General features: G+C 44.5%; 11 protein-coding genes and 1 long non-coding RNA gene across 25 annotated transcripts in view; 6 read left to right on the plus strand and 6 right to left on the minus strand.

Moving 5' to 3' along the window:
• LOC308109695 (nidogen-1-like) overlaps window positions 1–1,984 on the plus strand; it is a 65,386-nt gene extending 63,402 nt beyond the window's left edge. The window contains exon 20 of the mRNA XM_080463457.1: window positions 1,269–1,984. Coding sequence (XP_080319583.1) covers window positions 1,269–1,387 — 119 coding nt within the window. The 3' untranslated portion in view covers window positions 1,388–1,984. The remainder of the gene's footprint in view (window positions 1–1,268) is intronic.
• A 2,785-nt stretch (window positions 1,985–4,769) lies between these two features.
• tbce (tubulin folding cofactor E) lies at window positions 4,770–20,932 on the minus strand. 4 transcript variants are annotated; one of them, XM_080464814.1, is made up of 18 exons: window positions 20,783–20,932; window positions 20,539–20,659; window positions 18,684–18,768; window positions 16,109–16,246; window positions 14,333–14,418; window positions 12,512–12,611; window positions 12,337–12,439; window positions 11,891–11,967; window positions 11,716–11,808; window positions 10,227–10,291; window positions 10,087–10,151; window positions 9,744–9,896; window positions 7,868–8,006; window positions 7,568–7,636; window positions 7,395–7,451; window positions 7,172–7,263; window positions 5,359–5,467; window positions 4,770–5,261 (listed from the first exon to the last, which is right to left on the minus strand). In XM_080464814.1, the coding sequence occupies exons 2-17, from the start codon at window positions 20,648–20,650 to the stop codon at window positions 5,372–5,374; spliced, it is 1,530 nt and encodes a 509-aa protein (XP_080320940.1). In that variant the 5' UTR covers window positions 20,651–20,659; window positions 20,783–20,932; the 3' UTR covers window positions 4,770–5,261; window positions 5,359–5,371. The 4 variants fall into 4 exon arrangements, with proteins under 4 accessions (XP_080320940.1, XP_080320941.1, XP_080320939.1 ...); XM_080464815.1 differs by having other exon boundaries at window positions 4,783–5,261; window positions 5,359–5,464; XM_080464813.1 differs by lacking the exon at window positions 7,568–7,636 and having other exon boundaries at window positions 4,783–5,261; window positions 5,359–5,464.
• Window positions 20,933–21,110: 178 nt separating this feature from the next.
• Window positions 21,111–31,158, plus strand: rbm34 (RNA binding motif protein 34). Its single transcript, XM_080464759.1, has 11 exons — window positions 21,111–21,329; window positions 23,926–24,082; window positions 24,672–24,799; window positions 24,880–25,078; window positions 26,885–26,944; window positions 27,047–27,090; window positions 27,923–28,006; window positions 28,091–28,154; window positions 28,422–28,464; window positions 28,547–28,665; window positions 30,681–31,158. The coding sequence occupies exons 1-11, from the start codon at window positions 21,307–21,309 to the stop codon at window positions 30,981–30,983; spliced, it is 1,224 nt and encodes a 407-aa protein (XP_080320885.1). The 5' UTR covers window positions 21,111–21,306; the 3' UTR covers window positions 30,984–31,158.
• Window positions 31,159–38,614: 7,456 nt separating this feature from the next.
• tomm20b (translocase of outer mitochondrial membrane 20b) lies at window positions 38,615–45,210 on the minus strand. Its single transcript, XM_080463051.1, has 5 exons — window positions 44,773–45,210; window positions 43,132–43,178; window positions 42,532–42,613; window positions 42,292–42,434; window positions 38,615–38,812 (listed from the first exon to the last, which is right to left on the minus strand). Exons 1-5 carry the CDS (start codon window positions 44,894–44,896, stop codon window positions 38,768–38,770), a joined length of 441 nt encoding a protein of 146 aa, XP_080319177.1. The 5' UTR covers window positions 44,897–45,210; the 3' UTR covers window positions 38,615–38,767.
• Window positions 45,211–57,545: 12,335 nt separating this feature from the next.
• Window positions 57,546–61,032, minus strand: LOC308110469 (interferon regulatory factor 2-binding protein 2-B-like). 2 transcript variants are annotated; one of them, XM_080464766.1, is made up of 4 exons: window positions 60,986–61,016; window positions 60,298–60,910; window positions 59,316–59,351; window positions 57,546–59,190 (listed from the first exon to the last, which is right to left on the minus strand). In XM_080464766.1, the coding sequence occupies exons 2-4, from the start codon at window positions 60,860–60,862 to the stop codon at window positions 58,499–58,501; spliced, it is 1,293 nt and encodes a 430-aa protein (XP_080320892.1). In that variant the 5' UTR covers window positions 60,863–60,910; window positions 60,986–61,016; the 3' UTR covers window positions 57,546–58,498. The 2 variants fall into 2 exon arrangements, with proteins under 2 accessions (XP_080320892.1, XP_080320891.1); XM_080464765.1 differs by lacking the exon at window positions 59,316–59,351 and having other exon boundaries at window positions 60,986–61,032.
• A 15,030-nt stretch (window positions 61,033–76,062) lies between these two features.
• ero1b (endoplasmic reticulum oxidoreductase 1 beta) lies at window positions 76,063–104,899 on the plus strand. 2 transcript variants are annotated; one of them, XM_080464296.1, is made up of 16 exons: window positions 76,063–76,692; window positions 86,159–86,278; window positions 88,556–88,639; window positions 88,775–88,816; window positions 91,853–91,935; window positions 94,606–94,679; window positions 94,964–95,084; window positions 97,404–97,450; window positions 98,445–98,456; window positions 98,553–98,579; window positions 99,533–99,625; window positions 99,766–100,012; window positions 100,578–100,647; window positions 101,556–101,642; window positions 101,803–101,936; window positions 102,017–104,899. In XM_080464296.1, the coding sequence occupies exons 1-16, from the start codon at window positions 76,540–76,542 to the stop codon at window positions 102,075–102,077; spliced, it is 1,455 nt and encodes a 484-aa protein (XP_080320422.1). In that variant the 5' UTR covers window positions 76,063–76,539; the 3' UTR covers window positions 102,078–104,899. The 2 variants fall into 2 exon arrangements, with proteins under 2 accessions (XP_080320422.1, XP_080320423.1); XM_080464297.1 differs by lacking the exon at window positions 76,063–76,692 and adding an exon at window positions 81,154–81,309.
• Window positions 104,900–107,413: 2,514 nt separating this feature from the next.
• Window positions 107,414–150,818, plus strand: gtpbp2b (GTP binding protein 2b). The gene is made up of 12 exons (XM_080464629.1): window positions 107,414–107,859; window positions 114,483–114,509; window positions 116,644–116,828; window positions 119,315–119,426; window positions 119,637–119,834; window positions 123,060–123,234; window positions 137,064–137,283; window positions 137,492–137,627; window positions 139,090–139,148; window positions 147,276–147,447; window positions 147,537–147,701; window positions 147,884–150,818. Exons 1-12 carry the CDS (start codon window positions 107,677–107,679, stop codon window positions 148,070–148,072), a joined length of 1,821 nt encoding a protein of 606 aa, XP_080320755.1. The 5' UTR covers window positions 107,414–107,676; the 3' UTR covers window positions 148,073–150,818.
• A 1,250-nt stretch (window positions 150,819–152,068) lies between these two features.
• Window positions 152,069–182,016, minus strand: LOC308110343 (apoptosis-stimulating of p53 protein 2-like). The gene is made up of 17 exons (XM_080464583.1): window positions 181,948–182,016; window positions 179,904–180,017; window positions 177,112–177,173; window positions 171,964–172,065; window positions 169,179–169,356; window positions 167,974–168,167; window positions 166,850–167,014; window positions 166,585–166,777; window positions 166,393–166,521; window positions 165,455–165,561; window positions 161,334–161,730; window positions 159,693–160,429; window positions 159,449–159,580; window positions 159,136–159,269; window positions 158,761–158,927; window positions 157,885–158,084; window positions 152,069–153,267 (listed from the first exon to the last, which is right to left on the minus strand). The coding sequence occupies exons 2-17, from the start codon at window positions 179,989–179,991 to the stop codon at window positions 153,226–153,228; spliced, it is 3,027 nt and encodes a 1,008-aa protein (XP_080320709.1). The 5' UTR covers window positions 179,992–180,017; window positions 181,948–182,016; the 3' UTR covers window positions 152,069–153,225.
• Window positions 182,017–204,616: 22,600 nt separating this feature from the next.
• On the plus strand, window positions 204,617–216,044 carry rrp36 (ribosomal RNA processing 36). 3 transcript variants are annotated; one of them, XM_080464722.1, is made up of 9 exons: window positions 204,631–204,729; window positions 206,995–207,423; window positions 209,532–209,861; window positions 210,723–210,855; window positions 212,520–212,586; window positions 213,537–213,641; window positions 213,714–213,791; window positions 213,911–214,028; window positions 215,630–216,044. In XM_080464722.1, the coding sequence occupies exons 3-9, from the start codon at window positions 209,597–209,599 to the stop codon at window positions 215,809–215,811; spliced, it is 948 nt and encodes a 315-aa protein (XP_080320848.1). In that variant the 5' UTR covers window positions 204,631–204,729; window positions 206,995–207,423; window positions 209,532–209,596; the 3' UTR covers window positions 215,812–216,044. The 3 variants fall into 3 exon arrangements, with proteins under 3 accessions (XP_080320847.1, XP_080320848.1, XP_080320849.1); XM_080464721.1 differs by lacking the exon at window positions 206,995–207,423 and having other exon boundaries at window positions 204,617–204,729; XM_080464723.1 differs by lacking the exon at window positions 206,995–207,423 and having other exon boundaries at window positions 204,632–204,729; window positions 209,577–209,861.
• A 2,220-nt stretch (window positions 216,045–218,264) lies between these two features.
• LOC308110393 lies at window positions 218,265–224,318 on the minus strand. The gene is made up of 3 exons (XR_013935386.1): window positions 224,259–224,318; window positions 219,715–219,919; window positions 218,265–218,699 (listed from the first exon to the last, which is right to left on the minus strand). It is a non-coding gene; the product is annotated as an uncharacterized lncRNA (long non-coding RNA).
• A 12,776-nt stretch (window positions 224,319–237,094) lies between these two features.
• On the minus strand, window positions 237,095–240,013 carry LOC308110391 (antimicrobial peptide NK-lysin-like). The gene is made up of 5 exons (XM_080464646.1): window positions 239,569–240,013; window positions 239,415–239,500; window positions 237,683–237,760; window positions 237,451–237,605; window positions 237,095–237,368 (listed from the first exon to the last, which is right to left on the minus strand). The coding sequence occupies exons 1-5, from the start codon at window positions 239,612–239,614 to the stop codon at window positions 237,284–237,286; spliced, it is 450 nt and encodes a 149-aa protein (XP_080320772.1). The 5' UTR covers window positions 239,615–240,013; the 3' UTR covers window positions 237,095–237,283.
• An 11,205-nt stretch (window positions 240,014–251,218) lies between these two features.
• LOC308109574 (NACHT, LRR and PYD domains-containing protein 1-like) lies at window positions 251,219–283,344 on the plus strand. Of its 7 annotated transcripts, none has more exons than XM_080463233.1 (21): window positions 251,243–251,486; window positions 251,735–251,840; window positions 252,337–252,443; window positions 256,588–256,719; window positions 257,068–257,244; window positions 258,552–258,722; window positions 260,463–260,636; window positions 260,719–260,889; window positions 261,114–261,160; window positions 265,244–265,345; window positions 268,803–268,855; window positions 269,015–269,043; window positions 269,380–269,447; window positions 274,827–274,903; window positions 275,320–275,375; window positions 279,635–279,849; window positions 279,967–280,238; window positions 280,754–280,867; window positions 281,109–281,250; window positions 281,393–281,488; window positions 282,301–283,344. In XM_080463233.1, the coding sequence occupies exons 3-21, from the start codon at window positions 252,361–252,363 to the stop codon at window positions 282,597–282,599; spliced, it is 2,478 nt and encodes an 825-aa protein (XP_080319359.1). In that variant the 5' UTR covers window positions 251,243–251,486; window positions 251,735–251,840; window positions 252,337–252,360; the 3' UTR covers window positions 282,600–283,344. The 7 variants fall into 7 exon arrangements, with proteins under 7 accessions (XP_080319354.1, XP_080319355.1, XP_080319356.1 ...); XM_080463234.1 differs by having other exon boundaries at window positions 251,274–251,486; window positions 251,735–251,846; XM_080463228.1 differs by lacking the exon at window positions 251,735–251,840 and having other exon boundaries at window positions 251,219–251,486; window positions 261,114–261,162; window positions 265,213–265,345; window positions 269,383–269,447; window positions 281,411–281,488.
• Window positions 283,345–286,589: the final 3,245 nt, after the last annotated feature.

The following is a 286,589-nucleotide window of genomic DNA, read 5'->3' on the forward strand; positions in this document are numbered from 1 at the left end:
TGATCTTATTTTAGATATTAAAACCCATAATTAGCATCAAATATGTTGTCAGAATGCTTCTCAAATATCTAATGCTGTCTGAGTCCCTTCTCCATTTGTATGCGATTTGAATCTCTGTAGGCGGATTATAATTCATTCTTAGAACCTGAGTTTTGGTAATATTAATCTTATAGCCTGAAAAAGAGCGATAATCCTCCAGCATAATCATTAACTTAGGAAGCAACCGAGTATTAACATGTCGTCAGCAGTCATCCCATTTCTATCATGATTATAATAACTTCACGACTGTAAAATGAAAAAGTAGCTCATCATTTGTCTACAATCACGGCCGGGGACAGAAAAAGGCAAGGCAAGGCAAGGCAAGGCAAATTTATTTATAGAGCACCATTCTAACACAAGGCAACTCACAGAGCTTTACAAAGACATTAAAGAAATTAAAGAAATACAGAATAAAGAAATACATCAAAGCTTTAGAAGAAATTAAAGAAAAGCATTAAAACAATTAATGAAGAAAAGAATAATAAATAAGGTAAGAGATTTATTAAGATTAGTTTAATCAGTAAGTAAAATCTATTGTTTATTCTACAGCCTGTGTATCTAGGAATGTTTTAAGTCCTGATTTAAAAGAAGTGAGTGTGTCAGCAGTCTTCAGGTGTTCAGGACGTTTGTTCCACAGGTGAGGAGGTAGGAACTAAAAGCTGCTCCACCTTGTTTCTTCTGACTGTAGGAACAGTGAGTCAACCTCTTCCTGATGACCTCAGAGGTCTGGAGCTTTGATCTTCTACAAGTCAATCTGAGATGATTTAGGCCGAGACCGAAAAAATAAAAGAGAGAAACTGTCCACCTGTTCCAGATGTCCGACTCAAACCTTCACAGAAAAGACTCAAACATTTATTTAGAAATATAATTTCACTATTTAATCTGTTAATCGGCGACACAATCGCACACACAGGTTGAAATGAGGTGCTTATTATCACATTGCAGAACAGGTTGAATGTATGTACTGTATATGTATGAATGAAAGTGTGTGTGTGTCTATATATATATATATATATACATATATATTTAGTGTGTGTGTGTGTGTGTGTGTGTGTGTGTGTGTGTGTGTGTGTGTGTGTGTGTGTGTGTGTGTGTGTGTGTGTGTGTGTAGCTTAGATCAAAGTGATTTTCAGATATTTAATACAAGCAGATGGGATTGATCCTGGCCCTGGACTACCCCTATTGACTCCTCTTCCTCTTCCTCTTGTTCTTCCTCTTCCTCGCTCTAGCTTACAACTACTGCTCCAGCAACGGGGGCTGTTCCCACCTGTGCCTGCCCCGGCCCGGGGGCTTCAGCTGCCGCTGCCCAGACGCTGCAGAGCTGCAGTGTGTGGAGAGCAGCCTGTGAGCTGCAGTCGGCTGGGACCCAACCAAACCACACACTTCTAACTCTTCTTCTTTTTCTTCATCCAACAATCAGTGTAAACGTTTCTGCCTCTTGGTCAAACCTCAGGAGATCCATTCCTCCTCTGACATGATTTATTTGATCTAAATCCTGCTCCTGGGCCTGGATGAGAGGGAAGCTACAGAACTACTGTGGGATTCAGGGATGAGTTCTGTTTGAAAGGATCCCAAACAGTGAGGAAAAGCTCAAAGTACTTTGATTTTTAGCTCTTTCACAGTAATCAGACATGATGATTGTTTGTGGTTTTAACATTTCAAACACTGGTCAGTCTTCTGTGGAGCTTTTGAAAGTGTATTTTAAACATTTGTATATGACCCAGTGGAAGCTGAAGGTCTGACTAGTTCAACTGACAAGAGGTACATGAAGGTACCTGTAACTTCATGTCATCACAGGAGCTCATGAATAATAATAAATATGTTGTTGAACTTGAAAAAAGCCTCAATTGTCATATAATCTCACTGGATTGGGGTTTGGTGATAAATCCTGCTGTTCTAGTTGCGACTAATCTGGTAAATTCACTGTGCAATTTTTTTCTTCTCCAAAAATAAATATAAATAAAATAAAAGAATGATGTGACGTGCAGGCAATACTCCAATATGTTAAGAGTGCTATTAAGAGTTTAATGTGGGCGTGGCCTCCTTCAGATGGTGATGCTCTGTTGTTGTTCATGTTTTTCATTCCTACTCATGATGATCAGCTTCAGGCTCTGATGTTTCTGAGGATCAACTGGAAAAGGTTCAGTACAAGTGCTTATCAAAATGATTTTAAAATGTTCCATGACCGAACCTGATATTTAATATAAATCAGAACAAATCAGCCTTTATGGAGAAACGGAAAACATTCAAACTCCAACATGGAGATTCGGTTTGCATTGAAATTAAAGAAGAAAAGAAATCCTGACAAACTCGAAGAAACCAGAATCAGCTGGTGTTCATCTTCCAGGCCTAGTCGGATTAGATCAGAGGTCTGGAACCTGCTCCTCTGGAGCGACTCTACATCCTCTGAAGCTACTCTACATCCTCTGTAGTGACTCTACAGCTCCTCTGTCACGACTCTACATCCTCTGTCGCGACTCTACAGCTCCTCTGTTGCGACTCTACATCCTCTGTAGTGACTCTACAGCTCCTCTGTTGCGACTCTATGGCTCCTCTGTAGCGACTCTACATCCTCAGTAGCGACTCTACATCCTCTGTAGCAACTCTACGACCTCTGTAGCGACTCTACATCTTCTCTGTTGTGACTACATCCTCTGTTGCGACTCTACATCCTCTGTAGCGACTCTACAGCTCGTCTGTAGTGACTCTATATCCTCTGTAGTGACTCTACATCCTCTGTAGCGACTCTACAGCTCGTCTGTAGTGACTCTACATCCTCTGTAGCAACTCTACATCCTCAGTAGTGACTCTACATCCTCTGTAGCGACTACAGCTCGTCTGTAGTGACTCTATATCCTCTGTAGTGACTCTACATCCTCTGTAGCGACTCTACATCCTCTGTAGCGACTCTACATCTCCTCTGTAGCGACTCCATGAAGCTCCCAATAGAAAACTCATATTAATCTAATTCACACAGCAGATCATCATCATCAGGAAAGTTGCAGCTGTTTGGACATTTAAAGTGAAGACTGAAGAGTTGATCCAGTAAAATGTGAAGCTCCGCCCCCTCGGGCGCTGCCCGTCACTTCAGCTGAGAAATGTTGACTTTAAAGTCTCCTTGGCCTGGTAACCAGGATAGAATCCAAAGAAATAGACTCAACATAAAGGAAAATAGAGATTTTCAGTCATTTACTTTCAGTGACATCATTTCTGGATGGTGCTTCACACAAACCAATCAAACTAAAACTGATAAAAACTTCAGGAATCGATGAAACGGCAACATCTGCCTGAGGAAACTGGACTCTTCATTCCAGAGAATGAAAAAAACCAAACTGTTCCACACCCACAACTCTGGAACAGCTCGGAGCATGTGAAAGATCCACCGAAATAATGTGAGGATTTGATTCTCCCACATTTAATGTAGTTCTCTTTAGAGCTCAGAAATCATGTCAGATGGGATGTTCACGTCTGAAAAAGCGTCAAAATGTTTGAACGTCTTATTTCCCGATTAGTGAACTTCTGTTTTACTGTTTCAGAAAATAATATATATTAATGCGTCTGTTACTGCCATAACTTTTTCCAGATGTGTTATTTTCATGCAGTGTGTTATTGTGTGGTGGTTATTGTTCTAAATGTCAGAATATGAAACTTCGTGATTCACACGTCGTTCAGTTTTTACATTTTACAGACGCTCATCCTTAACGGCACACGACAGTCAGGAAAGTGAAGAAACACAATCAAGTGCAGAATATTTGACATTTCTAAACATTAATATTGTAATTTACACTGAGTAACAATCACAGTATTTACTGACTAATATTTTATCTTTGGGGTAAAACAACCTGATATCTGAGTTCAAAAAACACCAAACAATCGTTTTGATGAAAAGATGAGATTCTTCTCTTTTATCGCATCATTTTCATAAAGGCTTTTATTCTGATGATGGGATGTTTGTTGTTGAATCGTTTCTACCAGCAGTGACTTAAAGGAGCTCAGGTGGTCTGTGAACAGACGGTTTTGTTCGGAGCTCGATGATGAAATGTTCTCTTGTGGTGCGACTCGTCTGTCAGACGTGGAACTTTTCAAGCCTGCAGAGCTTCAATAAAACCGTTTTTACAAACATCCGCCTTCAGCGTCGCGTCATGAATGTTCAGACGTCCACAGGATGAGGGATGCTTCGAGTTTCACCGTGAAAAGACGAGATGATGTCCTGACAAAGCGTGGCAGCTGGACCCAGTTCTGGGACCCCGGGTCCCAGAACTGGGTCCAGCTGATCAGCTCCTCGTGAGGATTTCTCGCCATCCGATCTTTATGAGTAACTCTGGTTTCCCTCGGAGTTTCAGGTCTTATTTGTTTTCATGTGATAAAATCAGTAGTACATTTTGTGCCGGAGAGGAAATGAACCCAATGAGCTGATCAGTCGGTCACAGATGCAGAGAAAACCCAGTGGGACCATCAGCCGTGTTCCGCCAGCTGATTTATGGACGGTCCAGTTTGTTCAGTTGCAGTTAATCTCCACAGAATTGAAAGTTGCAAACTCTCAACGATCCATTTCCACCTCCCAAGTATGTGAACTGGTCCTACAGAAAGCTCAGCACCAGCACACGCTAAGTTAGAAAAAAAATAATAAATAAATAAATAATCCAACTACTGAACGTGAGTTTGATTTCTTCTTCTGAGTGTCGACAGCTTGGACTGTGTCACCAACACACTAAACCCAACAAACACATCGAGGCAAGAGATCAGCGCCATCTTTTATTCTGAGTTTAAATCAAGTCAAAGTCATTCGTTGCAGTTTCACATGCGACAACATTATAAGATACAAACTGAACGTTTCTGAACGTTTTCACTGAAAGATGAATTGTCTTTACGAAGGAAAACTTTTCTGGAATTACTTTCAAATTCTTCTACTTTGTCAGGTTTTGTAAAAAGGTTTGAGCGTTTATCTGAAAACGTTTCGACCGTCGACCTAAAACACTGAATGTGTTGAACCCCGAGACTTAAAGAAACGAGGGACACGTACAGAGACAACATGTCAATGAAGATTGTTGATTTTTTAAATTTGATTTATGACCCCGGACTGCATGGAAGTGTTGATTTGACCGGTTCTTGATGTTTTAATGATGTGAGATATAGAGAGCAGTCTCCAGACGTTCCCATTGTTCCTTGGAATACATCACCTTGTTCAAATATACACAATATGTACACTCTGTCCTACGCTTCTGGAAAAAGAGAGAGAGAAAAGCAGCAGTTAAAACTTTAAGGAACCCAGTGAGGAAGAACACACCCAGACTGAGGGGGAGAGAAGCAGCTGTCCACCTCCTGCTGAGCCTCAGCTCCAACGGACCAGGACCAGGTCTCCGTCCTCTATGGAGTAAAACTCCAGCGTCCTCAGGTCCCCATCAAGCTCAATCTCTGTCGCCACCTTCTGGAAGGAGGAGGACATTTCAAGGTTTGAACACAGACGCAAGTAAGTCAGTAACATTTATATATATATTTATATTTATACGTCAACAAACATGGGAAAGTTTGAAACCATTTCATGAGTCACACAATTAAAGAGGGAAACCAAACTGATACAGATCTTGGGTTTGTCCTATTTTTGATCATAAATAGTCTTTAGAGGATTTGACGGATGATTTTGATCATTTGTAAGATGCAAAAATCAAAACTGGAACAACTTGAAGGAAAAGAGTTTGAGCCAACTTGGACCAACGCCAAACTATGTGTGATATGAGCAGTAAAATCAGCAAATAAGAAAGTTGTGGTGAAAATGGTGACGGAGATAAAACAGCAGAAAATATCTAAACGGCTGAATTATGTCAAATGAGCAAAAACTGTTTGAAGAGGTAAATAAAAATAACTGAAAGCAACTCCAACTATGGAAAATGGCTAAAACAGCTGGAATTGCTAAAAAAATTTTTAAAAAAGCTCTAAAACAAGAAAAGTGTGACGACGGCTGAGTGAAAATCTGGGGGATTTACATACAGTATGTTAGCTCAGAGTCCACAACCATACTACTGATAATAGTGTTAGTCTGAGTCACTTCTTTGGCTTCACTGACGGGGCTTTTCCACCAACAAGAACCAGGTTCTAGTTCAGGGCCGGTGCCAGGAATTATTAACTTCAGGGAACGACTTATTATTTCGTTCCCACGCGTTATTTTTTATTGTTTTCTCTAGAACCACTCTGGGGCTCCGTGTTCACTGGAGTTTTCAGAAAGCCGGTTCAGCCTGGCCTCCACCTTGTAGGTAGTGATACCTCCAGAGATAACTCCAGAGATAACTCCAGAGATAACTCCAGAGAAAACTCCAGAGAAAACTCCAGAGATAACTCCAGAGATAACTTCAGAGATAACTCCAGAGATAACTCCAGAGATAACTCCAGAGATAACTCCAGAGATAACTCCAGAGAAAACTCCAGAGAAAACTCCAGAGAAAACTCCAGAGAAAACTCCAGAGAAAACTCCAGAGATAACTCCAGAGATAACTCCAGAGATAACTCCAGAGATAACTCCAGAGATAACTCCAGAGATAACTCCAGAGATAACTCCGCCCCCAGCTGATGACGCGTCGGCTCCCAGTCTGGCTCCTCTCTGGTCCAGCAACATAGTGGAGCCAGTGTAGCAGCAGTTTAGCCCCTGATAGGCCGGCTTTGGTGGTGGAAAGACAAAGAACTGGTGCTAAAGCTGGTCCTGGACCAGAACTAGAACCTGGTTCTTTCCGGTGGAAAAGCCCCCCTAGTGTAGTGGTCTGTGATTGAGGACTGATCTTTAGCACCCGTCATGCAGAGATCTGAGAAGATGCTGGGTACGATGTTGTTGAAAAGACATTAAACACTAAACATCTGAGAAGTTCTGCAGAGTCTCATTGTAACGCTCCGCTTGTGTCCGGGTTCCGCTAGCTAACAAAGAAAAGTTTCCAACAGCTGTTTAATTCCAGCTGCTTTCATTCTATTTATCTTTGAATATAAAATTCTCGTCTTTGGTCTGAGAAACTTCTGCGGTCCAGAAGCCGTGACATCGCTGTATATCAGAGTGGAACGGTTCCACATGTGACAGTGAATCTGGTGCTGGAGCCACGTCTGAGAGGAACTCCACCTACTGACAACCTGCTTGTTTTGGAGCTCTTACTTTGGGACTGGAGTAGGTGAGCCTCAGATCTGCAGCAGGAACCTTCAGCAACCTGTAGAGGAGACCCTTCACCTTCTGCACCACCATGGAGGCTGCAGGGCAGAACCAGCAGAATTCAAAGATCAAACCAGCGGTTCAATGTGCAGAAAGAGATGCAGACGTCTGGGAGACGTGTCAGACAGCAGAGCCAACCTCAACCAGACAAACCTAAACAAGTTTTTACCTGGAAGTTTCTTCTCTATCGGCTTGCGGTCGTCATCAGGAAACACAAATGTAATCTCTGTGGATCAGAGGAGGAAAACTACTTCCATGTTTGCTTTTGATTTGCTGGAGCTAAAGTTACATTTTCTCAAGCAGCCGAGCAGCAGCGTGACGGGAACGAGAAGCAGGACTAACTTAGCAGCTGATTCTTCAAGGCAAACGGCTCTGGCCTCTTCAGCTCGCCTTCCTCTGGAGCGCCATACTCTGAAAAACAGAAGGGCAGCGGGTCGCCCACGCATGAAGCATTCATCTAACATCAGGGATGAAACATAATCCAGCTTCCCTTTGTGAGCTGATGGTCAACAGGCCAATAAATGACGCCTGGCCGGAAAGTCTGTCTGTATTTTGTGTATCTGTTTGTGTCACCAAGTCACTAAATTCATGTCAGCATATAAATACAGACACAGGATTAAGGTTTTCTGTCAGTCTACTTACTGTTGATGAGGCTTTGGTATCGAGGGTGTTCACAGTTAAACTGGGCTTTTGACTGACTGCAGCTTTTCGACTTCAGCCACTCTTCCCCAAACATCTTGATGTAGTCGAGCTCCGCCCCCCGCCGCTCCTCAGGAAGGAGCTGAAAGAAAGCAGACAAGTTAATCCGTCTCAGGTCTGCAGCCAACGAGGCAGCCGCAGCATTTCCTCTCACACTGAGGCCCTGTTTACACGGCAACGTTTCAGGTGACAACACCTAATCTGCTAAAACAAAGTGGGTGTTTCCACTGCAGCAGCAGACACAGAGACAACGATGTAGTTAGTCTGCCGGGCCACTGGAGGGCGCTGTTGCTTGATTTTGTAATGAAACTACACAGACGTGCACAGAGAACAAAACACTATAAAGGTGAAGAAAATGGAGAGAACCTGACATCCTAGTGGACTGATGAGGAACCGGATGATATCAGGGAGAGTCTCAACTATTAAACTACTGATCTGGAGGATAAAACTAGAATATGGACCACGGGTCATACCACTACGGGTCGTACCACTACGGGTCGTACCACTACGGATCATACCACTACGGGTCGTACCGCTACGGGTCGTACCGCTACGGGTCGTGCCGCTACGGGTCGTGCCGCTACGGGTCGTGCCGCTACGGGTCGTGCCGCTACGGGTCGTGCCACTACGCGTCGTACCACTACGGGTCGTACCACTACGGGTCGTGCCGCTACGGGTCGTACCGCTACGGGTCGTGCCACTACGGGTCGTGCCACTACGGGTCGTGCCACTACGGGTCGTGCCACTACGCGTCGTGCCACTACGGGTCGTGCCACTACGGGTCGTACCACTACGTGGCCGCCATGTTTGTTTACAACTGGATGAGCAGGAGGGGGGGGGGGATGAGCAGTAACAGGCTCTGTAGCCTCCATCAGTCTCTGCAGGAGGGATTTGCACCGTGAAAGAATCGGTCTCACCTCCTGTAAAAACGAACCGACTGACTGACTGATTTTCTCTTACATAACTTAACAGAACTATTCACACTATATTAATCCCCTTGGGGAAATACCCCTTTTTCTTTTTACCACATTGGCACCCCCTACTTCACGGATGTGGAGCGGCGGCCATATTGGGATGCCACAGGGAGCTGATGGGGTTCAAGGGTTGTGCTCAGGGACCCTTCAGCTGTGGGATTCGAATACGCAAACTCCCGACCCCAAGTCTGCTTCTCTAACCTCCAGGCCACACTCGGGCCCCGTTTATACGACAACGAATTCGAGTGTATCTGCAAAACTTTCTTCCCTTTTTGGGGGGTCCGTTTACGCGACACCAGTGTTCTGATCCACTGTATCCACAAAGTTTTTAATCCGACTCCCAAAGTGGAAAGATTCTTTCACGGTGCAAATCCCTCCTGCAGAGACTGATGGAGGCTACAGAGCCTGTTACTGCTCATCTCCCCCTCCCTCCTGCTCATCCAGTTGTAACCAAACATGGCGGCCGCGCAGTGGTACGACCCGTAGCGGTACGACCCGTAGCGGTACGACCCGTAGCGGTACGACCCGTAGCGGTACGACCCGTAGCGGTACGACCCGTAGCGGTACGACCCGTAGCGGTACGACCCGTAGCGGTACGACCCGTAGTGGTACGACCCGTAGTGGTACGACCCGCGGTCCTTATTCTAATTTTATCTAATACTAGAGACTAAAAGCAGAACAACCTGAAACACGACAACAGAAACTATGAAGGAAAACAAAAACCACGACAGAGGAGAAGTGTGCCGATTTCCATTTTCAAGCTCATTTATAAACCTGGTCTCAGCTCTCCGTTCATTCAGATCATAAATCCACACACAGACTGAGGAGGATGACCTGAGGCCCACCTGACAGCGGTTCAGGATTATTAGCCGTCCCAGCTTCGCCATCACCATCTGCTCAGCTGTTCTGGGGTTTCCGTCGCTGCTCTGCAGACGGTTACGACGACACGAGAGCTCCGACAAACTGGGCAGTTTGGCAAGCTCGTCGATCACACACCACTGAGAGACAGAGACAGAGACAGAGACAGAGACAGACCATGAGGGGTCAGAAGCACTAAATCACCTTTCTTCATCATTTTCATGTTCACTTTGACCTCCGAGTGCTTCTCTTTTAGCTACAAATTCTATTACATCAAGACAGACAGACATCAAGACAGACAGACAGACAGACAGACAGACAGACAGCTACCTCAGAGATGTTGTTGTTGTCCATAACAAGTGTCTTCAGCTCTGGAAACATGGCTGTTTGACATCCTGCAGGTTAAACATCCACATGAGTTATTTTGTAGAAAAAGCTCTTATGTCACTTCTGAGGGTTTTTTTATTTACCAGGAGCAGCATCGTCAAATCGGATGACAGACAGTCCGGTGTGAGACACATTCAAATCCTCCAGTCTGTAAAATTAGAGAAGCTCATAAGTAATCCTTCACCTGGTGACCGCTTTATTAAAACATTCATTCAAGTGTTGTTTTATAGTTTTCAGACTCTTTACAGCTGAAAGAAAAGAGAAACCAAAGTAGATTTGCACTGTTATGCCTGAGAGCTGCAGCAGAGGATTTAACAGGGTTCACACCTACATAGGTCCTTTTTACCTGTGACTTTCAATGTTCCCAGGACTTTTTTCAGAACTTTTCACCAAATTTCAATGAGCAAAACACAGCTTCACTGTTCAATGACATTTATTTTATTTCAGTATTCAAAAATATGGCGTTTCTCAATAAGATCAACATTTTCTGTATTAAAGAAAATATTTGCAGTGCAAGTGCTCATTTTTGACTAAATAATAAAACAAGGGAAAATTGCTGATGTCCAGCGGAATAATAAATCACAAAAAATCATACTGGGTTCTTACACTTTTCAGCTTATGCTTTCTTAAATAGGAGGTGCAGATGTGCATCACTCCCTGTGAAACAAACTTAAACTCCCCAGCAAATTGGCTCCGAACCGAAGCAACTAAACTCACACCAAATGTGGTTGTGGAGATGCAGTAGCTTCATTGGATGTATTTGACACAGCAGCGTTCATAAACTCACCGATTGGAACTGTGGTGCAGCAACATTTCCATACTTTTTCCCTTATTGTGGCCAACAAGGCCAGCCTCTTTGGAAATATCACTTTCTTACAGCAGGATTTGCACTGAAGCACGTCTTGGGTTGTTATCTTTTGACAGCCATAATATATCATTATATATATATGGTATTGTAAAAAACTTCCCTGTCACAGCTAATTTGATACCTGCTCCCAGGGTTGGCGTACCTACGCTCCTGGTGTCATGGCAAATGCGGGACGCGTCCAAACTGGGTTCGATTTCAACTGCTGCACATGTGCTGAACTTGCTGCGGTGCCGTTCGTTACATACCACATACAGTCCTGGTCACAATTGGGTCTGCAGATACTAGTGAATATAAGAATAAACACAATGCAGTAAATATTTTTGTCAAATTTATTCTTAGTCTGTATATATTTAAATTTCATGTTGGCCACTGCGTATTTGCAGAAGTTCAAATCGGACCCGTTTTGAAGGAGGACCATATTTACCATGACACCAGAGGCAGAAATCACAGAACACGTTTCTCGTCCACCACTAAAATATAGCCAGTCAATTCTATTAGTTTTCTATTGTGGCATCTGTACTTCAATAACTTTAAACAAAAAAATATAGATATATAACTTCTTCAGGTTTTTAATAATAATAATAATGCATGGGTCTTTTTCCTGGGTTTTTCACGTCCATGCAAACTCTGCTTGAACGTATTCCAGAGCAGGAGCCTCTTCAGTGGACTGAGCAGTGAAACAGCTTGACTTCATTCCCACTGACCTGGGCAGAGCAGACAGACAGGCCAGAGTATCCTCCACTAAGGGATTGAGCGCCAGGTTGAGACTCTTCAGAGAGTGCAGCACTTGGTCAGGCCTGTAACACAGGAAACACAGTGGGGACGCCGCCACAGTGACACCACTGAGAACAGGAGCCGTGTGACGGCAGCCGGTGTTACCTCTGCAGCGCAGTGATGTGGTTTTCTGTTAGACACAGAGATTCCAACTGTGGCCACATGGAGGCGCAATCCAGGATCTGGCAGAGTGAGGCAGAGAGCCAAAGGATTAGAAGTACTGTACTTGAGAAGTAACATGCAAATAATGAAAACGAACACTAAATGGTGTCAATGTCCTCTGATTCTTTATGAATCCACAGTTTGTTTTTTATTTCTATTCTCCTTTGAGTTTGGTGCTTCTGATTTCTGTTTCCAGGTTTAATGTAAAGTTGAAATAATAAAGTAAAATATGACCTCTTGTCAACACAATATACAGCAGCAGGTCTCTTCTGATTGGACAATGTGTTGACATGCAAACAATGACTGAACTGAGCACAGAAACATCTTTCACAACAGTTCAGTCGGCATGTGGAAATACGGAGTCGCTTTGAGCATTATGAGATGTATACCTGTGGCCAGGTGAGCTCACACTTGTTCAGGTGGAGGACTTTGAGGTTGTAGAAAGCATGGCTGAGGGTGGAGGGACGCGAGGGCAGACTCAGTCTATTACAGCTGGAAAGAATAAAACATGTTAGAAGATGGGAAGTTGCCTCTGCAGAAACGTGACACAGAAGGATCCATCACCTGAGGTTTAATTCCTCCAGCTGCTCCATCTGCAGGCTGAACACGCTCACATCCTCCCAGCACGACAGCAAGGAGCCGCTCAGGTCCAAGAGCTGCACGTCTGACCGCTGCCGTTAAGGAGCCCAGCTGATAGCCTTCAAATCACTTGAACCAACCGTAGAGGTTGGAATGGCCAAAGCCATTTTGAGCTGTTTACATGAAATGTTCACCAGATGTTGGCAACAGCCCATGTAACCCAAACATGCAAAGGAATCAAAACGTAGATGTCCGTACATTAAGTTGCGTGTAATGATGTGAAATGACACAGGGAAAAAAGTATTGAACATCTTAAAGAAAGGGAGGTGCAAAATAGCATGGAACCCAAGACCCCAGCTGGAATCAACCAGTAATCAGAAAACAATCCAGCCCCTTCACTGCAAATTCATGTCAGCTGGTTCAGTCCCAACTGATGGCCTATAAGAAGGTGTCACTCATGAGACATAGTCCCTCCAGCGTGTCCCAGGTCTGCCCCGAGGCCTCCTACCGGAGGGACCTGCCTGGAGAAAACCCCTAGGAACAGCTCATGAAAAGCAAAGCACTCCCTCAAGACCTTCACAACCTTATCACTGCAAAACATAATGATGGCGCTGGTTACAGAAAGACTTCTACACGTCAGAATGTTCTGGTGAGCACCGCTGGGGCCATGATGTGGGAGAGGAAAGAACATCATCAAACCATAAATCAGGTACGGTTTCTGGCCCCGCGCAAGATTTCTGACACTAGAGTGTAATGAAGTATAAGAAGAGTTGTCTGAGAGCCGAGGGTTTCCTGGTAGCTTCACAAAGACCTGCAATTGGCAGGTACAATTGTTTCAAAGACCATAAGTAATGTATTCAACCTGAAAAGAAATCTGCTGCCATCCACCAGGATAATGAAGACGAAATGAGGTGAAATTTCAAGTTCCCAAACACACAGCTAAGGAAACTCAATTGACTTCAGAGAAAGAAAATAAAGCTGCTAGAATGGACCAGTCATCTGACTTGAATCCAAGTCTATGGAAAGAACTGAAGATCAGAGTTCATAGAAGTGTTCCATGGAAACGTCCTAATTCGAAGGCCAAAATCACACCTGAGCCATGCATGCGACCAGTACAGGACGCTGTCATTACCAACAAAGTATTGAATACATTTCATTAACTCTGTTCAATAATATTGTCCCCGTGTCTTTTCACCTTATTACATAACTTAATTTACGGACGTCTATGGTTTTATCTTTGTGTGTGGATTTCATGAGGTTTTACCAACATCTGGTGAAATTTTCATGTCAACAGCAGCTTGAGAAATATACTTACTGAGAAAACTGGTGACCTGTTCAATACATATTTTACCTGCTGTACTTTAGTGAAAACTTCATGAGCCACTACAGAGAGGCTGCGGTGTTTAAATGTACTGTAGCTGCAGAGCTGCTGCTTTTCAAACACTTTGAGCACAATTCAGGAGCCAGTTTCAGCCACATTGAGAAATAAAATCACACATGCTCATATCCACTGTTAGTGTAAGAGTCACTGATGTACCTAACAAACCGGTCCATGGATGATAAGAAGAAGGTGTGACATCCTGGAAACTCAAACTGACAGAGCGAACACGCAAACTCAACCAAACCCAAACGAGCAAATGTTTTTCCTGTTTTACGCACCCAGAGGAGGGGAGGGGGGGGGGGGGGGGGGGGGGGGCACAGCTGGGGTCCAAGTCCTCGCAGAGGAAAACACAAGACTTTGTTCCTGCTCACCAGGAGAACCGACACAGAAAAGACAAACAGTGGAGGAGATGCAGAAAAGGATACAGGGTGTTGTTCTCCTTATTGCCCCATCAGGCCCCGGCCCATTCACCTCCAATCCCCCCAGCAATACTGAGGTAAGACTCTCAAAGCTGTGTGTACACACACACACACACACACACACACACACACACACACACACACACACACACACACACACACACACACACACACACACACACACACACACACACACACACACACACACACACACACACACACACACACAGTATCAAGGCTTCACATCTGGTCCACCTTCCCCAAGTCGCTCGCTCCCTTGAGCCATAAAACACTGACCTTCCTACTGGAGTGTAAGACTGTTGAGATAATTACAATATCTTTTTTTTTCCTTTATTGGAATTGTTTAATTTTGTTTTTCTTATTAGTTATTACACATGGTTTTTTGGGGGAAAGCAAGTAATATTTTTCTTAAATTTAAATGAAGCTTGAGTTGATAAAATATTGTATATCAAATCAGAATCAGAATATCTGTCAGAAAAATAGATCTTTTGCTAATATTGTTCTGCCGTATTCCACAGGGTTCTGTCTTAGGACCTATGTTTTTCCTGTTATACATGCTTCGTGGAGGGCAGGGGTGGCCAACCCGCCACTGATTGCCTGCCAGGTTGTGGCTCTTTGATCCATTATCTAAATCATCAGAGTGCGGCGGCTCTTCCAATTATTAATACTTCTGGTGTGAAACTCAGAGTTCTGATATTCTTACGTTGTACTTCAATGCACCACTCAGCGCTGCACCATGGGCCGCAGCTTCCCTCTCACTCACTTCACAGCCGTTGCTACGCTATATATGGCAGGTCAGGAGAACAGACCATACAATGACAAGTAAAAAAAGGCTCCGGTACAGAGACACTTCAGGTCAGAGCAGGTCGGCGAGGAAGTTGGAGTTAATTGGTGGATTCGACCCAGACACAGTTAACCTGCTGAGAGCAGCTCCCTAAAGCTCCGGCATCATTAAAACTTTAACAAAACGTCATCAACACACAGATGACGCCTCTTTCCCATCTGTGTGAGGGAGGCAACATGCTACAAGCTCATTTTTGTCCAAACTATCCGTCTTTAGAGCAACAGAAACAACTTTGTTCTCTATGAGCAGCCGGCTGTGTGACAGAGTGCAGGGACCGTCTGCAAATTACAAACTGCTGCAAAAGCAAAGACAGAATCTACAAAAATACTTAACATGACGGGTATTCACTGCAGCGTTAAAGTCACTGCAAACACATAGTTTGATAGTATTTATATGGTTTGCAGTATTTGTCTTGCCTGTAGCGGTTTTACAGTTTACAGACGGTCCCTGTACATTTGTTTAGGCTGCATGTGGAGGTGAAATTATTCCTGTTAATGCTGTAAATCCACGCCTTGCCAACCGCTGTCTAACTTCTGTAATTCCATATGGTGTATATACATTGTGTATGTATTCTCATTTTATGTCATTTCGTGTCTGTGTGAGAGAGGGAGTTTATTTGTATGATGTGGCTCTTTGTAGTAGACTACCACCGTCATTTTTTCGGCTCTTGGTCTGACTGGTTGGCCACCCCTGCTGTAGGGAAACCCTCCATCAATGTCCATTGCTATGCAGATGACACACAAATCTCTTTATCTATGAAACCAGATGATACTGATCAACTTGTCAAACTAGAAGCTTGTTTTAAAGACAGGTCTTATCCTTCAACTCCCACATGAAACAAATCTGCTGATGAAGGAAACCTCTGAAGATGAACACATACGTAAGAGAATAAAAAACACTGGACTGCGCGATCGTACCTGCGCTCTTTGGTGTAGAAGGAGATATCGGTGTCCGCCTTCTTGATGCAGTAATGGTACACCTGCTGCAGAGCGGTCAGGTAGTCCACTCCATAAATCGCCTTCGCAGGTCGTATGAAGGATCCTCCTTTAGGGTGTCTACAAAAAAGAAAAATTACTTTTTTTGTTGTCGCTCCAGTATTTGGACACTTGGGGTGCGTTCACACTGCAGGGACATGCAACCCAATTCTGATATTCTGCTCACAAGTGACCCATATCAGACCTGTTTAGTGAAACATTGTAATTCTGATTCTTTCACACCAGAACCAGGCCTCGACCACGTCGCACCAATTCGGATGTGTCTGAAGTCTTTCAGCAGGGCGGCTGTCTGAATGATCCAATTATGTGATTGCCACGTCATTGACATGTGACTGGAGTCCAGAGTAAGCGCCAGAGGAAGTGGCTCTGCTAAAATGTTAAAAGCTGTGCTCGTGCTGGATTCCCTGAAGGGAGGCGGGTCTCAATGAGACCAGGAGGAATGAGTCAGGAAATCCAGTCCACAGTTTGCAGCCAGCGAGCAGGCTAGGGAAGTAGCACTGTGCTATCCAACTTTTCATGGCAACATGTTGCTGTTTGGACGGATTTTACACTCAAAACACCACAAAACAACGCAGCAACGTGGATGTTAGCAAAGCCGTAGTCCAGCAGGGCGGCGCCCTGCAGCCAGACCTCAGCGTTTTCAAACTCCAGCTCTCGGAGGAGAACAGCTCTGACATCAAAACAATGACCAGCAGCTCCTCCAGGCTGTCAGCAGGCGATTCACACCTCCCTGAAGCTGCGTCCTACTCCACGCTAAACTCCCTGAAAATAGTCCCAATGGATGGAGCTGCGTTAGAGCTGGAAACATTGTGTTGCTGCTGTCTTGCTCAAGAGTTTCCCCAGGGATTGATAAAGTCATTCTGAGGTTCTAAAGATAGAACTAGTTTATTATGAGATGATGACGTCACGCAGACCCCCACATTGTCCACATGGAACAAAAATACTTTGTACTGCTTCCTTTACTGTCCTGATACTAACCTCAAGTTGTCTTTGGAGAGAATACATGTATACATTAGTACATTTCATACTTTACTGTAGAGAGGAGTTTATTACAGCCTCATATAAAGTCAACAATAATAATAATATTAAAGCAAACAGCTCTGGTATCGGAAAAGTATCAGCAGATAAACAAATTCAGGTATCAGGATCAGATCAGAAGTGAAAATATGTGGACCGGTGCTTCCTAGTTTTTAAAGAAGTGGGAGGTTTTATGTTGTTTGGGGCTGGAAACTGAGTAACATCTGGCAACCAAGGCGCTGACTGGCGTGGAATCCATATTTAGTTCTTTAAACGGCGTGTTTGGCCTGACGTCGCGTTGTCTACTGCGCTCGGTGGTACGATAACGTCTGGGGTGCAATGGCGTTCACACGGCACGCTGATAGGTCACGTTTGAAATGTAATGTGAATGATCACGCAAAAACATCGGATCCCTGCAAAAAAATCAGAATTGAGTATCAAGACCTACAGTGTGAATATAGCCCGAGTAGAATCAAATCAAACTCCATTTGTATAACACACAAAAAATAGATTTCATCGATTTATTGAATTTTTGGCATTCTGTTCTACCAATAGTTTTGGGTTTCCCTTGTTGTTCCCACTTTTGCTTAAACCTGCGTTAAAGTTTGAATCTTTTTTATTTTTTATTTTTTTTAAATTGAAGCAAATTCACCACCACAAGTCTCCACCTTCACAAGTGGACGGGGGGCGGGGGGGGGGGGGGGCACTCGCTAGAACAGATTGAACACAAATAGTATTTATGCTGCTAAAGCCCGTTTTAGTTGCACCAGCTCCATTTCACTGCAGTTTAAAGTGGCGGGCCTGGAGACGGTCAATCTTTGAACAAGGCGGCCCAAAAGATTGTGCACACCTTGCTGAAAGCCGTGGAAAGGCCTCTTCAAGCTACCAATATCCGCGAGTACGCGAGGTACTTGTGACGTCAAAATCGTCATCTGCCTCCGTGTCCACTCCGACCCCGCGGCGGTGGACCGCGCAGCCCAAATTTTGGAACCGCGCGACCTGTGCATGCACCAGAGTCTAGCAGTCGCTTGTGTAGGAGGTCCTCCGTCTCCCCGTCTGAACAATCAGGATTTAAAAGCAAATAAAGAGCCAGAGGCTCAGAACTCCTGAAGTGAAACATAAAGTACTTTAGGAAAGGAGGAGAACGCCGGGCAGCAGAAGTAGAGAATTTCAGGGATCGTTACGTTACGTTAGGGAACGCGTTTTGGACAATTACAGCAGAAACATGCACTTTTGACAATATATATGATGTCTGCAGTCATTTGAGTACATTGAGAAAAAAAATCGAATGTTTGTTTTTTTAAATCGTAGATTTCTTTTCCACGGCCGAATCGCTCAGCCCGAGTAGAAAGTGGTAAAAACCACACGATGGATCCTGAAGGATGCTCATGTAAAGTATCAGATGGAAGTTAAAGATGGAGTCACTGAGGGATGGTTCGCCTGCAGACACTGACAGAACTGTATGGATCCAAACTCTCACCTGCAGCTGAAATAGTGAACTCCTTCATGGCTGCCATCATGCTTGCCTCTCTGGGGGTCATCCCACTCCACACCGAGCCACACACCTGCAAACATGCACAGCAGAGGCCAGGTCAGAACACGCTGCGCTCTTTGGTCTTACAATAATTTAGAGCAGAGGTTTCCAACCCTGGTCCTGGGGACCCCTGTCCTGCATGTTTCAGATCCTCCCTGCTTCAGCAGACCTGAATCTAATGATGATGTCATCACCAAGGTTGTGAAAAAGCCCAATAATGAGCCCCTCATTGCAATCAGGTGTGTTGTAACTGGGAGGAGCTAAAACATGCAGGACCAAGGACCCTGGAGGACCAGGGGCTCTGGAGGACCAGGGGCTCTGGAGACCTCTGATTTAGACAATTCACATCTGCACCCATTAACCATTTATGTTGGTATCTCATCTCAACTTTTACAAACGCAGCTGGCCACAGAGGAGTTTCATAACGGTAATCTGACAGCAACCTACAGACCTACAGACAAATAGCTGGAAAGCCAGTCTCATCAATGGAGCAGTGTTTCGCCTACACGCACTATATGTGCATCACCTCTACTGATGTATCAGTTAATAAAATGTTCCCGTCAGTTCTGTAGAATCTTCAGTGATATGGTGTCATATGGTGCTCCGGGTGCTTCATGTCTTGGGTCAATTCACACACTGTGACTAAAGCATAAAGAGACAGGAGAGGGCTCCGTCTTATTTCTTCATGAACTAAAATTATATTATTTGGTGCAAGGAATGCTTTAGTAACATAACGGAATGCTTTTTATTGTGTTATACAGTGAAACAGGATCCTTATAATGTGATGACTTGTATTGTTATAACGAGAGACATGTTTGAATGAGGAAACGTGTGGACCTAAACTGATTTTTAATTAGTGACGGTAAAACTGTATACCCGGTAAAATGTGGGGATGGATTAACGGTATCAACATGTGGATACCGCCCAGCTCTACTGTGTGATCCATCATCCCAAAATGGAAAGAGTATAGCACCACTGCAAACCTACCAAGACATGGCCATGCACCCAAAGTGACAGGCTCTGATCAGAGAAGCAGCCCAGAGGGCCATGGTACCATGGAGGAGCTGCCAAGATCCACATCTCAGGTGGGACAATCTGTCCACAGGACAACTCTCAGTCTGCACTCCACATATCAGGCCTTTGTGGATGAGTGGCAGGAAGGAACCATTGTTGAAACAAAGCCAGAAGAAGTCCTGTCTGCTGTTTGCTAAAAGCCACGTAACAGACACAAACATGTGGAGCCACTCTGGTCATATGAGACCAAAGCAGAACTTTCTGACCAAAAGGCAAAACTCTGTGTGGCAGTAAAGTAGTACTGTGCATCACCCTGAACACACCACCACCACCACCACCACCACCACCACAATCAAATGGATCTGCACCAACATAAACATATTAAAACGTGCACCTGTGTGCTACTAAATTTGTCTTTGTTCTACTGAAATATTAAGCTGCTAAGTCCGGTGATGCTGTAAGTCTCAAGCCATGTTGGTGTGGAGGAAGATGGAGGAAGATGGAGAAGCTGAGGGGTTTGTGATGGAGTTCATTTTTGACATTTCTGCTTAAAGTCTTTACGGATCTGTCAGCTTTCCAACATGTGTCCCCCCAGTGTTAAACTCAGTCATATCCCCTTGGTGAAACATTAAGAAGAAAACATTCATGTCTTTTAATTACTAAAGAAAATGCCTTCAACTTGTTTTTCTCCCCACATGATGACAGAGTAACTCTCAGATGAGGATTTGAGTCGCATTTGTTCTGAAGCAAACTGATATGGAGGTGTTGTGACTGCCAAATACTTCACCTGTGGTCGGTGGTACCGGACCCACGTACCGCACTGTGGCCCGTTCCCCGCCACAGGACAAGCGCCTGCCCACTACGTCTGCCGGCACCTCGGGCTCCAGTCGGTCTCCCATGAGGGCGAGCTGTGGAGGGAAGCCCCGAGCCGGTGTGAGAAGCTCCGTCAGCGCTGCCGTCATGTTCACAGAGCGCGACGCTTACGCAGCTAAATGCCCCTGGAGCTAATGATGCTGAGTTAACATACTTACCGTGCTTGGTGAGGGTGGTGCTAACGGAGCTGAGGCCGACAAAACCTAAACTTTACACCGGCTGTCAATAGACGCTGCGAGCCATCTGGGGCTGGTCTCTGGTCAATAACAAGCAGCCAGCCACAACCGGAAAGACCATATTTCAATGTCGTACCAGTTTCCTGTGAAACTCCGGAATAAAGTCATCATAAAATGTTCAACAAAGGTTATATGAGTATATATAAATATATATATATTGATATAGTACATTATTCACATCCCTCAAACTATGTGGCTTCAGTATTTAATCACCAAAATGACATTTTTGTAAATAAACATAGGAACCATTGTTTTCCTTTGTTTATGTTCTCGGTAGGAATTAGTTCGTAGTAGGACAGCCGTATGTTTAGAGAGAAACGTGTGGCTACTGCATGCTTATTAACCATTTGCCAAAGTTTTATTAAGTGTTCGGGTCGACCTCATTCTCCTTTTCCGGGGGGAGCAGATCAGCCGCGGTGACAGCTGAAAAAAACCAAGAGAAAACAATGAAGAGGAAAAAAACACAAAGGTTTGTTTACAACACATGATTATCTTGCCGTAACTCCTATCAATTAAAATGACCGTCTCGTTGCAACAAAGTAAAAGTAAAATGTTTTTCGTGTGTAATTTAAGTTTTCGGGAGCCCCGCAGCCGGACTGTTGAGCCGCATACGGATGCAGAATTGTGATTTTAAAAAATCCATTCTGGCTCAGTTACTTGTGGATTGTGAAGCACCGATCCACATTTTTTCACTTCCGATCTCGATAACCGATTTTGGATATCTACTGATACGATTCCGATACCAGAGCTCTGTTTGCTTTAATATTATTATTATTGTTGACTTTATATGAGGCTGTAATAAACTCCTCTCTACAGTAAAGTATGAAATGTACTAATGTATACATGTATTCTCTCTAAACACAACTTGAGGTTAGTATCAGGACAGTAAAAGAAGCAGTACAAAGTATTTTAGCTCCATGTGGACAATGTGGGGGTCTGCGTGACGTCATCATCTCATAATAAACTAGTTCTATCTTTAAAAGCTCAGAATGACTTTATTAATCCCTGGGGAAACTCTTGAGCAAGGCAGCAGCAACACAATGTTTCCAGCTCTAACGCAGCTCCAACCATTGGGACTATTTTCAGGGAGTTTATTGTGGAGTAGGACGCAGCTTCACGGAGGTGTGAATCGCCTGCTGACAGCCTGGAGGAGCTGCTGCTCATTGTTTTGATGTCAGAGCTGTTCTCCTCCCAGAGCTGGAGTTTGAAAACGCTGACGTCTGGCTGCAGAGTACCGCCTCGGTGTACTACGTCTTTGCTACCATCCACGTTGCTGCGTTGCTTTGCTAACATCCACGTTGCTGCGTTGCTTTGCTAACATCCACGTTGCTGAGTTGCTTTGTGGTGTTTTGAGTGTAAAATCTGTCTAACCAGCAACACATTGCCATGAAAAGTTGGATAGCACAGTGCTACTTCCCTAGCCTGCTCGCTGGCTGCAAACTGTGGACTGGATTTCCTGACTCATTCCTCCTGGTCTCATTGAGACCCGCCTCCCTTCAGGAAATCCAGTCCACAGTTTGCAGCCAGCGAGCAGAGCAGCAGCAGGGAAACACTGGGGATCATTTCAGCACCATGAAGCAGACCAGGATCATGGATCAGACCAGGATCATGGATCAGAAATCTCTGATCTGTGACTTAAGTTCTTATCGGAACCCGATCGCGATCCTGGATTGGATCGGCCCCCTCCCTACTTTGGATGTGGTTCCAGCAACGGGCTGCTTCAGAGAGCCTCCTTCATTATCTTGTTTCTGGTGTTTGCAGTTCCCCCATGTATAAGCAGCCTAATGAGTTGTGGAAGAGTTTTGATTGTTTACAGGTCTCAAGCCAGCCCCCACTTCAGAAAACAGTCAAAATCCATTTGAAACCTTTTTGTTTGCAGATTTAAAAAAAAAAAAAAAGCATTTTTTGACTCAGATAAAATTAATAATCATCCAAACTGCATTTTCTTTTTCAAGACTACTTATTCTGTGACTTCATTAAATTAAACAGCAAGGGACTTTTAAGATTTAATTTTCAAAAGATGCCCCAATACTTATCAAAACTCAATTTGAAATGTCAAATATGAAAACTAAAATTATTTTTCATTTCAAGCTTATAGCTGCATTATATGACTTGTAGATAAGAATAATAATAGATCCTCTAAGCTGCATTTTAATTTTCTTAATATGATAGGACTCAAAAGAAAACCCAAAGAGGAGATTGTTTTTTCGTGTTCATGTCCGCCCTGCAAAAAAGTAATCAAAATTAAATTTGACTTTGTATTCCCAAGCGGCGCAGGAGCGTGAGGCCAGTGGCTGCTCTCCTTCTGAACCTGCCTCGCATCCAAGTGATGAAAACAGCCTGACAGAAGCATATTGTCAGATTCTCTCAGAGCAAAGGAGCAGTGCTTGTTCAGTAATCTGCTCACGTACTGTGACGTTTCAGTCACTGAAGCTGGTTGCTGAACATACCACGGCCACTGAACGTACTGTGATACACAGTCAGGGCTCCTCCTGACAAGCACTGGACGGTTGGGAGGACAAATCTTATTAATAACCTGATTCTGTAACATCTCAGGAATTGCTTTGCCCCTCACTGCCTCTTGCTACAGCGTATGGGCTTGTTCAGGGCTGACCTGTAGTGACTCGTGAAGTTTCAGGCAGATTGCAGCATGTCGAGCAGAGTTCCACATCACTTCCTGTGTCATGGCGAAGCAGATCTTTATTGGTGCACCGCGGCCCTGTCCTCGGAGATTAAAAACAAATCGAAACAAAATATAAACACTTTTTGGCCGGTTTATCTAAAAAGGGTTCAGTGTGAGATGGGCGGGTTCTAATTTATTAATGTGCCGACCTCATGCTCATCCAATCGGAAGTCGCTGTTGCACATTCTATTAAAATGGGAGGGAAATATACGAAATGGCATTAAACCAAACCAAACATGTCAAATGAGCAAAAAGGAAAGAAAAATACCCGTAAAATATTTACGGGTGAAACGAAGCGTCCAACATGTATGATGTGTGCCCACATCTCATCCAGTAGAAGCTGTTTCCTCTTATTTGTGTGACTTGTTGCATGTGTCCACAGTGAAAAGGCACCCCCAGCGGAGCAGGCCGCTGACTATATGGTGGGTCAGGTATCAGGAAGCGTATTCCGCCAAAGCTCTGCACCCTCCAGTTCTCTCTCGGCTTTATTCAGCATCAATGCACCTGCTGCACCGCTGCAGTTCCAGCCTCCACCCAAGGTAAGGAGCCACCGGTTGAAGAGAAACTTCTAACTTTTTGTATGGAAACAATATTTAGTTATATAACACAATAATATGTTTAACCATACATTCAAACCCGCAGGTTTTATTGTGTTTGAAATGATCTTTTCTGTGTACCAAATCTTAACTAAAGCTGTCTTTTATCATTTAATTTGGCACATAAATAAAACATTTTCAAACGGTGAATAAGGATCATCAGGTACTTTGATAAGCAGCGTTTTTCAAGGTAGAAATAATTTTTTCCTCATTTGCTTGCAGATTTTAAGCTGTACAAGCCTGTGAGGGCTGGACACGGGGCAGAAAGCACTAATATTTACACTTCTCTTGTTAAAGAAGTTTCTCTGAAAAGCAGTACTTTGGCATTTCCTGGGCAGATTATTTGTAATCCTGCTCTGACTTCTGTTTGTCCGATGTTTATTACCCCCAGTCATGTGATTGTAGTTGAGGTTCACACATACTGTAATAATTAAGATGTGTAAGAAGTCTGTGACTTTCAGGAGATTCAACATTTCAGCTTGTGTGTATGTTGTGAAGTTAACATCTGAACACGTTGGTCTTTTTCTTGCAGCCTGTTGAGATAAACGCTCAGACCGCAGAGCAACTGAAAGAAAGTCAAGAGGCGACGCGTCAATCCACACAGAAGAAAAAGAAGAAACTCAAAGAAAAATCAGCTGCTGACCTGAAGATGGAAAACAGGTTCACTCTTCGTCTTTCTCCTCTTTTCATTTGATCCCAGTCTGTCATGTTTTAAAGCTCCTGACTGTGGTGTCTCTCAGGGAGAGCAGTCTGCAGGAGGCCGACCAGGATGAGCAGGGGCACAGCACTCCAAAGAAGAGCAAGTTGTCGGAGGCGGCCACAACGAATGAACACTGGGTGCTGAAGAGACAGAGGCTGAAGGCCAGCAGACACGAGGAGGCTATAAAAGGAAAGAGGACGGTGTTCGTAGGAAACCTCCCAATCAGCTGCACCAAGAAGGTAATTCTGACGGAACCTTTACAGGCAAGAAGAGAATTCTCTTCTTTATCCCAACATTAACACCAAAAAACATACAAATTAGAAGCAAACTACGATGCATCATGTTTCAATGTTCTGCATGTGAACATATTTGTTATTATATCATGTAGTCCTGGGGCCTGTATCACAAACCGTGATAAACATATCCAGGATCTCTCTCTGCTTCCTGAGTTGACTGATCCAGACACACGCGATCCAGATTAGAAGTAATACGAAGCAGGTTATCAACTCACTACTTCAACCAGAGTTTCCCTTCAGGATCCATGTGTGTTCACATGAAAGGGGCGGAGCTTGCAGCGTCTGGCCAATCAAACATGGAGAAATCCTGCAGAGCACTTTACAGAAGACTGAAGGAGCAGTTAATCTCTGAGATTATGAAGAATTCAAACACGTCCAGCAGCTCAAAGCAACACTGCTGCTGCAGCCAAAGCCAGAACCTTCCTGACTTGGTGAGATTAGAGCAGATTAATTCATGGGACAATAGAAACGGAGTCACTTTCACTTTATTCCAGCAGAACGGTTCCAGGCAGAGCTTCCTCACTGCTCTTCTTTTACTTTACATTTTACATCCACTTGTTCTGAGGCCAGCCCCCGTCCAGCTCAGTAGGTAGAGCAGGAGACTCTCCGTCTCAAGGTAGAGGGTTCACGTCCCATGCCGGGCGCCACCTTCCTGTGGGCTCTCCACCTGCAGGAAGGTTCTTAATGGTGCTATGTGATCTGGGTGACGGTGCTCAGACTGACACCACCACCACCTGGAAACAGATAAGAGGGAGAAAATAGTTGGAGGGATGGATGGAGGGATGTTCTGAGGCTGAGTTTCCTCTGTGTGAGTGGGTTTCGTGTTGGAATATTAATTCATCACTGTGACGACAGGAGTGGTTCTGGTTCCATAAATTCCTGTTTGTGCAGTTCTGTCAGCGTGAGCATTATTATTAAGCTCATTATTCCAGATTAACCCTCGTGGAGCCAAACAGACTTGGAACAAGAATAAAAACATCCTTCAAAGCTCAGAGACCAGGATTTATTTGATTATGTCAAAAAGATCGTTCTAAATTAATTTCAACACTCCTCTCAGAGCTGAACCTGCCCACCAATCACCATCATTTAAGAATGGGCGGGGCGTTTCCCAAGAGATCTGATTGGTCAGGAGGCGGAGCTTTTACACTCTGTCATCTTATCGAGAACGTAACCTGCTTCGGGTTAGACATTCAGAGTCGGTTACCATGGTGATTTATCCCTGTGAGAAGTGAACGAGCATCGTACAGAAAACCAGAATTAATCCTGAAGTTACCTGGATAAGAGAAAACCAGAGTTAATCCTGAAGTTACCTGGATAAGAGAAAACCAGAGTTAATCCTGAAGTTACCTAGATAAGAGAAAACCAGAGTTAATCCTGAAGTTACCTAGATAAGAGTAAACCAGAGTTAATCCCGAAGTTACCTAGATAAGAGTAAACCAGAGTTAATCCTGAAGTTACCTAGATAAGAGTAAACCAGAGTTAATCCCGAAGTTACCTGGATAAGAGAAAACCAGAGTTAATCCCGAAGTTACCTGGATAAGAGAAAACCAGAGTTAATCCTGAAGTTACCTAGATAAGAGAAAACCAGAGTTAATCCTGAAGTTACCTAGATAAGAGAAAATCCAACGTCGTAGTACAGGCCTCTGCTGTTACTTCTAAAACGGAGTAGATTTGTCATTTGATTGTTCACAGATTATTTTCTAAAGTGACAGATTACTTGAAATTGAGCCGTAATTCCTCCACTTTCAGACCCTGCGGAGCGTCTTCAAGGGGAGCGGATTCATCGAATCGATCAGATTTCGTTCTGTGGTGAGAAAACAAACAAACAAACCTTCCAGTAAACATTAGTTGTATGAAATCTGTATTTATGGCTCATCGTTTACCTTTTTCTCTCACATTTCAACAATCCAGGTTAGAGATGACCCCTCCATGACTCGGAAACTGGCCACTATTAAGTAAGTCTGATATATACATATATATAGAAAATATACATTTCTTTTTTTTTTTTAAATAAATCATAATTAAATAATGAAAAGTTGTTGGGGTAAAAAAACAGTGAAAATGAAATCCCATCAATAAAATATCCAAGGAATTTTTATCTAAACTTCACCTTTTTAAAAGCTTTAAACGGGATTATTTTAGTGCCCTGGATCTTAGACCCCATTACTGCAGTACTGTGGATTAAGGAAGTGCCCAGACAACATCGTCATCATCATCATCATCATCATCATCATCATCAAGTGTGCCAATGACACAACTGTGGTCGGGCCACAGTTCAGAGGCTGGCGGGGTGGTGTGAGGCCCACAACTTGGTCCTCAGTACCTCTAAGACCAAAGACCGGATTGTTGACGTCATCAGAAAGAGGTCTGACCTGCAACCCATCTGCATCAATGGGGGGGGCAACTTCAAGTTCCTGGGTGTGCACATTGATGCGGCCCTCCTGTGGAGCTCCAACACCAGGGAGACGGTTGTTGCTGGGTTCTTCCTGTGAAAGGGGAGTTTTTCCTTTCTATCACCTCTGTGCTTGCTCATGTGACATTGTTGGGTTTTTCACTGTCAGAGTGCTGTGACGTGTTATATTTTATAACAATACAAATTGAGTGTTTCCTCCTTCATGACACAGGCTGTTGCTGTAGAATTCAGGATAAGAAAGTGTGATTGAGTAGAATGAATCGTTCAAGGAGTTGATAAATGGCTGAGGCAAATGATCCATCCAACAAAAATGTTGTTTAGAGTCTCTCACTTGTAGTTGCTGCCTTTTTAAGCTCCCTTCTTTTTGACTTCAGACGCAAAATACATCCCAAGAAGCAAAGCATGAATGCCTATGTGGTGTTTAAGGATGAAGACGGAGCTGCCAAAGCGTTGGAGAGGTAAGACGTTACTCACTCCTTCATCGGACTGCAGACACGGTCTGCTCCATGATAGAAGTGTGTTTGACTTGATCCTCTTGACAGAAATGGTATGGAGGTGGAGAAAGACTACGCCATCCGAGTGGACAGAGTGACCAACGTGTCATCAGTGAGTCTGCAAACAGCACACGTACAGCCCGATACGGGTTAATCAGAACCGGTGGCCCTGAAGGTCCAACGCCGCAACGCAACAGCAAAAACCACAACACAGACGTTAACAGGCTTTTTGCACTTGTGTTGTGGCGTTGGCCCTCCTGGGTTACCGTAGAAACACAACCCAACACTGGATTACAAACCTGATCTTCTAAAACTTGATCAGAAACACGATCCGACTCTGGATCTGCCCTCAGTGACAAACCCTGTTGTTCTCTTGCAGCATGATCACCGGCGTTCTGTGTTTGTGGGAAATCTGTCGTTTGGTGAGCCGCTCTGCAGAACGTTGAAACTGTGTGCAGTACTGAGGCTTGTACTTCTGTCTAACATTCCTCTGCTGTCTTGCAGAAATTAAAGAAGCGGCTTTTCGACGGCATTTCAATGAGTGTGGTGCAGTGGAGGCTGTGAGGCTGGTCCGCGACAAGAACTCCGGGCTGGGGAAAGGATTTGGTTACGTCCTGTTTCAGGTACGAAGAGAAAGCTCTTTCTTTCCTAAGCGTGTGTTTTTACTGAGCAGCAACTCTGAGCTTTAGCTCCCACAGGTACCACTGGACAACATTTAATTCATTTATAGCACAATGTCAGTTGACATTTACTTTTTAAATCAGTCAAGTTTCAGATTTAAGGTCATTTGTACATCAGAAATATGCTGCTCTGCACAATGAAGTTCCTTCTGTTCATGGAGGATTCCAACATTAAAATAGTAAGTAGAGCATGTAAAGAAATCATATAAAAACTAAATATTTACAATATGTAAACTTGAAGGTAGTGTGATATTTAGAATCATTGACACAAATACAAGCACCCATCTACAGCAGGTACATTAAGTTGTGACCATTCTTTTTCTTTCTCAAGCTGCTGTTGACATGAAATGTCCACCAGATGTTGGTAATAACTTATGAAATCCACACATATAAAGATATTAAAGCGTAGATGTCCATAAATTAAGTTGTGTAATAATGTGCAATGACACAGGGAAAGGGTATTGAACAGACTTACTGAAAGGTATTTAATACTTTGTTGGTAATGACGGCTTCAAGCCTCCCGTATGGACAAACAGTTCTTCCACACAAAGTCTTCAGATGTGGGAGGATCCGTGGTCGTCTTCTATCCACTCTGAGCTCCACTTCCTTCCATACATTTCCATACACATGAATTCAAGTCAGGTGTTTATCTGAAACCAAGTGAGTTTCCTTGGCTGTGTGTTTGGGATCATTGTCTTGCTGAAATGTCCGTTGAAGTTCGTCAGTACCTTGAAAAACTGCTCCACGTCATGATGCTCCCGCCTCCACACTTCACTGCTGCTGTGGTGTTTTTGAGGTGACGTGTCCGTTTGTCCCCCAGACATGGTGTGTATTACAGCAACCAGAGTTCCCTTTTGGTGTCATCTGACTCGATATTCTCCCAAATGTAGTGCTGCAAACTTAAAGGGCTCATATCATGCAAAAGTCCCTTTCTAATGGTTTTCAAACAGTAATAATCATCCCCGCACCTGGAATGACATGGAATCCTCTCTCTTTCGATTTTTAGAAAGTGTGTGCTCCCAACCAGCCAATCAGAAGTCAAACTCTTTATAGTGTCATCAGGGGTTTTAGGCCAGAAGGGGAACCAGGAAAAAGTGGCTAGAAAATGATTTTTGTTCTCATGTCTGGGCACTACTTTTTAAATGCGTTTTGTGTAGCGTACACCCTTATGGACTTTGGGTTAAAAGTTCTCTGTGATATATCCTGCAGTTTTTTGTCACAAGCCATAAATATATATAAAACAACAAAGTTCTGTGGTACTGGATTCACTTGTTTTATTCATCAACATTCACTTTAGCAACACAAAACCTCTCATAAATGAACAGTTTATATATTTCTGACAACATTTTACACAAGTCTTGATGAATGATTACCAGGAAAAGTGAATGTAGACAAATTAGTGGAAAAACCCTTCTTCAGCTAAGGTCATATATTAACCACGGTGAACTGTGCCACACACACACATCACTGAAACAGCACTACTTGTTTTTTACAGTGTTTATGGTTGCAGGGTTTCTTTTCTTTCAACAATAGATGCTTTTGTCAGTTTACAGGTCATGTTTTTTTAATAGGCCTCACTCTTGCTTGCTTTTTATTTTTTTTACGCAGTACACTGGAAGCTTTTATTTCTGTTCAATGGACATTTTATTTTAGAGGATGTTTTATGTTTCATCCCCATCACTGTCAGAAACATCATCACATGCCACTATATCTTCCGTTTCCTTCAGAACATTCACACGGTGCTGGCACATACACAAATCAGTCCTGGTCGCCGCCATCTGGGACATGAACCCTCTACCTTGAGAGGCTCATGCTCTACCAGCTGAGCTGGCCGGGGGAAACAAACCAAACCAGATAGAAAAGTGAACGTAGTAGAGAAGAGAGACCTCACTGAAGATGGCGGCTCCAGCAGCCGATGTGTTTACTTTACAGATCTTCATTCCCTCTCTCTGTTGCAGAGTGCTGACTCGGTGCAGCTGGCCTTGGAGCTGGATGGTTCAAAGCTGGAGGGCAGATCAATTCGTGTGAAAAGGTCCGTGAAGAAAGAGAACAATAAAGGTAAAGAAGTACCACAGAGGACTGGGAACGCTTCAGGTCAGAAAGGAGAAGCTGGTTTCAAGTTCCACAAGACGTTTCCTGGAAAACAACAAAAGCCCACAAAGTGCTCGTTCAAAGGAGAAATGGTCGATCCAAACAAAAAGGCTAAAAAGAAAGGACTGAAGAAGAAGAAAGTGAAGCCAAACAGGTCTGCTCATACCTGACCTCAGAGGACTCTGACTGCTCCGATGGTGGAAGGTGAACCTTGGGGATGGTTCCCAACAGCTTCAGAGAGAACCAATGATCACCAAGCAAAGCTGCAGCCATGGTATTCATAACGTGTCTGAAATGTGCAAAATAAAGCCACAAACCTTTGTTACCCTGCTGATGTACGTCGTACTATGTTGAATCGGATTTGTTCTTTGTGAGGAGTTCAGCCAGAGTAGAGGTGGTTGATAGAGTTGGGCAGTATCCACATATTGGTACCATTAAACCTTCCCCACAGTTTCCCGGGGTACACGGTATTACCACTAGTGGAACGAATCCGAGCCGGGCCGGGGGCAGGACCGGGGCACATGACCGGGCCCTTTACACCCAAATAATAAAGTGCATCATGACATCATTTTACAACATACACATCCCTGCAATGGACTGGTGCTGTCCGTTACGTTTGGGCTTCCACCACAAGAATTTGGGATTTTCTGGAAAATCCCGCTCCGAAGGTGGAGGCTGTTCTGCTACCCCTCCGTCGGGGTACTCTGGACCATGGAACAGGTCCGGGTTTGAGGAGCCGTCTGCTGATTGGTCAGTGATTTTCTACACGCCCTCAATATTTGGGGGGGATGGGCCCGGCTCCCCCAGGTCCCCGCTCCGAACCGTCCCCCTCCGGGGCCCCTCCTGAAGCTCCGCCCCTGAGTATCACCATCATTAATTAAAAATCCCTTTAGGTCATTCAAACATAAGTCTCTCCTGTATAACAATATAAGTCATCCCCTTAAAAGATGAAACGTTTGACTGTATGACACTATAAATAGTATATTCTTATATAAAATGTCCGTCACTCAAATAAATAACCTTAAATTTAGTTTATGAAGACAGACGATGTGAAAAATGTATAAATTACAGTAATTGATTAATCAGCAGCCACGGTCATGAAACCGTTTAGTTTTAGCCGACTGATGATGTGTTGATGCAGTAGCAATCCTAGTAAGTGTGTGTACGTGTAGTTCCATGTCGGGGAAACACTGCTCCATACATGAGACTGGCTTTCCAGCCATTTCTCTGGAGGCTTGTAGGTTGATGTCCGTTTACTGTTCAGAGTTTCTGCTCTGATGGTCCCAAAGCAGCTTTTTGTGAAGTTAACTTCTTCGTTGCCAGCCCGGTGAAAAATGCCTCAACAAATATTGTTGCAGAGTCCGAGGGTGTTACGGTGTGGACGGTCAACAACATATATGGTGTCATGTTAAGTGATGACCAAGTGCAGCTGTTGGTGATTCCTTCACTAGTGACATGTGAACCTCTTTTCTAACTTTATTATATCAATCTGAATGGGCTGTTTTGGAAAAGTATTTCCATCCAGGCAGCTGGTACTGAGCATCTCGGCTCTTTTTTCAGACCGCCTGGCTCGCCGTCTCGTCGTCATGGCAACGCCCTTTGACTTTTGCTGAAGAATTTTGATACCAATCTCAAGGATGATGTCACAAAGTTTGGGGGCATGGTAAAACTTCCTCTTACCAATAGGTGGCGCCATGACTGAATGTACATTAGCATGTGGATGTGTTAGGGGCACCACCAGAGACACATATGAACTCTAGACGGTGCATTCAGTGCTACTGGCCGGCGCCGCCATGGCTAATAGGCGCTGACTTCCAGTCGTAGGAAAAGCTTCCAGCCAGCAGGGGGCAGAATTACAATGAGAAAAGGTTCAACCAAACCGAGTCTTTACAACCATCTGACTCGTGACGGTTAATTCATCAAAAATGAGCCATAAGCTCAGGTTAAAGGTTAAAGTGCAATTAGGATTCAACCTCTCATTCTTTGTTGTCATATTAACTGATATTTGACGCATAAACAATGATAAAGGAACAACATGGTACTTTACAAATAAACACATTTATTGTCTTTTTGACAATCAAAAGAGCTGAAATACATAAAGGACACAAGGAACATCTCATAAAAGCAGCTGTTCATTTAAAAAATATTTATTTAATATCTTGAGTTATTTATATTAAATAATTAATCTTGAGTAATAACAAGACTCATTAATTTTGTATATGCTATATATATCATGTATTACTATTATATTGTGTTAGTCTTTGAAATTGCTAAATACTATATTACTGTATATCCAAATAAGGTAAAAACAAGTCAATGTGTGATGTACTATTGTTGATATTCATGCAGAAGATTCATGAAACAATAAAGAAAACTTACATGTGTATAGATGTTAGTTTCACATCACAAAGAGGCTTTAATTACCTCATACATTAGTAACACAAAGGGCTTTTTGAGGAATGTGAATGTTTGGAAGTTCCCTGACTTCCAAGCATTACAGACTATTACAGTTTAATGACGCTCTGCCCAACCACCTCTGTCTCTCAAACATTAATGCTCATCTAATTAGATCAGTTCAGAGTAATTATTTACTTTAATAATACATCAAACTAGCATAGCACTTGTGTGCACTCAGACGCTTTACATAAGGAAACATGAAAAAAGAAAATTAAGATTTTATGGAAAAGCCAGTTTATGTATATGACAATAGCTTCAGAATGCTTCAATATAAAACCCTAAAATGAACAAATGTGCTCATGGGTACATACAGGAAAGTTTCACAGATTATTTTTCATGTACTTATGCATTAAATGTGATGGATGAACCTTTGAAGAGTGAATTGTTCAGTCAACTTCACTATCCTGTGCTGCTCTGTAATGTTGTTTCACCACTACCGGGAGTCTGAGCTCACTGACGCCTCAAACAGCCGGATGCTGTCTGGAGTTTATACGTCCTTTTTCTCTAGAGTTTATACATGTTTAGGGGCAACACTGTGATGCACGGGAGGTTTCAGTTAGATTGCAGCATGCGGAGCAGAGTTACACATCCTTTCCTGTTCCATGGCAAACCATCAGATATAGGGGGCTTCCACTCACTTCACAAATTTCCCATGATCCTCTGTGGTTTGCAAGCGTCTGCCATTTTCAAAGGAAACAACAAGGCACAGTGAATGGGAGCTCAGTGTTCTTATCTTGTTGCTACCAGGATATTAAAGTGGGAACACTTGAGCTGAGATGATCAGACGGCATCATGACGCCTCATCCTACACAGGAGCACGACAACATGAGGAAGACGATGATGCCTTCGTCCTGATGTTAGCGGCTCACAGAGCTGCTATGATAAACTTTAAGAGTACTGAGGTGTACCAGTATCTACACAGTAGAAAGGTGGGCTGTGTGCTGGATATCCAGAATTCACCTTCTGAAGGCAGACCCCAGTCCCAGCTGGTCAGATGGTACTGGGGTCAAGTATCAACTCTGATAGGTTCGAAATGGTAGTCGGACCAAAAATGTATTTTGTATTTCAACATTTGGATTACAATCTGATCGATATAACAATTTATAAAATGCTCTAAAGCCTTTATGGAATTCGTTTTCTAGGGTCTTAATTTGTTGTTCTAATGACAGTACTTCTTGGTTGTAGGTTTTAGTCAAAGTCAAAGTCAAAGTTATTATCAACACTACAATATGTACAGGACATATAGAGTTTTGAAATGCCGTTTCTCTCTGGCCCGAGGTGTAAACATAAAAGCATAAAAAATATATAAAAACAGGAAAATAAAAAGACAGGGACAGCTCAAACTGGTCCCTGACTTAATTTCCCATCTAAAAGAGGGTGAAAGGGTTCGGGGGAGTCCAGGGTGTGTGTGTGTGTGTGTGTGTGTGCGTGTGTGTGTGTGTGTGTGTGTGTGTGTGTGTGTGTGTGTGTGTGTGTGTGTGTGTGTGTGTGTGTGTGTGTGTGTGTGTGTGTGTGTGTGTGTGTGTGTGTGTGTGTGAGAGAGGCGGAGGGGGCAGAGCCGGGAGGGAGTGAGTGTCCTGACAGCCTGGTGGAGGACGCTGTCCCTCAGTGGGCTGGTCCTGGCTGGGAGACTCTGCAGTCTCCCCCCCCCGATGGCAGCAGGCTGAAGAGGCTGTGTAACGGGTGGGTGGGATCACCCGCGATGCCGAGGGCCTCGTGGGTGAGGCGGGTGACGTAGATGTCATGGAGGGTGGGGAGCGAGGCACCGATGATCTTCTCAGCTGCTCAGGATGCGCTGGAGGGTTCTGCAGCAGGACATCACTGAGTAGCTCTCCTCTCATATCAGCTTTAAAAGCTTCTCATCTTATACTGGCTCAGGTTTCCTCCTTATTGATTTCAAAATAATCTACATTTCCTACTAATTTAATAAATACTTTATCCTTCAGGAAAAATGTCTGCAATCTCCATCTTTATGGGTCCTGGTCAACTTTATCTAATTCTATCTTCAGCACTGGTGCATGATCACTTCTCACAATGCTGTCACACCTTTGTAGTTCTTTGGATATTAAGAAATAATCAATGTGCAAATGGCTTTTATGAGTATTGGAGAAACATGAATCCTGTCTATTAGTAGGTTTTGTAAAGTTTATTTTTTGAGACAAAATAGTTCATTGTAGCATAACGTACCTTCCGCCTGTGTCAATGATGACTTTACATTTTCTTAATGATATTGATTTATGAATTAAAGTGACAACCCCCCTAGTGCGACTAGTAAAGGGAGCATGAAATAAGCTGGCCAGGGTATCTTTGGCTCAATATCTGAATATCTGATGTGATTAAGTGTGATTCTTGAATGAATATATTCTTGCTTTTTAAACATTTTATTCTGTTTTACTTTGGTGAACCTTCCCGATTCCCTGATATTCCAACTTGTAACAATTCACACTACTTTCTTGTTTTGGCCTTTCTATAATCATATCTAATATAACTTTAAGGAACTGGCGCACGCACGCACACACATTCAATACAAAACTTGTTCTGAACACCTCCCCACTGAACACTGTGTTCCCTCCAGTGAAGCAGGCCTCTCCCATGTGAACACAGCACATTACCTGAACACTGATCCACAACATTGAGGAGCAACTATTCTTATACGGCCAACATCAACTTGAGCTGTTCCCAAACCCGCTTATGTCAGTGCCATCACAAAAACACGAGTAAGTAATGTCAATACAACAGAGTAAAATCTGTATATTATATGTTTTGGATTTCACGTGTTATTGATATGTGTAAGTCGTAGCTCCTGAATGAATTGATTGAGTCTCCAGAACATCTTCACAGCTCACTCTTTACTGGTTTCTGCTGTTGCTTGCAGGAATCCTTTGCAGAAGTCTTAATGAAAAAAGATGAATACAGAGTTTCCCCGGGTTCCACTGGAACCCCAAGAAGCCACATGTCAATAAAACTCTATCAGTGGTTGAAATCCTTTCCGAGTGCATCCTGTTTCTGCTGAGAGGTCCTGAGTGAAGGTGGGTTTTAGCCCGTCGTGTTGGATCTCCTCATTTAGACTTTCAGTCCTTCCCTTGAAACAAGGAGAACAGACCAGCACAGCTGTTCTGGCTCGGTCTGGCCGGATCCAGTGTACGGTGAACCCATTTAACGTGAAGGCCGAGCCACGTTGGCATCATGTCCCTTATGAAGACAATGAGCGGTCGTGTCCCTTCTGCCCGTCCCTTCCCCAGTTCTCTAGGTCTTCGGTTTCTGCCTAAAGAAGGGATTGGTGTGATAGGTGATGTCAGCGGTTTTAGTTTCCTCTGCACTGTTTCCGTCTCATCGATGCAGGAATCGGTCCGGTCCATGCTGGCTGGATCACGAGCAACGTCTAGTTTTCTCTCTTTAACTTCGGTGTTGAGAGTGATTGTCATGTCCACCAGCCAACATCATCAGGTCTCGTTCCAAACTCTGACCTCAGTGACTTCAGTTTGCGCGGCGCTTCCTTCACCTTCACTCTGCTTTCTGCCTCGTAGTTTTGGCAAGACCTCATCTTTCCTTTCTTATGGGGCCTTTCACATTCGGACAGTCCGGGACACGGTCCACTCGGGAGGGAGGGGAGCCGAGAATTTTCAGACTTTTATTTGGTTCGGGTGGCGTTCACATTCACTAAAGCCCCGTTTCCACAGTGCCCCTTGGTGCCGGTACGGGTCAGGTCGGAACCGGTTGTTGTGCGTTTCCACTGACTCAGAACCGTTACCAACCGGTACCATTGGTAACCATTTCTCGCTACCCCTCCACTTGGGGTACCAGGCACAATGTGCCGGATATGAGGGGGAGGAGCTTCAACACTGCCGTCTGCTCATTGGTCCGTGACGACCTGTTCTCCCAGCAAGCAGCCATTTCCAATCAGTTCTTCTGCAGCAATCAGGAAACTTTTTTGAAAATGTCCCGTTATGGCGTCACATCCTGTGTGATTACACAACCGTTCATAACCCCGCCTACATTTCAAACCGTTCCCTGTGTAATGGAAACGCGGCACTGATACGGGTCTGGTTACGGATAGTCAACCCCCACCTGACCGGCACCGGTACCAAGGGGCACTGTGGAAATGGGGCTTTAGAGAACCCTTTAGCCCGTGGTGGCTAGGCTTGTTAGCTTGTGGCGGATGGGTAGCCACAAACAAGCGTGATATATAAGGTAGCACCAAAATAAACTCGGTGGAGCAGCGACGAGGTGCAGGTGCTCTTTGTCTGGTGGCGACAAGAGGATTCAGACCAAACCGAACCGAAACACTGGACAGAGAAGCACCATCGTAACAATCCACATGTTGAAATGTTATTAATAAACATATACAAATATATAGTATTTCATTTAATATTTGAGTTGATATCCAATACATGTTCACTCCACATTAAATCGGGGTGATTAGTTGTACATGACGGGGAAAAGCTCCGATGACTCCGCCCACGCCGTGGTCATACTATACTGGAGTGGAAAACGACCGCGGCGAGTTGAGTGAAGTAGAGGAAAGTAGAGGAAAGGGGAGTAGAGTGAAGTAGAGGAAAGGGGAGTGGAGTGAAGTAGAGGAAAGGGGAGTTGAGTGAAGTAGAGGAAAGTAGAGGAAAGGGGAGTAGAGTGAAGTAGAGGAAAGGGGAGTGGAGTGAAGTAGAGGAAAGGGGAGTGGAGTGAAGTAGAGGAAAGTAGAGGAAAGGGGAGTAGAGTGAAGTAGAGGCAGGCTGAGCAGAAGCTAGTGGAAAAGTGCAATAGTCTTCAGACCAAATATCAAAGAGTCTTCCTCACTACTTCATGTCTGCCGCCTGGGGTTTTAGAACTTCCCCACTTTGGGACCCGCGTTCACAAAAACCTGTTTTGGTGCCTCTAAAACCCCTGGTGTGGACGATCTTTTACATGAACCGGGGTTCTGGTGTGGACGATCTTTTACATGAACCGGGGTTCTGGTGTGGACGGCACCGGTCACATCATGAGCACCTGCTGTGTCGTACTTCAGAGCTCAGGCTCAAGCTTTGGTCAGTAGAGCAGCACGTACATTTATTCTTTCAAATCCAAACTCAATTACAACAGAACAACTTTGTAGTTGGGTCAGTTTATTCCTTTTTTCAAATAAACAACCACTTTTCTAAAGTGTCTCCAAATCTACACCAAAAAAACAAAGGCTGACAAAACAAATACTCAGTGAAGCCTCCGAGCAGGAAAACCTTCCTCCAGAACCTGACGGCGACGCCACAGTGTGAGTCTGGTACAGCAGGTGAGAGCGTCATGAGAGGCTGAAGGAAGCAGCTCGGGGGGCGTTTCAGTAAAACCCACCCACAGGATCGAATTCAATCATGGAGAGATGCAGACACACTTACTTTTATTTTCTGCCTTTTAACAAATTAAATATTTTCACTACCCAAAATGAGTGAATGAAGCTAAAGAGAGCTCGAAAAATGAAGAAGTGATGATCAGCTGCTGTCGTCCAAGGCGTCGCTTCTTCTTATCGCTGTTATTCTATATCGTCCTCGCTGAGACTCTGTGCACTCACGATACGCTGCAGAAAAGAAAAAGCTCAGCTCAGTGGGACAATCAGCAGAAGAACTTATAGGAGGGATGAAATGGTTCTGAAACTCTGAGGAGTGTGGCAGATACACTAATCCTCTTCCTCACACCGTCATTTTAACAATCAATTCATAGTCCTCACAGATGCTCACGCTGCACGAGACAAATGTCAATAAAAACGTCTGCAGACTCTGAACACACGCCGACCAGCAGCAGGAATGTGTTGTGTGTTGTGTAATCCTGTCGACTGAGTAATCACTGAAAAATACACCTAAACTGAGTGTCAGCGTTGTGGCATTAGGAAAGAAATCCCCAAAGAGAGGAGGAGGACAATATGGACATGGTGGTGGCTCAGAGAGAGACAGAGGACAATATGGACACGGTGGAGGCTCAGAGAGACGGAGGACAATATGGACATGGTGCTGGCTCAGAGAGAGACAGAGGACAATATGGACACGGTGGAGGCTCAGAGAGAGACAGAGGACAATAAGGACACGGTGGTGGCTCAGAGAGAGACAGAGGACAATATGGACATGGTGCTGGCTCAGAGAGAGACAGAGGACAATATGGACACGGTGGAGGCTCAGAGAGAGACAGAGGACAATAAGGACACGGTGGTGGCTCAGAGAGAGACAGAGGACAATAAGGACACGGTGGAGGCTCAGAGAGAGACAGAGGACAATATGGACACGGTGGTGGCTCAGAGAGAGACAGAGGACAATATGGACACGGTGGAGGCTCAGAGAGAGACAGAGGACAATATGGACACGGTGGTGGCTCAGAGAGAGACAGAGGACAATATGGACACGGTGGAGGCTCAGAGAGAGACAGAGGACAATAAGGACACGGTGGTGGCTCAGAGAGAGACAGAGGACAATATGGACACGGTGGAGGCTCAGAGAGAGACAGAGGACAATATGGACACGGTGGAGGCTCAGAGAGAGACAGAGGACAATAAGGACACGGTGGTGGCTCAGAGAGAGACAGAGGACAATAAGGACACGGTGGAGGCTCAGAGAGAGACAGAGGACAATATGGACACGGTGGAGGCTCAGAGAGAGACAGAGGACAATATGGACACGGTGGAGGCTCAGAGAGAGACGGAGGACAACCTGGAGTAATGTTGCAAAGGAAGCTTGAAATAAGTAGTCGTTAGCATCTACTAGCATTTTAGATTTGCACTTCCTGTTCTGGTCTTTTATTTTCCAACTAAACACTCAATGTAAATGAACTAAACAGGCTGCAGGTCGCCGCAGCTCCATTCACCCAAACATCTGACACTGTGGAGTATTGATCGCAGGCTTACGAGCACCAACTCGGCCGTCTGAAGAACCTTGCACCCGGCGCCGCGTACGGCCACCAGCTGGAGCGCCGACCACAGATTTTACTACGATTCTCCCATCTTTCATCTCTGACGGCCCAAATGGCCCGGTGTATTTGAGCCTTTAGGGTGCTTTCACACCAGGATATTCTGGGTTGGATTGGATTGGGGGGAGACACTGACAGTTTTCACAACTTCATTTGTTTGGGTTGTTTCACACTGCATTTTGAGCGCTATCGCCCCAAACAAACGCTGCCCAGAGAGGAAGAAAAGAATGACAACAAAAAAACTGGCATTATTGATTGGTCTGGACCGAAAAGGAAAATCCCGTGGCGACAAGTGCTAATTAGCTCATGGCTAATGGGTAGCCATGAGCAACCGCGACATACATCTTCAGACCAGATATCAATGAGCACCGTTCTCTCTACTTCTTCCTCTCTACTCCATGCCTGCCAAGATGTTTTCTAACTTTTTCTTTCTGGGTCTGTTTCTTTGTATTCACGCCATTAGCTTTTTACATTTTTTTTTAACTGCCCAAAATGGACTGTGGGTGTGTCGTAGAGGTCACGCGCTCTCGCTCCGTTGGCTGGAAAGACCGCTGGAAGCAGGAGGGTCTGCAGATAGTCCCCGACACGTTCTCATTGGCTGTGATCCAGACCTCAGTTCATTTGCAAGTGAGCCGAGACCCACGTTAAGAAGTGGATCAGAGTTTCCTTGTTTGATCCACATCAGAATTCAGGGGAGCGTTCACACAAGCCCAACTGAAGCAGACTTTCCCTGAAAGTCTCTGAAGTGAACTCTGGTCCGGATCAAAGAGGGCTGCTGTGAACAGACCCATAGAGCAGCTGCTGGCGCCATGGTGCTAAATCAGGGCTCTGGGACCTACAACGTTTAGTGGAAATGAATGTGGCTTAACCGAGCTTCCAATAAATTACATGGACATAAAAACTTAATGTTTGTTAATAAATTCCTTCACTGCAGCTGCTGCATGTCGACTTTCCAACCAATTGTGTTTCTGGGGAAACTAATCCTGAAACAAAAATACAAAACAACCAAAAATCGAATAGTAGCCTCAGAAGAAAATAGGGTTGAAATGGGGGGGGGGTCCCACACCTTTCAAGAAGCACTCTGGGATCAAACTGCCTGGAAAATGTCAAGCAATCACTACAGCTGTTGGTTTGGGGGGTTAGGGTTAGGGTTAGGGTTAGACTGTCGCCCGAAACAAACACTGACTAGAGAGGACGCTAAGAAGAAACTCGGCTCAGACCGAAAGAAGCAGTCCCGCCTCTTTATCTCATGGGGGCTAGGCTAATTAGCTCATGGCTAATGGATAGCCACAAACAACCGCGGTATATCGTCTTCAGACCAGATATCAGTAAGAGTCTTCCTCACGACTTCCTCCTCAATACTCCACGTCTGCCTACAAGATATTTTCAAGCTTTTTCTTTTTGCTCCTGCTTCTTCTGATTCGGGCAGTTAGCCTTGTTTGTTTACTACCCAGAATGCACTGTGCTCCTCATCACGTCCTCTGAACCGAGACCCACGTTTTCAACATGACCAGAGAGGCGTGTTGGATCTGGTTCAGAGTTTGGGGGAGCGTTCCAGACGCCCAAACGAAACGGTCCCAGACATTCTCTGAAGAGAACTCTAACAGGGAAACGTGAATGCGCCTTTAATATGGACAGATATTTTTAGTTTCAACCACGCTGGTTTATATGTCCGAATGGTGGAGAAAACATGACGAAGAAGGAAAACACTTTTTAAGTCACTTTATGTTTTAAAATAAACAATGAAACTGCCAAAATGGTCACAACAACTGAAAACAGTGAAATACTTCAAGTCAATAAAATGGTTAAAAAAAAAAAAAAAGATAAACCAGTTTAAGATATTAAAATGGGTTAAACCACTACAAAGGGCAACAAAAAAAAAAGCCAAAAATGCCCAAACAACTAAGATAATTAAAAACAAAAAAAATGTCTTTAATGGTTTAACAAAGTATTTTGTGGCTCCAGATAAATTTTCTGTTTTGAAAAGTAGGAAAAATGAATCATTTAGTCATGACGGCTGCAGACCTGCGATCTAACCTGAAACTGAGGTATGAACTACATGGTGGGATTATTAGGACCAGTATCGGGGGTGAAGTGAGGTACCTGGCTGATGCTGGGCAGTTTGGTGAGCAGCATCTGAAAGACGGGCGGCGGCAGGGTCTGCTGCAGCACCTGCAGCAGCTGCTGAGGCTGCCCACACACGGCGATGGCGTTGGTCAGGTGGTCCACACCTTTCTCATAGTCTCCTGTAGACACACACTCATTGTTCCATCTGCAGGCTTCACTCCAGATGTGAGTTCTCTGTCAGGTGATGTGTGAGCAGTGTGCAGAGTGAAGTGTTACCCTGAGCCAGCAGCTCCTCGCCCAGCTGAATCTCCTCCAAGAAGAACTTCTGCACAGCTTCAGCGTCTTTCAGGTCTGGAAGCTGAAGAAGAAAGGGAAGCAGATGTAAAGACACCTTCAACGTAAACTAGACTTTACATCGTTTACAATTCTATGAACAACAGTGACAAAGTCATTTAAAACACAACTCTTCTTTGTAGTGGCAAGTGGGCGGATGTCATATTTTAATAGATCGTTGTTTGCTTAGCATTCTTACTTTTGCTGTCAAATTCTCCCCCGAACTGAAGACTGGATGTTGTAATACATTTTGTAATAAATGAGCATTTTGACGGACTGTGAGACAGAAAGTAATTTTTAATTCACATTCTTACAATGAGCTGATTTTAGTGGGTCACAATTCTAAAAATAATGCCACTTTTAAAATCTCTGCATATAAATTGTGAAAAATAATCAAACTTTTTAACACAGAGTGCATGTACGGTCCGAAGAGTCGGGTTTACTGGGAACTACATTGACTTCCCACGAGGAGAGACAGATGTGTCTGGCAGCTCCTTACAGATACACACTATAGTTAGAGGAACACATCTGATGTGTGCTGACCTTTGTTAGGCCCGCTCGCTCCTTAGTTGCTTTCTGCTTTCTTCTCCCTACAATAAAGAACAAACACACAATTTAAATGACAAGTTTCAAACTCATTGTCACACCACTACCAAGTCAAAAGTGTCTTCTTATTAGGCTTCAGCGTCTCTCAGGACAGCACCATCACCGACAGCTTGTCTTGTTTCTACATCTTCTTTAACACACTTAGACAATAGCGGGTGATTGTTGGAGTAACATATTATTATGTCATTTTTTTCTCCCTTAACATTTGTTGTGATTTTTTTTTTTTTACAATTAAAAACTACATTAGACGTCTGCAAATGTAGGACAAAAACTTATTTTGACACTTTGCAAATTCATTTTTCAACAAATTTAAACTTCGACATGAAGAAAACACGTCTCCCATACATGCACATACAGCTTTCCAAAACCGGAACTTATGTTTCATGAAATTTACAAAAAAAAATGCAAATGAGATGTATCATCATTTTTTTTACAAATTTTATCCGTTGTTATACTTTTTTCAATCAGAAATTGCTGCTTTCTAAAAACTTCCCACTGAACCATGCATGAGAACAAGTGTCTTTTTGAGGAATCAGTCACATCCGAACTGGGATGATGTTGAAAAACAGTACAAGACAAAGTTATTGTCTTTTACCATGAGTCTGTAGTCCAACACCAGGAACGCACAATGCTCCAGAGACCCCTCTTTTACAAGACACAGGTTCTCTGCCCGTCTTGAGGACAGCAGCACCAGACGAGACGGCCCCTCAGCGTGACGAGGACCCTAAAGAGGATCAACCCCCGCAACGCTGCAGGCCCTGATAACATCTTTTGGGGGGGGGGGGGGGGGGGGGGTACTGAAGGACTGTGCTCACCAGCTGTCTGAGCTGCTGACAGACGTCTACATCACCTCCCTCTCAAAGGCAGCTGCTTCAACCTGCCGCCATCATCCCCCTCCTTAAGGGCTCCACAGTGACCGGCCTGAAGGACTATTGGCCGGTAGCCCTCGCAACAATAGTCATGAAGTGCTGTGAGAGGCTGGTTAAGGCCGGGCCATGGATGTCACTGTGGACCCTCATCAGTACCTACAGGAAGAACCACTCCACCATGGTGCCATTTCTGGATTTCAGGAAGAGCAGACCAATTGGTCCCCTTCACCTGAGACGTGGTTGGTAGTACAGGCCCCTGGTTGGCCTCTCTCAGAGCCACGACAGCATCATCATCATCATCATCATCATCATCATCCTCCTCCTCCTCCTCTTTTTGGGGAGATTTAAATGCCACAATCCTGATGCTCCATTCAAGTGTATGTTTTGGACGTGGTATTGTTCAGTGATCGTGTTTACTTAACCCTGCTGGCTGCGAGTCAGCGTGTGTTGGTGCAGGTTGAACACAGTAAACTTCATTTCGAGGTTATAGTTAATCTCCTGCAGTGTGAGAGGCTGTGACTGCTGCAGTGTGTGCAAGGCTCGAGACGGTGGAGGATGGAGGCTGTCTAAACCCATTCGAGCGCCAGAGTCGTCAATGTGATTAAATCCTGGTCCGGACCTGGTCCCGGTCACGTTCCGGACCTGGTCCCGGTCACGTTCCGGACCTGGTCCCGGACCCCGGCCTGACGCAGGAGAGGTCAGCACTCACGTTCTCGCAGTCTGTTCTTGAAGTTGGGGTCATTCCGTCTCTTCCTGTCGAAATAAATGCAGTAGCCGACGAACAAAGCCCCGCAGACCCCCGCGGCTATCGCGCTGGTCTTCCCCCCCATCATCGCGCTTGGAAAGCGGGGTGTCCAGACGTTCTTATCAACGTAAGCTCAGGTTTTCTTCTCCAGTGGTCGTTTTGTGTCGGCGGGGACGGAGCGACGCAGGAAAAGAAGGACCCGAAGGCCCCCTCCGTGGGACTGCCTGAAGATGCCTGACTGAAAAACTAAATCTACATAGTTCGAGTTTATTTGGCTCAAAAGTACACACATCAGTCTTCACAGAGGGGTGGTGTCAGTACCACATTTATAAAAAATAGAAAATTATTTCTGTACAGTGTGAACCAAACAATACTGTATTATGACAACCGCCAGGGGGCAATACAGAGGCAAAGCTTCAGAATATCACATTACACAAACACATTAAAACGTCACTACGTCAAACGTCAAAACGGCAATAGCGCCCCCAACGGGCAACTGTTGTAATTGCACGACGTTGTTTAGGTGGTTTGATCCACTCTCAAAATGCAGTGTGAAACAACCCAACCAAATGAAGGTGTGAAATCCAACCCAGAATCTCCTGGTGTGAAAGCACCCTAAAGGCTCAAACACACGGGGCGATTTCGGCCGTCGGAAATGAAAGATGGGGTTGTGGGAGAATCGTAGTAAAATCTCTATGTCACTATTCAGTTGTTTGTAAAAGTTCAATGTTTTTGAGCTGTGATTCACAGGTTTGTAGGTTGATAGTTGTACTTTACAGACAGGATACAAACGTGCCGACGTGGGGATACAAAAATAAAAAGGATTTATCAGGAAAGATTGACGCTCTGTGTGATTGAACTAGTCTCTGAAGACTGAAGAAGTGCTGCAGAAACGCTTCTCTGGGATTAACACTGATAACAAACTTCCACTGACGTTCAAACTGTTCGATAAATGTGAAAGTGATTAGATTGAGCAGGTGGAGCGATCAGCCTCTTCATGGCCTTTTTCTTCTCATTCATCAACACAACCTGTAAGCATTATAAGAAGAGCATCCTTTGCATTGAATTACCACATTACTTTCAATAACTGTCTTCTCCTGACTCTGAAGAGGACTTTTGAATGAAATATATTAAATACCCTGTGTGTGTTTGCAGGGAGTCTGCTGATTTCTACAAGAAGCTCTATAATCTTCTTGAGCCCTCCGTTTTCCACGTCAAATACCGAGTGTGCTTATTTCATCTGGCCAACCTTTTTATTAGCTCCAGGTAAGATTGTTTCCACCTCAACAGCTGAAAGCATTATCATAGTATTTTACAGCCAACACTTATAAAAACGTCTACCACAACTCGATTAAAACACCTCTCCTGTGTGTCCTCTGTCCCGTGTGTGATCGTCTCCAGTCACTGGCCTGTGTACTTGGTGGCTGCCTTTGCCAAGCGCCTGGCCCGCCTGGCCACCAACAGCCTGTTTCATACTGCTGCCCTTCATCCAGAACCTGGTCCACCGCCACCCGTCCCGCAGAGTCTTTATTCAGAAGCCAAACACAGAGAACGGTGAGCGTCAGCCAGATTTCTCTTGATCATAAACCAAAATTCCTGCTCAGACGACGGGAGTTGATTAAAAACAAAATGTGTATGTGATGCACAGAAGTCCTTTAAAATAGACAATGTATATTTGCATTCACAACGACAGAAGCTGTTGAGGATCCATATTTAATGGAAGAGGAGGATCCTGCTCACTGTCGGGCCTGAGGCAGCAGCTTGTGGGAACTGAAGGTGCGTTTCATCTACAAGGTGGATCATCAGATTTGCTCTTTATCCATTCTTTTGCATTTTTGTTTTTGTGAAAGAAAATGAGAAATTGAAGTGTCACAGAAGATGTTTGTTTTTGTTTATCCTCCAGATACTCCAGAGGCACTGTCATCCAGATGTGGCCAAAGCCGCCATGTGGATCAACCCGGCGCTGTCGGGTCAAGAGGACGAGATCAGCGAGGTGCTGGAGATCACGACACATGAGGCAAGACTATTTTCCTCCGTTTCCTTTCCTCCTGATGAAATTCCATCCACACTCGTCGTCGACTCACCCGAGCAGTAAGAATAATGTGTTTTCATGCTCTCTTCTCCAGCTGATGGAGAAAGACCTGAAGCAGTCCCAGATTAAGAGCGTCCCACTGGAGTTTGCTTACTAAAAGGAGGTGGAGAAGTGCTGGGACAGCACTTTTCTCTGGTTCAGGATGTGTATTTTATTTTCGTAAAGTACAACTTCAAATAATTTTTATTCCTAAGGGACGGCACAACTGACTGATCCTACAAGTTGTTTACACGTGTTTTGGAGACTTGCAGAAGGAAGAATACAAACAAAAGTGTAATTGTGACCGAAGTACATCAATAAAACCTTTTTCAAAGTTTATGGTTGGGGGGAACTCAGTTTTCTAGTTTTGAGACTGCTGCGTGAAACTTAACAAATTCATGGAAATGTATTCTAGACAAACCCAGATGTTGGGGGATGCACGTGGCTGTATGGTCAGGAGTCCCTGTCTAACACTGATTATGTGTTTTGTAGTCTGGACAAGGTTTTAGATAAAAGTATTACATTTGACTTACATTTGGAGTTACGAGTTACTAGTTACTAGTTACGCAGTTTCACAATTGGCTGTTTTTTTTACACTTAACTTTTGCTACACTTCTGCCATCTGAAGGATTCGAAGCTGTAATTTCTGGGTTTTGCTGCCCTGAGCTCAGGCTTACAGGCTCCTTCATTCGGGCCTGCGCCTCAGGAGTTAACAACTGCCAGCCATCAGGCGGCGCTATGCCCCAGGTAGGATGAGGTACGATGAGAACCAGTCCAATGCAGAACCTGAGATACCCACAAACTGCCTTAGCCTGTCCAGCAGAATACTGTGATCCACAGTGTCAACAGCAGAATACTGCGATCCACAGTGTCAACAGCAGATTACTGTGATCCACAGTGTCAGCAGCAGAGCTGAGGTCCAGAAGTACCAGTACAGAGTATTTCCCATCATCTGCTGCCATCAGAAGTTCATCAGTGACTTTAGTCAGAACAGATTCAGAGGAATGAAGTTTATAGAATCCAGATTGGAACGGGTCAAACATACCAAGTACCTGAAGAGCAGATGGAAGCTGCTCTACTACCTTTTCTAGTATTTTAGAGACAAAGGACATTTTGGAGATTTGGCCTATCATTCATATGAAGGGTCCAGATTAAGTTTGTTCAGCAGAGGCTGGATTATAGCTGCTTAACCAGTGTAGGGACAGAGCCGGCTGATAGGGAGAGATTTATTCCATGAACAATGGAGGGACCAGTTGATTTAAAAACATTAAAAAACAAAGTCGAGAAGTAAGTTTTTAAATAACTTTATATTCAGATTACTTTTGGATTTCCAGTTCATGAGCCTTTTTTGCGACGCTTAGAGAAACCAGGAGCATCAGGACTCACTCTTCTCTCTTTTAATTTCTGTGAGATCTCCTAACAAGCAAAGTGAAGGTGAGACTGGAATAGGGTGGCCCGGGTAGAACGATAAATCTTCACAGATCTTTTGACAGAACGTTTGGACTGGTGTACACAGCCAAAGTGCGTGTAAATAGGTATCAGGGAGATGACAGTGTGTAGATAGTATCAGGGAGATGACAGCGTGTAGATAGTATCAGGGAGATGACAGCGTGTAAATAGGTATCAGGGAGATGACAGTGTGTAGATAGTATCAGGGAGATGACAGCGTGTAGATAGTATCAGGGAGATGACAGTGTGTAGATAGTATCAGGGAGATCACCTGTGCAGTTTGAACATATGTTAGTGGAAGTGAGACCCATCTTGAACATCCTTTGTCCTGTGTATTGAGACGCTTTGCTGGCCAAGTCCAAGGAGGTGGCCCACGGGCAGTCGATGCGGATAGTGGCCCTGCAGGAAACGGCACTCTGGGATCCCTCCAGCATGCGGCCGTCCTCCTGTTCCACACCCAACTGTCGATTATGGACTGAGGTCATAATCCAGGGCAAGCGAAGATCTCCAGTCAGAGGGATCACGTCTCCACTCCTGCTCTCAAAGCGCCTCCAGGTCCTGTCGCAGACCGAGCAGAATCTGGCTGGTGGTGTCGGCCTGAGCTCAGCTCCTGGACCTGCTGTGGTGGTTCCTTCCTCTTCAGCAACCGATGGTGTGTCTACAGCTCCTTGCTCGGACGGCCCGGTGTCCATCGGCTCTGCGGCTCCCTCCCCGCCGGTTAGCCCCTTGACGGCCTCCCAGTCTGCTGAAGCGGCGTCCCTCCCGCTGCTTCCCGGTGCTACCCAGGATCGCCCCGACGCGGTTCTACATCAGCAGGCTTCATCCACGATGTCGACATCTGCTGCCATCGGCAGCTGCTCAGGGAGGCTGTGCAGAGGCATTCTGGGAGTCTCTGTTGCCCTGGTCGGACCCAGGATCACCGTCCCGGAGATAGGGCCGCCACCGGCCTTAGCAGCCGGACTGACCCGGAGCCCACGGAGCTCCACGCCGCCACACCGGGAAAAGCTGCACCGCCACAGTGAGTGCCGGCCCCTGCTTCCACCCGCTCCGACTGTCCACGTCCACTCTGTCCATCCACCGCCTTAATCATAGGAGACTCTTACACTCGTGGAATCCACTTTGCAAACGCCACTACTCACAGTTTCCCTGGTGCTACTGTCCCGGTGATCCTGGAAAAACTCCCCGGACTGCTGCACTCCCTCCAGCCACTATCCCCCGGGTCTTGATCCACGTTGGATTAAACCATACTGGTCGCCAACAGTCCGAAGTGACCTAAGTGGACTTTAAAAGCCTTTTTAACAATCTTAAATCCTGTGAGAAGTCTGTTTTTATCAGTGGTCCATTCTCAGTGCCGCGCCATGGCACCGGGAAATTTAGCAGAATCCTCTGCCTCAACACCTGGCTTTAGTCCGCCTGCAGAGTCCATGACTTTGTTTTTATCAACAATTTTAATCTGTTTTGGAACCGTCCGTCTCTTTTTGCGAGAGATGGGGTCCACCTGGAGCGGCTGGGCAACCGGATGCTGGCGGCCAACATCCAGCACGCTGTCCAGACGGCTCCTCGGGCGTGAGGAGGGATAGCGACTGTTCACAAGCAACACTTTAACTGTAAACAAGTCACTTCAACTAAATCTTCTTCCAGCTTTGAGATGAGCTCCTTAGAGCTGGGCTCTGTCCTCCCGACGCTCTGCACTGTTATATACAGACCGCCTCAATATAACAAAGACTTTATTAGTGACTTTGCTGATTTTCTGGCAGAAATAATGTCTAAATATGAGATAGTTTTTATGGTTGGGGATTTTAATATCCACATTTGTTGCCCTATGAAGCCGCTGGCCAAAGACTTTCTCCATCTAATTGACTCGATAAATCTTGTCCAGTCTGTGTCCGGCCCCATGCAAGAACAGGGACCTCCCCTCCATCTTGTTCTATCACATGGTTCTATTCCCTGGAACCTAAAAGTGTGTTATGCAGCGTTCTCTGACCACATGCCAGTTGTTTTTGATGTGCCTCTCCCGTCATAAGGTGAAACCTCGCGCTCCGGCTGCCGCATTATAAAGGCTTCCACTCCAGCACAGTTTTCCACTGCCTTTGACACATGTAGCAGCCCGACTCCCCTCCTGGCCTTTAATCCAGATGGAGAGGCTCTGGCCTCCCACCTGGACTCATCCTGCCCAGCTAGTTTAGATGTGGTGGCTCCGTTAAAAACAAGACTCTCTAAACATAAACCTGAGCATGGATCCATGAAACCACTGGTGTTGTCAGGCCAGAGTGCAGGACAGCTGAGAGAAGTGGAAGAAGGAGAAGTTACAGGTGTCCTTCCAGATGTTGAGGAACAGCTGGCGTTCTTATCAGAGAACGCTGAAAACTGCTAAAACCAAATATTTGTCTGATATTATTGTTTCCAACTGTCACAATCCTCGTGTTTTATTTAAAACCATAAACTCTGTTCTCAATGCTCCACAACCAGCCTGGAGAACTCCTCAGAGGTGTGAGAGAGCCTCCAGAGAACTCCTCAGAGGTTTGAGAGCCTCCAGAGAACTCTTCAGAGGAGTAAGAGCCTCCAGAGAACTCCTCAGAGGAGTGAGAGCTTCAGAGAACTCCTCAGAAGTGTGAGAGAGCCTCCAGAGAACTCCTCAGAGGAGTAAGAGCTTCTGGAGCTATTTCACTGATAAGGTTATGGACATCAGGACCCTCGTTAGCAGTCCTGCTTATGTCCCCTCTACCTCTGTCTCATGCTCTGCTGAGCTAGAGCAGTGTGAGCCGGTCAGCCAGCCTTATCTAACAGAGACCATTGGCCTTATGAAGCCTGCTGGATCCCCAATGATCCAGTTCCACCTGGTCTTTTCAAGGAGCATCTTCCCACCTTGGCACCGTTTGTCCTCCACATGTTAAACAGCAGTTTGGTGAATGGGAGTGTCCCTGTGAGTTTTAAACATGCAGTGGTGACACCTTTGATTAAAAAGCCTGGCTCAGACCCTCTGTGCTCACAGATTCCAGGACTATCTCCAGGCTTCCTTTCCTTTCTACGGTTTTGGAGAAAATAGTTTATCATCAGCTAAAGTCATTCTTGGATGAGCAGAACATTCCGGAGGTGTTTCAGTCTGGGTTTAGAACCTTCCCAGCACTGAGTCGCCACTGTTGAAGGTTTTTAATGATCTCTTCCTGGCCACAGACTCTGGTTGCTATGTTGCTCTGGTTCTGTTGGACCTTCCTGCTGCCTTGGACACAGTGGACCATCAGGTCCTCCTGTCTCGTCTGGAGACCTTGGTGGACACAAGGGGCGGTGCTTTAAAGTGGTTCAGGTGGTATTTAGAGGAGAGCAGTTCCTGTGTCCGTGTTGGACCCATAGAGTCCTCTGCAGCGCCTCTTCTATGTGGAGTACCTCAAGGCTCTATACTTGGCCCTCTTCTGTTCTCCCTCTACCTACTTCCTCTCGAATTGATTCTGCGGAAACATGGCATTGCTTTTCATTTTTATGCTGACGACAGCCACATTTATTTTCCTCTTACTCAAGATAAGGCTTTTTCCATGAATCCCCTCCTTGACTGCACGTTGAAGTCAGGTCCTGGTCGTCCCTGAACTTTTTACATTTAAACAACGAGAAGACCGAGGTCATGTTGTTTGGGCCCAGTGGTTCCACCAAGGTTCTTGTTGATCTGGGTCCTTTAAGTCAACACCTAACGCACTCGGCTAAAATCCTTGGTGTCAGACTGGACTCTCATCTTAAACCAGATCTACAAATTAAATCAGTGGTCAAGTCCAGTTTTTTTCAGTTGAGACAAGGAGCCAAAGTGAAACCTTTTCTGTCATTGCATCATTTTGAGATTTTAATCCCTGCTTTTATCTCCACTTGGTGAGATTACTGCAGTGTACTTTACGTAGGGCTCAGCCAGTCCTCCGTCTCACGTCTTCAGCTGATCCAAAATGTCGCTGCTCGACCTTTAACAGGAGCCAAAAAACACCAGCACATCACACAGTTTTAGTTTCGGTTCACTGGCTTCCTGTTCGTTTTAGGATTGATTTTAAAATTCTTTTAATTGTTTTTAAATGCCTCCATGGCCTCGCCCCACAGTATTTGTCCGACCTGCTCCGGCCGTCCACTCCCTCGCTCTCTCAGGTGGACATGTCAGTCGTTGTTGTTTGTCCCTCAGACCAAGAGGAAGCAGAGAGCTGATCACACCTTTACAGTCATGGCCGCAGAATTGTGGAATGACTTTGCTCTGCACATCAAACTGGCCGACTCACTTCCTGTTTTTAAAACCTCTCTAAAAACACACTTTTTCTCTTTGGCCTTTAACTCAGTCTGAGAGGGTGACATTTAATGTTTTTATTGTTGTTAACGTTTTTAGTTATTTTTATTGTTTTATATTGTTTTTATTGTCTACATTGCTTTTATTCTATGTTGTTATTTAATTTTATATATATATATATATATATTTATTTTATTTTCTGTTAGTATTTGTCTGTACAGCACCTGTGGTTTTTAAAGTGCTCTATAAATAAAGTTGAGTTGAGTTGAGAGATGAGTATGAGCTGTATCTTGGTGTTTTTGCTCATTTTGAATGTATTTGTACAGATTTGTGAGCAAAACGTCGGGTCTCTGTTGATGTTGGGATCTTCTTCCCATTTGAAGGTTGAAGGGAAGTTGAGATATTTGAACCATCTGAGGTAAGTTCAGCTCAATCTCTTCTAGTTTGAACTTAGTTTGTATTATTGACTGAAGCTGATAGTTCCAGATAGTTGTTCTGACTGATACCAGATGTTTCTATTAGCTCATTAAATGGAATCAAAGAGTTTTTGGAGAAAAGTTGTTCTAAGTTTCTTATTCCTTTATTTTGCCATCTTGGGAAGTTTACCACCTTTCACCAACACCGTGGTTGATTCCTTTGGTCCAATCGAAGTAAAAAGAAGAAGATCCTGCTGCAGAAGGTTTGGTGTGATATTCACCTGCATGGCGAGTCGAGCCATACACCTGGAAGTAGCGTCTTCCTTGGATACTGATGCATACATAAACACTCTGAGACGTTTCATAAGTCTGAGAGGACGAGTCCAGCATCTTTGGTCCGATAATGGAACAAACTTTGTGGGAGCGGAGCGAGAATTAAGGGAAGCTCTCGCCAAATTGGACCAGGAAGCAATAGCAGGATACCTGGTGCAGGCTGGAGTAAAGTGGACATTTAACCCACCTGCAGGCTCCCATTTTGGGGGTGTATGGGAGAGGATGATCCGCTGGGTGAGAAGGGTCTTGAGCTCAGTGCTGGTCCAGCAGACTCTGGATGATGATGGGCTGGCCACAGTGTTATGTGAAGCTGAAGCTATTTTAAATGACAGACCGATCACCAAACTGTCAGATGATCCCAATGATTCAGAGCTGCTGACGCCCAATCATCTGCTCCTGCTCAGAGGAAAACCATCAATTCCTCCTGGAGTCTCCACCCCACAGGACCAGTATGAAAGGAGGAGGTGGAAGCAGGTGCAGTACCTATTCTGGAAGAGATGGGTCCGTGAATACTTACCATTGCTGCAACAAAGACAGAGATGGAATGAAAGGAAAAAGAACCTTGCTGTTGGCGATATTGTGGCCATTATGATCCATCTGCTCCACGGGGATCCTGGATCCATCTGCTCCACGGGGATCATGGCCTTTGGGAAGAGTTTTGGATGTTCATCCAGATACTCATGGTTTGGTGAGATCTGTGAAATTGAAAACTAAGTCCAATATAATTGAAAGACCAATTTCCAAGCTGTGTCTGTATATGAGGACTAAAATATGAAAGGTGGTCAATACAGTATTTGTCTCCTTTAGGTTTTGAGAAGTGCCATGTTTTTTGTACCATGTCAATTAGGGGCCGGTGTGCAGGAGCCAAATATGATATTATTGGATTGTGTATAAGTGTTTTGACCTGAGTGTGTGTGTGTGTGTGTGTGTGTGTGTGTGTGTGTGTGTGTGTGTGTGTGTGTGTGTGTGTGTGTGTGTGTGTGTGTGTGTGTGTGTGTGTGTGTGTGTGTGTGTGTGTGTGTGTGTGTGTGTTGTGTGTTATTGACGTCATGTGCATATAGACTGGGGCAATGAAGGAGGAAACGGGTGTTTGACCCCAGAAGGGCACACAGGTTTTTGACCGCTCTGGCAGAGTTGATCAGGATATGCTCATTTTGTTTTCTGGTGAATTGAACTTTTGATCCCATATGATTCTGCAAAAAAATAAATAAAGAGTGTTGCATCTTACCGGATCTATGGACTCATTTAATGACACGAAGCAAAAGGTAAACAATAGCCGCCGAGCGCGTCAGACCCACCGACCGAGGAAACAGCTCACCAGCCCAGTACGAGCCTGGCTGGTATAACTGCAGAGATAAATGATCATTTCATTAGAATTAATTGTAATAAAGGTGGCTAATACATACCAGCACATGTGAAGTGGGGCCGAGGAGTCCTTGAGGATCGCTGTGTGGCTACAGTACGTGTTTCCAGTGGGTCAGTCTGACATGCACCATCCTTCCATGCAGGTAAGTGAGTGGATGACTTGGTGGCTATACCAGATCTACCTGGTCTGTAGAGAATCAACATCCACACCAACATCTCAAAGTCTTAGGCACAACAGCTCCAGGCAATGTGACAACAAATTCACTCAATGATGTAAAATAAAGAATCGTAAGACATTCAGAGCCTGTAAATCAGGGGTCTCAAACTCAGATTGCTGTGGGGCCACTGCAGGTGTTGTCGTCTCATCAGAGGGCCGCTCCACTTCAACATTCAGACATAACAAGAAAGTATGTATCTGAAATTCTACTTCTTTTGCACCCCATACAACATAAAACTTACTAAACTGAAAAACACTCTTCATTCACTTTTTAACAGTTTAGAAAAAATGAACACAGCAAAATGATTTTCCCTTTTTCTGAATTATTGTCTTGCAGACCTTTGAAACCTTGCCATCAAGTCCGAAATGCAGCCCTTGAACACATTTGTGCCTCTGTTCTATTTCTTGCCCGACACTGCACAGCGCTTCTGTCCTGATGTAGTTCAGTTGAAACCCTGAGTACAGCGTCAAGATGGACATCACTAAGCCCAGACCTGTACTTGCACTTATTAAAGTCCATCGTAGAGAAAAGTTTCTCACACAGATATGAGCTCCCAAAAAGACGGACGACCCGACTGAACACTTTGGACAGCTCTGGGAAGGATGGAGCGAATTCTCTCAGAAGTGCTTCAGTCTTGCTGCTTTTCCATTTGCATCTCTGAATTTACTTTTCAGTTCACAGTTGCACTGTTAGTCAATCAGTTTCAACACCCTGGGGAAACGCTCCCCATCCGCTGAGAAGGCGTCTGCAAACAACTGGACAGTGTCACAATGTGCCTTAACGTCAGCAAAACGCAGGTCAAATTCCTGCAGGAGGCTTTCAGTAGCAGAAGCATATTCATCACCACTGAACGCTGCAGCTCCTCCCCAAGAGATCTGCATGCATTGAGATGACTGAGGGTTTTTTGCAGGAAGCCGAGTTTCCAGTTTCAGCTTTGTGGTGGAGGCTCTTACACTTTGATACGCTGCAGTGACGAGCTGACCTGGACCCTGCAGCTTCAGGTCGAGGACGTTCAGTTTCCCTGGGATGTCCACGGAGCCATTTTGAATCCTCTAATTCAGGGACATCCATCCTGTCATCCATCATGAATCTCTTCACCTCTGATCTTCACTCTGTTAAGGACATTTCCTCTGCTCAGCTGCGCCTCAGTAAAATACAGCACTTCACCATATGCTGACTCCATTTCCTCAAACAAAAAAGCCAGAGACGGGTGGTCTCCTGGACCTGATGTAATTTACTCGTTTCAGGACAACGAACTTGACATGTTGATATTTGAGGTTTTTTAGAGCCTGATATGCAACGACCCGAATCGTCATAAAATATAATGTAATAAAACCCAAAATATAATAACTGGTTGATAATACAACAGAAGTGCTGAGCCCAAAATGGAATTACAATTTTAATAAAACCCAAACTGTAAGATGTCAATAATGTAATGATTCAACCCAATTCAGCTTTATTTATATAGCACCAAATACAACACAGTCGTTTCTAGGTGCTGAGCCCAAAACTTAAAAACGTTTAATGTCACATTATGGAGCAGGCAAAATATCTTCCCCAGAATATTGAAATCAGTTTATTACATCATAAAGTGAGTCAATGATTTATGGTTTGGACTTGAAGTACTTCACTTTGAATAACACTGAAAGAATGAGTTTCTACGTTTATCTACAGAATTTATGGTTTTCATGTTTGACTGCTGTTGCCACTCATTTATAGTTCTGTGTTCTCTATAACCTGAACCCTATTTCTCCAATGATCAGTGTTAAATAATGTACAAGCCTTAAACATGTTAAGATCACATTTAAATTATTTTTATATTATCGGCAAGTTATTACATTTTGGGCTTTATTACATGATCATATAACAATTGGTGTCGTTGTTACATATCGGGCTCTAACAGCGATGGTGGATGCTGCAGTACAGGACCGTTGCTGGATCTGCCTTTTGCTCCTCTAACTTTCTCTGCACCAGTAATACCAGTCCTGGTTTTGACCCGTCATCAGTGGTAATGTCGACCAGTCGTGGCCATGGCAGCCCAGCACGCTCGATCACGTCACACAGCTGCTGAGAAATGGAGTGTAGAAGACACACTTAGCAACTCTTCTGTCACTTCATATTGTTCAATACTTCCTCTGATGGTAATGGCTGGCTGAGCAGCGGCGCTTTTATCCGTGCTTTCATCAAGCGCCACAGAGAACGCGGTGAAAGCTCTCGCTTTGGTACGCAACTACTCAGAAATGTCTCCTGACATCTTGCTAATCCGCTCTGCAACTGTGTTTGGCGACAGAGAAATATTAAGAAATAAAGGCTTGTCTTTTCCAGACACAGGATATTAGCAGCTTGGAACATGCAGTCTTTCACAATCTGATGTTGCCGGGACGTTAATTCTCTCTGTCGCGGCGCAGCTCGTCCTTTCCTCTCATCTTCCTGCTACTCCTCACAACGTTCTCCACGTCGAGTCACGGAGTGGCACTTCAGATTGTATTCCCTGAGAAGAGACTCAGATGAGAAGCATTTCCACCAAACTCCTCCAAGAAATACTGCGATGTCCAGCTTTCTACACATCTTTGCTGTTGGCGAACCCAGATCACTCTCGTTTCCTCAACAACTCCCACTCAACCTTTGACCCCACGGAAATACTTTACTTTATTTTTTCAATTATGTACAAAGTGTGTAATTCAAATTGTTATCAAACAGCTCCTATAAAAAAGGAAAATCGCTGAATGTTAAAAAATGACTGATTACGTTACAATTTTTATATAAGGTGTGTTCCGGGTGGAGGGGCACCACCTGCAGGACTGCATCCTTCCAGGAACAGTTTGACACCCCTGCAGTAGAGCAATACAAAATTAAATAACCTACAGCTCCCACATCTGTAGTTGAGTGAGGGGCAGTTGGTAGAGATCCATGATTTCTCCTGAGTTTTTTCTTCATCCAAGTCTGCTTTGTAGGACTCCGGGTATGAGAGCAGCCTCAGTGACATGCTGCCGAACACATGCACAACTTCGGGAAGTTTTGTTGGTATATTTTCCCCCCAAAAAAGGTCTTGTGACTTGGAATTGGTTTAAGCATTTGAACCTTTGAGGACCCAGTGGATTGATTTTATTTTTCTCGCTTCTCTCCGGTTTCCATAGTGTTAAGCTGGTGAGCGTTTATAACTGGAAGCAATATCCAGACTGTATTTGGCAAATACCTTTCTTAAACAAATACATAAATATAAAGCTGGAACCATTTCAATTGGAGTTTTTATTCAGATTTTTGCCAGGTGCCCAAATTATTCACATCCCATGTTTGACAGGGACTGCTTCCAGAACTAATATACAGACTGAATTAAACAAGAACGATGGGGAGAGTTCATCATGACAGACATGCCTGTTAATATTGAAAAATAGAGAGATAACAAACTATTGAAAAGACAATCCAAAAATGAAACAACAAAAAACCAAAGACATAATTACACTGCCAAGTCTATGAGCTAAACATTTCCCTTATGTATGTTATGTACACGTCCGTCACTTTCCTGGGGTTGAGTGAATTCTGTTGGTTTGAGTGAGTCAGTGCTGGTGTTTAAACGAGGATGGCGTTAAGGGTCTCTCTCCTTTTTAACCTTTATGTCCCCAGCCAAGATGGTGGCTATCTCCCCCTGCATGAAGGCCCAGGGCATATCGGAGCCGGCCAGCGGGCAGCGCTCACCGCTGGGGCAGTAGACCTCACCAGTGTCCCCTTGCTGCTTGATGCTCTCTCGGGAGCAGGGGAAGCAGAACTTGTGGGAGGCCACGGACGGACACTGAACAAAGTGAGTGTCTTCCAGCCGCTCATGACACAGCGTGCAACCCAGTGGCACGTTGCCAGGAGGCACAGAGGAGTCCGGAACGTTGGGTGTCGCTGGTGGAGTCGAATGATTGGTGCTCATAGGTCTGTCCCTCTGAGCCAACCTCCTCTGAGAGGCAGAGAAGGAGGCGGGGGGGCTGCCACTGTTCCGCTGTGCGCCCACAATGGTGGAGAGTCCCAGGTTACCATCCTTAGGTGAGCCAGCGTAGTCTGTGGCCAGGATGAGTGCTGCCATGGGGGACTGGCTGTGCTGTGCCGTGGCAGCCTCAGGGGGTGTGGTGTAAGAGTGGGGGGAGATGGTGGAAGGGGGGGTGGCCGAGAAGCCTGGGAGGCTGGCTGAGGGCATCTTCAGGACCTCTGAAGGCGAGGGGAGCCAGAGCTGGCCCTCCCTGTCCGACTCTGCACAGGCCTTTCTCTTCCCGGGGCGAGGGTGCTTCCCCCTGTCTGTGGCAGAGGGAGACGAAGGGTTAACAGCAGCGCTGGGTCAATAAGGACATCGTCTATCACAGAACCTGGTTCTACAATGATTGACAGTTGGAATCTGACCAAACAGCTTTGAGATCGGATACCTGTGCAGGTCAGGAGATGGGAGACAGAGACGGTGTCTGCAGCAATAAAAAAGGGAAAAACACAGAGAAACCAGCGCTTCACTCAGTTGAAATGTCAAAATAAAGTTTGTAAATGTTGTAACATCTGTATTTAGTGAGGAGCAAACGGCTTCCTGCAGCCTGTTTCTGCTCCTGAAGTTCAGCTGAAAATATAGGATTTTAATTAAGCAAAACAAAATAATGTCCAAGCACCAACATTTGACTTTCTACTCCCTGATATAAGTTGAGCAGAACATAAAGAATCCGTCATCACACTGACAGGCAGAGCTGACAGCTCAGACACTAAACAACAATACGTGTTAGAGACATTACGAGATACTGCTGATCTGAAGGAACATTATTTAACAAATGGTTCTGCACTTTCATTTGGGCTGCACAATGTGTATCCTGTGTATTCTTATTGCAATGTCACGACTGAAAAGCTGGGATGAGTTTCATGCGCTACACATTCATGCTCTGCAAATTCAAGAGGACATAATTTGAAATGTTTAAAAATGTGAGGTCATTCTAAAGTAATGTGCAAAGAACTATTAAACATAAACTGTTGAAACCCCAAATTGTTATATAGATGTGGTCACAGGGCAGAAGTCAAAGGGACATATTCCAAAGATAATATGACCATAAATAGCAAAGTGAACCAACTGGTCTGTCTCTGAAAGTAGAAAGAAATAATGTGGTGTCAGAATAAGAATCACCTCATTGATCCCTGAGAGAAATTCTTTGCCATAGCTCCACACAGAATGAAACGTATCGCTTCAGTAAAGTTAAATAAGTAATATAAAGTTAACTGCCCGTTTATACAGAGTGGAGCTCAGCACACTGTGACCATGACCCTTGACCCCACCTCCTCCTCCTCCTCCTCCTCCTCCACCTCCTCCATGCAGTGGAGGTGAACCATGAACAGGGTTGGTTGGGTGCAGCGGAGGGTGGTTCTACACGGTACCTGTTCTGGTTTCATGGGCCATGATCCTCTGGGTGGCAGCCTGCTCCTTCTTCCCCCTGCCCGTCCAGTCTCTGCGGCTGTCCGGCCCGAGCTCTGCGGGGCCCGGGCGGCCGTTCAACACCGACACCAGGGCGGGAGGAAGCGCGCTCGTCCTGCGGGAGTCAGGGCTCTGTCGATTCAGCTCCGGGGGCTCGTCGGGTTTTGGAAATCCTTTCCGTCCCGGGAGGCCGTTCACCTGCCGGCCCGCCTGGTACTCCGGTCCCGGCCGCGGGAGCCGCTCCAACGGCGGGTACCGGTCCAAATGCAGCGGCGGATGGGAGCCCGGGTCCCCGGCCGGGAGGTGAATATCCTTGCTTGCGATCTGGGCCTGAAAGCGGCCCTCCTGGAACACATGCGCTCTCTTCAGCTGCCGAGCAGAGTCGATCACGACTTCCACCCGGTCGGCTCCCTCGTAGTTCACACATCCACGGCAGACGGCCTCCGTGAAATCCCAAATCATGGCCCAGGGCATGCGGGGCAGGTCGCACAGGAAGCAGGACTGCCTTCGAGAGGCGGCGGCCGCCATTCCGAAGCCCCGGGAAAACCGGAGTTCTCCTCCGGTTAATCGACGCTGCTGGAAAAAGACAAAAGTCCGAATAGAGTAAAAATACAAGATACTTCCTCTTACGAAAAGTCAAATCAGCTCAACCTCATTGTCAATGTGTGCGCCGACGTCTGACGTCATCACTAAACGACTACTGTGGCGCATGCGCAATCGCTCTTCTTCCGAACAAAGATCGTGTGTTTATGAAGTCTGTCTCTCTCTCTCTCTCGCTCTCTCTCTCTCTCTCTCTCTCTCTCTCTCTCTCTCTCTCCTTTTTTATACGAAGAACAATGACAATTCACAGAGTCTAATATCGGAACAGAATCCGTCTAAATATGATAACAAATCACCTTCAATATGGGTAGTTTGCATTACAAACGTTACAGAAAGTCTCAAGAGGTTTTTATCACTTGTAATAGGACATAGAAAGATATCTAGATAAGATATGTATAAAGAAACAAATCCAACAGTGGAACAAAACAAAAGAACAATAGAAAGAGCGACAGAGAGAACACGAACACTGTCATGAAGAGAAACAAACAGGAGGATTACATGATCATCAAGAACGTCAACATTTTTCACAATTACACATTCAAATCACACAATACATTATATTACTGTAGAGGCTTCGTTTTAAAACATTTCCTAAAAACTCTAATCAAATTGTTTTCAGCAACCTGCACCACATTCCTGTTCTACATGCCTCCAGGTTCCTCTGGGTCCGCTTTCAAATGGACTCACTGCAGCTTTCTTTTCACAATTACACACTTAAAGTACTCCCAATATATGTAATGCAGTACAGATTTTCTTTTTTAATTCCCCACAGAGAAGCCCGTCATACCCTGGGTTTGTCCTCAGAGGGGTCAGATGCAGACATGCTAGACAGACTTCAGCAGCTTCTAAACTTCATGGACATTTACCTCGAGCTCTTTGTGAAGCTGCAGAACGCTGGTGGTGAGAACTGGCTTAGTATAGGACTTTTCAAGTTTTAATGTTCGATATCATGGTTGTGCTGTAAAATCTTTAGTTCTTTTCTTTGGGTGTTGTCCTTCATGTCTGTATGCACGGTGTTGTGTACTACTTGAACCTTCTGTTCTGGACGCAGACGGACTGCTGAGCTTTAAATACTTCACAACCTGCTACATATTGGAGGACGCAAACAGCTGCTCTTTAAACCCCATGATGGAAGACTCTGTGTCCCAACAGTGTTTAGTGGACAGCAAAGAAAGACATAGCAGTTGAATGGGAGTGGGTAAGGAACATGAAGCTCACTCCCAGGTCTGCGCTTCCACTGCAGGGAGAACCAGGTAGTGACCGGATGTCAGCCAAACACCTCTTCTGAAATGCATGATGGCAGGTTACCTGGTAACGGTGGTACTGGACACGGGGGCTGGGGTAAGTCTGTTACACCACGCTTGGCTAAATGAGTATTTACCTGGGCAGCAGATAAGGCCTTTGAGGGAATTATTGGACGATGATCTTAATGTGAAAGCAGTAACAGGTGATTCGTTACCTTATGGTGGGTGGGTAGAGGGAGTCCAGCGAGAGCCCAGACCTATCTATACATGGACCTTTCCTTGTGAGCTGCCTCAAGATGGAAAGACCCACTGTAGGCTTTAATGTGACTTATGAGTTCATTAAGGACAGTAGAGGGAACTACAAACTTATTGAGCTCATTGGTAGAGCTGACATTATAGATGCAAGTGCCTTAGTGCTTTATCCAGACACGGCCTGTTGATGAGTCAGCGACTGTTAAAGTGGGATTGAAAGGGGCGACTGTCGACCCTAGTCAAGTAGTTTACATTAAGCAGGGTCCCAGAGAGAATTAGCTCTACTGAGTCATTTCTTTTCTTTGAGCCTGTACTAAATAATGTCCACCTTCAACAGCTTAGTGTCGGAGCAGAACTTTTACAGATAGAAAAGACAAAAAGGCCATTTGTCAAAATACCTGTTTTGAGCCCATTGCCAAAATAGTTGAGACAGACACTCCCAAAGATGCTTGTGAAACACTGTTGGCCCTGTGCCCAAATTCAGTCAAGACCAGGAGCCACCAAATCCAGCTCGTCGGCACCCCCAGTGGACATGAGTCACCTAACAGATCAACAGTGTGAGGTACAGCAAATGTTATTTGAGGAATCGGGTGCAACGATGGTGACATTGGTGACATTCCAAGTTTGCAAATGACTATCAATCTTTCTTTTGTTTTTTTCAGTTAATTTTTTCATTCTTTATTCACCTTTTCATGTTTCTTTCTTCTTTTTCTTTTATTTTGCTTTGCAACGTGCAGGATTTCAATTTCAATTTCAATTTCAAAGTTTATTTGTCAGATATGCTGCATGTTGCCATGCAGCACAGATGAAATTACAATCCTCCCATCAGTGCAAACTGCAGTGCAAACAACAACAAACAAGAATAAATAAAGTAAAAAATAAAAAATAACAACAGGAATAGAAATACTATACAATATATACAACAATCTAAGCAATTGTAAATAATAAAGTTATGAAGGTGAGGTAGTGCGTTGACGTGCAAAAACTGATTCAAGTTGGCAGAGGGTTCAAGTGAGTGCGTGAGTTCGGGGGGGGGGGGGGGGGGGGGAGATAGTCAGTTGGGGGGGGGGGGGGTAATGTCATGTGATGTGAGGGCAGGTAGAAACAAACAACAATGCGATATCCTGACAGCATACACCTTACAGTATATTATACTATGTGTGTGTGTGTGTGTGTGTGTGTGTGTGTGTGTGTGTGGTGGGAGGGGAGGGATGGAGGACGAAAATATGGTATAGTAATGAAATAACAATAATGGTGGCAGTAGTAATGATAATAATAATAATAATAACAACAATAATAACAATAATTATAATATGATGATGGAGAGAAAGGAGAAAGAAAGAGAAAAATAAATAAATGAACAATAAATAAATAAAAGATAAAAAAGAATTAAAAAGAATTAAATAAATAATAAAATGAAATAATTTAATAAAAATAAAAAAAGATATTATAATTCAGTTTGAAGCCTGAGGGACCCAACCCAACAGACACGAGGGGGCCACGGTAGCCCCCTCCCCCCAGGCCCCTTTCACTTTTTTCTTATGCCATTTGTTTTATTATTTATATATTGTTTCTTGTTTTCTTTACTCTCCTTTCAATTTCCCCTGTCCGGATCTCCTTTCAGCCTCTGAGCCACCGCCAGACCATTTTATTAGACGATCAACCCAGAGCTGCTAGAATCCCATGTGGAGGGCAGCTTCCAGAACCTACTGGGGGGGGGGGCTCCCCTCCAGCTTTATGGTTGACCCAGACAGCGGAGGTTCATAACTACACTTTCTGGATGTGAGGGGGGCCCAAAAGAAAGGGACACCCCGAGCCCCCTGCTCCCCCGGGCCAAGCCCCCCTCAACTCTAACCACCAAAGTACGGTTGCAAAATCTGTAGATTACACAACTTTTTGTTTTTTAATTAATGGAATAAAAATAATAATGGTATCAATAAAAAATTCCCCAAGAAATTAAGGGGAAAACAAGATAAATGAGAAAAAAATACCAATCAAAAAGAAAAGATAAATAAATATAATGTGGAGGCTGGGAAAGATGAGCCGGACGGAGGAGTCGAGTCGGCTTTCTTTATTGCCTCCAGCCACATGACAGTTCACCTGTCAAACATCTCACCCTGTGCCTCACCACACTTCCTCCTCTGACACCTCCCCGTCACCAACACCCCCCCACACATCACCGACACGCCCACTTATATATATATATATATATATATATCTATATCATATTTTTTTTAAAAGGAAAAGTTGTAGAAATATCGCATATAAAATCAGACAATTGTAGCACGAGTATAAGTCATACAGTAATAATTGTGTAATTAGCATGGAGGTGAAAAATGAATAGAGTAATAATTATTATGTAAATCAGTTTCTGGTTTGAGGGGTGGGGGGGGGGGGGGGGTGGGGGGGGGGGGGGGGGGGGTAGGGAATTGGATCTCAGGAAGCTACAGAGGTGTTATTTCATATTTGTAGAAAGCTGAGAGGGGGGGACCAAACAGGAAGAGGCTGTTGAGTTGTGAGTGGTCGTGGGTGAGCGTTCCAGTCAGAGGTGCTCCATGAGTCCATGAGTGTTTCCAGTGTGTGATGGTTGTATTTTTCTTAGATTTCCAGTTGACGACTATGGTTTTCTTGGCGATAGTCAGGGCTGTGAGGAGTAGTTTGTTGTTTGATTTCTTCAGGTTTATTGTGGCCAAGTAAACATAGTGAGGGGGACATGGGGATGTGGCCGCCCATTAGGGAGGAGAGTGATTTGGTGACCTCATTCCAGAACTTTTGAACCGGTGTGCAGTGCCAGAAGGCGGAATGTCGGTGTCTGGTGTGTTTAAGATGCAGTTATTCCAGATTTCTGAGGTGAAACCCATTCTAAACATCTTCTGCACAGTGAGGTGTGTTCAGTGGAGAATCTTCTACTCTATTAGTTGTATATTTGCATTTTTTGACATTCAATTCAATTCAATTTTATTTGTAAAGCGCTAAATCACATCAACAAACATCTCAGAGCCTCTTACAATGATAGAGAACAACAGAACCCAACTAAACCTTCCAGAACCTCTTACAATGATAGAGAACAACAGAACCCAACTAAACCTTCCAGAACCTCTTACAATGATAGAGAACAACAGAACCCAACTAAACCTTCCAGAACCTCTTACAATGATAGAGAACAACAGAACCCAACTAAACCTTCCAGAACCTCTTACAATGATAGAGAACAACAGAACCCAACTAAACCTTCCAGAGCAGCAGAAGGAACAAGCAACAGTGGAAACCAGGAAGAACTCCCTCTCAGGAAGAACAGTTCATAAGAAGTCCCTCTTCAGGAAGAAAGGGGGCGGAGCCTAGACTCTGGAAGGGGGGGGGGGCATCCGCCTTGACCGGTTGGGGGGAGAAGTACATGGGATAGGACAGGGAGAGAGAGGAATAGAAGAGGGAGAGAGAGAGGAATAGAAGAGGGAGAGAGAGGAATAGAAGAGGGAGAGAGAGAGAGGAATAGAAGAGAGAGAGGAATAGAAGAGGGAGAGAGAGAGGAATAGAAGAGAGAGAGAGAGAGAGAGGAATAGAAGAGGGAGAGAGAGAGGAATAGAAGAGGGAGAGAGAGAGGAATAGAAGAGGGAGAGAGAGGAATAGAAGAGGAAGAGAGAGGCAGACAGGCCAGAGAAGTACAAATACTAAGAAAAGTCTATGATGAGCGTTGGTCTGATGATGAACCAATCTCAGTCTGGAGTTTAAGGGTCGTGCCGTTGCGGTGGGGTCCCGGTGCTGTGGGGGGGTCCCGGTGCTGTGGTGGGGTCCCAGTGCTGTGGGGGGGTCCCGGTGCTGTGGGGGGGTCCCGGTGCTGTGGGGGGGTCGGGTAGTAGGACCGTGGTAACTCCACTCTGGGAGTCTTGGGTCTGATCCCCTGGATCCTGCTCCCCTCCTGTCAGGATCTGGTGGCTCCAGTAATGTTGTTACACAGAGAGAAAGAAAGAAAGACAAGAAACAGAAGCTCCAAATGTAGAGTTCCTCCCTTTAACGGGAGAGAGGAAATCCCCTCAGCAGTCTAGGCCTAGAGCAGCTCAACTTAGTGCTCCTATTCTATTCCTAAGGATAAGCTTTATCAAAGAGGAAGCTTTTTAGTCTCCTCTTAAATAAACTAATGGTGTGGGCCCTTCGGACCGAGGCTGCTAGTTGATTCCAGAGTAAAGGAGCCATATGGCTGAAACTCCTGCCTCCTCTTTTACTTTGAAGGACTTTAGGGATTACCAACAGTCCTGCATCCTCAGAGCCAAGGGCTCGTGGAGGGTGAGACCCTTCTAGAAGTTTCTCCATATAGGACGGAGCCTGGTGATGAAGAGTTTTAGATGTGATCAGAAGGATGTTGAATTCTATTCTAGATTTGATGTGAAGCCAGTGTAAGGATGCTAAGACTGGGGAGATGTGCTCTCTTCTTCCAGTTCTGGTTAGTAAACCTGCAGCAGCGTTCTGCTCTAGCTGGAAGATCCTAACAGAGGAGTTTGGACATCCTGACATTAGGGAGGTACAATCATCTCATCTTGAAGTCACAAAGGCAGGAAGCATTTGTTCTGCATCTTTGAAGGACAAGAAGTTTCTCATTTCTGCAATATTCCTTAGATGGAAGAAGGCTGTCCTGGAGACATGTTTAACATGGGACATAAAGGACAGATCCTGATCAGAAATAACACCCAGGTTCCTAATATCACTGTTAGAGGTTAAGGTAATATTATCTAAGGTAATCAGACTATCTGAAAAGTAATCCCTGAGCTTTTTAGGACATGGAGTAGATGTTTTGGATGATGCGGTTCCAGAAGTCGGCATCAGGAGCAATCGGTAAATCTGTTTCCCATTTTGTTGTTGGTAAAGTTATAGTGCTGTCTAATGTAGATATTATTTTGTATATTTTTGACAGGAGGTTTTTGTAGAGGTTATGTTAAGGAATTCTGAAGTAGGATGTGAGAGCTGGAGGTCAAAGTTTGCAGTGTTACATTTGGCACTAATGGATGATTTGATTTGGAGGTATTCCAGGTACTGATTGCTCCCGATGTCGTACTCCTGGACCAGGTGGGAAAACGGAATTAGTTTATTTTTTAAAAATATGTGTTCCAAGTGTGTGATACCTTTATCTGACCATGTGCTGAAGTAAAGTGGTTTTTTGTTGCTTAAAAAATCAGGGTTGTTCCAGAAGGGTGTGAGTTTGCATGGTGCTCCAGTGGAGTTGTTATTGTTTAAAAACAGGGGTGGTTTTTAATTGATGGGCCGATAAATGCTAAATCTGTGGTTGGGATTCTGCCACATGCTGTTTGTTCTATGTCTAACCATATAATATCTGATTTTTGAGGGTGGATCCATTTAAATATATATTGTAATTGATTTGCAATGAAGTATTGATGGAAATTTGGTGCTGAAAGTCCTCCTTGTGTCTTGGGTTTCTGTAGGGTTGTTAGTTTGATTCTTGGTGTTATATTTTCCCAATAATATTTATTATTGATTGAATTTAAAGATTTGAACCAGGAAAGGGTGGGTTTGGATGGAATCATATTAAAGAGATAGTTAATTTGGGGTAAAATTGGCATTTTTATTGTCGCTATTCTGCCGAATAAGGAGAGTGGTAAATTCATCCAACGGAGAAGAGTGTCTGTTATAGTTTTGAGTAATGGGGCGTAATTGAGGGTAAACAACTCTGACGGCCTGGAGCAAACGTGAAAACCTAAATATGTGATATAACCAGTGCATAAAGGAACGGGTGGAGTGTGGGTGGCCACATCCCAGCTGTCTTTGTGGAGAGGGAGGATAGCAGATTTGTGCCAATTTATGGAGTCGTTTGAGATTTCTGATTTGTGTCTATTGCTCTAATTGTTTCTTGTAGTGATACGTGTGGTTTCTGTAAAAAGAGAAGTATGTCGTCTGCATATAAGCTGATTTTATGATGGTGGTTTGGTGTTTTGATTCCATGGATATTGGTGTTCTGTCGGATAGCTGCAGCTAAAGGTTCTATGAAGATGGTGGAAAGTGAGGGGGAGAGTGGGAATCCTTGCCTCGTGCCCCTGTGCAGCGTGAATGGTTGTGATGTTAGTCCGTTTGTGGTAACAGTGGCTGAAGGTGCAGTGTGAAGAATTTTGACCCAATTAATAAATGATTCCCCAAAGCCAAACTTTTGCATTGTGGAGATGAGAAACGACCAGTTAACCTTATCAAATGCTTTTTCTGCATCCAGGGTGACGATGATAGATGGATTTGCTTGTTGTAATGAGTATTCCATGAGGCCGAAGAGTCGCCGAGTGTTGGTGGATGAGTGTCTGCCTTGGATGAAACCGGTCTGATCAGGTTGGATTATGTGTTGAAGGATTTTTTCCATTCTGTGAGCTCGTGTTCTTGTTCAGATTTTTAGGTCTACGTTGAGAAGGGAGATTGGACGGTAGCCGGATGGGAGTGACGGGTCTTTGTGTGGTTTGAGGAGGAGTGAGATTGTGGCATTGTTCATATGTGGAGGAAGTCTTGACTATTGTTTTATTTCAATTATTACTCTGTGGAAAAGTGGGGAAAGGATTGACCAAAAATGTTTATAGAACTCAGCAGGGAAGCCATCGGGTCCTGCTGATTTACTGCTGGGCATCAGATGGATCAGATGGAGAGCAGTGGAAATGTCATCATGTGTTATTGGGGATTCTAAAGTCGATATCTGGTCTTCATTGAGTTTGGGTAGATTAATGGTGTTCAAAAATGAAACGGTGTCTTCTTGGTTTGGGTTACTTTCTGATGAGTATAAATTAGCATAAAATTCTTTACAAATATTATTTATTCCTTCTGGTGAGTTTCTTGGTTTCCCTGCTAAGTTTTTGATAGTGGAAATAGTAGTTTTCTCTTTATTTTGTTTGCTAAATATTTTCCAGATTTATTGTTGTGATGGAAGCGTTCTTGTCTGAGTCTTTATGTGTGAAATTGGGTGTTTTTATTTAGAATTTAGTTTAGTTTAGTTTGTATTTTCTAAGTTCACTAAGGGATTCTTCTGTTGGGCTGTTTGCAGTAATGTCCTCGAAGTGTTCGATATTTTGTTCCAATTTTATTTCTTGTTGTTGTTCTTTCTTTTTTTTGTGCACAGAAAATGAAATAATTATGCCTCTAAGTACTGCTTTACCGGTTTCCCATAGAATAGGCGGAGATAACTCTGGGGAAGGATGCCCACTCTTTTGTAATGAGATTGTTAAATTCAGTATCAGTTAAGAGGGATGTATTGAAGCGCCATCTGGTGTTCGGTCTGTTGGGGTGGTTTTATTTAGGGTGAATCTTACAGGGGCGTGATCGCTGATGATGATGGGGTGGATTTCTGTTTCTGAAATATTTGAAATAAGTGAGTTGCTGGTGAGGAACAGATCAATGCGTGAGAAAGACTGGTGAACGGGTGAAAAAAATGAGTACTGTTTTGTAGATGGATGTTGAAGCCACCAGCTATCGCCAAGTCCCAAGTCACTCATGACTTGTGTAATTGATTCAGATGATTGCCAGTGCCGTTTATTTGTGTTATTACTTCTGTTCAGAGATGGGTCGATGACTGTATTGAAATCTGCTCCTATGATGATGGGACAGTTGGAATTATTGGAGATGGATGAGAAGAAGTTCTAGAAAAATGATGGGTCATCAGTGTTTGGGCCGAAGACGTTACCGATTGTGATGGGGTTATTGTTGATGGATATATTAATTATTATGAAACGTCCTTCTGGGTCTGTAACTGTAAGATTATGGACAAATGAAAGTTTCTTATTGTTCAGGATAGAGACCCCTCTCTGTTTGCTATTGTAGTTAGATGAGAAAACATGGGTGAATTGTGAGGTTTTTAATGTATTTTGATTTGAGTTGGTGAGGTGAGTTTCTCGTAATAAGCATATATCTGGTTGTAGTTTAGATAGGTGATTAATACATTTTATTCGTTTTGCCTGAGAGCCAATTTCCCTTATGTTCCACCAAGGAATTTTAACATCATTGTTTTAAAGAAATGGAATAAAGTAGTGTGTGTGTGTGTGTGTGTGTGTGTGTGTGTGTGTGTGTGTGTGTGTGTGTGTGTGTGTGTGTGTGTGTGTGTGTGTGTGTGTGTGTGTGTGTGTGTGTGTGTGTGTGTGTGTGTGTGTGTGTAAAACATTTTGTACATATAAACATTTTTGCTGCTGCTATAACATAAAAAAGCACATAGAGGAGAAAACAAAGACAAAAACACAACATGTACGTTGCAACAAAGGACACAAGTGACAGACACAAAAGAAGTGTGGGTACATAAAGATTTGAACAAAGTTTTGAGGAGTCCAGTGCTGATCAGGGTGCATCTTATTAGAGAGACAATAGTGCAGCAATATGTATTAGAATTTTCTTGATGATTATAGTAAGTATTTGTCAGTGTCTATTTTAAAAAGATAAAGAGAGTAGAGTGTATGAGAGAGCATGGTGGTTAGAAGAGCCAGGGGGTGTTATCTTTATTTCGGTATAATTGTCCATCTAAGTAGAGTTTATCAACGGCGATGACAGCCTTTTTTCCTTGTTGGATCATGAGTTTGCGGGTGGGGTGAAGTTGTTTACGGCGGAGCAGGATTTCATTTGGAAACTGGCCGTTCAGTCCATAGTCCGTTCCTTTAAGCTGTCTTCCTTGTTGCTGTACCGATCTTCCTGTTTAAAGTGTTCGAATTTTGCCACAATCGGGCGTGGGCGGTGGTTGGTGGAGCTTTTCGGTCCCATACGGTTAACGCGGTGGAATGTGATGTTATTGACGGTGTCGGGGGGAGTTTGAGTTGGTGAGTCATAAAGTCCTAAACCGTTTTTTCGGGGTCGTCTGTGGGGTGTTCGGGGATGCCGGTGAAGACAAGGTTGTCCCGCATGCTGCCTACCTGGAGGTCGAGGATGGTTTCTTTAATTTGTTTATTTTCGGCGGCGGTTGAGTTGAGCTGGTTGGGTGTTAACTGATTGTTTGGTTTTCTGCTGTGAGAGTGTCTATCTGTTCTTGGCTGAATTGGAGGCTCTGACGGAGTGAATGAAAATCGCGGTGTAGAACCTCGATAAGTGCTATTCTATTGCCAAGTCGGGTGAGTTTCTGTTCGATGGAGAGTAGTATGACGCTTACCTCGGAGCAGCAGGGGGTGTTTGTAGATGAGTCTGTACTGGAGAGTGGAGAAATTCGGGATGTTTTTTTTTCATTACCTGAGGTTATTTTGGATGTGGGAGTGGGGGTGAGGTCTGGAGGAATTTCCATTTTACAGAGTTTACCTCTTGTTTGGACTCGGAACAGAAAAAGACAATGAAACATCACAAGGTTATGTCCAACAATGGGCAAAGAGAATGAAGAAGGCTTATAATATTGCTACCAAAAAAACCCAGAAATTGAGTGCTCGTGGAAAGAAATATTATGAGCAACATGTCCGAGGAGTTGTCATAGAGCCTGGTGATAGAGTCTTGGTCCGTAACCTAGGTGAGCGGGGAGGACCAGGAAAGATCAGGTCATATCGGGAGCAGGTGGTGTACATTGTCAAAGAACAAATCAATGACAGGCCCATTTACAAAGTGTTTCCTGAGAGCAACGCAAAGAAGATCAGTGTGCTCCACAGAAACCTCCTTCACCTTGTGAATGACCTAACTGTGAATATAGGTGAGGAAAAACCTGCTAAAGCCAGAGTCAATAGTCACAGAGCCAGTCAAAGCCAAAGTAACATGGACGGCGACTCCTCAGATTCTGAATGTGACTCAGGAAAGCATTATTGGCTCCAAGTTTCAGTAACAACCAGACCACAGCGACAAGTCACTCACATTCAGCCACCATCAGGTGAAGTGGCCAGGCCCAGAGAACAAGTGAGACGCTCACCTCAAAACAGTGCAAATGGAAATGTGTCAGCAGAAGATCAATATCCAACTCAAGATGAAACCCTGAAAATGACACCGAACAAGGAGAGCAAGAACTTAAAAGAGACACTGAACAAATGGAACAGGAAATGTACCCAGAATAAGAGGAGGATGTGCCAACACAAGAGGGGTGTGTCAGGAGATCTGTCCGAGATAGGAGGCCACCTCAGACCCTCACCTACGACACCTTGGACCAGCCTTCTTACCAGCCCCAGGGAGTCGTTGCTCACGTGGGACTATGTGGGTTACAAGGCCTGTCAGTATGGGGAATGCAACCAGTACAAGTAAATCCTTATACTCAAAGTAAATCAAACTGTGCTTATCCAGTAACAGTGTCTTATGCAATGCCTAGTTTTGTGTACTGAAATGACTTGAGTAATACTACTGTGGTAACAACCAAGTAATTATTGTGTGAATGGTACATTTGTCTTTAATGTGTCGGGAGCAACCTTTAATGTTGGGGAGCGTGTGGCACACCTAAAAAATATGTGACCACATTGTTTTTAGTTCCAATTGGAGGTAAAATAACATTTTTATTTTTGTTTACATTTTTTCAGATTTGTATATCTATAGTATGGCGCTTTCCTGAATTTAGAAGTGGAAGGAGGGAACTTGGTTCCCGAAATGGAACCTTGGGTGTGACGCGTTGCCACCGGGTTGGGTTTGCGGTGCACCTTCCTGTGTCTCCTCAAATGCAATCGAAACGTCAACAGCAGCACACATGTGTTCATTTCCCTGTCTGTTGTCTGTTTATTGACAGATTGCAAGATTCACTGTTACGTTAGCCCCAGCCTGGGGCCCGGAACACACACAAGTGGGCATTTTAATGTAGTTTTCTTAAGAATGGTTGTGATCACAAATCGGTGATTTTTAAAGACATGAAAATAAATACTTCAGATGGTAATGCTTGGATTTACTTGACATTTAAGACAACTTAGCATGGGATCCTTACTGTGACAGAGTTGGTGATAAGAACTCAGTTTACTTTGATGTACGAGTGTTACTCAGTAATTCAAATCTTACAACAGTGCCTGTCTTTAACTCACTGAATGAACATTTCATGAGTTGTAGTTTTAAACCAATGGGTCAGTCTTGTCACATTGTACATCTTATGTTTTTCTTTTTGTCGTCCAGTGGGCCACACTTCGGATAGAAAGAGGAGCAAACGAAAAGAATCACCACCTGTACAACCTCTACTCCAATGGTGAGATCACTGTGTATTTGTGTTTTCCCTTTATTTTAAACGGTTCTCATAAAAGCTCCACCCTGTACTGAGCAGACACGTCACTGTGCACGGACACATATTTAACTGTGAACACACCGCGATGAGGGACAATGGTAACCTAGGTAACCACTCTGATTAACGTTCTCTTTCACATGAAGCCGTTAAAAGGCTCATTTTAGCTCTAAAAACTTCAAGCTTTCATTTCCAGTAGTTTGTAGTTTGTTTAGTAGTTCCTGAGGAACCAGAAGTCTGGTTTCATTATAAAGAAGTTCTGTGAAGCGTCTCATAGCGCAGCGCCCCCTGCTGCCTCATGCAGACCTCAGCCTGCAGTCATAACATAAGTGAAGTTAGTTACAATGACGTTACAGGATTACCTCCGTAATAAACTCCGGGTTCACTTCCATACCAGTAATGTAACGTAACGATCCCGAAACTCCCCGCAGAGGGGCGGAGCCTCGCACACAGGGTGGAGGACCAGTTTGACGTCACGCTTACTTAAAGAGAGTATGGTAGGGCCACAGAGAACATAAGGCCCGTGGACCAGAACCCACCAAGAGGCTCCAGTCTGGTCCCACCAAGAGGCTCCAGTCTGGTCCCACCAAGAGGCTCCAGTCTGGTCCCACCAAGAGGCTCCAGTCTGGTCCCACCAAGCCAGGAGGTTTAAAGGATTTATTCTACTTTGTTTTGACATTTCAGTGGATTTTGCACCAGAATGTTTCATTAAAATTGAGTGTAAATTTCAAGGTTATTATAGCAATGGAGGAGGAGGAGGAGGAGGAGGGGGGATCAGGAGGAAGAGGATCAGGAGGGGGAGGAGGAGGTGGCATGCTTTTTAATGCTAATGCTAAGCTAGTTAGCTCAGCAGATTAGCATGTGAGATAAGACCAGATTCCAGGTCAGGGACACCTGGAGAGGAACCTGTGTGGTTTTTAGGTGAATAACATTTAAAGGGGCCAGAGGCCGCGATTGGGCCGACCCTGACGGGCCGGGGGGCGAGGTCCCGTCCAACACTGCTTGCTTTGGGTTTCGTATGATTTATTTGAACATGTGATTTTCTTTGCATTTAAATATATGTTTTCTATCCTATTTCATCCAGGTGGGTGTTGAAGTCCTCATTCCAAAGATCATTAGTTTTAATCTGGGTAGCTTTGGCAAACATGTTTTTATACAACTTAAAGATTTATTTTTCAGTTGAAGCGCTTTAAGTACTACAGTTTCTAATAAATTGTAATCCGGAGCTTTTCCATATGTTGGAATTGACTGAATATAGTTTCTGATTTGTAAATATCGAAAGAAGTGTGTCTGTGGCAGCCCATATCCAGTCCTCAGTTGGGAGAAAGATTTTAGGTTCTCACCTGAAAATAAATTCTGAAGCTGAGTTATTCCGGCGTCTCGCCATATTTTAAAACCTACGTCGTTGCAGGAGGGAAAAAAATCATGATTTTCATAGATGGGAGCCAAAAATGAATGTTCTTCTGTAGTTCCAAAATGACTTTGCACTTCTTTCCATGTTCTCAAAGTATTTTTAGCAATTACATTATCATTGAGCTCATTTATGAGACAAGTCTTCTTTATTAATGGGAGAAATGAAAGTCCTGTGTTTATTGTCTCTGCTTCAAGGTCTAAGTGGGAAGATGCACCATCACTTCTGATCCATTCCAAGATGTATTTCATTTGAGCAGCTCAGAAATAGTATTTAATGTTTGGCAATGCTGAGCCTCCTTCATCCACTGGTCGCTGCAATTTTTCTAGTTTCATTCGTGAACGTCGACCTCTTCAAAGAAAAGTTCTTATCAGGTGACCTGAAGAACATTTCTGGAACATGGTTGGGTAATAACTGCAATGGGTATAATAATCGTGGCAGTATATTAATTTTAATGACAGCCACTCTACCGATCAATGATAATGGCAAAGGGGTCCATCTTTGTAAATCATTTTAAATTGTTTTCACGACAGAGGTCAGATTAATTTCTATTAATTCATCAATTCTGGGTGAAGTGTAAAAACCCAGATATTTAAATCCGCTGGTCGATGACCTAAAGGGCATTGATTTTGTTAAATGAGAATATTCCATTTCCCCCATTGGTAGAGCCAGAGATTTCTCAGTTTACTTTATATCCCGATAGCTCTCCAAATTCATTAATTGTATTCAAAAGTGGTGGAACAGAACATAATAGATCACTTAAATAAAGAGAGATCTTGTGTGTTCTTTCTTTAGTTTGGATCCTTTAACTAACGAGGAGCTTCTGATCATTTCAGCCAGTGGCTCCATTGATAAAAAGAAAAGGAGAGGAGACAGTGGACATCCTTGTTTACCACCTTTGCTGATCATAACTGGAGCTGACGTCACTCCAGTTATACAAACTGAGGCTTCTGGAGTGGAGTATAATAGTTTCACCCAATCCCAAAAAACTTCACCAAAAGAAAATTCCTTTAAAGTTTGAAACAAATAAGGCCATTGATGTATTAACACTCACGCACACAGTTAAGCACAAGACGTTTTACTTTGAAGGGCTGGACCGGAAACACTAGTCATCGTTAACATTGTTGGCTTCATGCAGAAGTGGAGACTCCTGGACGGAAACTTCTCCAGACATGAGCGATCTGTACTCAAACACCTGGGGTGAGTGGGGCGGTCCGGAGGTCTCGTAGTCGGTCTCGTAGTCGGTCTGAAGGTCCACAGCCGCCGTTGTGCTCGATTCATCGTCCTGCTCCGGTTTCTACAGCCACGGTAGCTTCCGGATGCTAATTACAGTGAGCCTGGAGCTACCGCAGTGAGCTAGCCAGAGTCTGCTCCAGAACCAGAACCAGCCGACACAGGCCCCGCAACAGGACCAGGCCCTGCTCCAGAATCAACACCAGCCTACACAGGCCCTGCTCCAGAACCAAGCCCTGCTCTAGAACCAGAACCAGGCCCTGCGCCAGAACCAGGCCCTGCTCTAGAACCAGAACCAGGCCCTGCTCCAGAACAGTTTTTGGTCTGCCCCCCGGCTCTGGTCCAGCAGTGAGGGATGTGGAAAGCGGCTCTTCAAGCTCTCAGTGTTTTGCTGCTGCTTGTGTTTGTGGGGAACTTTGTCTTCGGCTGGTTTCAACAAAACAACATTCAAGTCGAGTCGCAGCAGAACAGAGTGACAGACAGTCCAGTTCAGAGCTGCTTCTGCCAGGTGAGTGAGGCTGAAACATCACCCTGAAACATCACCCTGACACATCACCCTGACACATCACCCTGACACATCACCCTGAAACATCACCCTGAAACATCACCCTGACACATCACCCTGACACATCACCCTGACACATCACCCTGAAACATCACCCTGAAACATCACCCTGAAACATCACCCTGACACATCACCCTGACACTTCACCCTGAAACATCACCACTTCACCCTGAAACACCACATCACCCTGACACTTCACCCTGAAACACCACATCACCCTGACACATCACCCTGACACATCACCCTGAAACATCACCCTGACACATCACCCTGAAACATCACCCTGACACATCACCCTGACACATCACCCTGACACATCACCCTGACACATCACCCTGACACTTCACCCTGACACATCACCCTGAAACATCACCACTTCACCCTGAAACACCACTTCACCCTGAAACATCACCCTGACACATCACCCTGACACATCACCACTTCACCCTGAAACATCACCCTGACACATCACCACTTCACCCTGAAACATCACCCTGACACATCACCACTTCACCCTGACACATCACCACATCACCCTGAAACATCACCACTTCACCCTGACACATCACCACTTCACCCTGAAACACCACTTCACCCTGAAACATCACCCTGACACATCACCCTGACACATCACCACTTCACCCTGAAACATCACCCTGACACATCACCCTGACACATCACCACTTCACCCTGAAACATCACCCTGACACATCACCCTGACACATCACCACATCACCCTGAAACATCACCACTTCACCCTGACACATCACCACTGAAACTAGGAAGCAACGATCCACGTTTTTTCACTTCTGATCTGATCCTGATACCTGAATTTGTTTATCTACTGATACTTTTCCGATACCAGAGCTGTTTGCTTTAATATTATTATTATTGTTGACTTTATATGAGGCTGTAATAAACTCCTCTCTACAGTAAAGTATGAAATGTACTAATGTATACATGTATTCTCTCTAAAGACAACTTGAGGTTAGTATCAGGACAGTAAAGGAAGCAGTACAAAGTATTTTAGTTCCATGTGGACAATGTGGAGGTCTGAGTGACGTCATCATCTCATAATAAACTAGTTCTATCTTTAGAACCTCAGAGTGACTTTATTAACTCCTGGGGAAACTCTTGAGCAAGGCAGCAGCAACACAATGTTTCCAGCTCTAACGCAGCTCCAACCATTGGGACTATTTTCAGGGAGTTTATTGTGGAGTAGGACGCAGCTTCAGGGAGGTGTGAATCGCCTGCTGACAGCCTGGAGGAGCTGCTGCTCATTGTTCTGATGTCAGTGCTGTTCTCCTCCGAGAGCTGGAGTTTGAAAACGCTGACGTCTGGCTGCAGAGCGCCGCCCTGCTGGACTACGGCTTTGAAAACATCCACGTTGCTGCGTTGCTTTGTGGTGTTTTGAGTATAAAATCCCTCCAATCAGCAACATGTTGCCATGAAAAGTTGGATAGCACAGTGCTACTTCCCTAGCCTGCTCGCTGGCTGCAAACTGTGGACTGGATTTCCTCACTCATTCCTCCTGGTCTCATTGAGACCCGCCTCCCTTCAGGAAATCCAGTCCACAGGGTTAGTTTAGATGAGATAGTTTAAGATTGATCAATTCATTGCTTTGCCTTTACTTAATGTTTCTATTAAAGGAATGAATGCTGCGCAGCATCGGCATTGCTCTTCAGGGTGTGGATTGACGTCAAGGTGCTGCTAATTGACACCAAGTATGAGGTTGAATATCTGCCAGTGAATGTTGTCCTCCAGGCTGCCATGCAAGACTTCTTCATAGCCTAAGTCATTAGAACATCACAACATCACCATTTCACCCTCAAGAACTTCCATTGGAAATCACCACTTCACCCAGACACATCACTACTCTTGTGTGGGTGGGTGTGTGTGGGTGTGGGTGTGGGTGTGTGTGGGTGTGGGTGTGGGTGGGTGTGGGTGTGGGTGTGGGTGTGTGTGTGGGTGTGTGTTGTTTTTGGCCGCCATCTTAGTTTTAGTCTTAAGTCTTAGTCTTATTGACAAAACTGCTTATTAGTTTTAGTCCTTTCAAAATGTGATAGTTTTAGTCGACGAAAACTCGAAGCGGTTTTAGTCTAACTTCAGTCAGGTTTTTTTAGCGTATTAGTCTTTTAACATTAATTCAGTTGAATAAATGTTGTAAATCGGAGTCAAGGTTTACAGGTTGTATCAGGTGAACCATAAAGCTTTCACATAACCACATTCCTTTCTTTGGCAATTGTGGCTTTAATACAGAGAATTTTCAAAAGTGCAATGAACATACACACTAGTGTCGTCACGATACCACATTTTGGTACCGATACCACCATGTATTCTGATACTTTTCCAAATAGAAACAGAACACAGTTGCTGCCTTGTGGATGTAGCAGCAGCCATTGTTTACCTTATGTCTGTCTCTCTCTCTCTCTCTCTCTCTCTCTCTCTCTCTCTCTCTCTCTCTCTCTCTCTCTCTCTCTCTCTCTCTCTCTCTCTCTCTCTCTCTCGCTGCTGCGTTAGTGATGCACTCTATTTCTTTTTACACTTTCCACGGGTCCTTTGAGTCAGTTACGCATGCGCTGACTGGATGCAAACGCCATGTCATTTACGCATTCCGGTATTCTTTTCAAAGTACAAGCTCAGTTGGGGGAAGATTGTTTTGGAAATGCGTTGTTTGACCTTTATTTTGAATTTGTGTCCAGGAACGTTGTTGGTAAATAAGGTCGATCTCGGGTCTGAGCGCAGGAGCGCGTGCACCTCGTCTCAGCCGTTTCTTTTCACACCTCTCGTAAACCGAAACGCAAAACAAAATAAGAAAAAAAGAAACCGGAGTGCTGTTTCCCACACTTTCGATTGTCGTTTTAAAGGTGTCAGTACCGCGATACCAATACAGTACCGGTATACTGAACAACCCTAATACGCACATTCCCAAAATATTCCCAATGGATGAGTAACTCGACCTGCCAATGTAATTAAGAGTGTTTTATGTATGCTTTGTAAAGAGGGCGAGTTGTAACTTACCTTCGAAAAAACATCAGCGTGGAAGGCCTCCAGGTGCCTCTTCAGATTGGTGGAGTTCTTTCCACCTCGTTTGTAGCTACGTTTACCAGCGTCTCCCTCTACAATGCACTCGCTCTTTATTCCCATGGATGGTAATGGAAGTGTATCCTCCCACCACCAGGCCCCTTCGGTGAGGCCGCGGCCATGCTCCATCCACAGCTTAACGTTAATCAACTCAATTCTCCCTCAGTGGTGTTGTGAAAATGTGCGCTGCCTTGCTAGGTGGTGGGCTCGACCAAACAAGGAAGTAGCCGCGGCGGCATTGCGGGCTTGTGACCGACAGATTTCACACACAATAAGACGAAATGTCTGACGGGCCACGCACTGAGGTTTCAGTCTCGTCGTTTCAACGAAAACTCACACATGTATAACGTCACGTTTGGGTCATGTTTTAGCTCGTCACCGTCTCGTCACCGTCATGAAAAAAAGGGGCGTCAACGAAATAATTTCGTCATCGTCGTCATTGGCGAAAACAACGTGTGTGTGTGTGTGTGTGTGTGTGTGTGTGTGTGTGTGTGTGTGTGTGTGTGTGTGTGTGTGTGTGTGTGTGTGTGTGCGCGTGTGTGTGCGCGTGTGTGTGCGCGTGTGTGTGTGTGTGTGCGTGCGTGCGTGCGTGCGTGCGTGCGTGCGTGCGTGCGTGCGTGCGTGCGTGCGTGCGTGCGTGCGTGCGTGCGTGCGTGCGTGCGTGCGTGCGTGCGTGCGTGCGTGCGTGCGTGCGTGTGTACTGTTACTATTCATTCACTCTGTGGAGGTGGAGGTGATTGTAGATGATTTTGAAGGACTTTCCTCTTCAGCAGAAATGAACGTCGAAGAGGAAAAGGAAGTCCTCAGTCACTGAGGCTTCTACTTCATGGTTTCCTGGTTTCCTGTCCTTCCTGTTTCCTGTTGTGGTATTAGAGCAACGCACATTATCTCTATGAAAGTGAAAGGAAACCAAACTGTCAGTTGTGGTGAAAATCAGTTTAAATATTAATTTAAACAAATAAAATCAGGGATTGGAAGTTGTGTCAAACAGATGTTATTGACATGTGAAGACACGTGAGTTTGAAGAACTCGGTTCTTCTGTAAATGTTTCATCAAGTCTTTTCAAACAAACGCCCCCCAGATCAGCATTCGGAGACTCTTCTGTAAAACTTGTCAAGTGGGATGAATGACGGAGCTCAAACTGGCCCGAGGACTCCCTCACTGTTCTCCACAGCTGAGTGGAGAATAACGTGGTGCGCTCTCATAGGTTGTGCTCCTTCTCGTACCTGCTGTGTGCGACAGCCCCGGGGCATGCAGCACGACGACAGAGGGGCAGGGACTAAAAAAAGAGGACGCTCTCCCGATTGGAGGCGGTGCCGGGGCGGACGTGTTGAGCGACCTCAGACCTGCTTGTCCCGTGGTGTCCAGATCGGGGTTAAACAGGAGGGCTCACTGCTGCCGCCGGTTTGAAGGATGCTGAGGGGAGTGTGTGTGTTTCTGTGTTTTCAGTTCCTCGGAGGACTCCTCCTGTCAGAGGTCAGTTCTCCTCCATCAGCTCTATGTCTGTTTTCAAAATATCTCAGTTTAATATATCGGCTTGTGATATTAGTTGAATATGTGATATGATGTAGAGTATTGGAATCACATTATGACCTCAGATAAACTCTACAGTGAAAAGAGAGGGAAGACGGAAACGCTTTTTTCTTCAACAGGAAGTATATTTCTGTTACTTGTTCTAGGTGTGGTGGTTCTAATCCTACGTAAACGTAACATTTTGCCAGCCGCGACTCGAAATACTTTAAATCCAAAGTTTCATTGGTATAGTATAAAAATGTGTGTCTATAAATGATTTGGCACTTCTGTGTAATGAAATGTGTTGGACATGATGAAACCAAACATGATCGGACATATTTTACATTGTTTTCTAAAAACATCCCTAAATAAGAACTGGGGTTGTTCGGTATACCGGTACTGTGTTGGTATCGCGGTACTGACGCCTTTATAACGATACTATACCGGGCCCGGCTGGTACCGGGATCTTATTTTTGTTACGTTGCCGCGGAGCATCACTGGTAATTTCCACCGGGGAGAGTCCGTCTCTCTGTGGGGGAAGAGTCGGCGGGCTGCTCTGCTTTCTGACTTCTTTCAGATGTTTTGGACAATCGAAAATGTGGAAAACAGAACTCTGCTCTCTTTCTTTTTTTTTTGCACTCCAGTTTCTCAGACGGGGTGTGAACGCTCCTGCGACATGAGTAGATGAGAGACATGGCGTTTGGCGTTTGCGTCCATATGAGAGTGCGCATGCGTAACTGACTCAAACGACTCGTGGAAACTCCGTAAAAAGAGAGAGAGAGACACTGCCGTAACTTGTAGAAACAACAGGTACTAGAAGTACTATATGAAGTACTTTGGCTTCAAAACAAATGAGCCATCAACACTGAAGTTCCACTGTGTAAACAGTGTTAGAGAACATGTTTGGTCCAGAGTGGAAACACTACTAACCCGCTACACTACTAACCCGCTACACTACTAACCCGCTACACTACTAACCCGCTACACTACTAACCTGCTACACTACTAACCCGCTACACTACTAACCCGCTACACTACTAACCTGCTACACTACTAACCCGCTACACTACTAACCCGCTACACTACTAACCTGCTACACTACTAACCCGCTACACTACTAACCTGCTACACTACACTACTAACCTGCTACACTACTAACCCGCTACACTACTAACCTGCTACACTACTAACCTGCTACACTACACTACTAACCTGCTACACTACTAACCCGCTACACTACTATCCCGCTACACTACTAACCTGCTACACTACGCTACTAACCTGCTACACTACACTACTAACCCGCTACACTACACTACTAACCCGCTACGCTACACTACTAACCTGCTACGCTACACTACTAACCTGCTACACTACTAACCTGCTACACTACACTACTAACCTGCTACACTACTAACCTGCTACACTACACTACTAACCCGCTACACTACTAACCCGCTACACTACGCTACTAACCTGCTACACTACTAACCTGCTACACTACACTACTAACCCGCTACACTACACTACTAACCCGCTACGCTACACTACTAACCCGCTACGCTACACTACTAACCTGCTACGCTACACTACTAACCTGCTACGCTACTAACCTGCTACACTACACTACTAACCTGCTACACTACTAACCTGCTACACTACACTACTAACCCGCTACACTACTAACCTGCTACACTACTAACCTGCTACACTACTAACCTGCTACACTACACTACTAACCTGATACACTACTAACCTGCTACACTACACTACTAACCCACTACACTACTAACCTGCTACACTACTAACCTGCTACACTACACTACTAACCCGCTACACTACTAACCTGCTAAACTCCTGAAGGACAAACACCCAGACCTGCATAAGGAGTTCAAAGAACTACAGCTAATAACTTGTATACCTATGAAAAAATAGCTCTGGAAAAAAATTTAAGCTATTATAAATATAATATAGTAAATAATATTAAAGAATATAATATGAAAATTTTTTATTTTAACCATTTAATGTTATAAAGATTACTGCATAGTAACAAACCATTTAAAGACACTGGTCCTACTTAAGACAGGCTGATCTAATGACATCTTTTGTTCTCTTAATTTTTAAAAGTATCGAACTACATGTTGGTATCGGTATCGATACCACCATGTAGGTATCGTGACAACACTAAGAAGAACATTTTCTGACTGGATGTTTGTGAAACATCCTATGTTCACTACATTCTCTTCTGTGATAAAAAGTATACTGAGTATTGCTTGTTACTGGGCTGATTATTAAACAAACTTGACACAATACTTCCCAAAGTTCTCCTAATATTGTGATTCCCCACTCGAAATATGAGAATTAATCAGTTGATTCAGTGGGAAGAGGAGAGGTTTCACCAAAGTCGTCATGTTTTCTCTCATTCTTGTCAGGCTCAAATCATTTTGGTAAGAAATACAATAAAAATGAAGGTACTAAATATAACCACTAAAGTTAAGTACTTACGTTCAGTTTATGATGGCACACACACACACACACACACACACACACACACACACACACACACACACACACACACACACACACGCTCAGCTGGAGTCTGAGCAGCAGTTTCTCACGGTCTGATAAACTTCATCTGAAGGTTTCTTCTCTCTTCTCTGACTATTATTTTTCTTTGTTGTGGTAGTACACAGTGTACGCGATAAAATTGTCAAGCAATTAATACTGAAAATGATTACAGTCTCAACATAAAGTCAAATTTAATGACACATTCTGGTGCAAAATACTGTGAAATATAAAAGAACCTCCTATAAATCCTCTATAACCACCTTGCTTGGTGGTTTGGCCCGATTGCCTTTAGCGGGCTGGTTTGGGGCCACGGGCCTGATGTTTGACTGCTGGAAGTCTCTGTGAACTTCAGCTTAAAGAGGAGTCGCAGCGCAGCAGGGAGGCTGTTAGCTGTCCCCTCACAAAGAGCTGATAACAGTTAAAACGTGTGGAAGTAATGCAGAGAAAGGGCAGAAAAGTGTGTGTCCATAGTGACAGCCGGTCAGGAGAAATCACACTTCCCAGTGGAGATGGACCGAACTGCTCACCGATGGTCATTTTCACACTGAAAGCCGGATGAGACTGAATAACTTGGCTTTCCAGATTAAATATCTGTCCTTGGTCTAGGATTTTGTGATATACATTTCCAATCAAATGCAACTTATAGTCCAGTGGAACTCGTATATGTTTTTTTTTTCCTCTTCATGGAGCTTTTTTTTGACTGCTGCCAACGTATACTCCGGGGCAACTTCCAGTGGGGCAAAAAAGTATTTGGCAGCCAGCTATCGTGCAGGTTGTCCCACATAAAAAGATGAGGGCTGTAGTTTTCATCATGGGTACACTTCAACTGTGAGAGACAGAATGGGAAAAAACAATGCAGGGAATCACATACGATTTTTAAAGAATTTATTTGTAAATTCTTACAAACAAGCAAGAATTCTGGCTCTGACAGACCAGTTACTTCTCTTTAAGAATAAAATTTAATGTATTAATGGCACCAGTTTGAACTCGTTCTATGTATAAAAGACATGTGTCCACACCTTCAAACAGTCAGACTCCGACCTCCGCCATGGCCAAGACTAGAGAGCTGACTAAGGACACCAGGGACAACATTGTACACCTGCACAAGACTGGGATGAACCAAAGTTCAAGAGGCAAGCGGCCTGGTGAGAAGAGACCAACTGTTGGAGCTATTATTAGAAAATGGAAGAAACACAAGATCACTGACAATCTCCCTCAACCTGGGGCTCCATGCAAGAGCTCACCTCTTGGGGTACAAATGATTGTAATATAAAATTCTCTAAGAAATTCTCTCTGTCATTATTGTGGCATTTAGCGAAATGAAATAATTTAGGTAATCCTAACTGACGTGAAACAGGAGAGGTTTAGTCTGATTTAACTTCAGACAGTGAGGGAAAAAAAATTGTTGTTTCTTTCTGCACAGTGTATGTACTGTACCTCACCGGAGGGGTTACAGAACATGGTAACACTAGAGTACGGTACTTTGGTTACTGTCAACAAGGTTTTCAGTGGAAAGGCCTGAAAACCTGGACCACAAAGTTCCCACACACACTGCGCCGTGGAATCAAGGCTTTAGTTTTACTCATGAATTTGATGGTTTATTTAAAGGGGACATAATATGAAACAATCTCTTTCAGAAGGATTATTCATGTATAATCTGATATTTGGGCTGCTCGGTCTTAGCCTGTGACATATGTACCTTTTTTATTTTATTTTGTGAGCTGTTACAGAAGAAATTCACTTTTTGTTGTTTTTTTCAAAGCTGTGTATGTCCTGTGTTTAGGTCTTAATCCATTGTCCTGTGAATCATGTCCCTGTACCAAAACAACTGGAGTTTAGTTAAATGTGTCTTGACACAGACTTCTAGCCCCTGACAGAACGACTGGATGGATTCATTTCATTCACCACTTCAGAACATTCAGAATGAACTTCAGATCAAACTGTTCACAGACCAGAATATGGAGCTGTCAGGGTTTAATGCCTCAAAGGATCACTGGAAAAAAAAGAAACACAAAAACATATAAGTAACGGATAACTCATACAGACTGATGAAAGGATATTTATGAATTGGTGTTTTTCAGATAAACAGCTACACGGTCCGATCCAGTCCATTGATCCTGCTGTAACATGAGCAAACAGGAGTGTGTGTTCAGTGGACTAATGAGTGGGATGAGTCCAGGACCGTCTGTTGTTTTCCTTGTTTTTCACCTGGAAGTTGTGCAGTGACGGTAGATTTGTGCTTCAGCTCACAGGAGTCCTCGACGACTGCTTCTGTGACGTGGAGAGCATAGATGTCTTCAACAACTTCAAGATATACCCTCGCATCAAGAAGCTGACGGAGACCGACTACTTCAGATACTACAAGGTGAGAGGCCGTTTACAACTCCAGCGCCTCTTCTGAAGAAACCCGGTCAGCATCAGTCTTCCACTGTGAGCTGATGATTTCAGTTTCAACTTCTGAAGCTTAAAGTTCCATTCACTGGAGCTTAGCTTGGATAGAAAACACACCTTTATGTTAAAAATGTTTTAAAAGTACACACCAGCCTAAATCACATCATCATGTACTAATATAATTAGGGTTTCGTTTCAGCCCTAATTACATAAAATTTCAGTTCCATTCAGAGTTCAAACAGGCGGACCTGAACAGGGAAATGACTCACCAACATGAAGTAAACACCACACCTCTCATTTTGCATCATGTATTGTTCTTGTGTGATCGTAGCAGTGTGTGAATAAATAGCTGAGACGATTGAAGCTGCTTTGTGCCGAACACCGACTGTTATCTTTTAAAAAGACCCAAACAACCTGTCTGGTGTGAATTCTTTGGAACGATGTCTGAACCTCCCAGCAACATGATAGATTGGTTCCTTTGCTTCATGTTTTTTAGGCTTCAGTCTTGAGCTGGTTGTTCTCATCTGACCACAGCTTAATGTAACAATATCCTAAATCATTAACCACCAAAAATTCCACTTCCAGAAAAATGTTGCTATAAAATAGTCCCCCTTAAAACAATTATTTCAGCTGTTTGGGTTAAATGCTTTAGTAACTTCAGTTTAGGGCTGGGCAAAAAATCCATTTAATCGATTTATCGAATTTGTTGCTAATATATTATATATATAATATTTCGGATTCCGACAGGAAGACTGCTCAACAGACAGCACTCAGGCCATATGCAAACAGTGTCAGTGTGAGTTGAAATACTCGGGAAACACGACGAACTTGGGTTAGGGTTAGGCACCTACAGAACAAGCACGGCCTCGACACACATGCTAGCTCCGCGGTAACCGTGTCTGATGTCACGGCGGCTCTGACCAGCTTCTTTACACAAACACTGAGCAACAACTGGAGAAGAGCGACGAGGATCACAGGAGCCATTTCATATTTCCTTTGTAAAGATATGAGACCGTACAGTGTTTTATTGATTATACTGTTTATTTAATGCCTGACACCTCAAAGACCTGAGAAATAAAATAGTCAAATCTTATTTCAGTTGTTTTTTGTGAGTTGATAGAAATGTAAATGATTGTGTGAGATGGGCTCATGACATCACATCATATCCATCGCAGGCTTGTGAATCAAATCGAATCGAAATCGTATCGTGACAGACTTTATGACATCGTATGGTCATCCAAACATATCGACATGGTATCGTATCGGGATGAAGCTGGTGATTTACACCTCTATTGACCTTGTTGGCAGTTAGCTTGGTCCGAGTAGCCATGCAGCTTGTATCCTAGAAGTATTTAGATGTTGTCATCTCTTACTGCCGAAAGAGTAGTTAAAGTACTGAAAGCGTCAATCAGTAGTTCGCTCAAGGTAGATAGATCAATGGGGATTAAAGGATTAAATTAGTAGCGATGAGCTGAGCTCCCCTACAGTGATGCCATCCTACTCATTGTGTCCATGTGACTCCCAGCCTTGGTCTTTTTAAATCAAAACGGTTTAAAATAGGTTTTAATACCTAGTGGCATAGCAAAATTTAGTTTTATTTACTTTTGCTGGATATTTTAGTGCCATTGATATTTATCCTTTATTGTACATATTGTACACTGCTGTCTCCATTCTAAGACACTGTCTTGCTTTTAAGCACAGTTTCCCACTATGAAGCACTTTGGTCACCCTTTGGGCCCTAAGCAAGACCCTCGACCCCCACCAGCTCCCCCTGGGCGCTATGCTATGTGGCTGCCTACCAATGGGTCAATTCAGTGAAGAAATTTCCCCAAGGGGATTAATAAAGTAAGATTCTTCTTGGCTGTTGAAAGGGGTGAATTAAAAGTTTTGATTGATTGAGGATTTTTTTTTAAATAAATGATTCATCAAGATGCTGATTCAATCAGAGAGCAACACAACATCTGTATCACTGCATCATGATTTCATTCCTGATGTCTACAGGAAAGAAGTTGTGGCCACAGAAATGAAGGAGTGACTAAAAAGTGAACAAACAGATTCATGTCTGAAATGGAATCAGGTCCCAGTCACAGGTCCTGGTGTCAATTATTGGCAAGAGAAAGAGCACTGTTATTGGAAAAGCACACCTCAAAGCACAAAGAGTGTTTATAATGCTCAAACCACTGGCCTGAAGTCTCTCATTCTGAAGGTGAGCAGAAGATCTTCAAACTGAAGTGACTGTGTGTTGTTGCAGGTCATCCTGAAGCGACCGTGTCCCTTCTGGCCTGATGATGGGCACTGTGCCATCAAGGACTGCCATGTGGAGCCCTGCCCTGAGGTCAGAGGTCACATGACAACAAACAGCCTTTTGAATTCTCAATTCAGTTTCACTTCACTTTTCCCATCATTTATCAGATATTCCTTCACTTATAATGACAAAGTTCTCTGCTAACTGACCGTTCCTCTTTCACAGAGTATGATTCCTGCTGGCATTAAGTCCGGAAACTACAACAAGGTGAGATCTGCTGACTGGTGGAGTTGAAAGCCTGGTGGATGTGTAGGTCAAGAAAATAAAGACCAAACATTGAATGAGTTTGAGTCCTAGCTTGTGACCTGTACTGTGCATCCCACACACTTCCATCTGTTTGTTTTCGTGTTGGAGATGCCCAACCAAACAGTGAGCACTTTCTGACTCGCCTGCTCAGCAATATGGAATTAAATCAAAAAGAGTGACACAGTGTGTGAGGTGATGAATCTCTGTCACTCCAGAGCACACCAATCACACTCTGTCAAAGTCTGCTGGTTAAACACTGGACTTCACACATTATTAAGAGCTGTTCAGCTTCATTGGAAAGAAAAAGCCAAATGCTTCTCCCTCTCTATATTGCACTCAGGTGGTATCCACATTTTGATACCCCACATGTTCCAGGTATACGGTATTACCGTCACTAATTAAAAATCACTTTAGGTCCACAACGTTTTCCTCATTCAAGTCACTCATTATAACAATACAAGTCATCACGTTATATCGTGAAACGTTTCACTGCAAATAATATATTGTTATATTATAATATGAAATGGCTTTAGGAGTGAAGGAATTCTTACACCTGTTGACATTCAAATGAAGTCTGAACGCCACCTGGTGTCATCAGTAAGGACTGCATGCAAAGAATGTTATTAATTCTTTAAGATTATCTACAATATTATCTTGTCTGTGAATAAAACTTCCTCTTATAGAGCACATAATTCCTGTGTGAGGACGGTCCTCCCTGGTTACTGGTCTCCTCTTGCGGTTCCAGGTTGTTTCCTCCTGATCCACACCAATGGTGCATTAGTGTAGCTCGCCTCTCCCTCACCATGCAGTGTGTATTGCATGCAGTAAATTGTAAGTTCATGCTCAGGCAGTGGCAACGTTCATTCAGTTCACATGATTTTGATGCTTAGTGGGGCTTGAAGCCAGAAGCCCCATTAAGAACGTCATTAAGACGCTCAAAGCTGATTGGCTGGCGCTGATTGAGGCGGAGCTTCACAGAACCGGAGCGAGTCGAACAAATACCAGCTTGTTAGCAGCTAAAGCTAACAAACAGTCTAGATGAATGAGGTCCATTATTCACTGGAGTACGAGTTTGAAGTTATTACTTTAGTGGAGTAACTGGTGGTAAACTGAGTGACATGGTGTTAACGAATTTCAGTATTTCATGGTTATGTAACTCTGCCGGTGGTCTCGTGTGGAATTTTCATCTTTCAAACAGTTGAGCCAGGTTCAGTTACCTTCTTAGCCGATTTAAAAAAAAAAAAAAAAAGGGCTATTTCCAGTGCTCAACCTTTTCAGGGGATCAGTGCCTATATGGTTGACATAATGTTGTGGCAAAAAAGTTGTGCACCCACTTTACTTTGGAATTCAGTGGAGTCACTAGACCTGAAATAAAATCTTGCCCCACTAAGTATTTACATCGAGAAACGCCACTGCACTTAGTGTGCACTGTTGAACTCTCACAATCTTACCACTAGTCTTTTTTGACACTGTTGGGTGCATTTTGTGACCTGGTGCTGAGGTTCCAAAACCAGCAAAGGATAGAAAATGTCAGCACATATTCAATATAAGATCGGTAGAATAAAACCATCAATTTGGAACTTGGGAAGCTGAAACAGGACAGTTGTCGTTGGTCTTTTATGTGAAGATTCTCTGAGTGGCAAGTGAAACTTGGCATCCAGAGTAGTTCCGAGGTATTCAGAATTATCAACAGTGCCTACTGCCTGGCCTTTGATAATTACTTTTTGATTGTTGTTGTGGGGCTTTCGTCTAAAATTGATGCACATCTTTCATTTTCCTGTATGTTAATTTTGAGAAAAGCATCGTCACACCAGGCTGTAGGTTCATCAACGACAGGACCATGGGAAAGTTCATGGTCCTGAAGGAGACTGATTAGTATGGCGTTGTCTACAAATTTGATAAAAAAAAATCTGTTGTCATGCCAACTGCTGCAATCTCCTCAAAAGAGGAGAGGGGGAAGGACGCAGCCCTGGAAAGACCATGTGAATAATGACATGCATCCATTCACCGTCTGTGTTCTGAATGTTAAAAAAATCAAGAATCCAATCTTAAATTCCAGGTTAAAATTATTCCTTCTGCTCGTTGAGTGGCAGCTGGAAGATATAACATAAAACGGGAGCCAGTTGTTCTGCACAGAGGAGAACAGTCTGCCACCCATATTACCAGGACCCGGGGTTTTTCCAATTTTACAACGTTTAAAAGATTTAGCTGCAGAAAGAATGTCAAAAGGAGCATGACCTGAACAGGATAGCTTGTTTCTTTAGAATCTCATTACTAAAATCACGGCAGTCAAACCTGAGAAAAAAACCTTTTGAACTCATGAGCCAATTGGTTCCCAGAGTTAAAAACCAGCAATTGCCTTCGTTTGGTTGGTTTTGCTCTCTGCACCAATGATGGTTTTTAAACCATCTCAAACAGCAGAGCCACTTTTCCCAAATCACCATATTTTATTATTTAAATAACTGCAATTACAAGCCAGTGTCACACACCAACAGGGTGGACTTCCTGGTATTGGGAATGCCGTAAACTTGAGGATATTTTTGAATGAACGCCTTTTTGTGACATTCTGATCAGTCTTGCTTTGAGTTTAGTCCAGAAGTCTGCAGCCTGAACAATAACGTGGGAACAACTAGTAGAAGAGCTAAAATAGCTAAACAGTTGATAAATGTCAGTGTTTTTTATTTATAATTCTTATATTGGAGGATTTTCGATTAAAAATGGCAAATCTGAAAATTCAAGCGAATTTTTCGGTGCGCTTTTAGTCCTGAAGGTCGCAGAGCGGTCGAGACAATAACTTCAGTCGTGAGGAAGAACTCGGGACGTTTGTAGTGAGTCAAAGAGGACAAGTTCAGGACGGAGACACTGATCTCTTAGTCTATTTAAATAGAAATGGAAACAAGTTGATTTCATGAAGTGGAGATGATTTTAAAGTGTGTAGTAGTTCTGTCAGCATGACTTCCTAAATCCTCTCCCTCCCTCCCTCCCTCCCTCTCCCAGTACTCCCAGGCGGCCAACAGCATGTCAGATATGAGTGAATGTGAACAAGCTGAAGAGCTGGGAGCCATCAACAGCACCCTGAGGTGAGACCACTCCATTCAAAGCATTCTTAGTCAGTGAGCCAGACAAACATTCACCAATGTCCCAGACTGCTGCTGCTGGTTGCCCACCTTCGTGCTGACCTTTTTCCAACTCAACAAACCCTGAGAGAGAGAGCACACCTCAACACCTCTGTACAGATACAGCGTGGACGAGGGGCAAACATACAGAGCAGTCGGATCTGCAGTGGACCAAACCAGCAGAACAACAGCAATGCACATGTTTAACCTTTTGTTTTAGAGCCAAGAAATACCGACTAACATCTTATTTTAGAGAGACCTCTTTATATATATATAACACCTGGTCGTCTAATGGTCAGACGGAGACCTGGAGAGGCCTACAAGCCACAGTGTCTTGCACTTACTGTGCAATTTGGCGGCGGATGGGTGATGGTCTGGGGGTGCATCAACAAGGCTGGAATTGGGCAGTTTCGTCTTTGTGAAGGACGCATGAATCAAGCCACATACAAAGTTATCTTGGAAGAAAACTTGCTTGCTTCTGCTCTGACAATGTTCCCCAACTCTGAGCATTGTCCTGCTGGAAAAACCAATCCTCAGTGTCACAGCTCGGTCAATCAAGGTGTGGATGAAGGACCAGCAGATCAGGACCCTGTCATGGCCAGCCCAATCTCCACACCTGAACCCCATTGAAAACCTCTGGAATGTGATCAAGAGGAAGATGGAGGGTCACAAGCCATCAAACAAACTTGAGCTACTTGAATTCTTGCACCAGGAGTGGAATAAAGTCACCCAAGAACCATGTGAAAGACTTGTGGAGCGCATGCCAAGACGCATGACGGCAAGAGTTCAGAAATAACCCTGATTTTGAATCCCAGCTAAGTTAAAACATTAGTATTGTGTTCTTTTAAAATGAATAGGATCTTGTTTTCTTTGCATTATTTGAGGTCTGAAAACATTGCATCTTTATTGTTATTTTGACCATTTGTCATTTTCTGCAAATAAATGCTCAAAATTACTATTTTTATTTGGAATTTGGGAAAAATGTCAGTAGTTTATAGAATGAAACAAAAATGTTCATTTTACTCAAACACATACCTATAAGTAGTAAAATCATAGAAACTGATCATTTTGCAGTGGTCATTTAATTTTTTTACAAAGCTTTTTATATATATATATATATATATATATATATATATATATAAAATTTTAAGACCGCACAAAGAGTCATGAAGCAAAATCTAAAACAGTGGGACTCTAGAACTACACAAAATGTTTATATTCAAGCTGATTTTGTAGATAAATGAATCAATCAAATAAATTTAATCAATACATTTACACAACAAAATATTTTTTTAGTCCGTCATTTCAAACCTCTAATGTAGAATGTAGTGTATGCTCCATGTTTAGCTGGTGGCTACATGTTAGCTGTTAGCTGCTGGCTACATGTTAGCTGTTAGCTGCTGGCTACATGTTTACTGTTAGCTGTTGGCTACATGTTTACTGTTAGCTGGTGGCTACATGTTTACTGTTAGCTGGTGGCTACATGTTTAGTGTTAGCTGGTGGCTACATGTTTACTGTTAGCTGGTGGCTACATGTTTACTGTTAGCTGGTGGCTACATGTTTACTGTTAGCTAGTGGCTACATGTTTACTGTTAGCTGGTGGCTACCTGTTTAGTGTTAGCTGCTGGCTACATGTTTACTGTTAGCTGTTGGCTACATGTTTACTGTTAGCTGGTGGCTACATGTTTAGTGTTAGTTGGAAGCTACATGTTTACTGTTAGCTGGTGGCTACATGTTTACTGTTAGCAGCTGGCTACATGTTTACTGTTAGCTGGTGGGTACATGTTTACTGTTAGCTGGTGGCTACATGTTAGCTGGTGGCTACATGTTAGCTGGTGGCTACATGTTTACTGTTAGCTGGTGGCTACATGTTTACTGTTAGCTGGTGGCTACATGTTTACTGTTAGCTGCTGGCTACATGTTTACTGTTAGCTGGTGGCTACATGTTAGCTGTTAGCTGGTGGCTACATGTTAGCTGGTGGCTACATGTTTACTGTTAGCTGGTGGCTACATGTTTACTGTTAGCTGGTGGCTACATGTTTACTGTTAGCTGCTGGCTACATGTTTACTGTTAGCTGGTGGCTACATGTTTACTGTTAGCTGCTGGCTACATGTTTAGTGTTAGCTGGTGGCTACAGGTTTACTGTTAGCTGGTGGCTACAGGTTTACTGTTAGCTGGTGGCTACATGTTTAGTGTTAGCTGGTGGCTACATGTTTACTGTTAGCTGGTGGCTACATGTTTACTGTTAGCTGGTGGTTAATCAAATGGATAGAAATTTGTAAAATTAAATAAAATAAAACAAATAAAATTAAGACAGAATGTCCAAATTCTTGTTTCATGTTTCCACGTCTCCCTGCTTCAACGGGCCGATGGTAATGAGCGGCTTGTTCTCAGGCTTCCTGTTGATCTCAGTGATGAACCCTCTGGACATCCAGGTGTGTTAAAGCAGGGAGACATGGAGAACATGCAGGGCTGCCGCCCTTCAGGACCGGAGTTTGACACCCCTGTTCTAGACTCTCTTCATTTCAAAGAGCTAGAGTGAAATTAATAATTCATTTTCAGGCACTGTTACACTAAGGGTAATTTCATTTCAAGGTCATTTATTCACTCTATCTCATATTTTCTCTTTCAGTAATCAGAGTAAAAAGGCGTTTGCTGACTGGGCGAGACATGATGATGCTCAGGATCATTTTTGTGAGCTGGATGGTGAGCATCCTTTCATTGTGCAATCACATACTATACAGGCTGACTTTCCTTCACAATCAATGTATATGTTTGAGCTCCCCAGAGGAGGCTTTCCATCGTTTTTTATGAGAAATCGTCTGTTAGGAAAGTTTACACCAAAGCAGCAGATCCAAAGTAAACAGTGTGATTACAGCATGATGTGTGATGGCACAGAAAAGGTTAATGATTAAACTGCTGCTGATAACAGCACAGCAAACTGTTGATACACAGAACTGTGTGTGTGTGTGTGTGTGTGTGTGTTTTAGATGAAACCTCTCCAGATGCTGAGTATGTGGACCTCCTGCTCAATACTGAGCGTTACACAGGTTATAAGGGTCCGTCAGCCTGGAGAGTGTGGAACAGCATCTATGAGGAAAACTGCTTCAAGTGAGATATTTCATCTATTTATTTTTTATAACTCTTTTTGTTGGAAGCCGTCTCACAGGTAACAATAAAAGTACAGTGCAATGCAGGGACTGCTAACTTCCTTAGTATTATTGTTCCTCTCTCCCACCATCCCATCCCACAGGAGAGCAGTTATCAGCATGTCAGTAAGAACAAGTATATATAAACAAATGAACAGAAAATAAATTTAATGAAATATATTGTTATGAATATTGTTATTGTTGTTGTTAATTAAAGATCGGGACCTCCCACTTTGGCCTCTGGCCCGTCGGGATCGGTCAAATCATAGCAGTAAAAGTCTTCACATTTAACTTAAAGATACAGGCAGTCAGTCTTTTCACCTCCATTTCTGGTTCTACAGGCCCCCAGTACTTCTGAGTCCATTTTGAAGTAGATTCACTGCAGCATTTTTTCACAATTACACATTTGAAGCCCACCTAATACATACACTACGTAATTGTGAATAAATGCTGCAGTGAATCCACTCCATAATTACCACAGAGGCACCTGGGGGCATGTAGAACAATAATATGTAATAAAAGAACAAGACAGAAATGACATTTGTATGTATTTCAACAAAGGAGTATTTAAAAAAAAAAAAAGAAATGTAAGTGAGGTGTCTTGAACGCACCCTGTCATCTTCATGCACGGTTCACTGCGCATCATTTTACAAAGCTGTCCATCTGGTAAGTAAATGAACTTGTTCAGCAGCTCTTCAACTCCCAACACCAACATTAAATTAGTTGAATTAGAGGATAAAAGAGCTCTGCTGTGTGTCCGCCACAGGCTACCTGGCTCTGAGCCAGGAAGCGGTACGTTATTTATTTAAAAATATAGATTTCTTTATATCGTTTATTGCATACATAGGATAAAAACACCTTGCTCCAAAGGGCACTTACTGGCTTGGGGCAGAAGGGGCAGGTGCTCCAGCACCCCTCCCCTGCTGCATGTGCCTGCTGTGGCGCAGTCCGTTGGTTTTGAATGTGAAGAATCTTCTCCTTGACCCAGAACAGAGGAAAATGTCTTCCGGTGGCTTCAGTGCCGGGCCCGGTGTGCACCTTCTATCCCCTGGTCTTCTTCAAACTCGGCTCCCGGCCCTGACTTAACCAAATTTTCAATAAATGCTATTGCGGAGGTGCACTCCATAAATCCTGGTGTTCTGCCGTGCCCGGCCCCCCATGTCAGACACTTTGTCCTGGGGAGCCTGCTGGTCAGTGAGGAGCTGGGTCAGGGCCTCCTTCACCCCAATGTCCAGCCATGTGGGCCTCCACCAGGTTGCTGTACATTCTGTTGAGAGAAGAAAAGAAAAACATTTTCATGATGGTGCTGTTTAAAAAAAAAATACTGTTTTGGCAACATTTACTTTGTTGCATCCAAGTTTTATATAAGTTATATATTAGCATATATTAATGTGAACAAGAATGTTTTAATGTCGACATAGTCATACTAGTGTGATTGCATGCTTCAGAAGTTGAGTTCAGGCAAAATATCAAGATATTGGGAAAAAAGGCCATATGGCCCAGTCCTAACATCAAGACATTTTCTTTAAATAAGATATTATACACGCATAGGTACAGTGAATTATTCAGCTGTACATGTGGTCAAACACAGACACAGTGGAACAACAACTATTATTTCACTTCAGGTGTTTTATTTTAACTGCTCACTGAAACAACAACTGTGAGACAGCCTGTGAAAATATACATTGATATATTAAAGCCTAAATAATTAGAGAGTCCAGTGGGCTTTAAGTTTCATAATGACATGACTACTGACAGGTCTGTCTCAAACATGTCCTTCAAACAAACTGATGGAGGAACAATCTGCTGCTTCCTAGAGTCTAGAGTCTAGAGTCTAGAGCCTAGAGTCTAGAGCCTAGAGCCTAGAGCCTAGAGTCTAGAGCCTAGAGTCTAGAGCCTAGAGCCTAGAGCCTAGAGCCTAGAGTCTAGAGCCTAGAGCCTAGACCCTACCAGCATGACTTGCAAATACATTTAAATTGTTAATGTCCGCTCTTGCTCTTGGTTGGAAAGGAGCCTCACTCTAACTCTAACTCTAACTCTAACTCTAACTCTAACTCTAACTCTAACTCTAACTCTCTCTGTCTCTGTCTCTGTCTCTGTCTCTGTCTCTGTCTCTGTCTCTGTCTCTGTCTCTGTCTCACTCTAACTCTAACTCTAACTCTGTCTCTCACTCTCACTCTCACTCTCACTCTCACTCTCACTCTCACTCTCACTCTCACTCTCTGTGTCTGTCTCGCTGTCTATCTCTCTGTCTGTAAATTTATTCTTGATGTTTCAACAGGCCCAGGTCGGTGTACAGACCTCTGAATCCTCTGGTCCCCAGCAGAGGTGATGATCACTTCATCTTTCACACCGACAATCAAATCCACAGTTTACATCACATTAATTACCTTGGCGGCTGTGGCTTGGTTGGTAGAGTGGTCGTTTCTCAATTGGATGTTTGCGGGTTTGATTCCCTATCTGTCTACATGTCGAAGTGTCATTGAGCAAGACATTGAACCCCAAACTGCTGTCAATGGATGGACTAGGCGCCCTGCAGCCGCCTCCAGTGGTGTGGGAATGTGATAAACCATGTAAAGGGCTTTGGGGGCTCCTCGGGCAGTGAGTGAAGTTTGAAGGGACATTTAAATCGTTTTTAGATTCTTGGAATATTCCTGTATTTTTTATCAAAGTCTAGAGTTCATGGAATTATATTCAGAATTAAGATGCATCCGGCATGCTTCATTAATAAGATAATAAATGTTCCTAACTCTAGTTAATATGAGGTTGTGAAGCTGATATGAATATGACAGATGATGCCCAGGTGTGTAAAGTGAGGAGGGCCTCGATGTGGCTCCAACTGCTCAGTCTTGCTCACAGACTCACATTATTGACCCAGCAGATGTGGGATTTGAACCTGCAAATTCTCGACTCCAAGTCAGTTTCTGTAACCTTTAGGTCACTACTGCCCTCAAACTGATGACCTTTTAAATAATGAAAAGTCAAAAGGTCTTTCATTTTGTTTGACTGTAAAGAATAATGCATTTCATTAAAAACTTTTCCCGAAATCCTGAATAAATTGAATTTTCACAATAAAATAGGTGCATTTCTTGCCCTTTTAAAAGGAATTCTGATTTATTTAGTCCGAGACGTCCTTTTTCTCCATCCGCTTTCATTTAATACAACTTCTATCAGTAAAAGATGTTCAGCATTTAAAAATACATTTGTGTATTTAATCTGTATATACAAAAAATGGTATCTTCTGTGGAGAGAGAGAGAGAGAGAGAAAGAGAGAGAGAGAGAGAGAGAGCGCTAACCGATAACTTTGTCTCTTTTTGTTCAGGAGACGACGATGGTGAGTAAAACTAAACCGGCTCCTCCTGAACTGATTTTCAGAAATGGAAGAGTCTCCCAGTTCTGTGACATAAATCTGATGTGCTCCTTGTTCCAGGGGAAAGTTTCTACAACTGGCTGGAAGGTGAGTTTTACTTTAACACATTAAGTTCTGTCAAACAGAGGGAGTGAAGAGGTTTTAAACTTTATCTAAAACATCTACAGAGGTGAATAAAGCTAGATATAATTAGCAATGGAACAATCAATCAGATGTTGAAAAAACTTTTTGTGTAATCTGTGTTATGGATTTATAACTCAGAGCACTGAATGTGGGGTTTTACACCCACGTGACAAAGTGATGTCATAAATCGTTGTGCGCCATTTTGGACGTCCGTCGTCGTGGTAAATATAATTAATCACAAGTAAACACTGATAAAACAACAACTATGCTGCTCATTTGGTGGGAGGAGGAGGAAGGGGGGGGAGGTTAGCTCGACTCCACATCAATGGTAATATTTGTGGTGAATCTGTTCAAATGAAAAATGGAACTGCCTCCTGCGAACGATGGATTTTCCTGGACGTAGGTGAAACGTGTTGCTTGTAGTTGAACATTACAAACATTTAGAAATTGTGGGTCGGCACTAAGGAGCCTTTTTACCAGACACACATGTAATGACAATGGAATATAAAATTGTTTGTGTTCGGGGCACGCAGAAGTAAAGTAAGAAGAAAGTGGGACAATCAATAAATAAAACGTTAATAAAGATAATTATGATGATTATGATAATGATAATGAAGATAATAATAATGATAATAATAATAAAGATAATGATAATAATAATGATAATAAAGATAATAATAATAATTCCTTGCCTTCAGGTCAGACCCTAATAATTCCCTCAAATACAATAAGAGTCCTTGCACTTTCAGTGCTCGGGCCCTAATGAAGGTTTTCAGAGTATTCGTGTCACATGAAGCAAACACTATAATGAGATTTGTGTTTTTAATTGTTTCTCCATCTGTATTTGGAAGGTTTTTCCTTCATGAGGTTTAAGTGTAGCTGCATGTAGAATGAAGTGTGTGCTGTGGGCTCTGCAGGTTTGTGTTTGGAGAAGAGGGTCTTCTACCGGCTCATCTCCGGCCTGCACAGCAGCATCAACATCCACGTGTGTGCCGAGTACCTGCTGGACGGTTTGTACTTCTCACCAAACTCCTCTCACTTGACAAACCAAAGACGTGAAGAAAACAAGCCTGTACACCCGATTACTGAAGGGCTGAGCTGTAAGAGGTGTGTGGTGGTGTGAACTCAGTGTGGCTGTCTGACTCCTCAGAGGGCTGGGGTCGCTCCGTCTGGGGTCCAAACATCCAGGAGTTCCGACGGCGCTTTGACACAGCCGAGACGAAAGCGGAAGGAACCCGGAGGCTGAAGAACCTGTACTTCCTCTACCTCATCGAGCTGCGAGCGCTCTACAAGGTGGCGCCGTATTTCGAGCGAGCGTTCATCAACCTGTACACTGGAAACACCCGGGAAGACGGAGACACCAAGGAGCTGCTGCTGCAGATCTTCAACGAGATCAAGTGAGCGCCAAAGGTCTGAGCAGGAAAGGTCCAGCTCAGCTCGCCAGCACCACACTAGGTCATCATCAAGATTCTGCAGGGAACAACTCAAACCGTGACAGATACCTGCAGGGAACAACTCAAACCGTGACAGATACCTGCAGGGAACAACTCAAACTGTGACAGATACCTGCAGGGAACAACTCAAACTGTGACAGATACCTGCAGGGAACAACTCAAACTGTGACAGATACCTGCAGGGAACAACTCAAACCGTGACAGAAACCTGCAGGGAACAACTCAAACCGTGACAGATACCTGCAGGGAAGGTTCCAGAGCAGCTTTGTTACTGATTATAAGAACTGAATCAGAACTCTGAACCTGGGATCAAGGTGAAAGTGGAGTGATGGTGATCAAACCAAGTGTTTTCTAGTCGTGATGATATTAGAAAAAGGTTTTGTAGGAGACAGGACGGGGCCTGATCACCAGATTAATAAAAAACAATCTCTCTTCTCTTCCTGCTCTTACTTGTGTCTTCTGGTGTTTTAGGATCTTCATACCTTCACTGGCTGCTTTTGTGTTTCAGGGTGTTTCCGATGCACTTTGACGAGAAGTCCATGTTTGCAGGACACAAATTGGAAGCCAAGATATTAAAGGCGAGTGATTGTCTTCCTGCATTCTACTTTTAGATGATTTTGGTTCCTCCTCACTGTTCTCTCCCTGACCTCCACGATGGAAACCAGCACAGCCCGACCCGTAGCCTCTCCTGGGGGTTAGAGTTCCTCCATCCAGCCGTCTGTTCTGCTGGTGTCCTCCTTCCTTTCACTCTAGTTTACTCAGCAGTAGAAGCAGAGGAGATTTCATCTTAAGGCCAATTCATCCCCCATAGTAAAAGAAGAAAATTCAGCACTCCGCCGAAGACATTTTGTTAAGCTGTGCCGACCGTCCAAAGTCTCGCTCTGCAAACTGTAGAGTGATTCTTCTTGTTTACTTCTGCGTTCCACCACCAGTCCTCAGCTGGGCTGTGTGTTTTGTGTTTACTCACTGCCGTGTACTTCACGCACACATTCCAGTTCAATCAGTCATATTTTAATCATGTTTAGCGTGTCGCCTCGCTGCTGTCAGGCCCAGAAGCTGGTTTAGCATGTAGCAACGTAGCACGGTCCGGAGTTTGTGATGCACCTGAACTCACCACTCAGCGCCAAACCAACATGGCTGACACCGTTCACAGAAATGTGTTTCTGAAAACATTTAAAGCGAGAAATAAGCTGTGCAGTTAGAAAGTTAAAACGCAGCAACACAGACGTGTGCCTGCTGTTAGGGGGCGTGGCCTGTGATGAGGGGGCGTGGCCTGCAAGTTCTCCTCAGAGGATGAAGTCTCCTGCCGAACAAGAATATTGTTCGGCAGCTGGCCGACGTTTCTTTTTGTTCTCATTGGAGCATGGACTTTACTGATCTTCTGACTGTTGTAGGAAGAACCTTCCTCTCAGCTTCACACTCTGGTTGCAGCTGTTGGAGGGTTTTATGAGACGCTTCATTGTGAACTCTGGTCTCTTCCCTTCAGGAGGAATTTCGCCTGCACTTTAAAAACATCTCGAGGATCATGGACTGTGTGGGCTGCAGCAAGTGCCGACTGTGGGGGAAACTTCAGGTGAGGAACTCTTTCATTGGTTCAGAGGAAACGAAAGTCTCATAGAAACGATCAGAGGAAAACCTTTCTCTGTGTGTGTGTGTGTGTGTGTGTGTCTCTGTCTCTGTCTCTGTCTCACTCTCACTCTCACTCTCACTCTCACTCTCACTCTCTCTCACAGACCCAGGGTCTGGGTACAGCTCTGAAGATCCTGTTTTCTGAGAAGGAGATCAAGAACCTCCCGGAGCACAGCCCCTCTAAAGGCTTCCAGCTGACTCGTCAGGAGATTGTGGCCTTGCTCAACGGCTTCGGCAGGTTTGTTCTGTTTTTTCCTCACTGTGTGTTTACTTCATCCGTTTAACTCCGTTTCAACTCCAGGTATTCTCCTCCTCCAGGTTGTCCACCAGTATCCATCAGCTCAATAACTTCCGCCTGCTGCTGAATGAGAGCAGGTAACAGGAGCTGCTCTCCACCTGTCCACAAGGTGGCGCCAGCTCACACAGGACTGCTCTGCAGAAGAAGCTTTTTATTGATGAACTCCAGGATCAGTAGTCGTTTCCTCGTCCTCGTCCTCGTCCTCGTCCTCGTCCTGATGCGTCACCAATGTTAATTTTCTTTTCTGGACTTTCACACCTCTGCTTTTAAACGTGTTTGCCAGTCAGAACTAAGTGTGTTCGGTCCTCCTTCCTCCTCCTCCTCCTCTTCCTCCTCTGTCTCCTGACTGCTCCAGTGATGTGTGAGAACTGGGACCAAACTCAGTCACATAAACTAAACAAAAATATCAGCAGCACTTTCGTTTTTCATTGTCTGAACTCAAAGATTGAAGACTTTATGTACGCTAAAGCCCCATTTCTCTCAAATATTATCACATTAGTATAAAAGTGTCTTTGGCCACGTTCACACTGCAGATCTTGAGGCTTATTTTTCCCCCCGTTCACTTTACATTTTAAACTCGCCGTCCATCAGGCTGCAGTGTGAACCTGATCGGACCCGACGCTTTCAGGCTCCAGAGCGCAGAAGACTCTGTTGACAGAAATGAATCTGGACGCTACGCCGGTCAGCACCAGGGTTGCCAGATGTGACTCACTGGTTCCAGCCCAAACAAGGTGAAACCCACACACCTCAATAAAAACCAGCCCAAACTTCAGCCTGTGTAGGAATCATGGTAAAACTTTAAAACTATTTTATGGGTAACAATAAACACACAAATGTTTAAAGGTAAGAGAGTGTCTCTTCAGTTAGGGGATACCTGCCATATCTGGCAACACTGGTCAGTGTGTAGATCCATTTTGTTGTTAAATACCAACAGAATCTAGACAACATGAGGAGAAAGAAGAAGGAGAATGACGTCCAGAGCATCTCAAACATGTCCGATGAGTCTGCTGGCCATGACAGAACTGGGATGTTTCCCGCTTCCTTCAACATGGTGCCGGGCGTTATCCTGCCGCAACATGGGCTGATGGTCGTGGATGAATAAAGCGACAATGGCCTCAGGATCTCATCGTATCTTTAAGTATCCAAAACGGCACGTCTGCAATGGTCCTGCTGTCCAATCAGCATCTTAATGTCACAGCTGTGACGTGAAGAGCTCACTAACCACAACCTAGACACATCTGTGGAGAGTATTTGAGAGAAATGAGGCTTTTATGGGCAAAAATCAAAGTGTTGCATTTATATTGTTGTTCAGTGTCCATTATGGTTTTATCACTTTAAAGGCCTTCTTAGGCTTTATTGCATTTTTTAATGGAATTGTTTCATTCACTTTTTACAGAATCTATAATTTGAACTTTCAGCAGACAAAAGTATAATCTTAATTAAATTCTGCTAGATTTCTTACATTTCCTTTGGATTTCTAAAGGAGTCTGATTGGATTTCTGTTGCATTTAAATTATTATTGTTTAAAGTTTCTATTGGATTTGTGTCGCTCCTCCAGCTGATTTCTTTTAGGGTTTTGTTGGATTTAAGATTAAAATGTGGATTTCTGTTACATTCAAGTTGGATTTCTACAGACTTTACCATGTATGTTTTGTTTTTAATATATTTCACCCCATATTTTGGATTTCACCCTCTGATGTTAACAGAAAGGAAGCAAGGTGATGCAATATTGCTCTTTCATCTGTTAACGTGGTTGAGTGTTGTTGTGACCTTAACTCTGAAACCGTGCAGCCCCCAGTGGACAGTTTAGGAATAGCAGCTGTTTTGTTTTTTCCAATGTTCACTGTCTTTATTTTGTAAACGTTTGAACTGGAGTCAGTAGAACAGTCCATAATAATCTGGGATTGGTGCTAAAGAGCTCCATCTTAACTATGTTTTACCTCGACTCGTCTGTTATGATGTGACAGTAAAGAAATGAGCCCGAGGGAGCAGTAAAGAGTCACGGGGAGAATTCCTATAACAGCTGAAGCTGCCGGCCTGTTGCTCCTCCTCGGACACGCAGCGTCTCCTTTGAATAAAGCAAAGAGCAGAAGCTGCTTCACTTAATGGACGGAGACCAGCTCTGAATGAGTCGAGGGTCCTGCAGACTTACTGTGGACACATGTTAGAATGTGTTCACGCTCTCAAACCTGCAACTCCAGTCAACCTTTAATTCAGTGATGCTGCACCTTCCTGTTTGGTTTTTGTTTGGGTTTGTTTAAATTCCTAGTTTTGGATTATTTCTCAGATTTCACTGATGATGGTGAAAGTCGTTGAGTGTCGTGGCTAAATTTAAACTCTGCTTATTCTTGGCGATGTCATCATGTCACAGCTCCAACCTTTTGAACCGTGTTAGGAAGTAATATATATGTTTGAGTAATCAATAGGATTAAAAGAACTTGTCATTGTTTATTTATGATTTTATAAATTGGGATTTATGTTTTTTAATCTTAGGTTTCGGCTTTTTGCTTCATTGTTGCCTAGAATACCAGCTTAGACATGAAAAGATGGAAGCAATTTATTCTGTCATGAAAGCAACAAAACCTGAATATGAAGAGTTTGAAGACGCGTGGAGGACATGGAGGACATGGAGGACATGTCAGAACCATGTTACAGGAACTGCGTGTGTCTTGCAGCTCTTCAGCCTTAAATTCAAAGTGAGGTTTATTGTGCTCTTCTTGCCCTGGTGTTTGGTGAACGTGTGTGTGGCCTGTCGGCGTCGGGACAGGTGAAGCTTTCCTTCGCTTTGCTTTCAGATGTATGAATATAAAGAGTTCCAACATGATGAGTATATTTATCTGAAAAGAGGAATAAACATCTGTGGATATCATTCCACTCTGTGCATAAACCTTTTCTAAACGCTGGCGTGAGGAGTGTCGCTGGTTTTTGTTGTTTTGAAATCTGTGTTTTCATGCTGGAGGGTCAGATACCCTGAAGATGAAGATGAAGATGACTGGTTCTCGTTCAGTAGAACCCGACTCAGAGGGGGGGGGGGGGGGGGGGGGTTTCTCCTTTACCAGGCTCACGGAGACACGGAGTGAATCATGAAATGCTCTTGATGCTTCATAAGACGCAGGTTGTACTGTAACTGCTCCAGCTTAGACACAATGGATTTATCCGTTTCAATCAGAGGAGCGTGAACGGAGTGAGACGAGTGGGTCATCAGAGCAGGTCCACTTCAGCTACAAAGAGCCGTATATATAGATTTAACCCTCCTGTTATCCATTCAGTCTTTAACATTCAAAAAAAGAATAGTTGACTTGATATTAAGGGAAAGGCAAGAACAAGCCTCGGCTTCTGCCTGGACCCATTTCTGCTCCAGATATTGTGGGGAAACAAAACGTGTGTGAACTTCAAACTACAACCTGAGTGAAACTAAAACTAACCCAAATAAACCATAATTTGTTTTAGCTTCATATTTCATGACAACTGATTGAGCATAAAATGATCTCAATATGTGTTTGATGTGCTGAACACGTCACACATTGTTTTCTTTTCTTCAAACAATCAGGTGTTAACTGATTCTACTGTCTGGCCAGTCCACACTAATAAATATAAAGACGTGTGTGTCCACACTGACTATAAAGACGTGTGTGTCCACACTAATAAATATAAAGACGTGTGTGTCCACACTAATAAATATAAAGACGTGTGTGTACACACTGACTATAAAGACGTGTGTGTACACACACACACACACACACACACACAGGGTTTTCCCTGTCACGGAGGCGTCTCTTTAGTCCCCTCATAGTTTTAATGCCGTGGTCCTCGTCTGTTTCCTTGGTCAGGAGTCTCATCAGCACGGTCACAGCAGGAAGGACATCAGATACTAATGCATCACCTGAGCTCACTTTGGGGTTCGTTCCTCAAACGGAGCGACACAGACAGAGTTTCCTCAGAAAGTGACTGATGAGCAGTGACGGTGAGCTCGTCAGGAAGCTGGTACTCAGACCCACTGAGAGCCGTCTTCTGCTCACTGAGAGACTAAAGCATGTCCCAGCCAGTTTGGAGGTCCTGTTGAAGTCTTTTAACAGGCTGGTTCAGTTGCACTTGTATGTCCTCTAGGGGACAGTAGGCTAAAGCTGAGTCTTTCAAATGTCCCACCATTTTCCGTCCACTGCCACTGCGTCAGCCAAACGTTCCTGAGCCAGCAGCCCCTCGTTTATAGCCAGCTGAAGGGTGTGTGCTCCACACGGGAGGCTCGGAAGCTCCGCGTCACTCATGACTTTCACCATGTCCCTCGCATTGTCTGGCAGCACAACATGGACTGCACTTTTATGAACTCCCCATGTCTGAAGCATAACATCAACTCCTCTGAATGGCTTGGCCAGCGTGCGAACCTCTGAATTGTTTTGCACCATGGCTCTGCAGCTTAAAGTTCTGGTGGGTCCACTGTGCAGTCAGGCTGAGGACAGACATGAGGCTCACGCTGCTGCTCCAAATGTCCCTGCTGAGGCTTACAGTTTTAACATCATGCAACAGGTAGTGGATGTGTTTTTTCACAAAGTTGTGCAGCTTTGGTAGCACCGTGTCTGTGATATGGGCTCGGCTAGGAATCTCATCCCTCGGCTCCATTATGTGGAGAAAACACCAGAACCCCACACCATCGACCACGGACAGTGGCTCGTCCTCCAGGGCAATATACCCGGCAAGACCATCTGGGAGTTTGACCGCCCGGGGGTTGTCTCTGGACATTTCCTCTCGTCGGCTGCAAAGTTGGTTGTCTCTTGTCGGCGTCACGAGCAAATTCTTTATACTCTGTGTCGCGCCGGGATTTCAAATGTTTCATTAAGTTGTTTGTGTTTATAGCTGTAGATTCTTTTCCTCTAGAGTTTCACCGTGCATAATTTACATTCTGCTGTTTTTTTCACTCGTTTACCTGAAAATACTTCCGACATGCCTCCTCCCCGCCCGCCGCCTCGTAGTGAAGTACTTATAAACCGCACGCTACCGTAAGGTGGTATCGGTGGCAATTTTATGAGGATAAAAGTATCGGACCGATACCCGATACTGGCATCGGTGCGTCCCTAATTTCTGCGGTTATTTGGTGAAAGTAACACAAAAGTAATGCAAACGTAGTGTAACGCATTACAATTCAGAGACAGTAGTACTGTAATGTAACTAAATACTTTTAAATGACAACAAATAATACATTTTGGAAGTAACTTGCCCAGCGCTGATTATTAAAGGACTTTAAAGAGGTTTGAAGATCTGAGCAGGAGGTGATTGTTTCTCATGTTCTAAATGTTTATCTGGTGCTTGGAACAAGTTTCAGGGGGATCCGAGCTTCAGCATTATTATTGTGAAGGCTGCAGGCGGAAGTTTGATGATGATGATGAAGGAAGCAGGTTGAACGCTTGAGAGAGAGAGAGAGAGAGAGAGAGAGAGAGAGAGAGAGAGAGAGAGAGAGAGAGAGAGAGAGAGAGAGAGAGAGAGAGAGAGAGAGAGAGAGAGAGAGAGAGAGAGAGAGAGAGAGAGAGAGAGAGAGAGAGAGAGAGAGAGAGAGAGAGAGAGAGAGAGAGAGAGCTCATCCTCCTTCCCACGCTGACAGGCCTCCTCTGCAGAGACCAGGTCCTCCAGGTCCTCCAGGTCCTCCCGGTCCCCTCGGTCCCCCTGGTCCCGGCCCTTCTCCGCAGACATGGTGGATTTATCGCAGGCCGGTCCAGGGTCGCCCGAAGCCCGCAGACCCGCTCTGGGATCCGGAAACAGCGGCAGAAAGACGGCCAAGAAGCCCCGGAACAGACGAGGGAAACGAGGCAGGAAGAGAAAGAACAAGAAGAACAAGAACAACAAAACATCACCGCCGTTTTTACCCCCGGAGGTAATTTACCCCGCACTGCAGGATTAACACAGCGTTCTGCCCCTTTAATCACAGAGCTGTAGGAGTAGAACATAGACATGTACATGTAGAGTATAGACATGTAGAGGTAGAACGAATCATTGGAGAAGTAGAACATAGATTTCGAGAGTTAGAACATGAATTGTACTTTAAAAAAATAAACGTATGGAGCAGGGGTGTCAAACTCCGGTCCTGGAGGGCGGCAGCCCTGCATGTTCTCCATGTCTCCCTGCTTTAACACACCTGGATGTCCTGAGGGTTCCTCACAGAGATCAACAGGAAGCCTGAGAACATGCAGGGCTGCACCTCCAGAACCTGAGTTTGACACCTCTGTTACAGAGTCGACCTGTAGGTAGGCCTGCAGCGATAGAAAATAGACCTGTAGAGGTAGAACATAACCTGTACATGTAAAAAATTAATGTATAGACCAGGGGTGTCCAACCTCAGTTCTGGAGGGTCCCTGTCCTGCAGGTTTAGCTCCTCCCAGTTACAACACACCTGATTGCAATGAGGGACTCGTTATTGGTCCTTTTCACAACCTTGGTGATGACATCATCTTTAGATTCAGGTAAACTGAAGCAGGGAGGAACTAGAACCTGCAGGACACCGGCCCTCCAAGACCGAGTGGTGACACCTCTGGGGGTGACACCTCTGGGGGTGACACCTGTAGAACTAGAATATATACATATTGAAGTAGAACATGACATAGAGGTGGAACATAGGCCTGTAGAAGTAGAACACAGACCCGTGGAGGTAAAAAAAAAATAAAAGTATGGAGGTAGAAGATAGACCTGTAGCGGTAGAACAAAAAGCAAGTTTCTTGATTTCTCTCTGCTTAATGTGTGTGTGGAGCAGTCTTCCCGACGGCGCCCAGAGGAGGCGGGGTTTACTCACGGTTTCACCAATTACTGATCCACAATAGAAGTGAATGAATCCGTGTCATTTGAAGTCTGTGGCTCGGGGCTGTTTTTAACTCGCCCATCGCCAGACCTGCTCGGTGATTGGATAATGGTTCTGTTTAGGTTCTGTTTGGTAACCTGACCTGCAACGAGATGTTGCTATGCAGCGGTGGAGATAATGGGCATTCAGTCTGTGGCTGTGAACTCTGTTACAGTTCTTCTAATTTAAGATTTGAAAGAAAAGAATTTGTGTGTAAAGCTGCAGGTCAGGTTCGACTCTCTCCACTATACTTCTTTATGATTTCACACACTCAACATGTGTTTAGAATTTTGCAAACGTGTAGAGGTTTGCTAATGTTTATAAATGCTCATATTCATTAACAGTGACTCCCCCCAGAGGAAGCAAAAAGGAATTATTTTATTTTTAATATGAAATATATTAGTAAACTGTCCTTCTGTTGAAATCTGTTTTCCAACGAACTAAAAATGGGCCCTGAATCATTTTCTACAGACGTCTTCAATAAAAGAGAGGATTTCTTGATCTCTCGCTCTCTGGTGTGTGTGTGGGTGTGAGCAGCAGGGGGCGCTGCAGAAAGCGAGGCGGGGCTTAGTAGCGATTTCACCAATTACTGAATAACACCAGAGTGACGGACTTTCATTTCTGGGACTTTTAAATCTCCAGAGCTGCTCGGTGATTGGCTGACAGTCGTCCTGGTTTGTTCTGGTGTTTCTACCAGAACCCTGATCAACATACCAGGTTCTCTGGTTCCTGGTTTACTGATCCAGACACTTTGGATCCTGATCACCGTTCCTACCAAGCAGGTTATCAACTCACTGGTTCAACCCAGACCTTGGTGTGCTTGTTCACATAAAAGGGGCGGAGCTTGCAGCATCTGACCAATCACACATGGAGAAATGCTGCAGAGCAGTTTCCAGATTACTGAAGGAGCAGTTAATCTCTGAGAATATGAAGAATTAAAACACATCAGCAGCTCAAAGCAACACTGCTGCTGCAGCCAAAGTCAAGATCGCTTTTGCAGGGTGGCCAAGAGGTCCACAGCACACGTCACAACCTCAAAATTTAAATATCTAAAACAGATTGAACATTATACAACAGTTATAATTATAAAATGCAGATTACTACAGACAAAGATAAAGATATAGGTTAAAATAAACATAGAAATGTAGGTTAAGAGCCGCCAGAGCAAAAAGAGATATTGCAAACCTGAGACACGATGAACTGATTATCCTTCCTCACAGCAGCACCACAAATAATACTATATACTGTGTACTGTATACTGGCCTCCTGGGCATGAAGACACTCTCCATTTCTTATTGCAACTTTTATAATTACTGAAGAAAAGAATCTGGTAAAACCCGGCGCCCTGCAGCGTCAGACACGTCAGAACCCTGAGCACCGTTCTCACACCACGCAAACTGATCTGGATCCTGATCAGAACCTTTTTTCTGACATCAAAGAAAAGTAACGATTCTACTCAGGAACAATTTACCTACATCATCAAGACAGAGAACAGCTGATCAATAATCCACCTTAACGCCAACGTTCCAAACATCAAACTCTTTCTAGGACCAAATGTCCGTTTAATATTCTGGCCTTTTCAGACTCGTGGTTAAATAGTGACGGGGTGGTGATGTTGGTACTGAAGGCTGTGAGGTGGTGGTTAAATAGTGACGGGGTGGTGATGTTGGTAGTGAAGGCTGTGAGGTGGTGGTTAAATAGTGACGGGGTGGTGATGTTGGTACTGAAGGCTGTGAGGTGGTGGTTAAATAGTGACGGGGTGGTGATGTTGGTACTGAAGGCTGTGAGGTGGTGGTGGTTAAATAGTGACGGGGTGGTGATGTTGGTAGTGAAGGCTGTGAGGTGGTGGTTAAATAGTGACGGGGTGGTGATGTTGGTACTGAAGGCTGTGAGGTGGTGGTTAAATAGTGACGGGGTGGTGATGTTGGTACTGAAGGCTGTGAGGTGGTGGTGGTTAAATAGTGACGGGGTGGTGATGTTGGTACTGAAGGCTGTGAGGTGGTGCACAGAACCAGACAGAACAAGGGTGGAGGTGGTGTGGCTTTGTTCATTGACAGGAATGTAGAGTTGGAGGTGGAGGAAGATATGTCAACAGAGGTGGAGAACGTATTAGAACGGATCACTATTGAGATTCATATGAAGAAGAAGGAAAAGGTCATGGTGAGTTACACTTCTAGAGCAGCGAGCTGAAGCATAGCCTGTTTAATGAACAGGTGGAGGAACACCTGGATTTGCTTTTTCCTAACAAACCCCAGAAGACAGATGAATTCATAAACATACTGAGCTTCTCCCCAGAAATCACTAGAGCAGCAGGATCACTACTGATTATATATTTACATGTTTTAGTGTGAGTGGACTATTAATAAGTGATATCAGTGACCACCTGACAGTTTTCACTAGAACAACAAGTAACAAACACTAAGAAAGATAATAAACTTCACTGCAGGAGAGTCAGAACAGAGGAACCCTGGATACACTAAAGAATGACTGGCAGTCGTATCACTGGGAAGAAAAACATATTGATAATGCTTAGGATACTTTTAGAATATATTTAAGTTACTATATGATAAACACTGTCCAGCAAACAATGGAGTAGGAAAGGAAGACATGATGATAACCAATGGATCACAAGGGGTTAATAAATACATGTAAAAAGAAAAATACATTATATAGACAATAACAAACTCAGTGAGGAGATTAAAAACTCTAGAGGCAATAAAAAACTCACAGCTGCAGTTTTCATTCATTTAAAAAGCCTTTGATACCATAAATCATGACATATTAATGAATAAAGTGCAGAAGTATGGAGTCAGAGGAGGTACTGAACTGGCTGAGAAGCTATTTGGAGAACCAGGAAGCAGGAAGCAGGAAGCAGGAAGCAGGAAGCAGGAACCAGGAAGCAGGAACCAGGAACTAGGAACCAGGAAGCAGGAAGCAGGAAGCAGGAAGCAGGAAGCAGTTAAGATGGAGACTGTTACTCTGAACATGGGGATCCTGTGTGTGGGGTCCCCCAGGGATCAGTGTGAGGACCAACACTCTTCATACTGGACACCACCACATCTGGAACGGCTCTGGAATGGTGAAGTCTGGATTATTTGCTGATGACGCAAGTATTTTAGGAACTAGTGAGGATTTACAGCAACTTTTAGAATTATGGTTTGATAAAAATAAGTTTTCATTAAATCTATGTAAAACAAAAATGATGATATTTGGAAAATGTAAACTAAATAATCAGACTGAAGTACAGAGAGAGGGCGTCGCTATAGAAATGGTGAATCCAAACCAGTTTTTACTGATTGATGAGAAACTGCTGGAAACCTCAAATAAAACCAGTTGAAAACTAAATATCCAGAAACATCTCCGTCCTGGCCAAAGCTGGACTCTCTACTTATTCTGTTCCACTCACTGATACTACCTTATCTGATACTACCTTATCTAACTTACTGTGTGGAAGTACGGGGAAATACAAGTTCCCTGAAAAGACTCGTTATACTGCAAGAAACAGTAATAAGGATTGTACACAGTGTCGGCACTAGGGAGCAAACCAATCCACTTTTAACACAATCAAAAATATTAACATTTATGGATCTTGTGGAGTTTAAAACTATTGAAATAATTCATAAAGCAAATAATAATTTATTACCAGGTAATTTTCAAAACTTGTTCTGTAACAGAGAAAACAGTTGTGATTTAAGAGAAGAGTTACAGTTTAAAACTCATAAAGTCCTCACCGCCCTTAAAGGTTTTTGTGTCACAAACTGGCATAAGATTATGGATTAAACTGTGTGTGGAGATTAAATCCCAGTTCAAACGAGATGTAAAGAGCTGATCCTGACGCGGTGCACTGCTCGCTGATGACAGGAGGATAGTTTGTTCAGTAGTAGTGAGAGGCGTCTTAACTGTTATAGTAGATTGTAGGATTCAATGTGTTGAGAGTGATGAAGATATATTGTTGTAAATTAAGAAAACCACAATGATGTGAGGGGGTCGGATTGAATAAGCACGTCTTCTTCCTGCTCCTTTTCCTGCATGTGAAAACATGTGGTGTTGACCTTTTATATTGTTTATGGATTTGTTTTCTTTTTACATGTTCAAACAAAACCTTCAAATCAAATCAAATCAAAAATAAATGCAGATTTTGTAAAACAGAAAGGGCTAAAGAGCAACAGGTAATAATAAACATCAAAGTGCATCAGTTCACTGTCGAGGTAGAAATGGGAAATATGAACGTAGATGATTCTGCTGCAGCCCCGTGGGGGTTCTGGCTCAGCCTGTGGTGAGTTTAAACACTCCGTCACCAAACCTACTGTTCAAGGAACACAAGGAATTATTAAATAAATTAGAAATCGTACAAAATCAAGAAAATCTAAACTAAACTAAACTTCTAATTTAACAGCAATGATCCAAAGGTTAATGCAAGATAGAGAATATGAAGCTGAAATCCCTCACGTTATTGGAAAACATTGTGCAGTGAAGTTAAAGAAGCACATGGAGCGATGTTAGAAGCTTTACCCACTGAACAAAGGGACAAATACAAGATATGGTTTAAAGACAAACTGCTCAGTGTAAATGACCTTATTGATCATGTGAACCGCTGGATGATAAACTCAGACATTCTCAAACCTGCTGGAAATGTGAACAAGGGTTGTGGCGAGTGTGAAATGGAAGCGGTGTCAGCATCACAAACATCTAAAGAAACATTTCAGCAACAAAACCAAGTGGGAAAAGTTACACCAGCTCAAAAAGACAGGCAATGTTCCTCAGCGTGGTCTGTCCCCAGGAGGACAAGGAGGCAAGAGACGACCAAAACTAAAGTGAGGAAGAAGATACGAGTTGGTTGGAAAAGCAGAAACAAAAGGAAAGAAACAGGAAAGAAAAGGAAGAAGAAAGAGGAAAAGAAAAGAAAGATAATGGAAGCGAAGAGCTTGGTGGACTGGATCAGCTGGAAGAGCTGACCAAGAGAAGCACCAGGAGCAAATGAGGATCAGATGTCGAAGCATAATGAGGAACTGAACGGAATGAGAAAAGGCTTAAATAGAAAAACTGATTTATTGATTCATGGCAGCAACATGAGTTAATTCAATTAGTTTATGTTTTTAATTTTAAATAATAGCAGCAACATGGGTGGAAGTTCTACAAATATTTACAGATCATTTCATTGTAGAAAAGAAGTTTTGATTTCTTGACGTTCTTTTGGAAAATTAATTTAGATTTTTTGATTAAAACGGTTTCTTGGCTCCATTACGTAAAGCTGATTAGCATTAGCAGTCATTGGAGCTGCACGCCCCCGTGGGGGGATCCTGCTTTCAACAAAACAAACTCAGCAAGTTTCTACTGAGGTCCACAACCAATGTGCCTGTTTTAACAGGGAAACATGGGATTACTGGGTGATGGCGCCTTTAAACTGTGTGTGTGTGTGTGTGTGTGTGTGTGTGTGTGTGTGTGTGTGTGTGTGTGTGTGTGTGTGTGTGTGTGTGTGTGTGTGTGTGTGTGTGTGTGTGTGTGTGTGTGTGTGTGTGTGTGCGTGCGTGCGTGCGTGTGTGTGTGAAAGCTGCATTAATCCACGAGGAGAGGATGAGAAGAAACGGTGATGTCCACCTCTCTGAGGGGTGGAATGGTTCCTCCACTGCATCAGACTAACTTCTGCTTATGATTTGTGTTTCCAGGCTGAAGAGGGGAACATTGAATATAAGGTAGCTCCCCTCCTTTAATTCTTTGCTTCTCACTGTGTAACTTCTCTGTTGTTCACACTCAACGGCACCAATGGCAGGTTTATTGATTATACTATGGAAACCACTGCATGGATTTGTTGTCTTTTCCACATAATGGGACATTATATTGTTGTCAGACAACAGTGATTCATAAACCTGTGAATGTTCCATTGGTGCTGCTCCAACCTTTCAGAGTAATATCCTGCTGTTAAGATATCAGACTTTATGTCCACATGTTTGATTTATATCGATATTATGAATTTACAACATTTGTTTAAAAAAAGCAACAATTCTTTAATAATGTAAAAAGAGAATGTGGTGCAGTGTTTGAGCTGCGATGGCTGGAGGCCTGCTGGAGGCCTGCTGGAGGTCTGCTGGTGGCCTGGAGGCCTGCTGGAGGTCTGCTGGAGGCCTGCTGGTGGCCTGCTGGAGGTCTGCTGGAGGTCTGCTGGAGGTCTGCTGGAGGTCTGCTGGAGGTCTGCTGGTGGCCTGGAGGCCTGCTGGAGGTCTGCTGGAGGTCTGCTGGAGGTCTGCTGGAGGTCTGCTGGTGGCCTGGAGGCCTGCTGGAGGTCTGCTGGAGGTCTGCTGGAGGCCTGCTGGAGGTCTGCTGGTGGCCTGGAGGCCTGCTGGAGGTCTGCTGGAGGCCTGCTGGAGGTCTGCTGGTGGCCTGGAGGCCTGCTGGAGGTCTGCTGGTGGCCTGCTGGAGGTCTGCTGGAGGTCTGCTGGAGGTCTGCTGGAGGCCTGCTGGAGGCCTGCTGGAGGTCTGCTGGAGGCCTGCTGGAGGTCTGCTGGTGGCCTGCTGGAGGTCTGCTGGAGGCCCTCTGGAGGCCTGCTGGAGGTCTGCTGGAGGTCTGCTGGAGGCCTGCTGGAGGCCTGCTGGAGGTCTGCTGGAGGCCTGCTGGAGGTCTGCTGGAGGTCTGCTGGAGGCCTGCTGGAGGCCTGCTGGAGGTCTGCTGGAGGTCTGCTGGAGGCCTGCTGGAGGCCTGCTGGAGGCCTGCTGGAGGTCTGCTGGTGGCCTGCTGGAGGTCTGCTGGAGGCCCTCTGGAGGCCTGCTGGAGGTCTGCTGGAGGTCTGCTGGAGGCCTGCTGGAGGTCTGCTGGAGGTCTGCTGGAGGCCTGCTGGAGGCCCTCTGGAGGCCTGCTGGAGGTCTGCTGGAGGTCTGCTGGAGGTCTGCTGGAGGCCTGCTGGAGGCCTGCTGGAGGTCTGCTGGAGGTCTGCTGGAGGCCTGCTGGAGGCCTGCTGGAGGTCTGCTGGTGGCCTGCTGGAGGTCTGCTGGAGGCCCTCTGGAGGTCTGCTGGAGGTCTGCTGGAGGCCTGCTGGAGGTCTGCTGGAGGTCTGCTGGAGGCCTGCTGGAGGCCCTCTGGAGGCCTGCTGGAGGTCTGCTGGAGGTCTGCTGGAGGTCTGCTGGAGGCCTGCTGGAGGTCTGCTGGAGGCCTGCTGGAGGTCTGCTGGTGGCCTGCTGGTGGTCTGCTGGAGGTCTGCTGGAGGCCTGCTGGAGGTCTGCTGGAGGCCTGCTGGAGGCCTGCTGGAGGTCTGCTGGTGGCCTGCTGGTGGTCTGCTGGAGGTCTGCTGGAGGCCTGCTGGAGGCCTGCTGGAGGCCTGCTGGAGGCCTGCTGGAGGCCTGCTGGTGGTGCTGCTGGAGGCCTGCTGGAGGTCTGCTGGAGGCCTGCTGGTGGTGCTGCTGGAGGCCTGCTGGAGGCCTGCTGGAGGCCTGCTGGTGGCCTAATGGTGGCCCGGAGGTCTGCTGGAGGTCTGTGGAGGCCTGCTGGAGGTCTGCTGGAGGCCTGCTGGAGGCCTGCTGGAGGCCTGCTGGAGGCCTGCTGGAGGCCTGCTTGTGGCCTAATGGTGGCCCGGAGGTCTGCTGGAGGTCTGTGGAGGCCTGCTGGAGGTCTGCTGGAGGCCTGCTGGAGGCCTGCTGGAGGCCTGCTGGTGGTGCTGCTGGAGGCCTGCTGGAGGCCTGCTGGTGGCCTAATGGTGGCCCGGAGGTCTGCTGGAGGTCTGCTGGAGGCCTGCTGGAGGTCTGCTGGAGGTCTGCTGGAGGTCTGCTGGTGGCCCGGAGGTCTGCTGGTGGTGCTGCCTGCTCTCTCCATACTCTCTGCATGTGTGTCTGTTGCAGTTGAAGCTGGTCAACCCCACCCAGTATCGCTTCGAGCATCTGGCCACGCAGCTCAAGTGGCGTTTGCAAGAGGGCCGTGGCGAGGCCGTCTACCAGATTGGAGTGGAGGACAACGGTCTGCTGGTGGGACTCACCGAGGCCGACATGAAGGCCTCGCTCAGGACTCTGAAGAGGATGGCCGAAAAGTAGGTCTTTTCCTGGGTTGTTGTTTTAAACACGAGTGATTCACAACAGAAATGGCTGCAGTCAAAAAGTCCTTGTTTTAGCTGGATTGACATGTTTAAGCCACATTTTAAACCCTCTACACTTTATAATTCGTTCGGGTCTTGAAAGGGACTAAATAAGACATTTTACACATTTGAGCGTTTATTGATGTTGTTTTGTGGTTTTCTTTTCTGCCTGTAATCAATATTGTACCATTCTGAAGCAGCACATGAAAGGCTGACAGACTGAACATGTGATTCTTACACTGTGAACTAAATATTGCAAAGTAGCTGTTGTTAAATCTCCTGTTGATCATAATTGCTTCTTTATTTAGAAAGTCACGTGACAAGTGAAAGTGTTTAGCACCCAGCTTGGAACAACCATCTCCTCACTACAAACCGGCGGCTCTGTACTCAACATGAGTGCTGATCAGTATTCCAGCTCCTCTTTCAGATCTCTGCTGCCTCCCCCTCAGTCCCCCAGCTGTGCAAAGCACCCAACAGTGCTCCCCATCCCAAACAACATACAGTGAGGAGCCGAACCACCTCAGGCCTGGTGCCCTGACGTCTCAGTGAAGAAGTTTGAGTGAATGATAAAAAGATCACATCAGGGGGCGCTGGAGAGCCAGTCATGGACTAGCACATTTTTTTCTGAGCTCCTGCAGATTCCCCACAAATTCCATATTTAAATGACATAAATATCTAACTTCACATATACAAAGGTGAATATATCAAAACGGATATCAAAAACCTCATCATAGAAGGACCAAACAACCAAAATGGCATAAACTCTCCGCAAATACAAACATTTAGGGAAAATGAAAAGTGTTAGGAGGCTTCCTAAAGGAGGTAGGAGGCTTCCTCAAGGAGGTAGGAGAAGTGTTAGGAGGCTTCCTAAAGGTGTTAGGAGGCTTCATAAAGGAGTTAGGAGGCTTCATAAAGGAGTTAGGAAAAGTGTTAGGAGGCTTCCTCAAGGAGGTAGGAGAAGTGTTAGGAGGCTTCCTAAAGGTGTTAGGAGGCTTCCTAAAGGAGTTAGTGAAAGGTGTTAGGAGACTTCCTAAAGGAGTTAGTGAAAGGTGTTAGGAGACTTCCTAAAGGAGTTAGGAGGCTTCCTAAAGGAGTTAGTGAAAGGTGTTAGGAGGCTTCCTAAAGGAGTTAGTGAAAGGTGTTAGGAGGCTTCCTAAAGGAGTTAGTGAAAGGTGTTAGGAGACTTCCTAAAGGAGTTAAGGAAAGGTGTTAGGAGACTTCCTAAAGGAGTTAGGAGGCTTCCTAAAGGAGTTAAGGAAAGGTGTTAGGAGGCTTCCTAAAGGAGTTAGTGAAAGGTGTTAGGAGGCTTCCTAAAGGAGTTAGTGAAAGGTGTTAGGAAGCTTCCTAAAGGAGTTAGGAAAGGAGATCACGGTGGTGAGGCAGTCAGACTTTCACTTAGTGACGTCATAATAATGAGACGGCGGCTCTAGTTAGTGACGTCTGCCATGGTGGGGGAAGAACTACAAGAAAATGAACTACAGAAAGTTAATCTGGGTTCTAGATGATTTCAAGTGGTTCTAGGCAGATTATTGCTTTGGTAACTTACATGATCTGCTCCTTTTTCAGTCATCCTGAGTTTCCCTGAACGCTCCGATGAGCGGGTTCCTTTAAATGTTGTCGCCGCAAGGAATTGTGGGGGAACATGAGCTGGTCTCCTTTGGTAAAGGAACCATCAGTGGTTCCTAGGCTAAAGGGGGTTCTAAAGGAAGCATCAGTGGTTCCTAGGCTGAAGGAGGTTCTAAAGGAAGCATCAGTGATTCCTAGACTAAAGGAGGTTCTAAAGGAAGCATCAGTGGTTCCTAGGCTAAAGGAGGTTCTAAAGCAACTATCAGGAGATAGGAGGGACTATTAGGACCCACCCTCTGTCTCTGAACACACGCTCCCTTCGTATTGTACCTTATTAAATGTCTTCTACAAAAAAAGCCATTGCTAACGGTATTTTCTGCACCACTGTGCTCAGGCTATATCACCCCTGTAATTGGGTGTGTTAGTTGTTCATCAGTGTTAATTATTCACTTGTTTCTCATGTGGAAATCACATGACTTATTCTAACAGTTTTCCTGGGTGTAAGGAGAAGTGGACAGGAAAGGAGATAGGAGGGACTATTAGGACGCACCCCAAGGTTCTCTCTCTCTCTCTCTCTCTCTCTCTCTCTCTCTCTCTCTCTCTCTCTCTCTCTCTCTCTCTCTCTCTCTCTCTCATTGCTGGACCACAAATGCTCGTTATATGAGGAGTTGATAGGTATATATGATATTTATGAACTGGTTAATGGTGTTTTGAAGGTTTTATGTTTTGTGTGTTTGTGTTTTTTATGCTTTCATATGAACTACTCAATGTGTTGCTTCTGATTTGCCCCTGGGGAATAAATAAAGCTGAAATGGAAACTTAACAGTTTGACTGGTTAAGAGTGGTGTGGATTATTTCTCCATCACTGTCTTCAGAGTGGGAGCTGATATCACGCTGCTCAGAGAGCGGGAGGTGGATTACGACTCAGACAGGAACACCCGCAAGATAGCAGAGGTCTTGGTTCGAAAAGTTCCTGATGATCAGCAGGTCAGAGAGACTCCACTATCTTAATGTTAATGTTTGTGTTCCTGAAATAAAGATTTGAACTTTGTTACCTGCTGTGTGTAGATCATTTAACCTGCTCATCAGTGAATTTGATCTGTTCAATCCAAACAAAGTGACCCTGGAAAGAGAAAGTACTGGTTTCTAGGCTGAAGCCACCTGCTGTCCTCTGCTTTGTTGTTTGGACCTCCACAGTTTCTGGACCTACGGGTGGCAGTGCTGGGAAATGTGGATTCGGGAAAGTCGACCTTGCTTGGCGTCCTGACCCAGGGTGAGCTGGACAATGGGCGAGGCCGGGCGAGACTGAACCTCTTCAGACATCTGCACGAGATCCAGACTGGACGCACGTCCAGCATCAGCTTCGAGATCCTGGGCTTCAACAGCAAAGGAGAGGTGATGGCTCCAGGCAGGGACCGATTAAGAGGGTGGGCAGTCGGGGCTCTTTTCATCCTAGAAGGACTCAAAATATAAAATGACCAATGACCAAAAGTACCAATATTTGTCTGCAGAGTTGTGTTTAAAGTGTAAGTTTGGATGATTTCCGGCTTACAGGATCCCATACACCCGAGATCGCTGCACCTTCTACCTTCTAACTTTTTTAGTTTTAAATTTTCTTTAATTTTTCACTTCAAGTTACTTACATTTTCTTGGCGACTCTCTCACCTGTGCTTCAACACACGTCAGAGCTCTGAATGGAGTATGTGGCTACAGACCTGTGCCATAAGTAAATAACAACATGGCGGTGTTGTCCTGCACCAGGGGCCTTCTGCTCCGCAGGCCGCCTCCCCGACCTGACGGAGGAGATTCAGTGAGCAGCTCAGAGGTGAAGGCAGAGAGGAGGAGGACTCGGATCCATCGGAGAGGATGCAGACCTGCACTGCCTTTTCTGATACTCTCCAATATGAGGTCCTTAAAGAAGGAGCTCTGTAAACACTATGATGTCTCCGCCATGGTGACGTGGCTCCACCAGGACATCCAGAGATTCTCTCTGGTATGAGCCCACAGGATGGAGATGCTTGGGGAAGACGGAGGTGAGGGTGTCTGTGTGTACGTTGATGACAACTGGGGCTGGCGCCACCCTGTGCGGGAGACTACCTGCAGCCCCGAGTGGAGATTCTTTGCCTGACTCCGAAGCCCGTTTACCTGCTGAGGGAATATGAAAACATCCTGTGGGCCATGGGTAGTGGGATCCAGTGGGATGCAGTGGGATCCAGTGGGATCCAGTGGGCCGACGCAACCAAAGACTGCACTCAACAACGACTCTAATGGTGCCAGGAGGCCCCGGTTTTCATCTTAGGGATGTGAGATGAGCAGACAGGAAGTAGTTTGATCCAGGAGGAGAAAGGTTCAGCCAAAGCCACATTTTGCAAGGCAAGGCCGACTTCTTTATAGGACCATTCAAACACAAGGCAATTCACAGTGCTTTACACAGAAATATAAGAGATACGTGAAGGCTTTTCAAAAAAATTAATAAATGGAATATATTAATAAAAGAAATACATTAAAGCTTTAAAAGAAATAAGACAAATACATCAATGCAAGCAATGAAGAATCTTTTTCTTTTAAGTCTTTCCTACAACCACTGTCCTTCCAGTCACTTTGGGACCACAGAGATCCGTAGGATCAACTTTACTCTGCACTTTTCCCAAAAGGTATTTGGCATCCCACCATTGTCCATCAATACCAGCCTTTAGATAGTCCACTGCTGGATGGAGGCCTTCTCCAGATGTTGTCCTGTCTTGAGCTGTCCTTCCCCAGGTGAAACCATCAGAGCATTTAGATCATCAACACCTTTTCTGTCTTCCTCCAGATCTTTTCCTCTCGGTTCCCATTCTGTCATTCATCTCGTCCCACATGTGTCGGTCATTCCAGCGCTGTGTCCTGCTCATTTCCACTGCTGTTGTTTGACGCACACTGTGATGTCTTTCGCTTTGGTTTGCTCTCTGATCCACTGCTTGGTGTTTTGTCTTTCCATGGCTCTTTGTTTTGTCTGGAGTTTCTGATTTAAGGCTTTTGTTTGGTTCCACGTTTCACAGTTTATATATGGTTGTAGGTGTAACGCAGGAATCAAAAGCTTCTCTTTGCGACTCATTGGTATCTAGTTTTAACACATAGCGTGCTTCGCTGTTGGCATCTTGTTTCAGGTGTTCTTTCATGTAGACGTTTTAACCCTTCAGCTTCCTTCATTGTTTTAATTCGGGCAGTCGGGCTTATGTCACAGATGACATGTCGGGACGGCGCCATATTTGTTTGGGGCAAAAAAACCAACTGGTGTAACAGTAAGATTACGCTTTTACTTAATTTATTTTCCATTACGCGGAGAAAACGGCTTACAATTAAGAAGAGGATTTACGGGAAGAGGCCAAGGCCCGACACGATGCCAAATTAAGTATATTTAGCTTGTATGAGCGGCGAAACAATCTCCTGGCAGACGCCTGGATCATCAATCCTAAACAAACTTTGCCTTCCTGGATCTCTACATCTATGTGATTAACGGCCGGAGCGAGGTTTGATAACCTCTGTTAGGCCTTCCACACACTGGAAATGTTGCTCTTGGTGTGCCGACAAGTACTTACTTCAAGGTCTCTGTCAGGTCCAACCTCTGAACATTTATTAATTCTGCAAGAAAGAACAGACACACAAGTTAAGTTTGGTTTTACTCGCGAGGAGAACGGACAGAGAGTGGTTCAGTTACAATCTCCAACCCGCTCTGAAAAACCTCTACCTCCTCTCCTTTTATTAGGGTTCCTCTTATCTGATTTCAAGGCACTTCTCATCTGCAGACCACATTCCTCCTGACCATAAAAGATCACAGTGGAGAAATACAAGTCGTAATAGATGAGAAAGAATGTTGGTACAATGAATGTGATAACTTTTCGTAAGATTATTCCAACAGTCTCCTTGAAAAAAGACCGCAGTCTCCAAGCAACGACCGCGTCTAGATTATCTTTAGAATTGTTTAACGTCTTTCCAAACACATAAATAAATCTCACAACGCCGGAGCAGTCAGCTTGTGTTTTCATCGTACAACCTGGACACTTCATGTAGTGGCTTCGTTTAAAGTGCTGAGAGCACCAAAGTGCAGTAAGACTGAGGAGAGCAGTTTTTACTATGACCCACCCTGCCAAACTCTTTGGAACGATGAAAAACTTCCGTTCTGCGTTCTGGATGACATTTGCTAAACACACATAAACACAACAACTCTTTGGCACACTGATAAAACTCAAAGAATGTAGTTTTTCCCGGAGAGGTGAGAGAGTCGACAGCTTTTGTTTTCCACCAAGCAACTTCCACCGTTGCGTGGGAGTTGCTTGGAGTAACGTCCCAGAGCCTTGGGATGCCCCACTTCCCGAATCGTGCAACTTTTCTCTTGAGGAGCCTCATGATGATGGTGCATGTGTTGTTGTCCTTACCAGGGATGACATGTGTGACTTGTGATATCCTGCCTGCTGGACGTGAGCGCACTCTTTGGGTCCATATTGCTTTTGTTTACACTCGCACTGCTTCCTGGTTTTCCCGTCAACGCGCCGCCACGCTCTGCCACCCATACATTTCATATTCACGAAGAGTCACATGGTCACAGGTTCGATCTCATGTGTTATTTGTTATCTTCCTCAGGTGGTGAACTACAGTGAATCTCGGACAGCTGAGGAAATCTGTGAAAGCTCTTCTAAGATGATCACCTTCATCGACCTGGCTGGACACCACAAGTATCTGAAGACCACCATCTTCGGCCTCACCAGCTACTGCCCAGACTTCGCCATGCTGGTGGTGAGCGCCAACACAGGCATAGGTGTGAACACACACACACACACACACACACACACACACACACACACACACACACACACACACACACACACACACACACACACACACACACACACACACACACACACGCCTCATTAGTTTTATATCTACCAGTCATTAGTGTGGCATTAAGTGTTTTTCAATTTTGACTTGTCTGAAGGCTTTGCTCTGTAGATTCTGAATCACTCTCGAACACACATGTCAAACTCAAGGCCCGCGGGCCAAATGTGGCCCGACATGTTATTTTATGTGGCCCGCGAGGAATTAAAGGTCTGATTGTCTGAAAATAAATACCGTATTGTTCCCAATAGACGCGCAGTACACGAGTGCAAGCCTTAGGGTGCGCATCTATTGGGAACATGTGAGCGCAGGTTCAAACATTCTATAACATACGGTAATTACATGTGCCTTTGTTGACACGGAAGTAGTTCTGCACTTGTGCATATCCACATTAAGATGTTCCCCGTACCGACCCGTGTTCTACCCAATGCTAGACAACCCCCCGTGAGAAACCGGCGGCTCCGCAGCACCTCTTGTCTCCGCAGTACCTCTTGTCTCCCAGCTGAAGGTCTAAATGTCCCATTTAAAGTAAAGAATGATTGAATAGTTGATCCAGTAAAATCTGTGTCTCTCCTTTCACTTCAGCTGATAGAGGTTCATTTATTTAACTTTAATTTACAACCTGCTGCTTCACCTGGAGCTCAGAAACAACTGAAGAGATATGATGAGAGACCTACCGAAGATAATTCAGATCTAATGTCTAATATACTGCTAAAGGAGATTTAAATTAAAAAAAATGTTAAAAGGGGGAACATCCTTGACACCTCAAAATATATAAAAATTGTAATCATAAAACTTAGTAAATGCATCTTCATGGGTTGAGCTATCTTTATTTTGAATGTTAACTAGTTCTGTGGCTGAATACTAGTTTCATTTGACCATTGGTGACATATTGGTAAAAACGTCACACAGTGGCTGAAACTCCTCAGTTGACCTGATGGGGGCAGTGTTGTCACACCATCTCTGACAGCAGCTCTGCAGACGCCAATAACAGAGAGGCTGATGAAAACGTAGGTCAGGGGTCGGAAACCTTCAACACTCAAAGAGCCACTTAGACCCCCAGAAACCAAAAACACACTGGGAACGAAGTAAATTAAGATAACACTGCGTATATCGATTTCAACCTCGATGCTCCGCATAATGAACTGGGGATAGAGCGATTAAAAAGAAAGAATAAACAAAACCGCATCTTTAAAATGAAGTAAACGTTTTTAATTGAATTCTTGAAAAGTCTGAACATGAGCTCTGGTCTGGTGTGTCAGGTAAGAATCAGAACCACTGGACGGCAGGGGCTGCAGGTGTGAAACAACTCCCCAGTTATACACCACGCCACTCTGGTCAATGTTTTTCATAAAAGCTTTGATAAAAAGAGAGAGACAGAGAGAGACAGAGACAGAGAGACAGAGAGAGAGAGAGAGAGAGAGAGAGAGAGAGAGAGGGAGACAGACAGAGGGAGAGAGCGCAGTACCCTGAGCAACTCCTGTACTGCAGTTTACCACATCAGTGGTGAAGCCTCACATACTGCGTTCTGTTGGTGAGGTAGACGATGGTCCATGCAGTCAGGACGCTCTCTCCAACCTCAGCAGAGAGCTGGTTGGTGCTGAACGCTGGGGACGTCAAAGAACATCCAGGTGAGACAGAGAGCAGCAGGTAGATGACAGTGTCCTCTACACCAGTGGTTCTCAAGCTTTTTACACCAAGTACCACCCAGAAAATACTTGGCTCTCCAAGTACCACCATACTGACCAACACTATACAGTAGCCTCGTAAGCCTCAGCATTCATCAAAAACAAGGCAGAGGTTTTACTCCTAAAGAAGTATATTTAGTATTGTCAGCCATTGTAACATTGTACACAGTTAGATTAGTAACACTACGCTTAAATATAGGAAAATACAAGACTGTACTTAAATAATGATTCAACTAAAATATATTGCACAGAAAAGTTAAATAAACATTGTACTTCAATAAATGAAAAACAAGCGAACAAAAAACTTCTTAAAGATGAAATAAAACTGTACTGTACTTAAATGTTCAGTAAAGAATGTAAAGTACTTGATTAGAAAAAAAATCTAAACAGGCTGCCTGAACTTCACACACTGCTGTATGGCTGCTTTCTGAAACAGGGCTTTTCCACCACAAAGAACCAGGTTCTTTTTTTTTTTTTTTTTTCTTTTTGCCCTTGTCCTGTTCGGCAGCTTGGGCCAACAATATGATGTGATTGAGAGCCTTCGGAGTCAGAACAGTTTTTGGTCTTGCAACAGGGAGAGACCTGGAGTCTCCTCCTGTTGCCTTCTCCGTCAGAAGCTGGCATGGCTGCCGTACACGACCGGGGGGGAACGCTCAAAGAGAGAGAGAAGAGAAGAGAGGGAAGAAAGTCGAGGGGGGAGGGGGGAGGGGGGTGGGGGAGAGGGGATAACATACAATGTCCTTGTTGTGCTACATATATTATTTGCAATAATCACACTCATCCAAATACTTTCCAACTGTTATTAGATTGAACCAGCCTGAGCAGCTCTATCTAGACAGTAAGATGATTTCCTAGATTTAACCAGCCTGAGCAGCTCTATCTAGACAGTAACATGATTTCTTAGATTAACCAGCCTGAGCAGCTCTATCTAGACAGTAAGATGATTTCCTAGATTTAACCAGCCTGAGCAGCTCTATCTAGACAGTAACGTGAAGCAGGAACATGAATTAACAAAGAGGCAACAACAAAAGAGGAACATGATTTTTAAAGTTTGAGCAAATGATGACAGACAACAAGCAACTTCAGAAGCACCTTTCGTGAGGAGTGAAAGTGTGTGTGTGTGTGTGTGCGTGTATGTGAGTGTGTGTGGTTTGTCCACTGGGTGTGGCCGGAACTGTTGTGGGGGGACCCGTGGTGACACCCCGGGGTCCGAGGCCACCGCGCCCGGACACCGCCACCCCGGCAGACAGAAGCCCCCCAGGCCCGGGGAGACCCCAGCGAACCACCCCAGAGAGCCCCGCCCCCGCCCAAAAAGCACCCGACGGAGAATGCAGAGAGGAATCCCCCCCAGGCAAGAGGGGCCCACAAGAGAAGGACAAAGGGCACAGGGCCCCAGGCCCCGACCCAAGCCGCCAAGCCGAGAAAAGGCCGGAAAGAACCAGGTTCTAGTTCAGGGCCGGTGCCAGAACCAGTTCTTAAATAAGCACCACCAAAGAACCGGTTCTCTTTCCACCGTTAACGGAGCCAGTAGAGCTACGTCACTGCGTCACTCCAAAACGTGATACGTCACTGATTTCACCAATGTGGCGCTGACAGCCTCGTCCAGGAACCAGGAGACGGACTGTACCAGTGGTTTAGTCCGGGTCGCTCCATCTAGTCTGACCAGAACCTCTGATGCACCAAAGAGCCAGAAGACATTACGTCTCTTCTTGTCTCTATTGGGGTTTTTTAACGTCCGTCTTGCTTTAGTCCGGAGCCCCAGAGTGGACATAGAGGGACTAATAATAATAATAATAATAATAATAATAATAATAATAATAATAATAACATGTGAATGAGTTTGGGTCTTATTTTCCACCATTCCAACATTCCATAGTGACTTTCTGCTCCTTTCACTTTATTTCTGGACGTGTCTGAATCAAAAGCTTCAACATGGAGGAATGGAGGTGTAGAATGATAGAACGCTGCTCTACAGCCGTTTCCATGGTAACCTAGGTAACCACTCTGATTAAAGTTCTCTTTCACATGAAGCCGTTAAAAGACGCATTTTATGTCTATAAACTCCAGCTTTCATTTACAGTAGTTTGTAGTTTGTTTAGTAGTTGCTGATGAACCAAAGTATTCATTATAAAGACGTTCTGTGGTTATAAAATACTATTGGAGCGTCTCAGAGCGGAGCGGAGCGCCCCCTGCTGCCTCACACTGCCTTGCTCAGCGGCTGCAGCTCCTCAGCCGGCGGTCAGAAGGTGAAACAAGACCTGGACGTGACGTTAGTTAGAATAACGTCACCATGAAAAGTGTGGAAAATAAACCACAATGGAAAACTGCTTCTAAATTATATCTGACGTAGCTGACTGACAGGTGGAGCTCTGCAGCATCTCCAGAGCCGCGGCTCCGCAAACGCAAATTAAATAACCCTGTTCCCTCGTATTATTAACTTCAGGGAACGACTTATTATTTCGTTCCCACGCGTTATTTTAATTGTTTTCTCTAGAACCACTCTGGGGCTCCGTGTTCACTGGAGTTTTCAGAAAGCCGGTTCAACCTGGCCTCCACCTTGTAGGTAGTGATACCTCCAGAGATAACTCCAGAGATAACTCCAGAGATACCTCCAGAGATAACTCCAGAGATACCTCCAGAGATACCTCCAGAGATACCTCCAGAGATACCTCCAGAGATACCTCCAGAGATAACTCCAGAGATACCTCCAGAGATACCTCCAGAGATACCTCCAGAGATACCTCCAGAGATAACTCCAGAGATAACTCCAGAGATAACTCCAGAGATACCTCCAGAGATAACTCCGCCCCCAGCTGATGACGTGTCGGGTCCCAGTCTGGCTCCTCTCTGGTCCAGCAACAAAGTGGAGCCAGTGTAGCAGCAGTTTAGCCCCTGATAGGCCGGCTTTGGTGGTGGAAAGACAAAGAACTGGTGCTAAAGCTGGTCCTGGACCAGAACTAGAACCTGGTTCTTTCTGGTGGAAATTTATATTTATTTCAGTGATCCTTTGGCGTACCACTAGAGGGAGCCCCGAGTACCACTAGTGGTACTCGTACCACACTTTGAGAATGACTGCTCTACACCAATCCCTGCTCTGTAGGGGGTCCATGGTCGGGCTCAGCAGGGGTCTGAGATGTTTCAGTAGGATTTTCTCCAGTCGCCAGGAGGTGAGGCTCAAGGCCATGAGTCCAAAGTGGTTCAGTTTCTTTGGGGGACACATGTCGGCGACGGTCATCACACAGGAGGTCTTCTGAAGCATCGTGGGAGCCTGCAGCTCTCTGCAGCTCTCTATAGCTCTCTATAGCTCTGCAGCTCTCTATAGCACTGCAGCTCTCTATAGCACTGCAGCTCTCTATAGCTCTCTGCAGCTCTCTATAGCTCTCTATAGCTCTGCAGCTCTCTATAGCTCTCTATAGCTCTCTGCAGCTCTCTATAGCTCTCTATAGCTCTGCAGCTCTCTATAGCTCTATGCAGCTCTCTATAGCTCTGCAGCTCTCTATAGCTCTCTGCAGCTCTCTATAGCTCTCTATAGCTATGCAGCTCTCTGCAGCTCTCTATAGCTATGCAGCTCTCTATAGCACTCTGCAGCTCTCTATAGCTCTGCAGCTCTCTATAGCTCTATGCAGCTCTCTATAGCTCTGCAGCTCTCTATAGCTCTCTGCAGCTCTCTATAGCTCTCTATAGCTATGCAGCTCTCTGCAGCTCTCTATAGCTATGCAGCTCTCTATAGCACTCTGCAGCTCTCTATAGCTCTCTATAGCTCTGTAGCTCTCTGCAGCTCTCTATAGCTATGCAGCTCTCTATAGCTCTCTATAGCACTCTGCAGCTCTCTATAGCTCTGCAGCTCTCTGCAGCTCTCTATAGCTCTCTGCAGGTCTCTATAGCTCTCTGCAGCTCTCTATAGCTCTGCAGCTCTCTATAGCACTCTGCAGCTCTCTATAGCTCTGCAGCTCTCTATAGCTATGCAGCTCTCTGCAGCTCTCTATAGCTATGCAGCTCTCTATAGCACTCTGCAGCTCTCTATAGCTCTCTATAGCTATGCAGCTCTCTATAGCTCTCTATAGCTCTGCAGCTCTCTGCAGCTCTCTATAGCTCTGCAGCTCTCTATAGCTCTCTATAGCACTCTGCAGCTCTCTATAGCTCTGCAGCTCTCTGCAGCTCTCTATAGCTCTCTATAGCTCTGCAGCTCTCTGCAGCTCTGCAGCTCTCTATAGCTGTAAAATGTTGGGGTGGGACGAAGGGAGGAGACATCCAATCAGAATTCCTGTTTTTGTGGGGCAGGTTGGAAAGAAATCCTTTTTTTTAATGGTGGGTTGATTTATTAAGTTTTCTAAACTTTATAAGTTTGCAGGATGTTTCCTCAGCAGTTGATTTGTTTACATTAGAATCAGTTTTCTTTCCTTGCAGTTTTAGTTTCACAGCTTTGGTTGATTTCAGTTGATTTCACTCGTGAGCAAAGCACAAACATTTTACCACGTCCGAGGTTGCGACCAACAACAATCTGTCAGCGCAAGGTCTCAGTTGAAAACGAAGAACTGATATCTGGTCACCTTCACAGTTTCACATTGCACAAAATATATAAATATATATGTAGCCTATATATACACATAGAGATATAAGTGACCAAGATGAGGAGATAAATGTACATACAGTAGTAGCTGGTCAGAAATATTTACAATATTACAGTACTTTATGTTCAGCAGTGCAGACTAGACTCAAACTAAAACTCTTATGATATTTGGTCGAAGAAAACTAGACTAAGACTAGGAGGTTTCAGAAGACTAAATCATGACTAAAACTAAACGCTGTGTTATTCAAAAGACTTCTGGGTTTACAACTGCTTGGCCCAGATGAAACTCGCCAGAGCTCCAGTTGAGTTTGGACTTTTTTCACTCCAACATCACTTCTTCTCACAGCCAAGCACTACATATTGAGTACTTATTAATCCTTTTTCAGTTTAGCCAATCCAAATATCCTCAAATGGAAACAAAACAGGGAAACTGGAGGACCTGACTGTGGAACGACACCGGGGGGCGTTAGCTGCTGAATTCAAAACCTCTTTCAGTGTAATGGAACCAAATTTGAACCAGTGAAAACAGTGGAAGTTCATGGAGAGCACTTTATAGCATCTTTATATCTTACTTCATAACACCTCAGCCACCGTGTCAGGGAGTCAGAACACCTGTAGAGTGGGCTGAGTGAAAACAACTCTGAGCTCATTGCCAAGGTTAACAAGGGAATTCAACAAGCATGGCCAGCAGATCCATGTGGTGGAGGATTACAGCTCCTTTACAATGTAGTACAACTCAGTGTATTCATATTACAGAATGTGGATTGTTACGATGGTGCTTTATTGCTGATGTGCATCACTGTCCAGTGTTTTGGTTTAACTGGTGCCCCTGTTAACTGGTGACCTACTGCAACCACCAGCTGTTAGTATCAGCTGATGTTAAGATAAGACAAAGAAACGGTACAATACTTTAAACTCTAATAGAAATGCGGTTAAACAGCATTCGCCAGGACCGCTTTGGGTTCCGGTGAGGTTTTTAACATCTACTGTGACAAGGGACGCTGGAGGAAGTCAGTCATCAGATAACAGGGAAACCAAAACACTGGTGGTATCGGTCGCTAGGAGACCTCCCGATACTCGTAGTGAGTCGTAATGTCTGATCTTGTTATGATTGGGTTTTAAACTGGCGAGGTGAGTGAGCCCATCTCTTGACCCATCTATGTCCCCCCCTGCTGGCCAATCAGCAGCCTGCCGTCTGCTGACGTCACATTGTCTACTCCACTCAGCTCGCTTGGAACCCTGGTCCAGGAGGAACCATGAAAGTACCTGGTACCAGGTACCAACACGTAGTGGAAAAGCCTAAAAGGCAAATCGAACCGAGTTGAGTCAGGCTGAGTGGGTACAAGTGGAAAAAGCACTGTGACAGTCCTGCACCTCTAACCAGGAACAAGGAATAGTTCCTTATACTTTATGACCTGGAACGTCAAGGGCCTGAATCATGCTGTTAAAAGAAGGACAGTTCTCTCACACAGAAAATAATTTAAATCTGTGATTCCTTTTTTGTTTTTACAAAAAATGCACATCTGCAGTTCTGGCAATTCAGTGAGCAAGGCAGCACTTTGATTCTGCTTTTCAGGCTCTCAGTTCTTCAGGTCAACATCACATCACAACATCACTGAGAATCACAGGATCAACGGAGGAAATCAACAAGGATCTAACTAAATTCATGTTGTTTGTGTTAGTGGTGGTGTAATGTGCTCCACCCTCAGTGTGGTGGTGTAATGTGCTCCACCCTCAGTGTGGTGTAATGAGCTCCACCCTCAGTGTGGTGGTGTAATGTGCTCCACCCTCAGTGTGGTGTAATGTGCTCCACCCTCAGTGTGGTGGTGTAATGTGCTCCACCCTCAGTGTGGTGGTGTAATGTGCTCCACCTTCAGTGTGTAAAGCAGATTGTAGTGTGATGAGTCCCACTGGGTTCACTGAGTTCACACTGGGTTCACACTGGGTTCACACTGAGTTCACACTGGGTTCACACTGGGTTCACACTGAGTTCACTGGGTTCACACTGAGTTCACTGGGTTCACACTGAGTTCACACTGAGGCTGACACTGGGTTCACACTGGGTTCACACTGAGGCTGACACTGGGTTCACACTGAGTTCACACTGAGGCTGACACTGGGTTCACACTGAGTTCACACTGGGTTCACTGGGTTCACACTGAGTTCACTGAGTTCACACTGGGTTCACACTGAGTTCACACTGGGTTCACACTGAGGCTGACACACACCTGTTGTCAGGTGAGAGAGGAACTGTATGTTTGTTCTTACTGCTGCTGGCTACTGGAGACCACCGCTGTGTTCAACAGAGCAGCAGGGGGGCTACGTCATGTGTGACCTGTGTGATGGAGGTTGTCTGCTCTTGAAGAACTTTTGGAGTCGCTCAGGTTGGTTCATTTATTTCCTCCTGGACAAATCAACAGGTGACAATGGCTTCTTGTCAGAGCACATACAGCAGCCTGCAGTAGATTCCCTCGTTGCAGTGAAGGAATTACCCACTTAAAGATAAATACAACCTCCACATGGCATCATGTGGTCGTATAGTGGATCTTTCTACACGAAAAGATTACAGTATAAGAACAGTAACACAGATTTTTTGTGAACTTCAATAATCATATGGCACAGTGCAACATACTGGTGATAATGGCCTCTTAACAGCAGCAGCCTGTGGACAGCACAATACTAACAGTCAGCTAAAGTGATAAAACAACAAAATGAAGGCTAAACTTCATGAAAACATGGTTCAAATGAAGTTAAAAGTACAAACAATAACTTAGGTACAGTAGTTTCTATTAATTCAATCAGTATGTGCATTTTTTTATGTATATTTTCACAGGCCTTTCAGCCAAGTTACCTGCAGTAATTCCCTCGTTGCAGTGAAGGAATTACCCACAATGCTTTGCCACATAAACCCCCGATAGAACTGCAGTTGCACTTCTCCAACAGTAGATGTCAGTGTTGCGCCATTTAGCTGGATTTAATCCAGACTGATTTACCTATGTTACACATATACACCGATGCTGTGGAAATTGAGAGTTCCTGAAAGTAATTTTCTCATTGTTATTGATCAAATCCATTGGAAATCTCACATAAAACACATTGAAACAAAATATCAAGAAGTATTTCACTACTCAATAAAGTGTGAGAGAGAAGATTGGGGGGGAGGGGGACAGACCCTACCCTTGTTGATGCTATATATCCAGGGGTCGATCTTAACGTCAGTTTGCCAGTCTGAGACTCGTACATATTTATTTTTATTTTTTTATTTTTTACTGCCCTTGTCTTGTTCGGCAGCTTGGGCCAACAATATGATGTGATCTAGAACCTTCGGAGTCAGAACAGATTTTGGTCTTGCAACAGGGAGAGACCTGGAGTCTCCTCCTGTTGCCTTCTCCGTCAGAAGATGGCATGGCTGCTGTACACGACCGGGGGGGAACGCTCAAAGAGAGAGAGAAGAGAAGAGAGGGAAGAGAAGTTGAGGGGGGGGGGGGGGGGGGGGATAACATACAATATCCTTGTTGTATATTATTTGCAGTTGTCACACTGATCCAAATACTTTAAACTGTTTTTGGATTAAACCAGCCTGAGCAGCTCTATCTAGACAGTAAGATGATTTTCTAGATTAACCAGCCAGAGCAGCTCTATCTAGACAGTAAGATGATTTCCTAGATTAACCAGCCTGAGCAGCTCTATCTAGACAGTAAGATGATTTCTTAGATTAACCAGCCTGAGCAGCTCTATCTAGACAGTAAGATGATTTCTTCGATTAACCAGCCTGAGCAGCTCTATCTAGACAGTAAGATGATTTCTTCGATTAACCAGCCTGAGCAGCTCTATCTAGACAGTAAGATGATTTCTTAGATTAACCAGCCTGAGCAGCTCTATCTAGACAGTAAGATGATTTCCTAGATTAACCAGCCTGAGCAGCTCTATCTAGACAGTAAGATGATTTCTTAGATTAACCAGCCTGAGCAGCTCTATCTAGACAGTAAGATGATTTTCTAGATTAACCAGCCTGAGCAGCTCTGTCTAGACAGTAACATGATTTCTTAGATTAAACCAGCCTGAGCAGCTCTATCTAGACAGTAACATGATTTTCTAGACTAACCAGCCAGAGCAGCTCTATCTAGACAGTAACGTGATTTTCTAGATTAACCAGCCTGAGCAGCTCTATCTAGACAGTAAGATGATTTCTTAGATTAACCAGCCTGAGCAGCTCTATCTAGACAGTAAGATGATTTTCTAGATTAACCAGCCTGAGCAGCTCTATCTAGACAGTAACATGATTTCTTAGATTAAACCAGCCTGAGCAGCTCTATCTAGACAGTAAGATGATTTCTTAGATTAACCAGCCTGAGCAGCTCTATCTAGACAGGAACGTGAAGCAGGAACATGAATTAACAAAGAGGCAACAACAAAAGAGGAACATGATTTTTAAAGTTTGAGCAAATGATGACAGAGAACAAGCAACTTCAGAAGCTCCTTTCGTGAGGAGTGGAAGTGTGTGTGTGTGTGTGTGTGTGTGTGTGTGTGTGTGTGTGTGTGTGTGTGTGGTTTGTCCACTGGGTGTGACCGGAACTGCTGTGGGGGGACCCGTAGCGACACCCCGGGGTCCGAGGCCATCGGGCCCGGACACCGCCACCCCGGCAGACGGAAGCCCCCCAGGCCCGGGGAGACCCCAGCGAACCACCCCAGAGAGCCACGCCCCCGCCCAAAAAGCACCCGACGGAGAATGCAGAGAGGAATCCCCCCCAGGCAAGAGGGGCCCACAAGAGAAGGATAAAGGGCACAGGGCCCCAGGCCCCGACCCAAGCCGCCAAGCCGAGAAAAGGCCGGAGCAGGGCCCCCGGGCCGAGTGGATTTATTGGTCGAATTCATACTTTACCAAGCTTATAGATTTACATTAAACTTCAAGCAGGTAAAAAGTTGTCAAAATCCTTAATGTCAAACCCTGGAAACATTAAATAATGAATATATTGTAGTGAACAGGCATTCCAGGCAGGGGGTGACCACATTCTGTATGTTTATCTAGTTTGTTGCCACCATGAGGAAGAAAACTCTAAGATGAAGTACCTGCAACACAAAATGTAGCATTTAAAAAAAAATTATTTCTATGATCATGATTTTAAAATAACATGAAAATAACGTGACACTGTTTTTGTTTAACAAAATATATTTCACTGGGTGCAGGACGAGTGCAACCCATGGCTCACTAGTCGTGTGTGTGTGTGTGTGTGTGTGTGTGTGTGTGTGTGTGTGTGTGTGTGTGTGTGTGTGTGTGTGTGTGTGTGTGTGTGTGTGTGTGTGTGTGTGTGTGTGTGTGTGTGTGTGTGTGTGTGTGTGTGTGTGTCCGAGTGGTTAATAACCAGTTTATGAGGACAATCAGTAGAGCAAGGGGGTGACGGCGGGGTCCTGGAACAGCTGACCGTTGACGTAGAGCCCTTCCACTGTAATGGCGTCTCTGGATCCTTCAGCGATGAGCTTCTTCCTACAGCGGCGCTCCAGGTTCTCCTCTGGAAACTGGTCGTTGATGCTGAAGTCCGTCTGTGGCAGGGAGGTGGTTCGGCCTCACCTCTCTGGCATAACGGAGGAGCCGCCAGACACTCGGGGGGGGGGGGCAGAGGGGAGACACACAGAGCCTGAAAGCGGCAGTGGGGTTATGTGTGAGTTTCCGTTTTGTTTGTGATTTAATTTAATAAAAGGAACTCTGGTTATGGGAACTCTTGACTGTGCGTCTCTGTGGGCTTCATGCACTGCAATGAGGTTCTTGTCCTTCCAGGGGTAGGACCGTAACAATTCCAATGATAAAAGATTGTGTTGTGCTCTTTTAGGGATGACCTCGCATTAGAATGCAGGAAGGGGACGGTGTTGTGTGACGTATGGGTGGTGTTAGGTGACGTGGTTGGCATAAATGAGGAAGGGATGGGGAACACCGGGTGTTGCACGGACTTTCACAACAACAACAATAATAATAATAATTCTATGCGATCCAATAGGGTTCTCCCCCTTTCTGGGCTCATATAAATAACTTAAACACAAGGGCTTTAAAATAGCTGTTTGGATTCAATTCAGTGAAACTTTATATAATGGCAGTAACAACACGGTCATTTCTAGACACTTTAAAGAGAAAACCCAACAATTCCTCATGAGCAAGCAAAAGCGACAGTGGAAAGGAAAACCCCCTATTTAATAGGAAGAAACGTTTGCAGAACCAGACTCTTCTGTTTGGTGTTAGGAGCAGTGGTGTAGTCTACGTGATACGCAGGTCTACGCTGTATACCCACTGAAAAATGTGCAAAGATGCGAATCAGTATGGTTTTGTGACTGAACTTTCACTCTCCCGTTCATAAATTCGCCTTTTCTGTGTTGCGAAGCGGCACTGTTGGACCTTAGGGGCTTCACGCTTGACGTCACCCGACGTTGGTGCTTTCAGTGGGCCGGTGTGGGCCGATACGCAGTACCGGCACTTTTAAATTCTACCCCTCAGCGTACCGGGACTTTTTTCTAACATTTCCTAATGTCCGGACTATAAGCCGTTACTTTTTTTTTTTTACACACTTTGAACCTGGCGGCTCAAACAAGGAGGCTAATTTATTGATTTTTACTGGTAAACAAGATCCATGCCGACAGTACATGGTGAGTTTTCAAGTAGATTCACTGAAGCATTGCTTCACACTAGAATCACACCAAATTGAAATATTGCTGTCAAGGCAGATTTTTTAAAACTCCCCAAAAAATCTAATTGTTTTCAGTAAACTGCAGCACATTCTTGTTCTACATGACCCCAGGTTCATCTGTGTCCATTTTCAAATGGATTCACTGCAGCTTTTTCACAATTACACACTTAAATTACAGCCAATGCATGTACTGCAGCCCTGTTACTGCTGAGGCTTTGGGACACTCCAGCTGCAGCTGACTAATTCAGGACGCCTGCTGACTGAAGACGACTCAGCAGCTTTAACCCATGAAAGGGAAACTTATTGTCTTGCCTGGTCACTGGTTGTTCACTGGTTAATTAAAGTCCAGCTGGTAAAGACTGTTATACATCTTGTATTGCTTACAATACATTTACATTTAGATAATACATAACCAGTCTTTCATGATCTCAATTATGCGTGGACGCATACTTTACTCATTAATGAGCGTGGTGCTTGTTGTTTGGGGCTTTATAGAGCAGCTGCTGCTCTGGGAGGGGTGCTGCGGGACAGATGTTGCTCCAGGATGGGGGTGTACGAGGCTGGGATTGGAGAAACCAGAGTATGCCCACTAGAATAAAGTAGACTATGCCACTGGTTAGGAGTCAGGAGGAGGACAGGATTGGACAGACGGACAAGACAGAGCTCCAGTCCCTTGCAGACGACCAGTTACTCTTAAATACTGTGTAAGTTTGTGATTGGTGGGCTTGGTGTTCTTGTTTATGTGGCTCAGCTGGGATAGCGGGGATGAAGACACATTGTTGAAGTCCACTTCTCTCTTTGTCTCGCTTCTGTTCTCCAGCCGGGACAACCCGGGAGCACCTGGGCCTGGCCATGGCGCTGAAAGTTCCCATCTTTATCGTTGTCAGTAAAGTGGACTTGTGCTCACACGGCACGGTGGAGCGGACGGTCCGACAGCTGGAGCGAGTCCTGAAGCAGCCGGGCTGCAACAAGGTTCCTCTGGTGGTCTCCGGCGCCGACGACGCCGTGACGGCCGCGCAGCAGTTCACCCAGTCTGCATGGTGGGCATCCTCATGGTGGGGTGGGGTGGGGGTGTGGTGGGGTGGGGTGGGGGGGTCCTGATGAAAATTAAATAACTCGGACTATCAATACGTTGAATAAAATACTGTGTGTGTGTGTGTGTGTGTGTGTGTGTGTGTGTGTGTGTGTGTGTGTGTGTGTGTGTGTGTGTGTGTGTGTGTGTGTGTGTGTGTGTGTGTGTGTGTGTAGCATCACTCCCATCTTCACCCTGTCCAGTGTGTCTGGGGAGAGTCTGGAGCTGCTGAAGGTTTTCTTGAACGTCCTCCCTCCTCTGGGGAACAGTAAGGAGCAGGAGGAGCTGATGCAGCAGCTCACAGAGTTCCAGGTAAGTTTCCTCACACGCTCAACTCTCCTGCCAAGTTTGAAACAGCTGCACATCCTCCAGTGTGCTGCTCTACTGGAGGGTGAGGTGGATAAAAAGAGGCGGGACCTGATCTACTAGCTGGAGGATCGAGAATAACTCGTTGAGTTTGTAAAATAAAATAAAAGAAGTTTTAAATGTCCCATGTTTGGTGCTCCTTTGTGTAACGGGTATTCTTCGCTGGGCTGGTCTTTAACCCCGCCACTGCCTCGCCTCTGCCTTGTGTTCTGAACGTGATTCTGTGGACCGGAGAGAAGACCCAGCCGACCCAATGTCGCTGATTGATTTTTAATTGATAGAGCTGTTCAGAAATAAAGTAAAATAAATCTCTTATAACATGCAGCAGACACACAGCAGGTTGAAGGTCCTGCAGACTTCTTCAAGTTTCAAAATAAAATACAACGCAACAGTTACTGAAACACACGCTAAATATGTTCAATTAAACAATTGATGCAAAACACATTAAATGTAATGTGTTCAAACTTTATTAAATTAACAATAAGTAAGAAATCGCTCCATGTTTTGCCCGTCTCCACTTAAAGGGACAGTACACAGGTATGGTAATATATCAACAAAAAATGTATAAACTAATTAAGAAAGAAACAACAAGTAGCAACAATATTTATAGATCAACAATGTCTGGATTTGGTGGAATTTCATACAGAAATACAAATATAAACTAATTACTTTATTACCTGGTTACTTCTGCAAAGTCCAAACGGGCAATCCTGTGGCTTTTTGAAGAAGACTTGTCCTTTGAAGACATTGTTTGTTTGTGAAGCTCTTCCCTGGCAGAGGATGTCTGATGGTCGATGGGCTGCAGTCACAACCAGTAATAGCCTTTATTTGGGTGGAGGATCGTCCAGTGACTTGACAGACAGCCAATCAGATCCTCTGGCTCTGCGCCGCTGAGACTTGTTTCCATCCACCACTTGACTTTTTTGTTCTATAACCTTCAGGATCTTTTAAGACATTCAAAATGACTGTGTAGCCTCAGTTAACCTCCAGCCTCAGTATCCAGGCCACTTTGTGAGAGAGGCCTGGATTATGCAGCTCAAACATCCCGCCTCGCTCAAACACACTGAATGTATGATCACTTGATGGAACAGGACATGGAATCCATATTTCTGTGCAGATTTAGGTTTTTTAAGGCTTTTGATCAGCTGATGAACAGCCTGTTTCACTTATACTGTTGTTTTCAATACATTGCCCGCTCAAACTTTTCCTTCTTTTTGTATTTTGAAGATTTTAGAACCTTTTTTAGAACCAACTTACAAAATGCAAATTCTTGCATTTTTGTGACTGGTCTCAAGATTTAATAAATTGTGTACCCCCTTGCTTTCTAGCAATACAAGTACCACAGAATAGATGTATATCACAACAACTACTAGAGTACAGTAATCCTCCATTGTGTGTCTGCTGCCAGGTGGACGAGATCTACTCAGTTCCTGATGTTGGCACTGTGGTGGGTGGAACTCTGTACAGGTGAGAGAAATGGACTGTTTGTGTTGCTGCTCTTCTTGTTTCTGTTCTTGTTGATGTTGTTGTTCTTGTTTCTGTTGTTGCTGCTCTTGTGATTTTTTTTTTCTTTTTGTGCAACAAATTAGTAAGGAAAGACGTTTTTACCTTGCTCTCATGTCTCAACTGCGTCTGTCGCTTTCCTCAGAGCGTCATCTGACATGTGGTGAAGTGTCAGTTTGCCAGGTGACTAATCTGTCAGTCGGCCACGCTCCCTGCCTTCCGGTGGTTTGGAGGATGGAGTCCCAGGTGTGTGAGAGGCTGTCGGCCCCCTGGTCCCGGTTCATGGAGGGGGTCACCCGCTTCCTGATCTCTAGGGCTTCTTTAATCCACCATTTGTGTTTGTTGGCCTCCGCTGTTGTGATCCTCCTCTTCTCCCAGTCCATGATATGGTTGTTTCTTTTGCAGTTTGCAACCACAAGGATCATAACATCGGAGGCCAACAAACACAAATGGTGGATTAAAGAAGCCCTAGAGATCAGGAAGTGGGACGAGGGGGCCAACAGCCTCTCATACACCTGGGACTCCACCCTCCAAACCACCGGAAGGCAGGGGGCGTGGCCGGCCTGACAGATTCTGACAGATCTGTCAGGCCGGTTACCTAATAAAGACCGACGTGTCATCAGAACATCAGATGAAGCAGTGAAGAAAACTGCAGATGCAGTTGGAACAAGCCAGCAAGGTAAAATATCTTAATTTGTTGCACAAAAAGAAAAAAAATATTGTAAAGTTAAAAAGACAATTAACATCATGCAGCTGTTGTTCCTGTTTTTGTTGTTGTTGATTCTGCTGAGGTCGACAACACAAATCAGGATTTTCTCTTATTGATGTAACCTCAGGGTTAACCCCAGGTTTTCCGTACTGTCACCGTGGTTCAATTTCATGTGGTAAATTAGCTTTATTTGTTATTTCTTTGCCCTTGTCCTGTTCGGCAGCTTGGGCCAACAATATGATGTGATCTAGAACCTTTGGAGTCAGAACAGTTTTTGGTCTTGCAACAGGGAGAGACCTGGAGTCTCCTCCTGTTGCCTTCTCCGTCAGAAGTTGGTATGGCTGCTGTACACGACCGGGGGGGAACGCTCAAAGAGAGAGAGAAGAGAAGAGAGATTGGGGGGGAGGGATAACATACAATACCCTTGTTCGTGCTACATATATTATTTACAGTTATCACACTGATCCAAATACTTTCCAACTGTTATTAGATTAACCAGCCTGAGCAGCTCTATCTAGACAGGAACATGATTTTCAAGATTAAACCAGCCTGAGCAGCTCTATCTAGACAGTAAGATGATTTCTTAGATTAACCAGCCTGAGCAGCTCTATCTAGACAGTAACGTGATTTCTTAGATTAACCAGCCTGAGCAGCTCTATCTAGACAGTAACATGATTTTCTAGATGGGTGTGGCCGTAACTGTTGTGGGGGGGGCCTGTAGCGACACTCCGGGGCCCAAGGCCATCGGGCACGGACACCGTCACCCCGGTGGACGGCAGCCCCCCCAGACCCAGTGAACCACCCCAGAGAGCCCTGCCCCCGCCCAGAAAGCTCCAGATGCAGAATGCAGAGAGGGCTCCCCCCCCAGGCCAGAAGAGCCCACAAGAGAAGGATAAAGGGCACAGGGCCCCAGGCCTCGACCCAAGCCGCCAAGCCGAGACCGGCCGGAGCAGGGCCCCCGGGCCGAGCGGGCCGAGAGTCCCCCCCATCCCGGCGGCAAAGCCCGCCGCACCCCGGGAGCTGGCCCACCCATTGCCCCCCCCAACCCGGCAGGGCAGAGATGGCCCCAGCCGCAGCAACCCGGAATCCATCCCCCACTATTCCGACAGCGAATAGGGAAGGAGCACCGCACTCCAGCCCCCCAACGAGTGCCACGCTTGAGGGAGCACGCTCCCCGCATTCCAGCCGCACTCACCCTGGACCGGGGTGAGATCCCAGCGGAAGGTGCTGGGGGCAGCCACATCTCCGCCCCCCCACCCACCCACCCACCCTGTAGAGTGTTGGATGCATGTAGGGGTGTGTCTTTGACCTGGCCAAGAGGTCCACAGCACGTATCACATCCTCAGATTTAAAAGATATATAACTGATTCAACCCAATTAACAGTATACAGTAGTTCAAATGAGGAAGTGCAGATTACTATAGAAAAAAGATGAAATGCATTAATAGATTAGAATAAAGTGCAATAGAATATGAAGGTGCATTCATTTACTGTAAGAACTTTAAAAACAAGAACATTGATTAGTCCAACCATATTGGTCCATAAAGGTGAAAAGGATCTGAAGGGACATAGAGGGTGCCACAAAAATGACGGCGGTACTACAAAGAGCCTGTCGTGTCTTAAGTTGGGCTGCAAAACCTTCAGGTCAGTCCATGGTAAAAAGAAGAACTCATGCAGAGTCAAAAATGATCAAAGTCAAAGATCTCCAAGGCAGACAAGGTGTTTATTGCAGGTCTGTTTACAATCCTGTCATGTCCTGTGTATTTAACGAGTGGTCTGGTTATGATCTGTTTACATTCCATTGACCCACATACTGCTGACCTGACATTGTGCCTCTGTTGAACCTTTGACCTGGGAGGATGCATCAGCATGTCGTGGATATGTTGTTGTTGGTGGTGGTGCTGTTTGGAATGAAGCGTTAGAACAAGGTTTTTCTGTCAGGAGAAGTTTATTGGGGTCCCAAGGCCCAGGATCCTGCAGAGAGCATTCAGCTGTCTGCAGGATATTGTGAGCGCCTCACAAGTTGCGCCTGTGAGTCCTCCACCTTCATGGTCCTTTCATGCGAGTCCCGCGCGAAGATCGTGTGATAGACCTCAATGAATGCAGCTCCTCGTTTCTGCGGTGTTAAAGCATCAGCTTTAGCAGAATGTGGCTGGGTCTTTGACTCGAAACCTGAAAAAGGTTCTTCTTGTCCAGACGTGGTCTGTTTACCTGAAGTGTCTGTATTCTCTGGTTGGTAGTAGGTATTGGCAGTAGGTCCTCCCAGGGACCGTCGTTTTGCCATTCAGCGCGCCTTGCACATGTCCTCATGCCTCTGTTGTTCTCTGCTTTGGCTTGGATCAGACTGTTATCTGCTGGATTCAGGATTTGTTTGAGGAGGCGGGAGAATTCTTCACCTGTAGGTCTCCAGACCCTGAACAGGCCTTTGAGGGTGTCAGCAAACTTTTCTCCTCCCTGACTGACGGGAGGAAGCCAGGTCTCGGCGGCCTCAAGCAATTGAGAGTCCATGTGGTGGAGGACGAGAACGGGGTTCCCGTCGGCACTTCGAGACTCGATCATGGGCAGGGAGTGGACCTCGTCAGGTTCAATGAGAAGGAGGAAGAGGAGGAGGAGGCGGCGCCGTTGTTAGGGCTTCTCAGGAGACCGGTCAGAGTGTTGTAGATTCCTCTGGCCCATGTGTGATGTGGTGACTGAGCAACAGCCAGGTGCTGATCATCTTAATTTTTTCTTTCACCTGTAGAGACAACGGGCTGAGTCCACAGAACCGGCGCTGCAGCAACGTCGGGGGGGCGAGCGCAGTGCCGGGGAGGGGCCCAGTCATCCATGTCTTTCCGCAAGCCTCCAGAGATAGCAGCCTCGATACAGAGGAGGAGTAGGGAGTAGGCTTTTACCCATAGTCAGATTTTTAGTTCAGTCAGTGCCATATTTTTCTTTTTTCGTCAAGTCTGCCACTATCGGAGAGGTCCAGTCCACTTCATTACCTATTACTGGCAGCTTCGCCCAGTTTTGTCAGTCTTCAATACGTACAACGACGAATTGGAATCTGATAGCTTCGCCCGGTTATATCAGTCATCAATGCATTAGGAATCTTTCGAAAAGACTTCGAAACTATATCTCTATAGAATTTTCTTTTCATTTCTCAAAGGCTGATGCTACATCTCTACAGTATTGCTGAAGGACTCTACGACACACCTGACCTTTAAATTCCTAGTCAGGTTTGGCACTTTTAGTCAATGAAAAACTTTGTTATATTATTCCAAATAAGAATGACAGCCTTACCCGATTAACTTTGGTGATAACCAAGTCTGACAAACCTGGTTAAATTAGTGGAGGACATCAAAGGGTCCTTTCGCGCAGGATGTGGAACTGACAACCGATGGTCCAGTCCCGGAGTCTCGTTCCATCAGCCTCACGGGTACGAGGAGATTTCGTCTACACAGAAATCAGTGGCCTTTCTCTGTCCGGTCCCGGTTCGGCGGTCAAATTCACATCCCACTTCTGACACCAAATTGTCGTGGATATGTTGTTGTCGGTGCTGTTTGGAATAAAGTGTTAGAAGAAGGTTTTTCTGTCCGGAGAAATTTATTGGGGTTCCAAGGCCCAGGATCCTGCAGAGAGCATTCAGCTGTCTGCAGGACAGAGTGAGCATCTTCACCAGGGGGGAGGAGGAGGGGTTTGAAGCTGTGGAGTTTTAGCAATAGCAGAGCGTTGACCTTGGTTCTCAGGCAGAGAACGCCTTACTGGAGAAGGGAGTGAACCAAGAGTTGCTGGCTTAAAGCCAGGAAGGTAGGAAGCCTCTGATGATCAAATATAATGAGTATAAGGCCAAGATATCATTTTACCACGACAGTACCTTCTACAAGCAACATCATACAAATTGGGCCTACAAATAAACTCCCTCTCTCACACAGACACAAAATGACATAAAGTGGAATACATATACAATGCATGATACAGCTCCATATGGAATTACAGAAGTTAGACACCAGTTGGCAAGGGATGGATTTACAGCATTAACAGGAATAGTTTCACCTCCACATGCAGCACACACAAATGTACGGAAGAGTATTAGAGCCACTGAAGGAAAAACTAAATTCTGAGGCTAAAATAAAAACTTAAAACCTTCGTGTGCTTCAGAAGAAGTCCAAAATCCAAGTCAAGATTTTTTTTTTCACGGAGAGACGTCTGTCCATCCATCATTTGCCCATGGATGTGAAATCACATTAAATCACTTAATTCTGACTATATACTGTAGTGTTGCTTACTGCTTATGGACGTGTGACTTTGCACAGGATTTCCTTGATTAATAATAATAACATGAGCACCCCGGGATCCGTGTCTTTGTCCTTCATACTCGACGAACTTCCTCTACAGAACCAGGCAGCAGGCTGCTCTGTCTCTTCTGGTCCTGATTCTGATGATAACTGACCGTGTTTATGAGCTCCATTCTGTCCTGAAGCATCTTTTCATCACTTCATTAAACCGCCTGATGCATTTTGAGGAAGCAGTCACACGTGTTTCTCCGTGAAAAATAAAACATCTCGACTGTGATTTTTGACTTTTTCTGAAGTGCATGAAGGTTTTTTTTTTTTTTTTAGCCTCCGAATTTTTTTTTTCTTCAGTGGCCCTAATACTCTTCTGTACAAATGTGCAGGGACTGCAAAACTGCAAAACTGCAAAACCGCTACAGCGAAGACAAATACTGCAAACCATATAAATACTATCAAACCAAGTGTTGTAGTTTGATCAAGTGAAGGCTGCAGTGACTTTAACGCTGCAGTGAATACCCGTCATGTTAAGTATTTTTGTAGATTCTGTCTTTGCTTTTGCAGCAGTTTGTAATTTGCAGACGGTCCCTGCACTCTGTCACACAGCCGGCTGCTCATAGAGAACAAAGTTGTTTCTGTTGCTCTAAAGACGGATAGTTTGGACAAAAATGAGCTTGTAGCATGTTGCCTCCCTCACACAGATGGGAAAGAGGCGTCATCTGTGTGTTGATGACGTTTTGTTAAAGTTTTAATGATGCCGGAGCTTTAGGGAGCTGCTCTCAGCAGGTTAACTGTGTCTGGGTCGAATCCACCAATTAACTCCAACTTCTTCACAGACCTGCTCTGACCTGAAGTGTCTCTGTACCGGAGCCTTTTTTACTTGCCATTGTATGGTCTGTTCTCCTGACCTGCCAAATCTAGTGTAACTCCGGCTGAGGGGTGTGGTTGATTTTGTCGGAGCGGGACAGCACAGAGGATTATGGACGTTACTTCCCGGGACTTTATTCCTATGTTTAGTGTAGTTATACCTAATAGTTCTGTCTTTCTGTTAACTTATCATCCTCTGTCATCATTCCTTTATTGTTCTCCCATCGTTATCACCTTGTTCAGGCAGGTTTTTGTGATAAACTGTGTGACAACAAGAGTGAGAGGGATGGTGCTGTCGATCATGGTGCTGTAGGGTGAGTGGTGCATTTGAGTACAATTAAAGAAAATCCAAATTCTGAGTTTCACACATGAATTATTTATAGCTAGGGAAGCCGCACTCAGATGGTTTCAGTTACTGAACCAAAGAGAAGCAGTCTAACAGGTAAAGAGCCTCTTGCGGCTTGTGAGCCGTGGCTTGGCCACCCTGGTATAGCCCATTTAGCATTTATTAGTATAGCCTAGTAGGTAGTGTGTGGCACCGTGGTGCTACTTAAGGGAGTGTCGACCCTGCCTATGTGAGAACCGGGCTGAGCTGGCTCAATCAGTGAGTACTCGGTGAGGGCCCCCCCACTCGTTGATACGAGTGCCACTGCCTTGTGGATTGTTGTTGGTTTGGGAAAGGCTAAGGGAGTAAACCCAGACAGAAAATCTAGAGTGAAGCCCCTAAAACGGTTGGTCAAACAGTGTGGCACCTTCTGGAACCAACTGCATCGGCTCGTCCTTTTGGTTGAATCCTGCCATCGAGGCCTCGAGGGGGATTCTGACGGTAAATTGGTTTAGCCCTCAAACAAACACCCAAACATTTTGAAAAAGTAGACCTTAAATGGTGCATAATGCATTGTGGACTACATAATACTACTCTGTGATGATATTGAACGAAAACTCAACAAATATAAAGATGTATACAATATATATACTGTACATGTATATAATATATATACAAAGCTGTATACAAAATAAATAGAAAATGAAATGTTACTTCAGAAGCCACATACAGTCCAGTTGCTGGACTGGTAAAATAAAGCTATAATAATCTTTAAATTTACACTTGAAAGTGTTTCTTTGTTGTGGCCACAGTGTACCGGATGAAACTGTCCATAATTTTGCAAACTCAAACAATTACTACGGGAAATGACAACAACCTCAACATAAAGTCAATTTTAATGAAACATTCTGTTATAATATACAGTGAAATGTAAAAGAAAATAAAAATCTTATGAATCCTATATAACAACTTGCTTGGAGCTTTTTGCGGCTGGTTTTGGTCCACGGGCCTCATGTTTGACTGAAGTAAACTTCACAGCAGCGCCTCCTACTGGAGGCTGTCCCTCGATAAGGTGAGTTAACAGTTAAAACCTCCCCGTGCTCGACTATTTGTCCGCTCTTACCAGGTCCCTAGTCCGAGGTTCTACTGTACACATATTTTAGAGGCTTTGAGCAAGGTGTGCGCTATTGTTTCGTCCATTTTTTTTCGAAGATTGACCGTCCAAATGATGGCCGGAGGCTCGCTGCCTTAAACTGCACTGAAATGGAGCTGCTGCAACTTCAACTGGCTTCAGCAGCAAAAATACTGCCAGTGTTCAGTCTGTTCCACTGGGCGCACCCACGCCCTATCGGAGGACGAGCTCACGATTACTGGGCCCAGTGCACGATTCTGCTGGGAAGGTGGAGACTCGCAGCAGTGGTGTATTTGCATCAATTAAGCAACATGTATATGTATAAATGTAGAGGAAACACTGAGTTCTGTTAGTGACCTCAGCTGTCACTCATCTCCTGATCAACAAATCCAAACGGGGCTTGAGCACATCTTGAGTCCAGAAAGAATATTTCTCCCTGTGTCGGCTTCAAAACCTAAAAGAAATGCAGTTATAGACATTTGAACCCAACATTGTGTGAAAGGACAGTTCAACCTGAAAAGACCCACAGACACAGAGATGCATGAGTAGAGCGTTACTGGACATAAGAGTTATTTGCTGTTCAGACAGTGAATTGAAGGTGGTGTCTCCATGGACACGATTAGCCCCCCCCCCACCAAAAAAAAAACATAGGTACGCCCGGGATACTCAAAATGAGTAAACTAGCGTGATGCGTGCTTTCCCCAGCAGGCCAGATGCTATGTGAAGCTCATGCAGCTGGAATCGTGTTTCACAGTTTGAGAGGTAACGATCAGATGGTCTGTGCTTCTCAGCGGAGTGTGCCGGGAGGGCGAGCGACTGGTGGTGGGTCCCACGGATGAGGGCCGCTTCATGCGTCTGAAGGTGGGCAGCATCCAGAGGAACCGCTCGGCCTGCAGGGTGCTGAGAGCCGGACAGGCCGCCACGCTGGCGCTGGGAAACTTCGACCGCTCACTGCTGCGCAAGGTCAGATGTCGCTGACACAGGAGGAACGCAGTCCAGGTGTTAGAAAAGTGTTTTCACTATAATGAGTGTGACGTGACCTGCTGGTGCAGGGCATGGTGATGGTCAGTCCCAAGATGAACCCCACCATCTGCTGTCAGTTTGAGGCCGCGATCGTTCTGCTCTTCCACGCCAAAACCTTCCGACGAGGATCACAGGTCACGGTGCATGTGGGCAACGTGAGGCAGACGGCCACTGTGGAGTCTCTTCTGGGAAAGGTTTGCTCACGCAACACGGACTGGTCTGGTGGTCCAACAGTCACTAACCCCTGTGTGTGTGTGTGTGTGTGTGTGTGTGTGTGTGTGTGTGTGTGTGTGTGTGTGTGTGTGTGTGTGTGTGTGTGTGTGTGTGTGTGTGTGTGTGTCTGTGTGTCTGTGTGTGTGTGTGTGTGTGTGTGTAGGACGAGCTGCGGACTGGTGAGCGGGCTGTGGTTCGATTCCGGTTCATGAAGCATCCTGAGTACCTGCGTCTGGGTGCGAAGCTGCTCTTCAGGGAGGGGGTCACCAAAGGCATTGGCCACGTCATGCGCCTGCTTCCTCCCTCCCAGAATCACGATCAGAACCAGTACCAGAACCTGAACCTGCAGTAGGACTGAAGACTTCCACTCAGAGCTCATCGATGCTCTTCTGATTAGATCTTCTCTCCCTCCACATGGCGACCCACTAATCCTCTCTCGGGTCATTCTGTTTATCCTGGTTTGCTCCCACTGTGATCATCATCTCCATCTCCATCATCATCATCATCATCTTCTTCTTCCCAGCTGATGTTCATGTCTCGAGTTAAAGCTGGATGACCTCAGCAGGCTTAAGCTGGGACAGTTAATCTGATGTCGGGCCACAGATTGATGTAAGACGCCTGTTTGTCTTATCAGAGCAGTTGCCGTGACAGACAGACGGATTACTTTGGAGGATTTGAAGAATCGTTTTGCAGGCGAGCAGAGCTAACAAGGAAAATGGAGATTGCTTCTTTCCATCAGTGATGTGCGGTGTGGAAAGTCATGCAGGTTTTTATTTACTGTATTCTTGCGTAGCATTAGAGGTTGATTCTCTGATCGGTCATGAAGCAGCACACAGAGGCAGCTGCTGTTTGCTTTCAACCCGCCTTTCATTCATCTTTAATCCATTTATTTCATCAAAGAATAGATCACATACAACATTTCCTGTCCTCCAAACTGTGTCTGCTTTGAAGGGATTGGTGATTGAAGATTGTGAAGCGCTCACACACGGTCTGCTGGACTTTTCAGCCTTTCTTTTTTTTCACTTTGACATTAAAAGACATCATCTGGTTTCCAGAACAGATTCTGATCTCCACCCAGATAATTGACAGAATTCCGTCCAACTTCTGTCAACTTTGCACATTCGTCCAGCCAAAATCAACAAACCAAAGGAAGCTCGAAATCAAGATCTAAATTGTTTTCCAGTTTTCACCATCTTTCCAGTGCTGGGAGAAATGAGAGGTTTCTATTGGAAGAACAAAGATTGAACACTTGGTCAGACTGCTGCTTGGAGCCAGAGGACACTAACTGCTTCACGTCCACATCCACAATCCAATCCCGATCCAACGTGCTCCAGTAGACTAATTCAACACCAGATCACACTAAACCCCTGAAGAAACACGAGAACTTTGTGCTTTGAAAAGTGAACTGAGAGCTGTTTGGTCCCACAACGCCTCCAGGAAGTTACACAGTTGTTCTACACGGCTCAACCAGCACCGCTCGCTTCATCCAACCCAGGCTCTGCTCATGCTTTAGGCGGCCGATGCTCACTTCCCTCCATCACCTCAACTAATTCACAGCCAAAAAACCCAGAGCCACACTGTTTATGTGAAAAAGACTAACTAGTTGTGTAGCAGCTTGCTCACACCCAAACAGTGCTCAATAACTATCTGACAAAGCAGGTCAAAAGGGAGTACAATGAACATCCTGCCAAAGAAATGTGTCCACTTGCATCAGACAACAACTTGCTGACTCAGCTGTCCTTCAGCAGATTTCCCTCACGGTGAACAGGCTTGAAGCAGCTCCCTGCACATCATTCTTTCTCCATCAGTTCTGGATGCTTCAACCTGCTTCACTGTTTTACGAAGACGTTGGCCTAATGTCTCACCCCTTCTTCTTCAAACAATACTTCTATCACACATGTTCTATAACAGAGATCCTTCCTATGACAGACGGCCATCTTTTGTTTTGGTCTTCTTCCTGCAGAACTCTCAGCTGCACAATATGATTTGAACAATGCAACATGCCACATGACTTGTGAGGAAGTCAGTCGAGGGTGTTGATGTCCTGTGTATTCTGAGATCGGTATTTCTACAGTGCACCTTTCTGATTGCATTGGGGTTTAATCAGAAGCAAGTCTTTTGGTTTTGAACTTGTCTTCTAGTCTGTGGTCAGAAGCAGAAAGTATCATGTTGGCGAGTGCAATAGCTCAGATATGTTGATATGCAGAGGCTGAATGCGCAGTGCATGGACACGTCTTATTTATTGCAGTCCGATCAGTGTTTTAGGCGACTGAAGGTTACTAAGTCCGTGATGTACTGTGGAGGCACGCTGCATGCCGTCTTGCCACTACACCACGACACACTCCACCCTGCTGCTGCCTGTTTCCATTTGCTTCTGCTTTTCTTTTGTCCTTCTGGTGTTAACACCAGTGATGACAACATTCCACTACGTTCACACGTCCTGCCTCACCAGGCCCCTTATTTAGAATCACAAGCTTCTGATCTTTATGGACTTGTCTCCCCTCCTCAAGCCACCCAAGTTTGTGTTTGATGGGATTAGACTCCTGCAGTTTGAGTCGTTATATACTTTAACATGAAACTACCAACATAATGTGTTTGCTTTGTTTTTTCTTTTTTTGTAGTTTAGTTTTTTTCGAATCATTAAAAAAACAAGTCAAGTTTGGACATGAATTCTTCTCGGCCGCTCATAAAACAAGGAAGCGTTGACAATAAGAGCTCCTCCTGTGGACAACTGATATATCTGTATCTTGGTTTCCTGTTTGTTCGTTCTTCTGCTCAGTTTATTGCTGTGAGGTATCCTGCAGCTCGCCATCGCCTGCACGCTCTTTAACCAACAACAAACCCTGAACTCCTCCCATCTGAAGACAAACTCCTGTTAGTGAGGTTATCTGCAATTTTAAAGTTAATATTGAATGTATTTTAGCAATCCTGTTTAGTATTTTAAAGTGCTTACTGTTAAATGGAGTTATTGACCTTCTGCATGACTGCTGGAGATGATGCAGCAGAGCACAACATGCACATGCTGAGTGTCAACTCATCAGTTTGTTGTCTCACATCCCTCCAGGTGATGATTAAAATAAAACATGTCTGGCAAGGCCTCCGTCTGTCACTGTCATTATGAGAAGAAAGACATTTTTAAAAGTGGGAAGGCTGGGACTCAGGACACAGCAGGTTATCCCCCGGTCTTCAGGTTGGTGGTGCCTTTAGGCTGCGCATTTACACAGAAACCAGCTACGACTCACCAGGATCACGTAAGTTACCAAAGCAATAATCTGGCTTCAACAACTTGAAATCATCTAGAACCAAGATCCAGACTAGGAATGTTCTGGATGTTGTAGAACCAACACCTTTCACTAACTCCTTTAGGAAGCCTCCTAACACCTGTCACTAACTCCTTTAGGAAGCCTCCTAACACCTTTCACTAACTCCTTTAGGAAGCCTCCTAACACCTTTCCTTATCTCCTTTAGGAAGCCTCCTAACACCTTTCACTAACTCCTTTAGGAAGCCTCCTAACACCTTTCACTAACTCCTTTAGGAAGCCTCCTAACACCTTTCCTTATCTCCTTTAGGAAGCCTCCTAACACCTTTCTCTACCTCCTTTAGGAAGCCTCCTAACACCTTTCCTTATCTCCTTTAGGAAGCCTCCTAACACCTTTCACTAACTCCTTTAGGAAGCCTCCTAACACCTTTCACTAACTCCTTTAGGAAGCCTCCTAACACCTTTCACTAACCCTTCCCCCATACCTCATTTACATGGGGGGATATATACACTGTGGGGGATACTATACATCTTACATTGTGATTCATAGCTCAGATCAACACTTATATCTTCTTCTCCTTTCTCTCTGAGCTGGACCGGTGTCTCCCTCTTCTCTCCATGCTCTAGTCTTTCTAGTCTTCTATTATCCAGTTATACTCCAGATTGATAAATCAAATGTGATCTGTTTCTTCTTCTTTCTTGGCATTCTTTGCATTATATACATGGGTCTAACGTTCTTCTCTTCGTCTTGTGCATCCCCTTTATCTGATTTGCCAACTCCATCTCTTTGATGGTCCTATGGGCCGTGGTCACCATGTTGGTGTTTCCAGGTGGCGCTAGATAGCACATTGTGGCACTCTGGGGGTTCAGCTTGACATTTGATGACATTCTTCAGTTTTCATGGGCACACCATATTGGGCGAGTAGTTGAGCGTGTTTAGAGGGTCAAATTTTTAGGTGAATGTACGTGTGAGGAGAAGAAACACTACCAGGACAGCTGGGTCCTGGCCTCCAGACAAGGCCTTTCAGCTTGTTCCCAAATAATAATAATAATTCCTTCAGAGACAATAAAGCTGAAAACACGTCCCTCCTCGTTCCATCAAACAGCACTTAAGGTCCTTGCACTTTCAGTGGTCAGGCCTTAATAATACATTTAATTTGTAAAGTACTTTATACTTAAAAAAAAAAATCCAAAGTACATGTGAAGATTATAAAATAAAAACATAAAACAAACTAACAAAAAGACATACAAGCAGATAAAACTGAGGTTGGTAAAAACCATTCAAAGCCTTTTTTATTCCACGGCTGAGGAGCAGAAGGCTCCATCACCCATGGTGTAGGACTTAGTTCTGGGGAGGTGGAGACAGTTGGAGTTGTTGGAGCACAGCGAGTATGTAGAGGGGTGAGGGGTGAACGGTTCCTTCAAGTTGGTGGGGCGTGTCCATGGATGCACTGGTAAGTGAGGAGGCGGACCTGGAAGTGTCTCTGAGCAGAGATCAGGGAGCTTTTGGCTGTAATGTGTTTCTATGTGGACACTCTCACTAGGATCCTGTTTCGGATGTGATGGAGTTTTTACCGGCTCTTTCCAGGGATCCTGATGAGAAGTGCGTTACAGTCGTCCTGTCAGGAGACGAAGGCTCGGACCAGTGCTTCTGCATCGTCCAGTGTTTCTGAGGTGGAAAAAGCATGTCTGTACACAGGGGTCTGCTTCGGGGGTCACATACTAAATGAGGGTCAAGTGTGACCCCAAGATCTTTTTCACTGTGGTGTGTAGGGGAATGAGCTGCTGGTGATGGAGATGAGCGGGTCTGGTGAAGGGTTCCAATAGGAACAGCTTCAGTTTGGAGCTGTTTAGCTGCAGATTAATCTAAAAACTGCAGGAAATCAAAAGAGTGTGGTGACTACTTTATCCTTTATCCATCCACATAGTTCTGTTTTAACTGCTAATAAATATAACAGCATAAAGTTATCAGTCTAATTTGAACATTAATTATAATGCATGCTGCTAAGCTGAAACATGTTTAGTCTTCCAAAGCAGGAAAGTCGTTGTTTACATGCTGGTTCTATTCTTAGTGCAAAAGTTAAGACCCAGACAGAAGCCAAGCAGCAGTCCACAGAAACGTGTCCTTGTGTTGAGAGGTCAGGAGGAGCTGTTCTTTCGAGGCCGTGGTCCACGGGTTTGTCCCTTTGCTGCTCTGCTTCTGCAGAAAGGTTTTGGTTCCCCCAAAAAACATCAGCCATCTTTTTCAAGCCAAACTCCTCTGGCGTGGCTTGGTCCTCAGATACAGCTGGTAATAAAAAAAAAGAGAGATAGTTTGTAATCAAAACACTGTAAAGATCACATTAATCGCTGGAAATGATTACATAAGACTGTTAAGCAACAGGATTCTCTGAGCCTCTTCTAAGACTGATTAAAGACGCATGAGATTTAAGTGCAATCTAAGACGGGACAGGTTGACTGTTCAGTTCACTGGGAACCTCAACATCATCCTTCATTCGTGAAAGATGTCAAAACCAGATTTCAAGCTGTAATTTTCCATCTCATTCAACGGTAAGCTCTGCCACCGCACAGTGACAGGACAGTGAGAAGCTTCCAGACCCAAATCTGTTGGCTGCTGGGGTCTTTCTCCAGCTTTGCTTTCATGTTCCAAACTCATGGAACTTAAGTGTTGAGTCAACCGACTGAATTCTACCTCCCTCTATCTCTAAAACCCCGTCAAGCTTCGTACCCCTGACAAAACAAGTGCTACTCCAGGTTCTTTATTCCCTCTGTGTGCTTTTAGCTGATAAATCACCACCGTGGGTTCCTGAGCAAAGCACTTAATCCTCAGCTCTCTGTGGATTCTACAAAAAGTCGATTTTACATGTTGTTTCAATCTCGTCCCTCATCATGCATGACTTTTGGAACGACAGAGAACCCCAAGTTTCTACCATGAGCCTGCAAGTACATTGCAGGGAAGCTGTGTGAGTGTGAAACAGCAACTCTGTCACACCAGCACATCATCTCCATCTGGAATCATCTCCATCTGGAATCATCTCCATCTGGATCAGAGAACAACCCGGGCTTTTTGGCCTCCACGTCCCTGAGCGTTGTTTCAGGTAGTCTGGTACGCTGATGGCTTGCGAGTTAACCCTTTGACGCACAGCATAGGTCAGAAATAACCCATGTTCATTTTCAATGTGATTCAATGCTGATTGTTTCTTTGCTGTATCTTTTGAATTCACTTTATTTTATGATTGAATATTCCAAGTATTCCTTTGATAGCTTGTTTTTGATATTATGTCATTGTTTCCATTCATCCTTTAATTTATGAACAAAAACGGTTTTGTATTATTTCCTCAGCACATGGGTGAAAAATGACATATATATCTAAATGTGATTTTCTATTACATTATTCATATTATAACAACAATGTGATACAAATAATCACTTTAGCTGAGGTTTGGGCCCAAATAAAACCACACATATAATATTTGAAACATGTTTATTTGTCATGATTTCACACATATAAATACCTCTGATGACAAAAGAACCTCTAAGTTGGTGCACTGTAGAACTTTGTCAATGCAGTGGTCACTTTGGTGAAACAGCTACTGATCCAGCTGTAGGTCCTGGGCAGCTCCTAAAACTGTTATGGTGTTCCATTTGGCCTCGAACATCCCATGTTGCATCACAGTCCAGCCCTTATCACAGCCATATGATGACTCTCAGTCGTAGCGCCGCTTGAGGGCATTGACGTGGCCACACCACAAACTTTAAAAACATCAAGATGGCGCCGGTGAGTACAGCAGCCCTCGTACCTGATCCAGCACCTTTACAATTTGTTTTCATTGTTATTTAACTTTTTATATCCTGGTCGTATCAAATACGACAGAGACACTGGTGAGTATTGGTCTATCATTGTAGGACTCCATAACTTTTACCTCCAATGCGTCCTGGCCCAGAGAGGTCCTGCAGCGGACTTCCAACAACAACAACAACAATAACAAAAAATGCCGGCAGCGTAACAGGCCCCGAGCGAGATGACTGAGGCAACGAGCACACCAACCACCACTGCTCAGCATCCTGCTCACTGACCTCTAGCCCGTGGACAACGAGCTGGACGAGCTCTGAGCCAGGACACGAGAAACAGTAACATCATCAGAGACATGGCTGACCCCCAGGATCCTGGACCTCGCCATTCTGTCAGCAGAGTTCTTTGCAGTTAATCGCATGGACAGAACAGCTGAATTGAGAAAGTCTAGAGGCGGACGTGTCTGTCTCATGACCAACAACAAGTGGTCCAGATGTTTTGTTTATCTCTCCAAGTCCTGCTCGTCCAACCTGGAACGGTTAACTGTTAAATGTCGGCCTTTCCATCTTCCCTGGGAAGCAATCTCCGTTATTCTCAGCGCCATCTACAGGTACATCTCAAACAATTGGAATATCAAGAAAATGTTCAAAAATTTTTTGACTCGTTTCAGAAACTCATATATGATCTAGGCTCATGACACATAGAGTGAAATATTTCAAGCCTTTATTTCTTGAAATGTTGATGATTATGACTTACAGATAGTGAAAAATTGAAATTCAGTGTCTCAGAAAATTTGAATATTGTGTAAAAGTTCAGTTTTTATAAAGTCCTGGTGTCTCACCCTCATCAGCTAATGAAGTCAAAACACCTGCAAAGGTTCCCTGAGCCTTTAAATGTCTCAGTCTGGGTCAGTAGGGGACACAATCATGGGGAAGACTGCTGACTGGACAGATGTCCAGAAGACAGTCATTGACACCCTCCACAAGGAAGGTAAGCCACTGATGGTCCTTGCTAAAGAAGCTGCTTGTTCACAGAGTGCTGGATCCATCATGTTCAGAGAAGGTGGATTGGAAGGAAAAGGTGCAGCAGCAAAAGGGAGGAGCGCAGCCTGGAGAGGATTGTCCAGCAAAATGCAGTGAAGAATTTGAAGCTTCACAAGGACGGACTGAGGCTGGAGTCAGCGCATCAAGAGCCACTAGGCACTGACCAGTCCTAGACATGGGATCCTAATGTGTTTTCCTGGGGTCAAGACACTCCTGAACAAGAGACCAGGTCAGAAGAGTCTCACCTGGACTGTGGAGGACAAGAACTGGACTGTTGCTCAGTGGTCCAAAGTCCTTTTGTCACATGAAGGAACATTTTGCATCTCATTTGGAACTCCAGGTCCCAGGGTGTGGAGGAAGAGTGAGTTCCAGGTCTCAGAGTGTGGAGGAAGAGTGGAGAGGCTCAGAATCCACCTTGCTTGAAGTCCAGAGTGAAGTTTCCTCAGTCTGTGATGATTTGAGCTTCCATGTCCTCTGCTGCTGTCCCTCCACTGGGTCTTCTGAAGTCCACAGTCAAGGCAGCATCCAGCAGGAAACTTTAGAGCTCTTCATGCTTCCTTCTGCTGACGAGCTTTATGAGACGCTGAGTTCATGTTCCAGCAGGACTTGGCACCTGCCGACACTGCCAAAGGTACCAGAAGCTTCTTCAATGACCCTGGTGTTACTGCGCTGGATTGGCCAGCAGACTGGCCTGGGCTGAACCCCAGAGACAATCTCTGGCTATTGTCAAGAGGACGGTGAGAGACACCAGATGACCTGAAGGCTGCTATCAAAGCTTCCTGGGCTTCATTCCACCTGAGCAGTACCACAGGTTGATGGCCTCCAGGCCACGCCGCTAAGACGCAGTACTTCATGCTAAAGAAGCAACCAAGTATTGACTGCAGAGAAATTAACAGACTTTTCAGAAGCCCTACAGTTTGGTTTAAAATATCCTTTTTGTATTGATCTTATGTAATATTCAAACGTTCTGAGACACTGAATTTTGGGTTTTCACTCTCTGTAAGTCATAAACATCAACATTTCAAGAAATAAAGGCTTAAATATTTCACTCGGTGTCATGAGCCTCGATCATATCTGGGTTTGACTTTCTGAAATGAGTGACAAAACATATTGAACATTTTCATGATATCACAAGTGAACCAAGTCCTGGACTATCCCATGTGAAAGGCCCCTGATCACCTCCTCCCGACCTTCCTCCCTGGACGCCCCATAACTGCTACAATGGAGGGGGTTTTGTCCTCGTTAAGCACCAGGGTTATTGTTGCCTCTGAGAATGGAGAAGGGAGTTACTCCTCTGCAAATGCATCAATGAAAACCCTCGTAAGGACAGAAGTTGGTGTGCTGGAAAAGGCTTTGAAAAATTCGGTGCAGCTTCCGTGTGGCCCGGGAGATTTGGAGCTTTGTAACGACCCGACCCAACTGTTCTGTAGCTCTGAGGTTGTAAAAGACGCCATCGTCTATTTGCTCAGGACTATTGCGTCTCGGTGGAGTTAGATCAATATCTTGAGACAAATTAAAAACGGCCTCATCCTGGAGCTCCGTACCGAGCCAGCTTAAACTGAAGGTCATTTGTTTGGTAATTTGCTATGAGCTGCTTGTTTAGTGTTGATAACGTCAGTGATGGCATGCATATTTTTACTGTCTGCTTCCCATTTCATTTTAGACAATGTCTGAGCTTTGCTGAAATGTTGGTTGTTAATTTGCAGGTTTATGGTATTATGACGCTAAGTTAAACCTTCACATCCTTATTTTTTCAGACAGGGATGAATTTGTTGTCCAAAAGGTCTTGAAATCTAATTATTTCACTGCAATACATGTAAAGTATAACTCTTATCTTACATGAAAGGCTTTTTCATGTGAAGTTTAATGCTTGAATTTAATTTTCAAGGCTGTAAAATCTTAGAAATGTGAAATGGACTTATGCTGTTTGTTTAGTTGAATAACTAAAATAAATTCCTTCACCAGTAAAACAAGATCCGATTGCACCAAATGAAAAAAGATCTGTATTTTCATATGAAAGTAGCAAAAGGTTCATTGTTTGAAGATAAAGTATTAAAAGTTGTCTCACCCCCAGCAGGTTACGGGGAATGTAACCCTCAGAGTCGCCACAACACGCCCACCACCACTCCGTCTCCCCCTCGTCCTCCCGTCTCAGCACCGTGATGCAGTCGCCTTCACTAAAGCCGAGCTCGTCTTCACTTTGACGCTCATAATCCCACAGAGCGTACACCACGCCGCGGTTCATCACGCCCACCTTTTCCTGAACACCTGTAGAGACACAACAGGAGGGAAATCCTTCAGGCCACAGGGACTGGTTCCATCAAAATGAGTCATTTTACTCTCAAGCACAACACTAGTTACAGTATTTTATCCACTGTTAGCTGTCTGTTGAGGGTTTTTCTTTGTCCATCACCATTACGGTTGATCAAATCTCGGAGCCAAGCTTTTCTGCTGTTCGTCTTGCCATGAGGTTTAAGTTTCCTTTCTTGTGTTGTCTTAATGAACCAGCTTATAATGACACTTCATCAAAAGGAATTTACAGTCCATCAAACAAAGATCAGTCAGTCTCTCCATTGTTTTTATGTTGTATGGCATAGGTGTGTCTAGCAGAGCTCTACTACTATATGTCTATGTATTCGATCATTCTGTGTTGAAAATCCCCTCAAAAAAGGATCAACACAATATGAAAACACAGCATTCCCTGCTGAGCGAGAGAACTCGTCCCTCCTCCCACGTCACTTTCACATTCCTCTCCGGTCTCCGACCTCCGGCAGAGGGTTAGTTTTTCATCCGTGCAAAATTGGAAAAAGTGTAAATTCCAGGGGACATCCGATGAAGGCAGATACACCTTTGACTGTTCTTTTTTAAGGGAGAATGTATTAAATGAACATGCGATATGGTGTCACTGGCACTTTAAAGCAATGCACTGTAATTTCTTTCTCACCATAAAGAAACTGAGAACACTGGGCATAGCCAGCTTCCATCTCCTCGCATTTATCAGCAGCCGTCTGCATGTCACTGTATGTGGTGGCGAATACAGCTGCTCCAGACTCCACCAGGAACTTACAGACCTGAACGTTGTTGCAGGAAGCAGCACAGTGAAGGGGCGTCCTGGACAGGTGGGGAGGCAGGCAGGTAGGCAGGGAGGCAGGTAGGCAGGGAGGGAGGGAGGGAGGGAGGGAGGGAGGGAGGGAGGGAGGAAGGAGAGGGAGAACCATGATAGACAGCCTTTCACTTGGTGTCACACAGAACTCTGGACCAGAAATGACAACAACTGTAAAGGTTTGAAGATGACTGACTGATGCAGAATCAAACTCACCAGCCATCACTGTCTGCAGCATTAACATTGACCCCAAACTGAACCAAGAACTTGACAATCTCATTGTGGCCAGCACAGACGGCATTGTGTAATGCTGTGATCCCCTCATCATTGGGCATACTGGGGTCTTCCACCTGCAAGACAGATCCATCACTCAACATCATTCAGCAGCTTTCTAAAGCGGCAGCAGATGAAATACTGTCCAGTCAAATGTCATCTCATGGAAAGTTTCTGCTTGTTGTTTACAAAGATGGATTATATCTTCAAAGAGTTCCTGCTTTCTGTTGGATCTGCAAACATGAGTAAGACTCACATCATAGATGACCCTCTGGACGAGGTCGTATTCGCCCTCCAGAGAAGCGTCCAGCAGAATGGCCAGAGGGTTGAACTTGACTCTCAAACTGCGGTCGATCTGCTCTGAACTTGTTTTACGGAGGATTGACTTCTGTCACAGTCAGAAAGGTCAGACAGAGAGGAACACAAAGACAAAAAGTCCTTATTCATGTTTCTGTGATGTCGACTTGTTAGTTTTGTTCAGTATTCATCCCGTCACTCACCGTCGGTTCAGTGGTCTGTCCGGTGGTCTGTCCGGTGACCTCTGGTGGCTGCAGGTTCTGACAATCCGCCCTCTTGTCCACCTTTCCAGAGCCGGCTTGAGGCGGATGTGTAAAATGGTCCTGAACCAAGGTGGAAGGACAAACGTTCATATGCCCATGGTCCTCTGCAGGGTGGGGCATGGGGTGACTGCAATCGGGATCGGGAAGGGGCGGGGTCAGACAGTCTTCGGGGGTCCCTGAGGACAGGTGGAAGTCGAGTTTGTCATCAATTAGGGATGGCACACTAACTCCGCCCACCATGTCCTCTGGAATTGGAGGCTGAAGATACTTTCTGGCTGACTCAACGGTCTCCATGAGGACGGTTTCCATGGCAGCCAGGGTGGTCTTCTGGTAAAGCAGTTTCTGGATGTTGGGTCCAGCTGGCCCTTCAGGCTCGGTGATGGAGTTGCGTTTCTTCAAAGGCCTTGGTGCATAGTGCAGTCGACGGCGCAGGGCGTCCAGGTCAGCGTCGCTGGGGTTCCTGTGAGGGTTGAACTGGAATAGGAGGAGCTTGGTTGGGCTGAGGGGTCTTGGGGTGTCACGTTCTGCTTGGTCTCCTACGACACTTTCATTGTTCCGCTGGTAACTGCTGTCAGCCTCACTGATGTCCGCAGGACAAAACCCAAAGTCCAGAGCAGAGTGGTCTGATCCAGAAGATTGCTGACCCCCGCTGGACGGGACAACCGGTTTTCCATAAACTGACCAGGCAGAAAGTAAAGTCACTAAAGTGAACAAAATGCAACCAAACATACAAAATCCTCAAACCACTGACATGTCCAAATTAAATCAAAGTTAAATCACATTATGTTCATATTAAAGATCAGACTGTGGCTGGTCTGCCGTTCAGACAGTCCAACAATAAATCAGTATAATGGAACAAAAACAATTTGAATCAAAGCTGGAAGATTATATCAAACAAGAAAGGAAATCATCTTCATTTCACTCTATTCACTTTCCATAAAAACTCATTTTCTCAGTTCCTAGTTTCATGAAACAAAGTTTAAAAGGCAATAAAACTTTTTCATTTCATTACTTTATTTTGAAAAAGTTCTGAGCAACAATTTAAACCCTTAATTGTAATTAATCACATGGTTTTCCACAGTTATTTCTACTTAATCCCCATTGTGACGTGCAAAATTCAATAATGAACAAAAAAGAAGAGAATTCTACATTTTGTTCTCAGAATGTCGTAATATCAACAAAAGGATAATACAAATAGTTTTACCATTATATTTAACATGGTGCGTTTCACACCGATAAAGTATTTCTTTTAAATTCATCCGATCCAGAGCTGATCTCAGATTAATGTCACTGCTCTCCAGTTCTGGTCCAGGTGAGTTCTTATCTTAGCCCCACCCACATATTCTCTGATTGGCTGAGATTGGCACAAAGCCAATCACCAGCCTTCTTGTGTCCCAGATGTTCTGTCTGTATTTAGAGCCACTGATAAAAGGTGTGTAAAGAAAAAGAAAAACGGACTTAATGTGATGATATTAACACGTAGAATTGCCCAGTTCTGCTCTGAAAAAGCTTTAGTGTGTTTGGAGGATTTGAAATGTTTCCTCACGTCTCCTCACTGTTGTTGTGACGAAGTGAGCTCACCTGGGGTCTGGCTGTGGAGCATGGAGCCCTGAACCCCTGGGGGGTAACTCTTTCCAGGGGCGGTCTGCTGGGTGTACATTGAGTAGATGGACGAAGCTGCTAAAGTTTGAGGTTTCTGCAGGACGGGAGGGGGGCCATCCGAGAGGTCAGGGGTGTAGGGCCGCACGGTAGCAGCCGGGGGGGTCTCCTGCTTGTGAAGCAGAGGAAGGGTGCTGCTATAGCTGGAGAAGCCCCCCATGCTTCTGAAGGGCCCCCCCATCCCCCTCTCTTCATTGGGAAGAGTCCCGGTGCTGTAGGACGGCTTTGAGAGCCCTGAGGGGCTCGATGATAAGAAGGGCTTAGGCTTGCTGGGAAGTGGAGGGGGGCCCGCCATTTTCACCAGAACCTTTCCTGCAGCCTGAAAATAAAAACAGAACAAAACTGTAAAAACAACACTTTGGGGCCAGTTTGCCGTTTTTAACTAATTTTGCTTTTACCTCAATATTTCAACATTAATTACTGTGATTCTACAATTATTTACTCATTTTGAAATACTGGACCTGAAACTACCACAAAAATAAATAAATAAATACAAAATTCAACTGGGAATAAGGTAGATTTGTTTTATATTGAGAGCCAGAAACATGTGTAATGAAACATTTTCACAACTAAGAAAGCATATCCAATTAGTATATTTACAAACCAATGTACAAATATATCCAAAAAACACATTTATATGCAACTGTTTACTTAAAAATACAAGAAATTCCCAGACATTTTTGTACAAAACCAAGCTGGCACAATCATATAACCAATACACTATACATATATATATATATATATATATATATATATATATATACTACCGTTCAAAAGTTTGGGGTCACCCAGACAATTTTGTGTTTTCCATGAAAAGTCACACTTATTTACCACACCAGTGGTAAAATGAAGAGAAAATATCGTCCAGACATTGACAAGGTTAGAAATAATGATATTTATTTGAAATAATTTTTTCCTTCAAACTTTGCTTTGGTCAAAGAATCCTCCATCTGCAGTAATCCCAGCATTGCAGTACTTTGGCATTCCAGATGTTAATTTGTTGAGGTAATCTGGAGAAATGTCACCCGACACTTCTAGAAGCTCCTCCCACAAGTTGGACTGGCTGGACGGACACTTCCTGCGTCCCATACGGTCAAGCTGCTCCCACAGCAGCTCAATGGGGTTTAGATGTGGTGACGGTGCTGGCCACTCCGTTACAGATAGAATACCAGCTGCCTGCTTCTCCTCTAAATACTCCTCCACCCTCTGGAGGTGCTCTGGCTCATTGTCCTGTTGGAGGATGAAACTGGCTCCAACCAAGCGCTGTCCTCAGGGGACGGCATGGCGCTGGAACATGGAGGGATAGCCTTCCTTATTCAAGGTCCTTTTCCCTGAACAAACCTCCCACCTTACCAGCACCACAGCAACCCCACACCATCACCTTACCCCACCTTACCAGCACCACAGCAACCCCACACCATCACCTTACCCCACCTTACCAGCACCACAGCAACCCCACACCATCACCTTACCCCACCTTGCTTGACAGGTGGTGTCAGACACTCTTCCAGCATCTTTTCAGTTGTTCTGCGTCTCACTAATGTTCTTCTGTGTGATCCAAACACCTCAAACTCCCATTCGTCCGTCCATAACACTCTGTCCAGTCCTCCTCTGTCCAACGTCTCTGTTCTTTGTCCATATTAATCTTTTCTTTTATTATCCAGTCTCAGATTTGGCTTTTTCTTTGCCACTCTGCCCTGAAGGCCGGCATCCCGGAGTGGCCTCTTCACTGGAGAGGTAGACTCTGGCGTTTAGCCGGTACTATTTAATGAAGCTGCCAGTTGAGGACCTGTGAGGCGTCTATTTCTCTAACTAGAGACTCTAATGTACTTCTCTTCTTGCTCCCACTTCTCTTCCTGCTCTGGTTAGAGCCTGTTAGTGCTGTTCTCTGGAGGGAGTAGGACACACCGCTGGAGGAAATCTTCACTTTCCTGGTGATGGAATAGCCTTCAGTTCTAAGAACCAGAACAGACTGTCGAGTCTCACATGAAAGTTCTTTTTCTGGTCATTTGGAGTCTGAATCCACCACACATGTGATGCTCCAGATCCTCCAGCTGCTCAGAGGAAGCTCAGTTTAGAGCTTCTCTCAGCAGCTAAACTGTTTTCAGCTGTGCTAACGTGATTGCTCAAGGGTTTTCTAATCGTCCATCAGCCTTCTGACACAACGAGCAACACATTGGAGCATTAGAACACTGGAGGGACAGGCCTCTATACACCTCTGTAGATACTGAACCAACAACCAGACATTTGCAGCTAGAATAGTCATTTACTACGTTAACAATGTATAGAGTGTATTTCTGATTACTTTAAAGTATCTTCATTGAAAAAAACTGCTTTTCTTTCAAAAATAAGGACATTTCTAAGTGACCCCAAACTTTTGAATAGTAGTGTGTGTGTGTATATATATCTATATCTATCTATCTATCTATCTATCTATCCATCTATCCATCTATCCATCTATCTATACATACATACATATATAGTATTGGTTATATGATTGTTCTCAGAATGATCTTCAGCCTCTCACCGAAGGCGGTCGCTTCTCTCTCCTGTCCTCCCTTATCCTCCCTGCTTGCTGCGCCTGTCTTGTCTGTCCCATGTCAGAACCTAACCAGAACCTCTCTTTACACTCCTATCTGAACCGAAAAGGAACCATGGAATTGATCAGCTGGTCTCTCAATGCAATCGACCAAATTTTCACGACAAGACAATTGGGCAAGGGACAGCCCACATGTCCCGATGGGACGTTTGCTGCCGGATACAGGTTGGACTCCTGGGACAGCTGGAGGATGGTGTGTCTGTCCATTCTTTCCATGGAGGAGGTGGAAGACCTCTCCATAATGGGTTCATGATAACAGGTCTGCTGCTGATTGGAGCTGCTGGGTTCCTGATCTATCACCAAGTGGAGAAGACGCTGGCAGCTGCATTGGGACGGCTGCCAATCGTCCCTGAGGGACTGCAGGGCTTTGGACACTCAGACTCATGCGATAAACCAACTCAAGAGTACACAAGACACGATTCTTGAACGTTTACGAGGAATGGAAACCAACTTGGAGAATTGCAGAGCTCTGCTGGAACGCTAAAAATGGCCACTGATTTGGAGCAGCATGGAGACCAGAGACTGAAGGACGAGAGAAAGCTGAAGACGTCCTGACCCAAAACAAATCTTATCTATTGTTAGGGCTGCTTCAAAACACTTTAACTCTCTCTCTACCTATCTCTCTCCCTCTCTCTACCCCTCTCTCTATCTCTCTACCTCTCTCTCTACCCCTCTCTACCTCTCTCTACCTCTCTCTACCTCTCTCTCTACCTCTCTCTACCCCTCTCTACCTCTCTCTATCTCTCTACCTCCCTCTCTACCTCTCTCTCTACCTCTCTCTACCCCTCTCTATCTCTCTACCTCCCTCTCTACCTCTCTCTATCTCTCTACCTCTCTCTCTATCTCTCTACCCCTCTCTCTATCTCTCTACCTCTCTCTCTACCCCTCTCTACCTCTCTCTCTACCTCTCTCTCTACCTCTCTCTCTACCTCTCTCTACCTCTCTCTACCCCTCTCTACCTCTCTCTATCTCTCTACCTCCCTCTCTACCTCTCTCTATCTCTCTACCTCTCTCTCTACCTCTCTCTACCTCTCTCTCTACATCTCTCTACCTCTCTCTCTACATCTCTCTACCTCTCTACATCTCTCTACCTCTCTCTATCTCTCTACCTCTCTCTACCTCTCTCTCTACATCTCTCTACCTCTCTCTCTACATCTCTCTATCTCTCTCTACCTCTACCTCTCTCTCTACCTCTCTCTACCTCTCTCTATCTCTCTACCTCCCTCTCTACCTCCCTCTATCTCTCTACCTCTCTCTCTAACCCTCTCTACCTCTCTCTACCTCTACCTCTCTCTCTCTACCTCTCTCTCTACCTCTCTCCACCCCTTAATTTCACAGCATTCACTTTCTGATTTCCCTCTGAAGTTCATGGATTGTTGTGGATGTTGAGAATGACAATGTGAGTGACGTCTCCTCACTGGGACAGGTGAGAGTCTGTTAATACCTGAGCTTCCCTGGGAAGACTATCTGTGCTGTGATTGGTCCGTGAGGGGACAGGAGGCGGGACATCTGATGCAGGGCTGCTTTTCCGGCAGGTGAAGGTTTCCCCTCCTGTCAGAGACACAAACATCTCCACTATGAGCAATTTAACCTCAATTCAGCATCGTGACTTTGCTCGTTGCTGAGTCGACTCTGCATGTTTTCCCTGTGTCTTTATTCTCTGTCACATTTTTTAATTTAAATGAACCTGAATTTGATGTAAACACTGCAGTGATGTATGATTTTCTTTATGGATCGACTTTGGCGTGGTGAAGGAGCCACACAAGGCTGTAAAGTCACGTGTCTAAATCATATCTGCAGCAGACAAATACTTATCAAGAGTATTACTTGTGGGAGGGAAGAAAGCCTTGACAAAGAAATGATTCCAACTCGATGCTCCAACATCAGATGACTGGTACAAAGCTATATATGACATATATATCATGGAAAGACTGACTCTCTATTAAGATGCAATCAGAGAAATTTGAGAGACGCTGGAAAAAATGGGTTGTATATATATATATATATATATATATATATATATATATATATATATATTGATCCACGGAGACCAGACTCGCTTAAATTTCCCGTCTATAAAATATTGACTCTGAAATATACTCTAATAAATAGATGAGCGAGATTAACAGCCTTTTTTTGTGCTTGTTTTTTGTGTATCTGTTTGCCTTTGCTCATCGTTCAGAAATGTATATACTGATTAGAAAATATATGAAAACGAAAGGCAGAGCAATAGCTGAAAGATCAATGTCTTTTACTACTGAATGATATTATAGATGATATTTATGTGTAAAGATGTGTAATAGTTGAATGATTTGGATTTGATATGAAAGCTGGACTGTATTATCTCCCCCATGATAAAAATATAACTGTCACGTGTCTGACCTGAGCCATGGCAGCGGAGGCGAGACATGCGGGGCAGGGTGGAGGCGTGGCTGGAGTCAAGAGGAGGGCTGCTCCAGTGGGACGATTTCTTCATCTTGGAAGTGTTGAAACCTGCGAGAAGCACGGAAATGAGGAGACGTTTGAGAGGAAGGGAACTTTGTCTTCATCGTGGCTCATTGAGTGAATGTGGACCTGAGGCTGGTTTGACGGGTCTGGGGGGCGGTTTCATGGGCAGCGTGGTGGTGCCGTCTGGATAGGCCGGCTTCACCAGGATCTCCTGACGTGAAGGCACCGGAGGCCCCCGCGAGGGGGATTTGATGTACGGCCCCACCGCGGCCACTCTGGAGCCCGGGGCGTGCTGGGGGGCCGCCGGGTCTGCAGCCAGCTGCAGGGAGACCACCAGTCACTGCTGCTGCCTTCACTTGTTCTTTCTGCTCTGCCTGGATCGTAAACTCACCGGGACGTTCTCCTTCTGCTGCAGAGCAGCTCTCTTACTCCGCAGCCGCTGGCGGAGCTCGGCCAGCCGCCGGTCCATGGAGGCCAGCTCCAGGTTGCTCTTGTTCAGGCCGTCTCTCTGCTGCTGCAGCCGCACACTCTGCTGCTGGTTCAGCTTGTTTCTCAGCTGGAAGGGAGCCAAGAGGCTTCATCAGCTCAGCTCTTCAGCCACAAACACACCAGAGGGGTCAAACATGTGGCTCCATTGTCCCTCTGCATTCCACTGTTAAAACTCTGGAGAAGAAGTGGAATATTTCCATCGCCTACAGATGAGTGACGCAGGAGCCGCTTCAGAGTATTAAGGTGTAAAAAGATGAGGTGAATGGAGGACTTGTCTTTGTATTTTGTACCAGGAGGTATTTTCTCTCTCAATAAAGACACGTTAGAAACACTATTCATTATTGTCTTTATGGGTTCCAGTTGTTGACGTTTTGTTAAACAATATATCATCTTAATAACATTTTCATAGCCTTTAGCCATTTTCAGCGGCTGTTAGTCATATTGGCTATTTAAACTGTTTCAACCAATTTTAGCTTATATATTTGTTTTCACTAATCACCTTTCAAGATTTTTTTGTAATAGTTGTTTGACCCTTTTTAGCCCTTTTAAATCATTTCAGCTGTTTAACACTATCGAACAGTTTAATCTGTTTTCCCTTTCTCAAGCTGTTTCTAAATGTTTTATCCACTTTGGATCTTCGTCATTACTCTTCAGTATCATCTCAAAGCTCCAGCAGGTCGTCAGTGAAAGTAAACGAATGAAACTCTATTTTACCTTCAAGACTTAATTCATGCTCTTACCAGGAGGACACTTTGAGAATTCAACAATTGTAGAAACGCAGTGTGCAGGGGACTCTGATTTTCCTGGATCAACTATTCAACCTCTCGTTCTGCTCTTGTTTTCTGCTGGGAGCTGAGGAACCTCATGCAGGAAGTTCTTGACTTGCTTCTTTACGAACAAACCACTTTCCACTCGTCACCGTCACAATGTTTGCTGCCATTAGCTGGACTTAATGAGAGGGTCAGCTCAGCCCGCTGGTTTCTGCTGAAATAAAATAGGAATTTTCACTGAGTCAGTAAAACAAACCTGCAGCTCTTTGTAGAGGTGCTCCAGGTCGCCCATGGAGGATTTGTTGTGACGATGAGGAAGATGAGGAGGCTCCAGTCTGCTGCTGCTTAAAGCCTCCAGCTGCTCGTTCAGCTGCTCCACCCGGGCCGCAGCCTCCAGCAGCTCCTGCTGCTTCTGCTGGAAGAGGCTGGTCAACTGCTCCATCTCCTCCACTGACACACACACACACACACACACACACACACACACACACACACACACACACACACACACACACACACACACACACACACACACACACACACACACACACACACACACACACACACACACACACACACACACACACACACACACACACACACACACACACACACACACACACACACACACACACACACACACACACACACACACACACACACACACACACACACACACACGTTACTTGTGTAAAAACAACACGGAAGGTTTTTCATGCTGATTTCATATATCATATAACTTGACTCATGTTTCTCTAACTAACATTTAGTTTTTATTATTAATTGGTGAAATCATAGCTCATATCAAGCAAAGTAAATATATAAATATATTGATTTCACGGGTAATGTGAGGATGAATGTTGTTTTAAGCCCATTTTAAGATATTAGTTGAAATCACACTGTAAATCCAAGCACCCTGTAAGAGGACTCGGTAACTGAAGGGGATTGGCTGCCAGTACCGATAATAACGGTGTTGAGTAACAAAGTAGAAATACTTAATAAATGTCACCATGACTGGATGAGAAGTAGAACCAAGGTACCAGAACAGCGACTCCAGCAGGTACTGAGGTGAGGCTAATGCTAGCTGCTACTGGGATTGTTGATTGTTGATCATGATTGTTGAGGCCAAAATCCCAGATTTCTTCCAGAAAGTTGCATTATTCATTCATTCATTCATTTTCTTCCGCTTACCAATGCTGACTAGTACGGTTCGGCTTTAACAGAAAAATAAAAGACAAGGAAAAAACGAATCGGCTCCGGATGAGGGGAACCGGCTCCAGTCGTTCCCTCCAAAGAGCCGACTCTCAGAGCCGGTTCGTTCACCACACATCACTACGATACACTGTGATACCGAAGAAAGCTTGTGTTGATGTGTTCACAGGTGATTTGACCTGAGAGTAAACTAGGAAGTAGTTCTGAACACAGATCCCACAGATGGACTCCACACGACTCCACACTGACCCATCTTGCCATTGCTGAGGCGTTTCTGCTCCACCTGGCTCCTCAGGGCCCGGACCTGCTGCAGTTTGGCTTCCTGGTTGTGAGCGTTTTCTCGGAGTTGCTGCAGGTGTTCATGCTCAGAAACGTCCTGCTGCTGCCGCCGCTGGCCTTGCAGCTTCAGGTAGCGCAGCTGCTGCTCCTGCAACGTCCAGAAAAGCAGCAGAAAGCATTCAAACATCTGCTTCAGCTGACGACAGTGTGTCTTCAACAGCAGCTCCAGCAGCTCCTGCAATTTCAAAGAACGACGGGTTCATTCCTAATTTCCAGTCGAGGAAATGAAGTGTGGTTTTCCACAATGCTCAGTCCTGGACTGTTTTTGTTCTTGTTGTTTTTTAACTTGATGTGATCAGGAGACACAAGATCAATGTTCACAACGATGCAGATGTAACTCAGCTTTTTATTTCCAGGTCTCCTGATGGCACATGGAGAAATGATGCTCTTTTTAACTGTATAACAGAATGAACTTGGGGGTGGTAGAGAGCTTTTTAAAGCTCAGGCAAGAATGAGACTGAAGATTTTATCTGAACAAGTTAAAAACCTGAGCATCAGTTTTATTTAATATGTCCAATACAAAAACTGACTTATTATTACTATTCTTATTCTTCTTCTTCTTCTTCTTCTTCTTATTATTCTTATTATTACTCCACATATTAAACAAGTTTTTAACCATCATAAGAATTGATCCAGTAGATCCATTTCCCCTTTCTGGTTAACCCAGCGATACATGTACTTATGGTTGTATTCATTACTGCAATACTTTGTTCTCTAGTTCCTCCTAAAATATCATCTTCATCATCTCTTCTATAACTCTGTCCTTCTTTTCAAATGTGAGTTCAAAATTAATCTTACTTAAATGATATATTGACCCTCCAATGGCCTGCTGCTCATGATGATGAGAACTGACACTTAAAACTCTTCTTTTTAATTTAGTGTGTATCTGACAGATGTTTCCTGCAGAAAAGCCACCCCAACTTTCTCTCTTTTCAGTTTCTTTAAGATCTTACTTCTCTCAATAGGATTGTTTAGACATTTACATTAGAACTTACTATTTGAACTGCTTGCATTAAGAGTCCAGTAAAAAAGTAAAAGAAGAGAAAGGAAAATTCCTCCTCATACAGAAATACACCATTAGTCAGGTTTATCACAGGTAAGACCCCAAAGGCTGCAAGGAGCAGCTGACCACGCCTCTCGGTAAGGAACAGCAGCTGACCACGCCCCTCAATAAGGAACAGCAGCTGACCACGCCCCTCAATAAGGAACAGCAGCTGGCCACGCCTCTCGGTAAGGAACAGCAGCTGGCCACGCCCCTCAATAAGGAATAGCAGCTGGCCACGCCCCTCAATAAGGAACAGCAGCTGACCACGCCTCTCGGTAAGGAACAGCAGCTGGCCACGCCCCTCGGTAAGGAACAGCAGCTGGCCACGCCCCTCAGTAAGGAACAGCAGCTGGCCACGCCCCTCAGTAAGGAACAACAGCTGGCCACGCCCCTCAGTAAGGAACAACAGCTGGCCACACTCCTCAGTAAGGAACAGCAGCTGGCCACGCCCCTCAGTAAGGAACAACAGCTGGCCACGCCCCTCGGTAAAGAACAGCAGCTGGCCACGCCTCTCGGTAAGGAACAGCAGCTGGCCACGCCCCTCAGTAAAGAACAGCAGCTGGCCACGCCCCTCAGTAAAGAACAGCAGCTGGCCACGCCCCTCAATGGGGATATAGATGAGTGCGTAGTTCTGATCATGTGGCTCCACGGCAAAAGGAAAACAATGTTCCAACACTGATATCCTATCCTTAGTTATTGCCTATTGAATGTTCTTATGATGTGAAGTCCTTGTTTGCAGTCTGTCCTCCCTCTGATGGGAGCCGGGTCCACGACTCTCTGATCATAACGGAGACTCCGCCCCTTTTGCCAAAGAGTTTACAGATCCGTCAGTTACTTCAGATGCAGGCCTTAGAAGCCTGCAGCTTCTCTTTGGAGCCTCCCGAGGCTTCCACAGTCTGAAATTGGATTTTATTTTCTTTCAGCACCGATTCTTCTTTGGCACATTCCCATCGTTTTTATTAACACCTTCAGTGCAAAGTCGTGGTCCAAATGAAGCCTTTTTTTGTGTAGTAGAAATGTGTGGTCCTGCCAGGCCAGCCGCAGTAGCTCCTCCTCCACCCTGGAGCTGGATGGTTCGGCTACCATCGATCTTGGTGGAGCCCCGACCGCAGCCGTCACTTGTATATTTCAGCCATGTTGATCTTTTTTTCAGCCTCCTCAATTCTTGAGTTTGTTTTGTTCATTTCCTCTTGGATCCTTCAGCTGTTGTCTGTCCTGAACTGCTCCAGTTCTTTCAATACGAGACCCAGGCCCGCTTCCTCCACCGGCTCCTGGTTGATATCGTCCGCCATTAAACGTGGCTACCCTCGTCTCGCTCGACTAACTCCGACTGCTTTGTCTTTTTCAGCCGTGTCTTCGGCCTCCTCAAGACCCACATTCCTGAACCGACCTGTACTGAAAGTGTTTAAGGTATTCCAGTTATATTTGGTACGTTTCATCTTCAAATGTCAGGAGCCTGTTTGCCTCGCTCGCCCAACCAGAAGTCCAAGGTTTCTTCTGTCTTACTGATATTTAAACTTCAATTACATATATTCTATGTGGAGCAACGCTTCCCTCTGGGATAAATAAAGTAATTGTATTCTATTCTAGCTCGTCTCCAGTTACTCCAGCTGCAAGGATTACAAGCGATGACTTTACACTGGTCAGTACCTTGGAGCACAGCAGCTGCTGCTGAACATTGATCTGCTGCTGCTGTCGAGTCGCCAGATCCTGAAGACCTCCCAGAGTCACATCCAGGTGAGGAGCAGAGACCTGCACACACACACACACACACACACACACACACACACACACACACACACACACACACACACACACACACACACACACACACACACACACACACACACACACACACACACACACACACACACACACACACACACACACACACACACACACACACACACACACACACACACACACACACACACACACACACACACACACACACACACACAAATATGCAGAATAGAAATAGTTTTTAACTACAAATGTGATCAATCGATTAAGTCGACGTTTTGCCCAGCCCTATCTGACGTGTGTTACTCAGAATCTGAACCAGAAAGCTTTTGCTGCCAGGTACAACAGAAAATGTACGTTTCCACAGTACAAAGAATTTCTCTTGGTGTAATGGTGTAAAACACTCAAAACAACAAACATTAAATATGTGCACTCAAAAAAATGATGTAACTAATTAAATGTGTTGGTTGTGAAACAAAAAAGCGAAACAGTATTTAAAGATACGGAATGAAATAAAGTGCTCACAGGAGACTCCCGGGTCACCACCGGGTCACCACCGGGTCACCACCGGGTCACCACCGGGTCACCACCGGGGATGGCGGCGTGAAAAGCCTCTGGCGACAAACTAATGTGAAACACCCCCGAAAGTCAATTTCAGTTGCCCATTTATATTAAATGAGTTGATATAGTGAAAGAGGAAAAGAAATGGCATCCAAGAACAAGACAAAGAAGGCGGCTCAAGCTGTTGAAAGAAACATCAGGGTTGAAGAACATGCTCGCGCCGCCGCAGCTAGCCAAGATGACGCAGGCAGTATGGATGTTCAAGGCGAGGACAAGCTAGCATTAATCTGGAAAGAAATCAGAGATTTCCGCGAGGACAATAAAAAGCAACTCGCCGATCTGAAGCAAGAGATTACAAACACAAAGTCAAGATTGGACGATGCAGAAAACCGGATTACAACTACGGAAGCCTGCGTGCAGCGGGTAGAAGAGGTGATGGAGCAGCGCCGGCAAAAACTATCAGAATTAGAAGGACGCTCCCGGAGACACAACATCAGAATGTATGGGATCATGAGGTTGGCTGAGGGGGAATCCCCAGCTACGGTCTTGCCATTTGTGGAGAAGTTATTGCAGGAGAATGTGGGAATAGCCGCTACTCAAGATTTACAGATTGAGAGAGCGCAGCGGGCCCTGGACCCAGTCCTCCTGCACACGGTAAACCCAGATCGATAGTGGTCGGGAGGAATCAAACCGAGAACCCAAACATCTCACGAAGCAAAACTGAACAGGTAATTTCACGCTTGGATGCAGAATACGAACTAAGAAACACGTCGCCACAGAGACACAGAGAGCATCGATATAACTGTTTCAGAGGACGCTCTAGGCCTTTCAGGCAAAAGAGGTTGTCCCTGGACGACGAGGTCCAAGAGAGACGGGACCTCAACTTAGGAAGTGGGTTTGAAAGTGAAAAGTGAAACAGTTTTAATGTTTGCATGTTGTTACCAGTGTTCTACTGTTTACCGTTATGTTGGAAGGGGCAGCTATAAAATGGTTTGGAAAGGAGACAATATTGTTTCTGTATTTACAAAAGAGACCAAATGCAGAGAGGAGAACTAAAAATAATTTCTTTCAACCTCAATGGGGTATTAAACCCGGTCAAGAGATCCAAGATTTGATCAAAATGAATGAAAGAAAAAGCACAAACAGTTTATCTCAAGGAGACAGGTCTGATTCTGAACATGCTCAGCCTAGGAGGCGGGGCTTCATCATGTATTTGCCTCCTCATATAAGGCGGCACACAAAAGAGAGGTGGCCACGCTTACATCCAGCGGGCTTACCTACGAACATGAGTCTGAGACAGCAGATGAAAATGGACGCTTTATTAAGATCACCGGTAAATTAGAAGGAATTGAAGTACCTCTGATAAACGTGTGTGCCCCACCAGGGAGCGATTGGCGACTGTATAAGAAGATTTTTGAGATGATGGCTACTTCTCAAGGAGGGGGGAGCTGTGGTGGTGACTTTAACATCAGGCTTGACCCAAATATGGACTCATGGGGTAAAGCTACCCAGACACATCCCCTGCTCACAAAGGTGAATTCCCTAATAAAGGAGCTGGGATCATAGATGTGTGGAGAGATGTGCATCCACAGACTAGAGATTATACACACTTTTCTGTCCCACATTCCAGCTGCTTCAGGATAGATTATTGTTTTGTATTTAGCTTGGATAGGCTTCAGAAGGACTCCCAAATTGCAACAATTGATATATCAGATCATAATCCAATACCTCTAATAGTAGACCTGCAGGGGGCACAAAGAAAACCCATTGGAGAATAAAAACAAATATTCTTAATGACTCAAAAGTAGTTGAGAAAGTTATAAGGGACATCAAAGAATATATGTAAATTAACGATGACGACATAATTAATCCTACAAACTTATGGGACACATTGAAAGCAGTACGGAGAGGAAAGCTTATTTCCAATACTGCATACATGAACAAATGTAGAAATAAACATTTGACAGATCGACTGGAAAAGTTCAAACAAATGCAAACCAGAGATAGTCACAGTACAAACACTCAAAAGAGATCGGACATAAACAGAATACAAAGAATACCCTCCATTTTAGCACGTCGACTGGAGAACATAATACCAGACATAATCTGGACCAGACAGGGTTTGTCAAACAGAGACAGACAATGGACAACATAAGAAGGACAATACAGACTGTTGATCATGCAACACAGGAGAAAACTGGTGCCTTGGTCTCGATGCAGAAAAGGCCTTTGATTCAGTAAGATGGCTTTTTCTTTACAAAGTAATGGATAAATTGGCATTTCATAGTAATTTTATAAAGGTGATTTAATCTCTGTACTGGGAAGCAGATAAAGGTTAATGGTGACCGTACAGACTCCTTCCTGTTGGAAAGAGGAAGCAGGCAGCGGTGTCCAATCTCTACACTTTTATTTGCAATATTTATCAAACCTCTTGGACAACTGTTAAGGCAAAGTACCCAAATCAAAGGATTTATAGTTGCAGGTACTGAACACAAGGTGGCAGTGTTTGCAGACGATGTGTTGGTTTACCTGGAGGAACCAGAAAAATCATTCAAGGGCCGGATGACTTTGTTAAAAGAATTTGGAAACTTATCATGTTACAAACTCAACATTTCAAAACACAAGTTAGGACACTAATTATCACTGCAACAACAGATTTACTAAATGATTATAATTTAAATTGGGAATCTCAGGAGATAAAGTATCTTGGTGTGTCCGTGACCAAAGATTTAGCAAAACTTTATCAAACAAATTATGAGCCATTGTCACTGAAGATTAAGGAAGACTTACCTCGGTGGAGCCTTATCCCCTTTTAGAGTCTCACCTCCAGAGTAAATACTATTAAGATGTCAATACTCCCTAAACTACTGTACTCATTTAGAACGCTCCCAATAGAAGTGCCCGAAAGTCCATTTAAGGAGTGGGACAAACCGATACCAGGTTCATCTGGCGGGGAAAGAAGCCACGTGTTAGGCTTAGCACGATGGAATTACAAAAGGAAGAAGGGGGGGTGGCCCTCCCACGCCTACGATACTATCGCTGTGCGTCTCAGTTAATTCCTCTCCTCTCCTGGTACAACGATGAGTACTGATCAAAGTGGAAAGGATTGGAGATTAAAATGGTCAGTTCATTCCCACTGCAGGCAGCGACTGGCGACAGAGCACTGCCGTCATGAATCCAGGGCCTGGAGACTGTTGGGTACATTTTACATTAAACATTTAGAAGAAGGTGATTGACTTAACAAAAACTGGTACATTTATTGAGATGATGTGCATCTGATTCTGATTTCCCTCCTAATAAAGTAGATTCCATCTTTAAACCGTGGGTAGAAAAGGACCTGACAACATACTGGTCGTTTACCAAACATAATATCTTTCCCAGTTTCCAGGATCTTCAGAACAAATATAACTTGGGAACAAACGAGTTTACAGATATCTTCAAGTAAGACACAGCTTCACTTCAAAATGAAAAAACTTCTCATTTTTCACAGACCGACATGGTATTTTATAAAATACTGAAATCAGCACAGTTTATTGACCCAAAAAATGATTTCCAGAATATATTTGGCCTTTTTTACTCCCGACAAACACAAAACACTGAATCTAAAACAGAAATGGGAGAAGGAGCCTGCCATTAATATGTCTGAAGAAGATTGGGGAGAAATTTGGTCAAATCAGTGTTCGTCAACTAATCCCTGATTCTGGCGAGAGCACTGTAGGAAAGATGTTGTGAGGTACTTCCAGACCCGTCCAGGGAAAGTATTCAAACACCAACATGTTGGAGACAGTGGGGCTCAGACGAAGCGAACCAGTACCATGTATTTTAAATCTGTCCCAAATTGAATTCATATTGGAAAGAGGTTGGTAGGACTCTAAACTCTGTTTGGAATTGATTTAGCGTTCACCTTTGAAAGTATGTATTTGGGAAATACTGATAACTTGGAACAGAGAAGTGATAAAAACTGTTGCCGGCTCTTCTGGCAGCAAGCAAGAAAAATATGACCAAAAAGAGGCCAACTTCAGCTCCACCTTCTCTGCAAGGTTGGACTGACATTATTTTTAAAATTTTCAAAATGGAGACGTTAACCTACATAATGCAAATAATAAAAAATAATAAATGGATCTACTCCATTACCCCAACGAGAACAGATTTTCTATAACTTCTCTGAATAGTTTGAATGTTTTCTAAAGTATAAGGGTTTTGTCTCCTTCCATACTGTAAGCTCACCACTTTTGTAAATAGTTCGGGGGGTCAGATTTTCGATGTCCCAGTCATTCTTAGACCGCTTGTGTAGTTTTTGTGTACACGCAAAACAACTTTGTGTAACTCTGTGTAGACAAAAGGTTGGTGACTGCGAAGCTGACGTGAGCTAAATATGCATTGGCGGGGGCGGAATAATCTTATCTGTATATCTATACTATATGTATAACTGTGTACAGTTGCTATTTCCAAATAAAAAAAATAAAACATTAAATAAAGAAATAAAGAACTCACCTCATTCTCCACATAAGCTTTCACCTGCTCCCTCTTCATCAGCTCGTCTGTGCTCCTGCTTTCTGAGAACACACAGAAACAGGCCACCTCAACAAAAGCCAAAGACGAAGTTCTCAACCAAACTTCTTCACGTTTGTCCAAATGCCAAATGCCTGAGAAGCTAAAAAAATAAACAAAAAAAAACCTCTTGAGCAACAGAAGCTTAGTGCTCCTGGGATATGTCAAAGTTTCAGCAGTTCTGACCTTTGGGGCTCGCCCGCTAATAAACTCTTAACTACATGAGGTTGGTACACTTTGTACATTTGTGCAGTAATTCTTGCCAGCATGTCAGACCTCAAGTCAGTTCAATCTGCATCCACCAAACTAAGCAGGTAATCTCAGAGTGAGATGAAGAGAGAGGAAGAACGTGAAGTCCTTCAAGAATCCAAACAAAGTGCTGAAACCAGAGGGGCTGAGGGAATAAATGAACTTTGTGAAGCGAATGACTTTCAGTCTTTAGCTGAAGAGGTTAAATACAGGAAACATACTGAACATGATGATCAGTTCATATTATTGTCTGAAAGTAAATTTAGTCTTTCATTGTTGTCCAAATACACTGAACAGAAATATAAACACAACATGTTGGTTTTTGCTCCCATTTTTCATGAGATGAACTCAAAGATCGAAGACTTTTTCTCCGTGTGCAAAAGGCCTGTTTCTCTCAAAAATTGTTTCAGTAGTGACTCTACAGCTCCTCTGTAGTGACTCTAGTGACTCTACAGCTCCTCTGTAGTGATTCCAGTGACTCTACAGCTCCTCTGTAGTGACTCTAGTGACTGTACAGCTCCTCTGTAGTGACTGTACAGCTCCTCTGTAGTGACTCTAGTGACTCTACAGCTCCTCTGTAGTGATTCCAGTGACTCTACAGCTCCTCTGTAGTGACTCTCATGACTGTACAGCTCCTCTGTAGTGACTCCAGTGACTCTACAGCTCCTCTGTAGTGACTCTCGTCACTCTACAGCTCCTCTGTAGTGACTCTCGTGAGTCTACAGCTCCTCTGTAGTGACTCCAGTGACTCTACAACTCCTCTGTAGTGACTCTAGTGACTACAACTCCTCTGTAGTGACTCTAGTGACTCTACAGCTCCTCTGTAGTGACTCCAGTGACTCTACAGTGACTCTGTAGTGACTGTACAGCTCCTCTGTAGTGACTCTAATGACTCTACAACTCCTCTGTAGTGACTCTACAGCTCCTCTGTAGTGACTCTAGTGACTCTACAGCTCCTCTGTAGTGATTCCAGTGACTCTACAGCTCCTCTGTAGTGACTCTACAGCTCCTCTGTAGTGACTCTCATGACTGTACAGCTCCTCTGTAGTGACTCCAGTGACTGTACAGCTCCTCTGTAGTGACTCTCGTCACTCTACAGCTCCTCTGTAGTGACTCTCGTGAGTCTACAGCGCCTCTGTCGTGACTCCAGTGACTCTACAACTCCTCTGTAGTGACTCTAGTGACTACAACTCCTCTGTAGTGACTCTAGTGACTCTACAGCTCCTCTGTAGTGACTGTACAGCTCCTCTGTAGTGACTCTACAGCTCCTCTGTAGTGACTCTAATGACTCTACAGCTCCTCTGTAGTGATTCCAGTGACTCTACAGCTCCTCTGTAGTGACTCTACAGCTCCTCTGTAGTGACTCTCGTGACTGTACAGCTCCTCTGTAGTGACTCCAGTGACTCTACAGCTCCTCTGTAGTGACTCCAGTGACTCTACAGCTCCTATGTAGTGACTCTCGTCACTCTACAGCTCCTCTGTAGTGACTCTCGTGAGTCTACAGCTCCTCTGTAGTGACTCTCGTCACTCTACAGCTCCTCTGTAGTGACTCTAGTGACTCTACAGCTCCTCTGTAGTGACTCCAGTGACTCTACAGCTCCTCTGTAGTGACTCCAGTGACTCTACAGCTCCTATGTAGTGACTCTCGTCACTCTACAGCTCCTCTGTAGTGACTCTCGTGAGTCTACAGCTCCTCTGTAGTGACTCTCGTCACTCTACAGCTCCTCTGTAGTGACTCTAGTGACTCTACAGCTCCTCTGTAGTGACTCCAGTGACTCTACAGCTCCTCTGTATAGTCACTTCAGGTTGTCCTTCCCTTCAGCTGAAGAATGTTGAGTTTCCAAAGTCTCCTCTCGGTAAGATGAGCAGGATTAAATCCAAATAAAGAAAACAGAGCGTTTCATTCCTTTACTTTCACTGACGACCTGTTGCTCTGCCTGGAGCTCTGGGAGCTCGGACCGATAAAACCACCAGAAACTGCTAGACGAAGGTAAAATGCCCCAAAAGACAAAAACTGCTGAAAAACTGAGGGCTAAATGGCTCAGAGAGCATTAATTCCCAAACATGGCTTCATTGAAAATATGAAAAAAAAAAAATGGCTTTATTGTCCCAAATTACCAAACGAGGCAGAATTATGTGAAGTAATGAAATTTCATTAATGCAAAGTATCAAACACTGTGGACTGAATGAAAAAGTGTACAAACAGGCTGTGATATTCTCCTTGTAAAGGTTGAACACATCTTATTGCTGCAGGTGGATTTTATTTGGTGGAAAGTAGAATAAGTGTGTCTCTAGTGATGAAGGTCGCAGACCTCGGTCCTGACAGAATTGGTATTTCATCGTTGTGGTCACATCACATCACAGTGGTTTATCTGAGAGTTTTAGCAGGAGCACTTTGGATTAAGGTGATGAGATTCCAGATCTCCAGGTCCAAAGCAGGTCCTCCACGGGTTCAGCTGAGGAGGTGTGAGGTGTTTGTTTCTCACCTGACTCTCGTCTCAGGGCTTTCTGGTGGTGCAGGAGATAACGGACCTCCCCCCTCTGCTGGCCCCATCGCTGCAACACCTCCAGCATCCGCTCCCCTTCTTCAACCACACGCTCTGATCATCACACGGGGAAATAAAAGGACACCTGGTGTCTTTGTACTGCTCAGAGATTTAGATTTAACGGATCAGACAAGAGGGGAAAGATTTTCTATGAAGTGCTCACGTAGTAATAATGCAATATGGAATGTAATAAATGTTCAACTCATTTTGGAATAACGCCGCATTTTGTATTAAAATTCTTGAACCCATTTTCTAATAACTTGTTTCATAATACAACAGTTTTTACAAAATGTGGGTTAAATGATTAAATGCACTCAGTGGCACCAACAATCTGGTTTCATTTCTTTAAGAAAATAGAAACGTCTGGAGGAAATACTGATTGTAACTATAAAACTCTACCAGCCACGATGGCAGCTGATGTAAAACATTCTACCTGATATAGATCCTGATTCTACCGTCGCTGTGTTGGCAGGACGTGAGCAAGAGCAAAGAGTGACATAAAGTGAACAAAAATATAAACGCAATACTTTTGTTTTGGCTCCCATTTTTCATGAGCTGAACTCAAAGACCCAGGACTTTTTCTATGTATGCAAAAGGCCTATTTCTCTCAAATATTGTTCACAAATCTGTCTAAATCTCTCTAAATCTGTCTAAATCAATTCAAAATGCCGTCAATAAAATCACCTGTGTTCGTTGTCCATAACATACGCTTCCATACCATAACCCACCTCCAACATGGGCCAAGTTTTGAGGGAGCGTGCAATTGGCATGCAGGCGTACGTTATGGACAACGAACACAGGGGATTTCATGGATGATATTTTGAAAGCAGAGGTACAGTGAGGAGGTCCTGAGGACCATTGTGGAGCCGTTCATCCACGACCATCAGCTCATGTTGCAGCGTGATGAAGCACGGCCTCATGTTGATCTGGACACAATTCCTGGAAGCTGAAAACATCCCAGTTCCTGCAGGGCCAGCATCCTCACTGGACATGTCACCCATTGAGCATGTTTGGACGCTCTGGATCGGCGTAGACGACAGCGTGTTCTACTTCCTGCCAACATCCAGCAACTTAGAACCGCCAATAAAGAGGAGTGGACCAACATTCCACACAAAACAACCTGATCAACTCTGTGTGACGGAGATGTGTTGCACTGCGGGAGGCAAATGGTGGTCACACTCCATGGGGGGGGGTCTGGGGGGTCAGAAAAACAGTCATACTGGCTGGTTTTCTGACCCCCCACCCCCAGACCCCCCCAATAAAGCAAAACTGCACATTTCAGAGTGACCTTTTATTGCCGCCACCCTAAGACACACCAGTGTTCATGTTGTCTAATCAGCATGTTGATCTGCTGCACCTGTGAGGTGGGATGGATTATCTCAGCGAAGGAGAAGGGCTCACTAACACACATTTAGACAGATTGGTCAACAATATTTGAGAGAAAAAGGTCTCTTGTGTTTATGGAAAATGTTTTCGATCTTTGAGTTCAGCTCATAAAAAATGGGAGCAAAAACACAAGTGCTGCGTTTATATTTTTGTTTAATGTATAATTCTAGTCCAACTGAATCCTATTTTCTTCCTCATTATTAAACATAGAGCCACGTCTACAGATACAGGGCAACATTTATTACACAATGAACCTGATTATTAGATTTTCTGAAAAAAAGAGTGGATCATCAACATTTTGTAATAACTGTTAAATACATAACAAGTCATTACAAAACATGGCAAAGTTTATTCCATAATGATGTGAAAATGTATTCCATCATTACATAATGTGGCGCTGCACACCTCATGAACATCATGGGTTCAAGCCCGGGCCTTCTGTTGTGCAGTTTGCATGTTCCCCCTGTGTTAGTGTGACTAAGTGTTCCCATGAATGAAGCCTCCACACATGTGATTAATCATCTAGAAATCTTTTCCTTCACTCCTGTAGCTGTCCATGTGTCTGTGAATCCCACCAAACTCTGTAAAAGCTTCTGACCTGAGCCTCTCCATGTCTCAGCCAGGTAGGAGTGGGCCTCGCCGGGCTCCCTGCAGAACTCCAGCACGTCCCTGCACAGCGTCTCCGGAGTGACGGGAACCTCGCTGAAGTGGTGATCGTTGTTACTGAGGTACACGGTGAGGAACACCTACACATGGCAGATGAGAAACACTTTTAATGCATTTATTTGTCCTTCCGGCTTCTATTCTATCTCATGAAACGTCGTATAAGATCAACAACCATTTCTTTCAACATCTTTATTTTTTGATAGAAATGTGATTCTTCAATGATCTTCAGCCTGACATGAAAAAAATATAATGATGATGGCAATAATTCATGGGAAAGTTTATTTATGACAACCATGAACACCTTCCAAAATAATAAATAATAAACACATGAACTATATCTATAAAAAACAACAACTTTGTATTGCTCTCACAGAGTGAAAAAGAGTGAGAGAGTTCTGAGGTATAAATGGAGGAGAAGGAGGGGTATCTTATGGTTCAGGTGTGAGGAGGGGCAGACAGGTGAGGCTGACAGGTGAATGATGATCCACAGGTCTGATTCACAACTGTTAGATTCTGTAAACTCCTTGTCACAGTTCAGCCACTCTGCTCTGCCTGCCAGCCACACCCACCTCTGCTCCACCTCTGCTCCACCTCTGCTCCACCTCTGCTCCACCTCTGCTCCACCCTGCCTACCAGCCACCTCGTCAAGGCACCTCCCCTTACCTGCTTTCAATCAGACTGGTTCAGTAAAGACTCCTGCTCTCCACTCACCCACTGCCACATTGTTCTCTCCTGCTCACACGCCAGACCGTCCAGCTAGATTTCCTGGATTGAAAGCCTGCTGCCTGCTCTGCCTCCTCTGCCTCCTCTGCCTGCTCTGCCTCCTCTGCCTGCTCTGCCTGCTCTGCCTCCTCTGCCTGCTCTGCCTCCTCTGCCTCCTCTGCCTGCTCTGCCTGCTCTGCCTCCTCTGCCTGCTCTGCCTACTCTGCCTGCCTTTGACCAGCCGACCTGCCTGAACCCTGCCTGTAACCTCATCCTTCTGTCCCTGACCCCGAGTTCCTGGTAATTCCCTTTTGAAATCGAGGCTCTTGCTTTACGGGGTGGCTCCCCCGTCTGGATCTTCGCCTGCTGGTTCTTCTGTTGCAATTGCTGGTATCACCTTCTACTTCAATAAAGCCCTCACCAACGGTATCTGTGTGTCCACTGTGCTGGAATTGGGTCCCAAACACACCCGTTACACTCCTTCAGCACCTGATGGAAGTTTCACACTGATGGTAATTCTCTGTCTTCTACAAGAAGCTCCGGAGTTGTTTGATGCCAGACGTATTTACAGAGCACCATTCAGACACAGGGAAATTCATGGTGAAATGTATGGATATATTATCATTCAATTCTAAATACAAATTAGCCACAGTCTAAACTGAAAGCCACGTTGATGCTGGTATTAGTTTTAGCATTTGAAAACACTTTATTCTGGGAGAAAATATCATTCAGCAAAGGACTAACTTATTGTGTGGCTATGAATGTATGTACACAACCATTGGCAACAAGACTTAAGACATACTGTGTCAGCAATGCTGGACTACTTCTTAAAATAAAGCTGTTAAAATTGGTATAAAGTAAGAATAGATATGTGCTCTAAGTTTGTCATACCAGAGAAGTGTGTTGTTAACCACACTGTCAAATATGAATGATCAATATCAACATAAACACACTTTATGAATGTGTTTAGAAGAAAATGGCTGAATTCACTTTACACAGAATAAATGTGCAGTTAACTTTTCTGCTTCTTGGTGGATGACTGGAAGTTTAGGACAAAGTGTCTGGGACTAACTGGGACTAACGTTTTAATAATGTAACACACAGCTCACACACTCTCACTTAACACAATCACATTTGTTCTTTTCATCCTCTTGGTTTTTCTTTTCGTGTCATGTGAATGAGGGATTTGTCCGCTTCATTTTTCAGTGTGTTTCACAACAAGGACTCCAGGTTGATGCAGGGTAGTAGTGGGGCCCCATTAGGGAGGTTCCCATGTCATTGTAATGTGTCCTGGGGGTTTCAAGTTGTGTCGCTGATATCTGCCGTCTGTCGGGGGCCCCCCTACTAGCATCTAGCCAGTGACTACTGGGAAAGGGCCCCGTGTGGGGGATTGTCGATGCGCTGTCGTTGCAGCGTCTCAAAGCAGTTACATTATTTTGTCACTGAAATTGACTGATGTCAGCCGTCCCTCGGGGCCCCCTTCAGCTCGGGGCCTTAGGAAATTGCCTGCGTTGCCTACCCCATTGTGGCGCCTCTGGCAATGGCTGTTTTTGTAGTATTAGAAGACATTGCATAAGGTGCAATACGAAGGGAGCGTGTGTTTAGAGATAGAGGGTGCGTCCTAATAGCCCCTCCTATCTCCTAACAGTAGTTCTCTCTTCTCTCCTCTCCTCCCTCATCCTCCCTGCTTGCTGCGCCTGTCTTGTCTGTCCCATGTCAGAACCTAACCAGAACCTCTCTTTACACTCCTATCTGAACCGAAAAGGAACCATGTAATTGATCAGCTGGTCTCTCAATGCAATCGACCAAATTTTCACGACAAGACAATTGGGCAAGGGACAGCCCACATGTCCCGATGGGACGTTTGCTGCCGGATACACGTTGGACTCCTGGGACAGCTGGAGGATGGTGTGTCTGTCCATTCTTTCCATGGAGGACGTGGAAGACCTCTACATAATGGGTTCATGATAACAGGTCTGCTGCTGATTGGAGCTGCTGGGTTCCTGATCTATCACCAAGTGGAGAAGACGCTGGCAGCTGCATTGGGACGGCTGCCAATCGTCCCTGAGGGACTGCAGGGCTTTGGACACTCAGACTCATGCGATAAACCAACTCAAGAGTACACAAGACACGATTCTTGAACGTTTACGAGGAATGGAAACCAACTTGGAGAATTGCAGAGCTCTGCTGGAACGCTAAAAATGGCCACTGATTTGGAGCAGCATGGAGACCAGAGACTGAAGGACGAGAGAAAGCTGAAGACGTCCTGACCCAAAACAAATCTGATCTCCATTCAGATTCCCTCAGACGTCCAGACGCCAAAGACTGGATTGTTTTTCTATTTCTCCTGGAGGTGGATGTTATAACAGAGGCTCTGTCCTTCCCTGATGTCTCCTCACACCCGCACCACTGGGAACTTGTGTCTGTTCAGAACTATCAAGGCCGTCTCATGACAACAGACACCAGACTGACACTGCAGAGAGAAGCAACAGTTCTGTTTCACCACCTCCGATGGACCCTCCCCTCCTCCAACGCAGACGCAGCCGCTCTTGTTGTCGCTCTTTCCCCCAAAGCTTTATATACAATTTTGTTGTGCCTGTACTTGTACTATGACAATAAATGATTCTGATTCTGATTCCTATCTCCTAATAGTCCCTCGGAGCGTTCAGGGAAACTCAGGATGACTGAAAAAGGAGCAGATCATGTAAGTTACCAAAGCAATAATCTGCCTAGAACCACTTGAAATCATCTAGAACCCAAATCCCAACTAGGAATGTTCTGGATGTTGTAGAACCAACACAGTAAAGTCCAGTTTTAGTGCAGCCTGTTCTCACTCTGATTGGTTCTTTATTCACCTGCCAGCCGTTTCCCTTTAGTTCCTCTCCTAACACCTTTCACTACCTCCTTTAGGAAGCCTCCTAACACCTTTCCTAACTCCTTTTGGAAGCCTCCTAACACCTTTCACTAACTCCTTTAGGAAGCCTCCTAACACCTTTCACTAACTCCTTTATGAAGCCTCCTAACACCTTTCCTTAACTCCTTTAGGAAGCCTCCTAACACCTTCACTTAACTCCTTTAGGAAGCCTCCTAACACCTTTCCTAACTCCTTTAGGAAGCCTCCTAACACCTTTCAATAACTCCTTTAGGAAGCCTCCTAACACCTTTCACTAACTCCTTTAGGAAGCCTCCTAACACCTTTCCTAACTCCTTTAGGAAGCCTCCTAACACCTTTCACTAACTCCTTTAGGAAGCCTCCTAACACCTTTCCTTAACTCCTTTAGGAAGCCTCCTAACACCTTCACTTAACTCCTTTATGAAGCCTCCTAACACCTTTCCTTAACTCCTTTAGGAAGCCTCCTAACACCTTTCAATAACTCCTTTAGGAAGCCTCCTAACACCTTTCAATAACTCCTTTAGGAAGCCTCCTAACACCTTTCCTAACTCCTTTAGGAAGCCTCCTAACACCTTTCCTTAACTCCTTTAGGAAGCTTCCTAACACCTTTCACTAACTCCTTTAGGAAGTCTCCTAACAACTTTCCTAACTCCTTTAGGAAGCCTCCTACCACCTTTCACTAACTCCTTTAGGAAGCCTCCTAACACCTTTCCTTAACTCCTTTAGGAAGCCTCCTAACACCTTCACTTAACTCCTTTAGGAAGCCTCCTAACACCTTCACTTAACTCCTTTAGGAAGCCTCCTAACACCTTTCCTTCCCCCTGTGACGTCATCCAGGGGTTAAGGAAAAGTGGATAGGAAAGGAGGTAGGAAGGACTAGTAGGAAGCAGCCAAAGAGGATTTAATGGCTCGTTTGGTTGTGAAGCAGAATTGACCGAGCGTTGGCTTGTCCCCCCCCTGATGGGGGACGTGAGCTGAGTTACACCGTCGTGAGACAGGTTAGTTTGACTCTACTGATGATGGGTCGTTGCAGGAGTAACAACACATCATACGTAGGGTAACGAGTGTGACACAGTGAGGAGCCATACGCTGGCTGTACACAGTCAGGTGCTGACCACACGGAGGTTCCCGGCAACCGGGTCATTCCAGAGGGAGCGGGCCGACCCATCGGGACTGAGCCAGCCGACCCTTTAAGCATGTGCGCCCCCCAATGCTCTTCTGTCTTTACTGCAGTAGTTATATTAATAACCCTGTGTGTGAAGTGACAATGGTCTTAATCAGACTCACCTTTTCACACTTAAGCTTTATTTTGTAACAATAGTGTGTGATCCATGGAAGTTGTGTATAAAATGACATTCTTCATTTAAAATGGTATGGCTCTCCAGAATCGCAATTTGTTCACTTCCTTGGCCTGCAGGACCTCGACTCTGCTCCAGCGTTCTCCACCTCCTCTTTACCCCGAATGACCAATGAAGAGACACTTTTCTCACTACCTGCAGTGTTCGGACCTGGAGTCAACACTTCACCCGTGTCACTGTCACCATATAAAGGTCACTACTAGAGTGAACCCCACTAGACTCCTGGATCGATGCTGTGACAGCAATCTGTGGAAGGGAGCAGCTTGCAGCTAACATCAATCAAAGAATGGAAAAGTTCTGTTCACACGGGCAAAAATGGAATAACTGCATGACAAACAATGGAAAGGTGACTCCCTGTTTGTCTTTAGTTTTGTCTTTGTGTTAGTTTTTAAATTTTATTTTCCCTTTTAATGTAAAATTCTAATTAACTGATAAAATACAAATTTAAAGAAACTTATAATAAAAATAATTTTAGTATTAATAATAATAGTAAACATAATAAGAATAATAAAACGCTCCCAGTTCAATAGCTGTAAACTCCTCAAATCAGTTAGTGTGAATGTGTGACGTAGTGCCAGTCTGGTTCAGCGTCAGCTGGTCCTCGCTGAACCAGACGAAGGCTGCAGCCTTTAATCTAACCAGGAATTAATCACATCCTGATGCGACCAATCCGACAACAGTCCTCACTGCTGAGGGGGAAATTAATCATTTGAGAGACGTCAACATCTCCTTCTGGTCAGCATGGAGCCGGGTGCTAATCCTATTACTGAGGGTGGAGCAGGGAGACAGAACCTCACACTGGTGCAACATTTCAACCCTCACTTCTTAGATCTATGTAACTTCATTCAGGATTTAGCACAGAAAAACCTTTTCAAACCATTCTCTGTGTTTTTCAGCACTTTTATTGCTTCAGGTCAAACATCTACGAAGCATCAGGTGTTCAGATATGATCCATTTTCTGATAGCTCGCAGAGGAATTCATAATTGTAGCATTTTTCAATAACCTCAGGTTAAATAATCACTATTGAATTAAAAAAAGCGAACAGTAGTTAAAATTAAATTGAGCAAAGCGTCAGTTAAAACTGTGAACAGCAGCAGTAAAGTAACAGGACTGAAGCTAAAAGCATTTTTATCTCAGTCCTTCAATCTGTTGTTTTTTTTCTTCTTTCTGTTTGTGGTCAAAGCGTCACCATGGCAGCTGGCGCGCTGCACGTCCCCAACAAATGGTTTGTAAGCCGGCTGGAGCCATATGGCCCACAGTGGACACACACACACACACACACACACACACACACACACACACACACACACACACACACACACACACACACACACACACACACACACACACACACACACACACACACACACACACACACACACACTGTAAACACGGGGTGATTCTCTGTTCTTGAAAAGCTGAATTCACCTCCCGTTCAAAAACACAAATCATCCCACATCAATATTTTTTACTCCTTTTTTTCTATATATCACTTCAACAACATTAAAACCTTCATCAAAAACTTTGGATCATTTTTCAGTGTTTTAAGTTTTAGTTTTTTTTTCTAAAACAACACATGAAAATAGATGATGTTCCATGAACTGGGCAGTAAGAGGCTTTATTTGAGCTTAAGATTAGTGTCAACAATGATTTGCTCATATGAACATATATTAGTGTTTTTCTATTTGTCCGATATGTGATCATTCAGAAAATAAAGGCTTCCGCCTGCAGAGAGAAAACATGGTGGAAAACAAAACGTCAATCTTACTACTTTTCCTCAAAATGAAACGCCTCCACTGCAGAATGCATATTCTTGTCCTGTAGGTATTATCTACAGGACAAGAATATATATATATATTATACACACCAACAGTCTGATATTGTTTCTCATTTTTATTTTAAAGCAACATAATTAACTGAAAACAGTAACTACTCCTTTATAACTGACTCTTTTAAACTTCTACCTACTTTTGAAGTAGTTTCCTGTATACTGTATTCTGTATACTCAGTATAGAGGAAATGTGTATTGAAAAAGGTTTAAATATATTTCTTATATCTTTTAGGGTACGCTGTGAAAACCACACGGAGTAGTGTCGGTGTTCACTGACTAAAGCAACTGAATCTCCACAGTTAGAAACCAAGCGTGTCTTTTCTATCCCATAAAACAAACCAGCCAGAGGATGTTCCTCCATAACAGTGAGAACAACTGAAGGACCTCATGTACAAAGGGTGCGTGTGAACAAAAACGTGGCGTATGTTCTTTCTCATAGTTCAGATGTACCAATCAGATGACAGCTTTATAACGAAACGGTGGCAAATCAAACCCGACGTCTCACTCCTCCAGACGGCTCACGACACCCAAAAGAAAACTAAAATGACTCCACACTAATCGTCTTGACATCATTTACTCGGCATGATGTCATGCAGAGTACAATTTGTACATACTTCCCCTCAAAGGTTCCACTCCTGCACAGAGAAGAAACCAACACATGAGAACAGGACCATCACCACTCACCTGCAGTTTCCCAAATCAATCACACCAAAGTCGATATTGTATAAACTGTGTTTGTTATGTTAAAATGTAATGCTGGAAATACATCTTTGTATGAGTGTAATGATGAATTTCCTCCAGAAATACATATTAAAGATGTGTACATCAACAACTAAAACTCTAATTAGTTTCATTGTGCCCGTGTGGATTCTGGTAGCGTAACCTTTAGATCTGTTCGGTTCGTCTTTATTCAGGGTGTGAGGCCATAAAACACTAAACTAAGAACTTCCCGCTCTCCGCTGCGGTTCCTCTCTACACACTTTAAAAGCAGACTGCATGTCCATAAGCAGCAAAACAAGTGAACTCTTCCAGGGTGCTATACTGAAGTCCATATGCACACCTGTGTGTGTGAAATAGTGATAGTATTGCTTCCTGTCTACCTCTGTAAGAGAGCGGGAGGCCAGGCGATGCAGGGGTCTTCAGATGGAACTCTGTGTTTCTATATCAACTGACACAGAACCTGAGGGCATCTTCTGATTAGGCCAACGCCACTGAAACGGAATTATTTATTCATGAGTTCATTAAAAACAGAGGTCCAGTTGATCAAATGTTACCTTGTAATGTGAATCTCCAGAGAGTTCATCCTCCCTGCCGTCTGTCAGCAGCAGGCTAATCAGACATCTTCTCCCCGAAGCTGGAGTGTCAGGAGAAGCTCAGCTGTTCCTCAGCCTCATGCACACCCGCCGGTCCTAACTGTACAGACCATGACCCACAGTCTTCTACAGGGAGGATTTTAAACACTAAAACACCATCACACAATAAGGCCCTGAGAAGATGGTATTCTACAGAGATCTGATGGAAACTCCATTTTTCCAGATTTCTTTTTTAAAACTGCACAAAAACAAGAGAAAAGTTGAAAAAGCAGCAGTTTGTTATCAGAGGCGTGTTTTTGTGACGCATGGTGTCGTGAATGTTCACTTCATTTCCCACTAAATGGGAGGCAGTGGCGGACGTCAGGACCTCAAGGCTTCTCTGCAGGCCTAAGAAAAACATCTGAGTCGCAAAATCAAGTTGATCATATTTTGTCCATGAATACTTCTTAAATAATTCTAATCTGTCCGTCAGCTTCCTCTCAGTGCTTCTCCCCTCTTTCCAGACATGTTTTCATATTAAAGCTTTTAACCAATCACGTTTCAGCCGTCATGTGTTGTCAGAACTCTGCCAGTCAGTTCTGCAGCATGAGATAAGTGTCAATCAAACTGCTGCTTCAGCCAATCAGATTTGGAGTTGGTGATGTCAGCAGGAGGGTTTGGTGGCCAGAGACAAAGTACATCTGCAGGGAGCAAAAATATACCTGTGTTGATTTAATAGTGGTATTCTAAACCTTCGATGGCTGAAGGAGACGAAAGGGATTTGTAGGATTTCGATTGGAAGAACACATCCTCAGGAGGTAAAACCAAGGATTCAGTGTTTGAGTCTCCAACCAAGAAGTCAGGATGTCCAAAAGGTCTTTGGTCGGCACCCAGTGCAGTCAGGGCAGACGGGGGTGGGGGATGGGAGGGGGGGCAAAATCAACTAAATTGTGCATTCTAATGCATTCTACTAAATACTACATTGTGAGGTGTAGATTTAGCTTCTAAACAGTAAAATATTTCCTTTTCTTCCTGAAGTTTTTGTTGCTGATGATTCCTGTACCCTATACCCTGTACCCTGTACCCTATACCCTGTACCCTATACCCTGTACCCTATACCCTGTACCCTGTACCCTGTACCCTATACCCTGTACCCTGTACCCTGTACCCTATACCCTGTACCCTGTACCCTGTACCCTGTACCCTATACCCTATACCCTATACCTTATACCCTATACCCTGTACCCTACACCCTGTACCCTATACCCTATACCCTGTACCCTATACCCTGTACCCTATACCCTATACCCTATACCCTGTACCCTATACCCTATACCCTGTACCCTATACCCTATACCCTATACCCTGTACCCTGTACCCTATACCCTATACCTATATTCTTACTTTGTTAAAAAGTTGTCTTTTTTTCTTTTAAGGTAATAGCTTCTTTTCATTGGTGATGGTTTCCACCAGTACCTGTACCTGTGCCTGTGCCTGTGCCTGTGCCTGTGCCTGTGCCTGTGCCTGTGCCTGTGCCTGTGCCTGTGCCTGTACCTGTGCCTGTGCCTGTGCCTGTACCTGTACCTGTGCCTGTACCTGTACCTGTGCCTGTGCCTCCAAACTGCACTAAAGCCGCTGTTCCACCGCAGTATGCTGCTGAGCGGGGCGGAGCAGGAGGTTACGGTACGGTAAAGCTCACCCAGGACCAACTCTGTCTCACGGTCCAACACAGAAAGTACAGTAAGAATGTAGGCGGGGTTGAGAACGACTCGGAGAGCGTCCAGCGAAGAACATGGAAGCAGCCGGAGGCCGTCCAAGTTGTTCTCTGTGACTCAGGTTAAACTTTCTCATTGTAAACAGCAGCGTCCAGCTCCTGTTCTCCTCCTCCTGTTCCTGAGAGGAGGAGGAGCTCCTGTTCTCCTCCTCCTGTTCCTGAGAGGAGGAGGAGCTCCTGTTCTCCTCCTCCTGTTCCTGAGAGGAGGAGCTCAACGGAGGGGGAGCGGAACATCGTAGCCGGCGGTCGCGGGTTCTTTCCGTACCTTCCACAACTTTTCAGTCAGACAGCACGAAAACCCGCCGAGCTCCGCAACGCTCGGTGACAGAAGGTGCGGTGGAACCGCGCCTTAAATGTGTTTGTTTAAACCCCCTGTAGTTTCACATTGCTTCTATCTGCACCCTAAAGTACCTGTTTTCTCCTCTTCTTAGTTTTTAATAGAATATTAGATCTTATGTGTTCTCTGCAGGCCTCCTGTAGCTCAGTCCAACACTTTACTACGTCACAGTCACACTGAATTAAACTGCTGAGGGAACAAACAGGATCATCTAGATTTATATCTTCAATGAAAACATGAATGATGTGTAGAATCAAACATGTGTCAACATGTTGGAGATGAAAAGGAGATGATAGGTTTATAGAGTTAAAACCACCTGTGTGGATTCTGCAGATAGAATTCTTCTTCATCTTGGAAAGAAAAGTCCTCTAAATTCCTCCTCTCTGCTTCAGCATTTGAACGCATCAGGATGAGTCCGAGAATTATGAACCAATCAGAGGCCTCCTTTCAAAAGGTATAAACCACATGGTATCAACTGACCAATCACGTTGCAATCACGTGGATACAATAGAATACAATCAGTGGCGAGTTGTGTACTTGAGCCCATAATTCGCTATATTTTGCGAAAAAAATATGAATTTAGACAACCTTAAGGAGGCGTGATGGTCATTATACACAGATTTAGAGGACTTGAGCAACACGTCCGCTATTCTTTCATCCATCTTTTCTGAAAATTGACCGTCCAAATGACGGCTGGACGGCTGGCTGTGTAAAACTATGGGTAAAACTAACCTGTCTCCCGCTTCCTGTCAGTGGGTGAGCAGTCCACCGCTTGGTGAATTCTGCTTCACAATGAGAGGAAGAGACGGGCTCGTTTTAATGTGTTGTTGCAAAAGTGATCCTGATTCATTGTTAAAACCATAGTCAAGACAGACTTTTCAAGAGGTCCTGAATGCACTGCAGACATGTCCAGTGCATGAAAGTCCAGCCCTGAAGTCTCTCATGCACACCCACAACTCCACGGCGGGATTCTGGACTATAGTATTTCCCAGACACAGACCAGATTACAAGACCCCAAAAAGCGGACGTTTGTCTCCACCCTCGACCCCCAGAAACTTAGAGAATACTAGGAAAATGTCCCGCCTGGAGCCTTCTCCAGCTTAACACAGCCACGGAGCACGTTTGGCGCCGTCTCGGTCGAGAGCAGGACTGACCATGATGACGCTCTTCTAACCGTAGCAGCAGGAGAAGGGAAGTTGTGCTTTGTCTCTTCAGTAAACCATTTATTACAGCGACACGAGGATCTGGATGCAATGCAACAGCTCTTTATCCTGCATTTCTGCATCATAACATGGTTTTTACAGCAATAAAAAGCTCTTGAGGGGTGGACTGATTCAGACTGAGCAGCACCACTGAAGGCTGAAAAGCACAGAGGGAGGCTCGCTTCCTTCCTCTGTCGCTGCTCCTTTTCAAAATTAAGCATCGGCACCATCATTGGTTTTGTTTTCATCCAGCTCTCTGTGCAGCGGTGACCTGCTGGCACCGCGGCTCCCTGACTCCTCCCACTCCAGCTCCCCTTCTGTAAGTGTGGCTCTGCTCTTTAACGTAATGGCCAGATGTAGCTGGACTTAATCTTCTTTGTTTTCCGGCTCAGGTTCCTGGTGCACAGCCTTTAAAGCCTTCCACTCCACTTCCACTCCACTTCCACTCCCACACAGTGCTGCTGTCTTTCCGGTGGAGCTCCCAGATCTGTCCGGGGCAGATCTTGTGACTTCATCACACACAATATGAACTACAGCCACTCTACATGGAAAAACTCCAATACGGCATAGATAGATAGATAGATGGATAGATGGATAGATGGATGGATGGATAGATAGATGGATAGATAGATAGATAGATAGATAGATAGATGGATAGATGGAAAACATTGGAAAACACTCGGTTTATTGTTTCACCTGCTTGATATTTGAGAAACAGACTAAATGTCACTGTCACACATCACAGGTCTTTATAGCATTAAGTGAATACTGGTAGCTGCTAATTATTGCTCGTTCTGTAGGAAGTGCTGAGGGCAGGAAAGTTTATTTATATCGCCGATTTCAAACACGGGGCAATTTAAAGCCCTTTAAATAGAAAACGCCCAAAATCCTACAAGTAAAAACCAGAATCAAATAGGTTATGTTAAGGAAATATGCATGCAGGTTCAAAAAACGCTCAAAAGTACATGGAAAGACGAAGTAAAACAAAGACGGGCAAAAAAGGACACTACATAATAACCAGACGAAGTTAAACCAGACACCTTCGGTCCCTCCTGAAGTTAAACCAGACACCTTCAGTCCCTCCTGAAGTTAAACCAGACACCTTCAGTCTCTCCTGGAGTTAAACAAGACACCATCAGTCTCTCCTGGAGTTAAACAAGACACCTTCAGTCCCTCCTGAAGTTAAACAAGACACCTTCAGTCTCTCCTGGAGTTAAACCAGGCACCTTCAGTCCCTCCTGGAGTTAACCAGACTCCTTCAGTCCCTCCTGGAGTTAACCAGACACCTTCAGTCCCTCCTGAAGTTAAACCAAACACCCTCAGTCTCTCCTGGAGTTAAACCAGACACCTTCAGTCCCTCCTGGAGTTAAACAAGACACCCTCAGTCCCTCCTGGAGTTAAACCAGACACCTTCAGTCCCTCCTGGAGTTAAACCAGACACCTTCAGTCTCTCCTGAAGTTAAACAAGACACCTTCAGTCCCTCCTGGAGTTAAACAAGACACCCTCAGTCCCTCCTGGAGTTAAACCAGACACCTTCAGTCCCTCCTGGAGTTAAACCAGACACCTTCAGTCTCTCCTGAAGTTAAACAAGACACCTTCAGTCCCTCCTGGAGTTAAACAAGACACCCTCAGTCCCTCCTGGAGTTAAACCAGACACCTTCAGTCCCTCCTGAAGTTAAACAAGACACCTTCAGTCCCTCCTGGAGTTAAACCAGACACCTTCAGTCTCTCCTGAAGTTAAACCAGACAGATCACTGCCTCTTCAGGACATTCAGAGGCATTAAACCACTCGTAGCGTCCTTTTCACAGCAACGTTAGCTTCCAGTTTTATCTTGTCCAGCTCTATCTTGTCCAGCTCTATCTTGTCCAGCTCTATCTTTTCCAGCTCTATCTTGTCCAGCTCTATCTTGTCCAGTACTATCTTGTCCAGCTCTATCTTGTCCAGCTCTATCTTGTCCAGCTCTATCTTGTCCAGCTCTATGCGATTGACTCTATTAAGCCACCTCTGATTTGTTAATGGCGGTTTTAGTCCACTTGTACTCTAGTTTGTTTGACTCTTTTTACAGTTTGTTTCATGTTTTGTCTCGTTGTTGTTACCAATCATTTTATAGTGCTCAGCCTGCATCACTCTGCCACCAGGCGGCGCTGCTCCCCCCAGCATATTGCATCCACATGAAAACATTTTCATTTACAATTAATGAGATGAATATATCTCATTCATCAAATTCTGTGAAACAGAAGATTTCTTTTCTTCAGAAAACCCTTATCTCATAAATTCAGAAAGAGGCGATTTTTATTTTTTCATGTGAATGAAAAACTCTTCCGTACTCCAGTGTGCTACAGGCGACGTTTGTTTTGTCTGTATTCTTTCACTGTGTGTATTGCTATCGTAAGAAAGTGGTGATATTAAAGATTTGCAGAGCCACCAGACATGAGTAGAATGTTTCCTTTCTGTGTGTGTGTGTGTGTGTTTGTGTGTGTGTGTGTGTGTGCGTGCGTGCGTGTGTGCGTGCGTGTGTGTGTGTGTGTGTGTGTTCCTGGTCACCGTGGCAACAGTTTCCATGCAGCAGAGAGATTCAGTGAAGCCAGCCTGGAACATAATGAACACACAGAACGTGTAACGATCAGGGTGTGCAGATTTCTGAAGGAAGCCTGAAGTGAACAGCGTTTCACAGACTCAGACTCTCAGATGAATTGGACAGACAATAAAGACTAAAATACAGTCCACACTACAGTCCACAGCTCAGGGGTTATGAGGTCAAACTGTAGGACCAGTTGGTACTGAATGAACCAAGCATCAAGTATGTTGTGGAAAAAAAGCACATAACTGAACCAATACAAAAGAAATACAAAAGAAAAAGATGTGCATCATAAAGGTAAAAAAAATAAAAAAGTATTTAAAGAAAAATATATCCACACCTAAAAACTAGACAACAGTAAATCTGGAAAAGAAAAGAGACATGCAAACATTCTAATGACATAAAATGCAATGTTGTGTAAAAGAAAGCCTGAAAACCTGCAAAATGAAGGAAAGAAACCATGTGACTCAAACCACTGGACGACAGTTGGAACCATAATGTCCACTGATGTCCTGACCTGCTGCAGACAGCTTCAGCGCTGTCCGTCTGTCTTCTGGAATCTTAATTTTTGAATGCAAAAAACTACATTTGATCGCTCCCTGCATGTACGTACCTGTCGGCCCGGCAGAGAAATCCAAGATGGCGGAAATCGGGACGATGGACATTGAAACTTGTAGTGTTCTGGTCATCTTATTGTCTACTCGGCTGGACATGTCCCAGAAATAGCAGCAGCTCAGGACTGGGTGTCCCCTGTTATCGGGTTCTACCTGTATTAGTAAATGTTAGTGAGAGAATTCCAGCTCCGTTTCTCCATCGATAACAGAAGGTAAGAGCCTGGAACTGACTTCATGATTCTCTCAGTGTGCTATTCAACTTTTCTAACATTATGACAACCATAGGCACAGTTAGGTGCTTTGGTGCTCAAGTCCTCAGAATGCTGAGCACTGGGGGACCGCCCGTCAAAATAAATAGATGAATCAAGGAAACGGCGTCTTGGCGGGGGAGTGAACCCCAGCCTCCACCGCTGGACCAGCAGGGGTTTATATTCTACATGAACCCTGACGTGCTGTGGTGACCACGTCACTCTGTTCACCTCCAGTTTCTCTTCAACAGCCTGTTTCATGTTTGTGCACATATAAACAATCAAGCTCGTTCATAAGCTAGCACTTGTCAGGATCCGCTCCATTCCCGGTGTCGCCAGAATAAAAGCCGTTACTGAAGAAACAACCTGGCAGTGCACAACTCAGCTTCTACTGCAGCCACAGGAGCATAAAAAAGCATCAATAAGACATCATCAAAAAAAAAAGATGATAATGTTTCATAAATATTTAGAAAAGCAGCTGGTTTCTCTCCTGGAGCAGCTCTGTGACGGAGTCCTGCTCTGCTCGCTGCTGCACAGCCCGGCCTGCCAGTAAACCACCAACCCCTGAAGAAACCATCCTCTCTGGCACTGGACTCGGCTGCCGCTCAGCTCTGTGGAACCTCTGGGAGGTCCATCGACTCTGCATCCTACTCAGATCGTCTCCACTCAGTGAGTTAAAGCCGATTCATCCTGCAGAAGAACAAGAAGAGAGTTCGGCACTCCAGGGTCCTGCTGAACCAAATGATACCATTTGGTTTGGCAGTACCGACCGTCCGGGCCGAAGTCTGTCGGTGCCACGCTGTCGAACCTTCGGCACTGTCGTGTGCCGCACATGCGTGTTCCAGCTCGCTAGCATGTAGCATGTATTTAGGATGTAGCCTTGCTGTTGTACGAGCCCCGCAGCTCGTTAACGTGTCAGAAGGCGGAGTTACGTGATGCACCTGAACGCATCACTAAAAGCTGTCAGCTCCTGTGGTTAAAACTTTCTCTTTATTACTGAAACAGTCGAGAGAAATGTATTTCTGATCGCTTAAAAAAGGACAGGACTCTAAATAAACGCACAAGCCTTACAGTCGAGGACATCTTCACGTTACTAGGTTTCATTACCAAATCCACCTATTTCCAGTTCAGATGCAAAATACAAAGACAAATAGAAGGTTTAGCAATGGGGGATCCACCATCTGCAATGATGAGTAACTTCTTCATGGAGGACCTGAACACTGCAGACCCACCCTCTGGAAAAGATACGTGGACGACATCCCGGGAATAATAAAAACTGGACACACCCAAGAGCTCACAGACCGTCTGAACAACATGGAGCACACTGGAACCAGACGATTCAGCATTCAGGACAAAACACATCAAGAACACACTCACAGTGTCAAAACCCCAAATGGGCCATAAACAAAGGAAGAAAACAAGTCGACAATAAAGGAAAGAAAGCAAAGGAAAACAAAACACAGAAAAACCAGATAAGAGCAAAAACAGATCACCAGCCCATACTGTATGTCCGAGGAAAAACAGAATCCAGACAACGGATGATAAAAAACCACACAGAAAACTACAGTTACTTGGACACCCTGAAGACAAAATAGACCCGGAGAATAAACGCCATGTAATACATGAAATCCCATGTAATACATGAAATCCCATGTAATACATGAAATTCCATGTAAATCATGTAATAAAATGTACATTGGTGAAACGGGCAGATCCTTTGATATGAGAAAGAAAGAAGATCAAACAGAAAGCGAACAAGAAACACCAGGACGACTCACGAGATCAAAAAAAGACACGGCAGAACAAGAAAAAGCAAAATCAGCATCACGACCACTGCAAAAGGAAGAACCGCACCACGGACTGGACTGAGGGAAGGGTCAGGACATCGGCGGAGAACAAGTTCAAACGGTGGCTAAAGGAGGCCATCGGGACCAGGAAGTGGAACACCGTCACCCGGGACGAGACGGCAGCAAAACATGACTACACACTGGGGAACCATGGAAATATATTGTTGATAAGAGATTGTCCCAAACCAGCACTGTATAAAGCCAAAGAGAGGTGGGAGACAGTATTAAATACTACAAGTGAAAATGCTCTCTGGTCCGATTTATGTCAGGGCAGCATTCCTGCCACCATTAATTCTCCATATAGGTTCATCCATTACAACTTTCTCCATCAAACCAAACTCCAGAAAACATCCACAGGTCCAAACCTGAACTTTGGGATCTGAGCTTTCGGTGTGAAATTGAAGGGAACTCGTTCATGCATGGTACATGGTCCTGTGTGGAAGTCCCAGAGTTTTGTCTGGACTTGTGTGACACACTATCAAACTTTCAAACTTCCTTGAAGGAGCTCTGGCAGGTATAAAAACTGTATTGCTGTTCCATGGAAGTGTGACTCCGCCCTGCCTCTAACCCGGTGCTCTACAGAGAGGAACAGTAGTGTGCCTCTAGAAAAGAAAACATACAAAACCTTCCTCAAAACTTGGCTACCATACTTAAACTGTGTAGGTATAACTGTAAAGTAACTGGCGATATTTTGCTTCACATCAATGTATTTAAACCAGCTGTAAAGTACTTAAAACAGTAACTTTAGTGTTTTTCCCCTTTTCTCTCTCTCAGGGTGAGCAGGGGCGGGAGGCTGGGGTCAATTTAAAAAGTGTTATTTCTCATCTGTTTGCTTTGCAAAATGTTCATTTGATACCAAAAATAAAATATTTAAAAATATTTAAAGGGTCCAGGGTTCGAGGTCCCGACCAACGCTGCTTCATCTCTTTAAGAATTTCTAAAACACAGCGAGACGGGAAGAAGAAAGAACATCTGCCAGTTATTTAGACGACTACACACATTCTACATTGTGAGATATACAGTACATACTGTACTACTGACATACTCCCAGTGTATTGGCTTTGTAGGAGAAAAGGACCCGTCACAAGAACAACTTAAAACCTTGGACACACTGATCCACTGTTCTCCCTGTCAAAACGTCACAAACTACATTCAATCATCAGATACCTCACTGCCAGGGACAATCCACAAGCTGGTTGGTAAAAGAGCGAGGGGGGTGGGGGGGGTCAACTTAAGAAGGGAAGAAGAAGAGGAACATGCACTCCATGTTTTCACTGTTACAACCTATTTATTTTTCTGTTTACTTACTTACTTTGCTTTGTTTTGTGGTTGTGGTGTTCAGACAGACTGACTGGAGAGGGGGAGGATTTACCAACCATGTGATCCTTCAAACTCCTTGTTAATTAAACTTCATGTTCATTTTGTTTTTATCAAATTCAACCAAATTAATAAATTGTCATATAAATATGAGGCAAATCAAAACCAGCAGAAACTGAACCTTCTCCATGTGTCTTAAACCGCGACACCAGCCTGCCCTTTACGTTTCCCTTCCTGTCTGATTACTGCATTACTGCATTACTGCATTACTGCATTACTTCCACTACTCTTCCCTCTAAGCAGAACAATCCCATGTGGAGGAACTGCAGCCAACAATGTTCAACATTTCCACTTCCTGAAAGAGACAAACTCAAGCTTTTGTTCAAAACGAAGCCTTTGTTCCCCAAGCAGAAGTGAACTACACAACTTCCACTAAATACTCTGCAAAGAGTATTTACACACACACACACAAACACACACACACACACACACACACACACACACACACACACACACACACACACACACACACACACACACACACACACACACACACACACACACACAGGTCTAAATTGCTTTATAAACTCATGAAAACATCAGGAATTACTAATATAAATGAAATGAAACCAACGGAACAAACATGATTTTAAAAACAATGAACACGTTAGAGATTTATGTTCAACTTGGACTTGATTTATTTCCTGTTTTACTTATTTATCCAGTCTGGTTTTATAAATCATTACTGGAGTGTGGTTGGACTATCTGGAGTCTCACTGCTCTTCAGTGAAAACAGTTCATGAATAAAGCTTGAAGAACATCTCAGCTGTTCATTCAGAAGAAGAAGAGCAGGACTCACCGGCATCATGTTGGAGGCTGTGCTCGATGTCAGCAGGTCTGAAGGCATCGCCTCCACACCTGTCCCACCTGTCCACACCTGTCCCACCTGTCCACACCTGTCCACACCTCTCCACCTGTCCACACCTGTCCCACCTGTCCACACCTGTCCCCACCTCTCCACCTGTCTACACCGGTCGATGCGAGGCTGTCTGGAGGTTTACGGAGCTCTGAAGAAGTCCGCCTCCTCGAGAACCCAGAGACTCTCTGCTGACGATGGAAACGGGAAACAAAGCTACTGCAGCCTCCTGTTGAGGCTCATCCTGCTCACCCCCCCCCCCCCCCCCCCCCCCCCCCGCCCCGCCCAGGACTCCTATGATCACCACACACTCCCCTAATGCACACACACACACACACACACACACACACACACACACACACACACACACACACACACACACACACACACACACACACACACACATTAATTAAAAAGCCACATTAAAGATAAACAAGCAGAAGCATTGACGCTGTGTGTGCCTTGCCCCCCCTGCTGGACACAACTGGAACTGCCGATCTACAACTACCCAGAGAAACTCGACATTTACCACAAAAACTGAAACTTTTTAAAAATTCACATCAAAACATGTTTAGATAATCACAATAGAATCAACACAGTTCAAAAGTTGTTCAATAGATTACTATATTTAAAATGTTAAATCTTACCGACATTTCATGACACTTTTTAACCTGTTTATCTATTTCAGTCTTTGCTGTTTTAGATGTTTAGCTCTTTTAGCAGTTTTTAATTATTATTTTTAATTATTATTATTTTAATATGGTAAAATGGTACAGACCAGACTAGATTGCCTGCCTCCGGTATCACCGCTTTGTAAACTAGTCCACCAACACTCCACAGACCAATCCTATCCTCCAGGAGGTGGGGGAGGAGCCTACTAACTCTTTTCTAACCACCTGTCCCCCTTTCCCTCTTGTAGAATATTGACTGTGTGTACAGATGGTTCACTCCAGGTAAAAAGAATGGGGGGTTTAGATTATGGAACAAGAAAGGAGTGCAGAAGATGATAAACCTCCACCATGATGGGGTTCTACTTCTTTTTGACTTCTAATGTCAGAAATATCATCTTCCAGAAAAACTGTTTGCTTTTTAAAAAATATTTGTGGTTGAAAAGTTATCAAGGAACAATTAGATAATGAATCAATCACCATTATTAAAACTGGTAGAAATAACCATTTCTGACCTGGGAGGGAAGGGGGATTTTATTCTATTTCATTTTATTTTATAGCACTGTATTACTCCCCAGAGGGATATTTCCAAATATCATAATTCATTGGTTGCACACAGAACTAAAACAACTAGATAAGTTAAACGCCTGGAAAGTGGACATGCAGAAGGATATTGATGAGAAAGACAGGGAGCTCGTTTAAAGGCACAGAAACAAACAATAAATACAAGATTCAAACTACGACAGAATAAATGGTGAAGTAGCGTACATAACTCCTGCCATGCTCCATCATATGTCAGCTCAGATCGCAGACAGCCAAGAGCCAAGTATTTTCTGGGTGGTACTTGGTGTAAAACGTTTGAGAACCACTGGTGTAGAGTATGGGAAGAGGCTGTGATAGTGCCAATAAGGAAACTATAGACCGATACCACTGACATCAAATATCTGTAAAGTTATGGAAGGAATTGTCTCTGAGCGCTTGAGGTATTTTGCAGAAAAGAAAGGAATTATATCAAGATGTCAAAGTGGTTTTAGAAAAGGGAGAGGAGCCGTGGACTCGGTAGTGTGCTTAGAAAATGAAATTGAGAACGCTCAGAAGAATAGAGAGGTCGTACTGGCAGTGTTTTGTGACGTAGAAAAGGCTTATGACATGATGTGGAGGGAGGGGCTTTTAATAAAGCTGAGACAGATGGGGGTAGGGGGAAGAATGTTCTGATGGGTTAGAGGTTCGATGGTTGGTTGGTCTATTCCAGTTAAAAGGGGCAGTGTGTTATCCAGGTGTTTGGAGGTTGAAAATGACACGCTGCAAGGAAGTGTGACCAGTCCTTTAGTGTTCTCCTGGTCACAATGTTGTTTCCAATGTCCGTCCAGATGAGGGAAGGTCCCTCTTGGCAGATGATGGAGCGTCGTGGAAGAGAGGAGGAGATCTGGGGCACATTAAAAACAGGATGGGGATTCAAGTTTTCTATTGAATTCTACTGTTTGACACGAAGCTTATCTGGAGAGATCATAGAAGTAGAACTGTGACCAAGTGCCAGAAAGTGATCGACATTATGAGACGCCTCAGTGGGGTCAGGTGGGGAGCTGGTCAGATTCTCTGAAGGTCATTTCTGTGGCGATGATTCGTTCAGTGTTGGACTATGGGTGTGTTGGTTTTGACTCGGCCTCTAAAACTCCATTGATGAGACTTGAGCGAGTTGAAGCACAGCCATTAAGGTCGTGTTCTGGAGATGTTAGATCTCCCCCTATTGCAGGCTGTTGGTTTAGTCCAGAGAAATGCCTCTTGATCAGAGAAGGAAGCAGCTTCGAGCCAACTATTGGGCCAACCTTAAAGGTCATGATGAGCAACATCCTACAAGAGCTGTGCTTCAACCTTGTTGGGTGGAGAGGGAAGTGTTATCACATTCTGAAGTTACTGCGCTCAGTATGTGCAAAATCTGGGCATCAGTCACATAAGGTTTAGTCCGCCTGTTATTTGGCCAGAAATACCTTTGTGGACAGTAAAGGTACCGTGTATAGATTTGTACTTGCTGCAGCTCAAAATGAAGGAAATGAAAAGTTGAAGTGTTGGCAGCGTTTTCAGCACGTGTTGAGGGGTTATATTCTGAATGTATAAAAATGTACACGGATGGATCTAAAGATCCAGACAGGCGGTCCTCAGGTTGTGCTGCTGTTCCAGAGAGAGGGGATCCAGAGGGACCCAGAGCTACAGACTATTTATCTGTTTATACTGTGGAATTGATGGCTATTTTAGGAGCTTTAAATTGGGTATCTGAATGTCAACATACTGATGTTCTGATATGCTCAGACTCTCTATCAGTTAATCAAAGCCTGAAGTCTTTTAACTCCTCAAGACAAGATATTCTGTTTGAAGTATTGCTATTATATTCAGGGCTTGTTCATATTACCTTTATGTGGGTACCAGGACATGCGGGTCTGATGGGGAATGATGCAGCAGATAAGGCGGCTAAACAAACTTTGGAAAGAAGTAATAATGATGTTAAGCTGCTGATTGGGAAAGACGAGGGGAAATCTCAAATATGGATTAAGATCATGGAAGAGTGGCAGGGCAGAAGGAGAGCAGAAACACTGGGAAGGTTTTTATTTAAACTAATGAACACTTTACAATCACCAGTTCCTGAATGAGGAAAGTCTAGGAAAGAACAAACAGTCTGTAAGAGAATTATGTTGGAGCACACAAATTAAAAAAGTACACTACGTTTAATAGGGAAACACGAGACAGGGCTAGGTGAACAATGTCATGCTGAAGAGACAGTGGTACATGTTTTATTAAATTATCCAAGTATAATGAAGAAAGGACAGTTCTGGAAGCTGAATTGAGAAAGGAAGGAGTTCACCCATTTACAATTAATAGTGTTGTCCACTGTCCAGAACCTCTGGTCACATTCCTCCTACAAACGGGGTTAATAAATAGGATACAGTGATTATGCTCTGATCACACTCCGGAACAATAGGGGGCGGTGATGCTCGATTTAATGGTGGACAACCCCCGTTAAAGTACGACGACAAAGAAGAAGAAGAAGAAGTCAGTGTTTGTGTTTGTTTCAGCAGTGTTTCCGGCTCAATGAGGACACGTGCTGCTTCAGTGGACGGGAACGGCTGTTCTTCTAACAGGTTCGTTCTCTTTTCTCTCTAAACCTCGGAGGAGTGACACCGGGCGGTGTCACCGAGCCCCGGAGCCGAGTGTGTCCGCCATCAGACGCTTTCTGTCCGGAGAGAAACCAGCCGACACACGCTGGGGTGTTTCGGTTGAACTGGTTTCCGTATTAACTGGTGCCCGCCTTCACGTAGCCTTTCTGCTAGTTACTTCAAATGTAAAATACGGGAGAATATTGCATATATACCTCTTCCGTGACAACTTGTTGTATCGATGCGATACCAAGTAAATACAGGGCCAGTGTCGCCGATACTGATCCGATATCGATACTTCTTAATATTCAACATTAAGGCATCATCAAAGTGCTAAATCTGGATCAATCTTCATGACCTTTGAGTGTTTTTATGTTTCCTGTGGTTCATTAATTAGGCTGGAATTGATGGAGGAGGAAAGGTGGTGTTGATGGAGGGAGTAGGGAAGGTGGAGGTGATGGAGGGAGGAGGAAAGGTAGCTGGAGTTGATGGAGAGAAGAGGGAAGGTGGAGTTTATGGGGGGAGGAAGGAAGGTGGAGGTGATGGAGGGAGGAGGAAAGGTAGCTGGAGGTGATGGAGGGGGGTGGAAATCTGGAGTTGATGGAGGGAGGAGGGAAGGTGGAGTTTATGGGGGAGGAAGGAAGATGGAGGTGATGGAGGGAGGAGGAAAGGTAGCTGGAGTTGATGGAGAGAAGAGGGAAGGTGGAGTTTATGGGGGGAGGAAGGAAGGTGGAGGTGATGGAGGGAGGAGGAAAGGTAGCTGGAGGTGATGGAGGGGGGTGGAAATCTGGAGTTGATGGAGGGAGGAGGGAAGGTGGAGTTTATGGGGGGAGGAAGGAAGGTGGAGGTGATGGAGGGAGGAGGAAAGGTAGCTGGAGGTTATGGAGGGGGGTGGAAATCTGGAGTTGATGGAGGGAGGAGGGAAGGTAGCTGGAGTTGTTGGAGGGAGGAGGGAAGGTGGAGTTGATGGAGGGAGGAGGGAAGCTGGAATTGAGGGAGGAGGGAAGGTGGAGTTGATGGAAGGAGGAGGGAAGCTGGAATTGATGGAGGGAAGAGGGAAGGTGGAGTTGATGGAGGGAAGGTGGACTTGATGGAGAGAGGAGAGAAGGTGGAATTGCTGGAAGGTGGAGTTGATGGAGGGAGGAGGGAAGGTTAAGTTGATGGAGGGAAAGTGGAGTTGATGGAGGGAGGAGCGAAGGTGGAGTTGATGGAGGGAGGAGAGAAGGTGGAGTTGATGGAGGGAGGAGGGAAGGTTAAGTTGATGGAGGGAAAGTGGAGTTGATGGAGGGAAAGTGGAGTTGATGGAGGGAGGAGAGAAGGTGGAGTTGATGGAGGGAGGAGGGAAGGTTAAGTTGATGGAGGGAAAGTGGAGTTGATGGAGGGAAAGTGGAGTTGATGGAGGGAGGAGCGAAGGTGGAGTTGATGGAGGGAGGAGAGAAGGTGGAGTTGATGGAGGGAGGAGGGAAGGTTAAGTTGATGGAGGGAAAGTGGAGTTGATGGAGGGAGGAGCGAAGACTCCAGTGGTTGTAGAATTGTGGCCGTTTATTCCTCTTTTTAACACCGGGCCGACTCCACACACACACCTGCAGGAAAACAAAAACTACATACATACTACAACTCCACTTCCCACAATGCACCTGTCATTTAAAGTGACATGCTCAGCATGTACCGCAGAAGAAAATGGGAGAGAAACTAAAATTAAGTATCGATCTTATTGCACTGGTATCATTCAATATCGATACCGATATTATCGATATCTGGATCGATCCGCCCAGCACTGCTACTTCCCTGAAAATCCTTCAATGACTGAAGAAGTCCAGCTCAATTATTTCACCACATTACAGTTTGAAACATGAACTTTATCTGATCTCCCGAGCAGTAACAATTCACATTTATGTCCCTGAAACTGCCATACGTCGATATTTTTAAAATCATAAATCACACATACAAGTTTTTTAATGACAGTCCATGTGTGTAATTATTGGACAGTTGGGTTTTGCTGCTGGTGATTAAAAGATGAACAAAGAAATTGGTTTGATTGCGTTGGTGTTTTTATATATATATATATATATATATATATATATATATATATATATATATACATATTAGGGATGTCCCAATCAGATCGGTAGATATCGGATTGGGGTCGATATTGGTGATTTGTAAGTGATCGGGGATCGGCAAATCCAGCCGATCACCCCGCCGATCTAAAAAAAATAAAACCAAAAACCCCACCCTTTTTCCTGTCAGCTGCCGTAAAGCAGCCCCGTGTGCGACCTGCCGTAAACTGAGGTGAGCAGCCTGAAGCCACTGAGAGGATCAACCAGCAGTCTGGAGGGAGTTTAAGGTGGATAACCAAACCAGTCCTGAGAGGTGGAGCACCAGAGCTTCACCACAGTCCTGAGAGGTGGAGCACCAGAGCTTCATCACAGTCCCGAGAGGTGGAGCACCAGAGCTTCACCACAGTCCTGAGAGGTGGAGCACCAGAGCTTCATCACAGTCCCGAGAGGTGGAGCACCAGAGCTTCACCACAGTCCTGAGAGGTGGAGCACCAGAGCTTCATCACAGTCCTGAGAGGTGGAGCACCAGAGCTTCATCACAGTCCCGAGAGGTGGAGCACCAGAGCTTCACCACGGTCCCGAGAGGTGGAGCACCAGAGCTTCACCACAGTCCTGAGAGGTGGAGCACCAGAGCTTCGTTTAACACAACTAATCTGATAAGTCCTGGCCTCCAGAGGCCATATAATAATGTGTGGGAACGAAATAAGAAGTCGCTTCCTGAAGTTAATAATACGAGGGAACAAGATAAGTTAATCCACGTTCGCGGCGCCGCGGCTCTGGAGATGCTGCAGAGCTCCACCTGTCAGTCAGCTACGTCAGATATAATTTAGAAGCAGTTTTCCATTGTGGTTTATTTTCCACACTTTTCATGGTGACATTATTCTAACTAACGTCACGTCCAGGTCTTGTTTCACCTTCTGACCGCCGGCTGAGGAGCTGCAGCCGCTGAGCAAGGCAGTGTGAGGCAGCAGGGGGCGCTCCGCTCCGCTCTGAGACGCTCCAATAGTATTTTATAACCACAGAACTTCTTTATAATGAATACTTTGGTTCATCAGCAACTAAAAAACAAACTACAAACTACTGTAAATGAAAGCTGGAGTTTATAGACATAAAATGCGTCTTTTAATGGCTTCATGTGAAAGAGAACTTTAATCAGAGTGGTTACCTAGGTTACCATGGAAACGGCTGTAGAGCAGCGTTCTATCATTCTACACCTCCATTCCTCCATGTTGAAGCTTTTGATTCAGACACGTCCAGAAATAAAGTGAAAGGAGCAGAAAGTCACTATGGAATGTTGGAATGGTGAAAAATAAGACCCAAACTCATTCACATGTCATTATTATTATTATTATTATTATTATTATTATTATTATTATTATTATTATTATTATTATTTGTCCCTCTATGTCCACTCTGGGGCTCCGGACTAAAACAAGACGGACGTTAAAAAACACCAATAGAGACAAGAAGAGACGTAATGTCTTCTGGCTCTTTGGTGCATCAGAGGTTCAGGTCAGACTAGATGGACCGACCCGGACTAAACCACTGGTACAGTCCGTCTCCTGGTTCCTGGACGAGGCTGTCAGTGCTACATTGGTGAAATCAGTGACGTATCACGTTTTGGAGTGACACAGTGACGTAGCTCTACTGGCTCCGTTAGTGGTGGAACAAGAACCGGTTCTTTGGTGGTGCTTATTTAAGAACTGGTCCTGGCACCGGCCCTAAACTAGAACCTGGTTCTTTGTGGTGGAAAAGCCTTATTAGTGATTTTCAGGTAAATAACATTTAAAGGGGCCGGAGGCCACGATTGGGCCGACCCCGACGGGCCGGGGGGGCGAGGTCCCGTCCAACTCTGCTTGCAGCTTTAATTTATTTTTATTATTGTATTTGTACTTTTTAAGGAACTTATTTTCAACCCGACCAGCCAAAGACACTTTGAAGTGGAATTGGGTTCTTCTGATTGGTTTTACTGAATACTGTTTATGTTGTAGTTTTTTATAGTTTATATGTCAAACTGATTCACTGGGTTTCATTTAAAATATATATATATTTGCTACAATCCAGGTGAAGTAGTTTAAGTTAAGATAAATAAGAGAAACAAGACTGCAGAGTGTAACTGGGTTTTTGTTGTTCTGACTGAATAAAGTTTAAATAAGTTCTTAAGTCGTTCTGAGAAGAATTTTGATTCAATAAGTGAGTTTTACAATAATTTCTAGGTAAACAAAGCTTATGCCAATAGTGCTTTTAGCTTCAGACGTCTTAGTTGATCCAAAAATACACTATTGAGTATCTTTGCAATAGTAATGTAAGTATCGGATCGGGAAAGTATCGGTATCGGCCGATACTCAATTCTGAAAAATCGGATCGATATCGGGGCCAAACAGTGTGATCAGGACGTCCCTAATATAAACATGAGTGTCAGATGTTCTTTTGTTCCATTGATTCCATTGACAGATATTTTGTAATGTCTCTGTGGTGTCGACACACTAAAGGTGGTGAGATTTCATGTTTTTCCTGTTTTTCATTGGAGGTATTTTCTCCACACTGGAGAGCAGTTCTAACCAGGAGTCCTTTCAGGTGTGACACGTCATTGTCTTAAACAAACGAATCATTTCTGATTCACTGTTCCTGGTTTGAGCCCGTTGCTTTATTCATTGTGACGAGGTGTTCTACCTGCACGTGCAGGTCAGGTTAAATAGAACTCTCTTATCCTCTCGATCTCCACAGATCCTGAACCACCGCAGTGATTCAACTTCCCGTGTTGGTCCTCAGCCTTACTGCCTGACCGCATCATGCCAAAGAAGATGAAGGAGGAGACCAGCAGTGATGAAGACTCTGATGAGGGGAGGAACTTCACACTGCTCACTGAGGGAGGAGGAGGAGGAGGAGGAGAGGCAGGAAATACAGACTGTGATGAAGACCAAGTCGAGGAAAACCCTGAGGAGAGCAGTGAAGAGTCTGAGGAGGAGGAGGAGGAGGAGGAGGAGGATGATGATGAAGGGTTGGGGGGCGTCGCGGGCAGCAGCGGGGTTCAGACAGAAGACGACATGAAACGAGGTGTGTGTGTGTGTGTGTGTGTGTGTGTGTGTGTGTGTGTGTGTGTGTGTGTGTGTGTGTGTGTGTGTGTGTGTGTGTGTGTGTGTGTGTGTGTGTGTGTGTGTGTGTGTGTGTGTGTGTGTGTGTGTGTGTGTGTGTGTGTGTGTGTGTGTGTGTGTGTGTGTGTGTGTGTGTGTGTGTGTGTGTGTGTGTGTGTGTGTGTGTGTGTGTGTGAGATTTTGTAATCTGAAGAATTTTCCAATACTTTTACACAGATGGTGACCGTCCTGTTATCTTAAGCTTTATTGTTTCACTGCTGTGACAGAATCTACAGTTTATTTAAAGTTGTATAGTAAAGTTGTTTTTATTCATAATTAACAAAGAGAAAGAAAAGCTCAGATTTATCGGTGCAGAAAAGGAAATATTAAGTTCAGTCATGTGAAAATGTGTTGAGTTCTTTATCAGGATAAGTTCACATGTCGATGTCTGATCTTGTTTTTATTCATCTCTGGAAAAGAGAGTGATTTTAATAGCAGGTCAACAACAAGAATGAACCTTGTTTTCCTCATTAAACAAACGATATCAACAGATTTAGGGATTGTTCCGGAGGGAAAGGTGAGGACACTCTACCCACCAGGTCAAGAGAGCAGAACTTTTACTTATTCAAACTTTCTTATCTTCTGTGAATCATCATATAGTAAAATAAAGTCCCAACATTTAAACTCCTGTCGTCCCGGCAGGCTCCAGCTTTGCTTTTCTCTGTTTAATGTTAGAAAGTGAAGATGTGATGCAGGTTCAGCTCAGCATGTAGAAAACGGTCCAGTCTCTTCTCAGTCAGTGCAACAGAACAGAGTGAATATTTGTGTGTGTGTCTCCTGTCAGAACTGTCCAACATGTCCTTTGAGGACATCATGACGCTGCAGAACAAAGTGGGGACCAAGGTCTACAGTGAAGTCGCTTATGGCAGCAAGAAGACGCCAGAAAACAGCAAGAAGAAACGGCTGAACAAGAACAGGTGAAGAACCGGATCCTCCCGGGCCTCCGTATAAGACCTGCGTGGAGCTCCCAGTGAAAAATGATCGTACATACAGGAACACGAGGGGCCGTCCACAGGAGGGCGCTGCTTCACCTAAAGCGGCTGTGTTTGGCCGATCGTCCACACCAGCAGAAGCACGAAACAGGTTTTTTGCAGACGGGTCCCAGAGTGGGGGTTCTAAAACCCTGGCGTGTGCCGGAGGTGTGGACGGCAAAGACAATCATCTTTGGAAAAACGATTACGTAATCCCCCCCCTCTGCCCCCACCCAGTCCGTGATGTCATCAAATAACCACAACAATCACAGACTACAAGCTCTAGGTGGCGCTGCAGAAGCTACTGAGCAAGCAGCAGCAGGAGGAGCAGGACCATAGATCTATAGAACTAGATTTATAAGGAAGTTTATGAGCAGAGATCTACTTCTTAATTTCTAAATGCTTTGTCTCTTCTTCTGCATTTTTGGAGTGTTTGGTGAGTCACAGCGCCCCTACAGGCCTGGCATATGTACTCCATGCGCTGAAGCCTCGTGTTGAGCCGTGTTCATAGTGAGGTGTGGACGGAAGCTTTTTAGAGAACCTCGGGGAGAAAAAATATGGCTTTTGCTCGTGTGGACGTGGCCTGAATCTGTAAATAACCATGAGTTCCTGAGTCCTCCCTCTCCACGCGCTGTCTGAATATGTAAATCATATTTAAATGAGCCCTGCTCTGCACGGACCTCAGAAAAAGCCAATTGAAGAGGTTCTGTAAAGAAATCCACGCTCCCGGAGGGAGAACATGGAAACTTCCCACAGAAAGGCCCCGGGCAGGATTTGAACCATCTGTGAGGCGAGAGAGCCTCACCACTACGCCACCGTCGGCCAAATATAAGTAAATATCTTAAATGAGGAGAATAGGAGAAAAAAATGAGAAATGACAAAAATATGTTTTATTTATATATATATATACATATATATATATGTATATATATATTAGGGCTTGGTGATTTGGCCTAATGAAAAAATCTATTAATCTATAGAGTCATAGAGAAAATCGATAAAGAGAAATTTGAGTTTCGATTCGATTTTCAATTCTCTTTTTTTCAATGTACTTCAAAATGACTGCAGACATCAGATATACTTTCTTGCTGTGATTGTCCTCGGAGCTAAAATACATATAAACAATCCCAACAGAAAAAGTAAATTCAACACATTTAAGCTTTAATCAGGTTTAAGTAAAAGTGCAACAGCAACTTCAGAAACCCAGAAAGCAATGTGAGGACGGAACGGCAGAAATACCAAAGAACTGAGGAGGAAACAACCTGGAATTTACCAAATAAAAATCTTTTTTAACCAAGTCCCAATATATATTTATATATTTATAAACTGAAATGGAGAAACAGTCAAATTTAAAAAACTGTTCCTCTTTAAAAGCATAAACTTCCTCCAAATGGCTGTAAAAGCTAAATCGAGTCCAAATGTCCTAGTTTTCTTCATGGTGAGGTTGAAGATGTTCTGGTGGCCTGGAGAGGATTTCACTGCTTCCCTGGTCACATGGATCCCGGCTGGAGAGCAGCTCTCCTCTGCTTGCTCTCCTCTGCCTGGTGGATCTGTCCGTTCCACACAGATTGAGGAGGAAAGGTTGATTGGTGGTGTTCTCCGTGTTTCAGGCCCTCTGAGGTTTCCTCCAAGCGCCCGGCTCCATTCCTCCGTCAGGTGACCTCCGTCAGGAAGCCGGTGAGTGAGGAAGACGTCTGAGCCCTGAGGCAGCCATGCTTCCTCTTCTGCCTTCAACAACTTGCTCCTGCTCTCCTCCTGATGTTCTCCTCCTCTGTTCTCCTCCTGCTCTCCTCTGTTCTCCTCCTCTGTTCTCCTCCTGATGTTCTCCTCCTCTGTTCTCCTCTGTTCTCCTCTGTTCTCCTGATGTTCTCCTCCTGATGTTCTCCTCCTGCTCTCCTCTGTTCTCCTCCTGCTGTCCTCCTCCTGCTCTCCTCTGTTCTCCTCCTGATGTTCTCCTCCTGATGTTCTCCTCCTCTGTTCTCCTCTGTTCTCCTGATGTTCTCCTCCTGATGTTCTCCTCCTGCTCTCCTCTGCTCTCCTCCTGATGTTCTCCTCCTGCTCTCCTCTGTTCTCCTCCTGATGTTCTCCTCCTGTTCTCCTCTGTTCTCCTGATGCTCTCCTCCCGATTGTCTCCTCCTGCCCTCCTCTGTTCTCCTCCTCTGTTCTCCTCCTGCTCTCCTCTGTTCTCCTGTTCTGCTCTCCTCTGTTCTCCTCCTGCCCTCCTCTGTTCTCCTCCTTTTGTTCTCCTCCTCTGTTCTCCTCCTGATTGTCTCCTCCTGCTCTCCTCTGTTCTCCTGATGTTCTCCTCCTGATGTTCTCCTCCTGATGTTCTCGTCCTGCTATCCTCTGCTCTCCTCTGTTCTCCTCTGTTCTCCTCCTTTTGTTCTCCTCCTTTTGTTCTCCTCCTCTGTTCTCCTCCTGATTGTCTCCTCCTGCTCTCCTCTGTTCTCCTGATGTTCTCCTGATGTTCTCCTCCTGATGTTCTCCTCCTGATGTTCTCCTCCTGATGTTCTCGTCCTGCTATCCTCTGTTCTCCTGTTCTGCTCTCCTCTGTTCTCCTCCTGCTCTCCTCCTGATGTTCTCCTGTTCTAATGTTCTCCTCCTGTTCTAATGTTCTCCTGCCACAGACGCTGAGAGATCCTCGATTTGACGATCTTTCAGGAGAATACAAAGCTGAAATCTTCGACAAAACGTACAAGTTCATTGAGGACATCAAATCCAGAGAGAAGCAGGTAGGAGAGCTTCAGAAGAACAATGTTCTCTGAGCCGTGAGGAGCAGCCGTTAGAACATGTGTTGTTTGCAGGTGATCCAGAAGCAGCTGAGCAGAACCAAGAAGGACAGCCAGAGGAAGGACAAGCTGCAGTTCCTCCTCAAGAGGATGGTGAGTTCCTTTCAGCAGTGCAGAGGAGACATCACAAGAACAATCTACTGTATTCTACAGCAAACTGAAGTCCCAGAGTTTGGGTCTGAAGCTGTAAAGTTCTAATGACGTGTCTGCAGGAGAACCAGGAGCGAGAGAAGAAGAGCCGAGAGCAGCAGAGAGAGAGAGAGATCCAGTTCAAGAGGCAGCAGAGGGAGCGAGCCAGTCAGGGAGCTTCACCCTTCTTCATCAACAAAGGTGAGAAACTGTCCTTCAGTCAGAGCTCAGCGCTCACCCTGAGCTCAGCGCTCACCCTGAGCTCAGCGCTCACCCTGAGCTCAGCGCTCACCCTGAGCTCAACGCTCACCCTGAGCTCAGCGCTCACCCTGAGCTCAGCGCTCACCCTGAGCTCAACACTCACCATGTGCACAGCGCTCACCCTGAGCTCAACGCGGATGCTGAATACGTAAACTTGATGATCTAACATTTTCCTGGACTAAAACAAGAAATCTGTTGAGACCAAGACTCGGATTAACTGCAGAAGTTCAGATTGTTAGAGGAGTTTGTCTGATATGAGTCCGTTCAGACGTTGTCCAGATGCTGGAATAGATTACTGGGGCAGATATAATAATTCATATATAATTAATTACTGTCCGTTGCAATATTAAGAGAGAGAGGATAAGCTGCACCCAACAAATTTAAAAAGTGCATCACCCATGTATCGGAGGCATGAAGCTCGTTAAGCCTTCAGTCATTGTTTAATCTGCAGCGTTCAAAGTTTCCAGTCTTTCCTCCAGCTTTAGCAGTTTAGTGAGCGACTGGGCCGTCGGCATGACAACCGGCTGTTTTGCTGCAGAATTGCTTCTGTGGTCCTTTGAACGTTTTAGTTACTGTATTTTCTGGACTATTGAGCACACCTGGATAGAAGCTGCACCTGCACAACTCAAGGAGAGGAAAAAAAACCAGTACATATATAAGCTGTAGGTGTCCAGGTTGTAACAGGGCAGGAGTTTCATTGTGTGTGTGTGTGTGTGTGTGTGTGTGTGTGTGTGTGTGTGTGTGTGTGTGTGTGTGTGTGTGTGTGTGTGTGTGTGTGTGTGTGTGTGTGTGTGTGTGTGTGTGTGTGTGTGTGTGTGTGTGTGTGTGTGTGTGTGTGTGTGTGTGTGTGTGTGTGTGTGTGTCGGCAGCAGCAGGCGGCTTTACGTGATGCACCTGAACGCATCACTCAGGCCGTCAGCTGCTGGAGCTCTGGACCACAGAAAGCAGCACCAGACCAGAAATGTCACGTTGAGGAGAAGCAGAGGCTCAGAACCCTGCACAAGTAGAATCTGGCAGCATGAAGCCCGTTGACCCGTAGAAATCCATAAATGAGCTGCGTCCTTTTAAAAGCCGCAGGGTTCCAGTTGTGTGAAAAAAACCCTGCTTCACATCCTCGTCACATCCACGGGCCCAAATGCACTGTCACAGCGCCACCTGGGGGACACGCTTCCAATCACTGATCAGCAACGATGCAAGGACCCGTTCAACTCTGCTTGCAGATTCTTTTTTTTCTGCCCTTTTAATTCATTTGGTTGCAGAATGATTCAGTCGTTTCCAGTGATTTCATGTCTGTTGTTCCTGACTGAAGGAAAGTGGTCCAATAAATGTTCTGCAGCCGTTTGTTAAACTGAAGGACTGCGAGAAAAGAGACAAGAAACCAGAGCAGGTCAAAGTTTAACTGCTTTGGATTGTTTCCTTCTGAAGCTCATTGGACCTGATGTGACGGGACAGTGCCTCTCCAGCTGGAGGAGGAGAGGTTCTCCCTGGAAAACTGAAGAACCGGAGATGTTTTAAATCCTGTTTATTGTTTATGTTTCCAGCGGAGAAGAAGAAGCTGCAGCTGGCAGAAAAATACGAGGAGCTGAAGAAAAGCGGCAAACTGGAAAACTTCCTGAGCAAGAAGAGGAGGAGGAACGCGGGGAAGGACCGCAGAAAACTGCCCCGGAGCTCCGCCGGGGCGGAAACTGCCCCGGGGCATCTGAACACACGGCTGGAGAGTTAGTCTGGAGCTTTTCTAATGTTCTGCTCGTCGATCAGCAAAACGGTGTTTCTATTGAAGTCAACCAAAGTCTAACTGGTCTTCATTTAACTAAATAAACCTGGATGGTCAGTCCATAAAAGAAGTTAGACACACATGAACTCTTCAGAATACTGATACTATTATATTTCTGTAAATTTGAGAAGTTTTGAATTCTTTGTTTTTCCTCGTGTGAATAAATAGACGTCATCTGTTTCTACATGTGAGTAATTCTAGAATAGTGATGTTACAACAGGAACTCAGTGACTTGGAGAAGTAACTTCAATCTGATTACTGGTGTGGAAATGGTAACAAAAGTGATTAGCGTAATCGGCAGTACTCGAGTATGACCACTTTTTTCATTAACAACCTAATTAGTAATCGGTAATCATTACTTTTTGAAGGTAACTGTGGCAACACGAGGGATGGGAATTGATAAGAGTTTTCCGATACCGATTCCATTTTCGGTTCCGTTTAACGATTCTCTTCTTGATTTATTTATTTTTTCTCATTTTTAAAAAAAAGAATTAACAGGTAGATTACTCAGGGTGGGAATTGATAAGATTTTATCAATTCTTCTAACGATTCCTGAGGATTGTTTTGAAGGGAATAAAAGTAGTTTTACACAGTTTTCTGCACCAAAAGGAACTAATTAATTTTTTCCAAACATGAAACTTGAATTATAATTTTTCCCTTAAAAAAGAACAGTCAAATGTGTATTTTCCTTCATTGCCCCCTGGAATTTACATCTTTTTCGAAATGTGCGCTGTTGTCAGGTTATCCCTCTCTGGGAGGCGGAGCCTGGAGAGGAATGAGGAAGTGACGTAGGAGGAGGAACTCGTTCTCTCAGTCTGCGGGGAATCCTGTGTTTTCATATTGTGTTGGTGCTTTTTTTGAGGGGATTTTCAACACAGAATGATCTAATACATAGATATACAGTAGTAGACCTCTACTAGATTGTGTATGTGGCCTTCGTGGCCTCAGAAAAAGTCGAAAATCAAAGTCAAGATTTTCTTTTTTCATGGTGGAAAAAACAGTCTGTCCCTCCACATGTCAGCGGTGTGACTGCTTCCTCAAAATGCATCAGGCGGTTTAATGAAGTGATGAAAAGATCAGTTATCATCAGTTATCATCAGTATCCGGACCAGAAGAGACAGAGCAGCTGCTGCCTGGTTCTGTAGAGGAACACAGCTATCATCAGTACCAGGACCAGAAGAGACAGAGCAGCTGCTGCCTGGTTCTGTAGAGGAACACAGTTATCATCAGTACCAGGACCAGAAGAGACAGAGCAGCTGCTGCCTGGTTCTGTAGAGGAAGTTTGTCGAGTACGAAGGACAAAGACACGGATCCCGGCTGCTTATTTAAATGTTCTTATTAATCAAGGAAATCCTGTTTAAAATCACGTCCATCAGCAGCAAGCAACCCGATATAGTCAGAATTAAGTGATTTAATGTGAATTCACATCTATGGGTAAATGATGAGGGACGGACAGAAAGTCTCTCCGTGAAAAACAAAAATCTCGACTTTGATTTTCGACTTTTTCTGGAGCCACGAAGGCTTTTGGTTTTTTTAGCCTCCGAATTCTTTTTTCTTCTTCAGTCCTAAAACTCTTCTGTACGGGACAGATTGACGGAGTTAATTTATTGAAAGTCCCTCATTCGTCCTCAGACAGGACATTTCTTCACCAAATGGACGTCTTCAGCAGCCACACAGCGCAGAGCTCAGGAGGAGGTGATGGAGGCCGGGGGTGGAGCTCAGGAGGGGGTGATGGAGGCCGGGGGTGTAGCTCAGGAGGAGGTGATGGAGGCCAGGGGTGGAGCTCAGGGAGCCATGGTGCAGGTTGTTCTGACTATCAGAGTAAACCGGAGTACCGGAGTAGAACCAGCACCCAGAGAGAGAGAGAACATGAGAACTCCACACAGAAAGGCTCCTGCTGGGATTTGAACCGAGACCTTTCTGTTTTAACTGGACCTTGTGGCTGTGAGGCGAGAGGCTGTGGACTCTGTGGATTCAGGACCTGGTGAGTGGACATGTATTAACGTGTCGTATTATTTAGTCCTTTATCGTCTCCCACTCTAGACCTTCTTCCTCCATGTTTTCTCCTGGTTGAAGGAGGTTCTGCGTCGCAGAGTGACGTACCGCAACGTAATGCAACGTAATGCAACGAACCGCAACGTAATGCAACACGACTTGACGTCGTGCTGGAGATGAATCGTTAAGAAGAATCGAACACATATAAGATGTACGATTCTGATGGAATTGATCCATTGGAACCGGTTCTAAGTCAGAACCGGTTTTCGATTCCCATCCCTAGGCAACACTGCCGTAACACACACACTCTTCCTGCTTCCAGCAGGTGGCGCTATGGCTGATGGTCATCATTGTGATGTGGCTGTCCGGCATAGTTTTCTAAATCTTTCAGTGTTTGGACTCAAACAGAGCGAGAAACACTTTTCTCTTTTATTTAAATTCATATTAAACCTGCATACAGATCAGTCGGGAAATATGGGTTTACTGATGGATCTCACACACACACACACACACACACACACACACACACACACACACACACACACACACACACACACACACACACACACACACACACACACACACACACACACACACACACACACACACACACACACACACACACACACACACACACACACACACACGTCCTCCAGTCTCATGCGGGACGATGTTCTTCATCCTCCTCTTCCTCAGGTTTGTGTTTCAGAGCGACCTCAGAGCGGACGCTGTGCTTCATCGCCCTCTGCAGGATCCACGTCAACATGTGGACGCTCACAAAGGCTCCGCCTGCAGCCCAGAACCAGTTCCTCCTGATCCAGGACTGGGACCTCATGACAGGACTGCAAGGGGGGGGGGGGGGGGGGGGGGGAGAGAGAGACAGAGAGAGACGGAGAGAGGGAGAGAGAGACGGAGAGAGAGAGAGAGAGAGACAGAGCGACAGAGACAGAGAGGGAGAGAGAGAGAGAGAGAGCGAGAGAGCGAGAGAGAGAGAAACAGAGAGGGAGAGAGAGAGAGAGAGACAGAGAGAGAGACAGAGAGGGAGAGAGAGAGAGAGAGAGGGACACAGAGACAAAGTCATGATTTAAATATTTTCTATAGTTTTACACTGTTAAGCTTTAAAAGTGTGTTTTCTGAGAATAAGCTGCTGAAAGTAACTAAAAAAGTAACTGCTAGTATAACTGTTACTTTTCAAAACAAGTAATCAGTAAAGTAACTACGTTAGAAACTGTGGCAACACTGGTGAAGACTGCTGGCTATGGAGGAGCTTTGGGGCCACGAAACAATAGAAAATAAAAACAATTATGTTTCATTATCTTTTTCATTTTTCTTTCATTATGTACTTTGAAAATTGCAGAAGAGTATTCGGGCCACTGGAAAAAAAACCTCAGACGCTTCAGAAAAAAAGTCGGAAATCAAAGTCGAGTTATTTTTTTATAATACAAAAGATAATGTAATGAGTTGAGAAGTTTTCTTCTTTTCTGTTTTTCCTCCGGGTCCACCCCTAATCACAACCACATGTATTAGATAAGACTAGATAAGACGAGATAAGACGAGATAAGACGAGATAAGACTAGATAAGACGAGATAAGACTGCTCACTGCTTCTCAACATTTTGATTTTTAACAGCATGTCTTTGTTTTAATAAGAATTAATTTAACTTGAAGCCCTGAAGTCTCTTCCAAGTTCCAATACTGATAAATACACTGTGTTTTGGAGCTAAAAGAGACAGAATTTCTTTGTTATAAAGCCAATTCTGAAGCATAGTTTCTACCCGCAATGTATTTTGTACAAGCGGCCACATGCTCTGGCGTCAGTGTCGCTGCCATTCGGTCTCTAAATGACATCACTCGTTACCTGGTGTGGTTACTTGCTCTTGGTGGCAGCAGGAGGTGAAACGTACGACACGATGCCTGGCTCGGGGATGTAATCCTCTCTGGGTTTATGCAGCAGGGGATGCGTCTTCAGATTGTACCAGCCCCAGTGAATCAGTCCCAGACTTGTGCCCATCACAATCAACACCTTGTAATTCTTCCAGAACTTCTGTAAAGCCATGACTGAGCTGGGAAACAGGACAGAGCAACAGTCACACGACAGTCACAGTAAAGTTCACCACCGACTGGATTTCTGATGCTGCTTCAATACATCGGAACCATATTGTGCAGATTTAATATCACTGGTTGCTTCTTTCCATTAACAGGCGTTGACGAAGCCCCTGGGTCACATGCTAAGGCGCTGGTTCAAATCCAGCCTTTCTGTGTGGAGTTTGCATGTTCTGTTCTCTGTTTGCGTGAGCTTCCTCCCAGCAAGGTAAGGTTATTCACAGCGCCGTTCAAACACGGGGCTATTTACAGTGCAGGAGAAAGAAATATATTAAAACAATTAATGAAGAATCTTAATCTCCAGATCTCTGTGTTTCCCACCACCACTGACCAGATGGTCACTTTAGAACCAAACTCCACCCTCCCTCAGCAAACGGCTCAGTTAGGTCTTTATTTACCATCAGATCAACATTAACAGAATGTTAAGCTCACTTCTGGAACCCCAGACACTCACTGTGCACTCGTTCAAAATGTTCAACTTAACGCAAAAACAGCCACAGCCTACTTCCTGTATCCACAACCAGCTACTTCCTGTATCCACAACCAGCTACTTCCTGTATCCACCACCAGCTACTTCCTGTGTCCACCACCAGCTACTTCCTGTGTCCACCACCAGCTACTTCCTGTATCCACCACCAGCTACTTCCTGTATCCACAACCAGCTACTTCCTGTATCCACCACCAGCTACTTCCTGTGTCCACCACCAGCTACTTCCTGTATCCACCATCAGCTACTTCCTGTATCCACCACCAGCTACTTCCTGTATCCACCACCAGCTACTTCCTGTATCCACCACCAGCAACTTCCTGTGTCCACAACCAGCTACTTCCTGTATCCACCACCAGCAACTTCCTGTGTCCACAACCAGCTACTTCCTGTATCCACCACCAGCTACTTCCTGTATCCACAACCAGCTACTTCCTGTATCCACCACCAGCTACTTCCTGTATCCACCACCAGCTACTTCCTGTATCCACAACCAGCTACTTCCTGTATCCACCACCAGCTACTTCCTGTATCCACCACCAGCTACTTCCTGTATCCACCACCAGCTACTTCCTGTTTCCAGGGTTTGACATTAAGGATTTTGACAACTTTTTACCTGCTTGAAGTTTAATGTAAATCTATAAGTTGGGTAAAGTATGAATTCGACCAATAAATCCATTGTAATGTTTCTGTAATTGCTTTTTGAATAAACTTGAGGTAATTTGACTCCAATTAAAAATGACTAGACAAACTTAATAGTACTTCAAAAATTATTTTTACAGTTTAACTTCTTTCCATGAGAGTATCCATGTAGGTTCTGACATAGTACTGAAATATTTAGACATTTAGCCTATCAGAGTTCATTTACATATTTAATTTATTTACACATTAACACAGTCATTTCATTTACCTTAGAATAGTTGAAAACAACTATTATATACAAGTACTGCATTAATGATTTAAAGGGAAGAATTAAATTCTTGTGCATACTAGAGAATTAATGAGTAAATAGTTTTAGACAGAAAGTACATTGTAGTATCATAATTAACTGATATTATTCAGTGACTAGAGTACACCAATAAAAACACACAAACTGATGCATGACAGAGTGCAGTACTGTAGTACACAAACTGACAAAATGTGGATCCAGTTTGTCACTGAAATATTTAGAAAACAAGTATTGAAGTACAATTCATGAACATTGAGAAGTTCTTATTCCAGGAGTCTGATGGAGGGACAGCTTCAGGAACTTGCTCATCTATACTGCAGTAGGGAAGCAACAATCACGTGTTTCACTTCTGATCTGATCCTGATCCTGAATTTGTTTATCTGCTGATACTATTCCGATACCAGAGCTGTTTGCTTTAATATTATTATTATTGTTGACTTTATATGAGGCTGTAATAAACTCCTCTCTACAGTAAAGTATGAAATGTACTAATGTATACATGTATTCTCTCTAAAGACAACTTGAGGTTAGTATCAGGTCAGTAAAGGAAGCAGTACAAAGTATTTTAGCTCCATGTGGACAATGTGGGGGTCTGCGTGACGTCATCATCTCATAATAAACTAGTTCTACCTTTAGAACCTCAGAATGACTTTATTAATCCCTGGGGAAATTCTTGAGCAAGGCAGCAGCAACACAATGTTTTAATACGCTGACGTCTGGCGGCAGAGTACCGCCTCGCTGTACCACAGCTTTGCTAACATCCACCTTGCTGTGTTGCTTTGCTAACATCCACGTTGCTGTGTTGCTTTGTGGTTTTTTGAGTGTAAAATCCGTCCAATCAGCAACATGTTGCCATGAAAAGTTGGATAGCACAGTGCTACTTCCCTAGCCTGCTCGCTGGCTGCAAACTGTGGACTGGATTTCCTGACTCATTCCTCCTGGTCTCATTGAGACCCGCCTCCCTTCAGGAAATCCAGTCCACAGTTTGCAGCCAGCGAGCAGAGCAGCAGCAGGGAAACACTGGGGATCATTTCAGCACCATGGAGCAGACCAGGATCATGGAGCAGACCAGGATCATGGATCAGACCAGGATCATGAAGCAGACCAGGATCATGGATCAGGAACCTCTGCAGGTTGGAGCGGAAATTTCTGATCCATGAACGATACGTTGATATCGGAACCCGATCCTGTATCGGACCCATGCCTAAAAACCACAAATTCGTTCAAGCAACGTGGGCAGATGATTCACTTGCCCCCAGCAAAGCTTTACTAGCCCCGGACGTCCGGACAAGCCTCGATGTCGATTCCGGATTCTATTTATTGTCATTTCTTTTTTAGCACTGTACTAATCCCAGAGGGGGAACCTCATACCGATTGACCCATCGGTAGCAGCCGCACAGAGCAGCGCTCAAGGGGAGCTGGGGCCTTGCTCTGGGACCTCCCGGGTCTCTCTCTGGGACCTCCCGGGTCTCGCTCTGGGACCTCCCGGGCCTCTCTCTGGGACCTCCCGGGCCTCTCTCTGGGACCTCCCGGGTCTCGCTCTGGGACCTCCCGGGCCTCTCTCTGGGACCTCCCGGGTCTCGCTCTGGGACCTCCCGGGTCTCTCTCTGGGACCTCCCGGGTCTCTCTCTGGGACCTCCCGGGCCTCGCTCTGGGACCTCCCGGGCCTCGCTCTGGGACCTCCCGGGCCTCGCTCTGGGACCTCCCGGGTCTCGCTCTGGGACCTCCCGACACACGGAGAATATGCAAACTTCACTCGACCTATTGCCCGCGATGGGCAGGCTCTATGGGCTGGATTTGAACCCACGACTTTCTTGCTGTGAGGCGAGAGCACGAACCACTGCTCTACCGTGCTGATGTCAGCAAAACTTGTTTTTATTGCAGATGTTTTAGCTGATGTTACCATTATTATTATTATTGTTATCATTATTATTATTATTATGAGTAGAAAAATAAAAATCCCCATATTCAAGAAATCCAACGTATGGCCTTATTAAACCAAACGGCATCCTCAGATTCTGCAGCTCCATCAGGGGCAGGTCGTCCGCCATTATTGTTGAGTGACATCGTGGGCAACAGGTGGAGAGGCAGGGCCATGACATCATTGTTTTCAGCCCATCCACACCTCAAAGCTGAGGTGGCATCTTGAAATTGCCCCACTCTGTAACCTGTTTTAAAAACAACAACATTGTGGCTCCTAAAACGCTGCGGCGTGCGGATGAGCAATCAAAAACGATGCGTTCACACGAAACGATGTTGTCGTGAGGAGACCAAAAATAAATAGGCAGAACGAAGATTCGACTAAAAGGTTTTTAATTGTAGACGACTACGACAACTGGCGACAGCCCGAGCTGGAAGCAGGTGCCGGGTCCAGGTGTCATGGTGACCGGGACCATGAAGGCATGGCCGGCTTTCCTCATAAAGCCACACAGGCGGCTGAGTAGGGCGCCATCAACTGGAGGGACGCTAAATTGCATACTCCAAAGAAATAACATTTTAGAGTCCCTTGTGTTTGAAATCCAGCCGTCCAAACTTGTAGATTTGATATTTACTTTGGATTGCACCGTTACTCGGCACCATTCCTTTATTCTCCAGGATATTCGCACTAAACCTGCTTATATTATATCACCATTATTAAAATATTTTTTCAATGGACTTGTGTAATAGCATTTCATTGTCTTGTCTTGACACTTAAATGAATAAGTGTGTACAAGCTGCGTTTACACAGTGAGCAGTATTGAACTGAATGAAGCAAAAGACCAGGTCTCTAACCAGAGACACGGCAGCACGCGCACCGAGTGACACGCCGCTGAGCAAAATCAGAAACAACGTTCAATAATGAGAGGAACAGAGCGGAGCTCACCTTCAGTAGGGGACTGTGTGACACGGGTCCTCCACCATGTTTCGGCTTCTTTTTCACGTCATTTCCGCTGTGTGTTACGTATGATTACCTTTCCGCTTCTTAAAGCCACAGCGCGGCGCCATCTTGGATGGGTCACCCTGCGCCTCCAAGCGCATTAATTGTTACTGAGGACGCTGTCGTCCAACTATCATGATCATAACTTCCCGAATTTTCACACATAAAAAGTACGTGCTTTCATGCTGAAATACTTTGTTATGCATCTTCACAAAGACTGATATATGATCCGGCCTATTAACAAATGTATGAATTAAGAAATAGACTGATCATTTGGACTTGTTTCTCTCGCTCTCTCTCTCACATGTACACAACAACAAAACACCTTCATATTTTTGTTTTTGTGGGTCTTTAAGTATTTTTTTTTTTTAAACTATTTCTGGCAAGTGCACGCACGTGTGTGTAAGTGTATAAGGGGTTGTATAAGTTAACATATCCACCCACCCATCTATCTATCTATCTATCTATCTATCTATCTATCTATCTATCTATCTATCAAATATTGAAAGTGTGTATAGGTGAGTAAATTACCAGTTTTGCTATAATCTGGCGCATTTACAATTTGTATTTATATATGACAGTTCATTAATGTGCGTTGTCCCCAAATAAATAAATATATATATATATATATATATATATATATATATATATAAATAGATAAATAGATAAATAAATAAATAAAAATCGGCAGAAAGAAGGTAGAGATTAGAATCATGCTGCTCACAACTTCATGCAGCAGGTCATCAGACTGAGGTTCACTATCAGAGGAAGACCGAGGAAGGTCCACTGCTCGGCTCTCTTCAGCTCCCTTCAACTTTTTGAAAACAAAACACGAGTAAAGTTGTTTGTTCTGCGTTACAGTTTATCTCGATTGGTTTGGCTCATTTCTTGAAACAGAAATTCCATTCTCAAACCAACATGGACGACCCTGGGGCACCCAGTGGGACCCTGGGGTACCCAGTGGGACCCCGGGGTACCCCCTGGGCACTTCTTCACAACAGATTTCAGATTCTCATTCCTTTCATCAAATTGCAAATGTCGAGCACATCTTTGCAAATGATTAATTACAGTAGCCAGTCAGCACAATTACCAAATGTATATATCTTGCTGATGTAAACTAACTGTTGATTGTCAGTCAGATGGTTTTACTCTCTAAAACATGTCAGTGTTATTTCATTGTGTCAGCCATCACACGCACAGGAGTTCATTCAATTGTCAGAATTAGTCAGGAACATAATACCGTGTATAACATCACATTACATGAGATCAATATCTTCTGCTGATTGATAAATGGACTCAGGTGAATCTAGAACTTGACTCATGTTTGTAGTTGTGTGGGACAATGTCGGCTTCCACCACGGCACGCTCATCAAGGCTCAACAGGGCTCACCAGGGCTCATGAGGGCTCATCAGGGCTCAACAGGGCTCAACAGGGCTCATCAGGGCTCATCAGGACTCATCAGGGCTCATCAGGGCTCAACAGGGCTCATCAGGGCTCATCAAGGCTCAACAGGGCTCACCAGGGCTCATGAGGGTTCATCAGGGCTCAACAGGGCTCATCAAGGCTCAACAGGGCTCACCAGGGCTCATGAGGGCTCATCAGGGCATATCCGGACTCATCAGGGCTCATGAGGGCTCATCAAGGCTCATCAGGGCTCATCAGGGCTCAACAGGGCTCATCAGGGCTCATCCGGACTCATCGGGGCTCATCGGGGCTCATCAGGACTCATCAGGGCTCATCAGGGCTCATCGGGGCTCATCGGGGCTCATCGGGGCTCATGAGGGCTCATCAGGGCTCAACAGGGCTCATCAAGGCTCAACAGGGCTCACCAGGGCTCATGAGGGCTCATCAGGGCATATCCGGACTCATCAGGGCTCATGAGGGCTCATCAAGGCTCATCAGGGCTCATCAGGGCTCATCAGGGCTCATCAGGGCTCATCCGGACTCATCGGGGCTCATCGGGGCTCATCGGGGCTCATCGGGGCTCATCGGGACTCATCGGGACTCATCGGGGCTCATCGGGGCTCATCGGGACTCATCGGGGCTCATCGGGGCTCATCGGGGCTCATCGGGGCTCATCGGGGCTCATCAGGGCTCATCAGGGCTCATCAGGGCCTGGTTCACTGCTCATGCTGCTCCCACCACCTTACTCCACATTTCTCAATCCAACTGAGGAATTGTTCTCTGCTTGGCGGTGGGGGGTGTATGAGGACCGGGCTCAGAACCAGAGGTCCCTGATGGAAGCAATGGACAATGTCTCAGCAGATCAGAGCAGGGGACGGTGTCAGCGTGCTCGGAGAGTCTTCCCCCGTTGCATCACAGGGGAGAATATCAGGTGTGATGTGGATGAAAATCTGTGGCCAGACCGACAGCAGAGAGAGGAAGACCACCACAGTGAGGATGATGAAGAGGACGACCACAGTGAGGAGGATGAGGAGGACGACCACCACAGTGAGGATGAGGAGGACGACCATTGAGGAGGAGTTACTGGTGTGAACGATGTTCAATCTAATTTTCTTTTTTTGTGTTGATGTGTTTACAGTCCAGTATATTTTGCTGTATACATTTTCTTTTTACTGTGACGTCTGGCAGTTCCTTTATGTTTGTGAATAAAAATACAGTAACAATTCTCATGACAGTGGACGTCCGTCATTCTTTTCAGTTTGATAGTTTAATTTCTGGCAGCGAGACAAAAGACATCAATTCCAAAACAGTCTGGACCAAGTTTGAAATATGACATAAGTGATATTTCCATTGTCCACTGCCATAGTGACAAAAGATCTCAACATTTTGACCAGCAGTTCCTACACAATGCCAAGGAGACTCTGCAGTTTGGGGCCATTGACTGTTTCTATGATAAAATGTTTTAGTTTTGACACGAGTTCACTGCTTTGGGAGCGATACGACCTTTTGCAGGTGAGCCATGGTGTGGTGCTGAACCACTGGACTATTTTGCCAAATGCACTGAAAGCTTCGAGAATGTAATTTCTGTTTCAAGAAATGAGCCAAAATAAATGGAGAAAAACTGTAACTCCCGTTGACTCTGGTGTTTCCGGAGAGCGAGATGAACTATCCAACATGGCGGCAACGGTGAGTCACTCTCCAGGGATGATCTACTCTCTATTATGTCTCGGCTATGAGTCACCTTCTTTCTTTTTTTGGGACTTGTCACTTCTAAATATCTTCAGTTTTTGTTTTTTTCTTTTGTTCTTCTTGTGTCATTCTCATCTGCATACCTTTAAAACAGACAGTCCCTGCTGTGTATATATCTATATGTATATACACTGCTCAAACTAAGGAAGCCCTAATCAGGACAATGTACCTCCAAGTTTATCACCCTGGTGTGAAGTCAACCTGTCCAGGTAGGAAGCAACACTAACTGTGAATCAATTTCACCTGTTGTCCAAATGAAACAGGCAACATGAGGAAATGAGGCAACGAGCAAGACAACTGCTATAAAGGAGGTTCTGCAGGCGGTGACCACAAACCATGACGCTGTTCTCCTGGTTCCTGGCTGAGGTTCTGCTCACTGGTGAATGTTGTTAGTGTTCTCCGTCCTGGAGGCAGCAGGAGGCGAGTCGACAACCAACACAAGTTGCTCATGTTGAGCAACTCATCCAAGAATGGACATCAATGTGAGCTGTGGTGAGGTCTGCTGTGTCTCCCAGCACAGTGTCCAGAGCATGGAGGAGACACCAGGAGACAGGCCAGGACACCAGGAGACGTGGAGGGGGGTGTAGGAGGGCAACAAGCCAGCAGCAGGACCACTACCTCCTCCTTTGAGCAAGAAGGAACAGGAGGAGCCCTGGAAGAGCTCTGCAACATGACCTCCAGCCATAGGCGCCACAATGGGGTAGGCAACGCAGGCAATTTCCTAAGGCCCCGAGCTGAAGGGGGCCCCGAGGGACAGCTGACGTCAGTCAATTTCAGTGACAAAATAATGTAACTGCTTTGAGACGCTGCAACGACAGCGCATCGACAATCCCCCACACGGGGCCCTTTCCCAGTAGTCACTGGCTAGATGCTAGTAGGGGGGCCCCCGACAGACGGCAGATATCAGCGACACAACTTGAAACCCCCAGGACACATTACAATGACACGGGAACCTCCCTAATGGGGCCCCACTACTACCCTGCATCAACCTGGAGTCCTTGTTGTGAAACACACTGAAAAATGAAGCGGACAAATCCCTCATTCACATGACACGAAAAGAAAAACCAAGAGGATGAAAAGAACAAATGTGATTGTGTTAAGTGAGAGTGTGTGAGCTGTGTGTTACATTATTAAAACGTTAGTCCCACTTAGTCCCAGACACTTTGTCCTAAACTCCCTGTCCTCCACCAAGAAGCAGAAAAGTTAACTGCACATTTATTCTGTGTAAAGTGAATTCAGCCATTTTCTTCTAAACACATTCATAAAGTGTATTTATGTTGATATTGATCATTCATATTTGACAGTGTGGTTAACAACACACTTCTCTGGTATGACAAACTTAGAGCACATATCTATTCTTACTTTATACCAATTTTAACAGCTTTATTTTAAGAAGTAGTCCAGCATTGCTGACACAGTATGACCAGAAATCACCTTTTATACTACATTTTCAGACATTTCTACTTTTTTCACCACAGCAGACGTCACTATCCTTCACTACTGTCGGATTATTTCGCCACCTAGTAGAAGTGTAGTCTGATTGTCCAAACCACGTGATCATCTTTCACTAACTCCTTTAGGAAGCCTCCTAACACCTTTCACTAGCTCCTTTAGGAAGCCTCCTAACACCTTTCCTTAACCCCTTTAGGAAGCCTCCTAACCCCTTTCCTTAACTCCTTTAGGAAGCCTCCTAACACCTTTCCTTACCTCCTTTAGGAAGCCTCCTAACACCTTCCACTAACCCCTTTAGGAAGTCTCCTAACACCTTTCACTAACTCCTTTAGGAAGCCTCCTAACACCTTTCACTAACTCCTTTAGGAAGCCTCCTAACACCTTTCCTTAACTCCTTTAGGAAGCCTCCTAACACCTTTCCTTAACCCCTTTAGGAAGCCTCCTAACCCCTTTCCTTAACTCCTTTAGGAAGCCTCCTAACACCTTTCCTTACCTCCTTTAGGAAGCCTCCTAACACCTTCCACTAACCCCTTTAGGAAGTCTCCTAACACCTTTCACTAACTCCTTTAGGAAGCCTCCTAACACCTTTCACTAACTCCTTTAGGAAGCCTCCTAACACCTTTCCTTAACTCCTTTAGGAAGCCTCCTAACACCTTTCCTAACTCCTTTAGGAAGCCTCCTAACACCTTTCCTTAACTCCTTTAGGAAGCCTCCTAACACCTTTCACTAACTCCTTTAGGAAGCCTCCTAACATCTTTAGGAAGCCTCCTAACACCTTTCCTTAACTCCTTTAGGAAGCCTCCTAACACCTTTCACTAACTCCTTTAGGAAGCCTCCTAACACCTTTCCTAACTCCTTTAGGAAGCCTCCTAACACCTTTCCTTACCTCCTTTAGGAAGCCTCCTAACACCTTCCACTAACCCCTTTAGGAAGCCTCCTAACACCTTTCCTTAACTCCTTTAGGAAGCCTCCTAACACCTTTCACTAACTCCTTTAGGAAGCCTCCTAACTCCTTTCCTTAACCCAGTGGATAGGAAAGGAGATAGGAGGGACTATTAGGAAGCACCTCCAGTTTGTTGAACCTCCAGTCTGGATACCCCCCTGGTCACCACCATCTTGGATGTTTTGCAGCTCTCCTATTGGACGAGCAGGTCACATGAGACTCAAACCGCAGCACATATGACACCAATATCATCACACCATCATTACATTATTATTAAAGAAAGTAGTACCGACTTTAAACACTGATTTTAAAAACTGGGGGATTACAAATGGAGAACTTCTGACATCGAGCTCAGGACTAAAATGTCTTTGTCGTAAAGAGATTGTCGAGCCTCAGTGTTGGAACGCGATGAACTGATGCGGCTTTCACCTCACAGCCTCTGAAGCACACACGTTAAAATGTTTGTGATGTCAGAGATGAACGCTGTTGGCCTGAATGATCGTTTCAAAGTGACTTGGAAGAAGGAAGTCAGTCTGTTAACTTTCCAATCAGCTGATCTTAGACGGTCTGATTTTTTCCGACTGCAGCATACATCTTATTTTATTGTAATAAAGACATCCATCATCTATTTTAAAAAGTGTGTATATTCAAATGTATTTATTCTGACAATCTTCGAACCAGCATGTCGTACATCTGGAGTTTATGTAACTCCTCAAAAAGACAGGAAGCACTGACAGAAAATGTTCAATCATGAAGGGAAAACAAAACTGAAAACTTCAGGGAACATCATCAAGTACGCTCTCAAACAGATTGACATAAAACAAAACACTGCAGCAGCGGGAAGTCCAAGTAGGACATGAAACGGTCCGTGAAGTCACATCAAGTGTGTGTGTGTGTGTGTGTGTGTGTGTGTGTGTGTGTGTGTGTGTGTGTGTGTGTGTGTGTGTGTGTGTGTGTGTGTGTGTGTGTGTGTGTGTGTGTGTGTGTGTGTGTGTGTGTGTGTGACTTTAAAAACAAAACACCAGACGAATGAATTAATGGCAAAGAGTTGGAACTCACGCTGGCGGCACAAGCTGAGGAAAAAAGCACAACAAGTGGACTTCCTGTCTGCAGTTCCTTCAAAAGTAAAACTAGAAGATAAAGAAGAAGAACTTGGGTAACTTTAAATCCTTTCAAGAACAAGTATCTCTATTCTATAATTGTGTATATAAGACATTTATCATGTTTAACTGATATTGTTGTGAACTAAATGAGATTTGACTGTAACAATAAAGAGTCCTGTTCTCCACAGGACTCTCCACACTGACCCGCCCGTCCTCTAGGGTTGACTGAGATACGGCTTCTTGTTGGCGTGGGATCTCAAGTGCCGATTCAAATGGAAGGTCAGCTTGAAGGTTTTCCCACAGATGTGGCACTCTGCACACATCTTCCCAGCGCCGGCCTCACCGGGACGCTCCGGCTCTGCAGACTCCTTCACACTTCGGCCTGAATCCTCAACGTTCTTCTGGTTCTGTGAAGAATCCTGCTGGTCTGAACCCGTTCCAGGGTCCTTCTCCCGGTCTGGACCCGGCTCCCCCGGCTCCCCTGGCTCCCCCTCCCGGGCTGCTGGACCCGGCTCCCCCGGCCCCGGCTCCTGGGCTGCTGGACCCGGCTCCCCCGGCCCCCCCTCCCGGGCTGCTGGACCCGGCTCCCCCGGCCCCCCCTCCCGGGCTGCTGGACCCGGCTCCTCTTTAAGGAGAAGCTGAAGGTCTGAGGAGAAAGAAGCACCAGAACAACAACGATGAATATATTACCACTTTAACAACATTTTACCAGACAAAATTCCTCCGGAGCCACAAAACATGTTTAACTTTTAGAAAAGAAAAAACATGAAAAAAAGAAAGTTTAATCTACACAAAAACTATATTAGGCTGCATTTCTGAATATTTCTGAATTATAATGATTCACATATTGATAAAAACGTTTCCAGCTGTTTTGACTCCTTTAGGAACATTATTTGATCCAGTTTATAAACTTAATGACATTTTTTGTTTCTTTAATCACATTAAAATTAAATTAAAATAAAATATACGTCAACTGGTGTGTGTTCTGTTGAGTTGCTCAACTTCTCATCAACGTCTCATCAGATTGTATCTCTCCAAAAAACTCTTTTCCTCCTAAGCTCCTCCCACCATCTACGCACCAATCAGAATCTTCTAAGAATTGGGCAGGTCATTTCCAGAGAGATGTGATTGGTCAGGAGGTGGAGCTTTTATAGTGATCTCTGATCCAGAACTTAACCTGCTCCAGAGCAGGTTAGAAGTTCAGTGATTCACCAGGTAAGAATCACTGATGGGCAATAATGCATTACTGCAATCTGATTACTTTTCTCTGGTAATGAGCCCGACAATGCAGCCAATAACGCTCAAAATGACAGAGTTCGACTCTGTAAATGGTGACAAAAACCTGAGTGTTCACTGTGCGCTCTGCGCTCGAGGAAAACTTCAATCTCCGGCCAAAAATTCCTCCTCAAATCTGAGTGGGCAGCGAGAAAGCTGAACAGGAAGTGAAGAAAACCTCGGATGATCCTTTGAGCTCCTCCATCCCCAATTTGGTTTAGAGTCAGGAGAGACTTTGATTCCAATTATTTCACTGTTGCATTCATTTCTTTAACTTATCTATTTGAATAAAGTACATAAAGATTTTTTTTCTTCATTTTGAATGCTGAAATATGCAAAAACACGAGTTAACAGAAATGCTTGCTTTATTTCATTATAATACGGTGCAAACTGCAGAAAAGAGGTTCAAATGTTGTAAGGATTCAATGTCAGAAACTGTTGAACTTCATTTAACTTCTGCTTGATGTAAAGTTCATGAATTAAAAGGTTGAAATGAACCAAACAGGTTAAAAAAGTGTTTCGTTGACTCGGTTTGATGTGATGGAACCTGCAGGACCAACGGGATGAGGCTTCACACCTATTCAGGTTCTTCATCGTATTTCTGAGAAGTGACGATAGTAAAGTAAGTAATTACTTTTGAAAATAAGTCATCAGTAAAGTAACTGTATTACTATCTCAGGGAGTAATCAGTAACTAATTACTATTTCAAACTAACTTGACCAGCACAGGTAAGAATTGAGCCTGAAGCTCCCTCCAGCTACGTGCTATGGGCCCGGATGTCCACACGTCTTTAACCCTTCACGAACCTTCTCGGTCCTGGATCCAGGTTCGAGCCTGGACCAGATCTGGATCCAAGCTCGGGCCTGGGTGCAGTCTCGGGGCTGGATTCAGCTGTTCGTACCCGTCCTGTGCAGCTGGATGTCGGGCTTCCACACCACGTCCAGCAGCCTGCGCTGTCGGTCCATCTCCGTCTTGTAGCCGTCCACGGTTTGTTGGAAGGCGGAGCAGATATCATCAGAAACAGCAGCCAGCCGCCGGACGATGGCCTCTCTCAGCCGCTGCGAAGAGGACATCGTTGTTTTGAAAGCTGGAGAATTAATCCCGATCCGGAGAATTCCCACAAAGAGCTCAGCTCTGCAAGCACTTCCGCCCAAACTGTTTTACTTCCGCCCTCTGGAGGCGGGGCTCAGAGGCGAGCAGCGCCCCCTGCTGACCGGAGTGTGCAGTTCTGCTTCTCTCTCACTCCATCAAGCTCAATGTAACTTTTCTCAAGTTCTCTATTGTCTTTTCATTAAATTACCTGCACACCAGAAATCCTTTCTAATTGATTTTACAATTTCAGGGGACAAAGCTGATGCTGATGCTGATGCTGATGCTGATGCTGATACTGATACTTGATGCTGATGCTGATGCTGATGCTGATACTGATGCTGATGCTGATGCTGATGCTGATGCTGATACTTGATGCTGATACTTGATGCTGATGCTGATGCTGATGCTGATGCTGATGCTGATGCTGATGCTGATGCTGATACTTGATGCTGATACTTGATGCTGATGCTGATGCTGATGCTGATGCTGATGCTGATGCTGATACTGATACTTGATGCTGATGCTGATGCTGATGCTGATGCTGATGCTGATGCTGATACTGATGCTGATACTGATGCTGATGCTGATACTGATGCTGATGCTGATGCTGATACTGATGCTGATGCTGATACTGATGCTGATGCTGATGCTGATGCTGATGCTGATGCTGATACTGATGCTGATACTGATACTTGATGCTGATGCTGATGCTGATGCTGATGCTGATGCTGATGCTGATGCTGATGCTGATGCTGATGCTGATGCTGATGCTGATACTTGATGCTGATGCTGATGCTGATGCTGATGCTGATGCTGATGCTGATACTGGTACTGATGCTGATGCTGATGCTGATGCTGATGCTGATGCTGATTTTCTCCTGAACAAAGTCAAATTGAGTTTTGATCCTTTTTTTGCAGGGTGGGCATGAAAACGAAAAATCTATCTCCTCTTCATGTTTGCTTTTCAGTTCTGTCATAAAGTGTACAACCTAAATAAGAAAATGAAAATGCAGTTTGGATGATCTATTATTAATTTTATATACGAGTCAAATAATGCAGCTATAACCTTGAAATGAAAAGGTATTTATGAAACACATTTCCATTTTCATATTTGACGTTTCAAAATGAACTTTGATAATTTGTTGGGACATTTCTTGAAGATTAATCTGAGAGGAAGTTCTGCCATATTGAACACATTGCTTGTGGTGTGGAGCTCAACCCAGGCCCAAAGGTTCGTCCCTTTGAAAGAAAGAAATGTGATTGAATTTTTCTTTTTCTTTTTTTTAATTGAATGTTCAAAGGTTTGATCTTGAATTTTGGAAAATTAAAGACTGTAGCCAAAATAAAAATAATTGTAAGAAAAGTTTTTTTTCAACTTAGATATAATTTTGATTCAGTTCTGGAATTATTTTTGATAAAATCTTTTATTAAAATTTTTCCCTCTTAAACATATTTTTTAGTTTTCCAGCGGCAGGTTTAATGTTTTCAGATGAGGATCTTATTTTTTGCATCTGTTTTCAAGTTTGTATTTTTTCTTTCACCTTAGAAACTTTCTGTCACTTTCAGATCATATTTCTTCAGGTTCAAACTTTTGGAGGCGTTGCGGTGTGGGGGCGTGGCCTCCACTGAAAAGGGCGTGGCCTCCACACCGCAGCGGTGCTGATCATGTTGCCTTCAGGAACCGTGGCTACTTTGAAAACTATAACTCAACACTCTCGATACACTGTCGTCACCTGATGGCTGTACACTAAGTTAAGTTGAGGACACAGGTCACTTTTACAGGCTGTTTTACTAAAATTCTTAGCAATTACCAATATATAGTGTTGGACCAGCATATGTCTGGCTTTTGTTATATTATCTCTGTTAGTGGATATCAGAGATATGTGGGTTTTTTGTTCTAAACTTGAAGAGAAACAGTGTTCACCCAAAGCTGAGAGAAAGTTATAAAAATGGTCTTAGAATTTGAATATACTTGTATATAAATATACTAAATATACTTAAATGTGTGTTGAGTCTACACTAATTCCAATTCTTTCCCATAAATACATATCCCATACAAGCTTCAGCCTTAAGTAGAAAATACTATTAATTTCAGAACAACAGCCATTAATTAGTAAGTCAAAGTCATTTACTTTTTAATTTTAATTAAGTCACAGAATAAGCGTTCTTGAAAAGTTGAATTTGAAATTGAACTTTTGTCACTATTTGCTGGGGTATCTTTTGAAAATTAAATCTTAAAAGTCATTTATTTTTTTAATTTGAATTAAGTCACAGAATAAGAAGAAAATGCAGTTTGGATGATTGATTCTTAACTTTATTGATGAGTGATAAACGGAGCGCCGTTCTTCTCCGCGGTGCGGGGATCGGCGGTGTAGCGCCCGGCGCGCTCACCTCCTCCTCTTCCAGGAACGGAATGGCACCGCCAGCGCGGGTGGAGAAAGGTCCTCCAGCTCTCCAGCGCCCCCCACTGGGACGGCAGCCACTCGAGGAGGCGTCCCTGCCTCCCCTTCTGCTGCAGGAGCCAGCTGTCTGGCCCTTTAACTGCACATCTGCAAACCTCTTCATGCAGGTGTGACTCGTCACCACTCGTGTCTCGTGGTGACGAGTCACACCTGCACGAAAGAGGTTAGTGTTCACACCCAGGTGGTGTCATGGTTTTTTTAGAAATGTTTTCCTCTAAGTGGCGTCACCCTGCTGCTAAAAGGTGTGTTTGTGTAGTGCAGAGTGTTTACTGCTGTTAGCAATACTTACTGTACTTCCCCTGCAATGGGCTGCCGGGCGACGGCTGCTCAGACTCCATGGATGACTGTGACCTGGCTGCATGATGCGGTCTGAGTGAATGTGTGTGTGAATGTGTGTGTGTGAAAGTGTGTGCCATATTCTGCTATCCTGACCCAGCAGGTTTGTTTGTGTCGTATTGTTTGGGCTCGATCTGGAGTTTTGTCCATTTATGTAATCCGTTATTGGTTTGATTCCTCAGCTCCTGTTTGCTCCGGTCATTGTTTGAGTTGGAATATTTTACTTTTCTTCCCTTTGCCTTTTCTTTAATTTGCTTAGATTAAAATGTCTGTAAGGTTTTGATTCATACCAAACAAAAAATAAAAATAAGGAAGAAAAAACAACAACAAAGTTTTCCTCTCAAATAAATAAATAAATGAATAACAGTACTAATAATATGAATAAAAATAAATCAAGAAAAACATCATCAGAGGAGTGAGAAGAAGTAAAACTTATTTACTCTCACCCCTTGTCCTAAAGTAAATAACATAATTAACTTCCTTCCATCTCTCTCACACACACACACACACACACACACACACACACACACACACACACACACACACACACACACACACACACACACACACACACACACACACACACGCACACACACACTTAAAAAGCTCTTATCACTATATTAGCTGTCAGGACATTTTATTCTGGAGGTTTCTCATCTTTAACCTTTATTAACCTTGAGTAACTTTATGTTTCTGCAAAAGTAAAAATTCTAAATTAAGAACATTCACATAATATGTGAATTCCGTGTAAATATTTGGATTCTTTTGTGGTATCTTGAACGCCCCCGCCACCCCCGCCCCCGCCCCCGCCACCCCCGCCCCCGCCCTCGCCACCCCCGCCCCCGCCCTCGCCCCGCCCTGCAGGATCTCTGGAGGTTTGTCTTTGTGTGTGTTGCTCACCTCCAAGTTAATGGATTAACACACTGCTGTATCTTCACACTGACATCACTGTCACACTGATGATCAGAATAATTCAATGCTTTCAGCCGTTTATTGTCAGAGACTCTTTCACAGAGACAAAAAGTAGAAGCAGACGCAAAGTCAGTAAAAGGAAAGTAATGGAGTAGAAGTGATGGTAAGCTGCTGAGGATGTGCTGAGCAAGTCATGATACAGAATGACTTGTCTTCACCGTTCCCTCTTGATGCTCTTTAATTCACTTGATGAGTTTATTGATTAAATACTGTGCCAGTGCCTGGTTCACGTCGGAGTGTGAGTCTGTGTCCAGCTCCTCCTTCGGCCTGCACAGAGGAAGAGAGGAATCAAACCAACGGTACGAGCTTTGCTAAAGAGTGGAGAGACTTCTCCTGCTTCTGGACTCACTTGCATGCTCCAGTGTTCACACAGATCGTCCTCACATCGTCCGTGGTGGTGAGTTCCTCGATCAGCTCCCAGAGGTGAGTCTTCACAAATTTGCGGCAGGCAGGCTTCAGGAGGCCGATCTCATCACAGACGGTCAGCAGGGTGGACTTCAGGCTCTGGGGGAGTGAGACGGGACATGAGGACTCCTCACAGCCTGGAGCAACGGGACGAAGCTGCAGCTCACACACTTCACCTCTGCATTGTCCTTGGATCCAACGACTCTCTTCACCTTGTTCAAAGCCCATTTGCAGGCCCAGCATGTCCCTGGAAGCTGCAGGCAGAAGAGACAGGAAGGGGTGACGACGTGACATCCAACCTCCCTGCTCCCCTTCAACCGTCATGCCACTGGGCTCTGACCTGACTCACACACGGGAACCAAGAGGATTGAATATTTCCTCCTAACCTGCAGGTTCTATTGATATTTTACCAGATTGAAGACAGAAATTAAGACCTGCAAACTTTTGATCAAAGTCCTGATCACAACCACATGATGACCCTCAGGCGTAGCGCCGTTTTAGGGCGTGTCAATGGTCAAGAACGCCATGGAACAGGAAGTGCAATGTAAATAGACTGAACGGATCTGATTGATCAGATTGACCTCAAACGTGATACGTTGCATCAGAGTCTGACCCTCATCACACCCATACAACAATTACAACCATATGCAATGGCGCCACCTGCTGGACACAGGAAGTGTGGTGTACATGCTTGGCTCTGGCTCCAACTCGTATGCTTAGGCCTTCAAAAGCACGTCAGCCCGGGATGACAACAAATAAAATAAAATAAAATAAAATAATAATCCCTACTGTTTCAATAGGGTCCTACACACGGGCAGTGCTCGGACCCTGGCTAACATGCAAAACAGAGAAATTAGGCTGATACATAACAGGATGCAGACAAATGGATTATTCTTAAAAACACCTGATTTAAAACTCCTAGATCTCAGCCAACTCAAAAATGTCCAAATGATATATAAAGCAAGCAAAGGTGGACTTCCAAATGGGTTGCAGAAAGAAAAAACAGGAAAACTACATTTCAAGATGCAATATGCTGGAACAACACTCAAAGGTATGAGTATAACAATAGCAGGGCTTAAATTATGGAATTGCCTACAGGATGATATAAAACAAGCACCTATCTATCTATCTATCTATCTATCTATCTATCTATCTATCTATCTATCTAGATAGATATAACGGGGAATGTCGTCCGTGTGTGTGTGTGTGTGTGTGTGTGTGTGTGTGTGTGTGTGTGTGTGTGTGTGTGTGTGTGTGTGTGTGTGTGTGTGTGTGTGTGTGTGTGTGTGTGTGTGTGTGAGTGACATTATCTAGAGAGCCGTGGTTTGTTTTTTGTCATGAGGTATGTGTGTATAAGCTGGTCGGTTGGATAATTGAGTTTAGTTTTCTGAAGACGAAATTAATTCTAATATTACTTTTTCAGCTGTTTACCTGTCTTTTCTTTAGTTTCCTTTTTAGCTGTTTTAAATGTTTCAGTACTCTTGTTTTTTTTCCACTTTCAATGTTTCAACTGTTTTGTCAATTTCTTTTAGTTGTTTTAGACTTTCTGAATATTTTCAGTACTTTGAGGTATTGCAGCTGACTTAGCCTGATTAGTTATACGAGCTGCCTCAGCAGTCTCCTGATTTAGTTTCAGTTTTTTCATCATTGATTTTAGTCTTTTTGTTCATGGAGCCACAGTAGGGCTGCTACTGGGTACATGTGGCTCCACAGAGAGCAGTTGGAGTTGGTTTAATTCACTTTCAGCACTACCACATTAAAAAGTGTGATGATTAATAATCCCAGCCTGACATTTGCTCTTGTTCCTGCTCTTCCATTTGAAACCCGGCTTCAGCTGAAGGACCAGTCTTTCTCCCCCTGCCTACGATCAGGTCCAGTTTGTGAGTAAAGAGTGTGAATCCTCGTTACCCTGCGTCCCTCCAGCCAGGGGTCGGTGTCCTCCTGCTCCAGGTCAGTGACGTCGATCTGCAGCGTTCTTCCCTGGACAGCCCAGACTGTGGAGGATAAGCATGGTTTAACAGGATCTCAGTGGAACATGGAGAGTGAGGGGACAGAGCCACACCTGAACATGTCAGCACGACGCAGAGGAGGAGAGCAGGCGCCGCCATGGTGAATACCGACTGACGAGCTCTGACTCTTTTATACACAGACGAGGTGCCAGGAGGCTGCAGAGCTCCTTATAAGGAGCTTCTCTGACCAATGCCTTCTCAAAAACTGTTTCCTCCACCACAACATGAACTCTGTCAGAACACTGACTGATCAGCGTGAAAGGAAATGTGGTTTGGTCCCCAACACCTCAGAAGATTCTCACAACTCACGTCAACGGATACTCCACAGCCCCTCTAGTGACTCCACAGCCCCTCTAGTGACCCTACACCTCCTCTAGTGACTCTACACCTCCTCTAGTGACTCCACAGCTCCTCTAGTGACTCTACACCTCCTCTAGTGACTCTACAGCTCCTCTAGTGACTCTACAGCTCCGCTAGTGACTCTACAGCTCCTCTAGTGACCCTACAGCTCCTCTAGTGACTCTACAGCTCCGCTAGTGACTCTACAGCTCCTCTAGTGACCCTACAGCTCCGCTAGTGACTCTACAGCTCTGCTAGTGACTCTACAGCTCCTCTAGTGACTCCACAGCTCCTCTAGTGACTCTACAGCTCCGCTAGTGACCCTACAGCTCCTCTAGTGACTATACAGCCCCTCTAGTGACTCTACAGCTCTTCTAGTGACTCCACAGCTCCTCTAGTGACTCTACAGCTCCTCTAGTGACCCTACAGCCCCTCTAGTGACTCTACAGCTCTTCTAGTGACTCCACAGCTCCTCTAGTGACTCTACAGCTCCTCTAGTGACCCTACAGCCCCTCTAGTGACTCTACAGTTCCTCTAGTGACTCTACAGCTCCAGCAGGCTGCCTTCCACTTTAGCTGAGAAATGTTGAGTTTCCAAAGTCTCCTTTTGGCAGCATTACAGTAAACATGAAAAAGCAAACGAGCCTTACTCAAAAAATGTAAACTTTCTAACAAAGTAATGCTGAAAGGTCTAAATGGATAACATGTTTTAACAAAGAGGCTTGAACAGCAATCGCATTGAGAAACGGTAAATGGATTTAATTTATATAGAGAATTTCAACTGCCTAAACGGTCCTAAATCACATTCAACCATTCACACACTAATGGAGGCGACCGCCATGCAGGGCCTCAGTCCAGAGGCAGGACGTGGTGGACCGACCAGCTCATTGTACAGACTCACAAACAGCCTGCTCTCCGTGGAGTTCTCCAGAGGGATTTCTAAATTGGATTAAACTCAGGACCAAGGCTGGATGTGGGGAAAAACACTTTGAATACAACGATGCTGAACCTCCAACCGCGATGTGAACCTGCTGAAAAGGGGAAACAGGAGAGCTTTAATCCATGCACGAGCATCTGTGAGACAAATGTTCACTTTTCCTTTCAGCTCTGCAAGTTTGAGAAAACTTTGTTTATATTTGAGCTTCACACTTTGTTCAAATGATTTCTTTAAAGACTGAGCCCAGCTGAGCTGCCAAACAGACCACAGGCGGAGAATAATACTACTTGCTGTAGTAATGCGAAGTAACAGGAAGGAGTCGACGGGAAGGAGGAGAAACAGGAAGGAGGAGAAACAGGAAGGAGTCGACGGGAAGGAGGAGAAACAGGAAGGAGGAGAAACAGGAAGGAGTCGACGGGAAGGAGGAGAAACAGGAAGGAGGAGAAACAGGAAGGAGTCGACGGGAAGGAGGAGAAACAGGAAGGAGGAGAAACAGGAAGGAGGAGAAACAGGAAGGAGGAGAAACAGGAAGGAGTCGACGGGAAGGAGGAGAAACAGGAAGGAGGAGAAACAGGAAGGAGGAGAAACAGGAAGGAGGAGAAACAGGAAGAAGTCGACGGGAAGGAGGAGAAACAGGAAGGAGGAGAAACAGGAAGGAGGAGAAACAGGAAGGAGTCGACGGGAAGGAGGAGAAACAGGAAGGAGGAGAAACAGGAAGGAGGAGAGACAGGAAGGAGGAGAAACAGGAAGGAGGAGAAACAGGAAGGAGGAGAAACAGGAAGGAGTCGACGGGAAGGAGGAGAGACAGGAAGGAGGAGAAACAGGAAGAAGTCGACGGGAAGGAGGAGAGACAGGAAGGAGGAGAAACAGGAAGGAGGAGAAACAGGAAGGAGGAGAGACAGGAAGGAGGAGAGACAGGAAGGAGGAGAGACAGGAAGGAGGAGAAACAGGAAGGAGGAGAGACAGGAAGGAGGAGAGACAGGAAGGAGGAGAGACAGGAAGGAGGAGAAACAGGAAGGAGGAGAGACAGGAAGGAGGAAGGAGGAGAGACAGGAAGGAGGAGAGACAGGAAGGAGGAGAAACAGGAAGGAGGAGAGACAGGAAGGAGGAGAGACAGGAAGGAGGAGAGACAGGAAGGAGGATGGTTGTTTCAGGGAGAATCTTCATGACTGAAGCACCAGAATTCAAATGGGAACAGACGGTTTGTGCTCTGACTCATTTCACTCTTTCTCTCTAATGTTCCCTTCATCGAAATGGGTGTTAACGTGTGATGTGATGTGAGAAGTCCTGGGTGGAGGTGTGTGTGATTACCTCACTCTTTCATTTCCTTCACTGGTGCGAGCAGGTAATGGAAATGGTGGTTTGGAAAGACAACGTTCACCAACATGTTTGTGAGTGAGTGACTGAGTGAGTGAGCGAGCGAGGGTGAGTGTGACTGAGAGTGAGTGAGTGAGTGAGTGAGTGAGTGAGTGAGTGAGTGAGTGAGTGAGTGAGCGAGCGAGGGTGAGTGTGACTGAGAGTGAGTGAGCGACCGAGTGAGTGAGACTGAGTGAGTAGAGTGAGCGAGAGTGAGTGAGTAAGTCAGTGAGCAAAAGTGAGTGAGTCAGTGAGCGAGCGAGTTAGTGAGCGAGTTAGTGAGTCAGTCAGTGAGCGACCGAGTGAGTGAGACTGAGTGAGTAGAGTGAGCGAGAGTAAATCAGTGAGTGAGCGAGAGTGAGTGAGTCAGTGAGTGAGTGAAAGTGAGTGAGTCAGTGAGCGAGCGAGTTAGTGAGTGAGTCAGTGAGCGAGTTAGTGAGTCAGTCAGTGAGCGACCGAGTGAGTGAGACTGAGGGAGTAGAGTGAGGGAGAGTAAATCAGTGAATGAGCGAGAGTGAGTGAGTCAGTGAGTGAGTGAAAGTGAGTGAGTCAGTGAGCGAGCGAGTTAGTGAGTGAGTCAGTGAGCGAGTCAGTCAGTGAGCGACTCGCGTGAGTGAGACTGAGTGAGTAGAGTGAGCGAGAGTGAGTAAGTCAGTGAGTGAGCGAAAGTGAGTGAGCGAGTTAGTGAGTGAGTCAGTGAGCGAGTTAGTGAGTCAGTCAGTGAGCGACCGAGTGAGTGAGACTGAGTGAGTAGAGTGAGCGAGAGTGAGTAAGTCAGTGAGTGAGCGAGTTAGTGAGTCAGTGAGCGAGCGAGAGTGAGCGAGAGTGAGTGAGCGACCGAATGAGTGAGTGAGTGAGTGAGTGAGTGAGTGAGTGAGTGAGTGAGTGAGTGAGTGAGTGAGTGAGTGAGTGAGTGAGTGAGTGAGTGAGTGAGTGAGTGAGTGAGTGAGTGAACATGGCTCTCCACAGTCACAATGTTTTTTCCTCAGAAAGCTTTTTCTTCTTTTTCTTGAGATGCTGTTGGATGTTTTGTTGCTTCCTCTGCTCAGTTGCTCTTCCTGTCACTCTGGTCGCTCTGGTCGTCCTCGTCCTGCCAGCGGTCCTCTGTGACCATGCTGAGGAGGACTGGATGTCTTCTTCTCTGGTGAGTCAGTCTGCTCTGCACTAATGTTGGGATTGACGAATGCTTCTTTGTCTACTTTGAACTGATGCAGTTTGAAAGAGTGATTTATGTGACACACACACACACACACACACACACACACACACACACACACACACACACACACACACACACACACACACACACACACACACACACACACACACACACACACACACACACACACACACACACACACACACACACACACATAATAGATCTCAGTCCATTAAAAACATTTTATTCATCTGCTTTGCTTTGCTTGTTGTTGAAAGATCTTTTCAATCACAGGCAGATAAAAAGATAATAGAAACACGAGGTCACATATTTAAAATGCTTCACTTATTTTAGAACTCAGTGTGAACAAATGTCTCACTCTGGGCCTCGGTGCAGTCATATTGGCTTGAAGGTGTTGCATGATGTTACATGTTATGTTGCACGAATTTAGCTTCTTCCTGCTTCACATCCTGTGAAGCCATCGAACAACCACAGCCGGTAAAGATGTTCTTTCACACACAGGCGGTGGAAAATACCAGAAAGCCAGAACATCAGGTCAGATTAGTGATGTAGAATAATATCTGGTCAACACAAAGCGCCAGGAAGTCTTTCTAAATACAACCTGTGTGAATGTCCTTAAGTTCTTAAACTCAGACAGGAAGCACAACTCCAGTTGCTTCAGTGGAATATGTGAAGCTTGATGTCATCGTGTTCTGCCACCAGACAAAGAAACAAAACATCCTGACCAGAGGACACCGGAGGACACCAGAGGACACCAGAGGACACCGGAGGACACCAGAGGACACCGGAGGACACCGGAGGACACCAGAGGACACCGGAGCCAACGGGAGAAAGAGCTCTGTGTACCTTGCAGCCATTTGATTTTCCTTTTGGTGTCAGTAAATGGAAAACGACCCGATTTTCATTTTCCGATTTGATATTGGTCGAGAGAAACCGGGAGACAAACGGCTTGTCACCCGTTTGTCACACGGACATTGGAAATCAAAAAATGTAAATCGTGTTGTTTCCGGGTTGCTAACCGACTAGTGGACATGAACGCCAACCTGCAGGTGAAATCTCGGCACACCTGCGCAGGCAGTTTGGCCCTAGAACAGTGTTTTCAAAGAGAAACGTCTGAAGCTGGATCTCCGAGCGACGCCTCTCTGCCTCCCTGACGGACGATCAAACTCCAAGCTGAAGTCGCTTCGGCTACTGCTGAGGTGTGTGGCGTCCCTTAAAACATATCTGCATCGTCCACAACCCCGCCTACATTTTACTGCACTCTCTGTCGTGGGAAAGGCGCAACACAGTTGGTTCTGGGTGTGTTATACCTTACCGTACTTTACCCTACCTTACCGTACCTTACCCTACCTTACCGTACCTTAGACTACCTTACCGTACCTTAGACTACCCTACCGTACCTTACCGTACCTTACCCTACCTTACCCTACCTTACCCTACCTTACCGTACCTTACCCTACCTTACCGTACTTTAGACTACCTTACCGTACCTTACCGTACCGTACCGTACCTTACCTTACCCTACCTTACTGTACCTTACCGTACCTTACCCTACCTTACCCTACCTTACCCTACCTTACCGTACCTTACCCTACCTTACCGTACTTTACCCTACCTTACCGTACTTTAGACTACCTTACCGTACCTTACCGTACCGTACCGTACCTTACCTTACCCTACCTTACTGTACCTTACCCTACCGTACCTTACCCTACCGTACCTTACCGTACCTTACCGCTGCGCTCAGGGTTGACCTGGAGTGGGACCGAGGCTCAAGGAGCCGCAGCAGAGGAACCAAAGAGCCGCGGGTTGCCGACCCTGTTCCAGAAAGAGTAAAAATTACAGCATCTGCGTACATTTGAAAGTATACATTTTGACAAACATTTGGCAAGTCATTGATGTACACAGAAAAAAGGATAGGTCCCAATACTAAACCTTGTGGGACCCCTGCAGGGCATTCTAGAAATGCTGACACGGGGCCACCCACACTCACACTGTCTCCTATCAGAGAAGTAAGACGTAAATCCCCAGGTTAAGGGGAGTCAGGTTAGAAAGAAGGTCTACTGTGTCAAATGGACTTCATACCTTTGGCCACTTCCCTATCTGTGATTTACTCGAGTCTAAATACTGGTATTTTAGGATCAATTGCAAGATGAGCTGTTGGGGATGGGACGAATAATTGTTTTGTTTCATTGACTGATGGTCAAAAAATGTATTATTAGTCGCCAGTTTGTACAGATCATTTGTTAAAATATTATCAACACTTATTTCCGTTATAGGATTACATTACATTCTTTCGCGTTCCAATAAGTTTGTTAATGTTTTGTCCAAATTTCTTTTCCATACTTTTCCATATTATTCGCTGTAAATAACTTCCAATTTATTTCACTCAATGCTATATTCAGATTTTTATTTGGGGATTTTGGACTAAAAGTACATCTACTTCTTGGGGTAGATGTGTTGCCAAATCATTTTTTCTGGAGAAACCACACGGCAGATATTCTAATTGTTCACGTTTAGGTGTCATACTTCTTATATCAAGATGACCACCCAGTCCCTTCGGTTTAGATAACGGATCCCACACGACTTTAGCCTGATTAAGTGAATATTTTGGTGATGTTCTGCCGTTTGATGAATGGCTTCCCACGTTTGGTTGATAGAGAATGCATTTGGTCAGAATGGCAAAGTCAACAACAGTTTGTGTCGACAGAGTCACACACTCACCAGTGCAGACTCCTTGGTTCCCCTGCTGCCGTTTGGCCCCCCAATGAACTTGGAGACAACAAAGCAAGCCCCCGAAGGTCCACCGGCGCACAAAACCTGACGAGTGTGCAAAGTTTCACAAAAAGTTATGTATGGCTAAGGCCCTCAAAAATGTGTCCGTTCAGCCTGACAAATAATAATAATAATTAAAGCTGTAAGCAGCCTTTTTTGGGACCTCGCACTCTGGACTCTGGCCCGTCGGGGTGGGCCCAATCATGGCCTCTGGCCCAATCATAATCTCTGGCTTATTTAAATATTGATCAAATACAAATACAAATAAAAAATGTGGCTCTACTATAGTGGGCGTGGATGGTGGTGGTGGTGTTTAGATAAAGCAAAGCAGGACACTTTCACTTAGGGTTGGGTTGCTTATGTAGCACATGATAGCATGTCAACTGATAAACAAGGGCCGTTCTCCAGTACCCATACTGTCCATACTGTCCATACTTGTGCTCTGGTGTACCCGTGAAACGTCGTCAGTGGGAGACCAAGTACTGTTCCAATTCTTAGGCCGTTTCTCGCCGAGTACACATGGAATACTCGGATGTGTTCTGGCTCCGCCCACTTTATTGAGGTTGCATCGACACGGACCTGTGCAGGCTCGGGAAGACAATTTACCCATAATGCATTTTGCAAGAGATGGTGGAGGAAAAAACCTACAGCAATCTTAGTGTCATGGTTTGACAGAGTGTAGTTTTAAGAGTGTTTTAGGCCAGAATATAGTAGTTTAAAATGTTGGAATGAGGTCGATATTTCAAGATCAGGGTGTGAACTAAAGCCCCGTTTCCACAGAGCCCCTTGGTGCCGGTACGGGTCAGGTCGGAACCGGTTGTTGTGTGTTTCCACTGACTCAGAACCGTTACCAACCGGTACCATTGGTAACCATTTCTCGCTACCCCCCCACTTGGGGTACCAGGCACAATGTGCCGGATATGAGGGGGAGGAGCTTCAACACTGCCGTCTGCTCATTGGTCCGTGACGACCTGTTCTCCCAGCAAGCAGCCATTTCCAATCAGTTCTTCTGCAGCAATCAGGTCACTTTTTTGAAAATGTCCTCCCGTTATGGCGTCACATCCTGCATGATTACACAACCGTTCATAACCCCGCCTACATTTCAAACTGAACCCCGTGTAATGGAAACGCGGCACTGATATGGGTCTGGTTACAGATAGCCGACCCCACCCGACCGGCACCGGCCGGGTGCCGGTCGGTGTGTTTGGTGTCAATTATTGGTTTGTTGATGCGTGTTAACGTATTTCAGAGGTTATTATGTGCACGTTAATGTGGATTTGATTCCCGGTGGAGGCGCACTTCTTTTTTTTCAATGACGTTCATATGACTACCAGACAAGACGTCCATGTAACGTCAAGGAAATTCATACAAAACTTTACAAAACTTTTGTTTTGTGTCAGTGGGGAAGACAAGAAGCCTTGTATAATGACCACGTTTTGATGCCTTACGTGGTGTGAAGCAAAAGATGTTGGACAAAATAGTGTTTTTTAATTATATAGAGTGCCCCGGTCTCTTTCCTTTATATAAACCATTACAAAGACAAGTTTGCATAATATGACCCCTTTAAGCTTCTCTACCTAATAACATCAACTTTTTTGTCTGCAAAATGTGAAATGATTAACTAAAGATAACGGATGAATCTACAAGTTAAGATAAAAACATAAAACATAGAACAACAAAAAAAAATTTGGAGGCTAAAAAACCCAAAAAACCTACGTGGCCTCCCTGACCGTCTGTCCGTCCCTCATCATTTACCCGTAGATGTGAATTCACATTAAATCACTTAATTGTGACTATATCGGGTTGCTTCCTGCTTATGGACGTGTGATTTTAAACAGGATTTCCTTGATTAATAAGAACATTTAAATCAGCAGCCGGGATCCGTGTCTTTGTCCTTCGTACTCGACAAACTTCCTCTACAGAACCAGGCAGCAGGCTGCTCTGTCTCTTCTGGTCCTGGTACTGATGATAGCTGTGTTCCTCTACAGAACCAGGCAGCAGTCTGCTCTGTCTCTTCTGGTCCTGATACTGATGATAGCTGTGTTCCTCTACAGAACCAGGCAGCAGCTGCTCTGTCTCTTCTGGTCCTGATTCTGATGATAACTGACCGTGTTTATGAGCTCCATTCTGTCCTGAAGCATCTTTTCATCCATCCATCCATCCATCCATTTTCTTCCGCTTATCCGGGGCCGGGTCGCGGGGGCAGCAGTCTAAGCAAGGAAGCCCAGACTTCCCTCGCCCCAGACACGTCCTCCAGCTCCTCCGGTGGGACCCCGAGGCGTTCCCAGGCCAGCCGAAAGACATAGTCTCTCCAGCGTGTCCTAGGTCTGCCCCGAGGCCTCCTACCGGAGGGACATGCCCGGAACACCTCCCGAGGGAGGCGTCCATGGGGCATCCGAAACAGATGCCCAAGCCACCTCAGCTGGCTCCTCTGGATGCGGAGGAGCAGCGGCTCTACTCCGAGCTCCTCCCTGGTGACTGAGCTCCTTACCCTATCTCTAAGGGTGCGCCCAGCCACTCTACGGAGGAAACTCATTTCAGCCGCTTGTATCCGGGATCTCGTTCTTTCGGTCATGACCCAAAGCTCATGACCATAGGTGAGGGTAGGAACGAAGATCGACTGGTAAATCGAGAGCCTCGCCTTTTGGCTTAGCTCCTTCTTCACCACGACGGACCGATACAGCGACCGCATAACTGCAGACGCTGCACCGATCCGCCTGTCGATCTCACGCTCCATCTTCCCCCCACTCCTGAACAAGACCCCGAGATACTTGAACTCCTCCACTTGGGACAAGGGCTCTCCACCGACCTGAAGGGGGCAAGCCACCTTTTTCCGGTCGAGAACCATGGCCTCGGATTTAGAGGTGCTGATCCTCATCCCAGTTGCGTCACACTCGGCTGCGAACCGCGCCAGTGCACGCTGAAGGTCCAGGTTTGATGAAGCCACCAGGACCACATCGTCTGCAAAAAGCAGAGACGAGATCCTGTGGTCCCCAAACCAGACCCCCTCCGGTCCCTGGCTGTGCCTAGAAATTCTGTCCATAAAAGTTATGAACAGAACCGGTGACAAAGGACAGCCCTGCCGGAGGCCAACGTGCACTGGGAACAGGTCCGACTTACTGCCGGCAATGCGAACCAAACTCCTGCTCCGGGCGTACAGGGACCGGACAGCCCTTAGCAAAGGGTCCCGGACTCCATACTCCCGGAGCACCCCCCACAGGACGTCCCGAGGGACACAGTCAAACGCCTTCTCCAGGTCCACAAAACACATGTGGACTGATTGGGCGAACTCCCATGAACCCTCGAGTAGCCGGTGGAGGGTATAGAGCTGGTCCAGTGTTCCACGACCTGGACGAAAACCGCATTGTTCCTCTTGGATCCGAGGTTCGACTAACGGCCGGATCCTCCTCTCCAGTACCCTGGAATAAACTTTCCCAGGGAGGCTGAGGAGTGTGATCCCCCTGTAGTTGGAACACACCCTCCGATCCCCCTTCTTAAAAAGAGGGACCACCACCCCGGTCTGCCACTCCAGAGGCACTGTCCCCGACCGCCACGCAATGTTGCAGAGACGTGTCAGCCACGACAGTCCCTGCACATCCAGAGACTTAAGGAACTCAGGGCGCATCTTTTCATCACTTCATTAAACCGCCTGATGCATTTTGAGGAAGCAGTCACACCACTGGCATGTGGAGGGACCGACTGTTTTTTTCCACCGTGACGCCTCACCGACTGGCAGGAACATACGTCAGTCAGGACTTCAGCAACGATACCGCATCACTGTTCTGCTTTTGGTTGTACAAACAGACCAAATCAGGACAATGGACAGCGTGGGATTACCTTCCACTGGGAGGACAAACATATTTATTGTTGTTGTCGTGTTTAGCTCATATAACATTAACTTGGGACATAGATGAGCTGGAGCCGTGGGAAATGCTCTCTATTCCCTGGCTGAAGCTCGCCCTCAAACAACAACAACAATATCAAGGTCTATTGGGTTCATCTGACGGAGGCTATTTTAGTTACAGTGTGTAGAATATTACATTTCAAAAGAAATGAGTGTCTCAGAACCAGTCAGTGTTCTGTTCCCCGCCTGTTCTAGCAGGAGAACCTCAGCCTGGTCCCAGTAGGAAGTACTGTCTGGCTGTTCTCAAACAGCTGAGCAACATGTCACACCTCACTCCTGTTAGACATACTGACATGTACACAGACAGTATTATTATATATATTGATTAGGATAGCAGATCAACTGATTGCACGTTGAACAAGCAGTGAATGAATGTGATAACACAGGACTCTGAACAGGTCCATCTGGTCCTCACTAGGACCTCTCCTATCACTGCCCACATGTCCTGATGCTCTGACAGCCAGACTCAGTGAAGCCATGGCCGAGGTGGAGAGTCTGAGAAGAGAGGAGAGGAATGAAGAGATGGAGAACGGAGGGCAAAGAGCACAGTGGGGGGTCTTCTGGAGGAACTGAGAGGGAAACATCTAATAACTGAAGAGCTGGAAGAGAATATGTCATATAATATGGAATAATAGATAAATGTGTCACAATAGATAAATATGTAATAGGTAAATATCTAACTATTATTTTCTATGTAATATTAAAGGTAAATATGTAAAAATAAATTAAAGTATAATAGGTAAATATGTTATTGTGTGTAAATATGTTAAAACAAAATCTACATTTGTAACACAAAACAGTTATAACTTGTGCCCTAATGTACATGTTCATTGTACATAAATGTCTCATTGTGTGTAAATAAAGACTTTCCATAGTGTTGTCATGGCTCCATCATGTTGCTCTAAAAGGAGAGGACAGCGTCCCAATGTCTCGTCTGCAAACTGCTTCCATTTCCTCTCTAGACTTTCTATTAGTATGCTACATTAAATAAATAAATAAATAAATGAAATGATTTTTAATTTAATAAATTAAAAATGAAAGCAATGATTCTTCACAGTCCTGTAAATGTATATTTGCCTGGTTTTCTTCAGAAAACACGTCGCTGTCACACAGACTTGTTCAGGCTGACGGGTCAGACTTTGCCCCTCACAAGATGGCGGCCGCTCTGACGTAACGGAGCGGTGGGCGGAGACAGGCTGCGCTGTGTGTGTGTGTGTGTGTGTGTGTGTGTGTGTGTGTGTGTGTGTGTGTGTGTGTGTGTGTGTGTGTGTGTGTGTGTGTGTGTGTGTGTGTGTGTTGTGGGAGCGGTGTTGTGCAGATCGACAGGTAAGCAGAACACAGTAAACTGACATGTTCGCAGTGAATTCTCCGGATTGGGTTTTGCAGTAGATAGAAACTCTTTACATGAGAGCAGAAGAGACTTTTAACGAGCGTCTGGAAGAGGAAGAGGAAGAGGAAGAGCAAGTGAAGCGAAAATGAAAGTAAGACGTTTTCACCTCTGTGAACTTCACTTATTGGCTCTAACTTTCCCTCAAAACTGAAAACTAAAGTGCTTCTGAGGCGATTCAGAGAAAGACCACCATGTAGACTTCAGGAAAACATTTACTTTGACATTTGTTTTGTGAAGTTTGTCACGAGAAATATCCGGCAGCCTGTTATGAACCCTCCAGATTAAATACTGGAAGAAAGTACAACATTTGGATTGTTTCTGTTTCTCTGTTATTCTCAGTGGAAGGTGGTTGAGTCAGGCATCGCATCAGATGCAGAGGAGGAAGCTCGCTGCCACATCCTACTTCTGAGGGGCAATAAGATAAAGCAGCTGGGACATAGTAGAAGTACAAGTATATAACCCCCTGGTTGTATTGTTCCTCTATTAGTTTGTCTCACTTAAATCTGTAGTTGTGTTCTTGTGCACGTAGATGTGTGAATGATGGGACATAGAAAAGGAATGGGATTCTATATAGTTTCCTGATTATACACAAATACATGTAGACATGCTCACATCACTTTCTCCATACATCATTACATTTTCATTAATATCTTCTAATCAATCAATCACCGACAGGCTGACTGTCCATATAACTGACACAATGGTGATAAAAGTGTCAAATGCACACTTGTGGAGGCTGAAAGCTGATTTTGTTCCACAAAGACTGAAGCCTTGATGAGTGTGTGATAGAGTGATAGAGCTGCTGCTGAGCGCACTCTGGAGGAGAGGGATTACTTCTCTTACTGCAGAAGGTCCTGCTTCCTGTTTATCAGGTCGCAGCTTTGTTTTAGACGTGTCTCATGTATTTTGATGATTAAAGTCTAACAACGTGTTTATTACAGCGTCAGTATTTACCCCCCTGGAGGATGAGTGATCGCAGGGATGCAGGCGAGGAAGGATCCTCCACTGTGGTGCCCGACACCGAAAACCCCCCACATCCTGAAGAACCGTAAGATCACCATGTTTAGTTTGTGGACCAAACAATCCTTTTGGACCCCTGTCATTTGATTTGAAGTATTTTGACGGGGTACTTGGGGAGCACGTTGCAGTGGTGGTCAAAGTGTTTGGATCCTTTACTTCTATAAACGTCACACTGTGAAAATAACTTGATTTGATTGATGGAAGAAATGACGACCAGAAAAGGAATAGACTTGTTGCAGAATGTTTCCCAGTGATTCAGGTCATATCTGAGCTCTGTTCACCTCTTGTCATTATAATTTATAATTCATTTTATTGTATGTATTTGTCTCAGTTTAAAATGTCTTCACATGGAGCAAAAACCAAAACAGTTCAACTGAACTTCAAAGTGTTGAGTACTTGGTTAAGATTGACTTTCAGTGACACGTCAAAGCAAATTAGATTCCTACTTCTTCCAGTGAGATTATATTTCTTTCTAAATGTGCAATGAATTGTTTTACAGTTACTTATTACATTAAATATGACTTTAAACATTTGAAGCCATACATTTAAAACCTATGATTACTTATTTTTCCAGTCACAAATTAAAAATGATGAATTTAGTTTTAATTCACAAAATAAAATGCAGAATGAATAATTTTAACATTCACAAACAAAAATGTGCAAAGAATTACTTCTGAATTTTGTGACGAATATTCAAACTGAAATGTGCAATGAATTTTTAATTTATACATTTAAATGTGCAATAAACAAATATTTCAACTGTCTCAAACTACTACTACTACTAAGGTTTTATTTTGAACAGTCCAAAATTAGAATGAATAAACTTCATCCATTTAATAATGGTTTTATGATGATCCGACTGTAGAGACATTAACGTACGTCTGTACTGCCTGTTGTCCCCTTTTGTCCTCCTGGACTCAAACTGGCCTCGTGGATCTGACTGATCTGATGTAATCTCCTAATTTGATCCTTGCTTGTGTCGTATAAACTCTCAGATGTACGTTGCTTTGGATTAAAGTATCTGCTGGATGGTACAGTAACACTGTCTGTTATATAAATACACATCATAGAAGGATTCATTCAGTTTATGAGGCATTAGGTCAATACCTTTAATTACTGTGTGCGTGTGTGTGTGTGTGTGTGTGTGTGTGTGTGTGTGTGTGTGTGTGTGTGTGTGTGTGTGTGTGTGTGTGTGTGTGTGTGTGTGTGTGTGTGTGTGTGTGTGTGTGTGTGTGTGTGTGTGTGTGTGGATATTACAGGATATTATTGCCACTTTGTTCATGTAATAAGTTTACAACTAGAACTATTCAAATTCTCTAACAAAACTCAGACTAACGTTAGATGTTTATTAATTTATGTTTTTATTATTTTGCTGATCTTTTAGAGAAACAGTTTCACCAAAAGCTAAAAGGACGTTATAGAAATAGTCTTTGAATTTAAATGTAGTCTGTGTGCTGAGTCGACATTAATTCCGTGGTTTTCTATCAATAAATGTCCATTACAAGCTTCAGTCTTCAGTAGAAAAACAATGTGATTAATCACAATTAATTACAGAAAATTGTGCAATTAATTAGTTAATTTTTTCTTATTGACAGCACTAATATATCTATCTATATCTATATCTACTGTATATCTATATCTATATATATATATATATATATATATATATATATATATATATATATATATGTATAGTAATCGATTGACAGCACTACTTTAAATAGTTCTACTCAGCTCTCTATACTTCAGATTATGAGACCAAGCCATTGGACATACAGTACCTAAGGTAGACACAGACTCACTTGAGTAGCGGGACAATTACTGTGGATGAGTTTAAGAGGCCAACGTTTTCTATGCAATCTGGAAAATGGTCTACCAATAGAGTTCTGTAGGAATCTTATGAACAGTTAGAACCACTTTTGATTGAGATATTTAATGAATCTTTTAATTTACAAAAAATACCTCAGGCACTAAACCAAGCATCAATCTCATTAATTCTAAAAACGAACAAAGATCCCTTAGCTTGTTCAAGTTACCGTCCAATTAGTCACTTTAATGTGGATATCAAACGTTTGTCCAAATTACTAGCCATGCGACTAGAGACAGTCTTGCCCTCCATTATTGCCCCTGATCAAACAGGGTTTATCCAAAACAGATATTCTTTCTTTAATCTCAGACGACTTTATAACATAATCTAAACTGTCCTATCTCTTCCAGTGTATACCTATTTTTAGTCCCCAGTCCTTCTTTAGTAAATGAGATGTTTTAGTCACTGAGTTCATATGGAATAGGAAGAAGCAGGGAGCTGCTGCAGAGGCCGGGGTCTCTCCGGGGTCTCTCCGGGGTCTCTCCGGGGTCTCTCCGAGGTCTCTCCGAGGTCTCTGCGAGGCCTCTCCGGGGTCTCTGCGAGGCCTCTCCGGGGTCTCTCCGGGGTCTCTCCGAGGTCTCTCCGGGGTCTCTCCGGGGTCTCTCCGAGGTCTCTCCGGGGTCTCTCCGAGGTCTCTCCGAGGTCTCTCCGAGGCCTTCCCCTACCCAATTTTAAGTTCTATTGTTGGGCAGCCAACCCGAAAGTAATTCAATTATTTACTATAAATCCTTCTTGAAAGAATAATAATGGCTTGGTTTTATATATCGGTTTCTTCACGCTGACTCAGCGCTCGTCCAGAGACCATGATTCATCCACACCAGTCCCTCCAGTGATGCTAAGCTACGTTGTAGCCACCGCTGCCCTGGGGCTGCTGACGGAGGCCTAGCTGCCATTTTGCTCCGACCACCACCAACATTCATGCACCATTCATACGAGGCAATGTGTGTAAAGTGCCTTGCCCAAGGACACAATGACAATGACTGTTTGATAGAGTGGGATTTGAACCGCCAACCCTCCGGTTATTGGACGAGCGACCACTGAAGCTGCTTCCTTGACAGCACTCGTCCACACTCCACCAAACTTTGCAGTTTCTGGCTATTGTAAAAATATTCTAGTTAAATCTACTCTTAGAATCTGGAAACAATTTTGACGTCTTTTTGGTTTACAGACTTTTTCCTGCTTTCCATCCCTCTCTTCTTGATAGAACATTTTCTCTGTGGAGCACCTCTGCTATTAAAAACTTCAGTGATCTCGATCTTGATAATATGTTTGCACCATTTCAGCAACTCAGAGAAGTATCACTTGTCAAGACAGCATTTTATTTGAGATATCTACAGATCCGTAGCTTCCCCCGCAGGCTGAGTCTAACTTTACTAAAGTGGAAGTCTCCTGCTCCTCCCTCTCATTCTTTGTGGATCAGGGATGTTCTTTACTTTGTTAAGATGGAGGAGGTCAGGTTCAGGGTAAATGTTCTCCCGTCAAGTTTAACCAAAGCTGGAGGCCTTTCTACAAACATTGTGAGGGATTGGTGTTTGCTGCTGTTCCAGACTGACTGATGTGAGTAAAGGTCCCCAGCTGGTGGCGCTGGTGTGTGCAGGAGGTGGCTGTGGAAGGTTTCTAATTTAGATTTGTTTTTCTGTACTGTGTGCATTTTACATTTGACTTGATCAATCTCTGGTGACCGGCAGGGGAGTGGATTAGGTTTCTTTCTCTCTCTCTCTTTTGTTTAGTTTTTTCCTTTTTAGGTGTTGTTGTTTGTTTGTGTTGTTTTTGTTTTGATTGATATTTGGACAATAATTGTAAATGTAAAAACTCAATAAACAAACTTGAGCAAAAAAAAAAAAAGAAAAGAAATGGGCTAAATCAACAGGAGCAGTGAAATGTATCCACGGGAGGTGGTCCATCGTCACAGCACTTCCTGTGACCCTTGACCCTCTTCTGGTCTCTCTGGCCCAATCACAGTGGAAGATTCCTGGTCCTCTCTGGCCCAATCACAGTGGAAGATTCTTGGTCCGCAGTTATCCTCGTCACCACAAGGGGCACTTTCTCCGGTTTCTCAGCCTTTGGGTGAATGTCCATGTTTACGTTCCAAAACTTTTAGTTGTTTCTCTGAATCCCTGAAATGAAGGTGGCGGAGCAACACATGGGAGAATGTTCAAGACAGAATGGTTTAACAGATTGCACAAAACATGTATGCAGTGGTGGTTCTCTAGAGAGGTTTCTTAAGTATTAAGTGGAAAAAGCCCAATCCGTCGGCCTATTTACAATCTAGCACCTGTGAAATGAACAACATCTGCAATTTCAGGTTTTTACAAGTGGAAGACTTCAACCCAGGACAGCAGGACATCTCTATCAATCTGAGTGAGATGACGCCAGAAGAAATGGAGTGGCTCTGTGCTGAACTGGAGCGACCAGACTGTGCAGTGGAGGTCCTGAGGTCAGACTGTCTTCATTCAGTATTTGTTCATATAAACATTAAGTAAAATGTTGTTGTCTTCTGTCGTAAGTGCCAGTCATCAGTTACGATGCAGTAGAGGGAAAGAGTTCTAAACCATGAGTGTGTTTCCTACGTAAAGTTGAATATATTCCTCTCAGGACGGGACACAAGAGTTCTCTCAGTCTGTCGGTTTGAAGTGTGAGATTTTCAGAAATGTTGATTTTCTGTTCTAAAGTTCTGATTGGACTTTTGTGATGGAACAAGATTAGACCAATAAACTTTGTGGTGGAAAAGAATTTTTCTTATTCTAGTTTGATGATAAATTTGAGGGATTTATTCTTTGTTTAGACTGGCAGAGTTCAGGTTGTCAGACAGATGCTGTTCTGCTCTGAGCTCAGCTCTAAAGGCAAACCCGTCCTTCCTGAGAGTGCTGCACCTGACTGAGGTCATAATCTCCGAGGATTTTCAACTGAAGCTGTTATGTGACGCTCTGGGAAGTCGACACTGCAGAATCAGGACTCTCAGGTAAGTTTATTTATTGCTGGATGCCCCTGGTGTGCCATCTTTTTCAGTGACAGGACCAAGCACTCTGACTCGGAGGTTGATGACCTGCATCCTGACTGCTTCACACTCAGCGAGGAACCATTCCAGGGCAGGCTGGAGCCACAAGGACAAACATCATCTGCACAAAACAGAGATGCTGTCGGCCTCAGCTGCCCCTCGACACTGCTTATGAAAATAACAGAGACAATGGTGGACACAAGACTCAGATTTGACAGAGCCCAACCATTGTGACAAGCCCTTACCCCGGCGGTACAGAGACCTCTCCGGTCTGCCTGCAGCAGGCCACCTGCCCCAAGACTTCTCCAACTCCAAAACACATGTGGACACGATTGTCCGACTCTCATGCCACCTAAATAATCTGCTAGAGATAAAAGCTGGTTCCCTGTGCCATAGCCTGAATGAGGTTTTCACATTGTTCCTCCTCAGTCGGAGGTTTGAGCCCCAGCGGAGTCTCTTTTCCACTCCCCTGGCTCGGCTGAGTGACCACCACCCAAGGCTGCTATACCTGAAACTCCAGTTATTCTGCACATTCTTATCAAACACAGCAGCCACACAACTTCCAATCATTTCCAGGTGTTTTTCATCTCTGGTCTCACTCTGGAATGGACCCCCCTCAACATGAGCCAATACCTGTGAATAGAAAACATGATTATTTCAGTCTCGGGCAGCAGTAATCATTACTTTTACACCACTTCCTTATCACAGGTTATGATAGTTAACCTATCATACGTTGACAGAATGCCGTCATTGAACATGCAGGCTTTTACCAGGTAATAGGACGAGGGTTGTTCGGTATACCGGTACTCTATTGGTATCGCGGTACTGACGCCTTTAAAACGATACTACACTGGGCCCGGCTGGTACCGGGATCTTTTTTTTTTTTTCTTTACGTCGCCGCAGAGCGTCTCTGTTGTAATTTGCACTCCGGTCTCTCAGAGACGGGGTGTGAGCGCTCCCACGCTCCGACCCGAGATCCGCAACTGAATAAACGCTTCATACTCGACCTACACAACTTCAAAATAAAAGTCAAAACAACAAATTTTCAAAACAATCTTCTCCCAACCGAGCTTGTACTTTGAAAAGAATACCGGATGTGCATGAGTAAGTGACGTGGCGTTTGCGTCCATGTGAGAGTGAGCATGGTGAACTGACTCAAACACCAACTCATGGAGTGTTTTTGAAGCTGTAGCTTGATGGTGATTAAAACTCCAGTTTCAGTTACCTCCATGGCTGCTCCTGTTGAATCCTCTTACTATCTTCAATTACAGGCTAGTGAACTGTGGCTTATTCACGAGCAGTTGTGTCTGTCTGAGCGACGCAATTAAGCGTAATCCCTCCCATCTCCAAGAGCTGGACCTGAGTCTAAACCTCCTGGAGGACTCAGGAGTGGAGATCCTGTGTGATGGACTGATGGATGAGAGCTGCATCAAAAGGCTGAAGTATGTTTGTGTTTCGTAACATACTCTTTCTAAATAAAAAAAAAGAATACATTTTCTAAACACGTGTTATTTATCAGAATGAAGTGTTTTCTTTGGTTGTGTTTTTTTTAGCAGCAGTTATAACAAGAGCAATCAGAGACGTCTGACCTCGGCCAAGGGTCGACATGGACCCTGGGAAGTGACACATTTTCCAGATTAACTGCCTTTATTCATCTACAGAGTTTAGTGTTCCCATGATTTTATTCATAATTTAAAACAGCACAGCATAAGACAATATTCATCCTCTCTTCCACGTTGTCATCCGAACCGTAGATGAGAAGTCTGGCTTATTGTGGAGTTTCACTCACTAACCGGTGGCTTGTCTGCTGCCGAGCACCAGAGCACAACACAACAAACTACACTTCCCAAAACCAAAAACATTTCCCACAATGCACTGGTCATCTAAAGCTAAGCATGTAACAATACATAGTGAAATTAAAATTTCTAACAATTATTTTTGACCTGGATCACCACCGACATTTTAATGTGTTCTTCCTTTGATCAAAATGCACGTGTGTACAAGTTTTCATGAAGATCAGCTCAGTAGTTTTTGAGATATCTTGTTAACAGACAAACGGATAATTATTATGTCCGCCAACTGTTTATCTATCAGCAAGATTATGTCAAACTACTGCAGGGATTGTGTCAAAATGTTCACCACAGACAGATATTAGGCCATGGAAAATGGTAATGCAGAGATCATGGAGGGGCTGACGGAGTGGAGCTTCACAGAGCAGCACTGTGCTGTGGGGAAGCAGCGATTGTTCAGATCTCAAAACTAATCTCCTGACACCACAACGTCTGAATATTCCAATAATCGGGTAAAGCCCAAGTGTCGCCCAGCTTGAAATTTACCAGGAAAACCTGTCTGTCGTCCTCGTCAGGCAGGCTGTCGCTCATTAAGGTGTGTTGACAGTTAAATGTGTCGGTGCAGTGACGTGTCCAGTAGAGGGGGTCACTCTTACCAGGTCTGCTCCTCAGAGGTTCTACTGTATTCATATATATATATATATATATGTGTGTATATATATATATGCAGCTTTCATTTTCAAAAATACTCATTTGTCTTTATGTCTAAATAGTGCATTAATCTCAATTTAAATGTCTTTATCTCATCAGCATTAAAAATCGCTCTCAAGCTCCCTGTGTTTTTCCTCAAGTGGGAAAGACTAGCAAAAGCTCCATTAAATGTTCTAATTGTTGCTTGTAAAGCTACAAACAAAGGGCACTGAAGCTGCTTCTGATTATGTCGAATCTCATGATTTCAAGGTAATGAAATACAGCTAAAGAGGACAACTGAAGCAGTTTCAGGTGATCTTATAATCAGCTGTATGTGTACGATTAGAAGCTACCATTTAGTGGAGTGTTGTTATTTTTTTAATCTTACAACTGTAATAAAACGACTCCCAGCCTACTTGTTTGTTGTAAACGGGAACATAAAATGTATCTGTAAAAAAGCAGAATAAATTTCTCACATCGATGCAATGACAGAAATAAAAGTCCTAGAAGACAAAACTCAAACTGTTTACAGACACAGTTCTGAGCAGTGCAGAGTGACAACCTCATGGGGAAGCCTGAATGTAAAAGAATGTCAAGTGTTCAAGCTTGTTGGAATAAATGCCCATTTATTGGAGTCCAGGTTTTTTAATTTGGCAAAAGAATGACTAACAGCTTGTTACTTGTGTTTTCTCCTTCCTGCAGCCTGACTTCTTGCTATGTGACAGGGGAGAGTTGTAGACATTTGAATATACTGCTGATGTCCACATGTGGCAGTCTACAAGAGCTCAACCTGAGTCATAACCTTCTGGAAGATGATGGAATGGAGCAGCTGTCTGTTGGATTGAGTAGTTCAAAGTGTAAACTGACCATTCTGAGGTAGAATAACTCATTTTTGTACCTGCTGAATTTCAGTGAACAGTTTTTGTACGCCCACGTCCTTCTTGCTCTGTCTTGACAGGTTGGCTCAGTGTAAGGTCACAGATAAAGGCTGTGCTGTTCTGATCGAAGCTCTGGAGAGAAGGTCCGTTCCTCTGGATGAGCTGGACCTCGAGGGAAACGACTTCAGCTATAAAGGAAGGGCGATGCTGAATCAATTTATGATCGATTGGGGTTTTAAAGAGCGTTTGAGGTCAGTGAGATATGGAACTTCGTTTAGCATTAACCTCCTGAACTGAGCTAAACTCTAATGTGGAGTGAAGTATTCAAATGTTGTCACACTATTATGACGCTTTTCCACGAAAACTCTTGTGTTGTGGTTGACATCCAATCTTTCTTTTATGAAAAAAAAAAAAAAAGAGAGAGACTTGTGGCTTTGCAGCCTGTTTGAGTATTAACACATGTTTCACCCCACAGGATGAGACTCAGCAGAGAACAGGCTGCCAGTCCTCCCTTCAGTGAAGGTGTGTATTCACAGTGTAAATACTGACTTTTAAACATACGTACACATTTAGGCAGTGCTGTAAAAAGTAGTTGAAAGCCATACATGAGTAAAAGTGTTCTATTGTATAGGTACAAAGATAAACCATTCTTGTAGCATGTCCTTCATTTATTATGGACTTGATGTCACATGACTAGAACTCCAGTCCTGAGCAAGTCTTCTGAAGGAGTCAGACACAAACTGTGGACCCTTGTCTGAGCACCACTTCTGGTATTCCATGAAGTGAAAAGATAGACTTGAAGTGCACTATCACACCTTCGGATGTTGTGGATGTGGGAAGAGCAATTTCAAAGTATCTTGAGAAGTAGTCTACCACTGCAAGGTAGTTTTTCTTTTCATCGGTCTGGAACAAATCTGCACAAAAACTGTAGACCATGGGCTCGATGGAAATTCTGTGTGCATCATCGTTTCCTTCAGGTTTGTGTTTTCTTTTTCTTTTTTCCTCTCTTTCCCCTTGTCCTCTTCGGCAGCTTGGGCCAACAATATCATGTGATCTAGAACCTTCGGAGTCAGAACAGTTTGTGCTCTTGAACAGGGAGAGACCTGGAGTCTCCTCCTGTTGCTGCTTTATTAGAAGTTGGTATGGCTGCTGGACACGACCGGGGGGGAACGCTCAGAGAGAGAGAGAAGAGAAGAGAGAGAGGGAAGAGAAGAGAGAGAAGAGAAGAGATGTTGGGGGGGGTCAACATACAATACCCTTGCTGTGCTACATATATTATTTGCAGTTATCACACTGATCCAAATACTTTACAACTGTTATTAGATTAGTCCCCCGGCTAGCTCAGTTGGTAGAGCTCACAACCTCAGGGGTAGAGGGTTCGTGTCCCATGCCGGGCGTCACCTTCCCGTGGGCTCACCACAGAAGGTTCTTAATCGGTGCATTGTGATCTGGGTGACGGTGCTCAGACTGTCAACCCCGCGACCCGGAAACAGATAAGATGAACAGAAACCTGCTACGTAAAGATGAGTATGTTAGTCTAAATGAAGCCTCCCCTCCAAGTCATACTAACACTCAAATAGCTGGTGAAAGTGGTGGAGGAGGGTGGAGGCAGCCATCTAGAACTCTCACTTACTAATTAACATGAACCCAAAACCCAACTTTAGTTCTTTTGAGAGTCTGAGCATGACCATGCCACACCCGTCAAATAAAATAGTAAATTCTGTAGAATCTGTAATCATTTGTCGTCCTCCTGGACCTTATTCAACTTTTCTAACTGAATTCTCTGAATTGTTGTCAGATGTAGCCCTGACTAAAGATAAGGTTATCATGGTAGGAGACTTCAATGTTCATGTTGACCTAGAAAATGATAGTTTCAGTGCAGCTTTAGATCTACACATGACTCTCTCAGGTAGTAGACGGGCCTACCCAGAAACATCTACACACCCTAGACCTTATTCTAACTTATGGTTTGAATATAGAGCATCTGACCATCTCTCCTCACTATGATTTCCTGTCAGATCACTTCTTAATAACCTTTGACTTTGTTCTAAATAGTTCTAACCCTCCGGTTAAAGCCGTGTTAACCAGGTCTCTCTCTGATAACATAGTAACTAAATTCAAGGAAAGAATTCCCTCTGCTATAGAATCAGTAGTGGATCTTCCTGACCCGTATACTGTTGCTAGCTCAGACATTGAATACCTAACAAACAGTCTGACAGATATGCTAAAAACAACGCTAGACGACATAGCTCCTCAAAAAATGAAACTGAAAAAACAGGAAAAGTCATCCCCATGGTTTAACTCATCAACCCGCCAGCTTAAACAACGCTCCCGTAGATTAGAAAGAACTTGGCGTTCAACATAAACAGAGCTAGATTATATAGCCTGGAAGGATAGCTTCAAAACTTATAAGAAAGCTCTGAGTAGAAGTAGAACTAATTACTACTCATCCTTAATAGAGGAAAACAAAAACAACCCTCGCTTTCTTTTCAGTACTGTAGCCAAACTGACCAAGAACCAAAATAGCGTTGAGCCCACCATTCCTAACAATATATGTAGTGAAGACTTCATGAAGTTCTTTCAAAATAAAATGACAAGGCTTAGGGATAACATCCATCAAACCCTACCGTCCGTTAGCCCCATAACAGAGGAACTGGTTAAACCTAACAGTCATCTGGAATGCTTTCAGCAAATACAACTAGTCCAACTAAACTCCCTTATTTCTTCTGCTAAACCAACTACTAGCCTGTTGGACCCAATTCCTACTAGAATTCTGAAAGAGGCACTGCCACTAATCAATAATTCTATACTGGCAATTATTAACCAGTCTCTAACAATAGGCTATGTGCCCCAATCCTTTAAACTAGCAGTTATTAAACCTCTCATTAAGAAGCCAAACTTAGACACAAGCCTTCTCTCAAACTACAGGCCCATCTCCAACCTTCCTTTCCTGTCAAAGGTTCTGGAGCAAGTAGTGGCTAAACAACTCCAGGATTATCTGCAGGAGAATAATCTGTTAGAGGACCTTCAGTCCAGCTTCAGAATGAACCACAGTACAGAGACTGCTCTGCTAAAAGTTACTAATGACCTTCTAATGGCCTCAGATAGAGCTCTTCTATCTGCTTTACTTCTTCTGGACCTTAGTGCCGCATTTGATACTGTCCATCATAATATACTTTTAAGGAGATTAGAAGATGCCTTAAACTGGTTTAAATCAGTCCCCCGGCTAGCTCAGTTGGTAGAGCATGAGACTAACAATCTCTAGGTAGTGGGTTCATGTCCCACGCCGGGCGCCACCTTCCCGTGGGCTCACCACCTCCAGGAAGGTTCTTAAATGGTGCGATGCGACCCGCGACCCGGAAACGGATAAGCGGAAGAAAATGAATGAATGAATGAATGGTTTAAATCATATTTATCTGACCGCTTTCAATTTGTTCATGTAAATAACAAATCTTCAATACATGAAGGGGTCCTGTGTGGAGTACCACAAGGCTCCGTCCTCGGACCCATATTGTTTAATCTCTATATGTTACCACTCGGAAATATTATTAGGAAACACAACATTAACTTTCATTGTTATGCAGATGATACTCAGCTATATTTATCAATTAAAGCCAATCAGGCCGACCAACTTGTTAAACTAGAGTCCTGCCTCAGGGACGTTAAGTCCTGGATGTCTATCAACTTCTTAATGCTCAACACATCCAAGACTGAGGTTCTAATCCTAGGTCCTAAAAAGCTCAGGGATTACTTTTCAGATAGTCTGATTACCTTAGATAATATTACCTTAACCTCTAACAGTGATATTAGGAACCTGGGTGTTATTTTTGATCAGGATCTGTCCTTTATGTCCCATGTTAAACATGTCTCCAGGACAGCCTTCTTCCATCTAAGGAATATTGCAGAAATGAGAAACTTCTTGTCCTTCAAAGATGCAGAACAAATGCTTCCTGCCTTTGTGACTTCAAGATTAGATGATTGTAACTCCCTAATGTCAGGATGTCCAAACTCCTCTGTTAGGATCTTCCAGCTAGAGCAGAACGCTGCTGCAGGTTTACTAACCAGAACTGGAAGAAGAGAGCACATCTCCCCAGTCTTAGCATCCTTACACTGGCTTCACATCAAATCTAGAATAGAATTCAACATCCTTCTGATCACATCTAAAACTCTTCATCACCAGGCTCCGTCCTATATGGAGAAACTTCTAGAAGTGTCTCACCCTCCACGAGCCCTTGGCTCTGAGGATGCAGGACTGTTGGTAATCCCTAAAGTCCTTCAAAGTAAAAGAGGAGGCAGGAGTTTCAGCCATATGGCTCCTTTACTCTGGAATCAACTAGCAGCCTCGGTCCGAAGGGCCCACACCATTAGTTTATTTAAGAGGAGACTAAAAAGCTTCCTCTTTGATAGAGCTTCTCATTAGGAATAAAATAGGAGCACTAAGTTGAGCTGCTCTAGGCCTAGACTGCTGAGGGGATTTCCTCTCTCCCGTTAAAGGGAGGAACTCTACATTTGGAGCTTCTGTTTCTTGTCTTTCTTTCTTTCTCTCTGTGTAACAACATTACTGGAGTCACCAGATACTGCCGCCGTCTTTTTTCTCCCTGACAGGAGGGGAGCAGGATCCAGGGGATCAGACCCAAGACTCCCAGAGTGGAGTTACGACGGTCCTACTACCCGACCCCACCACAGCACCGGGACCCCACCGCAAAGGTACGGCCCTTAAACTCCAGACTGAGATTGGTTCATCATCAGACCAACGCTCATCATAGACTTTTCTTAGTATTTGTACTTCTCTGGCCTGTCTGCCTCTCCCTCTCTCTCTCTCTCCCTCTTCTATTCCTCTCTCTCTCCCTCTTCTATTCCTCTCTCTCCCTGTCCTATCCCATGTACTTCTCCCCCCAACCGGTCAAGGCGGATGGCCGTCCTTCCAGAGTCTAGGCTCCGCCCCCTTTCTTCCTGAAGAGGGTCTTCTTATGAACTGTTCTTCCTGAAGAGGGAGTTCTTATGAACTTCTCTCCATGCGAGGGAGTTTTTCCTGGCCACTGTTGCTTGTTACACCTGCTGCTTTGGAAGGTTTAGTTGGGTTCTGTTGTTCTCTATCATTGTAAGAGGTTCTGGAAGGTTTAGTTGGGTTCTGTTGTTCTCTATCATTGTAAGAGGCTCTGAGATGTTTGTTGATGTGATTTAGCGCTTTACAAATAAAATTGAATTGAATTGAAAGAGGGAGAAAATGAATGAATGTATGAATGAATGAATGTTATTAGATTAAACCAGCCTGAGCAGCTCTATCTAGACAGTAACATGATTTTCTAGATTAAACCAGCCTTGAAATCACCCTTGTCCCGGTGCATTTGGATTTCTTTCAGTGTCTTTTCGGTGGCAGGTAGGCTTGGTACCACAGAGTCATCATACTGCTTTATCTCCTCCTCTCGGTCCAGTGGGCTCCTTCACAACACATCAGCAGTAGCAATGTCTTTACCAGCCACATGTCAGATGGTGTAGTCAAACCTCATTAGTCTCATGCGTAAACGCTGGATTTGAGAAGTAGTTCATCCAGACATTTTGAACCTACTAAAGGAATCAGAGGCTTGTGGTCTGTTTCAGTGTTCAAGATCTTTCCAACTAGGAACCCTGCAAACCTCTCACAGCAGACATGGGGGCCAGCGCCTCCTTCTCTATTAGGGTGTAACGCTGTTCAGTGTTGCTCCAACTAATTGAGGCTTACGCCACTGGTCTCCAGTCCACCGTGTCTCGGCGCTGAAGAAGAACAGCTCCCAGTCCATATGATGATGTGTCAGCAGAGACCAGCGTCTCCGCATTTGGTTCATACAAAGCCTTGATCATGTTAAAGGCTTGCTGCTGCGGTGACTCCCAGGCCCACAGAGAGGAACTTTCCCAGGTGATTTGTCATCCCCAGAAATGCTCTCGTATCAGCCACATTTCTGCGCTCTTTCAGCTCTTTCACAGCGCTCACCTTTTCGGCATCCGCACTAACGCTTCAATTATCTGTCCCAAGAGCTTGATCTTGTGCTCAGAGAATTCACACTTTTCATTTAAAGTCACCACCACTGCGTGTAGTCTTGACCGGGTTTTCTGCAGCCTCTGATCATGCTCCAGTTGTGAAGCTCCCCAGATGAGAACGTCATCCATCTGGCATAGGACACCCTCCAGTCATTCCAGAATCCACTGCATGCACTTCTGGCAGTGCTCTGGTGCTGAGGAGATGCCAAAACACAGACGGTTATAGCAGTAGGGTGATACATTAAATGCATTGCTGCCCATAGTTCATCACTACACTCTGCCAATCTTACTTCATCGGGCAACCTACTTGTTCCTGCTCTCGTCTCCAACTCTGCAAGAGATAAGGAGGCTCTGGCACACTTTCTGAAATCTCCCAAGGCCAGTGTTGAACCCTTTCCCAGCTCAGTAAAGGCTCTTATCCAACTCCCGCCTCCCTCCTTTAATGGTGGGAGATTCATTTGTATTGTTCTCATGTCCTGGTGTGTGAATGGACTGTAAGTTCTGCGCGCCCCCCCCCGCCAGAGTTTTTGTGGTTGTTAGGGGAAGTTGTTTGTGTCCTCGCTGAGGTCCTTTTGATCCGAGTGCCCTCATCTCGCAGCGCGTACGAGTTTGGTTGTAAGCTCAGGTTGTGAGGATCAATGCTGGGCTGTGAACTAAGCTGATGTCTTCTTTCCAGCATAGGCCATCCTGCCATTTCCAGCCCCTCTAGTTCCTCCTCAAGCATTCCTCCTCGTCTCCCTTGTTCAGCTGCCCTGGCTTTATCCTACCTTGTTTTTCCCTGCAGCTGGTGTAATTCCCTAGTTCTGGGTGTGAGCATTACCTCCAGCCTTTCCACTTCACTACTCTTCTTTTTCACCTCAGCCTTTCCATTCTCGATTATTTTACATCACTCTGACAATGTGTACCTGTCCTTATCCTGTGTGTTTCCTCCTCCTGCTGTTTCCAACCTGTTAACTTCAGTTTGTGGTTCTCAGCCATCATGAAACCTCCTGATGGGTTTTGATTGCTGTCAGCTGTGCCTCGTTGTCGCTCCGTTGCCTGTGTGTACAGACGTGCCTTGCCCAGTAGTTTGTCAGTGCTCAGATTGTTTGTTAGGCCTCATTGTTCTTCCTATGTGATACCAGCTTTTTCACACCTGCACCTTGTTGGGCTTTGGTGTTGAAAACCAAAAGAATATTGTTGAATACTCTGACTACATTATGTGTTTTTATAAAGATCTGAGCTGGTCCAAGGGACAGGTCTTCTCAGACATGTTGTTTTCCTCACTGAAAACCTGAGTTAAAATATGACTATGAGCATCATTCGTGTGCCGTTGCAAATCAATGTATATGACTATGATCCTTAAACTTCTCCTGTTTCCGACCAAATTTTGGCATGCCACTCCTCCCTGGGTGAAAGAGCAACCCCAACAATAGTTCTAACAAATCCAGTTGGTTGGTCGGGAATAGTGTACGATGACTTTTTTTTTTTTGCAATTTGTTGTATGTTTTTTACGGAAATCAAGAACCACCTTAAGTGGATGTAGAGATCCTCTTTGGCACCTTACAGCTTGGCCGTTCGTCACAGCAGAAAGATCAGCCAACGATTCAACGGGTCAGTAGTGAGTATTGCGTGGAATGTTCACTGCTATTTTTCTTGGCAGAAATGATGCACAAGCTATTAATCAAAGCTTTTGGACATGAGTCTTCTTTCATGCAGTGAAACTCTCATGTCTAAGAGGGTTTTCTCTTCAGGAACATTTGTTAGAAGGAAACACACTTTCTTCTCTCATAGACCCCCAGTCACCTTGGAGAGATTTATTTTCTCTGGCAGACGTTTTCTCAACTCACAGCTCGATGATACCTCATCACACAGACTTGAAACGTCCACAAGTTCCCGCTGACGGTCAACATTTTTTATATTGATGGCTTGGTGTCTGTGAAGGATGACATGTTTGAGCCCTGCCGAGGCCAACAGACCCCAGTGTTCTCCCGGCCACAGCAGCACTCTCATCTCCATGACAACCACACTTGTTCTTGTTTAAGGCTCTTTTTGGCTCTCAACTTTCAACAGAAGTGTTTACTTCTAGTTAAGATTAATGTATTGATGACAAATAATTGATTTAATCTCTTGCAGTTTACTGTTGAATGTTCTCTTTTTTCTTCAGATGGCAGCTTGTTTGTCTCACAAGCTAAAGCATTGTGGAAGTCAATGAACCGGGTGAGACAAAACCGACATAAAAGACATTTCAACAATTTGATTCAGCTGAAAGAGGCAGAGGGATGCTGGGCAGTAATGGCCTGAGAGAGAAATGAAGCAGCATCCCTCTGACGCAGCTCATTTCTGACCAACTCTGTTTTTTTTTGTTTTTTAATCTAGGGGATGTTTTCTGGTGCTGCTTGGAAAAGGTAATATCTCACCATTGAACAATTTGTTTCCAAGCCATTTATCATATTATTCTTATTCTTATTCTTATTCTTATTCTTATTTTTATTATGAAAATACTGAGTGCAAAGTTTTGGACTTATGTGTCTCCAAATGCAGTAAAAGAAAAATGAAAAAGCAACAGCACACAGCATTCTGCGTGGATGAATTAATCATGGCTTCATACTAAAAGGGAAGCTGTCTGAGCCGTAGTCGCAGTGCAGAGGTGACTCCACTTCTGTGGGTATCCAAGTCAAGATAGACACATTGTAAATACAACAACACTTAAACCTGTTATTCTCTTTGTTTTGTTGATTCAGTAGAACACGTCTTCAGACTGCACAGTCAGAGCTCTCTGATTCAGAGTCATCATTTCCATCATCTGTTGGTCAGTATGCAGTACTCCATTGATAACCACTCTGAACCACATGATGCTACTTGTATTTAAGTTCTACGCTCAAGGACAGCTTTGGGAGAAATATATTTTCCTTGAAAATGTTTAATGTTGGGGGGGCGCTAGTGAGCATGCTCAAGGACTAGACGCGTCTGCCACAACTCCTGCAATATTGTAATAAATGTATACTTTTTCGGACCTCGCATCTTTTCGAACGTCAGCGTGGAGCTCGCTCGGGGGCCCGTGACTCTTGCTATAATGTCCCAAAGGCTTCCTAAAGACCAAAGAGAAAGTAGGTCGTCGAGAAACACCGCCTCAAACTCAACGGCTAACTCAGAAGCAGATGCCAATGCTAACTCCAAAAGCTTGGAAGCGCTAGCAAAAGCTGTCGGAGCTACAATAAGCTACATTCGATTCCTTTCGGGATGAAAACCGCAGGGCTATTGCTTCGCTACACTCGACGCTTAGTACATATGGCCAACGGATTACCCATATGGAGGAAGGACTGAACGGATTTGACAGAAGGCTGGATGACATGGAGTGATCACCGGCTCGGTTGGTGAAAGACAATGACATGCTCAGAGAGAAGGTAACATACTTGGAGAACCATACTAGGAGACAAAACAGTCGTGTTGTGGGGATAAAAGAAAATAAAGACGGACAACAGAGTTTATTACAAATCTGCTCGTTAAGGTATTGAGTGGAGAAGGTTTTGAGAAACCCCCACCCGTGTACAGAGCTCACAGAAGTGCAGCCCCTAAACCAGGAGAGGGCAACAACAAAACGCTGCCATTCATTGTGAAGCTTCACCACTTCCAGACCAAGGAGCTGATCCGCGACTTGCGCCTGAGACAGGCCTTCTCACTTATGAGGGCTGCAGAATCCACATTTTCCCAGACTTCAGCCCGGACATCAACAAACGACATGCCGCCTTCTTTGAATCCAAACAGAAGCTCCACGCCGCTAAGGGAAGGTTTACACTATGTTCCCCGCAGCCCCGTTTGCCTGAAACGTCGTGCGCCGTGGGATTTGGGGGAATTCTGAGGAAGGCGTGGCACGTTTTTCACATTCTGTCAAGACTTTCTACGGAGGAAATGTGGACGTTGGACCATTGTGAAGCACATTTTTGCCCCAAAGAGCCACCAAAAGAGAAACAATCATTGTCTCCTGAGACTTTTGCTGGGTGCAGACATTCCTCTGGATTTCTTGTTCGTTAGCAGAGCATGTAGAAGCTGCTCTGTCGTTGATCGCTCAGACTCCAATGAAACTCCCCTCCGGGCTCGGAGTCGGCTTCCTCCCAGACGGTGTGCGCCGTGGCAAGCCGCGATTTAACGTGATGAAACGGCGCCGTGAGAACCGTGACGAAGCGCAACGCAACATGATAAAACGCGAAGCAACCATGAAACAACCGCGATGGAACACCCACTACGTCACTTCCTGTAAGCCTCCCGTCCCACTACGGACCGCCTCCAAGTTCCATTACGGCCAGTTACGTGCTGCCACGTTTTGTGTCGTTCATCCCGTTTAGCTACGGGCTACTCAGGTTCTCATCCGCCCCATGGCAAATTTTTTGACAGTTTAAAAATCTGGCATGGCGCCAACGGCAATCACGACCTGTTTATGTTTGCCCATCCCGTCCCCCTGCGTTGTCTCACGTCCATCCCGTTTTGGCCCCGGTGGCCTTGAAACGGAGCTGCCATGGCTGCAGTGAACATACTGTAAACCATTACATCCGATTCAGCCTGTTCTACCCAGATACACTACAGTTCATCCACAACAACAAACGCCAGAGATTCACGGACCCCGCAGAAGCGCTTGTATACATGAAGGACAACGTTTCCCAGGACAGACACTGCCCTTCACGTCCTAATGATGGAGAGGATGAGTGAGTGAAGTCACAGGCCACGCTCAATACAGCCTCACTCACCATATAGTGGTAAACACAGTAAAGTTGTCACTGTTATATCTGCTCAGTCAGTAAAATCCGGTAAACAATACTTTATCTATGCAGCAAAGACTGAATAGACTACTGATGGGTGATCACATCACTTTGTCTTTTCCGGTTCACTACACTTTAGTTGATATTAAGCTGATGTGTGATCACAGTTTGTTGTTATTGTTTTCATCAATGCTACGAAGTTAAGCCAATGTTTCTCCGACCCCTGTCTTGATAAAGGAAAGAGTAAGCTTATGAAGTTGATCTTTTAACAACAACCCAAGTAGAACAACTGATCTTCAAGTCTCGGAGTAGATTTTTTGAAGAGGGGAAAAAGCCTTCTAAATGATTAGCAAACCAACTTCGTCAAAAAGCAGCGTTGCATGTTATTTCTCAGATTGGATCATTGGATGGCACCCTAACAGAGGATCACCAAGCTATTAATGATCAGTTTAAATTATTTTACTCTAAACTCTACTCTTCCGATGTTACTCCAGATAATAGTCAGTTTGATGCTTTTTTCTCTTGCTTAAGTATTCCCACAATTAACGCTGACACAAGAGGCGCGAGAACAAAACCCAGATGGGTTTACGATAGAATTTTATAAAAAATGTTGAGATAAACTACCATCTCTTCTTCTCTCAGTGTATGCACAGGCACTGGAAAAATAAATCATCCCCCCCTTTGCCAAGCATCTATAATATTGTTGCTAAAGAAAAATAAGGGCGCACTCGACTGCTCATCATATACACCGATGACTCTGACAGATTGCGATGGTAAAATATTTTCCAAGGTTTTGACAGTCCGTCTTTAAAATATTCTTCCAAGTATAATTTCGGACGACCAGACTGGTTTCTTCATGGCAGACAGTCCTATTTTAACTTGAGACGACGATTTAATATAATCTATACAAAATCCCACACTTTATCCCCGGAAGCAGGGATTTCGCTTGACGCTGTAAAGGCGTTCCATAGGGTCGGGTGGGGATATCTTTTCTACGCACTTAATAGGTTTGGATTTGGCCCTAATTTTATTAAACATATCAAGCTTATTTACACCGATCCGACTGCCTCTGTTTGTGCTGATTATTTCCCTCTCCTCAGGGGGACAAAACCCGGAGATCCATTGAGCCCGTTACTGTTTGTCCTACTGATAGAACCCTCTCCGTGCCCTAAAGTGTAATAACACCGGCATCACGCACACTGTCTCACTTTATGTGTATGATTTGTTATTATATGTCACTAACCCTATTTCAACCATACTTGTGCTTAAACGATTAAAAGAATTTGGAAATTTATCGGGATACAAACTTAATTTAAATATAAGTGAGAACTTCCCTATTAATAGGAAAGCTGAAGAATATCTAATCTACAATTTAAACTCACAACTGACTATTTTACGTACCCGGGGGTAAAAGTAACCAAATCATATTACAGTTTATTTAAATACATTTTTCTCCTCTCTTACAACAGAACAAAAACAACATTAACCAATGGTCAATTCTGCCCTGGTCTCTTAGTGGAAGAACAAATTCTGTTAAGATGAACATTGTGCCTAAATTCCTAGATTTGTTTCAAGCCATGCCTATCTTTATACCACAATCATTTTTTAAGGACTATAACCAGATGATCTCCTCCTTTATTTAGCACGTTAAACTGGCCGCATAGGAAAAGAATTTATGGAAAGACCAAAAAATAATGGGTGGCCTCCAAATCTACGCTCATATTATTGGGCTGCAAATGTTAATGCTATTTCCCTGTGGTTAAAGGATTGGAATGGTAAGACCCCAGATTGAAATGAACACCAGTAAAGCCCCACACTCTCCCTGCTCTGCTCTGTGCATCTTTACCTTCACCAGTGAATGTTGATGATGGAAATGTTATTGTAACTCAATCATTATAAGACAGTTTAGGAAACTGGGACCTGGGACTCGATTCACTCTCCTATTGAAACAATCATCTTTTCCAACCATCTTTACTTGATAAAGGCTTTCAAATTTGGTATGACAAGGGTATACACAGTATTGAAGACCTATATATCGATAACACTTTTAGTAGCTTTGAACAATTATCCAGGAATTTAGACTTACGAATAACAACTTTTTCCTACAAATCAGAGATTTTCCACGGAAGAAAAATGTGAACTTTCCATCTATTCCCACATCATCTAGCTTAGATTCTCTGTTGAAGGTCAACACACTAAATAAGGGTAGGATTCACTGATAATAATAATGGCTTGGATTTATATAGCTCTTTCTTCACGCTGACTCAGCGCTCGTCCAGAGACCATGATTCATCCACACCAGTCCCTCCAGTGATGCTAAGCTACGTTGTAGCCACAGCTGCCCTGGGGCTGCTGACGGAGGCATGGCTGCCATTTTGCACCAGCCTCCGACCACCACCAACATTCATACGAGGCAATGTGGGTAAAGTGCCTTGCCCAAGGACACAACGACAATGAATGTTGATAGAGTGGGATTCAAACTGCCAACCCGGCGGTTATTGGACGACCGACTCTACCGCCGAGCCACCATCACCACAATATATACACACATCATGGATGAATAAATTCCCTCGATATCTCATATATCAGGGAGCAGTGGGAAACAGATTTTGGGGGGACCCTCAGAGGGACCCTCAGAGGGACCCTCAGAGGGACCCTCAGAGGAACCCTCAGAGGAACCCTCAGAGGGACCCTCAGTCGGATGAAGAATGGAATTTGGCACTCGAAGAGGTTCATTCATCCTCGATATGTGCACAATATGCCCAAATACAATTTAAAGTACTACATCGGCTAAGGTTTCCTGCCCTGAGCCCAATATGTGATCGGTGTACACCGGCTCCAGCGGCTGCTTACCACGTTCTGGTCTGGCTCACATCTTACACAGTTCTGGTCATTATGTTTCCAGACTCTCTCCAAGTCTTCTGGCTGCATGGTTGTCCCCTCTCCCCCTGTGGTACCTTTGTGCTTTCAACTCCCATAGGTTTGCATTTTCCGCCCTATTTGCAAGATGTTCAATACTCTCCAGATAAAAGGATGTAACCTCTCCGTCACACAACCAACGGAGCAAAGATATGATGCAAAATATCAAGCTAGGAAAACTCGGCTGCACCCTTATCGGATCTGCTAATAGATTTTATAAAACCTGGGACCCATTCTTGAACTCTGTGTGGACTTTGTCTGGCCTGGAACCGTGAGTTTACAGTCCTTTAGGTGGTTTTTCACTACGATTTTCTTTTCCAGCAATGCGTTTGTATACGTTTGTCTTTGATTTGCTTGTCCACGATGTTGTACTTTTTTGTATGTATCAGTGTGATGTTATGTAAAACCTTTATAAATAAAGTGTTTAAAAAAAAAAAAAGAAAATGTTTAATGTTAAGCTACTTTTTGTAGCTAATATTTCTTTGTGATTTTAAATGTTTTTTTACCACCATCAGAATACGCATACCTTGAATACCTTGAACCGGAATCAAGCAGAGGAAACACAGAGGTGGAGGAGCCAGAGACGAACAAGGTGGGAGGACAGTTTGAGTTCATACAGAGTTCTACTCTTCTGACCTCCTTGGATGCATTAGTGTAGGAGATGAAACTCCAGTTGTTTTTCACGTGATCACACTGACATTTGTTGTGATCAGAGCCCTTCACCACATCTGTAAAATATATGATGATGGATTGGTTTATTTAACGCCAATGTCTGTTCTATTATATGAAAGTTTAACTTGAGGTGAGGCTCTCCTTTGGATGCGTACATAGATTTTTTTTTTTAATTCTTCAAGAATTAACAGCCATTTTGTTGTTTTGCAAAATAGTGACTCCTCGTGGTCAAACAAATAGTCACGGAGCTGATATAGTGCATTCAAATAACTTTATACATGTCATATTATCATTAAATTATTTGAAAACTAATTTTGGGTTTTGTGAACATTTCAGGCTCCCTCATACTTTGAGTCCGAGGTATTTCATGAGCATGGGAGGATTTCTTACAGGTAATCAAACTTAAACTCATCCAAATATCGTTTTCTCTCTTCACATGAAATACCATTCCGCATAACTTCTGGTTTTTACTTTATTTTTGACTCCAAGTTTAGAAGTTTTATGAGAGTTTACATGTAACTGAATATACATTTTTAGCAAGATTACTTCTAAATTTCAAACAGCATATAGGAGGTTGAAAAAGAAATTCCACAGTAGTTGAAACATATTTCCTTATTTTTAATTTTGAAACCATTTAAAAGTTATGAATGAGCAATGAAACAGGGGGAAAGTTCTATATTGTTAATTTGATAGTGATTTCACAAGAGTTGGTGCAAAAGTCAACACGGCAGCGGGTCACCAGTTGTACATAACAACTACAGTGTTTACTATCACCAATTTATTCAAGATATAGTAGGTCAATTGACAGACACAAAGTGTTTCCTATCAATAGAAGATATTATCACAAGTCCTTGAGAGGCAGCAGAAGATCATTTAACCTGATCTTCTACTTTATCTGTAACAAACAAAAACACCTCCGATGTTTTGTGTGTCTGGCTGGGGCCCTGCCATCCCAGGAGGAGTCGGTTCAATTCAATTTAACTTCTATAGCACCAAATACAACACAGTTTGGGCGCGGGCTACTGGAGAAAGACAAATGTCCGTGACATCTAATAGTAACACTTAGAGAAAGGAGAGAAGCTCAACGTAAGTCCTTAGGCTGTCATAACCTAAAGCAGCGTCACGAGGAGATGGTCCAGGGTGTCCTGAGCCAGCACTACCTGGAAACTTTATCAAATAGAAAAGTCTTAGGCTTCAAAGTCGTATAACTGAAACTGGGATCTGGTTCCACATGAGAGGCTCCTGAGAGCTGAAAGCTCTGCCTCCCATTCTACTTTTAGAAAACTGAGGAACCTCCAGGGGGCAGCACTCTGAGAACCAACTGTTCTTGTGGTGAGATACGCGACTAAACGGCCCTCCATGCGTTCTGCGTCACATCAAAATGGTCCTCCACCCTGTGCAGTCGACTGCTCAGCCCAGATTTTGTGACAGCGCGACTTGTGCACACTGACTGCTCCTGCTCCAGAGCTACTGGACGCTTGTGTGAGGAGATCCTCCGTCTCCCCGTCTGAACAGTCACAATGTAAAATCAAAAAAGGATCCAGAGGCTCAGACCTCCTGAAGGGAAACATAAACTACTTCAGGAAAGGTGGAGAACGCCACAACGAGAAATGGAGATATTTTCAGGATTGTTACGTTACGCTATGGATCACACAGGAACGTGAACCCAGAGTGTCGCATGGAGGCAGTCTGCGGACACACTGTGTGGAAAGCGTAGAGGGGCATCACAGTTCTTTAGGATACATTTCAAACACACGGCGATCATCCAGGCTCTTATGTCTTCAAGATAAACTTCTCGTTTGATGGGTTGATCAGCAGCGTTGCCAGATCAGATTGACAGTTTCCAGCCCAATCACATCTTAGAACCCACCGATTCCAATAAGAACCAGCCCGAACCACCGAGTTGCCAGACACCCGTGCAAACCCGCAAAATCATAACACATGCAAAATAAAACACATCCAGAGCTTCATATCTGCATCAAATAACCACATATAAATCATAGATAAATAGGTTTCTGCAAATTGTAACCAACAACAGCGCAGTAAATCAACTATAGGCACCACAAATTGCAAAATGAACCTCTGACATTCTGGCGCCAGGCTCTGATTAGTAATGATGCCAACTGCACGTGGAAATGTGACTTTTAAGCCGCGTAGGCTTCATATATTTAGTTATTTACATCACAAATGACCTGTATGAGGACTACATGCAAAACAATTCAAAACTAAACTACATTACGCACATATAGAGCGCATCTCCCCCCCTCCCTCCATCCCTCCATCCCTCCCTCCATCCCTTTTAGAAATAAAGGAAGGTTGGATATCGACCTGTAACCTGCTGAGACACCTGGGTCAAGGTGGGGTTTTTTATGAAGAGGTTTAACAACAGCAACCTTAAAGGCTTGTGGTACATAACCTGTTATTAGAGATATGTTGATCTGATCTATTATTGATTACTAATCACGGGGAAAATATCTTTAAACATCTTAGTGGGGATTGGATCTCGCAGGAAAGTTGTTGGCATAGATGAAGCCACAATCAAGGAGTCAAAGAGCTCTATAGGGTGGAAGCTGGATAACTGGAAATTGGATCTATTGACAAATCTGAAGATGTGAGAATGTAATGGTTGAAGAAGTTTATAGTGATTAAAGCTCACAGTAGAAGAGCTGTGAGTGCTTGTCAGCCTGGCTATAGTGCTGAAGAGAAATCTAGGGTTGTTCTTGTTTTCTTCTATTGAGGAGGAATAGGAGGTTGTTTGAATCTTGCAGAAGACTTTTCTATAGTTTAATAAACTGTCTCCCCACTTTTACTTGAGTTAGATGAAATATCTTCTCCACTTTTTGTGCTGACCTTCATGCCACTGCTGAGCAGCTGTTGTGTCTGGGGGACCTTCAGCCGGGACCTTCTGGCGGTGTCCTGAGGAGTTTGTGAGCAATATTTGAAACCCAACTGTTCGTGGACAGTGCAGCATACTGAGGTAGGGTTGGGACATTCAGGTAACCTGGAATTGTCAATGGTCACGATGGTGTTGGGGTTCGTCGTGGTGGTTCCTGAGATGGGGGCTGGGCCTGAATTGCTCACATTAATCAGGAGCGGAATGTTTGTTCCCCTCACTAATTCCAGTAGAGTCACTGTCAACCAAGAACGGATGGCCAGTATTTAGGATATTAGATAATATCACAATGATGACAATCTTTCATTTGAGTATGAAGACAGTCGCCATTTTGTGTTGTATTGTGTGTTTCTGGCATCTTTCATGTCTATGTGGCGAGAGCAATGTTATGTTGTTATTGCACTTCTGATTCCGACAACGCCACCCGGGGAATTGAACCCCAGGAAATACTAGCTACAGTTTTTACTATTAAGGTCACACAGGTTCAATGATATCACGGTTTCAATTAAGACAAATCTTTATTCCCAATTAATCACCAAAAAAATCTAGACGCCTCAATCAGGGTCACACACCAGTTAAACTCAGGATAAAACAGGATGGACGAGGAGAGGGGGATCAGGTCAGGGCCGGGGGCTTATCATGCGGCAGGGCAACCAAAGAGACAGGGGTCCTGAACTGAAATCAGCCATCACACTGCAAAAAAGGTCTAACCTTAACCCTGGAGACAAAGAAACACACGTTAATAAAACACCTCCAGGAGGATATAAAAACTGGTGTGGACTAAAAACAGGATTTATAAGAACATTAGAATAACCCCAAAAAAGAAACGATTGATAACCGACACTAACGGAAAACCTAATTGATGAAATTATGAAAACACAGAAAGAAAACCTATTAAATCCTGTTAAATTTACACAATTTCACAAAAGACGAAACACAAGCTTAAAATACTGAGCCTGACTCAAGAAGCCCGGGGCGATCCCACAGGCCCCAGGCAGCACTCTCCTGGGCCGGGCCCAGACACAGTCCAGGCCAAGTGCTTAGAAACAGAGGATGAAGACGAAAAGAAAAGTAAAGGAGGAGGAGAAACCCAACCCAAACCAAAAGAACCAATATCAACAGTATCGAACCAACAAATCAAAACAATCAATGGAAATAATCAAAAGAACAGAAATCAAAATGAGTGAACCAATGAATCATAAAGATTGAATCGTCTGTGACGTCCAGCAGCTCAGGAGAACTAAAGCAGCAGCAGGGCTCCAGGAGCGGCGGCAGCAGCAGGTTTAACACCACCTGACCCGCTGCAGAACACAGACATGAGGTGAAGGAAAAAAAATAAACAAAGAATCAACTCAAAAGGTTGAACAACAGTAAATGCAGACCATGAGCAGTGATCAGTCAGCCACCGGCCGATGTGATGCTCAGTGTGTAGCTGAAACACACACAGGAAGCAGCGCTCGCCGTGACCAGCTGGAAACTGGGCCTCGGCGACGGCGGCAGCAGAGGCTCATTACGCACAGCGGCCATCGGAGTGAGCGAGGTGTGGCAGAGACGCCACTGGGGCACACGGGACTTTAGAGGGCACTGGGCACCGCCCAGCCACCCCGGGACCCACGCTGCTGGAACAGCGCCCCTAGTGGCCTGGAGGAATATCACCTCTGGCTACATATATATGTGTTACTAACACTGCAGTGTGAGGAAAACAAAGGCGCTCTGGTTGGCTCTCTGCACATTTAACAGCTGGATTGTACTGCACAGGTTCCGAGGCCTGGGTCCAGGTGTGTTCCTGTGTAAGCTGACTGGGCTTGGCTTTACAATGACTCGAAGGGGAGAGTTATTCTACAACATCGTCCAGTGGGATGAGGACCTCCTCCAATCAGCTGGAAAGCTCCCTGCAGGTCCTCTGTTTGAGATCGATGGTTCTACCAGTTCTGTGTCACAGCTGCACCTCCTGCACTGTGAACAAAACCCTGGTAAGCATGTCTCAGTCGGTGTAGCAAACCTGCATCATTAAAGTATTTGGATGACTTGGTGTGGAAACCTTTCGGGATTCGGAATGGTGTGGATTTAAAACGCCTTTGTCTTTGCAGCTGCACTTTCCCATAGTCTGCAAGCAGTCCACATGAGCGATGAAGGGTTGAGCATCCTTGAACCACTGGAGTTAAACGACACTACTGTTGTTGTGGATGTCAGCCACTTTTCTGGTTTTGGCCTGGTTTCGGTAATCGATTTCTTCAGAGGGATTCTAAACATTCCGAGACTAATAAGAAGCAAGGTCCTGCTGTTCCACCGTCCGACCTGGACGGAAGACAGCCAAAAGGTCAACGTCTTCCTGCTGCCAAAGAACGTCCCACTGGAGGAGGTACAAGGTCATAACAGCAAAACTTCTCAACATGATTATGAAAGTATTCCTGCTGTTTATACTTGTTATTAGAGGTTACTGTTACTGTCCGTTAATAATTGACCTGCTGCCCCCTTGAGTCTGGGGCATATTGCACCATGTCTGCATGTACCCAGCATACTGCATCTGGTGCCCAATGTCTGATCTCTTCCCTTTACTATTGCCACACCAGGGACAGTTACGTCATTGCTAGGACTGTTGAGATGGCTATCTCTATTTAGTTATCCTGTACCTTTTATTAAATAATTTTCTGGTTATAGTTTTGCTTTTATGTTAGTATCATTGTTTTTATTCTTGTTTCTATTTTTTGGACTTTTGAAGCTGTTGATGTAAAACACGTTTGATGACTTTGTCAACTGGTATTTATCTCTGTTGTCTAGTTAATGCAAGTTAAAGATGACTATGTGCTTTTGGTGTATAAGCTCTTTAATGAAGCATCCTGTATTGTGTACAAACTCATTGTTCTTCTTCTGAAGGTAAAATCTCAACAAGAAAATGCAGAGTACATTGAGGCCACTTCTTTGTGTCAGCTGATAGTAAATCACACTTACACTCTTCAGTGTCCCGAGTCAACCTTGGTACAACCTAAGGTGAGTATTTGCAATACTGGCAGACAGTATAAAGTCCAAACATCATGAGAAAATAAGCCACGATTCAAAAACTCTTTAGAAGTCAATTGTAATATATTTCTTGTAATTGTAATAATAAATATTTCTATCGGTTGCCTAAAACATCAGTCAAGAGTGAAGGACACTATATTTTTCATAGTTTGTCACAGTAAATAATTCTTTGAGTACAATACTTGAATGATTACTCTGCTACACTTTTCAGAGTTCACTATTTGACTTAAGCTTTGGAAAAGAACACCACCCCAACTTTGAAATCCGGCTAACGCGGACAACCAAGGATGCTGCTGTGGTGGTCAGAGAGCAGGACGAGACCACTGTGTGGGAATATTACATGAAACTGACTGGTAAAGAAAGTTTGACTGTCTTTTTAATCGTCCAGTCACCTGTTTACATGTCAATACAAAACTATGTTTGTACTCCTTCAACATTACTTGTGCCGGTGTCTGTGAGCACATGGTAAGTCTGGAATCTTGGCCTCTGCTTCAGCCTCAGGTGCGACTTCAGCCTCAGGCTCTTCCTCACCGTTGGATCAGCCTCCAGCCGATCAGCCCACCACAACCACTGTTCCAGCTGAGGGCTCAGGTGAGCAACACTGTTGTTGGGATTTATGGTTGGTTATTAGCATTAGATTACTGAAAGTAATAAATCACTGGAAGTTCTTATTAATGGAAATAAACTGTCACTCATTACCACAGAACCTCGGTTTGGTTCTGTGGTTCCACTTTGGGCGGCAGAGACGTGCGTCTCTCTCGGCGGTCGGGTTGAGAAGCGAGGAGCAGTTCGTTTCACCAAGTTTAAATGTCAGACCCCTGCGGTGTCTGGGTCGGGTTCGACCAATGAGCGGCTGGCAGCTCGGGCTCTGCATTCGCTGCTGAGTTCCTATTGGTTTCAAACATGTGGTGTGCGGCCCTCCTGGGGTCACTGCCTTCCTCCCTGCTGTTTCATGGCCCGTTTACTGTTCCTGGTGTCTCTCCTTTGGGGGAGAAACTGGAATCTTGAGCCCAACACTGTTCACAGTGAGTTTGATTCTGCTTTGGCAGGTCCAGAGAGAACATGCAGACTCCACTCCACAATCCTTTTTCATGTCATGCTAACATATATATGGACCAAGTACTCTTGAATTAGACCTACTCTTCAAGATAGTAAGCATTCTTTCAGTTTTTGTATAAACACTGCTGCATTGGATTCAGTAAATTTACTTGGAGAGATAGTTTGTATTTAAAGTAGTTGAGTGGCTCAATCCACCAGCTGGGACCTCAACACATACCTGAACACTAGTGCTCCATTGTGACTTGACATTCTTCAATGTTAATCACAAATTAAATTGATATTTGAGATATTGTTATTGTTTTTGACTCATGACCAATGAAATAATTTGATGCCTTGTTATACAGGTCCTGACTCGGGAACACAAGATCTACACGCACCACTGAAGGCGAGGCTGTCCTCTATGCGGAACGGGTTTATTGCCAGAGTGTCAGAGGGTAGTCTAATAATGCTGATGGATGAACTTCGGCAGGAAAATGTAATAAATGAGCTGGAATACAAGCACCTCAAAGTCATGCAGCCAGAAAGCAAGGCAGCAACTGCGCTGATTGACATGGTGAAGAATAAAGGAGAACAGGCCAGTGGAATAATGATTGAGGCTTTTTCTAAAATAGACAGTTTTCTTTACGCTGACCTGAACCACTGAGCCAGGCACATTGTCCTCAGAGATGATCAAGGAGTTTTGTTGGATTAATGCACTTTTACAAGTTATGTGAAGTGAAGTATGTGAAGTACTTGCCTTCGTTAGAGGCGTGCTCGAACGTTGACATATTTACCCAGAATCTGGTGCCACTGGAACACAAGCTCTCTGCAGGAGGTCAGAGTTTGGAGAAGAAGAAGGGAGTGCTGAGCGGGACGGAATGGAAGAGGTCCGGTGGGCCGGCGGTCGAGACGGGCTGAACAGAGTTCCCAGGCTGGAAGGCTGGAGACAGAGCTTCGGGTGGATCTGTGCACCAACAGATCTCTGGGATTGAAACTCAGGCTGGAGTGGAGTGAGGATTTCACTGAGGACGGAGGAAGACGAGAGATTAGTCAGGAGCAGATATTCTGAACACAAACTTTCTTCTAGTCTAACGACTGACTGTTGTGACGCTCCAGTGGAATCTGAAGTCTGGATAAATAGCCCAGGAACGCATCAGGTAACCATCTTCACCCGGTAACTGCAGCTGAACGGAATCAGAAAGTTAATCCAGTCGGTACCCTCACGTCCGTTAACAGCCGCCCGGCCACGCCCACCTGGCCACGCCCACCCGACCACGCCCACCCGACGACACGCCCACCTGAGAAATAACTGTTTAAAATGGCCGTGCGGCTGTCGGCTTTTGTCAATAATCAACTATGCAGTGTACTATTTCCACCAACTGATTTCAAAATAAAAGCTCACATCACTCCCCAGGAATGCTTGGAAATTTTTAAAAAAGAATGATTTATTCAAGCTAAAACCTACTTATCAAAGGTTTTCAATAGATTTTTTTTTCAATAGAATGAAAGTTTATTTCCGACATGTGGGCACAAATTTGATTATTCAAAACAATAAGAACAAAATTAAATAAAAACACACAAAGCAAATAAACACAACGGAGCAAAGCAAAGCCAAAAATAAGTCATTAAATAAATGATGCCCAACCATATGAGAAAGGTAGTAGGACGAAAGATTCATTTAATTCATGTTTGTAAGGATTATCAAATATTCTTTTCAATATGATATTAACAAAAACATTGTGATGTTGCATTTCAAAATAAAATCCCTTTGAAAATTTTGAATATTACCAATCACTACCTCATTTCAAGGTGGAATAACTCCGAAATTCTTATTTGCCCCGGCGTCATTCCACATCACAGTGATAGTAGACCATCCCAAGATGTCACTCAGTCAGTATAAAGGACTTCTCAAGTGTCATTTCAAAATAAAATGCAATTGAAAATTAGATTATGACATCTTTTCACTGAATTTCAAGGCAGAATAACTCCAAAATTCCATACTTGTGTCATTCCACATCACAGTGATAGTACACCATCCTAGGATACCACTCAGTCAGTTTGAAGGAATTCTGATTTATAATGTTACTATTGTAGCATTACTATTGTAGTGTTACTATTGTAGAGTTACTATTGTAGCATTACTATTGTATATATATAAATATAGTCAGACTCTTCAACCAAGCCTGCTCCCAGGAGACCACTGCACACCACAACCGGACAATATCACTCCACTCCAACTGGGCAATAAGTGGTGCTATAACTATAATAATCTATAAGAACGTATTTACTATGTAAAATACATCCACCCCCATATTCTGTACATGTCCACACTTATAGGCTCCGTGTGCATATTTTTTAGTATATTGTATTTTTATCTGCTTTTTTAGTTTCTGCAGTGTGTGCTTCTTTCTCTTTACTATCCTGTTGTACCACTGCACATTTCTCCACATGTGAGATAAATAAAGGATATCTTATCTTATCTTGTAGAGTTACTATTGTAGTGTTACTATTCTAGAGGTTCTATTGTGGAGTTACTATTGTAGAGTTACTATTGTTACTATTGTAGAGTTACTACTGTAGAGTTACCATTGTAGCGTTACTATTGTAGAGTTACGTTGTAGAGTTACTATTGTTACTATTGTAGAGTTACTATTGTAGAGTTACTATTGTAGAGTTACTTTTCTAGAGGTTCTATTGTAGAGTTACTATTGTGGCATTACTATTTTAGAGTTATTGTAGAGTTACATTGTAGTGTTACTATTGTAGCGTTACTATTGTAGCGTTACTATTGTAGTTTTACTATTGTAGAGTTACTATGGTAGCGTTACTATTGTAGCGTTACTATGGTAGCATTACTATTGTAGAGTTACTATTGTAGAGTTACTATTGTAGAGTTATTATGGTAGCGTTACTATGGTAGCGTTACTATGGTAGCATTACTATTGTAGAGTTACTATTGTAGCGTTACTATTGTAGAGTTACTATTGTAGAGTTACTATTGCAGCGTTACTATTGTAGTGTTACTATTGTCGCGTCACTATCATAGAGTTACTATTGTAGAGTCACCATTGTAGAGTTACTATTGCAGCACTACTATTGTAGAGTTACTATTATAGAGTCACCATTGTAGAGTTACTGTTGTAGAGTTACTATTGGAGCTTTACTATTGTAGAGTTACTATTATAGAGTCACCATCGTAGAGTTACTGTTGTAGAGTTACTATGGTAGTGTTACTATTGTAGAGTTATTATTATAGAGTTACTGTTGTAGAGTTACTATTGTAGAGTTAGTATTATAGAGTCACCATCATAGAGTTACTGTTGTAGAGTTACTATCGTAGCATTACTATTGTAGAGTTGCTATTATAGAGTTACTATTGTGGAGTTACTACTGTAGAGTTACTATTATAGAGTTACTGTTGTAGAGTTACTATTGTAGAGATACCGTTGTAAAGTTACCGTTGTAGAGTTACCACTGTAGAATTACTATTGTAGAGTTACTACTGCAGAGGTACTATTGTAGAGTTACCGTTGTAGAGTTACTAATGTAGAGTTACTATTGTAGAATTACTCTTGTCGAGTTACTGTTGTAGAGTTACTGTTGTAGAGTTACTAATGTAGAGTTACTATTGTAGAGTTACGGTTGTAGAGTTACTGCTGTAGAGTTACCAATGTAGAGTCACTGTTGCAGAGTTACTAATGTAGAGTTACCAATGTAGAGCTACTGTTGCAGAGTTACTGTTGCAGAGTTACTAATGTAGAGTTACTGCGGTAGAGTTACTAATGTAGAGTTACTGTTGTAAAGGTACTGTTGTAGAGTTACTATTGTAGAGTTACTGCTGTAGAGTTACTAATGTAGAGTTACTGTTGTAGAGTTACTATTGTAGAGTTACTAATGTTGAGTTACTGTTGTAGAGTTACTATTGTAGCATCCAGCAGGATGGGTTTCTCGTCTGCAGCGCCGCTTTATTAGTAAACAGAACCTGCCGACCCCCATTCTCCTCCAAACGGACACAGACATACACAGTGCATGCAGTCTGCACACTCACCTGCCCCGCCCCCTTCTCCACTCTCAGCCAATCACAGGCCAACTCTCTCTCACAGTGCGTTCAGGAAACACAAAAGAATCAGAACCAACAAACATCACGAAACCTGTAATCAACCCCACTTTTTCAACCAATCAATGAAAGACTTTATTTGCCCCCAGCAGGGGGAGATTAAAGGTTAAATATAAATCAGCAGGAGGTTAAAGGTTAAACATGAATCAGCAGGAGATTAAAGGTTAAACATGAATCAGCAGAAGGTCAAAGGTTAACCATGAATCAGCAGGAGGTCAAAGGTTAAACATGAATCAGCAGAAGGTCAAAGGTTAAACATGAATCAGCAGGAGGTCAAAGGTTAAACATGAATCAGCAGGTCAAAGGTTAAACATGAATCAGCAGGATGTTAAAGGTTAAACATGAATCAGCAGGAGGTTAAAGGTTAAACATGAATCAGCAGGAGGTTAAAGGTTAAACATGAATCAGCAGGAGGTCAAAGGTTAAACATGAATCAGCAGAAGGTTAACCATGAATCAGCAGGAGGTCAAAGGTTAAACATGAATCAGCAGAAGGTCAAAGGTTAAACATGAATCAGCAGGAGGTCAAAGGTTAAAC

The sequence above is a fragment of the Lipophrys pholis genome, assembly GCF_963383615.2.
Source record: "Lipophrys pholis genome assembly, chromosome: 5".
NCBI lineage: Eukaryota > Metazoa > Chordata > Actinopteri > Blenniiformes > Blenniidae > Lipophrys > Lipophrys pholis.

Bases quoted from the DNA above. Each gene is read 5' to 3' on its own strand.
- LOC308110469 (XM_080464765.1), bottom strand. From the start codon at position 61,021: ATGACGTCAGACGTCGGCGCACACATTGACAATGAG. The intron at 60,911-60,985 runs GTTGAGCTGATT...GTCTTTTTCCAG, and splicing joins GCGCACACATTGACAATGAG to CAGCGTCGATTAACCGGAGG. The intron at 59,191-60,297 runs GTACCGTGTAGA...CCTCTGCCACAG, and splicing joins GGCCCATGAAACCAGAACAG to ACAGGGGGAAGCACCCTCGC.
- LOC308110343 (XM_080464583.1), bottom strand. From the start codon at position 179,991: ATGCTGGAGGTGTTGCAGCGATGGGGCCAGCAGAGGGGGGAGGTCCGT. The intron at 161,731-165,454 runs GTATTAACAGAC...TTTTATTTTCAG, and splicing joins GTCTTCCCAGGGAAGCTCAG to GCTGCAGGAAAGGTTCTGGT. The intron at 160,430-161,333 runs GTGAGCTCACTT...CTGCCTGGTCAG, and splicing joins GCTCCACAGCCAGACCCCAG to TTTATGGAAAACCGGTTGTC.
- tbce (XM_080464814.1), bottom strand. From the start codon at position 20,650: ATGGGAGACCGACTGGAGCCCGAGGTGCCGGCAGACGTAGTGGGCAGG. The intron at 10,152-10,226 runs GTAAATAAAAAA...TTTAACCTGCAG, and splicing joins ATTTGACGATGCTGCTCCTG to GATGTCAAACAGCCATGTTT. The intron at 7,452-7,567 runs GTTAGTCCTGCT...TCTGATCCACAG, and splicing joins CTTGAAGAATCAGCTGCTAA to AGATTACATTTGTGTTTCCT.
- ero1b (XM_080464296.1), top strand. From the start codon at position 76,540: ATGTGGAAAGCGGCTCTTCAAGCTCTCAGTGTTTTGCTGCTGCTTGTG. The intron at 94,680-94,963 runs GTGAGCATCCTT...TGTGTGTTTTAG, and splicing joins TCATTTTTGTGAGCTGGATG to ATGAAACCTCTCCAGATGCT. The intron at 98,580-99,532 runs GTGAGTTTTACT...TGGGCTCTGCAG, and splicing joins TTTCTACAACTGGCTGGAAG to GTTTGTGTTTGGAGAAGAGG.
- LOC308110391 (XM_080464646.1), bottom strand. From the start codon at position 239,614: ATGGCGGCGCCTGCTCTCCTCCTCTGCGTCGTGCTGACATGTTCAG. The intron at 237,761-239,414 runs GTAACGAGGATT...TTCTGCCTGCAG, and splicing joins CCTGGCTGGAGGGACGCAGG to CTTCCAGGGACATGCTGGGC. The intron at 237,606-237,682 runs GTGAAGTGTGTG...TCACTCCCCCAG, and splicing joins GATCCAAGGACAATGCAGAG to AGCCTGAAGTCCACCCTGCT.
- tomm20b (XM_080463051.1), bottom strand. From the start codon at position 44,896: ATGATGGGGGGGAAGACCAGCGCGATAGCCGCGGGGGTCTGCGGGGCT. The intron at 42,435-42,531 runs GTAACACTTCAC...GTGTGTCTACAG, and splicing joins CGAGGAGCTGCTGGCTCAGG to GAGACTATGAGAAAGGTGTG. The intron at 38,813-42,291 runs GTACCTCACTTC...TCTTTTCTGCAG, and splicing joins AACTGCCCAGCATCAGCCAG to CGTATCGTGAGTGCACAGAG.
- LOC308109574 (XM_080463228.1), top strand. The intron at 256,720-257,067 runs GTCAGACTGTCT...TTCTTTGTTTAG, and splicing joins TGTGCAGTGGAGGTCCTGAG to ACTGGCAGAGTTCAGGTTGT. The intron at 258,723-260,462 runs GTATGTTTGTGT...TCCTTCCTGCAG, and splicing joins AGCTGCATCAAAAGGCTGAA to CCTGACTTCTTGCTATGTGA.
- rbm34 (XM_080464759.1), top strand. From the start codon at position 21,307: ATGAAGAGGAAAAAAACACAAAG. The intron at 28,007-28,090 runs GTAAGACGTTAC...TCCTCTTGACAG, and splicing joins GCTGCCAAAGCGTTGGAGAG to AAATGGTATGGAGGTGGAGA. The intron at 28,666-30,680 runs GTACGAAGAGAA...TCTCTGTTGCAG, and splicing joins TTGGTTACGTCCTGTTTCAG to AGTGCTGACTCGGTGCAGCT.
- gtpbp2b (XM_080464629.1), top strand. From the start codon at position 107,677: ATGGTGGATTTATCGCAGGCCGGTCCAGGGTCGCCCGAAGCCCGCAGA. The intron at 123,235-137,063 runs GTGTGAACACAC...TCTGTTCTCCAG, and splicing joins GAGCGCCAACACAGGCATAG to CCGGGACAACCCGGGAGCAC. The intron at 147,448-147,536 runs GTCAGATGTCGC...CTGCTGGTGCAG, and splicing joins ACCGCTCACTGCTGCGCAAG to GGCATGGTGATGGTCAGTCC.
- rrp36 (XM_080464721.1), top strand. From the start codon at position 209,597: ATGCCAAAGAAGATGAAGGAGGAGACCAGCAGTGATGAAGACTCTGAT. The intron at 212,587-213,536 runs GTGAGTGAGGAA...CTCCTGCCACAG, and splicing joins TGACCTCCGTCAGGAAGCCG to ACGCTGAGAGATCCTCGATT. The intron at 213,792-213,910 runs GTGAGTTCCTTT...ACGTGTCTGCAG, and splicing joins AGTTCCTCCTCAAGAGGATG to GAGAACCAGGAGCGAGAGAA.